General features: G+C 43.4%; 1 protein-coding gene and 1 long non-coding RNA gene across 3 annotated transcripts; one reads left to right on the forward strand and one right to left on the reverse strand.

Annotated features, from left to right (window-relative positions):
- Positions 1 to 35,047: 35,047 nt before the first annotated feature.
- On the reverse strand, positions 35,048 to 127,832 carry SKI (SKI proto-oncogene). Of its 2 annotated transcripts, none has more exons than XM_073585398.1 (7): positions 126,683 to 127,832; positions 50,303 to 50,422; positions 49,146 to 49,249; positions 48,740 to 49,011; positions 47,558 to 47,859; positions 45,809 to 46,039; positions 35,048 to 42,937 (listed from the first exon to the last, which is right to left on the reverse strand). In XM_073585398.1, the coding sequence occupies exons 1-7, from the start codon at positions 127,589 to 127,591 to the stop codon at positions 42,749 to 42,751; spliced, it is 2,127 nt and encodes a 708-aa protein (XP_073441499.1). In that variant the 5' UTR covers positions 127,592 to 127,832; the 3' UTR covers positions 35,048 to 42,748. The 2 variants fall into 2 exon arrangements, with proteins under 2 accessions (XP_073441499.1, XP_073441500.1); XM_073585399.1 differs by having other exon boundaries at positions 48,746 to 49,011; positions 126,683 to 127,831.
- Positions 127,833 to 127,856: 24 nt separating this feature from the next.
- On the forward strand, positions 127,857 to 223,327 carry LOC141097896 (uncharacterized). Its single transcript, XR_012234087.1, has 3 exons — positions 127,857 to 128,095; positions 131,594 to 131,667; positions 223,197 to 223,327. It is a non-coding gene; the product is annotated as an uncharacterized lncRNA (long non-coding RNA).
- Positions 223,328 to 288,358: the final 65,031 nt, after the last annotated feature.

The raw sequence follows: 288,358 nt of genomic DNA on the forward strand, positions 1-288,358 counted from the left end.
AGTACGAGGACAGAAGGTTTAGAAGAGCAGCCCTTATCCTGATTGCCGACTTTGCTACCCACTGAGGCCAAGGACTATGAAGAGAAAGGACCAGCAGTACCGCGACGGAAGCCCGCAGGTGAACCGGAGATGCTGGAGGCAGTCCTGCGAGGCATCATGTCGGCCGCAATTGTTGGACCCAGCGACCACACCAACTGGATAACGTTGGGTGCAGTGGTGAGTAAAAACTCCCCATTGGACTTTCCTGTCGTCTCGTCGGCGCCTTACCTGCTTCACGTTGTCCCACCGTCCTCACCGAAGCTGTTCCGTGGGTCCTTATCATCGGCTTCAGCAGCATAGGCCCCAGAGCTTCCTCAGGCCATGCCAACACCTGTGGTGAAGGTGTGGAGGAGCCTCGTGCAGCTGCAGAGGAGCCCTATGTGCCTACGGAAGCCGAGAGGAAACACAAAGTGATCCGGGAGAAAAGACGACGGGAACTACAGTGTCCGGGGGGAGGAACAGCAGCAGGCCAGATGACCCATGGCCTCTTCAGGTACCTTGAGCTGTGCAGGGGCTATGGCTTCCTGCAGGAGTTAAACACTGGGGCTATACTCTATTTGAATGTCATGTCCCTCATGTTCCGCGGTCCTCTCCGGCAGGGGGACTATGTGGATTTCATCCAAAAACAAGGGCCTCGAGGGCCTTAAACTGTGGCCATAAGAATGGCCTCTGACTTGGAAACCAGTCCACCACAGGGGACCCCACAGGTGGAACAGCCGGCTGCTGCGGCCACAGTTGTCCTGGCTTCACAGGAGCAAACGGTGCCTCGGAGCAGTGAGGTGGCTGTGGAGGTGTTTACAGAGCCAGAGGCTCAAGGAGCTGCAGGAACACCACTGGAGGGAGTGCGGAGCCGGAAGAATGGTGGGGACGACTCCTCCTCCAGTGGGTCCTTAACCAATGTGTACATGGTCGTGCAGGGCCCCCATGCGGCCCACTATGCAACACAGCGACTGTGTCCAGACTGATGCGGTTCCTTTAAGAAAAGGATGTTAATAGATGCAGGTTGCACCCAACTGTTCTGCGCCCCCAAGAGGGCAGTTAGCCCTGCATGGCGCATGAAGGTCAATGGCGCCTAATGTGGCCTCATGTTAATGGCCGCAGTTTGTTTTCTCCTCCCAGTTTCGTTTGCACCCATTGGTGCCTTCCTTACTGGATCACGGGACCAAGACCCCATGGGGGTTAATGATGGTGGACTGCTGGACTGCATGCCCCTGAACGTTATCCCCATACGTACCCTTGGACTGGCCCCATGTTTAAATGCAGCCAACCACTGTCAAAAAATGGCCTGTGGTCCGCTGAAGGGAAGGAGGGGGAGACTGTCCCCAGAAGGACCAGGGTCATGTGGACCCCTACAAGAAGAAGGACTGTCGGGTCTGACTGAGGCCCATTTTCAAACACTGCGGCTGCCCATGTTAAAGGGATAACTGGCCATTATAAAATTTATGTGCATTTTCTGAACTGCTGTCTTTCCGTGGTTGCCATATATAAATAAATGTAACCGATGGTGCAGGTTTGCCAGGACCAAATGATTATCAATTCCAAGAGCAAGATCATCATTTACTATTAAACTCTTTACTAAACAGCAACTTGTTAAGGGTTATATACAAGGGATAGCGGGTAGAAAGTCTTATGGACGTTTCCTTTACAGTACGAAGCATTTTCCACACAGTATCCTTTCTCAGTAGTACACGCCATAGACCTCTGTACCAGCTGTTTCTTCCTACTTTCCCACAATCCAGGTTTTACTTTACAGTCCTGATTAACAGGTCTCCTTCACTTGTTCAGCGGTTCCGCATCCGACTGCTTCCACTACTGGCGCCCTGGAATGCCCCCTTGGAACCCTTTACTAGTCCCAGTCCCGTTACCTTTCAGTGTTACAAGTTTGAGGCCTCATGGCTATGTGACCTGTCCTAGGACCCATCTCTGGAAGGCCACTTCTTAGCAGGAAGCCATCACTTTTCCCTACACTAGCCCCTCCCACTCTGGGCTAGTCCCAACTACTCTTTTCTTACCCTATAGTCAACTATACATATATTAACGCATTACACTATTCACATTACACCATAACACTATTGCCACTTACCATTCATTACATAGTGTTTACAAAAGACGCACAACATAATTCACATGACAGTATAAACATTACACTTTACAAATATAAAACTTGCTTCTTCAAGTGAGAAATGCATTAAGCCTGTTCATATCCTTACACAGACCTCATCACCCAAAGTTGACCAGCATGGGTTTGAACAAGCATGCATTTGTTTTTCGTAGGGAGAGGAGAGTAAATGCCTCCACACACATGAAATTAAAGTCTATCGAATCCGCCAATTTCAGTGAGACCACCTAACCATCTAATGTGTATAACGGACTCTAGATTTCAAGACAGAAAACGTAAGTGAAAGAAGGATCGTCCCAATGGAATTACTGCCAGAAGCTTTCTTCTCTCTCCCCATTGAGAACCCATGAATGATCATGTGTACCAGGGAGTCGGAACAGATAACGAACATTCAGCTGACAGTTATCTCCTGTATATGTATATGGCTGATAACAAATCAGAACAAAATGATTGGGCATGTCAAGATGCCTGATCTTTTTTTCCTCTGATTACAATTATCAAGGAAGAGGCTCTGATACATATAGAATAATTGACCAGTCCCACCAAAATCAACAGGTTCAGCTGACTTTGCCCAAATGTTTATGGGCACATTAAGCACAAAGTGGCCCTAGAAGTAGTCACGTATCCAAGCAACATTTTACATCCACTGCATAAGAGGCTGGCCAGGAAGACATCTTTTTCTGGTATAATCATGTCAAGTCACATAGAGTTAATACAGCCAATAATGGAAACCCATGAAGGGTGAAACGGCCTTTCAACCACTCTAATTACATGTTTTAGTATGTCTCGGACAAAAAAATGATGCTTTGTTGCTTTGCATGATGCATATTTCTAAAAGCTTTTCTACTGTTGTCAAAGAGCAATTACTCAAGGCTTTAGGAAAAGGAATTGATCTTCCAAAAAGATTTAAGCAGCTTAACCCCTTCACCCCCAAGGGTGGTTTGCACGTTCATGACCGGGCCAATTTTTACAATTCTGACCACTGTACCTTTATGAGGTCATAACTCTGGAACGCTTCCATGGATCCCGGTGATTCTGACATCGTTTTCTCGTGACATATTGTACTTCATGTTAGTGGTAAAATTTCATTCAAATAACTTGCGTTTATTTGTGAGAAAAATGGAAATTTGGCACAAATTTTGAAAATTTCGTGATTTTCCAACTTTGAATTTTTATGCCCTTAAATCACAGAGATACGGCACACAAAAAACTTGATAACTAACATTTCCCACATGTTTACTTTACATCAGCCCAATTTTGGAACCAAAATTTTTTTTCGTTAGGAAGTTATAAGGGTTAAAAGTTGACCAGCGATTTCTCATTTTTACAACACCATTTTATTTTTAGGACCACATCACATTTGAAGCCACTTTGAGGGGTCTATATGATAGAAAATACCCAAAAGTGACACCATTCTAAAAACTGCACCCCTTAAGGTGCTCAAAACCACATTCAAGAAGTTTATTAACCCTTTAGGTGCGTCACAGGAATTTTTTTGAATATTTAAAAAAAAATGAACATCTAACTTTTTTTCATAAAAAAAATACTTCAGGTTCAATTTTTTTTATTTTACCAAGGGTAACAGGAGAAATTGAACTGCAAAAGTTATTGTGCAATTTGTCCTGAGTACGCAGATACCTGATATGTGGGGGGGAACGACTGTTTCGGCGCATGGCAGAGCTCAGAATGGAAGGAGCGCCGTTTGACTTTTTCAATGCAAAATTGGCTGGAATTCAGATTGGACGCCATGTCACGTTTGGAGAGTCCCTGATGTACCTAAACAGTGGAAACCCCCTACAAGTGACCCCATTTTGGAAACTAGACCCCCCAAGGAACTTATCTAGATATGTGGTGAGAACTTTGAACCCACAAGGGCTTTACAGAAGTTTATAACGTACAGCGGTACAATTAAAAAATCATATTTTTTCCACAAAAATGATCTTTTCACCCCAATTTTTATTTTCCCAAGAGTAACAGGACCCTAAAAGTTATTGTGCAATTTGTCCTGAGTACGCTGATACCCCACATGTGGGGGTAAACCACTATTTGGGCGCATGGCAGAGCTCGGAAGGGAAGCAGCGCCATTTGACGTTTTGGGCTGGAATTGAGATCGGACACGATGTCGCGTTTGGAAAACCCCTGATGTACCAAAACAGTGGAAACCCCCCACAAATTACACCATTTTGGAAACTAGACCCCCTAAGGAACTTATCTAGATGTGTGGTGAGAACTTTGAACCCCCATGGGCTTCACAGAAGTTTATAACATAAAGCCATACAATTAAAAAATCATATTTTTTCCACAAAAATGATCTTTTCACCCTCAATTCTTATTTTTCCAAGGGTAACAGGACCCTAAAAGTTATTGTGCAATTTGTCCTGAGTACGCTGATACCCCAGATGTGGGGGTAAACCACTATTTGGGCGCATGGCAGAGCTCGGAAGGGAAGCAGCGCCATTTGACGTTTTGGGCTGGAATTGAGATCGGACACCATGTCGCGTTTGGAAAACTCCTGATGTACCAAAACAGTGGAACCTACCCACAAATTACACCATTTTGGAAACTAGACCCCCTAAGGAACTTATCTAGATGTGTGGTGAGCACTTTGACCCCCCCAGTGCTTCACAGAAGTTTATAACATGAAAATAAAAAATTTGTATTTTTTCCACAAACATGATCTTTTAATCACCATTTTTTTATTTTCCCAAGGGTAACAGGAGAAATTGGACCCCAAAAGTTGTTGTCCAATTTGTCCTGAGTATGCTGATACCCCATATGTGGGAGAAAACTACTGTATGGGCACACGTCGGGGCTCGGAAGGGAAGTAGTGACGTTTTGGAATGCAGACTTTGATGGAATGGTCTGCGGGTGTCATGTTGCCTTTGGAGAGCCCCTAATGTACCTAAACAGTGGAAACCCCCCACAAATGACCCCATTTTGAAAACTAGACCCACTAAGGAACGTATCTAGATGTGAGGTGAGCACTTTGAACCCCCAAGGGCTTCACAGAAGTTTATAATGCCAGGGCATGAAAATAAAAAAATCGTATTTTTTCCACAAACATGATCAATTAGTCCCCAATTTTTTCATTTTCCCAAGGGTAACAGGAGAAATTGGACCCCAAAAGTTGTTGTCCAATTTGTCCTGAGTACGCTGACACCCCATATGTGGGAGAAAACTACTGTATGGACACACGTCGGGGCTCGGAAGGGAAGCAGTGACGTTTTGGAATGCAGACTTTGATGGAATGGTGTGCGGGTGTCATGTGCGTTTGGAGAGCCCCTGATGTACCTATACTATTGAAACTCCCCATAAGTGACCCCATTTTGGACACTAGACCCCCCACGGAACTTATCTAGATGTGTGGTGAGCACTTTGAACCCCCAAGTGCTTCACAGAAGTTTATAACACTCGGACGTGAAAAAAAAAAATCATTTTTTTCCACAAAAATGATATTTTTGCCCCCAATTTTTTATTTTCCTAAGGGTAACAGGAGAAATTGGACCCCAAAAATTGTTTTGCAATTTGTCCTGAGTAGGCTGATACCCTACATGTGGGGGTAAAACACTGTTTGGGCGCATAGCAGAGCTTGGAAGGGAAGGAGCACCATTTGACTTTTTCAACTCAGAATTGGCTGGAATTGAGATCAGACGCCATGTTGCATTTGGAGAGCCCCTGATGTGCCCAAACAGTGGAAACCCCCAATTCTAACTCCAACCCGAACCCCAACACGCCCCTAACCCTAACCCTAGCCCTAACCCTAGCCCTAACCCTAACCCTAGCCCTAACCCTAACCCTAGCCCTAACCCTAACCCTACCCTAACCCTAACCCTAACCCTACCCCAACACACCCCTAGCCCTAACCCTAGCCCTAACCCTAATGGAAAAATGGAAATAAATACATTTTTTTAATTTTATTATTTTTCCCTAACTAAGGGGGTGATAACGGGGGGTTTGATTTACTATTTATGGTGGTTTTTATGTTTGGCGGCTGTCGCACGCTAAAAGACACTTTTTATTGTAAAAATAGTTTTTGCATCACCACATATTGAGAGCTATAATTTTTCCGTATTTTGACCCACCGAGTCATGTGAGGTCTTATTTTTTGCGGGACAAGTTGACGTTTTTATTGGTACCATTTTCGGGCACGTGAAATTTTTTGATCGCTTTTTATTCTGATTTTTGGGACGCAGAATGAACAAAAACCAGCGTTTCATGAATTTCTTTTGGGGGGGGTGCGTTTACACCGTTCCGCGTGCGGTAAAATTGATAAAGCGGTTTTATTCTTCGGGTCAGTACGGTTACAGCGATACCTCATTTAGGTCGTTTTTTATGTTTTTGTCGGTTTTATGCAATGAAAACTATTTTATATAAAAAATAATTATTTTTGCATCGCTTTATTCAGCGAGCTATAACTTTTTTATTTTTTTCGCTGATGATGCTGTGTGGCGGCTCGTTTTTTGCGGGACAAGATGACGTTTTCAGCGGTACCATGGCTATTTATATGCGTCTTTTTGATCACGCGTTATTACACTTTTTGTTTGGCGGTATGATAATAAATCATTATTTTTTGCTTCGTTTTTTATTATTATTTTTTAAGGGGTTCGCTAAAGGGGTTAACTAATGGGACAGTTTTATAGGGCGGGTCGTTACGGACGCGGCGATACCTAATATGTGTACTTTTATTGTTTTTTATTATTATTATTTCCAAAAAATGGATTTATTGGGGGAATATTTTTTTTTTTTTTCTAATTTATTTGGCGATTTTTTTTTAATTATTTTTACACTTTTTTTAATTTTTTTTTTTTACTTTATTAAATAGTCCCAGGTGGGACATCACTGTCCTGTGACAGATCACTGATCTGTCACATCACAGATCACTGTGACAGATCAGCGATCTGACACAGGCACTGCAGAAGGCTTCCTCATGCCTGCGCTTTGCAGGCACTGAGGAAGCCAGCTTCCGCAGGCCCCCGAAGGCCCCCGTCGCCATCTTGGATTCGGGGGCCTGGAGGAAGGGAGTCCCCCACAGCAGCGCTGCACATTGCGCTGCCGTGGGGAGCTCAGGGAAGCACGGAGGGAGCCCCCTCCCTGCCGTTGCTTCCCTTTAACCCCCGGTACACCGCGATCGTGTTTGATCGCGGTGTGCAAGGGGTTAACGTGTCGGGGGTGGTCCGTGACCGCCCCTGACACATTGTGCCGGGTGTCAGCTGTGATAATCAGCTGACACCCGGCCGCGATTAGCGGCGCTCACCACGTGGGCGCCGCTGATCGCGCCGACGTACTATCCCATCCCCGGTCATACGGGCCCGGGTACCGTGGACGGGATAGTACGTCGGATGGCAGGAAGGGGTTAAAGTTCTCCTAGATCTTTCAGCAGTAACATTAAAAATAACAGATTTGTTATGTCAGAGAGATGTATGTTATCAATGGGAATTTCCAACCAAGTTATGTATTTCCCAAGATGGAGAAGCACACATTTTTAAAGGGAATCTGTCAGTAAGATCAACCCTCCTAAGCCATCTATATGGACATGTAGGTTACAGCAAGCTGAATAAAATGATACCTTGATATCCGCAATCCGTTGTCTTATTCCAGAGATATCCAAAGGTTTTCTGATATGCAAATGAGCTGTTAAGATCTATGAGACGGACATAGATCTCCCTGGAAATCTGACTCCAGAGCTTATTATACATAGAAGGAGGCGTTAAAATTTGGAGACATGTAACTAACACAGGACAGTAGAACTGTGCTATCTTTACAAACACGTCAGCAGCTACAGCTCGCACAGCTCTGCTGTATTGCAACACTAGTTGCCTGTGGGATGGAAGCTGAATCACTGAGAGGACACCAGCAGATGTGTTAGGCTATGTACACACGTATGCAGAAAATTTCTGCATAAAAACTAGATTCCTTCCCAGAAACCGCGTGTTTTTTTCCACGCGTTTTCCGCACTTTTTTGCGCGTTTTTTCTGTGCAAAAAATGCGCGGTTTTTATGCGTTTTTTTCCGCGCAGTTCCAGACACATAGAAATAGCCAGAAATGCGGAAAAATCCGCGCAATTAATGAGAATTATGCGTTTTTTACCGCAAAGCTGTTTTTTCGCGGTACAAAAGCATCTATATGCACAAAAAGCAAAATGCAAAGAAATGAATGGGAAGCTTATTTTAAGCGTTTTTATAGCTGATTTATTGGCAAATCCGCAAAAAAAACGAGAAAAAAACGAGAAAAAAACGCTGCGTGTGAACACAGCCGAAGTGGTACAGTACTACAGGCCTTTTAAACAGATTTTGTAGGGTGTGCCAAAAGTCAGACTCCCGCCATACTGATATTGTTGGCCAATTCTAAGGAGACCAGAGAAATTTCATTTTGGGAGTTAATATCTGCCGCTATTAAGTCATTACAGTCAGGAAAAACCTCAGAACCTGATGGTTTTTAAAGAAATACTCCCATCAAGGTTTTTATCCTCTTAATATTGTAGTCATCATTTTAGCTTTCTACCCAGATAATTCTCCTTTTTTCTCTGCTCTATACAGAAACAGGAAGTCTCTTGTCCATGCAGAAATTATTCCTCTTTTTACCTCCTGACCCAGCTGCTTTGCCCCTTCCCCCCTGCCATTGACTTTCGCAGTGCTTATGACTCATACAAGGAAAATGTACCTCATATTTTTGCATAGAGCTTAGAAGAATTGAGCTAGTCAGTTTTTAATCACATGATTTTATAGACCTAATGGAAAAGAGAGGAATTAGCTGGGTAGAAGGGAAAAACAAGCAATTGTAAGTACACAGTGCTATATAATATGATGACTGCAATATATTAAGAGGATAACAATTTTGATGGGAGGAGGAATGCTTCTTCAATCATGTGGAAAAGAAAGAAAACACCCAGAATACAAGACTATAGACCTGTATCTGCATGAAAGGGAATCTGTCAGCAGGTTTTTGTTATGTAATTTGAAGACAGCAGGAGATGGAGGCTGAAACAAAGATTTCAGGGATGCGTCACTTGTCAAAGTGCATGCTGCAATTTACTAACTGGGAAGGATTTATCACTGAGAGATTAACATTATACTAATCTGGCAACGCCCCCTCCTGTGATAAGCACCTCACTGTATATGGACTTTATACGCATAGAGCCTTGTGTGGGCGGAGTTAACTTTCTCAGCTCTGCTTCATTCTAAATCTAAAAGCTCTGATTTTGTTAGAACTGCAGAACTCAGTAAACTAAGTGATACATTGTTGGATTCATCTTCTTTTTTCCTACATTATGCTGTTCTCAGATGAGATAGCAAAAACCTGCTGACAGATTCCCTTTAAATGGAGATAGTAAAACGTGTTACTCTTAATTGGTTTAAAAAAGGGAACATATAGATTCCATAAATTAAAGGTTTGTCTACTTTACATTTATTTTATGAAAAATTTTGATAACAGCTTTGAGCCACTTAATAATATATAACTATTGCGTGTTCTCCTCCTAAGTGAAGAGCCACCTGCTTTTTCTTCCTCACAGACCTCACAACTATTTTGTTCTCAAAATGACCACCGATGGAGGAGCATGAGGTCAGACTGGTCCATCAACCTGGTCCAATTGAAAAGCATTGCAAACGGAATAACTTCCTTTCATTTGGCTGCTGCTCATGGGCAGATCCAGTCACATGCTTCTCCATCAGCACTGATTCAGGGAACAGGAGAGCTGTGCAGTCTGTGAAGAAGGACGCGCCTTCAAGTGCAGCAGAAACATTTGTATCACTTATATAGTAAATATTTTATGCATACTGGACAACCAACTGATGCTACTAGAATAATGGCTATACTCCTGGAGATAGCTAGCATTTCAGGTTCCCCCAATGTATTAATATCATTGGATGCAGAGAAAGTATTTGGTTTTTTGAGTTCTAGACTTGATGCAGTCTTCGTACCATGTCCAAAAGGCAAACTATGGAACATTGCATAGTACCCATAGTACTTCCTGTACCCACTGTATGTGTATGTCAAAGGTCTTCTCTCTGCCTTTGATGCTGGCTCCGACACTGAGTCCACATCTTTCCCAGCTACGTTGGGGATAAGATCCACCCCGTAGCTGGTAGTTAAATCCCACTGTCAATCACTGACATCGGGATTTAACAAGCGCCAGCTGGAAGGGTGTCACAATTCCTGACAATCGGCACCCCTGTATCAAGATCGCAGGGTGCCTGTCACTGTAAACCTCCTGTGAACGGCCGACGTTCATTAGAGATTGTGATTTTTGTTATATATACAGTAGCAGTACTGAAGCCCTGCTATGTATTGCACAAGCAATCGGATGATTGCAACTTCAAGTCTCCTATGTGAAAAAAAAGTTTTAAAAAGATGAAAAAAAACACAATTGACACATATAATCCTCACCAGAAAAGCGCTAGAAAAAACGCTGCTAAAAAAACTGTTTTTTGTAAGCAGCTTTTTTATTGCAAGAAAAAGGAGCTTGTGAACATAACTTTAGTCTACATTTCCACAGTGAGTTTTTGTTGATTTTTTTAGGATGCATATTTTTGAAAAAAATGCAAGTAACCTGTTTTACTTAATGGCTGCAGAAATGGTGCAGAAATTCTGCAACATCAAAAACTCACCAAAAGCTCATGGTGGGAACGTAACCCATGTGTTATACAAAAGTCGTTTAGAGGCTGTTCTCCTGGCATCCAGTGTCAGTTGTAGAGGCCTGAAGTGTGGACTGACAGTATGGTTGCGAGTCCAGTGAAACACTGGTATTTTTGGAAAAGTTCTACTGTTGTGCAATGTTTAGGCTACGTTCCCACCATGAGCTTTTGGAGAGTTTTTGATGTTGCAGATTTTCTGCACCCATTAAGTAAAATAGGTTACTTGTATTTTTTTTTTTTTTTTTAATCTTCAAGATCTTTTGAAATCTCTTCAAATATTTTGGTAACTTAGCCCTAAAGTACACGAGCATGCATATTGGATGACTACAAGGACTTGCTCACAAAGGCGTATAAATCGGACGAGTGCAATCCAATAAAAAATCGGATCACTGTAATTCAATGACGCAGTGCAAATCTTCATGTTTTTTGTCAGCTGTATTCTTGCATGAGAAAAAAAATGGCAGCATGCTACAATTATAGTCTGGAATTGGTACAGTGAGAAAAAAAAATCCAATGTCCTACGGACCTTTAGATTTTTATGGATTCTATAACATAGAAAATTGTAAATTGTCTTGTAAAAGATTAATAGCTGCTGAGTAAAAAGTGGATTGCACACAGATGACAAGTGAGAAAAAAATCGTCCCACTCTTCTGGATGAGAATGGGACCGTTTTTTTATACTCTATTGTGAGTGAACCCTAAACATAATTCCATATGAACTGTTTCTATGGTTCGGTTTCTTGTCGGGGAGCCAGGGTATGCTCAGTACACACTACAGATGACACAGTGACTTCCAGTTGGTCCCCTAATACTCCTGCCATATGCAAAGATACATTAGGAGGGGTACCGGCCACTATATTACTGACGATGCACGCATATGCTCCAGCAATCCAAACTCTAGTGTTACCAGGGTTTAGGGGCAGGTGATTCATGTGGGAAGCATGAGAGATGAAACAGATGTGAAGGCCTCGTATTCCTGCTCTTGTTTTTAGCAACTGTCTTTACAGGCAATGTACCACCTAGATGAGCGTTGGGGACACAGAGCCCATTGCTCACTCAGCCAAAGTACAGGAGACTTGGCAGCTAATGAGCCAGGGCCCTGCTTGCTATTGTTACAGCAGTCAGAGGGGATTAACTGAGTTTATGTTTGGGAGAACAGGAGTGAACCGGTCTAACGGAGAGCAATCTTTGGAGAGTTGCCCTACCATGTGCAAGGCCTGCAGTCGATGACTCATTTTCCCCAAAACTCTCAAACATTCAAAGCAGGTAGACTGGTAACATTTGGCAAGCACCAGGGTTAATCTGCCCAGTGCTGACATTGTTCTGTCCTCTCAGCAGTTCAGGTGCTGCTGCGCTGAACCTGAATGTGGGAGGTCATGTGGAGGAAAGCTAGAATGAGACCTTGTAAACCATGCGTGATGGCTCCCTGACGAGAGCTGGATGCAGAGGAATAATACCAAAGACGCTAAATAAAGGAGAAGGGAGGATCTATCAATCAACCTCATTGAATGGATGGTTAGCAATGTAACCAGGAGGCCCACACTATTATACTAAAGCATTAACCACTTCTCTGCCTTTATAAATTGTATGACTTATGTGACGAGAGGCCCAACGTTCAGTAGGGGATATAGGTCATTGTGAACGTTTGAGTCTACTTGTAAATTTAGTACTTTTTAATACATTGAACATGTAATTATTACTTTACAGTGTATCCCTTCTCTATAGATTTTTATTTTTTTTTATTTAAGTATTTTCCAAGATGTCCTATTCGAGCAAAACTAAACACAGTGCTGACCGGTAGGTCGCCTAGACCTTAGAGGACTTAAAGAGGTTGTCAACTACTTTTGCATTGATGACCTATCCTCAGAATAGCACAGTAATGTCTGATCGGCCAGGGTCTGGCACTCAGCACCCTCATCGATCAGCTGTAATAGGTGCCGGTGGCTGCAAGTGCCGCCAGCCAGAAGTACTTACTTGTGGAGCTTGGCCGTCTACTTGTAGTGACCGGGGCTTGTTACTGCATATCCATCTCATATTGAATTGAATAGAAGGTGGCTGTGTAGTACCCTGTGGCAACCACTACAAGTAGACAGCCAAGATCCACAAGTAAGTAGTTCCAGCCGCTGTCGTCGACACCGTTAACAGCTGATTGGTGGGGGCGCTGAGTGCCAGACTCTGGCTGATTAGACATTGATGCCCTATCCTAAGGATAGGACATCAATAAAAAAAGTAGTGGACAACCTCTTTAATGGGTAATCCCATCTCCAAGATCCTATCTTAGAATCCCATCTCCGAAAAATTGGACCAATGTTATTATATAGGGCCGTGCATACGTTCACTTTTCCTAGGACGAAGTCTGTCCCAGGAATAAAATCGCAGTATGCTTGATTTGTATCCGATATTTAGATTGCACTGAGTCTGTGGAAAAGATCATAATGCATTCAGATGATAAAGCATTGATGCCATTGATTGGTGCTTACATTCCTCAGATCTGAATCCAATTAAAATCCTCTGGGTCATTGTATATCACTCCATCCAATGTTGCCATGAAGCACCATAAACTGTCCATGAGCTCATTGATCCAGATCTAGGAGGAGACCCAAAAGGTCACCATATACCATCTTATCAGGAGGAAGAGTGCCTACAGGAAATGTAATGAAATTCGTGCATATTGGATCCACCAGTAATTTAAATTTTTCATTTAGATTTTTGGAGTGATTTGGAGTCCAGCCCTCATATAGTTGATGATTTTGTTTTCCATTGACTGTTGATACATCATTTTGTTCTCAATGTATTACAAAATTTACATTGTTAAAGATTTCTAACTTGAACCTCTCGCTCACCAAGATCCGATGTATGTATGATCTAAGTGTTCCCTTCATTTTTTTGACCAGAGTAAAATAGGTTTCTCTAATTTAGCAAAAGTCATAACAAAAATACCGTAATCAGCTCTATCTATATACTGCCTGACAAAACTTGAAAGCAGTGAAACAGAGCAATCACATGTCCATATGCCGATATAAAGGATTCTCTGATTGGGAACCTTTTTATCAGCCACAACAAAGAATCACTCTGGAGGACCCAGCATGGCCACGTATTACGTATGCCTAATGTGAATATGCATGTGTATGTCAGTTGTGAATATATATATACCATGTCAGAGGGGACCAAGATACAAGTCTTGGATGGGGGCCCTAGGCTGTCAATATCCGCCCCTCTGTATACATTCTACTTGTATTCTAGACTCATACAGTTATTCGAGCCAGAAGCATTTACCACCTACCCACTGGGACACCAATGGATTGACAAAATGGCAGACCCCAGAATCCGTTTCCCCATCCACAAATATTTATGGAGCAGCAATCGAGAATGTGACCTGCTCCTCCATTGTAAATCTATGGCACTGATGGAAACAACCAAGCGATGTTGATGGGTGATAAATACTTCTGGTCGGAATCCCCTTTAATTCATTTATATGGTGGTCTTGCTGACATAAAGTGATTATCCAGTGATAACTTGTAGGTAGGTGAGTGTCCAGTAACAGAGTTAGGGTCCCCAGTGGTCAGATCCACAACCATCACCAAATTATCTATTATCCAGAGGATAGGTGATAACTTTTTTTGTAATTTGCAACGTAACTTTTCACAAAAAAAAATAAAAACAAGTGATAAATGTTGCCCGGGTCAAGGTTTAAATGTATTTTTTAGGTATATAGTATGTCTTCACGGGATATATATACTGCAGATTTCACTCTTTGCATTGAAACCTGCGGTGAAAATAAATCTGCATCATAAATTGAAAATTGACAGGCTGCCGCTGCCAAAACCACAGCAACGCTCAATTTACACTATGGATTGTTTATGCAGCACGTGGGTGACAGTTTATTACATCACATCCAGAATTCTGCTACGGTAATATGCAGCAGATTTTTCATCCAAAAATGTAAAAGAATATTTGTCATTTTGAAGAAATAGAAGAAATGTTAATTTATCCTGAAAACAATAATAATAATAATTAATTTCATTTATTTTATAGAAAATATTAATAATATTAATAGTAACCAAAATTAGTCAGCAAAGGGGTTAATGACTCCAAGATATTTAACCAGGTTGGTATAAAAATGGGCATCTGTAAAAGCTTCGGGAACTGAACAAAACTGTCACTTTGTCTCAAAAGCATGGACAGATGGTGGCTTGTCTAGCAGCTTTTGTTAAGATAAATTGGAAATGTAGACATCTGAAATAACATGTAGAAGAAAGAAAGTTTTGTGCAGTTATTCTAGACTGTGTTAAGTTAGATATGCAAATAACAAGCAAGTGAGGGGGACGTACGGTAGCTTTCCACATGGGCATTTCAAATAAAAAGGATCAGTCGTTTCTCCTGATTTGTCTGGTTTAGAATATGCTTCTATTCTCCGTTAGGTTCCAATTCCAAAGCACATTTCCTTACAACGCTGCAATGTGCTGTTCTGCTGTTCCTCTGTTCTTCCTCCTGGAAACACATAAACCAGTTATAAACTTGGCAGGTCACTTCCCTCCTTACTAGGTTATTCCCCTACTAAATCTGTCAAATCAATATGCACTATTTGAAAAAAGTGTGGGGACACCTAAACAGTGCACCTGCAGGAACTTTTATGACATCTATTCTAAATCCATAAGCAGTAATATGGATTTGTTTCCGCCTTTGCAACTATAATAGCTTCCTCTCTTCTGGGAAGACTTTCTACAAGATTTTGGAGGTTTTTTTGCAAAAAAATGTATGCCAAGCTGCTCCACCTCGTCAAGGTAACCCGTATTGAAGCAGTCCCTATCTAATGTATTTAAAACCTGAACATATGAACAGTGTCTAAATGAGCAGGATTGAGACAGGCGCTTTCTAGTATGGGCACGTGGTGCAAGACAGCTCCTTATGTGCATGTCACACAAGAGAGGGGTGGGGTCTCTCAAATCATGCATAAGCACGAAAAAAATTGGATTAAAAACACACATGTGACATGCAAAAATGTGAACAAGTCTGTTGGACAATGTTCACACCACCCTGACTGAAACACAAACAAAAAGCACAGAATGACAAATGAGCAAAAATACCTTGCAGTAAGACATATGACAGTAGTCAGCAAGTGCTGATAAAAGGTAATAACAAATACAGGGTATTTAGTCGATACTTTTTTTGCAAAAAAATATATGCCAAGCTGCTCCACCTTGTCAAGGTAACCCGTATTGAAGCAGTCTCTATCTATTGTATTTAAAACCTGAACATATGAACAGTGTCTAAATGAGCAGGATTAAGACAGGCGCTTTCTAGTATGGGCACGTGGTGCAAGACAGCTCCTTATGTGCATGTCACACAAGAGATGGGTGGGGTCTCTCAAATCATGCATAAGCATTAAAAAATTGGATTAAAAACACACATGTGACATGCAAAAATGTGAACAAGTCTGTTGGACAATGTTCACACCACCCTGACTGAAACACAAACAAAAAGCACAGAATTACAAATGTGCAAAAATACCTTGCAGTAAGACATATGACAGTAGTCAGCAAGTGCTGATAAAAGGTAATAACAAATACAGGGTATTTAGTCGATACGTTTTTTTGCAAAAAATGTATGCCAAGCTGCTCTACCTCGTCAAGGTAACCCGTATTGAAGCAGTCCCTATCTAATGTATTTAAAACCTGAACATATGAACAGTGTCTAAATGAGCAGGATTAAGACAGGCGCTTTCTAGTATGGGCACGTGGTGCAAGACAGCTCCTTATGTGCATGTCACACAAGAGATTGGTGGGGTCTCTCAAATCATGCATAAGCACGAAAAAAATTGGATTAAAAGATTTTGGAGGTGTCTATGGAAATTTTTGCCCATTAATCCAGAAGAGCATTTATGATGTTGAAGGAGAGGGCCAGGATTGGAATCTTTGTTCTAATTCATTCCAAAGATGTTGCAAGGGATTGAAGTCTGGGCTGTGTGCGCCTGGTCACCAAACTTGCCAACCATTTGTTTATGGATTTTTTGCACTAGGCACAGTCATGGGGAACAGAAAAGGGCCTTCTCCAAACTGTTCCCACAAAGTTGGAAGCTACAATTATCCACAATGTCTTGACTAGAATGAGGGGGTCGAGGCCCATCTGTGAAAAACTAGCCCATAGCATTATTCCTCCTCCACCAAGTTTTACAGCTGGTACAATGCAGTCAGGAGGGTAACGTTCTCCTGACATGCAGCAAACCCAGACTTGTCCATCAGACAACAGACAGAGAATTGTGATCCATCACTGCACAGAACACGTTTTCTCCAGAGCCCAGTGTTGGTGGCTTTACACCACTCCATCCGACGCTCAGCATTGTGATTGGTGACGTTAGGCTGCTCGGCCATGAAGCTGTCGATGGGGGCGCAGTGTTTGTGCTGATGTTAACACCAGAGGAGGTCTGGAATCTGCAGTTATGGAGTCAGCAGTGCATTGTGATTTTTCTCCTCAGCACTCTGTGACCCCGCTTCATAACTTTACATGGTCTCCAATTTGTGGATGAGTTGCTGTAATTCATAAACGCTTCCACTTTTCAATAATATCACTCACAGATGAATGCTAAAACACTATAGCAAAATAGCGAAATGCATCATTTATTTATACTTTCTTACGACCATATGCCAAGTACTTTGGAACATGTCAACGCTGATTTGCGAATTACAAAGTTTCAGTAAAGACTCAGATTTCCCATATGGCTGTCAAATAAAACAGGTCACTTTTGCTATAATATTATGCATTTATCATAAGTATCTTATTTTGAGGTCCGGGTAAATTTGACATTAGAAGAGCAAGTAGCAGATTTTTATGCAGATGGTAGTAGAAGACTGTGTAAGGATTTTACAACATTATCTATAGGTGCATTGCTTGACTGTTTCTCCATGATATACTGTATACTTAGAAAATTCTTTACAGGTAATGTGTAGTGATTAGAGATGGGCAAACCCGAACAGTAAAGTCTGGCTGGTTATCAAAAATACAGGGGAACTCACGTCAGGTTTTATGTTTAATTATTTATTTAAAGTGTAGGTGTGGCGCCACAGAGGTACTGCACCTCCTCCTGAGGTGTGGTACCCCACCATCCAGGTAAGGTGGAGACTCCTGACCACACTCCAACACCCGCATCCCACACCACAAAGCAGTGTAGCAAAGCACCTTCGGCGGCTCCCTGCTTGGAGTGTAGCATAGTACCCCTTGGTGGCTCCCTGCTTGGAACACGAAACGTGCTGGGAGGTGGGTGGAGTTTAGTTTGCACTAAAAGAGAGGGAAAAGTTGAGCAGAAAAGTCAGTTGTGGAGGAAGTGAGTTGTGGGAGAAGATCCCCGGAGAGAGGGATAGATGGATGGAAGTGCCAGCAAACCCAGTGACCTGGGGTCTGCTGGCACGGGAAAGGAAGAGAGAGAGAGGGCAACATAGACTGAAAGCCTGATTTTCCATAGAAAGAAAGATTAGTATGGAACGTGAGGAGTAAAAGGGAACAGAGGACGTGGGTTAGAAAAGAACCCTTCCTAGAAGTTCCAAGCGCAAGGCCGGGGCCCGGTCCCCGAGGTTGTATGGATACTAATGGTTCTGCAGCAGACACCGGAGGAATAGAAGTAGTGATCGCTTCATTCCCACACAAGACTTGGGGGCACAACAGCAACTGGATAGTGAGCCGGGACTTAGTAGCAAGGAGTCCCCAAAGCAGGCTACAGCTGTCTGCCGTACAAGTAGATTTCATAAGAACATTGGACAGGAGGAACTCCAGTGTAACTCAGTACTAGGAGTACTTCATTTAAAGGCGCTATAAGAGGAGACGTTCAGAAAGGCACATGTTGGCAGAGAGTTGGGAAGGAGTATTCCATCTGGCCTGGAGGTTGCCTGAGTCCCTGACCCGGAGGACACGGCACGGAGGCAAGCACCTGTTTGTACAACAGACTGTGAGTAAAGCTTTGGGCGCCAGGCGCCAGCTGATGAATACTCCCATCTGCCACTCCTGCTTTAACTGTTATTAGCGGCAGTAGGTGTCGGATGATGGGAGCTGTAGTCCCATCAGCTGACATCAGTGACCAGAGGTAAGCTTTATACCTCTGATCACAGCTTCGGGCTCATGCTGTCATTTGTGGCTGTCTGACCGGCGGTAATGATTTTACCATCGATCAGAAGCAGTGTTTGCTGTACTATCATACACATCACAGTGTGGCAAACGCTGGATATTCGGGCCCCAATTCAAGTGAATGGGGTCCAGGTTCGGGTCCGCGTACTGTTCTGATTCTCGAACCCGAACTTTTTTTCAACTGTGGCCAAACTCGCTGGACCCGAACATCCAGGGGTCCCCCCATCTCTAGTAGTGATGAGCGCAAGTGCTTGTGACTTAAGTTTGCCGAGGGTGCTGGGATATGCAGTGAGTATCGCAGGTGCTCGGGTGAGATGTTCGAGTCCTCTAATGTCGCTTATCTCATGTGTAGGGTATTACAGTAGCTTAGATATCCATGGTTAAGACGACTCATATACTGATAGTTGTCAGTGGTGATACTAATGGATACCTAACCTACTGTAATCCCCTGCACATGGGGTAAGCAACATAGTGAATCAGAAGAACTATACTACATTTCTAATTGGAGGTATTTGCTAATACTATTATTATTACATGTATTATATATTGGGATAAGATTTTGGAGATGGGAATACTCCTTAAACATATGGAGTGTGTTTTAAAACCTTTTTTTTATGATAGTTTTTTCTGATCTAAGCACAGATCATGATGTAGTGATATTATACTGACATGGATTCTGTGAGCTAAAATAATTAATTTTCATGTGTACTAAATGGAGATTTATGAACTGTCTTTGTTGCCCATAGCAGCCAATCAAGGAGCGGCTTTCATGTTTTGTCTTGTTCTTGAAATATGAAAGCTGTTATGGGATTGGTTACTATAGGCAACAAAGATAGTCCTTTTTTTAAAAAACAGTTTGGGCAAATCTGCCCATTTACCGAGATCTTCGACTACAAGTTATTTCTACTAGGGAAATTATTGAAACTGTCTAAAAGAAAACAAGCTTTTGTTGCCCAAAGCAACCAATCACAGTGCAGCTTTCAGATTTCAAGAGCAGAATAAAACATGAAAGCCGCCCTGTGATTGGTTGCTATGGGTAACAGACAAGTTCATAAATTTCCTCCATTCAGCGCACAGGAAAATTAAATATTTTAGTATTATCTTTGACTACAAGTTATTACTACTTTCAAAATTATTGAAACTGTCTAAAAGAAAACAAGCCTTTGCTGCCCATAGCAACCAATCACAGCGCAGCTTTCATGTTTCATTCTGCTCTTGAAAAATTAAAGCTGCACTGTAATTGGTTGATATGGATTATGGGTAATAAAGGCAAGATTTATTTTGACAGTTTTATCATTTTTCGTGGTAGAAATAGTACTAGTAGTAGTATTACTTAGTAGTCCAAGATAAATGAGCAGATTAGTCAAAACTAGAGTTAAGCGACTTTGGTCGGATCGGGTTTCGTGAACCCCGAATGAAACAAAATTTGAGTCGGATGAAACTGGTCCGACTAGGGCAAAAAAAAGTCGTAGTTTCGTTCGAAACCCGACCCCAAAGCAAGTCAGTGGGGAATAAAAGTCGGCATTGAGTGGATGAATGTCATCCGCTCAATGCCGACTTTTATTTCCCATTGACTTGCATTGGGGTCGGGTTTCAGACGAAACTCTGACTTTTTTTGCCCTAGTCGGACCGGTTTCATCCGACTCAAATTTTGTTTCATTCGGGGTTCACGAAACCCGATCCGACAAAAGTCGCTCAACTCTAGTCAAAACTGTGTAAAAGAAAGAAATGACTCTTTTTCCCAGAGCAACCAATCACAGCGCAGCTTTCATTTTAAGAGCTATGTGGAAAAAATGAAAGCTGATCTTTGATTGGTTGCTATGGACAATAAAGACAAAGAATGATAAATGAGACCCACAGTGTCATGTCACTGGCTGCAACCATGTGAGGGACTTGTTACCCAGACACTTATGATATAGGTGTGTCAGGAACTTGTATATTCGGGGGGAGATGGATGTCAGGCAAACAATTGTTCGGCCAACAGCTATCTAATGTGAATGTGTGTTGAATGGTTGAATTCAACAGTGCCACTCCTGTCTACAGGCTATCTGTGGTATTGTATCATTCACTTCAGTGAAACTGAGCTGCAATATCAGACACGTCCCATTGACAGGTGTAGGGCTATTAAAAGAAGAAAGAAGCCATGTTTTTCTAGCCAGGACAATCACTGTTAGCTCCTTATCTGGGGTCTTACAGAAACATTAAATTAGAAGAAAAGTTATTTTTTTATCATTATTATGGCATATACAGTCCAAATTATAGAAATCCCCTCATAGTGCCTGGTGCCTCTGAGATAACCATCTCAGAGGTTTTGCACTGTGATTTTACTGTGAATTTCATGAAATGCACTTAAGCACTGAAAATCTGCGACGTCTAAACGTGTCCCAAAAAGTGCAAAAATCTGAGTTCTTAGACAACTCTGTACGACGGCCATATCACCCACTTCTAACCCCTTAGTGACAGAGCCAAATTTTAAAAATCTGACCAGTGTCACTTTATGTGGTAATAACTCTGGAACGCTTTGACAAAATCCAGTGATTTTGAGATTGTTTTTTCGTGACACATTATACTTTATGATCATGGTAAATTTAGGTTCACATGTTTTGTGTTTATTTATAAAAATAACAGAAATTTGACAAAAATGTAAACAAATTAGCAATTTTCAAACTTTGAATGATTATCCCTTTAATTCAGATAGTCGTACCATAGCAAAACTTTAATAAATAATATTTCCCACATGTCTGCTCTACATCAGCACCATTTGAAAAATGTTATTTTATTTTGTTAGCATTTTAGGAGGTTGAAACATGTAGCAGTAATTTTTTATTTTTTTCATGGAAATTTACAAAATATTTTTTTTTAGGGACCTCTCCAGGTTTGAAGTGACTTTGGGGGTCGTATATATTGGAAAAATCCCAAAAGTGATAGCATTTTAAAAACAGCACCCCTTGACTTATTGAAAACTGCTGTCAGGTAGTTTATTAACCCTTCAAGTGCTTTTCAGGAATTAATACAAAATGACATGATAGGAATTAAAAAGTTGATTTTTACCACCTAAATGTTGCTGACTTTTGAACAGGTCAGTGTAGCCGGCAGACTCTAAGGCGGCTATTTACTCATGAATTGCCATGGCAAACATCAGGACCACACAATCATGATCTCAGGGTGCCAAATGGGATAAAGAGGTAGAAGCCACACTCTTTAAAACATTTATATGATATAGTCACTATTGACAGCAGCATTTAAGGGGTTAAACAGATATGGACGGTGACAACACTGATCGTGGCTGATGCAGCAAGTTGTCAGCTATAGTGCACAGCTGACAGATGCTGGATGGTCACCTGTAGGACGATGATATTCTCTTATATCTCAGGTCAGTTAAAAGACGGATTGACGGTCATTAAGGGCTAAAAGTTATATATCTGGCAAATACCGGGCTAGATCGATGGAACCAATGAACCATGCAGCCATGTGACTCTGTATAGGGCCACAGCAGTGTCTTAAATTATAAAAAGTTAAAAAAAAGGTAATAGAAAGCAATTATAAACGTATAATTACATGGCCACTAAAGGCCCCCCAAACACATTAGATAGCTATCACCTGTGCGCTCACTCAGGTAACCGCAATCTCTCCAGTGATGTAACTAGAGTCTGATGGGCCCCCGTGCAAAATTTGGACCTGGACTCTCATCTGCATGTTGATCAGATGTATGGGCCCTTGTAGTGTTCTAGATCCTATAAGGACATGTGTGTTTACCACCCATGTAATAATGTCTCCATTCCTGGCTCCTTTCTGTAATAATCTTCCCAATCCTCGGCCCCTTCCAGGAAAAAGGTCCCCCGTCCTGGACCCCTTCCAGTAATAATGCCCACTATCCTGGGCTTCATGCTATAACAATATCTTTCATCCTGGGCCCCTTCCTGGTATAATGTCCCCCATCAGGACCCCATTCCCTTTCTGGTATAGTGTTCCCTATCATGCAATAATAATAATAATAATAATGTCCCCGTCCTGGCCTCTTCCAGTAATAGTGTCTTCCACCCTGGGCTCTTCTAGTAATAATGCCTCATATCCTGGGCCTCATCCTATATCAATATCCATCATCCTGGGCCTTTTATTGGAATAATGACTCCCATTCTGGCCTCCTCCATTCTTCTCCAACACATTTTTAAAAGAAGCAAATGATTATTCTTTCCTTTCCCCACTCCCATGACATGCGGCGTCTTCCTCTGACGCCATGCGGTGTGCCAGCACAGGCAGCACCTGACGTCACTCCCATGCGTCGCCTGTCACGGGCAACCCTACATCTGCAGCTGGCATCTGATTGGTCGGCAGCTTATATTGCAGTGCAGAGAGCCACAATATATTTCAGCTGAATGTGCATCCGAAGACCCACATCCATGTGAAATTGGTGCTGGCATCAGCGGGTTCTCATCCCGCATGGGACTAGTCACAGAAGCACCCTTTGCAACTGCGATTATTACGCCGATGATCACTCCCATACACAGGAACTTCTTGCTCGACTGGGCATTGCTGTATTCTATATGCCACTATTGGACTGTTCTGGCAAAAGGTTATCTTGTTGGAAATCCAGCAGGCCTGATTCTTCTCTCCTCTGTTATCACAAGTCCGGAAAGTTGGGATGACCCATACACATTGAAATTTCAGACGATCCTTCTGATATTGGTGGGTTCGGCCAACTTTAGTCTAATATGCGTGGTGGCCTTTATGAGTAGCGACAAAAGAAAACACTAAAAGGGGTTGCTTGGCACCACTTACTTCCAAATCAGAAGGTCACTGATGTTGATTATGTCATGTCTACACATTGGGAAGAGTGTACAATCATCAGGTATTATACACCTGTCCTATTCTTTACAACAAGACATGTGCACGATATCTGATGATAATCGGCATTGCTCAACTCCAGATGCAAAAGTAAGTGATGCTGGAGAACCACACAAAGAAGGCCATAGACATTATGTATCTAATGTCCGATGATCTATATGGATTTAGTCTTCTCCTGACTACATGTCCTGGAGTAAAGGAGAATTGGAAATTTTAGATGTTAACATGTGAGGCTGGTTTCACACTTGTGTTTTGTAGCCCTGCGGATGGCAGCCTACTTCCTCCTTTCTTCCTCCGTTAAGCCCCGCCCACTTCCGCACTTCTTCCTTCAGCTCCGCCTATGTCTGCATGCTCCCTGTGTACCTATTTTTAACATTGGGTATGCAGGCCATGCGGATGTATGCTGACACATCTGCATGCATCGTTTTCACACTGCACCAAACGCAACATGTTGCATTTTGTTGCAGTCGGCAGGCGCATCAAAGCGATGCATGTGGATGCGTCAGCATACATCCGCATGGCCTGCATACCCATTGTTAAAAATAGGTACGCAGGACGCATGCAGACATAGCCGGAGCTGAAGGAAGAGGTGCGGCAGTGGGTGGGGCTTAACGGAGGAAGAAAGGAGGAAGTAGGCTGCCATCCGCAGCGCTACACAATGCAAGTGTGAAACTAGCCTTAGCGTTTCTTTTTATGGTAGATAAGCAGCTGCCACACATGCATACTTTTTACCACCAGATAGTGAAGCTATTAGGATTTTGCATCCCTCTATAATGTGCTAATATGATGGATTTTCCAGATGGTAACATTACGCTTTTCAGGAGTTCAGAATGTCTTGAGTTGAATTAATAAAGTATTATTTTTCCATTACGAGACACCCACTATAAATCAGATTTTTCTCTTTAACCTGTTCATTGTAAAGCTGAGGCCCAACTTACATGTAATAAATTACAGATTCCACTAGCAGCTAAGGATTTAGTAAAAAAAAATGTATCTGGTAACAAGCAGTGTAACATCTCAGGTATTCGAAACTGACCCTTCCGTGACTTTATTAAGGATGTGTTGCTATGGGAATGCTCAGAAAAACATTCATATTTTTTTTTCGCATGTCCTTTATGCGATCCTTAGATTCATCCACACGATATGACATATTAAAAGGCTGGCCTGATTAACCTGTGATTTCAGGAGGTCTCTACGGTGTCACTTGAAACATGAGCATCAACAATGAAAGAAAATAAGCAGTGTCGGAGAAAAGATGCTCCAATTGATGCATGAATCAATGTACATTTCTTTATGGTATACACATTTGTGCAACATGGGGTTACCTGTGGTTTACTGCCCAAAACATTTATCCAGAAGATAGAAGACAAGTGCATGATCAGGAGAACCAGGATCCTGTGCTCCCTACTTACGGTAAATGGAGCAAGTTTTGTGCATAGAGTTGCTGCAAATTGATTTGCAATGACTGGTTCATCAGCTGAGTCAGCAATCTGTGGACGCTAGACGGGAGCCCAGAGAACTGCCTCCTACATCCAAGTATCTGTGGCTCTTCTTTTGATTAGCCAGTCATCATTTGGAGTGACACACTTGACGTCACCTCTGGAAGAGCTGCGGATGCCAGCAGATAAGAGGCGGTTCTCACAGCTCGAACCCTGCTACCACACATTAAAGGGACTCTGTCACCGTAAGTTGCAGGCCTATATAAATTACCTGGATCCGGTCCAATGGGCGGTGTTTCTTCTTTTTTCTCCACCCCATTCGTGGCACCCATCCACGCTCTTCTCCGGTATTCTTCTCCATCATTCATGCGTGCGCAAAGCAATCTTGTTTCGAGCACATGCAGTATGCTTTGCCCAACTGCGGGCAAAGCCGAAAATCATTACTGCGCATGTGCCGGTACACTATGTCCCGGAACACAGTGAATTTCTTCCGGGACGTAGTGTACCAACGCATGTGCAGTAATGATTTTCGACTTTGCCCACAGTTGGGCAAAGCATACTGCGCGTGTGCGAAGCAAGATTTCTTTGCGCACGCGCGAATGATGGAGAAGAATCCGGAGAAGAGCGCGGACGGGGGCCACGGATGGGGTGGAGAAAAAAGAAGAAACTCCACCCATCGGGCCGGACCCAGGCCATTTACATAGGCCTGCAACTTCCGGTGACAGATTCCTTTTAACCTGGTCCTGAGAATCGAATTGCACTATCTAGCCATCTATGCACATTACCTTTGGATAGGCAATTATTGTTTTTTTTTGTGGGTCAACTCTTTTCACTTCATTGCCATATGAAGGAAAGCAGGGAAATTGGAGGTGTTAAACGATGATTGGGAGCCCCATCAATCACAAGAACATGTTCCAGAGTTCACTTTGAAAAGGGAGCGGTATGTAGCATGTGTGACAACTGTTCCATTCATAGGGGCGGTGTTTGCACATGCTCACTAACGCTCCAGTTTCATTTACACAGGATCTTTGAGCTCCATGTTCTCAGGATCTTGGGAGTCACATCAGAGAGACTATCTAGGATTATACAATTATCATTTATCCTGAGAATAGGTGAGAATTGTTGTTTATTAGTGATGAGCGAGCACGCTTGTGTGTTAATAGAGTGTCTTCAGCGTGTTTGAATACTATGTTCAAGTCGCCGTGGTTGCATGTCTCACAGCTGTTCGACAGTCACAACACATGCAGGGATTGCTTAACAGCCGCGAGACATGCAACAGCAGGGACTGGAACATAGTATTCCAGTATGCCGAAGATACTCTATTAGCACAGGAACATGCTCACACCTTATCCGAGCATGCTCGCTCATCACTATTGTTTATCATAAAGTTTGGATATCAGATAGACACATTTTAACAAACCATGAACTTCATTAAAGCTAAATCACTGTGAATATTAGATGTTAGCTTTTAATATATTAAACTTTAGGTATTAACCCCTGAACAATTTACGATGTAGCAGTAATACTATCATGAACTCCTATAAAAGCAAATATGCAAATACACATAGTCCATGTAGAAAGTTAAAGTCTCACAATAATCACCCACGCCAATGCACTTATAAACTCCCATTTAAAAATGTTGTATTTCCCCTGTACTTGCTTCTATTAGCCTTTACACACAGGTGAGATTTGGATAAATTAGCTACATGCCCTTCAAGGTCAGCTGGGTGAGCAGAGTAGTCATGGCGCTACTTGTCACTATATTGTAACGTTATTTCCCCTCTCTCCAACCAGGCAAGTGGTATACGCAATGTCTGATGCTATTGAGATCTCTGTATATTCTAAAAGTGAACTCTACTTTAGTACATAAACACTTTATTGCACTCAGTTTCTTATGCTGGCCATGAGATAAAATAGGTAAAATCAGCCAAGATTAAGAGGATCCACCAACTGTCCCCCGATAGCAGATTTGGGTGTAAAGGAGGGAAAAGCCAGATTACTTACCGGTAATGCTCTTTTAATGAGTCCACGACAGCACCCACTTGGAGAGAGGGATCCGCCCATAGGAACAGGAAACCTACAGAGATAAAAGAGGGCGGTCCACCTCTCCCCCTCAGTTGGATTTCAGAGTACCAGGAGGACCGCCAATTATTAGGCCATTATATTATCCAATATTCTAATTTTATTAACTTTACAACTAAGAAGGTGTATATACATTATTTTAACATCTAGGGAGGGTTAGTGAACGGGTGCTGTCGTGGACTCATTAAAAGAGCATTACCGGTAAGTAATCCGGCTTTTTACTCTTCGCCACGACAGCACCCACTTGGAGAGACTTTCAGAGACTTTCACCTGGGAGGGCCACCGTGCTGAGGACCGCTCTACCAAAGGCTAGGTCGGATGAGCATGATAAATCAAGCCTATAGTGATTATAAAAGGTAGAGGGTGTAGACCAGGTTGCCGCCTTACATATAGACTCGATTGCGACGTCTCCCCTTTCTGCCCAGGAGGAAGCCATGGCCCTGGCGGAATGTGCTCTGATACCCTCTGGAGGATCTTCATTGCTCTCGGAGTATGCCAGCCCAATTGCGTCTCTGATCCACCGAGACAAAGTACCCCTTGTGACTTCATGTCCCTTCTTTTGGCCCTGGAAGGAAATAAACAGAGCCATACTCTTCCTCCAGCTACTAGACCTTTCGATGTATTGTAATACCGCTCTTTTAACGTCTAGTGTATGGAACTTTTGTTCCTCTGGAGTAGAAGGGTTACTAAAAAATGAAGGGAGGTGGATCTCTTGTGATCTATGAAACTTCCCTGCTACCTTTGGTAAGTAAGAGGGGTCTGGTTTTAATATTAACTGATCCTGAAATGTCAACAGAAAGGGGGGTTCTATTGAAAGGGCTTGTATGTCGCTAACTCTTCTGGCTGAGGTTAGTGCAACTAGTAGTATTGTTTTGAAGGATAGGTGTTTAAGGGATATTGAATCTAAAGGTTCAAAGGGAGGACATGTTAGAGCCTCCAGAACTAAATTTAAGTCCCAAGGAGGAACTCTAGGTATGTGCACCGGCTCACTCCGTTCACAGGCCGAGATGAATCTGCTTACCCACCTATTGCCTGCTACGTTATAACTATAGAGGGCCCCTAGCGCCGACACCTGTACTTTTAGTGTGTTAACAGCTAAACTTAATTCCTTCCCTTTCTGTAGGAATTCTAGGATTGCTGTAATCGGAATTTTTCCGAAATCCGGCTCTGCGTGGAACTCTAGGAATTTTCTCCATACTCTGGTGTAAATTTTTGTCGTTGTCACTTTCCGACTTTGTAGGAGTGTATTGACTAATCCTTCCGAGAAACCTCTTGATCTCAACATTTCCCTTTCAAGTTCCAAGCCGTCAAGTGGAGATTGTCCACTTGAGGATGGAAGAATGGCCCCTGTGAGAGGAGCCTGGGGGTTGAGGGAAGCACCCACGGGTCTGTCACTGACATTGCTTGCAGGCAAGAAAACCAAGGCCTCCTGGGCCAGAATGGTGCTACTAAGATTATTCGTGCTTCCTCTGCTCTGATTTTTCTGATCACCTGCGGTAGAAGTATGATTGGGGGAAACGCATATGCCAGTTTGAATTGCCACGGGGCCTGAAGGGCATCCAGGATTTCCGGATTGTCTGTCATATTTAGAGAGGCGAATCTTCGCACCTGTCTGTTCTCTCTGGTGGCGAAGAGATCTATCTGGGGACGACCCCATAGTGTCACGATGCGTGTGAATATCTCCCGGCTTAGACACCACTCTCCTTGTCGCAGTGTATGGCGACTTAGAAAATCTGCCTCCCAATTGTCTCTTCCCCTTATGTGGAGGGCTGAGAGAGACAAAAATTGTTCTTGCGGAAGACATTAAGGTGACTGACCGAGTTCCGCCTTGTCTGTTCAGATATGCGACTACTGTGGTGTTGTCCGAAAGGATTCTCACGTTTTCCCCTTGTAACTGCGGAAGAAAATGACAAAAAGCATGATAGACTGCTTTTAGTTCCTTTAAATTTGACGAATCCTGATCTTCGCCTATATTCCATAGGCCTTGGGCAAAACTATTTCCCATATGGGCTCCCCATCCTGTGGGGCTAGCGTCCGTGATAATTATGCGGGAGGGTGTTATAACCCAAGGTACTCCTCCCGCCAAGTTATCATCCCTTAGCCACCATGTAAGGGAGGTTAGGACCTCCTGGGATAGCGTAATTTTCTTTGTCAGATTACCCCGATCCCGGGATTCCTCTAAGAGAATTTGGTGTTGTAGTTCCCTCGTGTGGAACTGGGCCCAGCGAACTGCGGGGATGCAGGCAGTAAGGGATCCCAGGAGGGACATTGCTTCCCTTAAAGATATGTGTGGCCGATCTATTGGTATCCTCACTTTCTTTTTAATTGCTGAAATTTTTACCTGAGACAGTAGACATTTTTGGTGTATGGAGTCTAGCTCGAGACCTAGGAAGGACTGAACAGACTGCGGCTCGATTCTGGACTTCTTGAAGTTTATTATCCACCCTAGGGCCTGTAGGGACAAGATTGTATCAGTAACCCGTTCATTACACTGCCGAGTTGAATTCCCTACTATCAAAAAATCATCCAGATAGGGTATTATCAGTGTGTCCTTCTGGCGTAAAAAGGCCATCACTTCCACCATCACCTTTGTAAATACTTGTGGTGCGATGGAAATGCCGAATGGCATGGCTGTGAACTGGAAATGCTGTATGGTGCCATCGAGGAGGACCGCCACTCTGAGGTATCTCTGATATCTGCAATGGATGGGAATGTGATAATAAGCATCCTTCAGATCCAAGCCTGCCATCATACAATTAGGGAAGAGGAGCTTAATCGTGGATCTTATGGATTCCATCTTAAATTTATGATTTATTATAAAGGAATTTAATTTCTTCAAGTTGATTATCGTTCGGAATGACCCGTCTGGTTTAGGTATCAGAAAGAGAGGGGAGTAAAATCCTCTCCCTTCCTGCCTTTTAGGTACATGGACCAAAACTTTTTTGTCCAGAAGGCTCCAAATCTCGGCCTCCAGGGCCTGCTGTTGAACTGGCGAGCAGAAGGATGTTATGATTAACGAATTATGGGGTACTTGACGAAATTCTATCTTTAACCCTTCTTTAATAATGCCCAGGACCCAAGGGCTAAGCGTAATTTTCTCCCATTCTCGAAAAAAAAATTTTAGCCTTCCCCCTACTGGAGGCACTGGCTCCTCAGTTCCTGTCTCTGCGGAAGGAGGATCCCCTAAACATGGCACCTTTGCCCTTTCCTTCCTTTGTGGGCCAGCGGTTTTGATTTTCTGCTGGTCTTCCTCGGCCAAACGGTCTTCTCCTAAACGCCCTCCTATAATATGGGAGAGGAGGGTTAGGGAATCCTTTTTTCCTTTCTTTTGCCTTCATAAGGATTTCATCTAAGGCTTTCCCAAATAAGAACTCACCCTCGCAAGGAATGGAACAAAGCTTTGCTTTGGACTGGGTATCCCCTCTCCAGCTTTTTAGCCATAGGCTACGTCTAGCGTTATTAGCCAACCCTGCTGTTCTGGCTGCCAAACGTAAGGAATCAGCCGAAGCATCAGCTATATATGCCGCTGCACCGCGGATTAGAGGTATGGCGGCCCGTAGCTTGTCTCTGGAGATCTTCTGGTCTATTTGCTGGTCTAGTTGGTCGATCCAGACCAGCATAGAACGAGCTGTGCAAGTACTAGCTATTGCCGGTTTGAACGTGCCGGTAGCTGCCTCCCATGTCCTCTTTAATGAGGCGTCCGATTTACGGTCCAGGGGGTCTTTTAGCACGCCCGAGTCCTCCACTGGTAAGATTGTTTGCTTTGAGGCGGAGGCCACTGCCGCGTCTACCCTCGGGACTTTAACCCATGTCGACAAGTCTTCGTCGTTAAAGGGGTACCTTCTCTTTGAGGTTGAGGGGAGATACCCTCTCTGGTCCTGTCTCTCCCACTCCTTCTTAACCAGAGTTTTTATTGCTGGAATAACCGGAAAAACTTTCCTCTTTCTGTCTGTTAGACCTGCAAACATAATTTCCTGAGCCGTTTGCGGCTCTTTTGTATCTGTGCAACCCATTGTATTCCTCACGGATTTAACTAAATTATCCATATGATCTAATGGGAAACAGCAACGGCCCTCCGCCTCTGAGGAGGATGCCGATGTAGATGCATTAGAATTATCCGAGGCTATTTCGCCTTCATCGGTGTCTACGGCGTCTGCTGGCCTAGATGTTTCGATATGCTAGACTGCTAGACTGATTTAGGGCCTGTAGTTCTTCTCTAATTATAGCCCTTATGTCTACAGCTGATGTTGACGCCTGCTTTGCCGTTTTGTTTATGCATCCTTTGCACAGTCTTTTTGTGTACGAGTCCGGTAGCGGACGTGTACACAGGGCACATTCTTTATTTTTTGATTTTTCCTTCCTCTTAGTCTGAGATAGAGACATCATGATGGAGGAGAGGGGGAGAGAGAGAGAGAGAGACATTTTTTCAGCTTGATAGGCAGAGCGTCGTCCACTCACCCAGAGAAGCTGTAGGTACCGGCTCAGGAGGCTGAGAAGGAGGCTTGTTGGCATGGCTTCTGTGGCTACGATCCGAGGACCCTCGCCTTGCGTGGTCCTTGGCTGCTGCTGCGTCGCCTGGGGATGCGTGTCCTGCCTTGGTGAAGACATGATTGCACGCCATATTTCCATGCCCCAGGCCTTTTATAAGCCCCTTCATCCTGGTACCTCCCCCTCCAGGTGCGCCCATCTGCGGCTCCTCGCTACAGCGCCGAGACTAGCCATCCGCGCTGTAGATTGAATTACTCCCTTTTTTTTTTTTTTTTTTTTTCTTTCTCTGGAGGGGGCGGGGAGCGCCTCTGCTTGCAGCGCCGCCCAGCCTCGCGTGCGCTCTGAGCCGAGGAACCTCCGGTAACCTGGAAGTTCCTCCTTACCACTTCCTGCCGCGCTGCCTGTGCGTCCTCCTGGATGCTGAAGCCGTTTAGGAATGCCGGAGGCCCGTTTTCTCTGGTTCCTGCTCCCCCACATGGACCGGAATGGATCCTCCCGCCCGGTGTCATGTTGTCCACAGAAGACCCGCGGTCGGCGCCACCCGGTACCGGGGTTTCTGCCCATCATCCATACCAGCCGAGGAGGGAGCCGGATTCCAGCACTCCCCCGTCGCTGCTTCTGGACAGGAACCCCTGCCGTTCTCACAGACACTGCACAGGCGGTTCCTTGGCCCAGGTAAGACTGTAGCGTATCCTGCGGTTCCCCATCGGAACAGGAAACCAACTGAGGGGGAGAGGTGGACCGCCCTCTTTTATCTCTGTAGGTTTCCTGTTCCTATGGGCGGATCCCTCTCTCCAAGTGGGTGCTGTCGTGGCGAAGAGTAAAATAAAGTATATTGAAATCCATTCTTTGGGTTCATGTGGGGGTCCTTATGCTGTATTTTTTATTTTTTCTAAAGGAGGAAGCATAAGCAAAAAGAAAAAAGATGCCACTTAAGGCTCTCATACAAGCCCATACGTTACGTCTACGTAACAAAGAATATTCCTTTAAAAAATAAGTTTCTCTCTTTTGGCTATGTTTCTAGCTAAAAGCTGCTTCAGACATCCATACAAATCGGTCCAAGCATGGACAGCAATGTATGCTCTCCTGACCCGAACGTAACAGCTTCATATATGTCTATGATCGTTCGGGTCAGGTGAGCCATGGCCAGTCTGTACTCGGAATGATTTGCTTGGACGTCTGAAGCATCCTTAAGGCTAACTTCCCTCCTCTGAGATTCAGGGTCCCTGTGGGTACTTGCCCTGAATTCAGCAATCTCATAGGCATATATGCAGCATTTGAGTGCTGCTCAGGAGACCAGCAGCCAGTCTTTAAATCTCAGAAACAAGACAAAAGATGTCCATACATTAGCTGCTGTCCGAAAGCTATGTTTCTCAACTCTCCTTTACACATGAATGCTCAGCTAAGATAAACTTTCAAGTATTTTTAATGGGGAAAGTGTGCATGCAGATAAAGCTTTAAAGTCAACATGTCATGAGGTTTATGCTTCCCAATCTGAGGACAGAGACACTGTTTCGGGTCATGTGTCAGTTACTGGGAACCTTGCTATAGTTTTTTATGCTAAAGCTCTGCTAGTCTTCTCAGTGACGAGTTTTTTCTAGCCCTGCCACTGACCACAATTGAGATCTTTCAACGTGGCAGAAAGCTGTCAATCAATAGCCTGGTTAACCATAGCTCAGTCATGAGTAATGAAGATCACATAGGAGTCATGATTGAGAAGACTAGCAAAGCTGCAGTAAATAAGTGTTTTATTAAAATAAAATAGGCTCCAATTGGTGCATGAATCACTGTACATTTCTTTAAGGTATACACATTTGTGCAACATGGGGTTACCTGTGGTTTACTGCCCAAAACATTTATCCAGAAGATAGAAGATAAGTGCATGATCAGGAGAATCAGGATCCTGTGTTCCCTACTTAACTGGAGCAAGTTTTGTGCATAGAGTTGCTGCAAATTGTTTCGCAATGACTGGTTCATCAGCCGCGTCAGTAATCTGTGGGCGCTAGATGGGAGACAGAGAACTGCCTCCTACATCCGAGGCTCTTCTTTTGACTAGCCAGTCATCATTTTGGAGTGACACACTTGATGTCACCTCTGGAAGGGCTGTGAATGCCAGCAGATAAGAGGCGGTTCTCACAGCTCGAGTCCTGCGACCACAGATTAACCTGGTCCTGAGAATCGAATTGCACCATCTAGCCGTCTATGCACATTACCTTTGGATAGGCGATTGTTTTGTTTTTTTTGTGGGCCTACTCTTTTCACTCCATTGCCATGTGAAGGAAAGCAGGGAAATTGGAGGTGATAAAAACTCCTGTAAATCAGCTTTTAAAATCAGGATCTACTTTAAGCTACTTTTAGATGGGGCAGCATAAAGCTTTGGACAGATTCGAGTTAATGGTCACTTTTGACCTCCTAAAACTGGACTGCAACATACAATTGTTTTCTTTGCTTCATTTAATAAACTGATCTATACCCAAACACACAATGCATGTTGCAAGTGCTGCATCAATAAAAGTCAAGACTTCTCAAACCTTAGGTGAAAATTGATAGTAACATACAGATGTGCAGTACAGCCGGTAAACCATTAAGACGGGGCCTCACACATTGGCGTTACGCTACGTATCAATCACTTGAAGACTATAACTTCATTTTTAAGCAGCGCAATGAATGCAAACTAATATATGTAATGTTCGAGAAATGTCACCGGTCGGTTTGAAAAGAAATTCTACTGCTTAAAGGAATTCTTTATTCTTGTGTTTTGTCTACCCCCCCACCTTGCATTCATCATGAAATGTTGAACATAAGGCAATGTGCCACGTGGGGTTGCTCAACTGCCAGTGTCTACGAGTCCGTAGAAGTTGTGAGGCCTCAAGAGTATCTTATGTGTACACACCAGGCTTATCCCGCTTTGTGTTCAATGCATCGATAAAGACGACGAATGCGGGGGGCACACTGAATGATGAGGTAAGATCCATGGAGATTAACCTCTATCATTTAATAGGTCAAGAAGGAATTCACGTTTCCCAGCTGTGTAACAGAGTGAGTGATTTTTTTTTTTTTGCCACACTTCTTTATTTCCATAAACGCCTGGTCTTCGTTACCCGTTCTTCAGCTGTTGTATAACCGCAACTGATCAAGGACAACAGGGTGACTAAAGAGTATGGGTTTCAGCAAGCCAAAGTCCGACAAGACTTAGAAAACAAAAGCCTAACAAGAAAAGCTTAACAAAGAATGACCTTGCCTTTTCAACCACTCTTCCCCCTTAAATTAATACAAAACACGGGCAACTTTTTTTCTGGACAAACATTTTATTTTAGGTAATGCGTCTATACACTGTACATTCAGTCACTGTGGTATATAAGCATAGCTATTTTCATACATAATCTCATAAAGTCCTTTATTTTACAATATTAACTGTGTGAGGGCAAAAGAATCTGGGAAGGGAAAAAAAACAAACAAATGACGGTACACAGCGAAATAGATAAATATGCTAAGCTTTTTTCTTACTTTTTTTTTAATCAGGCATTTATAAACAAGAAAGCATACATTACATAAAAATAGTTCTAGAATAGTACGTTTAATATTGTCATTAGCAGCAGCATAGGATAAAAAAAAAGAAAAAATGAATAAAATACGTTGAAATGATATTGGCTATAACAACATATGCAGATGTTTGGTGATTTTTTTCATCATCAAATGAAAAAATGTAATTCATGTGATATTTTTATTTTTTGGATACAAAAAAAACTCCCTCTAAAATCAGAGAAGATGAGAAAAAAAACTATACTGTTTGTTTTATAATAAAAAAAATACTTTACAATGAAAATATGGACAAGGTGTGATGGGGAGGGAAAAAAAAGTTAAAATTACATTTAAAAATTGCAAAAAAAAAAAAAAAAAAAAAAAAGCAATTCTAACAGATTCTTCATAGTTAAAAACACAACCAATTCAACCAGACAAATTAGCAGGAAATAAAGAGCAATTGAAGAAAAAGGGGGGGGGGGGAAAGTAACATGGGGGGGGGGGGGGACCAAAAAACAAAACACCATATACATGTATAATACAAGTGTAAATATAAAATGACAAAACAAAAATATTTACAAATTGAGTTTCTTTGTACAATTGGCTAGTTTGACGTTTAAAAGTAGAATATTATGCTTAAGAGTAATCTGCAGAATAGATATTAATGTTATTGCTGTTGGTTTAGGTTTCCCTTTATATATAGATTTTTTTTTTTTAATATTTTTTGCGGAACAGAAACATTGTTATTAAATTGAATGCACATTTATCAAAGTAATGCTTTAGAAGCAGAAGGGAGAGTCACAGCTTTTGCATGAACGGGCAAAGCAGTCACATCCAGAAAAAAAAACAAAAAAAAAAACACTAACGCAGCAAACTGTACATACAAATTACATATAAAGATCCCCTGTGCTGATAAAAACATCATCCCTCGAGTCTGGGATTCATAGCTAAACTGAAATGGTAGCACGCTTAGGAGTGAAGTTTTGTTTAAAAAAAAAAAAAAAGAAAAAAAAAAAAAATACAAGTCGCTGATTTTTTTTTTTTTTTTACAGTATGAACCTACAGGGTCAGATTAGGAGTTTCTATTTCAGGTCAAAATGATCCTCTAAACTCTTTTAAACAGTTGAAAAGCTATAAGAAAGTGTAACATTGTAAACAACATATGCTCCGAGGACCTAATAACTTACAATGTTGGTAGCAGCAAACGTTAGTAAGGCAAACAAGAGGATATGGTACTTTTCTTTTTATTATTACTACAAATTTACTCTTTAAAAATGGCTTTACCTATTATATGTAGATCAGATCATGTAAAAGTCATTTGCAAAGTCCTTTCAAAAATTGCAGATGTAGAACAGTGTCCCTCCCCCCCCCCCCAAAAAAAAAAAAAAAAAAAAAAAAAAAAACAACACTAAATATAGAGACTGCACTATACTGATGGAAAAAAAAAAGTAACCTTGGTTCACGGTGACCTGGGGGACCAAACACTCAAGCACTGATTTCACAGGCTATACCGTATACAAGAGCTAGACTATAGAAGGGAGGCAAAAATTGAAGACAACAATACACAGCATTGATCTATTGAGGAAAAAAAAAATGGCAGACGACTAGGATGCCCGGCAGTACGACTAATCGCTAAGAACATGCAGGTTATTTCCAAATGTATAGACTTGAGTTATTCAAGTGGTTTACATGCCACATTTGATGCAGCAGGTTATGGCTTTTAATTGATTTTTTTCTAAAAATGAGTTCCACACTCATAGCTAACAAACAAATTGAAATATTCCAAGAATACCTCATCCGACAGACAAGGCATGGTCTATATATCTCTTTTGGGGAGGGAAAGAGCCCTGATAATCATGGGGAAACCTTCTAGATTTTAAAGGCACAAGCATCCATTAGGAAGGAAGGCACAATAAAGAGTGACCTGTGTATATGGACAAATGGGGTCTAAAATTCAGAAACATAGCAAAAAAAGAAAAAAAAAAAATTTGATATCCCAAATTGCCACCTATGAATATAGTTTTGGTAGAAAGCCATATTTACTTCTATAAATTTTTGACTGCTACGGCAACACCAATTCTACTACTCTAAACTTGGCTTTTATCTAGGCTACGCATTTATTAAAACAAAATGCGGATGTGTATTTTTTTCCTGCTTTAAGTTTTCTGTGGGTAAAAGCATTCCACCACCAATGTATCTAACATTAAGTTTGCCCTAAATGTACCGATAATTTTTGTCACTCGTATTTCCTGAACATGTTTTGATCCTTTTTAAAAACAGAGATGGATTACAAAACTTCCCCCTTCTATCAAACCAAAAATCAGTGCTATAGACTAGTTCAGATGACAAAGCAAAAATGTTATAACCATCTTTAAAAAAAAAAAAAGTAGTTAATTGGATTTATAATGTTTTGCAGCATTGTTCTTGGCGTTTTAAATGACTATAGAAAATTATTGAAAGGTCTGCCTGCAAAACTTTTTTTGAGTTTTTGCCCCTTTTTTTTTATTTTTTTTTTTTTATACATAGCATACTTTAAGTATGGCTTTTTTCCTGCAATTGTTTTACCATAGTTTTTTTTTTAATAGGCCTTGAAAAACACCATTAAAAACGCACGTTCCAAATGTTACAAAACAAAAAGCCGCCAACAAAGTATTCGAACTTCTGCTTATTTTTTATGTTAACTTAAAAATGCTAAAAGTGAAGGAGCCCTAATGATCATTTTGCGTTATCCAAGTGTCAGAGGTGTTGTGGGTTTTGGTTAAAAAAAAAAAAAAAAAAAAATAATATATATATATATATATATATATATATATATATAGAAAAAAGTTGAGAAAATATACATGACACCAGCTCCGATTTTTTTTGCATTGTACTATGTAACAACTTTTAAAAACAAAGAAAAAAAAAAAAAAAACATGAAACAGCTGCAGAACTTAATATATGCAAATGTGATGCAGGACCCTCCAGTACCAGCAGCATTAGGAAAGCTGCTCAGAGGACTGTACAATGAGCCTTATTGTAAGGAGGTTACTTACTGGGGAAACATGACCTGTAGCGCAGTCTTTAAGTAAATACATTCTATATGAGTTGAGGAACCCACTAGCAGCAAAAGAGTGGCTCCTCAAGAGACATATTGAAAATAGATTGGGAAATTATTAAAAAAATGACACTTGAGATACCGCTTCATTGCATTGTGTGTGCAGAAAAAAAAAAGGTCACCAGTTCAATAATGTTATAAAGCAGTGACATCAGAGGAGTACAACGTGCATAACCATATTAGTGTACTTTAAGTTTACAAAGGTCCAATTGCTCCGAACATGTACACCTCAAAATAGGATTAGAACACTGAGTATCAGGAGACATTGTGCTGCTTTCACCAAGGCAAGTAGAGTAGCCATGTTTGGTACCCCTTCAGAAATACTTGCATTAAAATGATTGCCTCAAATCGAAACAAGACCCTGTGTTTGTCTCATCACCTATGCTATTTCCCATTTTAAAGGGAATCTGTCAGCAGGTTTTTGCTACCTCATTTGAGAGCAGTGTATTGTAGGTAAAGTGAAATTGAATCCAACGATGTATCACTTAGTTTGCTGCGTTCTGCAGTTCTGACACAATCAGGGCTTTTAGATTTAGAATGAAGCAGAGCTGAGCAAGCTAACCCCGCCCACACCAGGCTTTGTGTACAAAGACAGTAAGGTGCCCATCACAGGAGGGGGTGTTGCCACACTAGTGTAGTTGGGCAATGTTATTCTCTCAGCAATAAATCCTTCACAGTTCGAAAACTACAGCTCACACTTTGACAAGTGACACATCTCTGAATTCACTGCTATCTCCTGCTGTCTTCAGATTACATAACTAAAACTTCCTGTTTGGGTCCCTTTAAGTGTTAATCGATTCCAAGTTTTTCCTGAATAAACCTTCCGACAAGACTGCAACGCTAAAAGTGGCATCATAAGGGAGATGTTCTGACTTTGGAGTTGCACTGCACCCTTGAGGTGGGTCACTTGTGTATAAACAAGGAGCAAAAATGCACTCCTTGATTTACAAACAAACAAAAGAAAACTATAGATATATAATAAAAGTATTTTGTTGGATTAAGACCAGACCTTTGCAGTCCCATAAGCAATGCATCAATTACCAGTTATTTTTATTATTAGTTCTATGTATTTATTTTATTATTTTTTTTTAATATTCTGACATCTTTTCATTATAGAATATTTTTACACATCTTTTAAAAGAGCAGTTAGTAAACTTTACAATAGAGTATAAATATTTCCTGTACATACGTAGCATGAAAGCCCATTTAAAACGGTATTTAGACATAACTGATAAGAATGAAGACCGAGCACATAAAATGAAGATACAAATGGGAAAAAAAAAAAAAAAAAAAAAGAACACTCAAGTAACAAAAAGGAAAAGAAATTAAGAACTGTTTCTGCATCCGGACTTAGAATGATCCAGGAGGGAACCCTTTTGATGGCTCCATTGGAGCTGAAGAATCATCAGTTGCTCTAAACGACCCATCCCTTCGTGAGAAGGCGATGAGTTCTAAGTAAACAGGACTTTGCAGTTCCGACACAGCGGAAGGAGTCATGGGATGCCACCACCGATTGGAAGTAAAATGGCCAAGCATGTCAATCATCATTGGCCTACAAACCCTTCCATGATCGAATGAAGCTGTAGTCCAGAGTCTACTATGACACAGCCTGGCCATCTTCTCTAGGTTATAAGTTTGCATACATGGATGTAACATTGGGTCCATCTGACTGCATTTCTTTCCAACACACCTATGAGTAAGACCAGTTCACTCCTAATACCATCACTTGCCAGTCACCACCAAAATTAAAATACAAGGATGTCTACCCCCTTCCACAATACAACCTTTTAACACCCCCACAAATACATCACGCAACCAGCAAAAATATTTGGTCAAAGTCAGTACCTAAACTGTTCAACGGACTTCAGCATTTAGATCATCCAATACTTCCTAGCACAATAGCTGTAATTTGAGGATAGGTTTATTTGAAACTAAACATTTTTGGAGGGAGGATTCCAACATTGGATCTAACGTAGTCCCCCATTTCGTGGCCCCATAAGATTTCTACATTCTTTTTTGGTTGATTTGTCTGTGCCCTAGATGTTAAAATTTGTACTGCATTCATGGTGCTTTATATGCATAACAGTGTTTCTCAACTCCAGTCCTAAAGAGCCACCAACAGGTCAAGTTTTCAAGATATCCTGAGTATTGCACAGGTGATAATTTCATCACATGCTGAAACATTAATTCCAGCACCTATGGAATGCTAAGGAAATCCTGAAAACATGACCTGTTCGTGGGAGTTGAGGAACACTGCATCAATGCCTTAAATAACGCAGCCCAAAAACATGCATCCTTAAAAGGGAATCTGTCACCAAGTTTTTGCTACCCCATCTGATGTAGGAACAGTGACACTGATCCCAGCGATTATCACTTGCTTTACTGGGTGCTGCAGTTTTGATTATAAAACATTTTTTATCTCCTGTAGATCTAGCAATTCTCAAATGCTGAGCTTCGCATAACCCCGCCCACAGCACTGATTGGCAGCTTTCAGTGTACACAGCTGCCAATCAGTGTTGGGGGTGTGGCTTGACTACCTGGCAGCAGGCCAAGTAGTCTTCTAATGATACTGGTCTGCTTAGTGTAATTTTTATAAAAGTACTGTTTTATCAGAAGATAAAGTATTATATCGCTGGGAATAGGGTATCTGCCGCTGCATTATGCTGCTCAGATTAGGTCGTAAAAACAAGGTGACAAATTCAATTTAAAGGGGTTGTCATTTTCCCCTCCAGTAATAGTGCTGCTTCTGTACATGACCCTGTTCACTTTACAATATGAGTCACAGCCCATGAACGGATGTGGCACTATTTCTGGTAAAAAAAAGGTAGACCAGCGTATCTAATCTTAAGACAACATGACACCGCCTACTGCCTACAGATCATTGTGCTTTGTTGGTCACATGTATTACTCCATAGAATGAATGAATTACTATCTGCAAGCAAAAATTGGAAAAAAAAAAACAAAACTATCCCCAAATTGGAGCTATCCGTTTAGGATATTTATCATTTCAAGCAGCAAGATAAGTGTTTGCATTTCTCTGTTAAAGCATTCAGCATTGCACCGTGTGAACACAGTCGTAAAAGATGAAATACTGAACTAATGCAAAGAATAAAAATGTAACAAAAGCAAAACTTTTTAGATTCTTCTTTTAACAGGTTTGACTATATATAGACTTCCAAATACTTGCTGTTTTTTTCACAAATATTTTACAGTCTGTTTATATGCTTTGTTCAAATCTGATCCCTCCCTTTACCAAACTATTTGTAAAGAAAACCTTAGGGACATCCTATACCCAAAGACCTCTTTCCAATATGGCGGGATTTAAAAAACACTGGTCAGTACTGCTAAACAGTTCCATTTCCTTTTTATTGGCGGTTTGGATTTTTTTTTTCCTGTCTTTCACCCTCTCCCTCAGGTAAAAAGTTGTCTCTGCGAAACAAAAATAAAATGTAAAAAATAAAAGTAAAAACAAAATATATATTGAGATTGTAAGATACAAAAACAAACAAAAAAAAGGTGGAGCATTTTGATAATTCCCAGGCAACAAAATCTGATGGAGAAGCCACTAATGTAGTAGAGTCTCTAATTAACAGGGTTCAAAATTGATGGCTTGCTACCAATACATTGCACAGTCGACATGAAGATGGTGTTGAAAGAAAGGGTGGATTCTGGAGTAGCAAGGAAGGGTTGATGTTTTTATAATAAACCCCCCAACCCCCAAGAAAAAAAAAGCCTGTAACAAGTCAGTTATAATTGTGCATCAAAGTTTCAGTTCTGTTATACAAAAAAAAAAAAAAAATTCCCCGTTTTAATATGGAGTCTTTACAATGTCCTCATCATTTTTAATATATTTTTATATTAAATAGCTTATAAGAAAATGTAAATCTCAAAGTGATCCAGGCAAGCGTAAGAATCAAATTTTTTTTTTACATTTTTTCTTTTTTTTATTTTAAAGGACCGATCATGCTTGCTTTCTTTAAATCTTTGTCTTGAATGCTGCGTTATCTTGTAGTTGACACGTAGAAAAAAAAAAAAATGCAATTTTTATTGAGCCGAAACAGCTCCTTTTTATAAACACTCTGTCTGAGGCACAGTAAGATGTTGTGCTGTGTGGGTTCAAACGAGGCATAGTTCAGTGCTTCTGTTGTAAGGGATCTCTCATTTTCCACTCTTGTAAAATGTTCAGATTTATTAGTGCATGCTCAATGCACACACTCCATACACTCACACGTGCACCTATTCATGCATACATCGGACAACTGCCTCCTTCCTGTGCATATACGTAGAATTTTGTTTATGAATAGTTTTTTTTTTTCTTTCTTTCTTTTTTGCTTCAAAAAAAGGAATTTTGGGTGTGTTTTGTTTTTGCATTAGTTCTCAATGTCTTTTCGTGTGTGTTCACTGCTGGAAAGATTGGTGGGCTTGGCCCAAAGCTGTTCCTGTAGATCTTTGACAACTTTTTCCAAGTGTTCTCTGGCTTCTTGTTCCTGTACAAGATCTGTCCGAAGTTTCTCTCTGTCGCTGTCTGCGTGCTGGAGTTTTGCTTGCAGTTCCTCTATCTGTAAAAAGTGATGTATAAATAAAAATTAGAACCAAGTCAAGAATTCTTTAAAATATATCTCTTCTGTAAATATAAATATATTAAATTTAATAATTATATTACATAATATATACATTATATTATACACATGTTAATATTTTCCTAAATTCTAAGAAAAAATTATTAAATTGTCTTATTTTTAAATATGCACATGTATATCTCTGCACGTGTATATTATACATAGTATGTATATACACATATACACATCTATATAGTTAAAAAATAAGAATTTAATATTTTCCTAAATTAACTATGAAAAAATATATAATTAACAATGTAAATATATTTTTCAATAAAAACAGCTCTGTACTTAATGGCAACTAATTCACAGATGACCTTTATTGCAAAGGAAGTGAAGTCAAGGATGTCATGGTGTAACAAATACAGCGTGTTTATCTTTGACCTCTTTCTGTATCTGCTATAGAAGGATGCTGGTTAAGTGACCCTGTTCTGACCTTGACAGAGGAAGCTGCATGCCCGACTGCTGGCTGTGAAGAAACACGCCGCCGCTAATTATTTCACAAAGCAAGACAGCACTAGAATAGATCTTTTTTTTCTGTTCTGCGCCCTTTTTTTACCGCCTCCTATATTGTAGGTTGCAGAACTTGCCTCTTAACTACGGGAGCCTTAAAAGCAACGGGGTGAATATAGTATTGCAGGTTCTGTGGTTGATCTGATAAAGGGTTTATTCAGGACATTCTTTTTTTTAACTACGCACTTATCAGCAAGTAGTTTTTAACTACCTGTTTGTTGTGCCCTGCAATGATCTCTAACAGCTCATAGCAGTCATGGACCACTACTGCCAGAGTTTCTTTTGCTTCCCGTGACAATCTCTCCCAGCTCATAATGGTCATGGACCGATCCTACCGTTGATTCTTTTGCTTCCCGTGACAATCTCTCCCAGCTCATAGCGGTCATTGACCACTCCTGCCGTTGATTCTTTTGCTTCGTGTGACAATCTCTCCCAGCTCATAGCGGTCATTGACTGCTCCTGCCGTTGATTCTTTTGCTTCCTGTGACAATCTCTCCCAGCTCATAGCGGTCATTGACTGCTCCTGCCGTTGATTCTTTTGCTTCGTGTGACAATCTCTCCCAGCTCATAGCGGTCATTGACTGCTCCTGCCGTTGATTCTTTTGCTTCCTGTGACAATCTCTCCCAGCTCATAGCGGTCATTGACCACTCCTGCCGTTGATTCTTTTGCTTCGTGTGACAATCTCTCCCAGCTCATAGCGGTCATTGACTGCTCCTGCCGTTGATTCTTTTGCTTCGTGTGACAATCTCTCCCAGCTCATAGCGGTCATTGACTGCTCCTGCCGTTGATTCTTTTGCTTCCTGTGACAATCTCTCCCAGCTCATAGCGGTCATTGACCACTCCTGCCGTTGATTCTTTTGCATCGTGTGACAATCTCTCCCAGCTCATAGCGGTCATTGACTGCTCCTGCCGTTGATTCTTTTGCTTCGTGTGACAATCTCTCCCAGCTCATAGCGGTCATTGACTGCTCCTGCCGTTGATTCTTTTGCTTCCTGTGACAATCTCTCCCAGCTCATAGTGGTCATTGACTGCTCCTGCCGTTGATTCTTTTGCTTCCTGTGACAATCTCTCCCAGCTCATAGTGGTCATTGACTGCTCCTGCCGTTGATTCTTTTGCTTCCTGTGACAATCTCTCCCAGCTCATAGTGGTCATTGACTGCTCCTGCCGTTGATTCTTTTGCTTCCTGTGACAATCTCTCCCAGCTCATAGTGGTCATTGACTGCTCCTGCCGTTGATTCTTTTGCTTCCTGTGACAATCTCTCCCAGCTCATAGTGGTCATTGACTGCTCCTGCCGTTGATTCTTTTGCTTCCTGTGACAATCTCTCCCAGCTCATAGCAGTCACGGAAAGTTCTTGCCTTTGGTTCTTTGTCTTCCTGTGACAATCTTTCCCAGCTTGTAGCAATTCTTTTGCTTACTGCAATTATCTCTACTGGCTTAGGGGGGTTACGGACCAATCCTGACGCACTTTTCCTGCTTACTGTGACATAACGTCAATGATGCCGTTCCTTCTCCTGCTTTGCCGATATCATTTTCATTGACAGCCGACACCCAGCTTCATTAAGCCTAGTCATTTGTCAATCAACATGACATCGGCAGTGACGCCCCCTTCAACAGACTAGAGGGAAGAGAAAGAGCTGCTCAGTCGACATGACATCATAAGGAGCAGGAGAATCGTCGTGACTGTTCTTACTCGAGAGATCGTGGCAGGGCGGAACAGGCAAGTTGCAACTACATACCGATAAGTGCTTACCCCATAAGGAAAAAAGGAAAAGTCACGGACATCCCCTTTAAACTGGAATAATCTATGCAGTCTTCATCCACACAGAATAAAAGGGTAATGCATTCAACTAATTCACTTTTTTACATTCAGGGGAAAAGCGGAGTTCCCCAGAATACCTTTGCAGCAAGTTTTCCTATAGGCACACCCGCTGCAGCTTGGCACTATGCACGGTGGAAGTAAGCTGTAGGTAACACCCATTGCAGAGTTCTCACTTTGGTAATGTTTAGTCTGGAGGCCTCTTATCAGAGTAAAGCTGGGGAGGAAGTTCACATCATTTCCTGGTTTGGCATGTCTCACATCAGTAGAATCAGTCTACTCCCCTTCCCGTTATTGACAGAGTAGTTTCAAGGAAGCATAAAATTATTTTCTCTTTCTGTCGGCATGCTCACATACAAGCTTATATTCACTATTGGAATGAAACAGCAAAGCCGCCACTGAAAAAGAACCACCGTTTAACCCTTAAGCTTTTCATGCCATACTTCAAAAATGTAAAAAAAATAAAATAAAAACTTACCTGAGCAGAGTACTTTGCCCGTATCCGGCCGGCCTCACAGCCCTTGTCGCAAACTCTAACTTGCCTAGCTTGTTCTAATTCTCGCTTCAGACGTAACCGCGATTCGTTAGCCTCCTTCATTTTCTTCTCATTTTCTGCTCGGAGACGTTCAATTTCTTTTCTTAAGTTGCGCTTTGCCTCTGTTGCTTCTCTTAACTTCTCTTTCTTGGCCACACGGAGAAATTCTAGCTCCTAATGAGAACCACAAAAAATATATATAAAAATACGTTAACTTTTAGCAACTTTTCAACATGATTTAAGTAAACTATAAAAAAGGTAAAGCAGAGCAAAATCGGCCTGCTCTTCGTGCCATTCCTTTCCAACCTGCAACATTTTATAGTCGCATTTCATTAATCTGATAAAAATATCTGTATAAGAAAAGTTAAGGTAAAAAAATAAAAGAGAACCCATCACTAGGTTATGCCACCATAAATAGAGACAGAGACCCTGATAGCAGCGATGTGTCACTTACTGGGCTGCTTAGTGTAGTTTTGATAAAATTCCTGTTTTATCAGCTGGAGATGATCACTAGGACTAGTAATCCTGCTGCCATGTAGTCCTCCATATTCATGAGTTTTGCATAAGTCTGCCCCACCACGGATTGGAAGCTTTCCATGTATACTGTGCATAGGCAGAAAGCTGCCAGTGAAGTGGGCGGAGTTATGCAGAGCTCAGCATTCAGAGCACTGCTAGATCTGCAGCAGAGGAAACAGGGATTTTACTAGCACTGCAGCAAGCATCCCAGTAAGTGAGTGATACACCGCTGCAATAAGGATCTTCTCTCAAATGTGGTAGCAAAAACCTGACGACAGATTCCCAATTAAAAAAAAAAAAAAAGGCAACCTTAAAAATGGTTCAAAACTTCTAAAGAAAAAAAAAAGGTGCACCAAAACCACCAAAAGAAGCAAAATTATTCTAAAAGACTGGAAAACACCAATGGTGAATCAGAGCCAAAGACTTCAATGATGTGGAGTGGAAAAGGTGGGGACAGGGTAGATATTACAATTATAGTAAACGAGTATTGGTGTAAGCACTGTATCAAATCAAAGCATTAAATCATTATGCTTGTGAAGGGCTAAATCATGGAGTTGGGACGGCGAGAGAAAAACAGGACCAGAAAAGAGACTTCCTCTTGTTCTCCGATACGGACATGTACAAAAACATTTTTCTGTTAAGTAACACCCTGCAGCTAGGTCATGGGAAATCCTTTTCCCTTTACAATAATATGACATCGCAGCCAAGCCATTGTTAACTGCACTACAATCCTGACTTTCTCTCCACCAAAATTAGGAACTCCATAGAGCGGGAGGGAAGGAAGTTGACATGATTCATCTTGCAGACTGCAAGGAGCACTGCCGCTGTCTCCTGTCTGGGGCGCAATCAACTCACAGGTGGAGAATCTAGGTTTTCCACTGATTCACCTTTAAAAAGCTACGATTTCCGAAAAAGATGCCTCTGTCTCCAACTTATCCTTCTTTGGAAACGTGGTGCTTTCCTTCTTTTGTACTGGAATTTACTAACCTAACTGACTTTCAGATGTTTGTCAGGGATGAAATGTAATCACAAAGTAGCAGGCCAACCAGAAAATTGGTTGTAACCCACACTTACCATACCACGTTCCCCATACCAGTTATTGATAACCCAATGCTACAAAAACAGGGGCTCACTCTATTCATTGACCTTTGATTAGACAAGAGATGAAAATATTACCTGTTGGAGACTCCGTTTGGCCTGTAAAGCGGCGTTCAGTTTCTCTTCTTGTTTCACTCTCATTTTAACAACTTCATGGAGAAACTTTTCTTTGGCTTCCTTGGAATCTAGACCACTGTCAAGGGCTTGCCTTAGGTGCTCCAATTCTGCCTCAAGTCCGCTGCTGTGAGAGTCACCGTGATGTGCCCCTTCAAAGGAAGGGTTGATTATTGTTGGAGCCAACATGCCCGGAGAACTTAACTCCTTGGCTGAGCCTGAGGATGTGAAGGAAGGAGAGGAGAGCGAAGACAGCGAAGACGTAACTAAAAAAGAAAGGAAAAACCAAAGATAAGAAGAACGGATATAACCAATTGATTCTTGCTTACTCAAAATCTAAACAAGTGAATAGGTCAAGTACACCTTTTAAACCATGAGGTCTTCAAATCATAAACAGTGGAAGGAAATCAAGCAGACAAAATAATACTTCATCCTGCATGTAAGAGGCTTGTTAGATTCAAGAACACAACTGAATCAGTAGATCGCCATTGTCATTGGCACAAGAAAGGTTTCCAAGAATAGGGTTTCTTAGAAATGGAAAAAAAAAATGCTGTAGGAACTTCAACAATGACATTGAAAGACCAGTTATGTTGAAGGCCATATGAACATGTTTCACAGGATACCATAAGATTAATGAACATCTGAATTCAATTAGAAGTGTGACAATTTGGAATCTTGTGTAATGTACAAACAAGCTCCTAAAATGTCAGCAATAAAAATTCCTGCCAGGAGTTCCTGTGTACGAAACAGGAAGGTATCACAGAAGTACAACAAGGAGCGTGATGACCTGAGTGTGACCCAACTGAGTCATCCACCAGGCAAGGTGATACCCAGCTTCAGAAGAACAGCACAGCTTAACTACTGGAACTTGACTCGTAAACATAATCCATTTAATCTTTGATCTGTAATTTCAATCACCGCCCTTCGAGCTGTATAAAGCAAACATTATTTATAAGCAACAACATTATTTTTATGAAGGTCCCACAGAAAATGCTTATGCAGCAAATGCCTTTATTTAGCACACAGGTTGAGAGGTCACCCCAAGTCAGTAGAGTCTCATTCCCAGAGGAGTTTGCTACATCAGTGGTCATTTTATAAATATGGAAAAGTAAAAAAAAAAAAAAAGTTTAAAAAATATCAACTCACACTTACATTCTTCTCTACTTTCCACTTCAATTTCTGTTTCGGATTCCTTTTCTTCTTCCCTGGCTGGGATGGGAGGAGCTGGCGCCTCGGGTACTGTAGGCATTTCAGCCGTTGGCCTTCGTTTTCGGGACTGTGCAGGGCTATTTGATGATTGAATGCTTCTTGGCACAGTCGGGGCGCACAAAGGGCTCGTCATCACTTTCTGTGGGGCAGGGGGTGCCAATGCGACATTGGGGGCAACCAGGTGTTCAAAGCTCTTATAATTATAAAAACTGTCATTGGAAAAATTAAGAAAAAAAAATAAAGTTACAAATATAAAACATAAAAATAGAAATAAATAACTTCTGTTTAAAGTATTAATATAGTTAAAACATCTTTTGGTTTCATGAAAATATTAATGACTTACCTATCTCTGATCAGGGCAGGTAACTCCTTCTCACTTGCTGAAATGGCGGGGGACCAGGGCCGGAAAGCTGACAGGCGCTGGCGAGGGTGACTATATGCTGGATTCTGTGTCAAGAAAAAAAACAACAAAGGGTTAAAAGCCATAAACAAAGTCAAAATATTAATGCATGCAAGAAATCTTTCATTACATCCAAGAGCATGTGTATCCTTTATGTCCCACCCAAGGATAATTAGCAAAAACTAGCTGCCCCCTACTGGACAACACTTGGAATGGCAATAGAACTTGGATTTGTTTTTATTATCAGTCTTCTTTTTTACATGGTTGGCCAGATTGTGTTTTTGAAGAGAATTGTCTAGTTTTATTTAATTAAAAAAATCCTAGTGTGTGTGTACGTGTGAATATATATATATATATATATATATATATATATATATATATATATATATATATATATATATATATACACACACATACATACACACACACACATATATATACACACACACAGTATATATACATACATACATACATACGTGTGTATATATATATATATATATATATATATATATATATATATATATATATATATATATATATATATACACATATACACACACACACACAGTATATATACATAACATACAAACACAGTATATATACATACTATATACATAAACACTAACAAAATGGCGTGATCACAAATTTTAACTCAAACGGCACAAAAAAGGAAATAAAAATTTAAGGGATTATCTATAATTTGGCCATGTGTCTTGATCACCTGTGCTGTACACCTGACACAAGGCATTTTTGGCCTTTACGAGTGTTCACTGCTGTCCCTCAATCCCTTCCTTAGTTTGTGATGTTGACCCTAATTGCTTAACTCAGAATTAACTGGATTAGATTTGGCTGCCAATAAATATGACGATTTTGCTGATTTTATGGGTTAAGGAGAGGGGGACCTTGCAGCTCGTAGAGTCTCTAAGGCATCAAGTTACTTATCTCATCTTCTACATTAGCCACAACACTGATCAAAAAAGAAATACTCTACAGAGAGTTGCGTAGGCAAAGGCAATGCAAAAAAAAAGTAGTCACGCTAATACTTCAAGACCGCTAACGCCAAAGTCCTCAGTCCATCCCTAATATAATATTAAATTTACCTTGCTAGAGTTTGACAAATTCCGTAACCAACTTGAGGACTTGTCTTTTTCTGCTGAGTTTGGGGAGTGGATGATGCAGTCGTCATTTTTTGACTTTTTAGGTGGAGGTTCAGAAGAAATCTGCAAAGAAAAAAAATACATATATAGAAATTACTTTGGTTTTGATCAGGAACTTCAATCCATATACATGTGTTAAATTTCATTCTGCTACATCCTTTGGTATGTGCTATCAAAGACTCCGCATAGTGAAATGGCCAGCACAAGTGACGTCACATATATTGATATCCAGAACAGATGCGTGATATCGGCTGCTCATGTACACACGGTGATGGATATCTGTATTTTACTTCATCTGTCAACTCAAGATGTGAAGTGTGTGAAGCCAGTTTAACACTTAGGCTAGATCATGTGTGTACTTTGGTAACCCAGTTGACCTTTTGAAAAACAGAATTTAGAACTTCGCGATATTGTGCCAAGTTGTGTGAAACTTCTCTTCTACACCTTTATGTACGAATATAACTAGTGCTATGTGAATAAAGATGATGTCCTCACAACATAATGTAAGATCATTTTCGGCTTCTCAACTGGCCAAGTAAAGGTACGTACCACAGGAGATTGGACGAGGATCTACAAAATTAGGGGAAGTCTTTCGGCTAGTCCGAAGTTCCTCAAGAAGTATTCTTGCTGTGCAACTGAAATTAACTTTTGCCATGTCTCCCGAGTCATGTGGTTTTCCATTTGTAACTATTAAGGGCCAAAAATGACCTCACGGAGCTACTGATTTTAGCAATGACAGAAGTTGAACTGGTCAGAATGAATGCCCCCCCCCCCTCCAAACCCACCCTGAAATATGACAAATGTCTGCTTTTTATGCCTGAACATAAAATATTCCTTCTATGTGGTGTGAATCAAGAACAGCGTGAACAGCACAGACTGTTTATTTGTCATGGTTGTTATGAGGATGACTTCACTCTGCCACAGCTGCACTGGATTCTGGAGAAGATGCCAAGCCTTGCTTTGACTTTTCCACAAGTGGTTTGAAGCTTGGACTGTAAATCACCCTAAAGCATAGAAGAGACCTCTTGGCAAGAGGTAAAACGACAGAATGACTTATGAACAGGTGCGGTAAAAGTCTACTAAAATAAACTACTATGCTGAAGACCTAAAAGGAAGGGACGTTTAAAGGAGGTATTCTCCCGATTGTACTATGCAGCTTTTAGTGCCAGAAGGGGCCTAATGGTCCTTTTGTTACATAAAGATAAATTGCTATTTTAGTACTTTGTAATCTATTCACGGGATAGGTGATAACTTCCCAATCATTTGGGAACTCATCACTGGGATATCCACCAATTAAGACAACAGGCCTTCAAAACGTACTGTTGAATACTACACTACATATCATAGATGGTGCAAGACATCTGTGGTACGCGTGTGCGACCATTACTCCATTCTGATGGAGTACTTTTGGGTCCCAATGTCGGGAACAACAAGTTATCAACTATCTTGTGGTTGACGCTTATAAATGGCACATGGTAGGTGGAAGGCCCTTTCACAGATTTGGCATCAGGGTCCAGAAGTTTTTAGGTCAGGTACCTGCTCTAAAACTAAAGTGACAAATTCTTGAACTATACATAGCCCTAGATTTTTAAAAAACAGGAAGCTCATAATTAGTAATTCTTGAGACACAAATATAATGAAAGAAAAGAATGTACGAAAAGGTGGGACATTTTATTAGGCATACGCATGACAAGGCAAGCATAATGAAGATCATGCAGCCCGCTTTGTGGAAATACCAACGAAGTGCCTGAGCTTTAAAAGAACAAGCTACAACAAGCCAACGCTCCGAGTGTATTTACAAGCCTAAACAGGCTGCAAGAAAAAAGTTTTACACCAAAAAGAAACTGGAAAAAAAGGTCAACAATACAAATTCTACAGAGCACTGGCCCTTACTTGTATAGTCCAGATTCGAACTACCAGAGGTGGAAATTCCTACATTGCCATGTATAGACCAGACCCCTCAAGGAATTCTGTCTGTTAGCATTTCCACAATTTCTTTAATGATACTGGGAAAATAGTATCAAATTAACAGACTAAAGAATATTGGTTATTCATACACTGGGCCAATCCCAATCTCCTAAAATAAAAAGCTATCCTTCTGATACACTGATATTTATCACAAGTTACTTGAGTACTGTATTTACTAACTGCAGAAAGTAGAGCTAGTGTTCTGAGCAGAGTTAGGGTGAGGTCTTCCTGTTTCGCTACAATCTCTTATGAGCAGCGAAAAACTAAAGAGGTTCTCACCAACAGCAAAACCACAACACCCGGCGCCGGTCTGATCGTTCTTATTTATTTGTTTGATGCAAACCTCAAAAAGTTGGAGGTCTCTTTGTCATTCTCTTCGAAGTGCTAGACAGAAGATCACAGTTATTTATGTGAGCTTTTCAACCAAGAAGCCCAATCAGTATAATTTATGGGCTGATAATATTGCCACACCCATGTTGCCCATACATGCCGTCTGTGGTAACAGCGATGTAAGAGAAATGCAAGGCAAGATTGCCAGACCACTTACTATCCAATTAAATTAATATAGAGCAAAGCCAGAGATATATATATATATATATATATATATATATATATATATATATATATACACTGTCGGACAATTGCTTGGCCAGCAGACTCTCCCATACACAGGCCGTGCATTACTGGTGTTCTTTAGGAGTATGAGAAAGTCCCTGACTAACATGGCGGCCTACCTCCAGGAGAATGGGATCGGCAGTCCGACAATGGACGTGCCCAATCGACATCTGCTCAGACAGTGAGCCCAACACATCGATATTGGCGGGTTCACCCAACTTTAGTCCATGTGTATGGGCCTTAACACATTAGAATGTACTTTATGCCCTCGAAGCATTGAAAGGCGAGCACCATGGTGAGTAAGGACAAGTTATCAAATGTTACATTGTTGGATTTAAAAGAGAAAAAAAGCAAATCCAGGAATTTGCCTTTCAGAAGAAGACACAACATACTATGCAGCTGCTTCCAGGCAAGCAGTGTCTGGATACCATTGTCCTAGACAAAACAGACTTTGCCACTACACTTGGAGAGGCAGTATGTGTAATCAGAGACACCCAGTGTCTGAAGTGAGGATGAGACGGTGAATAAGAACAATTGTCTCATTTAATGCGCTTTCCTGGCCTGAAGATCCTCCCTCCCTTTGTGCTTTAATATGAGCTCTTCAGTACAGACATATGATACATGTACCATAGCTATAGATTAAGCCTTACAATACACTTGTGGGAAATTTCCATTTAGGGCAGGATAAAGGCGATGTCAGAATTGGAATTTTATTTATTTTAAATACAATCTTCACATTTTTTTTCCATTATCTAAGAGGTCGAAATATCAGCGGCAAATAGTTACCTTTTACAAACTATAAGAAGTTAGTAACTGCCCAGATACCGATCGAAACGTCTTCTTTGCTCAATATGACCGCCCTGCCTAAAATATAATATATTCGGAAGGTCGAATACAGTTCAAAATAAGAAACGCTGCCAATAAATTAACTATGAAGAACAGTAAACTATTTGAAAACTTCTCGGACCATAAGGCATTTTTTTTTAAGAAAGCAACACATTTTTTAAAGATGCCAGCCCAAAAACTGAATAGTTTGCATAGGAAGAGAATGCTGCATACCTAAACTTATTGCAAACTGTTCTGCGAAGACTCAATCTTCTGAAGCAAATAAAATGACAGGAATAGTTTACGTCTTCTAGGAAAAAGCCAGGCGCTATAAAAGCTCGTAAACTACAATATTCCCTCGTTTATGCCGGTTTTACTACGGCAAGAGGCTACATTGTGATTCTAGACACGTCTAAGGTTATAAGAAAACAAAATGGTATTTTTAAAGACGAGAAGAAAGGTTTATGCACATAAGATGAATCCAGCTAGGACACCCTGGTTATGTAACCTACAAAATCATACTTAAGAGTGTAGCGCATCATGGTGGCCTAGTGGTTTGCACTGTTTCTTTGCAATACAAGGAGGCTGCGCGTTTTCTCCGAGATTGCACGAGTTTTTTCCGCATTTTCAGGCTTCCTTCAACACTCCCAAAACAGTGATGGGGAATTTTGATTGTGATCAGAATAAGAATACAGATAAATGTCTGTAAAGCACTGCGGACTATGATGGCGCCATATAAGCAAGAAAAAAATAAATAAATAAATAAGCGTGACCGCAGCACCATGATTTACCCAAGTTCTTTGGGAATTCTTAAGCCAACATTAATTTTTGAAAGTAGGGTTTGTTTAGGAGTTTATAAATGAGCCATATAGTACATAATGGGAGCACTTTTCACAAGGAAGACCCTGAGAATAGCACTGTTCTCGTATCAATTATGGAGAAATGCACAGGCTGAGCTTAACCAACACGATCCACACCATTCCTGGCTTGAAAGGGGTTTGTTTTTCTCATGAAGTCTTCCATTCCCATCAAAAGGGAGATCTGGAGACTTCGAAAAGAAGAAGTGAGAATAGAGAATAGACAGGGAAGTGCTCCCAAGAGATGGCCAGACTTGTTATTGTCACTTGGTGTTTTCGGTAAATGGTTATCTACTGGGAAATCTGTATAAACTTTTTTTTTTTTTTTTTTTTTTTTTTATGCGTTTCCTTTTTAAGAGCACGATTGAAAATTTTCTATGATTCGGAGCGAAAATTTTGTGTTTACATTGTTCTTCGGATAAGGATCATGTTTGCAAGACTAAAGGTACTGTCACACTTAGCGATGTACCAGCGATCCCGACCAGCGATATGACGCGGTCAGGATCGCTGGTATATCGCTAAGTGGTCGCTAGTGAGCTGTCACACAGGCAGATCTCACCAGCGACATCGCAGGGGTCGGGTGTCACTACTTACCGGTCAGACGAGGCGATCCCGACGTCCTCCCGTCCGCGTCCACGCGTCGCTCGTCGTCACAGCAGGAAGCTGACGACGAGAAACGGTCCAGGACGTTCTAGCGCAATCAGCGATAACCAGCAGGGGAGCGGTCGGAGGTAAGTATCAGACATAGCGATATCGCTAGCAATATCACTATAACGTCACAAAAACCAGTGACGCTATAGTGATATTGCTAGCGATATCGCTTAGTGTGACAGGCCCTTAATATGGTAACGATTAAACTGCACCCTTATACAGGAGCAAAAACTGACTCATCAACACAAATATGTGCCGCACTCTGCATCATGCACGCTCCCTGGTCAACGATCGAGTGAATCTCTACAATAGTTTTGCTTCTTTTATAATGGAAAGGAAATGGCAGTCTCTGAATAAGCGAGGGAATGTGTGTTCGGCATGTTAGAGTTGAGTCATCAATGCTAAATCATAGCTCCGTCAGTCGAGCCGACCACCAACAATTCGATCCATGGTAGAATTTGTTGGCATCTGCGCTGGTATCAGCCCACGTAACAAGGCTGGAATTTCAGATAAGCAATGTCACACCATCCTGTACATACTTTCCCTTTTTGTCTAACAGTGATTTGTAAAACACACCTACTGGCAATAAAATTATTAGTTCTACAAGAAGGAATTTTTAAGTTTTGTTTATTTAAGGAACGCCAATTGTGAAAAGGGTGGACCAAAAACCGGTGGCACGCTGCCAACGTATAAAGCAGGTCAAGAGACGGCAGTAAAAGGGATAGTGTAAGGGAAGTGTACTTGCCTTCGGTGCTTTGTTTGGCAAGAATTGTGTGGGAACTGTGTGTTCTAGGTGGACTACGGCGGAGTCGTTTGCAAACCGATGTGTACCAGAGGTACTGAAGTGCGGGAATGTTAGAGAATGTCGAAGCCAGTGAGCTTTCCTGATTAAATGTTACATTTAATAGGGTCTATGAATGATCGTGTAGGATACAAAATTGAGTAATGCATGTTATCTAGCAGTTGGTAACGTTGGTGTAGTCCACCGATGCATCATTACCTTTTTGGCATCCAATAAAAATTGGTTGCATCAACGTAAGCACAGACCTCCATAAAAGAGGGCAAAACTGTATATAGAACAAATTTACTACAGTCAATGTCTTACTAGTAGACCTGGCACCATCTTCATTGGGGTACTATAATTCGATACAATCATGCTGTCCTACAGTCTGGGGGGAAAAAATAAACATATCTATCTCTTCAAACATGCTCTGCTGAAAAGCTCAGAATATTCTTTTTTTTTTTACCTGGATGCACAGCTAATGGACATTAAAATGTATTGATTTGGGATCAGCAGAAGCCGGTTCACCCTGCATTACAATCCCGTGCTTTCCCGAAAGCATTAACAAATTACACACTAAACGACACGCTTTATATATTAACTCTTTGTATTCTCTGCCAGGGCCAATCAATACATTTCCACAATGCAAAGCAAGTCAGCAGGTTCTCTTACTGGTGTAAAATGCCCCTTACGGTATATGCGCAAGCCTTAAAAAGAAACTCAAAAACTAGTTCAATATTGGACTGGATAGTACAGTCATATAGTATATTAAAAAGTAGATACTGAAAGTAGTTTAGCAGATGCGTCAAGACGTCTTAGCGCATGAAAATCTCCGCTAGCTTAATTACTTTAAATAATTGTCATGACTTTGGAAACATCCACGTAGCTTTGAGGACAAAGCTAGTCAACCAATTACGGACTTACAGACTTTGAAAGCTCCTTTGGCTGCCTTTCGGTACATCACGTGTTCACTGTGCAAGATGTGGCACCCAGGGGGAGACAAAAAGCCTACCTGCTAGTCTCTATGCAATTATCCCGTGCAGCATGGAAGCATCCGATTTTGCTCTTATGCTTAGTGGGATGGAACTTGTTTTAACAGAGCAGAGGAGAAGCATTTAGATGCTCGGTGCATGTACTCAGACGTAGAGAGAACAGCTTCTCAAAAATATACAGCATGTCAAGACTCGTGGGAGATTTAAATGGCAGCCTTGCAGGCGCCTAGATAGACTAAGGACTTAACGAGTCTATTTCAGCTTGGGTAATTTAACCAAATACCTGCCAGTAAGAATTCTCATGCAAGCCGGATACAAATTCACAAAGTCGACAATGACAAAATCCCATTTACTCAAAATACAAAATCCCATTTATAGAACTACGGTATATCACCAGAAAAGGCCAAGCCCCAAAATAATTGCATGCACCCTAGGTAGCTTGAACGATCTGTGTTACTTTTATGGTGGCAATTAACATGCAGGAATGTCATTCCTAGGTTCAAGGGGAGACACGATAGTTAAGAAGATTTCAGAGTGATGAAGGGATTTACCCAGGTCAATGTAGTGATCAAATCCCAGACAGATCACATAGTCCTTGCAGTTCAGCCTGCCGTATTAAGCCTCTCTTTTCAAGACCAATTAAATTTAATGTCTGCTTCCAGGGCTAGAAGAAGGGGGGTGGATAATGCCAAGGAGGGGATTTTTAAGCCCCTTCTACATATGTTTACAGAAAAAGAGATCCACAAAATACAGTGACAACTGGAGGATTTTCCTGACATCCCAGACCGGCAACGATAGGATCTGCACTCTAATCTTGGAGTTACAAACAGTGCTCTTGTGCTGTCATAGGAACTGCAGTTAATATTCCCTCTGGGGTGTAGACTTCAACTCCGTGAAGATTCCTTTTGTCTACCATAATTACAGAGGGTGATGTCTTAATAAATTTACGGTATTTTTTTTTTCTTTTTTTTTTTTTTTACATGCAACTCAAGTACCAAATTTCCATTGGCATTTCGGACCAAAAATAATAAAATAAAGAGAATCATAAAAAAAAAAAAAATGAATATCCAACTATTTCGTGACCAATAGTTAATGTGGATAGATCACAAATAATGGTCAGTCAATGGGATACAACCACCATTATCTGGAATCTGCAGAAATAAAGAATGGCAGGCATGCAATAATGCACTTGGAACGCAGTCAAGTCTGGATACTTGTACAAATATTACTACATCTCGGTTATAGGTGTTTAGACTGGAATGTGCTCACAGAGTAGTTTATAGTAGAGCAGATAACTTCTGCAAGTGCAAACTCCAAGAGAACCATGTAAGTGTGTGTTTACATAGCAGAACCTTGAACTTGGATCATATTCCACTCAACGGTAGACCCAGCCTACTCTCCTGCAGTACAGGGTATTGAAAGGCCCGTGTAAGCTTCAGCAAATTTGGCACGTACTGAAGACGCAATTCATCAGATGTGGCGTGATCCAAAATAAAGTGAAAAAAAAAGAAGCAAAATACATAAAAAGGGGTATTCCAAACTCAAACATTTTTGGCATCATAATATATACTAGGTGTGGATCTCATCAATACAATGAACATGCACATGTATCTTGAGAACGGGGCCGCTTTCAGTGGCATGGTGGTTGGCACTCAAAAAAAAAAAAAAAGTCAATGGGTATTCCAACCACCTCTCTACTAACCATTGAGCTCCCTTCCCGAGAGAGAGGATATCACAGGTTGTTAGAGTTGGAACGGAAGGGAGCTCCAGGGTCATCGTGTCCAACCCCCTGCTCGATGCAGGATTCACTAAACCATCTCAGACAGATGTCTGTCCAGCCTGTCTGAAGGCTTCCATTGAAGGAGAACTCACCATCTCGCATGGCAGCCTGTTCCACTCACTGATCACCCTCACTGAAGACGTGGCCCCACCATTTATATCATACCCTGTGACTATAAACGTACAAGATGGAAACACCGATTCAAATTCCTCCCACAGAAAAACTGGGAACAGTAAGATATAGAACATAAGAAAAATCTGGAGAACAAACCCCAGACAGCTACGAGTCTCCAGCAATAAAATCTTGCCCAACGTCAGCAAGCCTGGAGGTTTTCTTGTGCAGCGCCGTTAATAAGGGCCGATTGTAATAGACCAGCATTAAAACATGTTGTCCAATGTGTGATCTCAACACAATCTGTTCTAGTTTGTAATGGGGGGACTTCTCAATAAACCCACAGTGTCTCCTAGACTACAGAGGCACCATTCATCCAAATATTACTGGAGGTTCCTTTGACCCCCTTTTTGGTAAGAGCTGTGTAAAACGGGCTTCCTGAGTAGAACCGGGGCGGCCATAAATTCTTTCACATCAATGCCGCCCTGCTAATGCAGTGCTGAGGTTGTAGCTTTTCCCTGTCCTCTCTTTCCACTTTGCCTTATGTCAAATCAAATTACATGAACAATCAATTTTTCTGTCTAGCCATTTTTTCCGTACGCTCGCGCCTTGCAGGGGGTGGAGGAGGAGGGAGCTGGGTGCCTGGCTTCTTGCCAGAGATTCATCAATAGGCAGTCTCCACGTGTGGTGGAACTGCATGGCGACAATCTGTCCTCTCTCTCTACTTACACTCTGGCTGCCATCCAAGCCTCACACCTGCTCGGTAACAGTGGAGCCCACTCAAAATTTTAGCAAGGGGTGTGAAATAAAATTAGGCAGAGGTGCACAGAACAAGCGAAGGACTCCAGCGGTCAAGAGGCACGTTAGCAGAGAAATCGCAGGCGCTGTGGCCTTTACAAACATCAAGCTTCTTGTGCTTCAATTAAGCCACAGGGAAAGTACAATCTGGAAAATCTATAATTATGTGGGTGTTTTCCAGGCAGTCAAATAACTATGGTAGATCAGAAAAAAAGCAAAACAATGTTAGCTGCTGCTCCAAAAGAAAGAAAGGAAAATGTATTTCAATATCCTCTATGTAACAGACTAAAAATGCAAACATACAAAATGAAAATTGGGTTAGCACAAAAGCAAATAAAAAGGCATGCATTTAACTAATGGCGGTACACCGGACATGAATGGGGAAGGGATGATAAAAAAAAAAAAAAAAATTTTAAGAGCATGTCCCTAGGGAGACAGCAACCATATAGAAAAATTCTGACTTGTAGAGAATCACAAGCTCCATGGAGACCAAGAGGGGTGAGAAGGGGTCACTGCCTTTCCGGAGCATTCCAGTGGGTGAGCAAGGGCCTACAGAGAACGTACAAGCCCCCTTAAGGGTCACCACAAGCCTGTTTTCTGGGCTGGAGTTCAACCTGAGGTAAATGGCTAGACAAGGGCCAATAAAAACAGTGGCTCTTTTACGAAAGGAGGGCAGAGATTCTTTAACTCTTTGTTCAAGTTGATGAGATGACACAATAAATGTTTGGTGGCTAAATCAAGCTTCACAAAAAGAGGGACAATTGTAGGATTGGAGCCAATTGCACATTCATGGGTACCTATCTACCGGTTAGAGAAGATGTTGCACGAGATTAATCAATGCCCCCCCACCTATGGCGATAGGATTTCATGTCCAACCCAAAATATACTTTTAAAATTTGGAATCAGAGTTAATCAATCTCTGTTGCTAAGATTGTTCAACTTTAGGTATAATTTTCACTGACGAATGCATTTTGGGCTAAAAGTCAATTTTGCAGCAGGATATCATTAAAAATGTTTCCTTCTGTAGCGTCTGTGTCGAATGCTGGATGCAGAATCGAGTTAACCATGAATCCATCAGTCTTCTAATTCTTATTGGTCTTTTTTCTTTTTTAGCTCCTCTCAGCTGATTTATCACCAGAGACCACATCAAAGTTGAATGTGTAGGAAAACAAAGCTTGCAAAAGCCGAACTGTGCAAAACTTTCAATAAAGCCCAATTGTAAAAATGGTATTTAGCCTCAAATAAAATTAAGAAAAATAAAATAGGTGGACACACCTTTAATATTTTTTTTCCAGTCTAGCGGAGAACAAAAATTCTGTTGCCAATTGTTACAGCAATGTTGTGCATAAAGCGATGTTAAAAAAAAAAAAAAAAAAAATAAGCCACAACAAAATGCATCGCTTTATTCTCAGCACTCCCAGTGGAGCTGATGGCTGTTCTTTCAAACGTCGAAGGCTGTTTCACATCAGACATTCCAGCGACATTACTTGCCAAAGTTGTGGGGTGTACAAGTTAATGGCGTTCTGGCACTGTGCCCTTCCTCACAAAAAAAGGATCAATATGCAACAAGCAAACTTTTCCATTCAGGATTAAAGGAAATGTTGCCCAAGATGAGAAAGGCAGAATGAAATACAGGATGTTGTGGTCACAGCACTTGGAAGGTTTATACACTAGGAATCCAAGTTAATTAAAAGAGAATGTTTTAATATGAACATCAAGGAAGCAAGACTTTTTTGTTTATGGCTGTGTTGCTTAAAATCTATATTTTCTTTGACAAGTAAAAAAGAAAACCCGCCGCAAGGGTTTCAGACTGGTTGATCTGTACAACTCACAAATGTCCACCAAACCCGTAAGGTCAGAACTCAACTTGATTGATATTGACCAATTCGTTCAATTTTATTTTTCCCCCCTCATTTAAGGGTAGCACGGTGGCTCAGTGGTTAGCACTGTAACCTCACAGCTCTTGGGTCCTGGGTTCAAATCCCACCAAAGGACAACATTGGCAAGGAGTTTGTAGGTCCTCCCCATGGTTGCGTTGGTTTCCTCAATTCTCCGGTTTCCATCCACACTTCAAAGACATACTGATGGGGGAATGTAGATTGTGAGCCCAAATCGGGAAGATGATTGTAAAACATTTCTTACAACAAAAGACTGGATATTTTATAAAAACTCAAGCAATGGTTACTGAAATTTTTTTTTCTTTTTTTGCTCCACCCAGTCTTGTCATTACGCGAACAGGCAAAACATCAAAATTCTTAACCCACTATGAAAACATAAGATTTATTTCTTTAAAAAAAGATTTAAAATTCTACTCTACTTTCTGGTCCTGACTTATTGAGTCAAACAGAAGACTGTGTGTGACTTCAGACTGCAGGGTGTATACATACCAGCACATATAACCCTACACATAAAAAAAGCCAGGTGTTTGAGACACTATGAATTCTAGACAAAACACGCAGCTGTGCGCTAGACACCGGTTGTAGAACATGTCGAGGTAAAAATATTACCACATATTTCTTCATGTGGGAGCAGAAAACTGTAAATTCTTACGAAAAGCCTAGCAGCTCCTCACTCACACTTAAAATATGTTACAGACAAAAGTAAGAAAAAAAAAAAAAAATTACCCAGACATGTCCACTAACACTGTCATCTCTGGACTTACATTCCACACAGATTTATCACCTATTTTTTTTTTTTTTCGCAAGAACTTTCAACTTCCTAATCGGATAGATTTTTTTTTATTTCCTCCTAAAACATTCCTTTAACAGATGTTTTTTTTTTCCTCCCTGTACTTGAAGGAATATCTGTCCGTACTTTACAGCATGAATATTTTTTCCACAATATTATCCAATGAGGGCGCACTTTCTGCGATAATCGGGTAAAACAAAAACTGCCATCGTCTTAAATTTGTTTGCACTTTTTAGGTTTCAGGGTCTAGTACAATACTGTGATGACACTTAAAGGAGGATTGTACAGATTAAAAAAGCAATGGCGCCACACGTGCCCACCAGGGCTGTGGAGTCGGAGTCGGAGCTCATTTTGGTGGAGTCGGTATAAAATGGTCCGACTCCGAAAATATATAATAAATTGGGTACAGTAGTTCAATGTAGAATGTGCTGAATATTTTTTCATAGGAATTTGGGAAAGTTATGAAATGTCCTATAAATGGCTGTTCTATTCCTGATCTAACTAAGGCTACATTCACAAACAGCGTTTTTGCTGCGTTTTTTTAGGATACGTTTTTGAGCTGCAAAAACAGATCAGCTTTTTAAAAAACCGCATCACCTGAAAGGTTTTTGAGCTCATAGATAATGTTTTCAATAGCAAAAGCAGATTAGAAATCTGCTCTATCCATTTATCCATATCTGTCTATCAATATCTTATCTGTACCAAAAAGAATGAAAGCCGGGTAGCACACAGACTAACACTCCTTTTTTTTTAGCATCAGTCAGGTACACCTCATAGCTGCCCAAAAGGACGCCCAGGACAGGCATTGCTCGTCTTCAGTAACACATCAACATCAATTGATAGTTGGAATAAACAGACTGCATTCACCACATCTTAAGGTGCAGGCTTTATTTTCAAACGTAGGGGTGTGCAGTATAAGGTTCTGCAGCAGCTGAGGTGTGCAGTATGAGATTCTGCGGAACAGTATGAGGTTCTGCCCCCTCCCCTAGTTTTGATCCTGGCTAAAACAGTTTCTTATAGATATGGTGAACCCAAACGTAACCCTAAATGAAGGTCAATGGACGCAGGTTGCTGAATTGAAGGAATTGCTTAATCACCCATTTACCTTGACTAAAAAATTACAAGCTGAGAATTTAACTCCTGGCATTTTCATAAGGGAGTGGAAGAACTTGCTATTTTGCCTGTCCCAAAGAGGAGATTTAATCGCAGATGGCATTTCTGCTTCAATGAAATGGAGAGACACACAGCTATTGGAAAAAAAAAAATTTCTGGCAGCTGTTTATGTGGACCCAAGTCATCGTATATTGCTTGATGATCAACAGCTTACTAAAGGAAAAGAAGCTCTGACTGAGCTAGCAGTTAGGATGAGTGGCCTACAGGAGGACTGCCAGGCGCAAGAGGACTTGGGTCCTGACAGTGCTACTGCTGCCATATCTTCATCCTCATCAGAAGAGGAGTTTGACTTTGACAAGTATTTGGATGATATGGAGCAGGCAAAGCGTTGCTGCAAGGAAAAAGATTTCACTCCATCTCCTATAGCAAGCAGATTGACCATATTTCAGCAAAATGTTTCACTTGCTTTCAAAGAAAAATTCAACCGTTCATCAAAACTGACTGTGCATAAGGCAATTCCTTATACTTGGAAATTGAGATGGTGCCCATGTGGTTATGGCTTTACCTCCAACCCAAGTTAGTGTAGAGAGGTTGTTCTCTGGCCTTAAAATTATTAGGTCATATTTTAGGTCATCTATGAAGGAGGATCTGATGGAGGCAATTCTATTTCTTAGAACAAATTCATAGACTGCACAAATGTTATTTAGTATGTTTTTGTTGAAAACTGTTTTTTGCCACTTACATAGTTTATTACATAGTGATATATATATATATATACATACACACACACATATATATACACACACACACACAGTATATATATAAAATCGATATTACATAGTGTATTACATATTTACAATTTATTACAGTTTTTTGTGTTCTAAAGTTGTATTCCAATAAATAGATATTATGTTCTATCTAAATGTCTTGATTATTGTATCATAAAAATGATTAAATGTCTGATGTTCACATTGTACTACAATAAATTTTTCACTTAAATATAAGCAATATATGTTGGAGTCGGAGGAAGGGAAATTGAGGAGTCGGAGTCGCAGGTTTGGCTTACCGACTCCACAGCCCTGGTGCCCACAGGTTGTATGTGGTATTGCAACTTAGATCAGTTTACAATTTAAGCCGAGCCACCATGATTTTCTAATCATGTACAACTCCTTTAATGAAGGTTCCTCATGACCAACAAGTATCTTCCACATTGTTAAATACCTAGAAAAAAAAAAAAAAGGGACATGTGGATGAATGGAAGGGCAAAGTAAAAAAGAGGTCATTCAAAAAAAAATTTCAGGGAAGAAAAAAAAAAAAAAAAAAAAAAAAAAAAGTTACAAGGGCTGGTCTTATGCTCCCCAGCCTCCCAGCTTCTCGCTATCCAGGGAACAGTGTGCTTCTGCTTGATTGATAGTCCAGACCAGCAACAATATTTTGCCACTGTCCTAAATTATGCGTTCTACCAATGCTGCAGGCAGGGGCGCTTTACCGCTTTAGCATCGGAGCAGCACAGTTGGATTGATACTAGCCAAGACAGAAGTCAACAGCAGCTTAAAAACTATTAGACATAGCTTGTAAGCACTTTGCATGGTCGGCCACCAAGCCTTCTAGACCACAGTGGTGGCCAGTATCCCAGGAACAAGCAGTAAACAAAATGAAAAATCTCTCAGTTCTTAAGAAAGTGCTCATTTTTACAAGCACTGTGCAATTTTACCACTTAAAAAAAAAAAAACAGAGACAGCCGCTAAACAAATCCATGGTCCATCTATTTATACAATTGCCTTGTAATGTTCTCATTTCCTCTTCTGTCCAGATGTCACCGTATCTCAGAATTCCAAGCGAAGGAAGTTCACCAACCACAATATTGGGACACCCAAGTGATGGGTGTCTCAATATAGAAACTGCTGCTGGTACCAACCTATTGCGCGGTACCACCAGCAGAACACCATCGCACCACACTCACACAGCCTTTTGCGAGGTACCACCAGCGGAACGCAGGCGGAGTGAATCATTCGGCTGATCCCGGTGGCAGATGCGCGACGTGTCTACAGGCAGAGGAAGCCGGTCACATTAAAGGGATTTTCCCAGGAACGAATGTTCATTTTAAAAATTGTCTGTGTCTGACCATGTACAGAGCATACCACATCTCCTGGGCAGGGGAGGAAGCAAAAGACAATACTGACATTACAGCAGGGGATCACAGAGGATTCATTTTGTAAGGTAAAATATTTCACTGACTGTTTTTAAACAATATTTTACCTCACAAAATGTATCCTCTGCACTCCCCTGCTGTAATGTCAGTATTGTCTTTTGCTTCCTCCCCTGCCCAGGAGCTGTGGTATGTTCTGTACACTGTCAGACACAGGGGTGAGAGAGAAAGCGCACAGGGGTGAGACAGCTCAAACGGGACAGCACATGAGGGGAGAACACAGCACAGGAAGGAGAGAGACAGCAGACAAGGGGGATAGCACATTCAGCACATGGGGAGAGAGAGAGAGTGGATAGGTGGGTGAGCACATGGGGGGGGGGGGGGGGGGGGAAGAGGAGAGATTCTCAACTCTGCAAAGCCTGCCACCATCATGACATTACCGCCCTCCCGATGCGATATCATAAGGCCGCCATCTAGTGAATACAATAAGTATACAGATTTTTTTAAAAAAAATTACAAAATTCTAAAAATCTATTGGGGAAAACAAACAAATTAAGCAGCAAATAGTTACGTTATGGCATAATGCTATCAGGCAACTTCAATAAACAGTAAAAAAAAATGTTTCAAAGTCTGCAAAATATTTGAAAGCGTATAAATTAATGTGAAGAAACATATCAGTTATGCAACAAATATAAAATTAAATGCTAAAAGATGATAAAGAAAAAGACCTTCACTGTGTAAGGGATTTCTGAGGTTTTTTTCCCCTCTGCAAGATTTTCAAGTTTTCCACACAAAAATAAAACCTTCACTATTCGCTCAACACTTTTGCTTGGAGAAAAAAAAAATGTTCATGGCTCAGTGAGGATTGATGAATTATACATTTTGGAGACAAATACCGGTATAAGGAAGAATAAGAGATTACACCAGGGGGAACAAACGGCAGCAAGGTCACCACATTGGAGCACATGCTTTAAACTTTTGTGAGGTGTAGTGATACATAAGGAATTCAGGTTACATAAAAAGAGAATGTAAACTTTTTTTTTTTTTTAAAGGAGTCCGTAAAGTAATGCTATCTACATATCTCCGATCAGTTCTAGCAGTCTTGATTTGTAAGGGATTTTAGAACGGAAACTAGAATGGAATGCAAAAAACACAGGAAACACATTTGTTGAGAAGCAATTGGAGCAGATTTCCATTCATGAAAATAGATTAGGATTACCACATTAAAATGTCTAAATTAGAAGGGTGTTCGGTCAATAATCTATGCAAACAATCATGTCTTACAATATACACATTAAACATACTGTATAAACAGACATTTGCATACCTGGCCGGCACGGTGGCTCAGTGGTTAGCACTGCAGTGGATAGCACTCTTGCTTTTCAGCGCTGGGGTCCTGAGTTCAAATCCCACCAAGGACAACACCTGCAAGGAGTTTGTATGTTCTCCTTGTTTGCGTGGGTTTTCTCCCACATTACAAAGACATACTGATAGGGAATTTAATTTAGATTGTGAGCCCCATCGGGGGCAGCGCCAATAATGTCTGTAAAGCACTGTGGAATTAATGGCGCTATATAAATGAGTAAAATAAAATACCTAGAAAGATACATTTAATGAAGATGCCAAAGAAAAAATATTGACATGGTGGCTAGTGGCCAAGAAAATGTTAAGTGGATATAAAAACCAATTTGATGCATTGGCCTATGAGAACACAACAAATGGTTAATTTTCTTGGTCAATTTGTGGTAAACAAACAAGAACATTGTCAGGTTGTCAAGAACCAAAATAAATGAGTGACCCAATGGCAGGACTTTGATGAAAACTCTTTTCTATCACAAGTACCATGCAAAGAACAAAAATTAATCTTCTAGGGCAAAGACCAAGATGCCAACTGAATGCATCAAAACATCCTACAGGATGATGTTTTCAGAAAGTTAAAAATAAAAGCTTTCAACCAGACGTACAGAAAAGGGAGAACATTTTCACTTCATTACCTTGCTTAATGTAGGACCTACAAGGAAATTTAATGTTCACCATCAGGTTTTGTCAGGAGGTGGTTAGCATGGACTATGCTTTCATGTGACACTTCCCTAATGGGCACTCAAGGAAATCTCAGCAGCATTCATCAGACTTCCATGACCAGCTTTTACACTTGAGAAGGCTTTCTGTCTGCTATACGACACAAGAGACCATCCCCCAGCTTCATTCTCATCAACTATAACTCATGTGGATTGAGAACTACGGTACTTAAGAGCCATATGTAGGTAATACATATTGAGCCTAGTAGGACATTGTATTTAAGTTTGCACCAATTTTGTAAATGGGGATAAAGATACAAAATGGGCATTTCTAAATGCAAATTTATAATACCACGATTTAACAGTCCAATATGTTGTATGAGAAATACTCACAGCAAAATTATCCAATCATCCAACACAACTAGATCCCTCATTTACAAAAACGAGGAACACAACCTACATGGCAGCAAATTTAAAGGCTTCATAGCTGTTTCAATAAAACGAACCACCCGTAAATATCCATTGGTTCATATTTTACGTCTACACGCCTCTAATGTTATACAGAGGTATACCAAAGTTAATCCTCATGCATTCATATTTCCTATCGCATGTTATGTTCTTGAAATATTTTGCCCTCGAAGACTTGCTTGAGTAGACTGGACAAGAGTTGACCAAAATATCTGCAGGACCCTGGGCCAGTTGCCACAACGGTATTTCATGGCTGCTGAACCAGAGCCCTGCGAACATTCTTTTAAACTTCCGGCTTTCCAGATGCTTTTTCTGTTTGGAAGGCTCAGCGAGATGTCATCGTCATGGAGTCACGTACGCATGATGTCATGTTGGGCCAAGCAGAAGAAGCACCAGGGATTAAAGCAGGTAGGAGGTTCATAAGGCTCTTGTCCAGTGACCATGGACTACTGAAGTGGCAGCAGAACCAAGGTCCTGCAAATCATTTTAGTCAACTCTACATGGTACCTAATGTACTGATGTAGAGGTTCAACACAGGAGTTTGCCATAGCCAAGGATCCCTATGCAAATAAATTCCCGAAAAGACAATTACAGTATATAAACAATAAAACAGCTATAAAACATTCTGCCATGTAGCTACTATTAGGTTTCCTGGATATTATTAACAGTCTAGCAGTACTTTGTGGCTGCCCTTGACTTTGAAATGCGTCATAAGCGATGATAAAATATGGGTATTTGACTCAATGGTTCCTACTTGATAGAGATTCCCTATGAGATTTTCCTAATAGCCCACAATGTACAAAGTGGAGACTCCATCAGCTTGAAGTTTCTGAATAAAGCCAAATTGAAAGGAACAATTGAATAGTTGTTCAACCTGTCTGTCTGATTTTACGCTCCGTGTCAGATTTGTTAAAAAGAGGCGCTGGTCAGCTTTGCCTGGGGAGAAGTGAAGAAAAGACGGAGGCAGAGGTGAGGAGACAACAGGGGGATAAAACAGACCAAAAGGGCTAGAAGTGAAGAGTGTATTTTTTAAAAGAAAGAAAAGAATATAAGTTTATAAATCAATCAGAATTTTCAGTTCTTCATAATCCCTTCTCTCGCTTCCCCACCTCCCCCGTCAGTCTCTGCCTCCACCGCAGCAGAATGCTGATCTGTGCGTCTTTTGAAACATTAACATTTAACAGAGATTTTGTGTCTGCTGAATTCCAAGAAATCAAAATAAACTGCAGTCGCGCAAAGCCTGCCAGGCAGAGGCCTCTGTTTACCGAGGGGAATATTTGCTCTCGCTCTCCAGCGACAGCCCACTCCTGGATCCTCAGTACACCTTGGTACATGACGCAGCTGCCTCAGATCACAGGGCGAGATGCATCATTTTCAAAGCGCTAAAAAACTTAGCAATACTACCGTTCTGCAGAGAGGTCATCGAGCTTTTGTTTTTTTTGGGGGGAGAAGCTATTTAAGTCAACTCCCAACCCCCAAAAAGGGGCTATGGTCAATTGTGTAATACATTAATCTCACGACAATACAGGTTATATATATATATATAAAAGGTGCAAGCACATTCTTCATGTATCTACATTGCCACAACGCCCTGACGTTTCTACCAAACAAACATTCGATCACTACCAGGTTCACGTTAGTCCAACTTAGGTCAAAGGTTGAGTCATAAGACACAGATTATTTACAAAGTACCTTTTATATAGCAGCAAGTTTATGTTCTTCACGTGTCCACATCAGTGCCACATCACCCCGACGAGTCTACCAAACCCACCTTCGATCACTACTTACTTCTACGCTGGTCCAACTTGTGGTCGAAGGTTGTAATATTACCTCAATCTATATTATGGTCATGCAATACGCGCCTTCTACTTGGGAGGTAGAGGTAACCCCTACAAAAAAATACAATACACACTCAAATAAATTCAAAAGCTCAACCACACAAGTCAACGTTGGACAATATTTCCAGAATTTTAAAAGGAAAAAAAAAAAAGAAAAAAAACTTATTTGGCGTTGCGTGAGAACCACTGTTTGATGGAAATCCACTCAATTTATCTACATTCACAGGCATAATACAAAAAAAAAAATTATTAAGATTTTGCAAGCTCTCAAGATTTGTTTTACGGTTTTCCACTAGAAACTAGAAATTCTGAAGATAATTACCCTTGAAACATTTTATAAAGAAGGGTATAGGGAACCATGTAAGAATCAGAGCTAAACAAACTAGTGATGTATATGAGATCTGCTAGAGCATCTGGATCCAGGAGCAGAAGAATAAGATGAAGAATATTGAACACTACATTTGCTGCTAAATAATCCATCAACTTTTTTATGGTCAAAACAAAGCCTCTTATCTCACTGAAATGCTCAATGACACACAAAAGGAAAGCATTCGAGAGAATGAAAAATAATTTTAGAGAGACAAAACGAGTCTAACCGAAATCAAAGTCTAGGACAACAGGGTGGGAGGGAATTTTGGAAGTGGATCTAGGCAAATGATTTCCTATATGCTATTTGACGATCCTGGCATTGACAAAGTAAAACATCCTGTATAAAAAAAAGCAGTAGAGATTGATTTGACGAACAGGATATTACTTGCAACAATCCAATCTTTAACCAGAAAACAGCACCACTTTGGTCTACAGGCTCTTTTTGGTATTGCAGTTCGGTCTCATTTATTTCAAGACTGACACTAAGCAATAGCTCTAAATGTCCAATTCTGATGGAGGGTGGGTTTGAGGCACTTTTATCTGCAACTCTGGCTAACTCCTTTAACAGCACTCATCCCTGGACTATATTCCACACGCCAATCATTGGCCTGAGGACAAGGGAAGCAGCAGCTAAACAACATGCAATACAGAAAAGGGACTATAGCTTTTAATTAAGTAGTAAGGAGGACAGCATAATTATGTATTTCAGCGCACAATACAACTTCAGTAGTTTGACTTCGAGCACTGGGTGGCTCATCGCATGGACATTCGTGCCTTCCGAGTGCTGCCGGCTTCTGCAACATGATGCAAGTTTTGCAGAAAAATCTACAATTAGACTAAAAAAAATAAAAAAAAAAGTGCTGTATGTGAACCTGGATGAAGCAGCAAAGCAAGCCTGGAACAAATAAAACTTTTTTTGCGATAACTAAACCAACATCATTATGCAGCTTAGCTTTAGATTTTTTCCTTCCCCCTTGCAATCCTCCCTAGTCTGGCAGTCAGGAGTGTTTTTTTCTCTCCATAGAAACAGACATAACAGAGCTTGAGACATCTCAAAAAAAAAAAATTCCTTTTTTTTTTTTTTTTTTTTTTTTTTTACAGCAGGTCCAGCAAAACCGCCCAGGATTATGACAGCTTGCCAGCACACATGACTTGCAGAGGTATTCTCCAATTGTTTCCTTTTATTTTCCAGTAAAGTAACACTCTGTACCCTAGCCGTTCTCCCATTTCATTATAACCTCATGCACATTTTTATTTTATTTTTTTTGCATAAAATAAACTGTACTTCACTTGTGAATTTTGCAACCACTATTTTCTGTTAAGAAGGGAAAAAAAAAGGTAACTAAATTAAAGATATCCATTCTCAAGAGCCACATGATCCAATATATATCAATGTCTTCCTCTACTACAATCCTATGGAATATATATTTCTACACTTTCCATTTTTTGGTATCTCCTCTACTCCAGAAAGGCAAAAAAACAAAATACAACAACCCAACGAAGACTGTTGTTATTGTATAGTCTCACCAATTGATTGTGAAAACGACTTCTAGGAAAAAACTTTAGAAAAAACTTTTTGACAGCGAGGGTGATCATTGAGTGGAACAGGCTGCCACGAGAGGTGGCGAGTTCTCCTTCAATGGAAGTCTTCAAACAGAGGCTGGACAAATATCTATGGATGGTTTACTGAATCCTGCATTGAACAGGGGGTTGGACACTGCATTGAGCAGGGGATTAGACACGTTGACCCTGGAGGTCCCTTCCAACTCTAAAGGGCCTGTCACACTAAGCGATTTCGCTAGCAATATCGCTGTAACGTCACTGGTTTTTGTGACGCAGCAGCGATATTGCTAGCGATATCGCTATGTCTGATACTTACCTCCGACCGGCTCCCTGCTGGTTATCACTGATTGCGCGAGAACGTCCTGGACCGTTTCTCGTCATCATCTTCCTGCTGGGCTTCCTGTGGCGCCGACGAGCGACCCGTGGACGCGGGCCAGAGGACGTCAGGATCGCCTCGTCTGACAGGTAAGTAGCGACCCCCGACCCCTTCTATGTCGCTGGTGAGATCTGCCTGTGTGGCAGCTCACTAGCGACCACCTAGTGATGCACCAGCGATCCTGACCGCGTCATATCGCTGGTCGGGATCGCTGGTGTATCGCTAAGTGTGACAGCACCTTAACATTCTATGATTCCAAGATTAAAGCTAGCATGAATAAGTAGAGCAACGTTCTTCAGGTATTACATCCCAAACAAAGCTGTGGATAATTATAAATTGCAGGTGTGAGAGAAAAAAAAAAAATCATGGTCCAAAAATTCCCAAGACTAACTAGCGAGATTAAAATAAAAAAATTCTATGGCCTCTCCATCTGCACACCTACAGATTCTCCGACATGGTTTTCCGCACCACTTGCGTGCGCTTCTAGTTCTACCACACAGCTAGAAGACTCCTTAACCAGATATTGTGTAACCTACTAGATAAATTACAGTCAACTACAAACCTATTACACACAGTCAACTACACCCCTAATGTTTGCAAGATGTCTTTGCGCCTCGGGGGTAAAAGTACAAATCCCATTAACTGATTATTCTCCCTAAGACATAAGAGAAGGCCCTCCATCATGCCACAAAGAGGTTAGTGTTATATAAGAACACCTTAGAATAGCAGCATGCAGGGTCAACTGGCTCAGATGTTAATTTATTCCAATTGACCCAGGAGAGGATTAAATGCTTCACTGCACATTCCAGCAGTGAAAGGGTTTACTGAAACATCCACTGAGTATGGATAACAATGTGCGCTCAGAGTTAAATTAAAAAGTTATGCCCACCAATCAAAAGGTATTCTGTGTCGAGCAAACGTAGCCACATTTTTGCACAGTCGAAACAGGACCAATCCCACCAAGAAGCTTCTAGAGCATATTAGGTTGCTCTATCTGCCCCAGTAGTGGAGATTTTAGCAAGATACATGTGCAAATGTTCCAACTTGCTATAAAGTTGGCCCCAAAAGGAATGACGAGTATAAAACCGCAGGCACCCATGGACAGAACAGCCCGTAAAATGATCCTGGAGATTTGATGTTTTATTACGTGAGGCACCTGGTTGTGCAAAATCGTCGTTTGCCTCTTCCATGAAAGCCTGTAATTCCATTGCGTGGAGGATTTTCCGCAGCCGCTTCTAGGGTTCATTGTTAATGTGGCACTGAAAGAAAATTTGTTATTTCCTTTTCTAGAAGGCTTTGATCCAAGACACCAGAGTTTACAACGTTCACCAGAAGTCAAGCAATTGTCAGCTGTTGAAATCGTAAAGAAAAGCCATTCTTTGAGTGGCTAGGCCTTATTTTACATTTTTATGAATGGATGGGCCGTGTAATGCAACTAGTCCCTTTAGGCCCAGCCACTTCTCATTGGAGATCAACAATCGACTTTCCTATGATGGTTGATCACCATAGTCCATTCTAATAGGGCACTTTTTGTTTCCTTGATGGTATATGAAGCTTCTCTGCTGCATCAAGCCATTTAAGGTCTTCTCCCTTGTGCTTCTGGTGGGACATTCTTGACTGAAGTCCATTAACCTGCAGAAAGCCATAAACAAGTCTGTTTTTACTTTTTCTGCCTGCTTTGTCTAGAACACAGAATCAAAAACTCCGGACTGGATTACTGTGTCTTGAAATTTTTGTTTGTCTTACGGAGACAAAAATAAAGGTTTCTCACTGCTTAGGTATTTATAAAGAGGATGAAGATTATGAGAGAGAAGATAGATGGTGTTAAAGACCAACCAAAAGTGTAAAACAACTGTCTAATACCAAGGTAGGAGTACTGGAGCTATCATTTTGGCAAAACTGGGACGTTTTGACGAGACCAACATGCAAATGAAAAAAAAAGTATCATTCTCGAAACTTTGGATGGACCAGTATAAATTGCAAAAGCCAGCAAATTTTCACCAATTGGACTCCTCCTACACAGCTATTCTCTCATCCTCTAGCAGCTGGGGATGTCATTAGAGAAAGAGGCATTTCCTGCATTTTTTTTTTTTTTTATTTTATTTTCCCACATTCTTGGCAATCATTAAGGGAGAAAGAGCAAGAGGATAGATAAAGAAAGAAATTTGGCTGTGCACCAGTAACACTGTAAGGGGGCCCTGATACCGCTGTTGAGGGACAAATTACAACACAATGCATATTTATATTAATGGGGCTTGGCATGTGGCATAAATTGAGAAATCAGAAGCTGGGATTTTCACATAGGACAGTAGAAAAATCTACAGTCCCAGATTAAGAATCGGGAGTCGAATCGCACCATGTAATTTTTACTTGGCCATATACTACACATGTAGTCTAAACTCAACTATATTAATACAATAATCAAAAAAAAAAAAAAAGTTACGACAAAGCAAAAAAGATATATATTTAATTTCTCTACAAAAAAAATCTACATGGAGATCACATTTGTAAAATAAAGGAAGACAACCACCGCACTCTGGGAAGATATATAATCTAACATTCTCAATGACACTGGAGACTAAACAAATTCCTGCGGTAAAGAGGCTTTCTCTCTCACCAGCAACATTCCTCTTTCCCTCCTAGACTATATTTATATTACGGCTACTTTTTTCTTTCCCCTTGCTCTCAAGAAGACTACCTTTAATCATGTTTAACATGACGGCAGATATGGACCTCTTTTAACATCTTGTCTTAATACTGCTCGCGTAAACAGTAGATACGACATAAGAAGCTGGATGTGAAGACGCTTTGTTGCCATAAGAAACCACAGCTAGGATAAAGAAGTGCACACATACACTTACCCAGTGAAATTAATATGGAAACATAGCACTTCCATAAGAATATCTTCAACATTTCGAGTCGAGTTAGTAGTCTTAAGGTACTGTCACACTTAGCGATGCACCAGCGATCCCATCCAGCGATATGACGCGGTCAGGATCGCTGGTGCATCGCTAAGTGGTCGCTAGTGAGCTGCCACACAGGAAGATCTCACCAGCGACATAGCAGAGGCCGGGGGTCGTTACGAGGCGATCAGACGAGGCGATCTTGACGTCCTCCCGCCCGCGTCCACGCGTCGCTCGTCGGCGCCACAGGAAGCCCAGCAGGAAGCTGACGACGAGGAATGGCCCAGGACGTTCTCACGCGATCAGCTATAATCGGGGGGGAGCCGGTCGGAGATAAGTATCAGACATAGCGATATCGCTAGCAATATCGCTGCTACGTCACAAAAAACAGTGACGTTACAGCGATATCGCTTAGTGTGACAGGGCCTTTAGGCCAAAGCACTTCCAGAAGAATGTCTTCATCGTTGGGAGACTTGGGAAGGGTAGGCCAATGAGTTACTGACAAACTGATAACGCTCAACCAATGCTTTTTGTATTCGTGTAAAAGGAAACAAAAACCCTCCATCTTTAACATTTTAACAAATAAGGAGAACATTTTTTTGGTAGGGCTCCAGCTGCAGGAACGTGGGTGGGGGGGGGGGGGGGGTGACTAAGCACAGGAAGGGACATGCCACGTCCTAGCAAAGATTATATATGAATAGGAAGGAGAGGTTATCCAGATCTCATATTGATTTCTCTTCTTTGCTAAATTGCTATTGACACCTCCAATCAAACCGGGTTGTTCCTTTGAGGAAACTAATCTATCATGATCTTTAAATGGCCTTTGTTCTTTAAGGAAGAGGGGGGGAAATAATTACATTGATTTGGCAGAATATGATGGCTTAATACAATACGATTTGACAAATTAAGCCACTGTCACTGCAAATACTGATTCTAACACCATATCAAAACAACATGTTAGGGCAGCAGGGTGGCTCAGTGGTTAGCACTGCAGCCATGCAGCATTAGGACCCTGGGTTCAAATCCCACCAAAAACAAACATCTACAAGAAGTTCGTAGGTTCTCCTTGTGTTTGCGTGGGTTTCAACGGTTTTATCTCACACTCCAATGGGGACAGTGATGAGATCTGTAAAGCTTTGTGGAAATTAAGGATGATATATATATATATATATATATATATACACACACACACACACACTCTCTTGTATAAAGTAGACATGATATTAAATGGTCTACCACTAGTAATACAAATATATGAAATGTGGGTCCCAAAACTGACACTTTGCATGCTCTCGTAAAACGGCCAAAATGCAAGAATGCCCCATCGACAATTTAGGAAACTGTCATTCATTTTTATGCATCAATGATAGTGAATGTGTAAACTACCTGGGGGGCGAACTATCATTGCGGGCAACGATAAGGAAAGTGTAAGGAATGAAAGTGTCATCTGCTGATGATCCGCCCGTGTGTTTTGACAAAATCCTGGCTCTTCATTTGAGAAAGGAGTAAACCTTAATAAAAAATGTAAAATAAAAAAAAAAATTAATCCTAAATCTATGAGCACTGCACGCGTAGAGACATGTTCTTACTCTTATAAGTTCCAGCCTGCAGAAATGCATTATTCATTTGACTTTTCTTTGTGAAGGAATTCTGCCCTTGCCGTGTGCCTTGCCAAGGAAATTCAGTAGACAAGCCAATTTTAGTGGCGGAGCAGGTGGCAGTCAGGTGGAATCGGAGGGGGGAATGGATCTCAGACTTCCTCTTTTGCCTGTCTTGAGCCACTGATGTACTGCTCCCGCACAGAGCTTTTAAAACAGGTGCTGGGTTACCATATGTTGTAGGGTAAGCAACACTGGTCGACTTCGCTTCAGCAGAATGCTATGCTATACGGTGGAGAAAATAAAAGGACAAAAAAGCAACCTGACATATCTGGCTTCCTACAGTGTAATGACATTTTGCATTTATTGAAACCTTATCCACAAAGTTGACTATCGCAAAGAGACCAGAATTTGCAGTGAGACAGCAGGGTTTTGATCCAGGCCCATAATAGTTCCCAAACAATGCACCCATTCTTAGACATCTGCCATATTGACTTACACTTTTGTTAGTACTTGCTCCATAACAACTGCATTCCTTCTCTTTCGACAGTGCACGTCTTAGGCCTGTTTCACACATCAGTTTTTTTCCTCAGTTAAAATCCGCTAAAATGGCGGACAACGGATCCGTTCCTGTACTGACCACAACGTTTGGCACCGGACCGTTGTTTTAACGTCGAAGGAAGAATTTTAAAGGAACCACTGTGAGAAAGAGAGAATTTTTTTTAGCCGCCAGAACAGGGTTTAGGGTTAAATTTGCAGCCAAGGCAAATCCTCCGGGCATGCCCAATGTAAAATGCGGATCTGGCCGCCTGAAAAAATGTTGCATTGTCCGTCCAGACATGTCGGCGGACGCCAAAATTTTGGCGGATCCGCAAAAAACCCGATCCAACGGATGGCCATCCATCAAGATCCGCCGGTAATGCAACTCAATGGGGAAAAAAAACGGATCCGCCAAGCAAAATGACGGATCCGGTTTTTTTTTTGCAAAACGGCGGATCTTAACTGATTTGAAAAAACTGATGTGTGAAACAGGCCTTACGCAAAAATTATTATTTACCTTCTCTTGCCACACAGAAGGCATGTGTAATAAATTAGAGGGACAGCAGCGCGCTGGAGACTAGGTTTCCACACTCAGGACATGTGGGCAGACCAGAAATTCTAGCTCTCCACAAAAAAGAAAAAAAACCTCTCCAAGTGAGTCACCCATGTCTACCTGAAGTACAGTATGTCTGTGTTCAAAACCACAATGGATGTGGCCAAGACATATCCTGGATACTCACTGCTCTGTCTGCAGACACCTAAAATGTCTAATGAAAAAGGCAATTCTTTAAAAAAAAAAAAAAAATGCAAAAATTAGAAGAAAAAAAAAAAAGTTTGTGCAAGGTTAGAGAACATTGGGCGACTATAATAAATAAAAATATCAAATAAAAAAATGTTTTATAATACGTGCACTTAAAAAGAACGAGGCACAGGTATACCCTCCTGCCATCTCTTGAAACACTTCTTTTCACCCAAGTGCACAGTGACTGTAAAAATTCCTGCCTGCTATTTGCAGGCAAGGTCACTGTGAAAGGGCATGGCTGGGAGCCAGAGTGTTTTTCAGCTGAGCTGCAGGGAGGGGAGGAACAGCTCAGGAACTCAATTATAAGTTTCTGCAGTCTAGCCAGGAGGCTGGGAGCCCAGACTGTGGCTGTTCTGTCCTCCGCGCCCCCTCCTTCCTCTTCCTCCTCCCCACCACCAACCCTCTATACGCCTCCTCCCTCTCCTCTCTCCACAGTCTGCCAGAGTTGTCTGCCGCCTTGAGCTGACGCATGCTGCACAAATACTTAAAGCTGTACTACAGCCTTGCTGACGAAAACCGCTGAAAGTGCCCCCCAACAGCGGCATTTTGAAAAGCGGCAAGTGCCCACAAATAGGAGGCTGGAAGTCATATAGTGTTAAAATATACGAAATCCCACACGACGACTTAGAGCGTCCTTTTAACCCTTGCCTCCGAGCAGTGATGGAGACATTTATACACATCTGGATGTGAAAAGCGAAAAACGCATACACGAAAGCGGCAGACTTCCACTAAGGACGGATTCATACATCCTTTTTATACGCATCGTCAATGCAACGTTACCCGCTACAAGGTCACGTTTCATGTATTAAATCACAATGAGTCTGTAGAGATTCCGCTCAAGCAGACCAAATGCCACAGGAAATTTTTCTGGGTCAGCCTCATTGTCCTGCTATTGTGAAATCCTGCAGATCACTGTAAGCACCCAAGGGTGTTATGAGGTCAGGGACAGAATGTATTCAGTTAGGTAAAAAAAAAAAGTCTGGCAGCGTACAACCAGGGCGCCACTCTTAAACACACAGCAATTGTTCTTCCTGAGCCTTTTAAATCCTCCAGTTGCGTAAGGTGCGGGCTACTTTTAGAATTCAAAGCAAGCACATCAGTACCCGGTGCCGGCCAACAACATACGGCAGGAAGCATAAATATACTGCAGTGAAATCTGGCTCGAGTAGTAAGGCGTGTTGCCCTGCTTTAGAACGCAAACCTCAAGACTACCGCAGCTGTGTCTAAGGGCCCCGTCACACATAGCGATCACGCTAGCGAGATCGCTGCTGAGTCACAAGTTTTGTGACACAACAGCGATCAGCGACCGGCCCCCCTTCCGGTATCGCTGATCGCTGCAAGAATCAAATGGACATTTTTTTTCGACGCTGATCTCCCGCTGGCCAGCACGCATCGCTGCGTGTGACAGGCGGGAGACCAGTGATCAGCTGGTAACTAACGTACACATCGGGTATCCAAGGGACGCGCGTTCCTTGGATACCCGATGTGTACGTTAGTTACCAGCGAGTTACAGGTGCCGCCGCCGCCTCACGCTGGGGACCAGGAGCCCGCGGAGTGGGTACCTGCCGCCACACGCTGGGGACCAGGAAGCAACAGGACGCCGCCAGGAGAGGTCGGGGATGCAGGCGTGCCCTCTGCTGGTGGAGGACTGGAACAGCAGGCACACTTGTCCGCTGCTCCCGGGCTCGCTCCTCACCTCGGCGTGCTGATCGCTGGTGAAGCTGTCTGTGTGACAGCTCACCAGCGATCACATAGTGACTTACCAGCGATCCTGACACGTTGATATCGTTGTCGGGATCGCTGGTAAGTCGCTATGTGTGACTCCAGCTTTAGAATCACACACACAATTCCCTTAGTAACATTTCCAAGACAGCCAGATCTTCTGGGAACAAAGGGCTACTGAAGCTGCAAAGGAGACAGCGAAAAATATACCTTTGTGGTAAGGCAGATCTCACGCAAGTCTTGTGATGGAGAGCAGGGGACAGGCAATGGGAGAAACTCCAATTTAAAACTACAAATACTTTGTTCAAATCAGTCAAAATAAGTTCACAATTTTCTAATATATTTTTCTTAAAAAAGGGACTATCCTCTTAACATGGTCAGAAAATTGCACAAGTGGGGTCCAATTGATCAGTTACAAGCCTCCAGAAGATCATGTTGGCCATAGGACCACCAACGATCAATGACACGTCTTGAAAGAATTACTTTTTTTCCCCCCCATTTTATAAAGTAGAATATATCTCATCATGTATCGTGTATTAAGGAACATTTTCAGCCATCAAATTGAGAAAAGCAGCAATATTATAATTTACCTGCAAGTACCCTAGACCACTTTGTCCTAGTAAATGATTGCACATGTGCAATGTTACCCCTGTCCTGCCAATGTAAGCTTTTAAAATCAAGCTGACATTTTTGAAACATACACAAACTATATTTTAATAGACCCAACAAGTCCCCACCCCCTTCTAAGCCCCTAGTAAGCATTTAGCAGCCCAAAATAAGCAGAACTGTTCTGGTAAATGTTATATAATTGACATAGCCAGGTGACCAGATGGCTGTGGATTACAAGGAATATTTCCAGCCGGTCCCGTCTTGCACTCTTCCGCTACCTAATACAGCTGCACAGCTGTAAGCTGCTCTACACAAGCATGCAACTAGATATGAAACTGATATATATGAATATTCTCTTGCAGTCATATGGGTAGAATTATTAGGCACCACCATGGGTGAAATGCTCACTCCCTAACTGAGGGTAAACTTGACCCAGCAAGATTGTCAAAGCACCACTTTCTTTTTTTTTTTCCTTCTCCCCTTTCTTAAGAGACACCAACTTTATGAGAAGTGGTTAGGGCATGAACTCAAAAATGAATAGTAACACAGGAAGCCTTTTTTTTCCTCTAGATGGGTGGTAAAGACTAGCAGAAACTGTGTGTGGACTACACTGCAACAGTAGTGGATGTAGCCAACTTCTGCTTTCCATTTAAGTAAGGGATACAAGAGACTGATTAAGAATCACCAAATTTGCATAGTGTAAACCAGTTCTCACGGTAATCACATTTAAAATAACCTAATGGTTTTTTTTATTATCACAAGACAGAGCAACCAATCCAAAAACAATATTGTAAGGTTGTATATTTAGTATTAAAAGAACAACCACTCCTCCTCTATTGTAATCAATTTTTCATTAGGAGAGCTGCATAGCATTTTCCTCGTTTAATCATTACCTGTGATGGAGTCAGTTGAAAAATGCATATTGATTAAAATAAATAAAAAAAAAAAAAAACCAAAATCAATGCTCCATAATATGTGATTTTAGCCATCAGGTCTACTGTTCACTTACAGAGCTCGGGATATAAGTCTATCTCCAGACATAAGCCGATTGTCTGACTTGCTTCTGGACAATCAGAGCAGAGTTGACCTTCGGCCTTTGCCCTCTACATGCTCCCTGACTTTCCAGGGACCCTGGAACATTAGTTTTATAGCTGTAATTACTGCTTTTACTGATTAATCAAAGAGTTGAAAAGTACAAGACCTGGTCAGATGATTCCACTGACCCCCAGACACAAAACAAGACTGGGAAGCCTTATCGGGAGAAGAGCTAAACCCCTTTCTTCAAAGACGTCAACATTTATTGACAATTTTCTAAAATGGTTTCATGCAATTCACCAGCAAACAATGCTGGGACCGTAATGCAGTCAATTGTGAAGAGTTATTTCCAGTGAGAATACTCATAGCAAGAAACGGCTGCTACGTCACTAGGACTTTCATTGTGAAAAATCACAGAACACTCAAGAATAGGTCTGTGTATCATTGGCCAGAGCAAAGGGACTAGTGTTGCCTCCAGCAGGATATAAAATGGTTTCATATGTGAGCCTGTCTCCAGCGTTCCTTTACCATTGTGTCATTTTGGAGCCATCTGGTTGAAAAGTCTCTAGTTGTCATGGCAGCCCAGAGAGGTTATCCAATGTGTCTCCTACATTTCACAACCTAAAAAGGGGAATATTTTTTTTTTTTTTTAAATATGAATCACTCAGTGAATGAATGTTCTAGAGAACAGCAGGGTGGGGGTAGCACAAAAGTAGGAAGTTCCAGCTGAACAGAGATGTATCAGAGGAAATACTTGCGACTGAGAAAAAAAAAATTATAGACAGGACGCGGCTCATTGCTACAGTATGTACGCAATTCAGTTAGTCTCTCCACAACCCCGTTAGTAAAAGGGGGCGTGTGATTCAATCTTGACCAAAAACATTTTGGTTAACGATCAACAAATAATTACATTTCATGACTCTTAAAGCCAACACTATGAGAATAGTCGGCAACACAATAATAAAAAACATCTTCCATCCTTTACAACCACTTTATGTTAACACATTAAGGAATCCAAGATATTTTTCCTGAACAATGGATTCCATGAAAGCTCTACGATAAATTTTTCCCCCCAATTTTTTTTTTTTTTATATCTGATGAAAAGACAACCTTTGTTACGGACTGTGAGGAAGGAGACCCCTAATTGTTTGAAAACAAAGAAATTTGCCGTCTACGCTTAAAGCATTGTCTTTCAGTCTACAGACTATTGTCACGGTTCAGGAACTGTATTACAGCTGATGTCTACATTATATTCCTTGAACTGGTGATGCATTTGTCACCAGAAAAGGTTACCATTTTTTGTTTGAAAATCCATGAAATAAAAGGGAGATCTTCAGTATTCACAAAGTTCTAGTTAACAAAAATTATTTTACTACGTTGGATCAGCACGAGAAGTACAGCCAACAAGAAAGAGCTGCAGACACTGTGGCTCTAAAGGAACACTTAGAAAACCCCAGAAAATATACCAGTATAATTATTGTGGGATAAAGTTTACACTGGTGGTAAAATAAATAAGAAAAAGACTAAACACTGTAGACATTTAGTATGCCATAGACCTTCATGGAAAATACACATCTGGTTCATTCAACCTCTTTTGAAGTCTAACAAGATCCACAACAGCAAAGTTTTTAATATAATCTTAGAGCTATTCATCCTACATGGAGAAGATACTTCTACTGACCAGTATTTCCTAGCCAGGGGGTCATTCTAACTTAACCAGGGGTTACCCAGGTGGACTAATTTCACCTTGCTTGAAGATGGTGCAACTCGGTTTGCAAGACCCCAAGTCCATCGGTCACATCTGTGGCCACTGGATAGGAGACACTAGGGCTACCTCCTACCTTACTCCTTCTCCATGTATGGCTCTTCTTTTAGTTAGAAAGTCTGATACAACATCATAGTTGGGACTTGACGCACAAATGATGTCACACCAGACCGACTAATTAAAAGAGCTGAAGACGCTGTAAGGTGAGAGGTGGTTTTCACAGTTCCCTTCCATAGATAACCGATGGACATGGTCACGTGAACCGATCTGTACCAACTCTACTACTAAACCTTCTGTAAAAAGTGGAACTAGATGGTTCATAAACCTGAATGGTTTCTATACAAAATCAGTAATGCCTCAAGTTTCCTTCTTAAAGCTTTTAGAAGTGTGATTATTGCCTTGCTTCATCTTTCCACACCAAGCCTAAAAACTATGTAAATGGTTAGTTCAATATTTGGTCAGCTCTGTACTTTCAACATTCCAATAATTTACAGACTTCTCACACCTTTCAGAGAAATAAGGCAAGTCAAGATTGTTGACATACCCTGATAGTATTCATAACAAGTTACACATCTCGATGTCAGACTTTGTATTGGTATCTCAATAGAAATTTCTCACTCCAGGCATACTTTCAAAACATATTTTAGAACCTTGACTACAATGCAAGGCAGAAAAATAGAACAAAAATTAGAGATGCCTCCACGTTTTTCAAAGTGAGCAAGAGCCCATTGGTTTCTAGGAATCTGAACTTGAAAGTACTGATTTGTGACCTAGATATTAGGTTTAGTTCCTGTAGGGTCCATGGAGTCTCTAAAAGCTAAACCATGCCATCCAAAATTGGACTAAACCTATATAGGATGTTAGATAGTAAACCAAGGACTACAAAGTTTTTGAGCAAAGTGAAAAGTTTATTAATTACTATATCTTCTTCAAAAGGATTAAAATAAATTATAACCCAATTATGTGTCATTTACTAAACTATAGTTGACAGTTGGGAAAAGAAAAACAACAAATATTGCTGCAATCTAAAAGCTCCTCTAGATTTTTTTCTCCCAGAGAACTACACTGCTGAAAATTGGGTGTTGAACACGCAATTCTTTTTCCCACTTTTGCCACATTTTCTATCGTAGCCCAGCAGAGGCTGGGAGTCTCGGTCAACTCCCCGGAGGGATAAGGCAAGGCAGACATGCCTGAATACATATTGAAGGCACTGGGCTCAGGGTGAAATGCCACATAGCCTGATCGTAATGTTTTTTTTTTTTCCAAGAAAAGATCTACAAATACTGGTAGAGAAGCCAGAAGCGTAATTCTCTAGTGTTTGGGAGGGGTTGACTATGTACCAGAGTTCATGTGCAGGTGTGAGTGTACGTATGAGTGACAGACAACATAAATCAAGTCTTACCTGTTTGCCCACATCCAGCCCAAGATGAAAAGGAGAACATGAAAGAGAAGAGAAAGAAGCTTTGTTAGAACATGTAACATCAAAATTCTACTATCAAATTAATGGCAGTCATACGATAGCGCCCTGCATACACAAAAAGCTCGACACGGTTTATACTAAGGACATGCCATGAAACCATGGTTACAATAGGAACCTGTCCAATAGGTCCTTAATTGTTATGCCTACTTTTATTGCGCAAGTATAGTCCACAGCACTTTCCAGACACTTGTTGAGGCTCAAAACCATAGGAAACCCAAGCAAATACGGGATTTCAACTCAGAACCCCCATTGCTGCAAAGCTGCAGTGCTAAGAGCCATTGTGTCGACCATACAAGCCGTTTAGATCATTTCTTTTTTTGTATAGTTGGACATCCACGGATATGAGCTACCCAACTTCTACATACTATGCCTACTGCTTGGGCATCACGAAGATTACTTTTTTCCCCACATAGATGGAGCCAGGAATACACATCAATGTATTGAAAATTTCTATAGTACCACTTTATTTCATTAATATGGACAACTAAACTTTTTTAGTATAAAAAGGACATAAAAGTACACAAATACCCTAAAAAGGGATATACTTAAATGCATTCACATAAGACACCGACAGCTCCACACAGCCTGCCCTCCTTTTAGCCTTTGTAGTCCTGTCTAGGTTATTTGTGGATTGGACAGAAGTATTTTATGGGCTTCTTGAAAGGATAGGTAGTAAAAAAAAAATAAGTAGATGGCTGCTCTTTGGGCAGACGTTGCTGTAAAACAGATAACGCCCGCTGACCTGTCTGATGACCTCCGGCCAGGTCACCTCAAGAACACAAAATGACAGATAATAAAATCAAAACAAGAGAAGAAGGCTGTGAACTTTTCAACTTTATCCTTTAGGGGATAATTAAAAAAAAAAAAAAAAAAGGAAAGAAACGGGAACTGGGTAAATGTAGGGTTTACTATCAGCTGTGGTCACAAATGGACATTAGTGGCTTTCACGCGTTCCACCCATCTAGAGGATCTTGGCTTGTAAACTCGTTGAGTAATCAGGGTACGATGCCCTATTCCATTTGCTCCCAGACTGGAAGTGAACATTAAGCAATTCCAAATTGGGGTAAATATTACAATTGCAATGTTGGAAAAAAACGTGGTCAATATGGGGTTTCGTAAACAAAAAGCACTAAAGAGATAGGAGATAGAGAAAACCATGGGGCAATACAATGGCTCAGGGGTTAGCATGCTAGACTTGCAACGCTGGGGTCCTGGGTTCAAATCTCACCCGATACAACAGCCACAATGAGTTTGTATGTTCGAGTGGGTTTCCTCCAGTTTTCCCCCACGCTCCCTAGACATCCTTATAGGGAATTTGTGAGCCTCAACAAATATCTGTAAAGCACTGTGAAATATGCTGTGGAATAAGCAAGCTGACATAAAACCAGAGTAGATTGCTGCTCACACCAAACCAACTAAAGATGAAGATTTGTTTTTTTATTAAAAATAAACCCATCATAAACATCTTTCAAAACCTAGAATCGAAACCTTGAAGTCATACACTTTCTCAGCATTTTGGCTCATCAAGCAGCGCACACCCAGGAAATGACTAGATACTTCAAGTACCTAAACCACGGAACTTCCCCGGCATGTACATTCTCCCTCACACTTTCCATTTCCAAGCGTCACAAGGTCCCTCTGTTAAATCCAAAAAAAAAAAAAAAAAAAAAAATTATGTACAGGTCATGCTTTAAAACAAAAAAAAAAATTAAAAAAAAAAAAAAAAACAGTTAAGGAGGAAGAATGCACCTAAAAAGCAGTCTTTAAAAAAAATAAATAAGGCATCAATAAGGTATAATAAGCAACACATGTGATGATTAAATAGAGGGGCCTGATAGTCACTTTCAAAAAGTTTGCAATTTAAAACCCTTAATTACATCTATAACCCCTACAAGCACCCAGCAGGGATTTCACCACCCTGCTTAGCGAGAACTTAAGCTTATGGCCTGTGCAGTCATGAAGTGTTAATTTACTCATCAAAAAAAGAGGTAATTCTCCAGGACCTGCTGGTGGGGAGTTTGAGTGGCAATTGATAACCACTAACACTTTCCAAGATAACAAATCCTGGCACAAGTAAAGAAAAGAAATCATGGAGAAGTATGTGAAATCTCAAGCATTTGGAATTCATGCATTCTAATTAGCAAAATTTGTCAAAAGTTCGAAACATCACAACAAGGGATGATTAAGACTTTGTTTTCTTTGTCGGACGTCTTTGTAATAAGCATGGGGATGGGAAAATTATTAAAGTTAGGTGCCCATCTGGATGTGCTTGCCCTAAACAAGATGGGCTCCCGTTTTAACCATCAATGCCGCGGTGGACTTTTATGTGACGAAAAACTGAAAAGCTACAGATACATTGATAATTTGATGGCAACTAGCCAAATTACAATCACACTCAAGTCTACAGAACTAAAGAGCACAAAACTAGGTGGTTAGCACTGTATGGTGGCTCAATGGTCAGCACTGTTGCTTTGCGGCACTGGGGGGTCCTGGGATCAAATCCCACCAAGTACGACATCTGAAAGAAGTTTGTATGTTTTAACCATGTTTTTTTGTTTCCTATGGGTTCTCTAGTTTCCTCCCACATTCAGAAGATATACAGGATTTAGAGATTGTGAGACCCAATCGGGACAGAGATAATTATGTCTAAAGCACTGAGAAATAATGGCGCTAAGCAAAATTAAAGGCCAAAGAGAAGGAAGTTTTTATGAAGTCTTTGTAAGTAGCTTTGCCTCTTGGCACAGATACTGTGCAAATTGTCCGAAATGAGCCAAGGAAGACTTGGGGACAGGCCTGCCATAATGACAGGTTGCCGTGATTACAATGTCATTAAGCTTATGAAGCAGCGCACTTGCCATGCCAGTAATGGTATATATAAGGGTAAGTGCCAAAACAGGAGGCTCAAAAGCACGGCAGGATGCTATGGTTGCCGCTAGTTCTATAGAAAGATCGACCGTAGGTCACATATGTGCCAGTACAAACGCAAGGAGTGGACATGACCTGAGCAGTAGAGACTTACAGAGGGTAACTTTAAAAATAAACTTACAAGGAACCAAAATCAAGAAGTGGTTGTAGGTGGCAACGGCAAAAAGTTATGACAATTTTTTTTTTTTTTATTATAGAAAAAAAAAGTTACAGGAAAGAAAAAAAGTATATAATATGGATCGGAGTCACACTATTGATTGAATCATTGCCAACTTAAAAGGTTTAAAAAGGTCATAAATTCCTAAATACATGTAATTAGCAAATCACAATTGCCTAAAAAGAGGCAATAAGTCTATAAAAAAAAAAAAAAAAAAAAAAAGAAGTATAGGGAGGTAATCGCTATAAAGGTCACAGTGACAGAAAACTGACCAAGAATGTTGGAAGGTTATTCTTTGCCATTCTTGGAGAGTCCCTTTAAAAATTAAAACATTGGTGCTTGCAAAGATTTGGGTCAGAAGGGGAAAAAAAAAAAAAAAAGACAGTACATAAACAACTATCACTTCCAAGAATGTCTACAGCACATACCGTAACTGGAAGAAAAATCAGAAGAATATTTAAGTGGTGACTGCACCAATACTAGTCACATCACATCTTTACGAAAGTGTGTCAAGCAGGCATGTAAGGACACATTACATAACCGTACAATCCAAAACGCGCTGGGCCCTATAGGGATCAGGGAAATATTTGCTTCTAGAGACCACTAGAGAATGCAAGCTCATTTACAAACTCTTACAGGTAACCAACGCCTAGAGCTTTTTCTAACATTTTATTAGAAAGGACAAACCTAAAATGACGTAAAGAAACAAAAAAAATAAAATACATCTCCCGTGGCCCAGAGCAAAAAAGTGTTATAAAATTGAAATTCTCAAAAGTTTTTTTTTTTGCAGTTCAGAAAGAAAAAAAAAAAAAAAGTAGTCAAAAACAAAAAAAAAAAAGTGCAAAGTGATACTGGCAGGCGTTTCTGTTGCACAATATCAGAACAGATGTAGCTTTCGAATTCCAAAATTTTTGCTCATTTAATAGTTTTGTAATCAGAATGCACACAAAAAACAATAAGTCGCCGACAACCCTACTGATTTATGAAACACAAATCTAGCAGAAAACAGAATCGGCTTTCAAACACGGTATCGGATTGACACCTGCTTATTTGGTCAAAAAATCATAACAAACTAGTCTATTCAAGAGGTTTTAACAATCAATCTGTATTGCCCGGTCTGAACCCAGAGCTCCTCTGGATGAAGGAAAGCTGGGAGGGATGGCAGAACCCAGCCATTTGCAGTCTTTGCATTCCAGCCCCCTACTTGGCCTTCTATCTCAAGAGGGCAGGGGAATGGACAGTCTGAACTTTTGACCCACCCAGTTCAGCACCCAAGAGTTAAATAAGGTCCATAAAATGGTGTCTGCTAGTGACAACAGTCAGCTGTATGCATCAATTCCATCACCTCTCCCAGCATCCATACATAGGCTTGGAAAAAAAAAAAAAAAAAGTGTATTGGCTTGTTATTTTACGATTGCCAGATGGCAGGGCCTGCCCCCCTATCACCCGGTGACTGTCTGACCTCACATAAAACTGAAAACCTACAACAGTGGTCCAGATCTATAACAGGCACCACCATGTGCACTGGATGACCAGACAAAAAAAAAAAAGGATAAAGTCACTATATATATATATATATATATATATATATATATATATATATACACACGTTATAAAGCCACGTTCACACGCTCAGTATTTGGTCAGAATTTTACATCAGTATTTGTAAACCAAAACAAGGAGTGGAACAATCGGAAGAAAAAGATAATAGAAGAAAAACGTTATTATATCTCTCAGAGAAATTTGTTTCTGTCTCCTTCTAGACTGACTCGTCTTCAGTGACTACCGACCTTCCTATTGCTGAAATAAGAGATGACAGCTGGTGCTTATAAAGTTCTATGAAGAAGTGCCGCACATCCAAAAGAATTTTAAAAGCACCAACTGTCTAGCTAAAGAAAGTCTGACTTCAACAATTTTATCAATGAAATGAGACTAAGGGTCCCGTTACATTTAGTGATGCACCAGTGATCCCGACAACGATACGACCCGGTCAGGATCGCTGGTGTATCGCTAAATGGTCGCTAGTGAGCCACCAAATAGGCAGATCCCACCAATGACGCAGCAGCGATAAGCGATCCATCGGCGGTCGCTCTTACCTGTCACACGGCAGCGATGATGACGACTTCTGCCTGCGTCCATGCGTCGCTAGTCAACGCCAGCGGGACGCCAACGAGGAAGACATGGCCCAGGCCATTCGAGCGCGATCAGCGATATCCAGTGGGGGCGGTCGAAGGTATGTGTCACATGTAGCGAGATTGCTGTTGCGTCACAAATTCGGTGACGCTTTAGCGATACCGCTAGTGATCTCGCTATGTGAGACGGGGACTTTAAAGATCAATTCAGGAGCAGAAGGAATCGAATAGACAAGTCATTTTACAAATGTTTTTTATATTCATGTACTATTGATTTAATAAAAATTAAAAAACTTTTTGTAATGAAAATATTCTAGAAGTCTATCATAACTAAAAAGTTACATTTAATGGGAATTTTTTTTTTTTATTCAGAACATTTTTGAATTTACAGTCAACTTTAGTTAATCGCCACTGTTTAAGGTGTTCAGAATTTTTTTTTTTTTAATGAAGGCAGTCCTGAGAAATTGCAGCAAGCATGAGAGAGATTTTTTTTTTTTTACAATAAAAGGTCATAAAACAGTTCCACCTCTTTGGTAGTTGTGACGAGTGAAGGTCGGCACGAGACAGCGGTTGTGCGCTCCACAATTTATCGTGCTGTCAAATTCTGTGTAATATAATAAAAAAGGGGAAATAAATTCCCCATTGCAGGACACTGGGGTGTGGAATTAATCAGGCCATCATAACCCTAGAAACTACACAGCTTGGTCGTTTTTCCCTGCTTTTTTCCCAGAGGTGAAATCTTTGCACAACCTAACTTTGACCAGCCCTGCTGAGAAAGTGCTGGCATGGTAAAGCTCAAGGATACAAATGTCATCCAGAAGAAATCCTGACTCTAGAGAGAAGACATTAAAATAAAAAATTCAACCTCCACTAATTTAACTGGAGCAATGGCCAAGAGAATACATGACATGAATTCAATCTGCCTCCAATAAACCATTCCACATGCCGTTAAGTGATGTTGGACACCGGGGTGGTAATAACCTCAGACCTAGTAAGCGACGGACCACAGTCCTTCCAAGAAGAGTGATGCATAGTTAATGAATAGGAGATTTTTGAAACATCTACTTGTATTAATTACCAAGCACTTCCCCAACCACAGAAGTGTGTCCAACTCCAATTGGACAACTTAACAAATAGGATCAATGGACGGCGGCCATCTAAAAATCATATTACCCGTTGGCCATTGGAAAAAAAAAACCCAAAAAATAAAGTAATGTGCAAAAAATTTACAAAATTCAGGAAACTTTCATAATGTATCTATGAAGTTAATGAAACCTTCGGCCATTAGCTTTAATCTGGTCTTTGTAGCCCTCGCCATTACGTTTGCATTTTGATCACATCCTTGCATTACTGATTTGTATGCAAGGGTTTACATTAGGAGCAATATAAAACAGGAACAACCAAAGATAATGCATGACTCCTTCAGAGACCTCTGCTCAGGAACTCGCTTTATAAATCATCTCCAGACTATCTAATCTAACCTGAGGTTTCCCTGGGATGTGGAGAATGATTAATGGCAGGCTAGGCCTGCTGTTCTCATTTGACTTTTCTAGGTAAACACACTCAGTCTGCCCTCTAACAAATCAGGCTTCCAGGAGAAGACTTTTTTTTTCCGCATCTCAACCTTCAATCGCATTGCTACAGACCTAAATGTGCATGAAAAAATAATGCAACGCTCTCCACCCCACACCCTCTTCTCCCTTGGGCAGCCCCTCCGTCTTTCCTAATCTTGCTCACTTATGTTCTCTCCTATCTAGTCCTATGTGAGGCCCCACCTAGGAAGAGAGGCCCAAATGAGGTTGCACCTGTTCCATTCTAGCTCTAAGAGGCTATTTCTGTCTGGCTAAATAAGGTATAAAAGTAAAAACAACTGTGTTAAAAAACAAACAAAAACAAACTCTGAAAGTAGTATTATTGTGTTACTACAGTTAAGTAAACCAAACTAGGTTTTTATTTTTTAAAGTTCTTTAAAGTTCCTTTTCCGCTTATGTGAACACACATTCTAAAGCCTCATTCTGTCATTTTTAATTTGTTGTGTGCAAGAGGAAAAACAAAAATCAGTATTCTTTTTTTGTTTTGTTTTTTTTATATTACCGGTAGTTCAAATAAAACATACATGCCCCTTTGTTTTGCAGACACATCGGCCTAAAAAGACTAAAAACCACAAGCGAAATATCTAAATAGGCCAAAGACCCCACTTTAATTTATAACCTGCTTAAAAAGGAAACCTGTCAGCAGGAAGAACCCTCATAAACAGTCTATATTTTACTTGTGAATGATCTGTTAAGATCTATGGGTGGGACATGGATCTCCATGAAAATCTGCCTCCAGAGATTATTATAAATGAAAGGAAGTGTTGCCAGTGTGAGACATGTAGATTAGGAGAGTGAATTGTCAGTTATTACATGTCCATCATTGGTAACGCCCCCTTTCATTTATAGGAAGTTCTAAATGCAGATTCTCAGGGAGATCTACGTCCTGCCCATAGATCTTAACACATTTACATGTTAAGAAAAAGTGGATTTCTCTGGAATAAGACATCGGATCGCAGATATCAAGGTATCATTTTATTTAGCTTTCTATTACCTACATGCCCATATAGATGACGTACGAGGAGGGTTGATCCTATTGACAGATTCAGCTTAAAAGTGGTGATGAAGAATTAGAAAAGAGAATTTACTAAACTCCAGAAATAGCGCCACTCATTGCCCGTCTTGTGTTGCCATTTTTGGGCTACAGAATTGCAATCAGCTGCTATACCAGACACAACCTTAGGCCGGGATCACGAGATGCCAGAAACATGGCCGAATCTCGCATGTTAATACCCGGCACTCGGATTGGAGGGTGCGGGCGCATAGCAATACATGCAGTCGCACGCTCCGCTCAGAGTGCCGGCGGCAGTGCTGGGTAGAGATGAGCGACTGCCTTTTTTAGGGTCGAGTCGGGTTTCATGAAACCAGACTTTCTCAAAAGTAGAGTCGAACAAAATCGTCCGACTATCGAGAAAAGTCAAAGGTCCGACTGAAACACGAAACCCAATGCAAGTCAATGGGGAAGCAAAGTCGGCAGGGAGTGGAGGACAGGAAACACACCTACATGCCGGATTGCTTTTTAGGCTATGTGCACATGCTGCGGATCGGCTGTGGATCTGCAGCAGTTCTACAGACCGTGTACAGTAGATTTACATGGTATGTGATTTACAATTTTCTGTGCACATGCCGCGGATTTTTAACTGCGGAAAAGCTGCGGTTTTGAATTCGCAGAAAGAAATGACATGTCGGTTCTTTTCTGCGGACACTGCTGCGGTTTACCATCTCCTCCATTGTAGAGGTGATAAACCGCAGGGGAAAACCGCAGGCCAATCCGCAGGTCATTTTACCTGGGGTTCCGCAGATACAAATCCGCAGACCAATCCATAGTGTGTGCACATAGCCTTAAAGAGCGCAAAATCTCTCTCTGGACACTGCACATTTCATCTCGTTGCCCACAGTGTACGTCCTTGCTCAGTGGCTGAAAAGAGTCAAGTGCAAGCATTCTGGGAAATCCGACTTTGGCGCTCGTTTGGTCGACCGCATGGTCGACTTCACGCTGTGGTTGGGTTTCGGTCGGCGAAACCCGACTTTGCCATAAATCGGCGACTTATGATTCTGGCCGACCTGCTTCACTCAACTCTAGTGCTGGGTATTAACATGCGAGACTTGGCAGTGTTTCTCGAATGTGTGATCCCGGCGTTAGAACAAGAGTGCTTGGGAGATTAATCATTTTGCAGGACGTCAGTCCATTGGTCACATAAATGTTCCATGACCCCTACAAAATGCCTCTTACCAGACAGCATCTGCGGCTCCTTTTTTGGTCAGCCTGCCTGGCGCAACGTTGTATGTGTATGTCACGCCCCAATGATATTTCACCAGCACAGCTAATAAAAGAGAAGCCACAGGTACGAGGCGACTCATAGGGCTCCTGTCCAGTAGTCACAGAATACTGATGTGGCCAATGGACTGGGGTCCAGCAAATCGATTCATCTCTTAAAGATCATTATTTCCTAATTTTGGCCAGCCTTTCTGGAGACTAATGGATTAGAATATGACCCCATCCACTTTTGGGGTGGCCTAAAATCACCCTGCATGTGGACCTATTGAGGGAGGAAAGTTAACGACTTAGTTCTATAATTTGCACCACTTCTCAGTTGAAAAATTTTCTTCCATCTACCAAGTTATTTTCCAAGCCTTTGCTGCACTTTTTCATGATTGCATTAATTTCATTATTTTATTTTTTTAGTATTTCCTGACTAAAATCCCAGAGAAAACACGTGTCTTCCTGGTAGTAGTATTTTTTTTTTTTTTTTTAAACTATTCAGCAGGCCTGGGCCTTGTCACCATAATAAACGCTTCTACCCGTCAGCTCGAAGTGTGCTGCAGGCGCTGCTGTAAATCCTCTGCACAAATGGCTCTTTTTCTCCAACAATTTTCTTTTTTACCCCCCTTGCCTGATCTATGCCTCCAACATCTGGCCAGCAGAAGGGACGATATATCCGCTTATATATTACGCTGATGTAATTTACATCCTAATACTAAACAAAAACCATATGAATGAACTGACTGGAGCGAAGGAGGCTGCGGGATTAACCTCTTCATTCCATCCAGGAACTGGTAACAGGGGGGGGAAAAAAAATAAAAAATTAGGCCCAACAACAGGAGACTTTACGCCTCGTTCATAAGGCCACAGGAAATAAAAGCATCATTGAAAACAGGCCATTGATGAAAAAACCCAGAGCCTCAGGAAAGATCGCCTTATATGAAGGAGTTAAGTCCCCCCCATATTGCAAAAAGTAGGAGGTCATTTACTGAACACATACATCCCCTATAAATAACTCAGCACCAGTAAAATAAGGTAAAAACCCTCGTAATTGTCCAAGGAAAGGAAAGTCATCCAAGAATTTATATTACAACCAGTGAAGAAGAGAAAATGTAAATAGTCGAAAATCTGTAAAAGGGGTTTACAAGGAAACACCCCGGGGCATTTTTTTTTCTTAATTTCACAGGCAGACATTGGAGAAGTTGGAAACATAAAAGGCAATCATGTAGGATTCTAGGTCGTGTTGGTAAGTAAGACCATATGGCCTTTGTTTGTAGGTTTTCATTTTAAAAGAATTTTTGGCGATCAGAAAGGTAGGATTTTTTTTTTCCTCTAGAAACTGACCCACCATTGTCCATGGTATTGAAACTTTATGGACAAGAGTGTCGCCGATCCTGAAAATTAAAAAAAAAAAAAAAAAAAAAAACATTTCTAAGGTTTTTTTCTACTTGACGTTTTATCCTTTTTGTTAAAATTGCTTTTATTTCAAGTTTTTGTATTTTTTTAAAAGTGGCTTCTTTTTCATAATATTAAAATAAATAAAATATAGTAATCTTGTAATTTTTTTACACTGGCCAGTTGGGATAATTTATAGTCATACTTACAGTCCTTTACGAAAGTTTTCAGGAATTTCCTTATTAGAGGTACAAATGGTAGATAATACCAATCAATGTCACGTCAAAGCTGACCCTACTCCTCCTGGCTTCCAAATAACCTTTAAACACGCTCATTAGATGCTTCAATACAAAGGGTTGTAGGCTGATCGTTGTGACTGATGTGCATGTGTTTCCTGAAACAGGAAGGAGGAGTGTAAAAAAGGCCCAGTGGCCAGTGTGAGTATTGCAAGCTTTCTATTTCTTTTTATGAATATAGATGATATGTAAAAAAAACACAAAGACTACACATTCGCAATTAAAAAAAAAAAAAAAAAAAGTCACCAAGCAGAGGGAATGTATATACCTAGAAGGGATTGTAAAGTTACACATGATGTATTCAAACCCCCCCCCCCCCAAAAAAAAAACCCCATAAAACTCCAGAAAAATTATGGGGTAGACTCATTAAGAAGCTAATGTACAACTTTCCGCCACCGACAAGTCAATCGCACCACTGGGCTGTCAAGTGACAGGCTGTTCTGCAAATCACCATAATCATAGGTTGCAATTCCTAGAGGGCCGACGATGCTCTTAGCACAGCAACAAAGAAATTAGATCAAACGCTGACGGTCCCACGGGGCTAAAGGTCTATTATTACTCTATTTACAGATGACAAAGTGCAAGACGGACGGATTTTAGTTTATCTTTTACCCCCCCCCCATGCATTTTCGGGGGGGGGGGGGGGGGGTTGTACTGTATAGATGTTAAGATTCTCCGGCCTTTCCTCCTGCTCCAGCTCTGCCAAAATACGAGCGAGTTCCCTGTGGCAGAGGAAGTGATGGTTACCTGGGTGGACCGGTTAATCCCTAAAGCAGCTTTAGATTTAATTATATGCCACAAAACCTTCCTGTCTACTGTGTGAGGCCTCTCTGCTTCGAGTTTTAATAAAGTGCTGAATGATGGAGCGGCTGGGTTGGGGTGCAGCCAGAGTGGAAGTTGATAGTATATGTGGGTGGGGATGTTAGGAGGCGCATCGTAAATTGCACTGATGTAGTAGCCATAACAAGGAGCGTTTCAAGAAGACAACGCATGCCAAGTATAAACGTCTTACCCCATATAAATAATATAAGGAAATTCAGTGCAAAAGACAAATGAAAATCTTTAAAGATTGGAAGGAAGGAGGGAAGAAGATAAAACAAACAAAAAAACCCAATGCAGAGCATTTCAGTTTGCTATTGAAATGAGAATGTCTTACAGCAAAAGCCAAGGCCAAGAGAGGAAGGAAAAAAAAAAAAAAAAATGAAAAACGATGAAAAGAACTTTTGTTTTAACTCTAATCCTCATAACTGCCTCAATGTGCCCCTTGAAAAAAGGAAGAAAAAAAAACAAAAAAAAACACAGAACAAATCCTCCCAGACAGCCTCGGAGAGGAGATGAGAAAGCTGCCAGATTGAGACAGCTGCCTCAAATGACCCCTTCCTGCTTCGAAGACAGTTGCATAAGCCGATGCTGAAGACTTATAAAACTACTGGGCGTCAGAGGCATAGGAGAACCCGGGCATTTTTTTTTTTTTTTTTTAATTGTGCCAAAAGGTCATGTTGCAAAGAAGGAGCGCCATCCAACAACCGCCCCCAAGTAGTCTAGCTAGATCTACAAGATGCAAGCGGAGAAAGGCTTGAAAGAAACATATTGCCTTAATAAAACTGTACGCAACTCAAAATCTTCCTTTTTATTTTGTAAAAGAAGAAAATAAAAATGTTCATTAAGAGATTCGTCCATAGTACTCTTCCAAAGAAAAAGTCCACTCAACCCATTGACCATCAGTTTAGTTCATACTTCCATTTTCGGAGATGTACCAAGAAGATATTTACATACCTACGTATGAATGATACTCTCAGCTACTTTAAATGCAATCCTAGAATCGAGAACTTAATGAACCGAGACAGGAAGAAACTTCTTCTGAGAAGTACGGTATGTAAAGTTATTGTTAAGACACTTGATGTCATGCTATTAAAAGACTTCACCTCCAGATGCTAGGCTGCTGACAGAATAGCTCAATACTTTCCTGGACCTTGAGCAACGTGCTGTTGGTAATTTAATTAACAGTTCACCATCTGACACATGTCTGTTAGGAAGGGGGTAGAAGAAAACTCATGTTTTGGAGGAGCCGAATCCCAAAGGGGAAAAAAAAGGGCCAAAGTTCGGATAGGTTTACTCAAACAGAGGTGCCCCCCTCAGCCAGCATATTGGAGTACAAATTCAACTTTGCTTTACTTTTAAGAAGCATCCAAAAAAACGAGGCGGTCATTAATCATCTCCTGCTTACCACAAGCACACATGTTCTGTCTGATGTTCCAGTCTCGACACATTTTCTCAGCTGGAAATTTCCATTTGAGGAGACCAAGTAAGTGCAGGAACGTCATCCAGAATATACATATGCAACGATTACACAAGGACTTCTATACAATTATTAATCTTCTGACTCATCAAATGTTCAATTAAGTTAAGGTGCAATGATACGGACAACTCGCCGAACCCAGAAAGAAGGATTACATGGTGACCAACTTTTAGAAAACCACACATTTCTATAAGCAAAGGCTATTCCATTGGCCGAAACAACGACAGAAGCTTTACATAACATTTCAAATTGTTTCCCATTTTTTTGCTGTATTTCCATCTTGCTGATGCTGCATTACTATCACAACCTCCTAGAGCTGGATCCTAAAGCATTGTCTTGTACGATTTGTTCCAGTATAAATGAGCCCTTGGAAAGGCCAAGCCATAAGCACAAGTCACTTCCAGGCAGTTACAGGCCGGATCCTGTGCTCTGTGACCATCAACGGAGCTTCGGGGAGATGGAGAAGACATGACAGTTGTTGCGTGGGTTTTGTTAGAAAAGAAAACCAAAAAGCCATCTATAACCATTGTGCTCCAAGGGGGATGTGATCAAGTCACAGCTAAAAAAGTAGAAGATCTGCAGCAAAACATTCTCAAACCAACGTGCGTGACAAACTCTTTAGCGTCATTTTATACAAGATCAGTTTATGGACAAATTTTTACTCCAATTTTTTAGTATGGAGCTGTAACGACGAGGAGCCTAAGGGTACGTGCACACGCTGCGGATTCCGCTGCGTTTCCGCAGCGGTTTTGGCCGCTGCGGACCCGCAGCAGTTTTAGCTGCGGTGTACAGTACCATTCAAATGAATGGGAAAAAAACCGCTGTGCCGACGCTGCGGAAAAATCAGCGCGGATTTGCTGCGGTTTTGAATCCGCAGAAAGAATTGCATGTCAATTCTTTCTGCGGAAACCGCTGCGGGTTCCTATCTCCACCATTGTGGAGATAGTGAATCCGCAGGACCAAACCGCAGGCAAAACCGCAGATAATCCGCAGGTCTTCTGACCTGCGGATTATCTGCGGTTTTTGCAAAATTCGTGCGGATTAATCCGCAGCGGATTCCGCAGCGTGTGCACGTACCCTAAGAGGCCATTCCATGAAATCCAGGGTAAGAAAATATCTATATAAAGCCACTATTTGGCTCCAACAGGGACGATATGTTAACACAGACCCTCACAAGGCAGAGGTTACTTGACTAATCAATGTGCCAACTTCAGATTTTACGCGACGTGGTACATCTGAAGCATTGCAATAAACAGATGCCAAATGCACAAATTAAGTTGTCTCCTGGTCTTAAGACCCCATCGCAAGACTTTCCAATAGTGTTTTTAAAACGTTTATTTTTAATTTTTTACAAAGCTAAATGGCTCTCACATTTTACAAGGACGGGCAGGAAGAGTGTGTCACAGACAGTGAGCCCTCATTATTATGTTATGAAACATAAGCTTGCTATTTTATACACAAGGATGTGTTTTATGACACCTTTAAAAAAACCACACAAGAATAAGCTAGGATTAGATCAGAGACGGCGAGACGTTCAGGAAGGACTGTGTGTGGCAATGAAAAGTTTCAGACAAGTTACAACGTCAAAGGCAAAAAAAAAAAAAAAAAAGAAAACATTGAAAAAGAAGAAAGAAACTCAATAACTTCAAGGTAGACGGGAACGACGAGCAAAAAGTAATTTCCTCCACATCAACTAGACTGCAACCCAGACGTTTCATTTCCACCATTGCTCGCTTGGGAAGAAATCAGAGTAATGTGGGCTCTGTCACAGTGAACTGCCCACAGTTGGCAGGTCAAGCCCTGCGCCTCATGTGATGTGCAGACAGCTACAGTCTGTCACAATTCCAACACAACACGAGAGACTCAACAAACAATAGTTCCCCTGAACTCGGCAGGCCGCAGCCAACTCCGTCAACAGCTGTAACCTGGCCTGATCGTGCCCCAGCTATTTCTTTTGTGTGACCACTTCACACAGTCAGCGCGCTGCCTAAAGTCTACCTATCGAGCCCCCACCCCTCCGATAGAGGAGTAGTAATCCATGCCTTTGCTTTGGAAGCATCTAGATCCCTAACAATGTGAAAAAGTCCTGTGTCACCACAACAGTCACAACACGAATCTGGGTGTGTCCATAGTTTACAAGCGCTTCATGGAAGAAGGGAAAAAAAAAAGCATAAAGTAGACAAAAACAAATTCACCTCTAAGCTCTTCAGCCGAGTTTTCCTACCAAACATAGACAACATCTTTTAGTTCGTTGCCTTAACCACCGGCCTAGGCTGCACAAAAAACATGAGTGCAAGTTATCTGTCGTTTGTGGAAGATAAGACTGGGAAAGTCATCCAAAATGGCATGCATTGAATGGTAATATTGTAAGAGGACAATGGTAAGGAGCTACTAGGCTTGTTATCATTGGGGCAAGTGCAGATGGCCCTAGATTCTCTCATTCAAAAAAATCAGTGCGATCACACTGTCAGCAAAGTGTTGTCCTCATACAAGATGATGGAAAAATAACATTTCTCCATCTTTTCCATTCTGTCAGTGTGCGGAAATCAGACTGCGCTCAGAGGTCATCCAAGTGCAGGTCGATGTTTCCCACGGTCTCTTTGACTTGCATGGCCAAGTGCAATCCGAATATCGGATCAAAGTGGGGCATGCAGCGACTTTTTTTCTTGGCAGCCTCTGTCCCGATGAAAAAAAGAATTGGACATGCTCACGGGCCCATAGTCTAACATTTGTATAAGTGCGATCAAATATTTTGATGAATCGCACTCGGACCAAAAATATGGCTCATGCAGACGTCCGTGGGCTTCCATCCAAACTTGAACCATAATGTACGAATTGGCCGCAGGTCTCCCGACCGGAGAGGTGCAGCATGTATTTCTACTAGGAGGCTGTCACCACTGGGTCAGGAAAGCCATAACCAGCCCATGACTGAGATCGGAACGAAACCCAAAGACGTCTGCATGAACCCGTATTCAGAGGTCAGTGATTTTTTACGTACGCTAAAAGGATAAGGAAAAATAAATTCCGAAGCTACTCCTATCCTTTGCAATGGTAATCACAGAGAACACACTGATACCATCCTTGTGCTATCCAGGCTTTTCACAGACCCATAGACTTATATGGGCAATTATCCATGACTCTGCCAAAAAAAAAATATATTATTATATACAGCTCTGGCAAAAATTAAGAAACCACTGCAAAATATTCAGTTTGTCCGATTTTTCTCTTTATAGGTATATTTTTATGTGAAATGTAAATTGCTCTCTTATTCTGTAAACAACTGACATGTCTTCGATCTGCCAACTACTAAATTTTGTATTTATTTTCAGAAAATGAGAAATGGTCAAAATAACAAAAAAAAAATGCAGTGCTTGCAGACCTCAAATAATGCTAAGAAAACAAGATCATAATCATTTAGAAACAACAATACTAATGTTTTAACTCAGGAAGAGTTCAGAAATCAGTATTTTGTGGAATAAACATGAGAAAATTTTTTATATTATATATATATATATATTTAATATTTATTTATTAGTCTGTCATCCACTTCCGTCTGGATGTCCCTGAATCCCACAATCCACCGCGCACTGGAAGTACGGCAACCGCCATTTTGGAACACCCAAGTGATGCAGCTCGGATCCAGGCCACCGTTGCGATCCCGACCGCCGCTCAGATCCAGTCCGCCGCTGCGAACCCAGCCGCCGCTCGGATCCAGGCCGCCGCTACGATCCCAGCCGCCGCTGCGATCCCAGCCGCCGCTACGATCCCAGCCGCCGCTGCGATCCCAGCCGACGCTCGGATCCAGGCCGCCGCTGCGATCCCAGCCGCCGCTGCGATCCCAGCCGCCGCTGCGATCCCAGCCGCCGCTCGGATCCAGGCCGCCGCTGCGATCCCAGCCGAGGCTCGGATCCAGGCCGCCGCTGCGATCCAGGCCGCCGCTGCGATCCCAGCCGAGGCTCGGATCCAGGCCGCCGCTGCGATCCCAGCCGCCGCTCGGATCCAGGCCGCCGCTGCGATCCCAGCCGCCGCTCGGATCCAGGCCGCCGCTGCGATCCCGGCCGCCGCTGCGATCCCAGCCGCCGCTCGGATCCAGGCCGCCGCTGCGATCCCAGCCGCCGCTCGGATCCAGGCCGCCGCTGCGATCCCAGCCGCCGCTCGGATCCAGGCCGCCGCTGCGATCCCAGCCGCCGCTCGGATCCAGGCCGCCGCTGCGATCCCAGCCGCCGCTCGGATCCAGGCCGCCGCTGCGATCCCAGCCGCCGCTCGGATCCAGGCCGCCGCTGCGATCCCAGCCGCCGCTCGGATCCAGGCCGCCGCTGCGAACCCAGCCGCCGCTCGGATCCAGGCGCCGCTCGGATCCAGGCCGCCGCTGCGAAACTAACCGCCGCTCGAATCCCAGCAGCTGCTCGGATCCAGGCCACCGCTGCGAACCCAACCGCCGCTCGGATCCAGGCCGCCGCTGCGATCACGAGGTTGTGATTGAGAAAGGGGTGTAAAGAGGGGGTATAATGAGAGTGGGTAATGAGGGGGTGTAATGAGAGGAATGCAGCTGCTGGACCCCCACCAGGACCCACCGCCTGACTACACGCGCCGGATCCCGCTGCTGTCTGCCCAACCACCTCCGTGTAGTCACAGCCGGCAGGAAAGACCGCGGCTTGAGGCCTGTGCTGGAGATTGGGTGCGGCCACCCTCTGGTGGTGCGCATACCATCTCCAGCACAGGCCGCAAAACAGTCTTTCCTGTCGGATGTGACTGCACGGTGTGGGCGGCCTTCCCCAGCGCCACAAAGCTGTCCCCATCGTGATGTTACTGCCCTCCCCATGCAGTAGCATCTGGCACACATCTACCGTAGTTTTTAAAGTCAAGACGCTTTCATGCGTCTTGGCATGCTTTACACCAGTCTTTCACACTGCTTTTGGGTGACCTTATGCTACTCATCGTACAAAAATTTAAGCAGTTCTTTGTTTGAGGGCTTGTGACTATCCATCTTCCTTTTGATTACATTACAGAGGTTTTCAATAGGGTTCAGGTCTGGAGATTGGGCTGGCCATGACAGGGATTTGATGTGGTGGTTCTTCATCCACGCATTGATTGACCTAGCTGTGTGGCATGGCGCATTGTCCTGCTGGAAAAAACCAGTCCTCAGAGTTGGGGAACATTGCCTGAGCAAAAGGAATCAACTGATTTTCCAGGATAAGCTTGAATGTGGCATGATTCATAAGTCCTTTTCAAAGATTAACCTGCCCAATTCCAGCCTTGCTGAAGCATTCCCAGATCATCACCAATCCTTCACCAAATTTCACAGTGGGTGCAAGACACTGTGGCTTGTACGCCTCTCCAGGTCTCCGACTAACCAGGTGTTAGGCAAAGCTGAAAATTAGACTCAGAGAAGATTACCTTAACTCCAGTCCTCTAGTCCAATCCTTATGGTCTTTGGCAAACTTCAGCCTGGCTCTCCCCTTTGCTTCTCATTGATGATAGGCTTTTTCCTACCTTTACATGACTTGAGCCCAGCCTGTAGGAGCCTCTTATGAGCTGTTCTTACCGTGTACTTCACCCCAGCTGCCATTTGCCATTCCTTTTATATGTCACTTGATGTCATCCTGCGGCTGCTGAGTGACATTCGAATAAGATGACGGTCATCCTGGTCAGTGGAGAGTCGTTTTCGCCCTCTGCCAGTCTGTAACTTTGTTGTCCCGAATGTCTGCTGCTTGACCTTGTTGTAATGGACTGCCATCTTAGAAATTTTAATGATGGAGGCAACATGACACTCACTTTATCCCTCTGCTAGTAAAGCCAGAATTGAGCCCTTCTTTTCCTCACCTAATCAGAAGAACATTAAGTAGAATAAGGTTGTCTTAGAATAAGGACTGGTTTTTTGTCCGAAACGCGTCCTACTACACGTCCTGATGCGTCTCTTATCATGATGGAGAATCTTATGATTTTTTTAATTTTGGAATAAAGGAATAAAAATTTTTTTTAAAAATTTAATTACTGATCTGGATGCTGGAATTTTTTCCATATCACGCTTTGCTGCAGAGGGATCCTGTTTCCACATTCCGTGCACCGATTGGACTTATAGCTGTCTTCTTTGGGGTGAGCTGAAAAAATTCTCTTTTTTACCTTAAGTAGAATAAGGTGTACTCTGGTTGGAATTCAACGGCTGTCAGACATGCAGAGAAGCTGATTTTTAGAATACTGGAGAGTGGTCTCTTAATTTTTGCCAGAGCTGTATATAATCTCCCCATGATTTTTAAATGGACACAGTCTGAAAAAAAAAAAAAAAGGGAGTAGCCCGATAGTCTAGAATGGGTATGCGTTTTCTCTGCGCCATGAAAACCACCAATGGAACACGTATGTAAAAAAAAAAATGGACATCTGAATGAGCCTTTATATATTCTGTATCTTCTAGAGATACGTAAATATGCAGATGATAGACACAATATTCATAAATGCATCAGCTAGGACCAAAGATCCATTGAGGTCACAGATAAGAGAGGGTTGTAGTTAAAGTTTAATCTGAACACTAAGCACCCGAACAGCGTAGGAAGCTCACAATTGTACAGAATGTCCAATCTCCCTTTACAACACAGCAATATTTGCTTGATAGGACTAGGTTAAGTGGAGACACACACAACAGATGTCTCTAAAAATAACTCAACGTAACTCGATGCATTTGGCTTTACTAGCACACGGAAGGCAAATACGCTGGAGATTAAAGAGAAAAATGACTGGTTCGGAAAAGCTAAACAATAAACAAATTGTATTTCATGACACTGTCAGCTTACAAAAGGATATCATTTTGGTAAAGCAGACAAAGCTAGCAACATGAACATCGCAACGTTGCACTGTGACATTACGCCAAACGGTGAAATGGGTTTGGGCCGTTTCGCACCGTAAATAATCTGCCACCGATTTGTGCCATGCTGGGTATATGGATTCTACAGCCTACACGGCGCATTTAATTCCTCACAATACGAGTAAAATCTGCACATATTTTTCAGCGGATTTTCAGAACCCCTTGCTAGTCTGCCAAGTGGGTTGCAACATATTGCAGGTTGTGAAACTATTATGCATGTCCGAAAAGAAAAAAAAAAATAAAGAAATCATGGTTGCATTAAATCAAAGACGGTTTATGCCATTGTACAAGCTTCTCTTACGCAACCTGACATTATATAAATAGTTGTTGAGTTGATGCTTGTAGAAAAGCTATCAAAATTTAACATTCGCCAAGTATTCTCCGCCCACCAAAAAATAAAAAATTAAATAACTTTGGCGTCCAAGACTAAAAATGCTCGATTTATAAAAGCTGTTTATTCCTCCACCCCGACTAATTTTTTTTACTCACAAGCAATCCAGTATAGCAAAAACTTGAGTACTGTGTTGGCACCGCTGAGACAAGCAACATTAATAAAAAGAGGAAGTTAGAGGAGACGCTGTATGGAGACAGCTTGCTGCCTTGTTATCAAAGAACATCCGTCAGATGTCGGATTTGCAGGCCAGATGAGCATTACTCTCTGCAGCTCAGCTGAAGCAACTTTGGAATATCAAGTGGTTTTACAGAAAGCTAAATATGAGATTGTCTTGTCTCCCTACATATTGTGTCAAGTTCACAATACAAGGCCCAGGAGGACTTGGAACTCTAAATGACAAATGTAGTCACTGCTTAAGAAATGACACTTTTACAGACACATGAATCCTTATGAAACTAATGGATAGATTTATACTTTGCTGGCAAACCACATGGTGCGAATCAGTTGTGATACATTGGTAGGATAAAAGTTTTTCAACCAAGGCAGGTGCACCAAAAACTGTTGAAAAAAAACAATAAGGTCTGAAAAGTTAGGCGATACCCATGAATCCATGTGAATAAAGGACATACTGCCGCTTTCATGAAAAGTTCTTTAAAAACTTTCTTGACAAACGATGACCAGCTAGATCACCACAGCGTACCGATTGGGAGGAGGGATGGATTACCAAGGGAACAGCTACGTTTTGATTACTATTCTCAAGGTTTTTTAAGACAGCCAGGAAAGTTTGAAGGATGCAGATTTCTTAGAGGAGAGAATTTTTTCCCTCCAGTTTGATTTATTCTGTTCCAAAGTCATTGAGATCTTCCTTCAGATAGATGTGTACTAAAAACACAAAAATACAAGCAGGAATTCCTGTAGCAAGAATCAAAAAGAAGAACAAAAGGTTAGACTCTTGATCGCCTATTTTGGTTGTGGGTTGGACACAAACCTGTTTATCGGAATTTGAGATATATATTTTAATAGCAGCCAGAAACCAGGTAATTAAAAAAGTGAAACAAACTAGTCTCAAGTGGCAACACGTTTCAAGGCATAAAGACTAAAAGACTATACATTGAATGCAATGAGAACGTTTCTCCATGACCTAATGAAAAAGCTCTAGGCCTTCAAACAAACAAGTTTACACCTCAGATAACCTGGATTTCATTTCAACTTTAACCATTTAGCGCTCTAAATTATTTGACTTTCAACATCGAAGAATTTTGAGATCTTCAGTAGACAAAAATTATAGGTAGTTAATAGATCCACTCAGTCGAAAACTCCAATTCTTCTATTGTTTGAGGACATAAGGCATCGATGTATGTTGCTAAGTGGTGTTGTCACAGTCAAGAAGAAAATCACATAGAACTAGAAGCTTTTATGTATAGAATAGTAATATAGATGCGTTTTAAGTCTTAACCAAACCGCTAAAAGGTAAACCACTCAGCATGATGGAACTTTAGCGAAGGTAACATGGTCTTTGTGAAGGTGTTTTTTCTCTCAAGTCTTCCCTCAGCAAGAAGAAAAGTCCCCAGGAGCTTCTTGAGCTTAAGTGGAGAGTAGGAGGAAAGGGAGGACTTCCTTAACAAAAGAACAGTGCTTTCTATTCATACATAGCAGGCAGATTCAAGTTACAAATGAAGCTTAAAGCTGTAGCTTTGCAAGATAAAAAGTTTGACAAAGGGAAGGAACTCCACACAGAATAAACCAAAGTTCCCAAAACTGCACACAGGCAGGTCATATTATTCCCCCTACCACATCAATAAGTCTCTTCTACATCAATAAAATACAATAAGCAAAGAAGACGACACATTCAGTGCAAGAAGGCAAAATCCAAATTAACCAACTTCTATTATTAACCAAGATGCATTAAGGGCACCTATAGCAGTATATTGGGTTTATATGGGAAGAGAGAAAAAAAAAACGCCAACACAGCTGCTCTGGTCATCGCATGTATGGAGAAGAATGAAATCTGACAGCCACATAGGTTTTCATCAATGCCAATATTTGCAAAACAAAAAAAAAAGGACTAGAGAGAAGAGTGGCCCCTTCCCCCTTCACCTTTTGAAGCACCAGCGACTTGTAACCAGGCCTTGCACCCCCTTTTCATTAATATTCAACAGTGTAAAACAAAAGCAGACAAAAGGGATGGTCACCCTTGCACCCGGGGAATTCATTAATCCATTCTATTTTTCAATTCACCAAGCACTCGGATTCAATCGCGTGAAGCTGGAAAGAAAAGCAGTGACCAGCGTTTGGCATCACTCCGGGTCATGGAAGGGTAGCGAAAATCCCACCATAAATCCAACACACTATGACAACTAGGGTCCTCTAATACCTGGGGGACATTCTGATGGCAGAGGCGATAAAGGGGCCTCAGACCACAGGGGGAAAATGAGGGAAAAAAAAACTGACCAGAATGTAACTCTGACCCAGATCGGAAAACACGCCAAAAGCAAAATAAGTCTCAAAATTCCCCGGAAAAAGAAATACATAGACTCATTTCGGCAAATTAATAAGCTCAAGTTGTGGGTCATATGCAGCATTAAAAATTATATATATATATCAATTATTTTTATTGTTATGTTAAATTATTTTTTTTGTCAAAAAAAACTGAGTTATAGAAACCGAACCTGGTCTTTAATAGGATCTGCTTTAATGCAACCTAATACACAGACACCCAAAAACATGCAATTTTAGCATAAAATACACAATGACACATTGCGCAATTGAAAGATGACCAGTGCGTTTGATACAGGATTTTTTTGGAGTGTGGTAGATTCATTTAATAAACTCAATATCCCTCCTTCCCTCCCCAACTTCCAAATAGACAGCCTAATTTGATCATTTAGAGAAAGAGTCAGGAGCAGAAGAATAGGAACTGGAAAAGAGATGGACAGACAGTGAGGGACTTAAATTAGGCATAAGAAAAGGGACAATGCTGTCCCTTCTATCTCCTGCTGTTATTTACCATCTGGGATGTTAAAGAGAAGGGTGATGGTTGTGTGCGGCTGACAAGTCTGAAACAGGGCAAGTATGTTCGGGATCTATTCAAGACTGAGAGTAGGCCATGTGTCAGTGGCCTCTTAGCACATTTGGAGGTTTTTTTTTCTTCTTTAAGAGCTGTGGATAGCAGAAGTCATTACTGGACGCAGCCCATGCAGGACAGCTTTTTTTTATATACAGCTACTGAAATGGTTAGACTTTCTATGAAAGAAGTTGAGCAAAATTTAAGGAACTCAATTTCAAGTCTCATACAATGAAGTTCAATGGGAAAACCTAGTGGTATAGTTTGGTTGAACTGATGGTTATGGGTCTACAACGGCCACTGAACAAGCTTAGAGACAACTTGCAATGTCTGGCGAGTGCTTGGACCAGTCGACGAGCGCTTGACCAGAGTGTGCTTGGACCAGTCGACGAGCGCTTGACCAGAGTGTGCTTGGACCAGTCGACGAGCGCTTGACCCGAGTGTGCTTGGACCAGTCGACAAGCGCTTGACCCGACCGAGTGTGCTTGGACTAGTCAACGAGCTCATGAACCGAGTGCTTGGACCAGTCGACAAGTGCTTGAACCAGTCGACGAACGCTTGAACCCAGTGCTTGCATCAGTCGATGGGCGCTTGAACCAGATGCTTGGACCAGTCGACGAACGCTTAGACCAAGTGCTTGGACCAGTCGACGAACGCTTAGACCAAGTGCTTGGACCAGTCGACGAACGCTTAGACCAAGTGCTTGGACCAGTCGACGAACGCTTAGACCAAGTGCTTGGACCAGTCGAGGAGCGTATGGGCTATATTTCTCATCAATGGAATGACACCAATGCTGGACTTTATCATAGCTAAACCCACTGACCCATGAAAAGACCATCCCTTTTCAGTTCTACAATTACACGCTAAATGTTTCGCCAGAGATGAAGGGATCCACAGCTGTGCGTCAGGCTTCCATTCTTCCGCCCACAGTCTCGCGCTGCAACAGTTAACAGCAAGAAGATGATGGAATATTGACTAAGTGTCCTCACTGCCTGCCCAGACTAGCTGTCTGCTGACTAGAGAATTTCTAACAGTGTGGCTACGCTAGACAACCCTGCCTGCACTTGTTAAATTATTCACCATCTCCGTCCTATGAGAGATACTCAGACGTGAGAATAAGACCTCAGAATCCTTACACACATAAAAAGAACATTCAGATCTACAAACACCTTCTTATCCTCAGTCTATGTAAATGATGCCTTAATGCTAGAGGCATTTACGAAGGGGGGGGGGGGGGGAAATCACGTCTGTTCCCAAGAAAAAAAAAAAAGCCACAAAAGCTTGGATTAAAAACCCGAGCGGTGTAATTTGATGTCTGTCCAGGAAGTGTTCCCCAGACACAGCAAAGACAACAGATCCTGTTTTTGAAAGGTAAATGTCCTTGTCTGCAAAGTGAACCAAACTAGTGGGGGCTCCTGCTACTCGTGCACACAAAAAAGGGAAAAGATATAAAAGCAAAAAAAAAGGTCATAAACAGGATATTTCCAGAAACAAAAAAAAAAAAAAACACGTTTTTGCCCCAGGACATCCCGGGCTACGATGCATATTTAAGAAACAAAATAAAAAAACAAAGATGGCATCAATATCTAAAATATATTCACCTCTGCCATAAAAATGTTTCCCTGTCGCTGCATGATAGTAACTACCGCAACGGAGTGCTACGAGGAAACGTCCAGAGGCACACTGAGCGCAGCACGGTTATTATGAATGCCTCGGCTGTAGACGCTAATGGGTAATTCACAGCCACTCTAAGAGCCCTTAAATATATATTTAGCTTGGATGGCTCAGCCCTTAGGTTCTTGTACTTTATGTTTACATTGGGAACGGTTACATGTATGCAAGTGTCATAATGTGAAGGAGCAGTAGTGAGGTTGGAACAGCAATCTTGTAAACAGGAAGTGGGAGAGACGAGGAGTCAAAACCCATCATAATGTGTTATTATACATCCACGGCTGATAAGAGCGCGCGGATGTGCTTACGTCTTCGTTATGGAGGTTCGTCTCCAGTCAGCCTACGGGTCATAATTTTTCAAGCAGAATTCCAAACCCATAGACTTCGAGAGAGAAATTGACAATCTAAAGTATATGGAGGTCTCCAGACAGGGAAAGATCATGCATGTTAAAATTTTAATGCCCAATCGATTGTTTTTTTGCTTTTTTTTTTTTTTTTACTGGGAAGTGTTTCATTTTTCTTTCCCCGCTAAAAATACATGCACACTTCTCAAAACAGTGTACATTAGTATGGCAGAGATTTTAGGAATGGCCTACAGACAAAAGGTGGTCAAAGATGTCATTAGTTCTCAATGCCTCCATTAGAGATGAGCAAAAAAAAAAAAAAACCAACAAGATTCTGAATATCCTGATCCGGCTCTCCGTTAGGTCCTTCAGTGTTGACTTCCACTCCAAAAATTCCCATTCCGTTGTTTTGGGAGTCTCTGCTGCTTACTAGGCGCCCCACTAGGTCATAACGTTCCATGAGACCTCATGTAACCAGGGTTGTGGAGTCGGTAAACCAAACCCCCCACTCCTCAATTTACCAAGACTCCACACCACTGGTCACTGCTGAACATGTACATGAAGTGTAGCACAGATTCGTCTCAACTAAAAGCCGAGATCCTTAGCACAGGAAAGGAACAGACATTTATAGGACATTTCATAAAAAAACAAAACATTTACAGCACATATTGCATTGAACTTTATTAAATATTTTAGGAATTGAAAGCGGTCAATTTTATAGACTCCATGACTCCAACTCAAGAGCCCCGCATGTAACATTATGATGTATATCAAGGGCAGGGGGGATGCACACACAAAGTGCACACTGCCCTATTCAGGCTGTAACAAAGCACTTAACTGAACGCCGGATTAGGGTAGTTTGAAGATTACCTCCATGTGTGTCAATATCAAGAAATTTGGCATCGAAGGTATTTTTTTAAAAATGAAAAATTTCCCACATCTTACTACTGGGACCCTTTTAGGCCAGGATCAGATGATGGGGCCAGTCGCAGCCACAAATTAGGGATCCAACTATGTCAGTATGCAGCTGTGTACTCTACGGCATCACGGACGGGTGCAGGAGCAGCCTGCCATTACGCGCACTGTTTTCAACCGTAAAACAGACAAAAATAGCACATGGTGCACTTGCACATTGACTACCATTGGTTAGTATTTGATCAGTTGTGCAGTGTCCAAAAAAATATGCATTTTATACCACCACCAACCCAAGGACTAATTTTTATTTTATTGGTTTTGAAGAACTTTTGCAGCGCCATAGACCTAAAAAGTCTCAATGGTGCATTGATATTGGTTATCCCCTAGTCTGTCGTCCTCGACATCTTTCCATTCTTCAGGGTCATTGTTGGTAGATCTTTTAGGCAATGCTCTATAAAGGCTTATGTATACGACAAAATATGTTGGCACTATATAAAGAAGGTATTCTCATAGGAATAAGATCTAACTACAAGGCCCCACTCCACTAAGCCTTTCAAGGGACACTCAAGGGCGGCACAAAATAGCATTCCAGAAAGTAAGCCCAAGACTGTTTTGTCTTGTGGTTCTGCTCTCCGTGGCCAGACAAAGAATACTTGAACTTCAAAACGTACTAAGCACCAGCCTGTTTCTGCGGCTCTTAATAACCGGCAAGAGATACCAGGCTCGTCTGCTTCAATGGTGCTAATCCAGACAGAGGAACCTGCTTCACAGTGTATTATGCAAGGAGTCTTTCATCCGACAGGAACAAAAACTAATTAAATTGCAGGTACCGATTCAGGAATTTGCACTAACCCATAGCAAAAATGCTACAACCCAAGGATGGACGGAGAACACATCCACTCATTGCCTCTGTTAACACATTGAATTCTATGGAAACATTGTAACCCCCGACACAATGATTCATTCTCAAAAGTTCGCTGGCGCCCCTCTCACAGGAGAGGCATTTATGCATCTGTACCAATCCATCATCAGATAGTATTAACCATTACCGGTCATCTGGGCTGTACTTTCACTCGCTAAGCATTCCAACCAAGTGCTGGGAGGGAAAGAAAAAAAAAATTTGCAGGCATACAAAACAGGAAATTCACAGCTTTCCTAGACATTGAGAAACACCAAAAACTTCACAAATTAACGACATAACTGTGAAAAGTGATTAAGTCGAGGCACTTCACACATGAACTTACATCTGCTAATTAAAAAACCTCCCACATAATTGACTATATTTGCATACCACTCAGCCGAAAACTGATAATTAAAATGGGGTAGACTGCCATCTACAAAAAAATTTTTTTTTTTTTTTTTTTTAAAAGTAGGAATTTTTTTCTTTTCCTACTTTTGAAACTAGAGTGTCAAACCCAAAATTAACTAAGTTTCTTGCCAATCACATGCGAAAAAGAAAAATGATTAGGAATAAAAGGGGATAAAAAAAAAAGGGGGGGGGGTCTTCACAACTTCAAAAGTTCCACGTCAAACGCCCGTCGTGGATTGTACGGGACTGAAGGGAGTTTAAAACCTGCACATTTCCAAATGTTTTTAGAGATTCTTTTGAAAGGAGCCTCCGTTTTCTTTTTTTTTGTTACCAAATGCCTTTCATCTGGCTGCACTGAAAACCTCTTAACTCCTGGCTTCTTTGAGGACCCCTGTAGATCCACTATTAATACGAGCAAGCAGAGAGTGTATCCTATTAAACCTAAGTTAAATGCCCCTTTATTTGTTAAATTCTGCTCGGTAACAATGCACCATTAGCCGATGGGAAGCGAAGTACCAGCGGAGCCTTTGTAGAGCGGAGGTCTTGAACGAAATGCATTTTTCGACTACTCTTGAGGTGCAAGATACCCCCTTAGATCTGTGCTGGGAGATCCTCTCTTGCCATCTTGTTTTTTTCCCTAAAATGCTTTCCTTTGCATATAAAACAGGACATCCCCCCTCTGCCGCTATCCTACAGGGAAACTTACTTCCTCCCCCTTAGACAAGCAGCCCATTCAGCAGAAATGGAAATCCCACGATGCACTGCAGCAGAACAGCAAGGAGAGATAAAAAAAAAAAAAAAAAGTTACAATACTGCAGTGAGGCTGGTACATTTACAGGAGGGCATCCTACGGTACGCTGCGGCTGGTGCATCATAACGATCCGCCCTATTAGGAAACGCTCACCCACTTATTAAGATAGGAAAACGACAGCCTATAGCAAACTGAAAAATATACATTCACAAATGGCATATTTTATACTGTAAGGAGAGCTGGATACAACCCCCTTCCCCGCCCCCTGAAAGAAGAGTTCAGACACGCCAGCTTGTACACTAGAGGATGCATGCTGGCCATTGACCATAATGATCAAACACTCGATCAGATGAGTGTTCCTATAAGGATTAGAAAAACTTGTCCAGGAACTAGAGCTGGATCAGAAATTCATACTATACTACGGTAGGAGTTGAAATGTCTGTTGTCCAATCGTTCAAATCTTAAACACTAAAGTGGTCATCCTTCAAATTGGTCAGATCTTATTCATTTTTTATTTTGCTTTGCTTATACAGCACCATTACAGACATCACAATCTGGTTTCCTTCCACACTCCAAAAACAAGCACTTTAGAAAATCTGGAAGAAACTCCCGAGAACACGGGGAGATGTTGTCCTTGGTGGGATTTGAACCCAGGACTCGTGCTGCAAAGCAACACTGAAAAACCACTGAGCCACCGTTACGCACCATATTTTATTATGCTTGCTTATATAGCGCCATTATTCCACAGCACTTTACAAACATCATCGCTGTCTCCATTGGGGCTCGCAATCTAAATTCCCTATCAGTATGTCTTTGGAATGTGGGAGGAAACCAGAGTACCCAGAGGAAACCCACGCAAACAAGAGTAGAACATACAAACTCCCTGTAGATGTTGTCCTTGGTGGGATTTGAACCCAGGACTCCAGAGCTGCAAGGCTGCAGTGCTGCCCCATATTATTAAGCAATCATATCCAGACATCAACTCTGTCCCCACTGGGGCTCACAATCCAAATGCTCTATTACGCCCATGGACTGTGGGAAGAAATTGGAGTACCCGGAGGAAGCCGACGCAAACACAGGGAGAACCATACAAACTCTTTGCAGTTCGGATCCCTGGTTGAAATTCCACCAAGGACAATGGGGTTAACCACTGAGCCATGGTGCTGCCCATAAACAGGCAATTAGATTCCAAGTGTGGGGGACAGAATAAAGTCGCCCGTACTATAGGTAAACGCAATCCATTTGCTTTAGCGCCTTCTTGACTCCCTTATTCAATTACTAGTGAACTACAGGTGTCCTCCTCTTTGACCCTCCTGCCCCAGATTACTTCCACTGTTAACTATAGATAGGGTGCGACTTGTACCCCCCAAGTCTTTGATAACAGCTATGAGGTCCCATTGACACGTGAGGCGTCACAAATGGCTCGGCCAGAGATAAGGCACTACAGCGTTTGCTTAGCATTCAACTTTGCCCTCCTGGCAAAAGCAAATGGCCTTTTCTAGGAATGCGAGAACACTCATGACCAAACCTTTTTTTTTTTTTGTACAGTCACTGCCAGATCCTCCTCCTCTCCGCCCCAGAGACTGGACCGGGAGCCCACTTGGCAGGGAAGTGGGTTTGGGTTACATTGGTACAACGCTGTTTAGTCTGTCAAGTTGGTCATGACCAGACACGAGCGCACATTCCACACACCTGTTTAATATTAAATCAATCATCCGCCGTGGCCGCAGCCTGAAATTCAAGTTGCTTCCGTCACTCTTCGAGTCTTTTGTTTGGCTGCTTTAAAAAAAAATTTTCTTTTGGGGGGGGGGGGGGGGGTGATTGATGTAAACAGCCTACAGCAGAGGTATGGAGGGATGAATGGCTTGGGACGGGCAAAAGGAGGGGAGAATGGGTGCAGTTCTATTTACCCAATCTTTGTTTGGTTTTCATAGGGAGATTTAGAATTTTATTTTTTCGTAATGCTTGTATTGATCTGCCGGATAAACCCCAAGATTAGGCAGAAATAATACACCTTGTCCGCATGTGACGAAGTGAATGGAGAACTGGATAGGTTGGCGGATTTGTTTTTGCTGGCATTCTTTGCAGGCGACATAAGCTAAATCCAAAAGGAGGAGAAAAAAAAACCCACACTAAAACTATTGTGCTCTCCTCATTAACCATTTATAGGGTTGAAGGTTGCCTGCCGGAATAGAAGATGTCGGACATGACAAAGAGCAGAGAAGAGGAGGCGACTTTACAGTCGCAGGAAAAAGTTTACAGATATGAATCTTGATAACTAGTTTTATTAATATCGCAAATAATTTTGTAAATGGATCTGAAAGTTCTCGGAATTGGAGGGATGAGAGATCAAGTAGTAATCCCGATTTTAATCGGCTTCTGCCAATTTACAAGGGATGGTAAATTCCGACTTCCCAGTAAGGGCTGGGGGGGCACATATTTAGTATAAGGGGAAGAATTTCCTTTCATAGAAAGCTGGTAACAGAACTGCGGATATTTCCCTCTCAAGGCCCCGCATGCAAATTCTTCATTGACGTCTGCATGGACTTTAGAAGCACGTCCGCTCAATGTTCCAGGGAAGAGACGAAATATGTGTATCGGTACACCAGAGACTTCTAGGAAGGGATATGAGCACCTCAACAGCAGATCCAGACACGAACGCAAGAGCCGACGCCAATCAGAGCGGGACGTGAAGCCACTCATGTAGGCAAAGACCCCCAAGCTCTAAGAAGCCCTCCATTGGCACATCAACGAGTGCCTATAATCAAATCGCCCGCACCACTATTGAACAGGAACGTTCCCCTCCGTCTGTCACATTAAGAGTAATTGGTGGTTTCAGCCGCCTGTTAAAAATTATCCCTACTGTCGTAATCAGCGTGATTTCAATATAACTCATATTTTATTTAATATTCCAGCCTGTATAATTAAAGAAAATGGCATGCAAGCTACTTTTATATCATGTTACGGGTAGAAATCCGATTAATGTGAAATATCTGGCCAAAAAAAAAAAAAAAAAAAGGAAAGAAAAAAGGAAAAAAAAAAAAAAAAAAAAAAAAAAAAAAAAAAGAAGACCAGACAGGCTCCCGGATCTTAAATATTCAATGATTTCCCGCTGATGCCAATCGATATTTGGACAGCGCTACATCTTTGCTCGGATCGCCTTTCTGCTTCAAGGTGCGCGACAGGATACTGAAAGGGTTAAAAAGCTCTCTATTGTATGAGAGCAATTACAGAAAAAAAATAAAAAAAATCTCAGCGCCTGACCCTATAAGTGATAACGTAGTTCTCAGGGTATATACAGAATGTGCAGACTCCGCACCAGGCAGCTATTAGGACATTGCTAATACACATTTCTGATTAAATGGCCCTTAACCACTCGCCCCCTCCTCCTGTCCATTTCACCCACCGATCATCGCTGAAGCAGTTTCGAGACACCACTGCATTGAGACATTTCTATGGTTGACTAATGCACGATAACATTTGAAGTTGTTTTTTTTTTTTGTTTGTTTTTTTTTTGGGGGGGGGGGGGAGATAGGAAGTAAAACTATTACGCAAGGAGAACACACCCATAAAATAAAAATACCCTGCAAAAAAAAAAAAAAATTCCCTATAGTCCTTTGAGGTGGTCTTATAGGAAGGCAAGGTATGTGTGGTGGTCACACAGCTTTCCCAACATCCTGAACGTATCCCAGGCAAATCTACAGCTGGACAACACTGAGGCTATGTTCACACGCTGCGGTTTTTTTTTGTGCAAATTACAAGGTGTGTTTTACAGTACCAGCAAAATCTCATCCCTGAAATCTCTTGCTTTTTCCCCCTGGCAACTGGAAAACTGCTGTTTTTTTTAGCTTTTTCTTTTTAAATCTGCAGCATGTCACTTCTTTCAGCGTTTTTAGCAGAGTTTTCTCACCATAGAAAGTCATGAGAAAGTGAACAAACGCAACCCCGCATTTTTTTGGGTGAACAAAGCCAACTTTATTAAGCATGTCATGCACACACAAAAAATAAATTACAAGGAAAAATGCAGTCAAACCTGCAAGTATCTTCTTTACTGCAGGATTTGCTTGCGGGAAAAAAAAAAAAACCCCGCAAAAACGCAATGTGTGAACATAGCCCAAGTCTTAAGGGGGCTTTACACATAGCGATATCGCTAGCAATATCGCTAAAGCGTCACCGATTTTGTGACGCAGCAGCGATATTGCTAGCGATATCGCTATGTCTGATACTTACCTCCAACCGGCTCCCCCGCTGTCTATCGCTGATCGCGCGAGAACGTCCTGGACCGTTTCTCGTCGGCCGCTTCCTGCTGCGCTTCCTGTGGCGCCGACGAGCGACGCGTGGACGCGGGTGGAGGACGTCATCATCGCCGCGTCTGAAAGGTAAGCAATGACCGCTGCTACGTGGCTGCATCGCTGTGAGATCTGCCTGTATGGCAGCTCACTAGCGACCATTTAGCGATGCACCAGCGATCCTGGTCGCGTCATATCGTGGTCAGGATCGCTGGTGCATCGCTAAATGTAAAGAGGGCTTTAACTTGAATCAAGTTGCAACTATAAGACAAGCCTGTAAACATTGGACGATACAGCCATCCTGCAATGTAACTGGGGCCATATTGATGCTTTCCCAGGAACTAGTTTATTTATTTAGTCTATTTCCATGTGAACTGCCAAAAATGCTAAATGGCTGAGCCCGACACAGTGCCCATGATTCAAGGAGGCTGCCTGTCTTGCCCAGCTCAGTAGTCTATGCACTACTTAACCCAGACTTCCTAACACTTGATATCCTGTCTGCTGTATCAGGGCCCTTTCTCAGCACTCCGGCAGACACCACACAAAAGGATGTCACTTTTTTCTTAAGCTCTGCAGGGAGGTGACCTTATACTGGATGAACTAAAAGACCAGCCTAGCACCGACACTCAACCTACCCTATTAATAAGTCACCCTTTAAACAATTTCCACTTTCTGCAAAAATCGATCGGACCATACACAAAATATCTGTCGTCAGATTCCACCCAAACCCATCATTTCGCTCGCTCAGGAAGCAGTGCTTGCACCCTCATTTATTCCGTGTCATTGCCGTTTGCTGGGCCAACTGCTGCCAACCTGCTTTGTTTCTGATTTTAGCTCTGAAGAGCTATTGAACGCGTGGTGCGAGCAGTAGTAGAGCTGGGTAAAGTGCTTCCATCTTATTTAATCTCAAGAGTGCCTCACTAGCAGGCAACTGGTGCCATTTACAGGCAGAGACTCCCTGATCCGGAGAGAAGCCAGAGGAAGAGATGGATAATGGGGAGGGGGATGCCCAAGGGGGGAGAAAAGCCAAATGAGATTTAGATCTATTGAGATAAAACAATGGAAAAAAGTGACACCAGGGGGGGAAAGGAATAAAGACTTTACCCCTTAGATCCTTGGTGGGCTTACAATTGGTGGGAAACAACAACTCTATTTCTGTTGTTGGTGCATGAGACTCAAAGTTTGACGCAAAACTTATTCTCGCTAAAAAGTCCAGCCTGGATTTCAGCACGAGTTTATGCACTCACCTGTGAGATTAGACAGGTAGCCCTCAGGGGTCTAATTAAACCTGTACCCTTCCCCCACACACATTCTTCCCCTATTGGAACGCAGTCTAAAGGATACCATAATGAGGAAATTACTAGCTCTAATTTACAGTCTAGCTTCACTCTGTACAATGCACATAGGATACCCAAGTGGGCAAAGTACAAAGTGGTGCACGTGCGCAATTTATCACAAAAGCCTGGTGCACAGAGCACGTTAAATGGCGCACGTGTACGAGTTCTCTATCACAATGCCTGGTGCACACCGACCACACGATAGAGAACCTGTACACGTTTGCCATTTATGACAATGCCAGGTGCACAGTGGGCATATTAGAGAAGCCATACACGTGCACCATTTATCACAATGCCTGGTGCACAGTGGGCATAATAGAGGAGCCGTACACGTGCACCATTTATCACAATGCCAGGTGCACAGTGGGCATATTAGAGAAGCCATACACGTGCACCATTTATCACAATGCCAGGTGCACAGTGGGCATATTACAGAAGCCATACACGCACACCATTTATCACAATGCCTGGTGCACAGTGGGCATAATAGAGGAGCCATACACGTGCACCATTTATCACAATGCCTGGTGCACAGTGGGCATAATAGAGGAGCCGTACACGTGCACCATTTATACCATTTATCACAATGCCTGGTGCACAGTGGGCATAATAGAGGAGCCGTACACGTGCACCATTTATCACAATGCCTGGTGCACAGTGCGCATAATAGAGGAGCCGTACACGTGCACCATTTATCACAATGCCTGGTGCACAGTGGGCATATTAGAGAAGCCGTACACGTGCACCATTTATCACAATGCCTGGTGCACAGTGGGCATATTAGAGAAGCCATACACGTGCACCATTTATCACAATGCCTGGTGCACAGTGGGCATAATAGAGGAGCCGTACACGTGCACCATTTATCACAATGCCTGGTGCACAGTGGGCATAATAGAGGAGCCGTACACGTGCACCATTTATCACAATGCCTGGTGCACACTGAGTAGGATCCGTACGCCCCACTATGTGTGGAAGGTGTGAGAGTAGAAGGTGGGGAACACACACACACACGTATCTCTTGGACCTTCCAAACAGAAAGCATCAGTCTATTGAGCGAGCAGAGTCTGCATTCACGAGATAGCAGCATGCAAAAGTGCAGGCAAAGCAGGTTTGACAAGCATGGAATAGACAAGTTACATTAAAAAGGAGGCTCATTCACAGGGCCAGGAGTTGAGTTGTGCAATTTCGTTACCATCATATTGTCTACACTGACTAGAACATCTAAGCAATGCAAAAACACACACACACATAAATATATATATATATATATATATATATATATATGTACATACACACACACACAGTGCCTACAAGTAGTATTCAACCCCCTGCAGATTTAGCAGGTTTACACATTCGGAATTAACTTGGCATTGTGACATTTGGACTGTAGATCAGCCTGGAAGTGTGAAATGCACTGCAGCAAAAAGAATGTTATTTCTTTGTTTAATTTTTTTTTAAATTGTGAAAAGTTTATTCAGAGGGTCATTTATTATTCAACCCCTCAAACCACCAGAATTCTGTTTGGTTCCCCTAAAGTATTAAGAAGTATTTCAGGCACAAAGAACAATGAGCTTCACATGTTTGGATTAATTATCTCTTTTTCCAGCCTTTTCTGACTATTTAAGACCCTCCCCAAACTTGTGAACAACACTCATACATGGTCAACATGGGAAAGACAAAGGAGCATTCCAAGGCCATCAGAGACAAGATTGTGGAGGGTCACAAGGCTGGCAAGGGGTACAAAACCCTTTCCAAGGAGTTGGGCCTACCTGTCTCCACTGTTGGGAGCATCATCAGGAAGTGGAAGGCTTATGAAACTACTGTTAGCCTTCCACGGCCTGGACAGCCTTTGAAAGTTTCCTCCCGTGCCGAGGCCAGGCTTGTCCGAAGAGTCAAGGCTAACCCAAGGACAACAAGGAAGGAGCTCCGGGAAGATCTCATGGCAGTGGGAACATTGGTTTCAGTCAATACCATAAGTAACGTACTCCACCGCAATGGTCTCCGTTCCAGACGAGCCCGTAAGGTACCTTTACTTTCAAAGCGTCATGTCAAGGCTCGTCTACAGTTTGCTCATGATCACTTGGAGGACTCTGAGACAGACTGGTTCAAGGTTCTCTGGTCTGATGAGACCAAGATCGAGATCTTTGGTGCCAACCACACACGTGACGTTTGGAGACTGGATGGCACTGCATACGACCCCAAGAATACCATCCCTACAGTCAAGCATGGTGGTGGCAGCATCATGCTGTGGGGCTGTTTCTCAGCCAAGGGGCCTGGCCATCTGGTCCGCATCCATGGGAAGATGGATAGCACGGCCTACCTGGAGATTTTGGCCAAGAACCTCCGCTCCTCCATCAAGGATCTTAAGATGGGTCGTCATTTCATCTTCCAACAAGACAACGACCCAAAGCACACAGCCAAGAAAACCAAGGCCTGGTTCAAAAGGCAAAAAATCAAGGTGTTGGAGTGGCCTAGTCAGTCTCCTGACCTTAACCCAATTGAAAACTTGTGGAAGGAGCTCAAGATTAAAGTCCACATGAGACACCCAAAGAACCTAGATAACTTGGAGAAGATCTGCATGGAGGAGTGGGCCAAGATAACTCCAGAGACCTGTGCCGGCCTGATCAGGTCTTATAAAAGACGATTATTAGCTGTAATTGCAAACAAGGGTTATTCCACAAAATATTAAACCTAGGGGTTGAATAATAATTGACCCACATTTGTATGTTTAAAATTTATTAAAATTTAACTGAGCAACATAACTTTTTGGTTTGTAAGATTTATGCATCTGTTAATAAATCCTGCTCTTGTGTGAAGTTTGAAGGCTCTAACTTATTTGCATCTTATCAAACCTGCTAAATCTGCAGGGGGTTGAATACTACTTGTAGGCACTGTATATATCTAATATATAAAGCTCAAAGCTCAAGTGTGTGTGTGTGTGTGTGTGGTATGTATGTCCGGGATAGGCATCCGCACCGTCGCAGCTACAGCCACAAAATTTTGCACAGTCACACGTCTGGACCCCGAGAGCGTCCTAGGCTATATTGTGAGGTGAAATTTTAACCCCGCGCGTTCCAATTCACCAAACAATTTTGCCCCTGTCTAAATACTGGGGAAAAAGTGTGTGCGCGGCAAGCCCCACCCCTCATTATGTCATAATGCCCCTATCTACCTACTGGGGAAACAGTGTGCGCGCGTCAAGCCCCGCCCCTCGTTATGGTGTCACAATGGTTGACTAAGGAATGGAGGATGTGTGATGGGTATATGGGCACAGGACTATGGGATGGCGGATATGTATGACGGGTATATGGGCACGAGACTATGGGATGGAGGATATGTATGATGGGTATATGGGCATTGGACTATGAGATGAAGGATGTGTGATGGGTATAGGCACTCGACTATGGGATGGTGAATATGTATGATGGGTATATGGGCATGGGACTATGGGATGGAGAATATGTATGATGAGTATATGGGCATGGGACTATGGGATGGCGGATATGTATGACGGGTATATGGGCACGGGACTATGGGATGGAGGATATGTATGATGGGTATATGGGCATTGGACTATGAGATGAAGGATGTGTGATGGGTATGGGCACTCGACTATGGGATGGTGAATATGTATGATGGGTATATGGGCATGGGACTATGGGATGGAGAATATGTATGATGAGTATATGGCCACTCGACTATGGGATGGAAGATATGTATGATGGGTATATAGGCACGGGACTATGGGATGGAGGATAATTATAGTTTGTTATAACTAACCAGAGTTAGTTACTATGCCCGGGCAGCGCCGGGCTCTTCAGCTAAATAAATATATATATATATATATATATATATATATATATATATATATATATATATATTGTTTATAAATTGTTCACTTTGGAGATTTCAGATTAAAATAATTACAAATAAACATAAAAACAAATATTAAAAGTATTTGCAGACGTATACTGTACAACTGCAGGATAGGTAGACCGATATCAATAGGGGTAGCGGGGTTCTGGCATCATATGGGTTAACACTCCCCCAGAGCCAGTCAGAGAGGGAAAAAAAAAAAAAAAAGAAAAGGCCCATCCTTTCAGACAAGACCATTCAAAGCTTCCAACCTCAATCCATGATTAGCCGGGGATAGACAAGCCATTAAAAACGCATCCACCTCCAACTATCACAGATAATGTGCCTCATTAATGTTAACATCGCCACAATGGCTCTGACACACAGTTGTAAGAGACTCCTAGGGAAATTGGGAAGGAGTCTATTCACCGATAATAAGTGAGGAATAAGGAGGGGGGAATAATGACGACCAAAAAAAAGAGGGGTTTAAGCCATAATGTGATTTAATTGGCCTCCCAAGTAGAGAGATTGGTAAATGCAACTTTTATTATCCGCTAGGAATAATCAGCCGGGTAGAAATTGAGAACGTCACACTCGTTTTATTCCGACCAGCTGTGAATAGCTGGCGCAGATTGGGATGGAAAACTGTACAGTTGCTCAATGGCACACAATGGCAAAGAGACCCCCTCTACCCCGAGGCCCAGGCCCTCTTTCCTGGTTTGAAAAATTGGAAGGTCATAATTGTAATTGTGTTTCCATCAATTTTCACATTGAGAACAGAAGGGGTTAACGAAGCAGGGTCACAATGAAAAAAAAAAAAAAAGAAAGAAAATTTCACCGCCATTAGCCGGGCAGACGAACAATAAATTATATATAAGAGGCACAGAAAGGATTAAGAAAAAAAAATATATGGGATGAGCTCAGAGGACTTTGGAAGGAGCACGGTATGTCATCTTTCAAGGCCATTAAGTGCTGCCCACTAGATCGGACCCATGCCAGCTACCAACTTGCTGTCCGCACACTGGCATCCACATATGGCCGAGTCCAGACGCCTAAAATAAACCGCCAGTGTCTGGACAGTCAGTCTGGGTGGCATACAACCACCTACACGCAAGACAGCAGCCCGTGTCATAGGCTGGTGCCAGGTGTCTTCAGGGGTGGACGGGCAATAAAATAAAAACCGGCTGTCGTTCCTAGAAAGAATTGATTATAGCCATTAAAAGGCTATGGGGTACATAGAGAAGGAGATAGCCAGTTTATTGCATTACCGGAATAGGAGACTGACATGTAGATGACAGAGGAAGGATGGCGAGCCGTCTGTCTGCACCACCACCATGTCAGCACTACAGTCACTAGGCTGGGGGATGGGAGGGAGAAGGCCGTCTGCACCTGTCCTGACCATAGAAATGGCCACATCTGCAGCCACAGACTTTCCATCCGCTGCTCTGTAATCAAATCGCTGGAACCGCAGAGAATCCTGCCCAATTATTTATATCATCGAATGACATCAACCACACGGACCGGGAAGCGGGGTTGCCATCAGGTCACACTAAGCGGCCACTTAAGAAACCAACCACTGTTTGTTGACTTGCAGCCCCAGCGACAACCTGGTCACCTTTCTAGCCCCAATAGGCGACAGATCATCTCCCTTCCAAAGTTGTAAGACACAAACAGCAAAGACTTAGGTTACCAGGAGGTCAGCTCTCCTTCCAACAACACAGAACACGGAGGAAGTCACCCTGATCGCCCACAATCTGGACGAGGGCAAATGACACCTTTATGACCAGCAATAACTTCTGCTTCGCTGCCCCCAAACAAACTTGAACTGTAATTAACCCATTAGTCTGTAAATAGGAAATAAAGGGGGGCCAAAGGCATAGGAGCTCCCCATACATCAACCACTATGGTCATTAACCCCTCGCTACCCAAGTAAGGCTGACCCATATGTCTATACATTATATGGGGGGGGGGGCGGACTGGACAACTATAGAATATTGATTTTTCACCTTCTGGCTGCCAAACCCATACAGCTATTAAACCCGCTACCATACCAACTTTTTCTGCATTAGTCGGTCATCAGAATCTTGACACGGAAAAGTAATAAATTACCTATTGTTACATTTATTACAGACAAAACACTTAAAGATTCTAGGATCAAACCAGTGTTCTACTTTTTTTTTTTTCAGTTCGATTGTAGACACTATATACTGAAAAATATATACATTTTTCTCTCATACATTAACCCTGCAGCTGCCACGAGTGTGAATGGGCATCTATATAGGGACAGCAAAAAAAAATTATATATATTTTATTAAAAATCATAGGTTCTGTACAGCACAGAACAAACTTCTAGATCAGCATTGTGCCCATTCTATAGAACACAGAGCATCCATTCTGATGTGATCAGCTAGCTACTGTACCATTAACCCCTTCTTTCCGATCGCCTACATGACTTCTGCATTGTTACATAGTATCCCTTCTATAGAACACCCAGCAACAATTATGATGTTCTTTCACATTTATATATATAAAAAAAAAAAAAAAATCAATCAGGGATGACCTGATCTTATAGGTTCCTGTACAGCACAGAATAGGCATCTGTACCTGCATTGTTACATTGTGGCCATTGAATAAGACACGTCGGATACATAATGATGTGATCAGCTAGTTACTGTATCATCTATATGGTTCTGTATTGTTACACAGCATCCATGCTACAGAACAACAGTATCCATAATGATGGGCTAGCTAGTGTATCATTAACCCCTTCTTTCACATCACTTATATAGTGTCTGTATCTGCATTGTTACATAATATCTCTTCTACAGACTACATAATATCCATAATGATGTGACCAGCTAGTGACCGTGTCACCAATACGGTTTTTGTACAGCACAGAACAAACTTCCACATCTGCGTGGTTACATAGGATCCCTCCTAGGTCACACTGTAGCCCCCCTGCAGAACACCAGCCACAAGTATGTTTTTGAACACTATATAAACACAGTCTGATGTCATATGTCACATTGTAGCCCACCATGACACACTGTGCCCCCCTATGACACTCTCCACAATGATGTGCTTCCACACTATTTATATAAGCACAGTCTGATGTCATGTCACATTGTAGCCCACCATGACACCCTGTGGCCCCCCTATGACACCCTGCAGCCCCCCTATGACACCCTCCACAATGATGTGCTTCCACACTGTTTATATAAGCACAGTCTGATGTCATGTCACATTGTAGCCCACCATGACACCCTGTGGCCCCCCTATGACACCCTCCACAATGATGTGCTTCCACACTGTTTATATAAGCACAGTCTGATGTCATGTCCCATTGTAGCCCACCATGACACCCTGTGGCCCCCCTATGACACCGTGCAGCCCCCCTATGACACTCTCCACAATGATGTGCTTCCACACTATTTATATAAGCACAGTCTGATGTCATGTCACATTGTAGCCCACCATGACACCCTGTGGCCCCCCTATGACACCCTGCAGCCCCCCTATGACACCCTCCACAATGATGTGCTTCCACACTGTTTATATAAGCACAGTCTGATGTCATGTCCCATTGTAGCCCACCATGACACCCTCTGGCCCCCCTATGACACCCTGCAGCCCCCCTATGACACTCTCCACAATGATGTGCTTCCACACTGTTTATATAAGCACAGTCTGATGTCATGTCACATTGTAGCCCACCATGACACCCTGTGGCCCCCCTATGACACCCTCCACAATGATGTGCTTCCACACTGTTTATATAAGCACAGTCTGATGTCATGTCCCATTGTAGCCCACCATGACACACTGTGGCCCCCCTATGACACACTGTGCCCCCCTGCAGAACACTCCACAATGATGTGCTTCCACACTGTTTATATAAGCACAGTCTGATGTCATGTCACATTGTAGCCCACCATGACACACTGTGGCCCCCCTATGACACACTGTGCCCCCCTGCAGAACACTCCACAATGTGCTTCCACACTATTTATATAAGCACAGTCTGATACATTGTATCACCACGACCTCTTCGCCACTCACCCTGGCCGCTTTCCGCTTGTACTTGTTGCTGTAGTCGAACTTGTCTTTCATCTCGTCCAGCAGTCGGCCGATCCGTGCCTGCTCGTCGTCGCTGCCGTAGTCCTGTGCCAGGAGGATGTACGCCCTCCAGTTGGCAGAGTCGAAGCCCCAGTGGCAAGTCCGGTTCTCCAGCGCCTTGTGCGAGTGCACCACGAACTTGTGCGGCGCGTAGAGCAGCCGGCAGTCCAGGCACTGGATGCAGGGGGCGCTGGGGGTCCCGTACAGCTCGGGCACGAAGAGCCCCTTGCACTTGCCGAAGCACTCGTGGTAGACCCTGAAGCTCTTCTCGGTCACCTCCAGCTCCAGGCCGCCGTCCTTCTTGCCGCAGCGCGGCGGGTAGCTGCCCCCGTACAGCAGCGCGTTGCACAGCCGCTCGGCGTCGGTCTTGGTGATGAGGCCGCAGGAGGGCGCCGAGAACGGCAGGATGCCCATGACTTTCAGGATCTCCAGCTGGTCGGCCGTGCACCGGGAGCAGTAGACGTGCAGCTCGTCGCACACCGAGTTGATCTGCTGCAGGCTGAAGTCCCTCAGCACGGAGTTGAGGATCTGCGGGAGACACAGCCTCTTCTCCCCGCCGACCACGAAGCAGGAGATGGTCTCCCCCTCCAGGATGGTCTCGCACCTCTCCGTGGAGCGATCGGATGGGATGAAGAGGGGTCCGCCGGGGATCACCGGCGGCGGCTGGACCGGCAGCTGCATCACCGGCTCCGGCTCCTTCCCACTGTCCTTCTTGTGGTACATATCCTGCGCCCACCGCGCCGAGAAGGCGGCCGGGCCCCCCAAGGAGCTCATGGAGCTCAGGTGGAACTGCTCCAGGGTCTTCTGCAGCCCTGGGTGAGGCTGGAAGCTCCGGCTCACCGCCTCCATCATCGGGGACACTCGGGACACTAGCAGCTTCTCGGGAACTTCAGGCAGAGGACTCACAGGCGCGCCATGCCCGGAGCAGAGGACCTCTCCGTCTACTGCAGCCCCCAAATCCAATGGCTCTCTCCAAGCCCCCCACAAAAGTGACGTCAAACCAGCCAAAAACCCTGGAGTTCTCAGGAGTTTGTCTTCATGTTCTGGAGCAGAGCTGCGCTCCCGAGCGTGCACCCAGCCCGACTGCCGAGCTCCTGCCCCGCGCGCTCAGCTCCCTCCTCCCCCGGCGTGGCTGTCCGTCCCCGCCCGCCCTCTTTTCCTTCCCCTCTCTCTGTTTGTTGGTGTCTGCCTCAGTCATTGAATCCCAGCCAAGAATGTGACCAACTCCCCAGGCTGGCTCTTCCAGGAACAGCCTCTCCTCCCCTCCCTCACTCTCTCTCTCCCTTCTGCTGCTGATTTTTTTTTTTTTTTTTCTTGCCGCAAAACAGAAAAAAAAAATTGTCTGTGGAAAAGAAGGTAAATATTCTGGTTATGGGAGCAGTAAAAGAAAGAAAAAGTGACGCGGGAGGGTAGGAAGAAAAAAAAAAGGAGAGGGGGTTGGGACGGTTCAGGCAGGTAATCGGTCTCATCTGTGGCTTTTTGACCTCGGAAGGGTTTTGTTCTTGTGAGTTATTTTCAGTTTTTCCCCCCTTTTTTTTCTCGTAAAGATGCCCAGATTGTTGTGTTCATTCGATTTAGGCCTCTGTTCAGACTTCTGATTTTTTTGATTTTTTTTTTTTTGCCTAGGAGAATTCTGATCAGATTGTGCTCCGAGGGTCGTCCGATTTTCTCATGCGTAAAAAAAAAAAATATCTCCACCTTCTTCATACTGACAGTCCGTGAGGTCATCCGAGCGAGGTCCAATTCTTTTCACGGACCCCTAGACTTGCATTGCTGGTTTTATTCCCAACCTTGGCTCAAAATCGGTCATGTCAAACATGTGAATGGCCATAGCCTGTCACAGGCGAGAGTGCTATCCAAGAAAACCAGGGGCAGCACGAGTACTTAAAATCAGAGGTGTGAACGAGGCCTTAGTGTCATGTGTATTTCATGACATCATTTTATCACACAGTGTGCCTTTCTGATTATTTCTGTGAACCAATTATTTTTTTCGGTCGGGGAGGAAAGTATATTGTTGACTGATATTTGTAAATTTTCATTTTCTTTCCCCGCTGCAAAGAATAAGTTTGCCCCCATCTCCCCACTTAGGCGCCATTCGGACATTTTTTTTAAATTAATTTTCTGTACGTGAAAAAACTGCCTTATCTCCATCAGTGTTTTGGATCAGCTTTTCATTGGTGTTTGATCAATCATTACTTTTACCAAAAGAAAAATAAAACCTGACTGATGTTTCTTAAACTTCTCCTACCTGTCAGGCCTGGTGCCCACGATCCAGAATTGGCACACAGTGCATGACCGCTGTGTCCAAAGAGCTGGCGTCTATTGAGCGCAGGTGATTCCATATGTGATCACTGAACCGTGCGGAATCACCGCCTCCAATACATTGTATGGGTGGCATCTATCTTTCTTCACAGAGCCACAAATCTTCAAAGATTCAAAAATAAAAGTCTGTAAAAAAACTGTTATGGACCCGTAAAAGCCCGATTCATCAAAACCGGTGTGGTTCACGTGAGTCTTGATGAGGGGCTCTCCTGGAGTCAGACGCTCCTGATTAGGTGCATGCCTCTTCATGAGTCTGGAGCGTCCGACGAGTGGCGTGCGTCTTTGTTGGCTATGCCAGAAATCCTACTCCAGTCATGAATTAGGGCCGCCCCCCCCCCCCCCCCCCCCGTCCAGCCCATTTTAGCTTAACTGGGAGAAACTTGTGAAAATGGCAAAAGTAGCAACGTTTTTACGTAACTTGAAGTTGCGCCAAAGCTTATCGATTTTTCAACGCTACTGCAGACTTCTGAATCCTCACAGCTTGTGCCCCGCACGCTGTCAAGATTCTCCGATGCTGGCGACAAGAGTGAGCGATTTGCATATATGCACTTGCATGTCGACTAGAAGTGCAACGGAGAATACTGACAGCATGCGGGGCAAAAGATGTGAGGATTCAGAAGTCTGCAGTCACGTAGAGTGAGTAGAGACTTTCATTCCACACCTGGACAGCCCCTTTAAAGGGAATCTGTCAGCTGGTTTTTGCCATGTGATCTGAAGACTGCATGACGTAGGGACTGAGACACTGATTTCAGAGATGTGTCCCATGTTAGGCTGTGTGCTGTTGTTTCCATAAAATTATTTATTATTGTAGCGCCATTTATTCCATGGCACTTTACATGTGAAAAGGGGCATACATACCAAAAAACAAGTATAATAATCTTGAATGAACCGAGTCATCGATTGGTATAGGAGGAGAAAGGACCCTGCCCGCGAGGGCTACAATGTCGTACAATGAAGGTTTTATCAGCAGGAGATTATCACTGCCTGGACTACATAGGCATGTGAGCTCTAGTCCGACCACGTTCCCTCCTGTGATAAGAAGCTCACTATCAGTAGACAATGTGCATACAGAGCCTGGTGTGGGCGAGGCTAGGTTTCTCAGCTCGGCTGCATTCTAAATCTAAAAGCTCTGAATGTGTGACAATGGCTGCACCCAGTAAACTAAGTGATACATTGCTTGAATCAGGGACTCTGACCTAACATCATTCTGGTCTGAGATGATGTAGCAAAAACCTACTGACAGATTCTCTTTAAGTGTTAAGAAATACAGCACAGCCACAGAGCTGAACCCAATTATTTCCATTAGCAAAGGCCAACTAATGATCTAGCAGTCATGTGATATCAGGCGAATAGTCTAAAGGCTGTGATGTATGATCATGGGGAGCTTCCCCTCTCCCCCATAAGTGTCAATGATCCCAGCATCCTCCTCTTTGTGTCCTTCCACCCTTGTAGTATACCACCTACCGCTGATGCCCAGAGTCTTTTTCATCTGCATGACCAGTGAGTGTCCAAATTCTGCACCTCCGTCCAACCCCTTTAATCGCCACACGTGTATACACAATGGACCAGCCATTCCTGACCTTAGGAGCTGACAATCTACGGGAGCTCAGACGACCCTGAGACATGGGATGGGATTTTTGTGGCTGCCGTAGCTGCAAATGAGAAGGGCGCTATTCTCGCACACCTCTCTGGATTGTGCCGCGGCGTGCATAGCACCGGCCAGGCCGTGCGGATAGCGGTGTACAGTCGTCTATATTAAGTCCGTTTTGGGCTCTATAATCACGGTCAAGTGCATTTCCCATTCTGTCTGCAGATTTTGGTTTCCCGTCGTTCTCCCTGGGAGAATGATCCACTTAAGAACAATCACTTATCATACGCTACATATTGTTTGGTCATAATGCCGTGAGATCCGCCATCTGCTTTCTGATCAACAGTATTCAAATGAGACTTCCAACAACAGAGGGTCGTGTTTGAAGCTCCCAAAAACCCATTAACATACAGCTTATAAACATCCTACTTCTGACGTGCCTGGTGTGTCAGATGCTACATTGGACACATATGGCTAGTCACAATTTACCCGAGATGTAATATTAATGCACAACGTGGAAGACGCTACATTGGCAGCGATCATGTTTCTTGCTCCCACCTTTACGGAGTCTAAAAATTCTTAAAAAAATAAATAAATAATCCCATTTTGACACGCATTGATTTATCTCCCTGTTCTGTTTTTGGCACAGATTTGCCCCAACTGTTTTTCGTAGGCACCCTGGCGCAGACCTATTTGTATTTCCCTATGCGTCCGAACTGATTAGCCTAGACATCCATGTACCCAAGCTGCGTGCATCACAGCACATAGTGCCGCCTGCTGGTGCTGAGCAAAAAGTGCACATGCCTTCAAGAACTCCAGATTCCATAATATTTCATTCATTCCAAGTTGTAACAGCACTATATGGAAGGAGTACAATGTTTCTTGGAGAGTTATATCTTTTGCATTCAACATTTCACCTGGTATTAAAATCGTTTTTCTTGCAGCTCATTGGACGGGGATCATCAATTTCCCCCCTAACACGAAGATCAAAAAAAGATCCTCGCCTAAAGCATTTAAGGTCAGTGCAGACACATTTCTATTTACGCTTCCGAATTGTTACTCGAAATGTATCAAAGTAATTTATGTCTCAAAAATGATTCCCTCTCTAATGCTAGGATCACAAGTCGGGTATTTGGGGCGGATTTTATGCACCAGATCTCGAATGCGTTTTCTGTTTTCGTTTTTTTGGGTTTGTTTTGTAAATACACAAAAAAACAACAATTAAAAAAACATAAAACGACGACTGTCGGCTTAACCTTCAGAACTGTAGTCTCTGCTTAAGTGAATGGATCAAATCTGCATTAAATGGTTTGTTTTCCCACAACAGAAATTGACATACAATTATTGAATACACAAAAAAAAAGCCAATTGACCCACTAAAAAAAAGCAAAACACAGTATGTTGATTAGATTGAGTGAAAACTCATCCACTTTGCTGCTAGTGTGAAAAATGCTGCAGATTTTTCACACCAAGATGTGAGCCTATCTTAAAGGTAATCTGTCACCAAGTTTTTGCCATCTAATCTGACCGCAGCAGAATGTAGAGACAGAGATCTTGATGCCAGCGATGTGTCACTTACTGGGCTGTTTGCTCTAGTTTTGATAAAATCACTGTTTTTATCAGCAGGAGGTTATCACTAGAGGACTAGTAAACCTGTTGCCAGGTAGTTCTCCACATTCATAAGCTCTGTATAAGCCCGCCCCAACACTGATTGATAGCTTTCTGGCTATGCACAGTGCACACAGAAGAAACTGCCAATCAGTGGTGTGGGCAGCGTTATACAGGGCTCAGCATTCAGAGAACTGCTAGATATGAAGTAGAGAAAACAATGATTGTATCAAAATCACAGCAAGCAGACCAGTAAGTGACACATCACTGAAATCAGTGCCTCTGCCCCTACATAATGCTGCTGTCAGATGTGAGATCAAAATTTTGGTGACGGATTCCTTTTAAGAGGCTTTAAACAATACATTCAGCAACTCTGTCAGGAATTCTTTATAAGGACACCAACGGGGTTCAATGTTTGCAACTTTGGACTCCATTTGTGCTCCCTTCTGACAGTGTCCATCAGATGGGCACATGAACTCGCCCCATTTTAAAATGAGCAAAATTAAACTGTATGTTTATCAATCCCCTGCAGATCCTTTCCTGCAACCACTTGGTCCCCGCTGGTATATTCTTCCATTACACTCCCCAAAATTTCTATGTAAAAAAAACATTAAAAGTTTTTACTTTGGCTCAATGGTTAGCACTGTACAGTGGCTCAGTGGTTAGTACTGTATGGTGGCCCAGTGGTGAGCACGTTATGGTGGCTCAGTGGTTAGCACTGTATGGTGGTTCAGTAGTTAGCACTGTATGGAGGCTCAGTGGTTTGAACTGTATGGAGGCTCATTGGTTAACACTGTATGGTGGCTCAGTGGTTAGCACTGTACAGTGGCTCAGTGGTACCAACTGTATGGTGGCTCCTTGGTTAGCACTGTATGGTGGCTCAGTGGTACCAACTGTATGGTGGCTCAGTGGTTAGCACTGTATGGTGGCTTGGTGGTTAGCAATGTATGGTGGCTAAGTGGTCAGCACTGTATGGTGGATCAGTGTTTAGCACTGTATGGTGGCTCCTTGGTTAGCACTGTATGGTGGCTCAGTGGTACCAACTGTATGGTGGCTCAGTGGTTAGCACTGTATGGTGGCTTGGTGGTTAGCACTGTATGGTGGCTAAGTGGTCAGCACTGTATGGTGGATCAGTGGTTAACACTGTATGGTGGCTCCTTGGTTAGCACTGTATGGTGGCTCAGTGGTTAGCACTGTATGGTGGCTCAGTGATTAGCACTGTATGGTGGCTTGGTGGTTAGCACTGTATGGTGGCTCAGTGATTAGCACTGTATGGTGGCTTGGTGGTTAGCACTGTATGGTGGCTCAGTGGTTAGCACTCTTGCTTTTCAGCGCTGGGGTCCTGGGCTCATATCCCACCAATGACAACATCTGCAAGGAGTTTGTATGTTCTCCCTGTGTTTGCGTGGGTTTCCTTCGCATTCTCCGGTTTCCTCTCACATACCAGAGCCATACAGATAGGGAGTCTAGATTGTGAGCCCCAATGGGGACAGTGATGATAATGTATATACAGCTCTGCGGACTATGATGGCACTATATAAGCAAAGCATAATAAATAAATACTTTAAGAATCGTTTACCAGTAAGTTAGTGAATCGCTGAGCGTTGAATCACTTATTGTCTCCATTCAGACCCTTGTTCACCGCATAGCAGACAGCAGGGATGTAATATGTGCTCACATTTGTATCAGCCCTGTGGCTACGAGGGTCCTGCTCTGCGAGCCCCATAAGAACGGTGTGGCTTCGTTCTTTGCCAGTTACACCACAGTTTGCCATTTTGCCATTATCCTTGGGTACATGGATGGTAAAGGCAAACCACACAAGGTCATAATTGCACCATAACTGTAAGTATGGCTGCGCCTGCGTCAGCTATAGCTAGAGTTGGCGGTGCACCCTAAATTATCTACAGCAGCCCCCCAATCCAGTGACCATTTACCCAACTTCTCTTCTTCTTATGATGATGACTTTATAAAAAAATGCAAAAGAGAAAAACAAACCTAATGTGCCACTCAGCTGTCCTGTTCTTTCCACGAAGCTCGCACCCGCCGTGAACCCTGCGCCTAGTTCATATATAGTACGCCGAGCTGCGTGACCCTGACTGCTTCGTACCAGCGGCAGCTCTGCAGGGCCTGTTCAGACAAAGCTATTTTTTGCAGACATGCTTTTATATAATAGTACGCAGAATTTTCAAGCAGAGACTCTCTCCCTCGCACGGCACTCCTGGTTTCCACCCACAGCCCCAAAACATAGTAGTCGTCTGCTATGTCGTTCAGTGTGCTTTAGGGAGCTTGTGTCCGTCCGTGCAAAGCTCAGATGGTGCGAAGATCAAATTCACTGTATAGAGCAGAATATGAGCAACCTAGAAATGAATGTTTATGGTGCAAATGGAAACTATGGAATCGATACAAGGGGCAATACTGGACCTCTGTGTGTCTGGTGCATGGTCCTAGGGTTCCTAAATCAGGCGGCTTTAAAAGGCGTTTTTACAAGAAGATATAGACTGAACCTAAAAGCTCCCTGTACTTTCAGAAAAATTGATCTCATTTTCTCATCTCAATTTGCAAATTACTTTAATTAAAGGGGTTGTCTGGGACTTTAAACTTGAGGGTCTTTCCTCAGGATAGGTCATCAATGTCTGATCAGAGCAGGTGCAACACTTGGCACCTGAGCGGTGGCCAGAACTGATCAACTGAACAGCTCCATCGACTGTATAGTGGCCAAGGCCGGTTACTGCACATCCATCCCCTATTGATTTGAATAGGGGGGCGGGTGTGCAGTAATCTAGCTGCACCCACTATACGTTTGTACGTTTGATGGAACTGGGCTTTTCCCGACACTGAAAACAGCTGATTGGCAGGGTGTTGGGTGTCGGGTATCGCACCCCAACGATCAGACATTGATGACCTATCCTAAGGATAAGTTATCAATGGTAAAGTCCCAAACACCCCCTCCCCCTTTAAGAATTGTTTTCTTACCCCTAAAATATCACTTCAAAGTGCCGGCCACTAGGTGTCTCACTTCTGCATAACTTTCAGTTCACTGTCTGTTGTCAAGTTTAATCTGTGCCTATCAGCAGAGACACCAAAACGGATTACAGGCAGATAGGAGCAGGTCTTTGTCTCTCTGCTTCTGCTCTCCTATCTGTCAATCTACATGAAGTCATAAGGGAGAGGCATGGGGGGCTTTCAGTTCAGGAGAGGCCAGTCATTGAACAAAGCATGCTTGGAAAGAAAGTTCCAGCTCTTATAGTGCTGATAGAATGCTGAAGAGAAACCATGCATGAAGCGAGAATTAGGACAGTTCCTAGACATATTAGAATGATATCCAAAGCAAAAGCTGAATTAGGTATTCACTCAAAGAGGCCAGTCATTGAACAAACCATGCTCGGAAAGGAAGTTCCAGCTCTCATAGTGCTGGTAGAATGCTGATGAAGAGCATCCATTCATGGAATAAGAATCAGGACAGTTCCTAGACATATTAAAATGATCTGTAAAGCAAAAGCAGTTTTAACTATTCCCTTGACTAGGGCAAGTCATTGAAGAATGCATTGCTGGGAAGTGAGGGAAAGGAAGTTCCAACTCCTACAGTGCTGGTAGAATGCTGATATATAGCAAAAGTGCTTTTTGAAAAACAGTGAAAGGAATGAGAATCAGGACACTTCCTAGACATATTAGACTAATAGTTATTACTATTCACTCGAGTAGGGCTGAGCTGCAATACCAGACACAGCCTGTAGACTAGAGTGGTGCTGCATCTGGTACTGTTGAAAAAGCAAAAAATATATATATATTATTTTTTTTTACTAATTTCCTAAGATTCCTTAGGTTCACTAATTCTCAGCAGCGGGGTGTTTATCTCAATCCTTCTGGGGTACGTACCCTATGCCCGTCAGAACAAGAAGGCGGCAGATTTTACAAAATTGCCTGTCTGTATGATGGTTTACAATTGTCTGCTTTTTTTTTCTTTAGAATGAAATAAATCTGTAATTCAACATATTACCCGGAGGCTGCATCTAGTATGAGATGCAAAGCTTCCCGTGAAATCCTGACATCCCAGGAATGGCCGTGGAGGACGGACGTCGGGGGTCTGCAGTGCCGATAACACACGCAGCATTAATTAAAATCCCATATTTAATAACGCACTAATGCTCCGACCATGGATCGCTGCACCATTACTATTGGAGTCGTGTTCTCAACCGATACATTTTAATAGCTTATAATACGGTAATGATGCTGTAGCGCTGTACCCTGAATCCTCTCGGTGCCTGTGAGGACGTACAATTGCATAAACTCATTATTGGGCCATTTTTCTTGGTTGGTTCCTCTGTGTCAGCGCAGCAGCCTGTTGTCCCACATCCAGACTCCAGGTTCACTTATGACACTCTTCTTCATTCACTTTGCTGAAGACCTGATTCTATCAGATATAAATTTTCTGGTTGCTGTGTCTGGGAGCCCTCCCTCGTTCGATTTGACAGGCGCTGTACGGCTAGCGCAGTAATTTCATTGGCCGATGCTCCCTTGTGCCTTCTAATAAGTGAAGGGAAAGTCTTTCTAAGCTTTATTAAAACAAACGGATTCTTCTCCTGGACGGTCGTAACTATAGGGCTTGATGGATACATACAATTACACGACGCGCACCCTTAGCGCTATTTTCTGCACGGATCTATGGCGGTAGAGAATTTCAATAATGAAGCACAATGTATGAGATAAGTCATGGGCTGCTAGGATAAAGAAATACTGTTCTCATTGGGAACCTTTAAGAAATATTTATCATAATGGACATTTTCTTTGTTATACATGTTTTTCTATTTCATACTCAGTAACTGTTCACTGCGAATTAGTTTCCATAAGGTTGGATACATTTACACTCACACATTTTTTTGTTTATTGCTTATTTGTTTATTTTTAAATTGATAATTTTTTTGCCCAGGTATTTTAATAAAATGATGCCCAATCATTCCTTTACCATATATTCTTGGATTCTGCTATATATAGGTTAAGTGTTATTTCCATGTTTTAAAAGCGATCACCCATTTGTAGGAGCTTGAGGAAGGAAGGGGCTGTGCAGATCCCCATCCGAGAAGAGAGGTGGCCAGACGGACATGCCATGCTACCGCTCCATTCATTCTCTATAACACTGGAGATAGCTGAGTTCACCGCTCAGCTTTTTTTTTCCAGCAGTCCCGTAGAGAGTGAATGGAGCAAGTGGTACACATGTCCAGACACCACTTCAGTTGGATGGGGCTCTGTAGGATGGGTTGGCGTCCAAGCAGTCAGACTCCCTCTGATCAGCCAAAAAAATCAGCTACCTAAAGAACAGGTGATAACTTTTAAAGATGGGAATAACCCTTTAACCCAATATTATGTCATCCGGCAATTTTTGAATTTTGACCTGGCACGAGTTCCTGTTGTATTAAATTTCCTTTCTGCATCACTGGTGCCCACACCTATCGGCAGCCTAACCCCGGTGTTTACAACTGTTGCATAGTAATCTACCCATAGACATATAACAGAGCTTCACTGTTTACCCTCGTTGGCCTCCTCGTTTTATGCCAGGAGCCTTGTCCTGATATGACTCTTGGCTTCAGCAACTGGATTTAAGATGGTCCAGGAAAAGAAATGGACTTGAGATAAATCAAATCTAAATGGCAAGAAAAAAAGAGATGAAGTCGTTATTAAATAAATTGCCCTCATTGCCAAACGCTGGCGTCATTGGTAGCTCATAGTGATGATGAGCGCAAGCACTCGATAGTCGAGTTTGGCTAGGAAGCTCGGGTCTGTAATTAGTATGGTGGGTGCTCCAGTGACATGTTCGAGTCCCCGCGGCCGCATGTTTAGCAGCTGATAGACAGCCACAAAACATGCCGGGATTGTCAAAACCTGACAATCGCTGCATGTTTTGTGGCTGTCTGATAGCCGCGAAACATGCAGCCGCGGGGACTCGAACGTGTCACTGGAGCACCCACCATACTAATTACAGACCCGAGCTTCCTAGCCAAACTCGACTAACGAGTGCTTGCGCTCATCATCACTACTACAAGTAGCTAGTGATTGGCAAAGTGGACATTTCTGGCCATTTGAAGTGTATTGAGGATGGCACCCAGAGTTAGAACTGGGTGAACAGAAGCAGGACCTGCAGGAACCCAGAGAATGGTCATGATTATTTCTTTCAGTATTTTTAACCAGTCTGAGGATTTTTAGCAATCATTTTTCCACTTTAGATCACCACTTTATTTTATACCTCTGCCCAGAGATCAACTGATTGATGTATATCCAGCTCCTGTTTTGAAAGAAGGTTGTCCAATACTAACGTTGCACTGTAGATTTTCTTTTTTTTTAAAGCTATACATGTAAATCATGTACTTTCATAGCGAACGCTTTTCCTGTATGACTGTCTGTGCCATTTTCAAGTAATTGGTGTAGCCTGGTAATACTGGTGAAGAAGAAAATATAAGGTTGCTTGCGCTGTTTTAGATAAACAAATGATATGTCTATACGTATTCCGATCATAACTATAAACCTCGTGCATTCAGGCTCGAACTGGCCCAGGGGAGAACAGGAAAATCCTCTGGTGGGCCACTATGAAGGAATGGGCTATCACCCACTTGTATGAGCAGTGCACAGCACAAGACACTTGATACACAGGAAAAGGCAACATCTTATTAATTTAACAATCAATCCAGATTATTGCTATGGAATTTTTTGAATGAGGATTAAGTCATATTTGCATGTAGCTTAAAAGTGAGGCCCTGTTGTTGATGTTACTGTTGGACCCTTGGCACCCCACTTCGATACTGCCTGCACTGCATTGGGTAATTGGCCCTCTTGCCCCTGAAACAGCTTTGATTCACCAAGGTAACACCTCTGAAGGTTTCCTCGAGTTCCTGTCACCCAGTTGTTAACAGCTGATCCTACAAATCCTAAAATTGCAATGTGGAGCCTCCATGGATGGGACTTTATTTTCCACCGTATTGCACAGATGATTGATCGTATTGAGATGTGGGGAATTTAGAAGGCAAATCAAAACCTTGATCACTTTGTCATGTTTCTCAAAACATTTCAGAACATGTTTTTGGACTTCAGCACATAATCCTGTCATGCCGATTCCATGCATAACTTGCTTAGATAGGTGAACATCTACGTGAATGCCAGAACCTAAGGTTTCCCAGCAGATCATCACTCAGACCTACCACACTTGACTTTGCCAACTTGTCTTCTTGCTATAGTGCATCCAGGTGCCATCTCCTCTCCAAGTAAGTGATGCACATACACTGGATTTGGCGTCCTCTAGCCATCACAAGTCGGCTCTTGTCATAGTCATTTCTCAAAGTTCCTTACATTACCCTTTTTTATCTTTTTCCAATACATCAGTTTCTATCACTGACTGTTCATGTGCAGCCTTAGCCCGGAGTTACACACACAACTCGGCCCGTATTTAGCAAATGTCCGAGGTGCATCTGCTTAGATGTCGCTGCAGCTGCACCATTAAAAATTAATTGCAAATGGCTTGTCTACTGTTAATGGCCTATAAGTGACCCATGTGTGACCCCATCCTCGTACAACCCATCCCTTGATCAGTGTCATCGTAATGAGAAAATCAATATTATTCACTTCATCTGTCAGTAGCGTTAATGTATTGGGGCTGCCTCATGTGTGTATTTATATGATCGTATTGTCACGATGAGTGTGTATGATTGAGGGGGAGTTGTGTATGTGTGTGTATATACAGTATATATATATATACAGCTCTGGAAAAAAAGCTAGGAGACCACTTTCAAATGTTCAGTTTGTCTGATTCTTCTCTTTATGGGTATATTTTTGAGTAAAATGTAAATTGTCCTTTTATTCTATAAACTTCTGAAATGTCTCCAAATTTCCAAGCAATAAATTTTGTATTTTTTTTCTGACAAAGAAAAATGGTCAAAATAAAAAAAAACCCAGTGCTTTCAGACCTCAAATAATGCTAAACAAACAAGTTCATAATCATTTAGAAACAACAATACTAATGTTTTAACTCAGGAAGAGTTCTGAAATCAATATTTTGTGGAATAACTATGATTTTTAAAACCAGCTTTCATGTGTCTTGGCATGCTTTCCATCAGTCTTTCACACTGCTTCTGGCTCAAAAATGTAAGCAGTTAATCTTTGTTTGAGAGAGGCCTGTAATTGACATCATTGGTAGACCACAACTATGAGAGTCAAAATGAGAAAACAAATCCAGAAAATCACCTTGTCTGATTTGGCAATATTTATTTAGCAAATTATGGTGGAAAAAAAGTATTTGGTCACCTAAAAACATGCAAGATTTCTTGCTCTCACAGACATGTAACTTCTTCTTTAAGAGGCTCCTCTGTCCTCCACTCATTACCTGTAGTAATGGCACCTGTTTGAATTTATTAATATAAAAGACACCTGTCCACAAGCTCAAACAGTCACACTCCAAACTCCACTATGGTGAAGACCAAAGAGCTGTCGAAGGACACCAGAAACAAAATTGTAACCCTGCACCAGGTTGGGAAGACTGAATCTGCAATAGGTAAGTAGCTTGGTGTGATGAAATCAACTGTGGGAGCAATAATAAAAAAATGGAAGACAACAAGTTCATACTCATTTAGAAGCAACAATACTAATGTTTTAACTCAGGAAGAGCTCAGAAATCAATATTTTGTGGAATAACCATGATTTTTAATCACAGCTTTCATGTGTCTTGGCATGCTTTCCACCAGTCTTTCACAGTGATTTTGGGTAACCTTATGCCACTCCTGGTGCAAAAATTTAAGCAGTTCTTCTTTGTTTGATGGCTTGTGACTATCCATCTTCCTCTTGATTACATTCCAGAGGTTTTCAATGGGATTCGGGTCTGGAGATTGGGTTGGCCATGACAGGGATTTTATGTGGTAGTCCTTCATCCACACATTGATTGACCTAGCTGTGTGGCATGGCGCATTGTCCTGCTGGAAAAAACAGTCCTCAGAGTTGGGGAACATTGCCTGAACAAAAGGAATCAACTGTTTTTCCAGGATAACCTTGTATGCAACTTGATTCATACGTCCTTCGCAAAGATTAACCTGCCCAATTCCAGCCTTGCTGAAGCATCCCCAGATAATCACCAATCCTCCACCAAATTTCACAGTGGGTGCAAGACACTGTGGCTTGTATGCCTCTCCAGGTCTCCGTCTAACCATTAGATGACCAGGTGTTGGGAAAAGCTGAAAATTAGACTCATCAGAGAAGATTACCTTATTCGAGTCCTCTATGGTCCAATCCTTATGGTCTTCGGCAAACTTCAGCCTGGCTCTCCTTTGCTTCTATTGATGAAAGGCTTTTTTCTAGCTTTACATGACTTGAGCCCTGCCTCTAGGAGCCTGTTACGAACTGTTCTTGCCATGCACTTCACCCCAGCTGCCATTTGCCATTCCTTTTGTAGGTCACTTGATGTTATCCTGCGGTTGCTGAGTGACATTCGAATAAGATGATTGTCATCCCGGTCAGAGGAGAATCGTTTTAGCCCTCTGCTGGTCTGTAGCTTTGTTGTCCCCAATGTCTGCTACTTGACCTTGTTGTAATGGACTGCTGTCTTAGAAATTTTAAGGATGGAGGCAACATGATGCTCACTGTATCCCTCTGTTAGTAAAGACAGAATTGAGCCCTTCTTTTCCTCACTCAAGTCTTTTCAACTCACTTGGCATGGTTAAAAGTTATTTTTTCTTTCCTATTACTTTTAGGATATTACTAGCACTTGTTTTGCCATCCATCTTGTCCTATTGCAAGAGGATTGTGAACACCACAGCAGGGTTTTTTTTACACTTTCCTTCATTAAATAAGATTTGATTCAGGTGATCACCTAATCAGAAGCACATTAAGTAGAATGAGGTGTACTCTGGTTGGAATTCAACTGACACTGGAATAGAATGGCTGTCAGACATGTAGAGAAGCTGATTTTTATAAAACTGTGCAGTGGTCTCTTAATTTTTGCCAGAGCTGTGTATATATATATATTTATACAATAATGGCTGAAAGTGTTGGCACCCTTGAAATTGTTGAAAATGAAGCATTTCACCCAGAAAATTATTGCAATTACACGTGTTTTGTTATACACAGGTTTATTTGCTTTGTGTGTATTGGAACAACACTAAATAGGCAAATTGGCCATAATATCACACAAAACCTAAAAAATGGGCCGGACAAAATTGTTGGCACTCTCAACTTAATATTTGGTTGCACACCCTTTAGAATAAATAACTGCAATCAATCGCCTCTTGTAACCATCAACGACCTTCTTACACCTCTTAACTGGAATTTTGGGCCACTCTTCTTTTGCAGACTGCCACAGGTCTCTCATATTTCACCTTCTTCCAACAGCGATTTTAAGATCTTCCACAGGTGCTCTATGGGATTTAGATCCGGACTCATTGCTGACCACTTCAGAACTCTCGAGCACCTTGTTTCCATCCATTTCTGGATGCTTGATGAATTATTTTTATGGTCATTATCCTGCTGGAAGACGCATGACCTAGAGCGCAGACCCTGCTTTCTGACATTGGCACTACATTGTGACCCAAAATTTATTTGTAGGCCACATTTCATTTTCTGTGAACAGTAGAATGATGTGCTTTACCAAATAGCTCTATCTTGGTCTCATCTGTCCAGAAAATGCTTTCCCAGAAGAATTTTGGCTTACTCACTTATATTTTAGCAAGCTACAGTTTAGACTTTTTATGTCTCTGTGTCAGCAGTGGGTCATCCTGGGTCTCCTGCCATAGCGTTTAATTTCATTGAAATGTCGATGAACAGCTTGAATTTCTTTGGAACATGATTGCGGCTGCTTATCCACCATCCGGACTAACCTATGTTGTAACCTTTCATCAATTATTCTCTGCCATCCAAGTCCAGGGAGATTAGCTACAGTGACATGGGTTGTAAGCTTTTTTATTATGATGCACACCTTGCACAAAAGAGCATGAAGATCTCTGGAGATGGACTTGTAACCTTAAAATTGTTATTTTTCAACAATTTTTGTTCTCAAGCCATCAGACAGTTCTCTTCTCCTCTTTCTGTTCTCCATGCTTAGTGTGGTACACACATACACAATGCAAAGATTGAGTCACCATCTCCCCTTTTTACCTAGTTTCAGGTGTGATTTTCATTTTGCCCACACCTGTTACTTGCCACAGGTGAGTTCGAACAAGCATTATATGCTTGAAACAAAGTTGTTTAACCACAATTTTGGAAAGGTGACAACAAATCTTGTCTGGCCCATTTTTATGTTTTTGTGTGTGAAATTATGTTCAATTTGCCTCTTTGTTCTCTGCTTTTTTTGTGCTATTCCAATATACACAAATGAAATAAACGTGTGTGTGTGTGTGTGTGTGTGTGTGTGTGTGTGTGTGTGTGTGTGTGTGTATTTTTCATCTAATATATAAAGCTCAATGTGTGTATGTATGTATGTGTGTATGTGTGTGTGTATGTCCGGGATTGGCATCCGCACCGTCACAGCTACAGCCACAAAATTTGGCACAGTCACACATCTGGACCCCGAGAGTGTCCTAACCTATGTTGTGAGGCGAAATTTTAACCCTGCTCGTTCCAATTCACCAAACAATTTTGCCCCTATCTACATAATGGGGAAAAAGTGTGTGTGTATCAAGCCCCGCCCCTCATTGTGATGTCATAATGGTTGCCTTGGTGACGCTGATGTCATCATAGGTTACAAGCCCCGCCGCTCATTATGATGTCATAATGGTTGACTATGGGATGGAGGATGTGTGATGGGTATATGGGCACTGGACTATGGGATGGAGGATATGTATGACGGGTATATGGGCACGGGACTATGGGATGGCGGATATGTATGATGGGTATATGGGCACGGGACTATGGGATGGAGCATATGTATGATGGGTATATGGGCATGGGACTATGAGATGAAGGATGTGTGATGGGTATATGGGTACTCAACTATGGGATGGTGAATGTGTATGATGGGTATATGGGCATGGTACTATGGGATGGAGAATAAGTATGATGGGTATATGGGCATGGGACTATGGGATGGAGGATGTGTGATGGGTATATGGGCACGGGACTATGGGATGGAGGATGTGTGATGGGTATATGGGCACGGGACTATGGGATGGAGGATATGTATGATGGGTATATGGGCACAGGCCTATGGGATGGTGGATATGTATGATGGGTATATGGGCACGGGACTATGGGATGGAGGATAATTATAATTTGTTATAACTAACCACAGTTAGTTACTATGCCTGGGCAGCGCCGGGCTCTTCAGCTAGTTATATATATAGTGAGGCAGTGACCCATGTCACAAGTAGGGATGACTGTGTATTATCCCCAGAATACGCATGGCAGCGTATGAAGGCCATAGGAGTGCTTGGCAGTTACGGGTGTAGCTGTGATTGCAATGATGAAGCAGTGACCGATGTCACAGGTAGGAATCACTGTGGGTTCTCCCCAGGTTGTGCCTAGAGGTGTATGACGGCCATAAGAGTGCATGGCAGTCATGGACGTAGCTGTGACTGCAGTGCAGACTAAAAATAAAATAAGTGTTAGCTTTGGACATGCCAGTGTCCGAGTCAGATGTAGGGAAAACCTGCTCTGGGGTGTTGTGTTGTGAGACAGACTGCAGGATGGTAGTCGTGCAGGCCATTTCACTCCAGGCCCAGGTTTTCCATGTGGCATAAGGCCACAGATCCTTTGTTAAAATCCCTGCAGGAAAGGTTTGAGTGCCTCAGGAGTCTCAGGTGTATCAGGGCCAGAGTGAGTTGGTGCTTGCTACTGTGCAGAGCAGCTGGTGGTGCAGAGCACACCTGTGTGAGGCAACACAGGACAGAGCGGAGCCAATTGGCCTGGCATCCGCAGCTTACACAGTGGTGCTGCCGTCCATGGTGACTGGTCTAAGATCTGGACAGGTCTTGTGCCCGGAGGTGAACCGGAGGAAGACTGTCCTGTGCCTGAAGGAGGACTGGCATGTGTAATGGCTGCAAACAGGTAGATATGGTGCCCGGCTGCGATCCTGTGGATACCAAGTACTGTGTACGGCTGTGTGTTAGTACAAAGATATTAATATAGAGGTGCGGTCACCCATGGCAACTGGTCAGAGGTGGACTAGTGTGTGTAGTGCCTGAAAACTAAAGGGGCTGTATCTTGTAAGGTCCTAAAAGAGGACAGGTCTCTGTGTGTTGGAAGGTCCTGCGAGTGGACTGGATTCCTGAAGAGTACAGGGTGAGACCATGTACCGACAGAGCCTGTGATAACTAACTGTGTTGGGGAAGCTACCATCCTTCTGATGGTCTGGACTGTGGGGTTTGGCCTGTGGAACAAGTCATTGTCCGGGACAGTGATCCCAGTTAGGCAGCTTTCCTAGAAGCCAGTACTGACAAGGAGTCAGCGTGTGGATTGGAGCTCCAGGAAGGTAACCTCAGACAAGGGGGTTATAGTAAGGGCAGACAAGTATTTGTTATTGGAACAGACTGGTGGTGCCTTATTATGTTACGTTGGTGTTAAGTAATGGACTACTCTTGGTGCAGTTTATGATGTCTAAATAAACCAAATAGATTGTTTCAGTGAGAAACCGTACCTGTGTGCCTTAATCCCGTTGCCAAGCAAGTGTCCCCCAACACATACATACATATATATATATATATATATATATATATATATATATAATATAGTAAGGTAGTGCTTGTTATTTGGGTTGGGGATACTCGCTAGGCAGCCGATAAATCAGGTCTGGCACATGTTTCTCAACATAACTCAGTCCATTCGGTTTTGCAGCATAAACCATCAACAGCAACAGAAAGTTCATATCAACACAGCATAACGTCCACGACAGAGCTCCGCTCTGTTAATCCTGTGGTCACACAGGCTTTGCTATGTCCGGTACGCAGGCTCTCTAGCCTCATAGTTATTTCCCCTGTCCGGGTTACCTCATAGCTGCTTCTCATTGCAGACGTCCGTTCCCTCCAGGGAGCTCTCAGACACATGCAGCCATGATACACAGCGTCCCCACGTGCACTCAGGAAGGCAGACACATCTTCCTGCACGTCAGCTAGACGAGACCTTCCATACGAACCAACCGGGTCCAAGCATTCACTCATGTGACCTACCCTGGTCACCTTATATGGTCAGTAGCCACACCCACCTGATCACATGGCTATGACCTCATCGCAGGTCCTACAACCAATCACACATATACTGTTCATTATGGGCGTTTTAGACACACGCCCCTGGGTGGATTTGTAGGTAGTCCCATGTTGTGAGTTCATTTTCCCCTTCACTACTGAGGCCCGAGGAACTCCCTCTTCTGGTGAAGAAAGGTAGTGAGCCTGATTGTCAAACACCTGGGGCTGATGATGATGACTGGCTGAGTGGAGTTAATGACTGGATATAAGGCTGCCGACGCCCTTCTGGCCTGCGGGTGATTTCTCTGTGGACTTCTAGGAAACCAGTCTGATTCCTGCTCATCTAAAGCTAAGATTTCTGCTTTGCCTTTTTGCATTAGTGTTTTGTTTTCCTTGCTTTTCTGGATTCTGCCATTCCCTTCTGGGGTGAGCTGAATCTCCTTTTGCCTGTTGCTCTGTCTTCAGAATATTCCTGAGTACTGACATAGCCTTTTTTGAAGCCTAGCGTCTTCAGGGCCTTTTTTACTGTCAGTTGTTGGCTCTTATTTTCATAGGGTTTTTCACGGATTGCAGACAGCAGCCTTCCTGTCCTTTCCTATCTAAGCTAGCTGGGGCCCCATCTTTGCTCAGTCTATCTTTCTGTCTGTGTTTTGTTCTTTCTTCTTGCTTCACCGTCATTATATGTTGGGGGCTGCCTTTTGCTTTGGGGTCTGCTCTGGGGCAGTTTAGATTTCCCTTTCTGTCTTTAGGCTATGTAGTCCTCCGGCTGTGATCGAGGGGCCTAGGGCATCGTAGGAGCCCCCCACGGCTACTGCTAGTTGTGTTGATAGGTTCAGGGGTCTGCAATCTGATAGCTGCCAACTTCTCTGGTTTTCTGGACTTGGCTAGCATTTCTATTTTTGCCTCCTGCGGTGACTCGATCATAACAGAATCACCCGCCATACCGCAGATCCTAGGGTACTCAATTGCAGGAAAGAATTGTGTAAAAAGAGAGGAAAAAAAAAAAAAAAAGTGTGTATATTTTTTCCTCTATATCTCTGAGGCCGTAGGGGGAATTTTTTTTTCTCTCAATGGAGATAAAGCAATTGTCTGATCGTGTGGAGCAGCTCGCTGCGGAAGTGCGGGGAATTTCCGCCTACCTTGCTCATTCACATGCTGCTGAACCAAAGATTCCTACACCTGATGTATTTTTTGGGGATCGGTCTAAATTTTTGAATTTCAAAAATAATTGTAAATTATTTTTTGCTTTGAAGCCTAACTCGTCAGGGAGCTCCGCGCAGCAGGTTAAAATTGTCATTTCTTTGCTGCGTGGCGATCCCCAGGATTGGGCGTTTTCTTTGAAACCAGATGATCCTATTCTGACTAATGTGAACGCATTTTTTCAGGCCTTGGGGTTGTTGTATGACGAACCTAATGCCATTGATCAGGCTGAAAAGACCCTGCTGGCATTGAACCAGGGTCGTGATTCTGCAGAATTGTACTGTCAAAAATTCCGAAAGTTGGCAGTACTTACTACCTGGAATGATAATGCCTTGGCTGCTCTCTTTCGGAAGGGGTTGTCAGAAGCCGTAAAAGATACTATGGTGGGATTTCCTGTTCCCTCTGGTCTTGACGATTCTATGTCTTTACTCTTTAGCCATTCAGGTTGATCGGCGTTTGCGCGAACGCAGAGCTGCACGAGAGGTGTTGCCACCTGTTGAACAGATGTCTGAACCTATGCAATGTGATAGAGTTTTTTCCAGAGAGCAGCGTCAGGAGTTCAGAAGGCGTAATAAGTTGTGTTTTTTCTGTGGAGATGCCTCGCATATTATTTCTGTCTGTCCTAAACGTGAGAAACGTCTTGCACACACGTTTTCTGTTGGTGGTGTTCAACCTAAGTTTCTTCTGGCTATGACTCTGATCTGCTCCCTGTCCACATTTTCCGCCAAGGCTTTTGTGGATTCGGGAGCAGCTCTAAACCTAATGGACTTGGATTTTGCTAAACGTTGTGGATTTCCGATGACACCTCTGCAGACGCCTATCCCTTTGAGGGGGATTGATGCTACTCCTTTGGCTAAAAATAAACCTCAGTTTTGGACCCAGGTGGTAATGCGGGTCGCCCCAGACCATCAAGAAAATTGCAGGTTTTTGGTGTTACATAATCTGCATGATACTATTGTTCTGGGGTTTCCCTGGTTACAAATTCATAATCCAGTTTTGGATTGGAAATCTGTGTCTGTGGTGAGTTGGGGTTGTCGGTGTGCCTTTAGTGAGGCTCCGGTGTTTTCCACCTCTCCTCAGTCGCATGATGTTCCTGATTATTTGGCGGACTTTTATGATGTATTTAGTGAGAATGAGTCTGCGTCTCTGCCTCCTCATAGGAGTTATGACTGTGCAATTGAACTGAGCCCGGGGTGTAAATTTCCCAAGGGTCGGCTCTTCAATTTATCTGTACCCGAGCACGAGGCTATGCGATCCTATATTAAGGAGGCTTTGGAGAAGGGTCATATTAGACCATCCTCGTCACCCTTAGGTGCCGAGTTTTTTTTGTAGCCAAAAAGGATGGATCATTAAGACCTTGTATTGATTATCGTGCTCTCAACAAAATTACTGTTAAATATCAGTATCCGTTACCCCTGATTTCTGATCTATTCTCCAGAGTTAAAGGTGCTTGCTGGTTTACCAAGCTTGACCTCAGGGGGGCGTATAATCTTATTCGCATTAAGCATGGGGATGAATGGAAGACGGCGTTTAATACTCCGGAGGGACATTTTGAGTACCTGGTGATGCCTTTTGGGCTCACTAATGCCCCTTCTGTCTTCCAGTGCTTCATGAATGATATTTTCCGAGATTTTGTCGATAAATTTTTGATTATCTATCTGGATGATATTTTGATCTTCTCTAAGGATTGGGATTCTCATGTGGAACATATTCGGACTGTGTTCCGGATCTTGAGGGAGAATTCCCTGTATGTCAAAGGATCTAAATGCCTTTTTGGAGTACAGAGGATTTCTTTTTTGGGATTTATTTTGTCCCCGTCAACTATTGAAATGGAACCGCCCAAGGTACAGGCCATTTACGATTGGGTTCAGCCCACTTATTTGAAGGCCCTCCAGAAGTTTTTGGGTTTTGCTAATTTTTATCGGAAATTTATAGCAAAATTTTCTAGTATTGCCAAGCCATTGACTGATTTGACTAAGAAGGGTGCTGATGTGTTAAATTGGTCTCCGGAGACTGTTTCTTCCTTTCAGGAGCTGAAGCGAAGATTCACCTCCTCCCCGGTTTTGCGGCAACCTGATGTCTCACTTCCGTTCCAGGTAGAGGTGGATGCTTCTGAGATTGGTGCAGGAGCTGTTTTGTCCCAAAAGGATCCTGTAACATCTAAAATGAATCCCTGTGCTTTCTTTTCCCGAAAGTTCTCTCCATCTGAACGTAACTATGATGTGGGGAATCGGGAACTGTTAGCCATGAAATGGGCATTTGAGGAGTGGAGACATTGGTTGGAGGGAGCTAAGCATCAAGTCGTGGTCCTCACTGACCACAAGAATTTGATTTACCTAGAGTCGGCTAAGCGCTTGAACCCTAGACAGGCTAGGTGGGCCTTGTTTTTTACACGTTTTGATTTTGTGGTTTCTTTTCTTCCTGGAACTAAGAATGTCAAGGCTGACGCCCTCTCTAGGAGCTTCTTTGCTGATTCTCCTGTGGTGACCAAGCCTGCTACCATCTTAGGCGAAGGGGTAGTTCTTTCTGCCATCTCGCCCGATTTGAGACGTGCTCTGGAAGAGTTCCAGGAGGACAAACCTGAGCGCTGTCCCAGTGGAAAGTTGTATGTTCCTGACCAGTGGAAGAAGAGAGTGATGTCTGAAGTTCATTGCTCTGCTTTGGCTGGTCATCCAGGTATTTTTGGTACTAGAGATCTGGTGAGTCGGTCTTTTTGGTGGCCCTCCTTGTCTCGTGATGTCAGGAATTTTGTGCAGTCCTGTGGGACGTGCTCCCGGTCTAAATCGTGTTCTCGCTCTAGTGGGTTGTTGATGCCTTTGCCTGTCCCCAAGAGGCCATGGACCCATATTTCAATGGATTTCATCTCTGATATGCCTGTCTCTCAAAGGATGACTGTTATTTGGGTGATTTGTGATAGGTTCTCTAAGATGGTTCATCTTGTACCACTCCCTAAGTTGCCGTCTTCCTCTTAATTGGTGCCCCTGTTTTTACAACAGGTGGTTCGCTTGCACGGGATTCCTGAGAACATTGTATCTGACAGAGGAGTCCAGTTTGTGTCTAGATTTTGGAGAACTTTCTGTTCCAAGCTGGGAATTCAGTTGTCCTTCTCCTCTGCTTTTCACCCTCAGACCAATGGGCAGACAGAGAGAACAAACCAGACCTTGGAGTCATATTTGAGATGTTTTATTTCTGCTGATCAGGATGATTGGGTTTCATTTTTGCCCTTGGCCGAATTTGCTTTAAATAATAGAGCTAGTTCTGCCACTTTGATGTCACCTTTTTTTTGTAACTTTGGGTTTCATCCTCGATTTTCTTCAGGGCAGGTGGAGCCCTCTGCCTGCCCAGGTGTTGACACTGTGGTGGAGAGAATGCACCAGATCTGGGACCAAGTGGTGGATAAGTTATCTCTCTCCCAGGAAAAGGCCCAGTGGTTTTCCAACCGACATAGGACCATTGGTCCCCAGTTTAAGGTTGGTGATATGGTGTGGTTATCATCAAAAAATATTGCTATGAAGGTGGCTTCTCCTAAGTTTAAGCCTAGATTTATTGGACCTTACAAGATTTTGGAGATTATTAATCCGGTCTCTTTTCGTTTGGCTCTTCCTGTCACATTTAAAATCCATAATGTGTTCCATAAATCCTTGTTGAAGACGTTTGTTGAACCTGTTGTTCCGGGGGTTGCACCTCCAGACCCTGTATTGGTTGAAGGTAACATGGAATATGAGGTAGAGAAAGTACTGGATTCCCGTCTGGCTAGACGGAGACTCCAGTATTTGGTTAAGTGGAAGGGTTATGGTCAGGAGGATAATTCCTGGGTCTCTGCCTCTGATATTCATGCCAAAAGATTGGTGCGTGCCTTTCATCGGGCTCACCCTGATCGCCCTGGTGGCGTGGTTGAGGGTTCGGTGACCCCTCCTCAAGGGGGAGGTACTGTTGTGAGTTCATTTTCCCCTTCACTACTGAGGCCCGAGGAACTCCCTCTTCTGGTGAAGAAAGGTAGTGAGCCTGATTGTCAAACACCTGGGGCTGATGATGATGACTGGCTGAGTGGAGTTAATGACTGGATATAAGGCTGCCGACGCCCTTCTGGCCTGCGGGTGATTTCTCTGTGGACTTCTAGGAAACCAGTCTGATTCCTGCTCATCTAAAGCTAAGATTTCTGCTTTGCCTTTTTGCATTAGTGTTTTGTTTTCCTTGCTTTTCTGGATTCTGCCATTCCCTTCTGGGGTGAGCTGAATCTCCTTTTGCCTGTTGCTCTGTCTTCAGAATATTCCTGAGTACTGACATAGCCTTTTTTGAAGCCTAGCGTCTTCAGGGCCTTTTTTACTGTCAGTTGTTGGCTCTTATTTTCATAGGGTTTTTCACGGATTGCAGACAGCAGCCTTCCTGTCCTTTCCTATCTAAGCTAGCTGGGGCCCCATCTTTGCTCAGTCTATCTTTCTGTCTGTGTTTTGTTCTTTCTTCTTGCTTCACCGTCATTATATGTTGGGGGCTGCCTTTTGCTTTGGGGTCTGCTCTGGGGCAGTTTAGATTTCCCTTTCTGTCTTTAGGCTATGTAGTCCTCCGGCTGTGATCGAGGGGCCTAGGGCATCGTAGGAGCCCCCCACGGCTACTGCTAGTTGTGTTGATAGGTTCAGGGGTCTGCAATCCGATAGCTGCCAACTTCTCTGGTTTTCTGGACTTGGCTAGCATTTCTATTTTTGCCTCCTGCGGTGACTCAATCATATCAGTCCCACCCGTCTCACCAACCACCTAAAGGCTTTCCTAACACATTGGAACTGAACATCAGCAGTAGCCCTGCTGATCAACACAGAATCAAGCCTTCATCCCAAGGCCACCCACCTTGGGATACATAACGGTCATTTAGCATCCTACTCCTGTTACCACACTGGATGTGCCTGTACACCCGTCCTGGGACACCCACACAGTGCCCCCTAGTGGACACAGCGGTCACTACACCACAATATATATATACAGTGTGTATATATATATATATATATATATATATATATATACTGCTCAAAAAAAAGAGAACACTATTCCATTTGCAACAGGCTGTTTGTGTTCCCTTTATTTCTTTGAGTATTGTGTATATATATATATATATATATATATATATATTATATACATAAATGTACTTATAAATATGTCAAGTATATAGAAGGTGAGACAATTATACATTTATGTATTTTTAGCTATTGCACATTACTGATGTGGAACAGAAAATCTCCTTGTCCAGGGAAATAAGCTGATACAGTTTGGTGGCTTTACGTCTATAAAAAGCTGAATCTTTAGTGTCTGCAGAGAAGGGACTCCTTATTCCCATCTACCCACACCGAGCTGTCATACCACAAGGTAGAAAATAAGCAAAGAGTTGCCTATGAAAAAAAAAGTCTGAAATGTTTTATTTTCACCTTTTAACATGAACAAGTATTTGAAACATTCTCTTTATTTTGTCTGAGACATCACTTTTAGATATACCGTACATTCCGGAAACAAGATCTTTAAACACTGGACACAAAATATTTACATGTATGAAAAACAAAACAAAAACATTATTGCCTCTTGATCACACCAGCTGCATAAAGCGAGGCTTGGCTACAACAGGGAAATGTTTAGAACAGTCCTATTGCGTTGCATCTGTTCAAATTCAAAACATAAAAAATATAAAATAAAAAAAAAAAAATTAGTCCTCATTCACATCTGCGTCTGTTAAAGAAATTGTCGGGGATTTAGACCTTGGTGATGTGGCAAGACTAAATATGGCACCTGGAGTAGCAGAGTGGTATTCACAGCAAGTGGTGCAGCAGAGTTGTAATCCACAAAGAAGCCGAGTTGGAGGAAAGTCAGTTGGGCAGAGTAGGCATCAGGCACAAAGCAGAGCTGATTCTGCGATGAGGAAACACGGCTGAGTTTCATGAAGTAGAACATGCACAATGTTGGTAGACCAGAGTAGCACAGCTGAACTCCACAGAAGGTTCAAGGTAGCTGTTATGATTGAGTCACCGAGGAGGAAAAAACAAAACACAAGCTCAGCCCAGAAAATCAGAGAGGTTGGAAACTAGCGGATTGCAGACCCCTATCACACAACTAGCAGTAGCCGTGGAGTGTTCCTACGGTGATCCTAGACACCTCGTCACAGCCGGAGATCTAAATAAGCCTAAAGAGAGAAAAGGGAAAAACTGACTGCCCCAGAGCAGACCCCAAAGCAATAGGCAGCCCCCAACATATAATGACGGTGAAGCAAGATGAAAACACTAACACAGATAGAAAGATAGGTTGAGCAAACGATGGGGCCCAAGCTAACTAAAAAGGACAGGACAGAAAAGCTGCTGTCTGCAATCCGAGAAAACCCTGCTAAAAATATTACCAACACAACTGATAAGCAAAAAGGACCCTGAAGTCACTAGACTTCAAACCCTATATCAGCACTCAGAATATTCTGAAGGAAGAGCAAAAGAGAACACTGATCAAGGAATAAGAATCCAGCACACCCCCAGCCGGGGATGGCTGAACTCCAAAAAACAAGGTAAACAAAACCAAAACTAATAATTTCAATAGCAGAGCAAAAACTTATCTTTGGGAAGCAGGAATCAGACTGGTCTCCAAGAATCCAGCAGAGAAATCACCAGCCACTCAGAAGGGCGTCGGCTGCCTTATATCCAGTCTGAAGTTCCTATTACCCAGTAACAATCCACCAGATCAGGTGTTTGGTTTCTTTCATCCAAATCAGCCTCACTACCTTCCTTTACCAGAAGAGGGAGATCCTCGGACACAAAAGGTGAATGAACAGATGAGCTCACAACAGTAGCAGAGCTGGCACAATGAAGCAGCAGAGTTTATAGTGAAGCTGAATATGTCAGAGCTGGCACAATGATATTGCAGTTGAGTTGATTCAATGATTTAGCAGAATTGAGTTCAGTAGATTGAGTCAATGATGAGGGATAGATGTAGCAGAGCTGAGTTTGTAAGAGAGCCCGAATAGCAGAGCTGGCACAGTGATATAGCAGAGTTACCGAGCAATGCAAGTCAGGAGATGTAGAGCTGCGTTTGTCACAGAGGTCAATTTAAGTACTGGTAAGAAGTCTACTGATCAGGCCTATATGGATAGAGAAAGTTACATCATGGGAGGGCATTGGGTTGCCCTAGTAAACGTACATGCTAAGGAGCAGAAGGAAGAGTATGTTATAAATAGGACAAGTAAGTAAAAGCCCGTAGAATTTAGAAATAAAAAATATTGTCAAAATGGTAGTACACATTAAAGGACATTTGTCACCATGTCACTGTGCATAACGGTTTCATATCTGACTGTGGCCTAGGGACGGCTTGAGTGATAGCTCAGCCACCCTATGGGTTCTGTAGTGTGCTGGACTGTCGGTTTTGAGAGTGATGGTTCAGTCATTCAATCTGATCCTGGGGCGTGCTAGGCTGTCAGTGTTTTGATTGACAACCCTGCTGCTGAATCTAGCTTAGCCTGCAGGCATTTCCCCAGGTGCCTCTCATCTTTAATTTTTTTTAGCTGGGTTGCTGTCTGCAGTCCAGTGTTAGTTGTAGCTTTGCTTAGGGGTGTGTGCTTGCTCTGTGTCTGACTTCTTGATCTTGTTGCTGACCTCGGATTTGTTGTGACTATTCGTGTGGATTATCCCTTCTGCTTTGATGCTTTCTGACTTAAGGTATCTGACCCCGGACTTGGCCTCTGACTATGCATTTTTTTGTACTCCCTAGTCTTGTCATATCCTTCTGACCATGCCTTTTTTCTTACCCCTCTGTACTATGAGCCCTCCTCGTATCTGACCTCGGACCTCCTGACTACCCTGTCTCACGGTTTGCCAGTGAGTAATGACTCAGCGTCACACTCTGCATAGGCTGAAAGCTGCCAATCATTGATGGGGCAGGGTTAAACCGAGTTCAAGAATACGTCCGTAGGTTTACTAGTCCGCTAGTGATATTTTCTGATGATAAAACAGTGATTTTATCAAAACTACAGCAAGCAGCCCAGAAAGTGATACATCGATGGAATCAGGGTCTCTGCCCAGAATATTAGGCAGCAAAAACCTATAAAAAAACACATTTTCTTAATTTGAATCCTCGATAATTATACATTATTATATAGTGGGCCATGATGTGGCTATGGGAAAGGTGGCAAAGAGACGTGTGGACACAGGTGTCATCTACTGTAGTTTCAAGTCGAAGTTCAGTTGTGTAATGATTCCTAGTGAAGCAGAATTTCACTGCACTTCTGACATTGAGCAGGGACTCCTATGGGGCCATTGTAGCGGGGGCACATTGCATTAGACCTGCATCGCATGTCCTACACTAACCATATGGGTGATGTACACTTACAAGTTATTCAATGACATCATCACGTGTGGGGTCACAAATCCCACTACGAATTTGTCATTACATCACGTGTGGATTCTCTGGGACTTGTTACTGTAATTTATTTCACCGCAAAGAACTTACAACTCTTTCAGCTATTTCCTGAGAAAGTTTTTAGCTTTATTCAACCTTATCAACGTCACATTTCGTTAAGGTTCTGAAAACCTTTGTTAGGGGCGATGTCAGTAATGTGTCAGTTTAACAAAATGGCACAAGGCAGGTTATAACAGTGATGTGATCCAAATGTAGGAAATGTTTCTGACGTTTTTTGTACACGGTTTAGATGATTAATTTTCATGGTGATCAGATGGGCCTGGATTCTGTGCCTGGATCCTCGTAATGTTTGGCAGCCGAGCTACAGCTGTAAGGGCTTGTTCACACAACAGGATTGTCAGCCTGAGCGCTGTCCATGAAAAAAACGGATAGCTCTTGAAACAATGTTATTGAGTGGGGCAGTGTAGATGAATGATTTTTTATTTACTGACCGAATCTGAATATCAATAAAATTGCAGCATGCACTAGTTTTGTCCACAAATCAGATGAGACTTGTCCAATCAAGACCATGGGTGCGTAAAAAAAAATCGGATGCCTTACAGAGCCACATTTTAGCATTCAATTTTTACGGCTACATTGCAGTTCTGTAACATAGGAAACTGTAAACGGTCTTGTAAATTATTAATAGCTGCTGCTGTAACAAAAAAGATTGCACACGGATGACAAGAGAAAAAAATTATCCCAATTTTCTGGATGAAACTCTAACCGATCAGAGTGTGGTCCAATTTTCTCAAGTGAGAATAAAAAAAAAATCTCTATCTTCTCCATTGTGTCAGTCCGTGAAAATCAGACCACACTTGGATGTCATTCGAGTGCAATCCGATTTTTTTTCTTTGACAAGAATAACCTAGTGTGATCCAATAGTCGGATGCAACTCGTGTTTACTGTGATTTTTTTTTTCCCTCTGACCGAGTCGGACATGTGCACAGCCCCATAGAAATATAAAAAGAGTGATAGCACTCACCCAATTTTTACGGTCATGTGCACAAGCCTTATTGGTGAGAATCAGAGAAACTGTTTAACCACTTAATTGGCATGGTCGAGCACGACTATAGCATTTAGGCCTCCTTCACATGTCAGTGTCTCCAGTGAGCATGGTGATGGCTTTCACAAATACTGGAGACACTTACACATGTAGACCGATTTAAATCTATGAGACTGCACACATGTCCATGTGTTGACATGGACCGTGTGTCTATGTGACCCACCCGTAGACATGTCCGTTTTTTTCCAGAAGCACGGACATCAATACATTCCGTCCCTGTGCCGTCTGTGTGACAAGTACTGGAATAGACTGCAGAATAGAAATGACAGATGTTTAGGTGTTAGATGTGCAAGGATAAAGGAAAGATATCTGTGACATATATAGTTAGTGCCATGCGAGTGTCGTTTGCTGTACATATATTTACCAAATAAATAAATGAAACAAATGGTGTGGAGTCCCCCTTAGTTTTAATAACCAGCTAAGAGAAAGCAGACAGTTGTGAGCTGGTCTTAGTATGCTGGGAAGGACCCAATAACCATGGAGATTCTCAGCCTACTAATATTAGATCACAGAAGTCTGCTTAGCGTTTACTGGTTATTAAAAAGGGGGGACCCTAAAAAAAAATTACATGGAGTCCACAATATTTTTAAGAACTGTCAAAGTTAAGCAGACAGCTGAGGGCTGATATTAATAGGCTGAGAAGGTCCATGGATATTGGCCCTTCCCAGCCTAATAAGGCTTTTGATTTTTGAGGTAATTATTCAGTAATCTTTCATCCACAAAGCTCCCATCCTTTCTAGAGCAGTCCCTGACCCTCAACAGTACTGTTACCATAGTTGTCCCTATCTGGCTCACAACACAGATGCATTTTGTCCCATGGAATCTAGGTGTCACGTCGCCATCAGACTCAGGGCGCCGGACTGACACATCGCCGTCGAGCTCAGCACCTGCTGTTCCCGCCTCGGCCATTGGGAGGCGCCGTGGTTCGCGCCCGAGGGATGGCAGCAACAGTGAAAGGGTTCCTGCGCAGGCGTCTAGTGGACGCAGACTCCGCTCCGCTGTCTGTCATGAAGGGGTTTGTGCATCATCATCGGGTCTGGTCCTGGGGGCGGTTCTGATGACATCAGCAGTCCGGGAGCCTGTGAGGGATGACCTGATCCCTCAAATACTTTGGGACTGGTCTTGCAATCCGCCGGATATACTGTATTCTTGGTTCCCCTACGTGTTACTTTGTGATTGCCTAGCGTTAACTCTGACCCCAGCCTGAATTTCTGACTACTCTATTGCCTGCCGATTTTGTACCTTGCATTTCTCCCAATTACTGACGCTGACCTTGGCCTGGATTCCTGACCCCCCTCTACTGCCTGATGATTTTGTACCTCCACTACTCTCCCGGTTTGTGACCTCTGCCTGGACTCTCAACTCTGCCTCTGCCTGCCGTTTCTGTACCTCCACTGCTCGCCTGGTTTCCGACTTCATTTTTGGCTCCCTCACTGCTTTTCTATTGCGACCGTTCTGCTCTGGCACTCTGCTCCTGTTCAGACAGCGCTTCTTGGACTCTGCAGTAAATCCAGATCCCTGTATAGGGGTAAAGGGTGTCGGTGCTACTCGGGGCGCTGTCTTTCTGCAGCCCAGACTTGCAGACGGACGTAACACTAGGACTCATCAACGGACAGACCCTATGGGCAAACAACTCGGTGACATCAGCTGACTTAGTTTGAGATGTTCTCAAGGTTTCCTGTCATAATTACATTCCATGAAATTCAACCAAACACAATTTTGGTGGGATTGGCCAACCATCTGATATGTATGAGGGCCTCGCAACTCTACAAATGAGAAGGAGCAAAGGATAGGGAAATTGAAACTTTAACAAACAGTCTTTTATTTTTCAGGAAAAATAAGCCGCTGTCAAAGGTGCTTGGTGTCATGATACAGCTGTTGGGTGACCCGGGACTATCTTTCTGTCCCTTACACTAGGGTGCTCCCTAGCTCGCCCTGCTTTCCGGGATACTTCATATGGCAAAGATGCCAGGGCCATATCTCTTAAGTTAGCCCTCTGTCTGTTCTCTTCCCCCATCCAGTGAAGATGGGGCTCTACTGTGCACCGCAGTACACCAACCCGACAAACACGGCAACACAGATAAGTTTTAACGGAAAACTCCAGACATACTAAATATTCACTCACATGTAACAGAAGAATCCACCGGGGTGTGCAGGAAGGGGAAAAAAATAAAATAGAGAAGGATAAGGAATTACCATGCATGCAAACCAAGCAACAGTCACAGATAACTCCTCCAATTCTCCTCATACCAACTCCTTTCCCTCCATTAGTAACATAGTAACATAGTTATTAAGGTTGAAGGAAGACTTTAAGGCCATCTAGTTCAACATATATGCTATCCTAACTTGCCCTAACATGTTGATCCAGAGGAAGGCAAAAAAAAACCCATGTGGCAAACAGTAAGCTTCACATTAGGGAAAAAAATTCCTTCCCGACTCCTCATACGGCAATCAGACAAGCTCCCTGGATCAATGCAATATTAAGGAAACTAGTGTATATACCCTGTAATATTATACTTTTCAAGAAAGGCATCCAGTCCCTTCTTAAATTTTAGTAGGGAATCACTCATTACAACATCATATCGCAGAGAGTTCCAAAGTCTCACTGCTCTTACAGTAAAGAATCCGCGTCTGTGAGTATGCTTAAACCTTCTTTCCTCCAGACGTAGAGGATGCCCCCTTGTCCCCGTCACAGGCCTAAGAATAAAAAGATCATTAGAAAGGTCTTTGTACTGTCCCCGTATATATTCATACATTGTAATAAGATCACCCCTAAGTCTTCATTTTTCCAAACTAAATAACCCCAAGTGTAATAACTTATCTTGGTATTGCCCCAGTTTCCTAATAACCTTGGTCGCTCTTCTCTGCACCCGCTCCAGTTCAGCTATGTCTTTCTTATACACCGGAGACCAGAACTGTACGCAGTATTCTGTGTGGTCGCACTAGTGACTTATATAGAGGTAAAATTATGTTCTCCTCATGAGCGTCTATGCCTCTTTTAATGCATCCCATTATATTATTTGCCTTTGCAGCAGCAGCCTGACACTGGCCACTAAATGTGAGTTTGTCGTCCACCCATACACCCAGATCTTTTTTAGTGACAGTTTTGCCCAGTGTTTTACAATTAAGCACATAATTATAATTATACATCGTTGTTCGTTCTACCCAAGTGCATGACCTTACATTTATCCCCATTAAAGCCATGCAGCAATAAAGCTATCTCTGATGATGATTAGTAACAGAGTCCAGATTATAAAGGGAAAAGGAGTACCTAACCGAGTACAGCTGAGCATAGGGATTTCCAACATGGCCGATTAATCCCTGCTCTTCCAGAAGAAATAAACGTATTTAATATGACAGAGAAATGCTTCTTCTCAGCGCTGGAGTAGGAGCAATCTGACGCTGTGGTCTTCTGGCTCCACACTGTCGCAGCAACCCTGTGACAGTACCCCCTCTTCTACGAGGGACCTCCGGAACCTCAGGACCAGGTTTAATAGGGTGTGCTACGTGAAAAGCCAGAACCAGTCTGGTTGCATGAACATGAGATGTAGTGATGAGAGAGTATACTTGTTGCTCGGGTTTTCCCGAGCATGCTCGGGTGTCCTCCCGAGTATTTTGGCGTGCTCGGAGATTTAGTCCTCATTGTCTTATCTGCATGATTTACGACTTGTGGACTGCCTGAATAGATGTGGGAATTCCCTGACAAACAGGCATTCCACACATGTATGCAAGTCGCAAATCATGCAGATAAGATGACGAAAACTAAATCTCCGAGCACGCCAAAATACTCGGAGACCACCCGAGCAACGAGTATACTCGCTCATCACTAATCAGATGCTTGTATTCACATCCTCTCCTCAGGACCGTAACCCTTCCAATGTACCAGATACTGAAGCGACTGATGAACAAGGCGAGAGTCCAAGATCTTTGCTATCTGAAAATCCAGATTAACATCGACAATGACAGGAGTTGGTGGTAGAGGCGATAGTACCTGCAACATATTTTTTGAGGAGAAAACGATTAAACACAATTATGGAATCTAAATATAGTTAGTAAAACAAGGCGGAATGCTACGGGATTGATGATGGCTTTGATCTTGTAAGGACCGATAAACCTGTGACCCAGTTTCAAAGACGGAACCTTCAGCTTAATGTTCCTAGAGGATAGTCACACCAAGTCACCAACACACAGGTCCAGGCCCACCAAACATCTCCAATCAGCCTTACTCTTATATTGGGATCTCATCTTCCTCAAATTCTTCGTAACCCCCTGCCATATGGTAAAAATGGAAGATGAAAACCGTTCTTCCTCCGGTAATCCATGATGGCTATTGCCATTAAAAGAACTAAACTGAGGATGGTGCCCACATGCCCTGAAAAACGGGGACTTACTGGTTGAATTCTGACAAATATTATAGCGTATACGGCCAACGGTAAATAAGTAACCCAGTCCTCCTGATTTTCAGAAACAAAACATCTGAGATACGTCTCTAGATTCTGGTTAACCCGTTCAGTCTGCCCATTAGACTGTGGGCGAAAAGCAGAAGAAAATGACAACTGGATCCCCAGACGGGTGCAAAATGTCTTCCAAAACTTGGAGACAAACTGCACCCCCCGATCAGAAACAATATTGGTCGGGGTCCCATGTAATCTAATAATTTCCCTGATGAAAACTTGCGCCAAGGATTTGGCATTTGGTGACGCTGGTAAAGCGATAAAATGAAACATTTTACTGAATCTATCCACCACTACAAGAATGACAGTATTCCCCACCGACATGAGTAGGTCCATGATAAAATCGACCGACAAGTGAGCCCAAGGTCTGCTGGGAATCTCCAATGGTTGGAGAGCCTCTGACGCATGAGTATGGGAGGTCTTGGAATGCACGGAGACACTGCAGGCAACTACATACTTCTGGACATCCTTATGAGCACCTGGCCACCAAAAACGCCGAGTAAGCAGATCCGCGGTGGCTTTATTACTAGGATGTCCGTCCAACACTGAATCATGATGTTCACTGAGGGCTCTAAGGTGATGATAAACCGGATTAAACAGTTTACCAAGGGGACAGGCAGCAGGGGCATCTCCCTGAGTGTCAACAACCTCTCTTTCCAGATCAGAACCTATAGACACCATAACCAACCCTTTTTTGAAGAATAGGTACCGGTTCACACTTATCTCCTCCCCCAGGAAAGCAACAGGATAAGGCATCTGCCTTAACGTTTTTGTTCCCAGCCTATAAGTGACAAAAAAGTTAAACCTGGTAAAGAACAATGCCCATCTTGCCTGTCGAGGTGTTAGACGTTTTGCAGATTCAAAGTATAGCAGATTTTTATGATCCGTGATTACCATCACTGGGTGACTCGCTCCCTCCAAAAAAATGATGCCATTCCTCAAAAGTCCATTTGATTGCGAAGAGCTCTCTGACACCAATGTCATAATTTCTCTCAGCCATGACAATGTAAGGCTGAGTTCACACGTGGCGTTTTTTTCACGTTTCCGCGGCGGTTTTATCCGCGCGATTTTGCCGCGAAAAATAAGCATCCCATGCATTCCTATGGGATTCCGCAATGCTGTGCTAATGCTGCGGTTTTTACCGCGGTGGAATCGCTTCGCGGTAAAAACCGCAGCATGCTCATTAATTTTGCGGAATCGCGGCGATCCCGCACCCGTAGGAATGCATTGTTCCGCTTACTTCCCGCATGTGGCTGTGCACACCATGCGGAAAGTAAGCAGAACATTTGCGGATGATACCCACGGTCCGGAGGAGAGACTGTCCTCCGGGCTTTGGGTACCATATCCCTGTAAAAAATAGAATTTAAAATAAAAAATATTGTTATTCTCACCTTCCGGCGTCCCGCGCAGCCTTCCCGCTTCTCTCCACGCTCTCGTTCCCAGTAATCCTTTGCGAAAATGCCCGCGATGGCGTCCGTTCTCGCGGGATCGCGAAGTCTCGCGGTCATTCACACGACGTCATCGCGAATTACCGCGAGACATCGCGATCCCGCAAAAACTGACGTCATGGCGGGCATTTTCGCAAAGGATTACTGGGAACGGCTGCGCGGGACGTCGGAAGGTAAGAATAACACCATTTTTTTTTTTTTTTTTTTGCATTTTATCTTTTACTACTGATGCTGCATAGGCGGCCTCAGTAGTAAAAAGTTGGTCACACTTGTCAAACACTATGTTTGACGAGTGTGACCAACCTGTCAATCAGTTCTCCAAGCGATGCTACAGATCGCTTGTAAAACGCTAGCATTTTGCAAGCTAAATACGCTTGCAAAATGCTAGTTTTTCCGCAGGAAAATCGCGGGAATTTAAAATGCGATTTTCCCACGGAATGGAATTCCGGAATTCTCGCGGTAATTTCCGCGAGAGTTCCGGTACGTGTGCACTTAGCCTTAGAAGGACGAGACCGGGGGTACCTGTCTTGTGCCGGGTCCGGAACTGTCCGGGTTGTCTCCTCTGTTGGGGGAAGGTAACCTCACACTTCCGCTAAGGAGTGAAGTGGCGCAAATTCTGGGCATGCCGGAAGAGCTAATACCATCACAGGCTGTTCAGCTAACAGTGAAACAGGGAGATCCTTGGACAGTGGCGGTAGACATGTCTACTGTATCAGAACCACAGCACCTACAGGAGGGGCACAGAATCTTGGAACAAATGCACGCTGAACTCACGGAACTTTCACCTCCACATGTGCAATGGGTGGAAGCTCTACTGGGGCGATATCAGGACGTATTTGCCCGTCACGATGATGATTTTGGCTGCACTTCAGCCAACACCCACAAAATTCTGACTGGAAATGCCGCACCCATTAGAGAACGATACCGACAGATCCCACCACAAATGTACCAATAGGTGAAGGGGATGCTGACACAAATGCTACAGAGTGGTGTTATTCGAGAAACCCAGAGTCCGTGGGCAGCTCCCATTGTGCTGGTGAGGAAGAAAGATGGAACTCTGCGGTTTCTGTGTGGACTATCGGAAATTGAATGCCTGCACTGTGTGGGATTCATATCCACTACCCAGGAATGGAGAGTCATTGTCTGCCCTGGGAAGTGTGAAACACTTCTCGTCGTTGGATTTAGCCAGTGGCTATTGGCAAGTACCCATGTCCGGGCACGACCGAGCGAAGACAGCCTTCATACTACCTATGGAGTTGTTTGAATTCAATCGGATGCCATTTGGCGTTGCTAACACCCCCGAACATTTCAGCGACTCATGGCGAGGTGTCTAGGAAATTTAAATTTTGACGCCACTCTCATGTATCTGGACGATACCATTGTGTACACTGCCACGTTTAAGGCACATCTGCAAAGCCTGGAACAGGTGTTGAGTCATCTTCAGAAACACTGCCTGAAAGTGAAGCCTCAGAAGTGTCATCTGTTTTGCACTCAGATTGAGTGCGTCTCAGCTGAAGGGGTGAGACTGTCCTGTGAAAAGGACGCAGCGGTACAGGAATGGCTCACTCCGAAAACTGTGAAAGATGTTCGGGCGTTTCTTGGACTTACCGGGTACTATCGGCGATTTGTAAAGAATTTCACTCGCATTGTGAACCCACTGCTGGAGCTGTTGAAAGAGATACCGTCTGGTGCAAAGAACAGGACTATTCAATGGGGAGATCGTCAGGAGGAGGCATTTCGAGGTTTGAAAATGGCTCTGACTGAAGCACCGGTGCTAGCCTACGCAGATTTCTCCTTGCCATTTATTCTTCACACCGATGGAAGTCTGCATTGGCTCGGAGCTGTGTTATCGCAGATTCAGGGTGGAAAAGAGTGAGTGATCACCTACGCGAGCCGGTCCCTCCACGACACTGAGCGAAATCCAGACAACTACAGTTCATTCAAGCTGGAGCTGCTGGCATTAGTGTGGGTCATGACTGAGAAGTTTGCAGAGTACTTGTCTGGGTCCGAAGTCCTGGTATGCACTAACAACAACCCTTTGGCTCACTTGGAAAACGCGAGGCTAGGGGCCCTAGAGCAGCGCTGGGTGGCTCAGATGGCGAATTATTAATATAGAATCGCCTACAGGAGGAGAGCAGAGAACACTCATGCAGACGCCTTATCCGGAGTGACACACGAGAGACCTGGACCCAACCGGGATGAAGAACTGGAGGCTGAAGAAATCCCTGATTATGCCAGGATGTTGGCAGCTACGCAGGAACAGATTAAGACAGCGTCCAGACAAGGCTTTCTGGGACGACCCCATGATGAGTGGGTTCAATTACAACAGGAAGATGGGGAACTCGTTCAAATGAGACAGTAGATAACCCTAAAACAACTACCCAGTCAGAGAGAGAGACGCCCTGTCCCCGTGGACTCTGCAGATCCTTTGACAGTGGGAAAGGCTCCACTTCAAAGATGGACTGTTATACCGGAAGACTCAGCTCCAAAGGGAACTGGTTGTTACCTGGTAAGTGGTGATTCCCAAGACGCTGCTCCATAAGGTGGCTTCCGAAGCACATGAAAGAGGAAAAAAAAAATTGATCCAGCTTGAGACGGAGGCGGCTGCAATTTTACAAAGCTTTATTGGACAACTTAGTCAGATCACGACTAATACTTTTTTTTAGTTGAAACGCGTTGATCCTCCTCACTGGTGTGCTTGGTGTTTGCTATAAGAAATTTTTAAAGAACCAACATATTTTTAAGTTGTCCAATAAAGCTTTGTAAAATTGCAGCCGCCTCCGTCTCAAGCTGGATCAATTTTTTTTTCCTCTTGCTCCTAATTGATGTGGATGCTCACCACAGTCCGTGCTGGGCGTTGGCAGGCTTGGGGATTGCATTACAGACGGGTAAGCTGACTACACTTTCTATACATGAAAGAGGAGCTCATTTTGGTCAAGAGAAGACCTTTCAGTGACTACAGAAGCTAGTCTACCATCCTCAACTAAAAGCTGTGGTAGAAGAGGCATGTCGGCAATGCAGAAGCTGTGAGTTAGCTAAACTTCCTTAAGATCGAGCTTCCACACAGACCATCGTGACTTCGGCCCCCCCTGGAAGTGCTAATGACAGATTATCTGACGATAGGTCCGGCCTCCCTTGGATATGAACATTGCCTGGTGATGACTGACCACCTCACCAAATTTGCTGTTGTGACCCTGACTTGGGATCAAACTGCTGAATCAACAGCACAAGCCATTTGCAGGAATTTCATTCAAGTGCTGCCCGAAGAAGATTCACTCTGATCAAGGCGCTTGTTTCCAGGGGCAAGTGATGGAGGAATTACAACGCATAAACCAGCTTGGAAAGTCTCAGACGACGCCCTACCATCCCCAAGGAAATGGAGCCTGTGAACAGTTCAACCGTACTCTGATTCAGATGTTGAGGATGCTAGAGGAAGACTGAAAGGTCCGTTGGCCTGAATTCATAGCTGAATTAGTTTGGGTGTACAATAACTGAGTACATCGCACCACCGGATACACACCACATACCCTGCTATTCGTCCGACCGTGAGGACAAATTACTGAGCTGGATTTGGATGCAGAAGAGGACTACCCGTGGACGGGGGTGTCCACCTGGGTTTGAGAACATCGTCACCGGCTGCAAACATTATACCACCTTGTGCAGACTAAGTTTCGGAAACTTGAGCATCCAGAGACAGCTCCCCTGTGAGGGACAGCTCTTCAAGCCGGAGACCGGGACAAGCTGGAGTACCGATGGGAAAAACTCTGAATCAAGTGAAACGATGAATCAGCACTGAAGGTCCCGTCTACGAAGTCCAATCTGAGGGGGAGAAAGACGGCCCTACTCGACTGGTCCATCGGAATATGCAGCGTCTTTATCAAGAGATACTGATCAAGTGGAGGAGGTGCAGAGGGTTCATAAAGTACCTCCTCCCGCAGTTGCTGATTGTGAAGATTTCCCTGATCTACCACATGTAGTCCCAGAAGAGGGGCAGGCACCTGAAGTTCCTGAAGAAGTTGCTCCATTGGGTTCTGGCACGTCCTTGTCCTCGCCTATTCAACCCAATTCGACTACTCAACTTGACTCGACTATTCAGCCTGATTCAACTACTCCTTCTGACTTACGGCGCATTGAACGAACAACAGCCGGAATACCTCCTAACAGGTACAATCAAGACCAATTTATTTGGCAACAGATCGTCCAAGAAATAGGGAAATGTCAACGCTTGGTGCAAGAAATCTCGCCGGGAATGGCGAGCGAAAGGAGAGGGAGAGTATAAGAAGAAGTACCGGACTGGGGCTACCTGTTTTGCGTCAGGTCCGGAACTGTCGGGGCTGTCTCCTCTGTTGTCCAGGTGAAAGCTTAGATACCCGGACCAACCTTTGCACTGCAGACCAGGGGGCATAGCTACAAGTAGGAAGATTCAGCATGCGCATAAGGAGACAGACTTGGCGGCAACAAGCAGCGCGCAGCAGGGACAAGTGAGTGCTTCCACTCCTGAGCACTGGAATAGCGCAGGCCTGCGCTCGTGCTTCCCTGCGATAACTCACAAAGACTGTGACCAGTTTTTTGCCATGTTCTTGCTGGCACCTGCGACGTGACGTGCCAGACACTCTGGGCCCGGAAGTAACGTGCGTGCACCGCTTAGGAAGAACCGGGTGACTCGCCGTGAACTGTGCTCTTACTCCCCGGTGTACATCTGTCGAGCCACGTTAGGCTCCGTTAGTGTTGTGGACTGTACTGCACCCCGTGCAGCAAACTCCGAACCAAGGAACCCATTAAAGACGCTGAGGACAAGCCGCCATGGGGATTCGGCTCCAGGACGCCCACAGGACGATGCCGGATCCACCACGCGCCGACTGTGTTGGTGCCACCGTACCCACTGTGGACTCTCCAGGCAAGAAGCCGTCGGACCGATAAGTTAACCCTTGAGAACTGTTGCCATCTCTATTACATTTTTTACCTCATCCCGTATACCAACTGTTATTCCCCTGGTTATCCTATCTCCTCCCTGCTTGTAGTATACCTGTTCAACTAAAACTACGTTAATTCTTGCTCTCCTGTCCATTACTGCATCCCACAACAGTCTTTTAGAAAAATAAGCATATGGTTGCCATTTACCAGGTGACGCACCTTGTGATAGTACAGCTCCCACTCCCACCTCAGACGCATCAACCTCAATGATAAAAGGCTAAGAGATGTCAGGCTGAATGAGAATCGACGCAGAAGCAAAAAACACCTGTTCAGCGTATCAAATGCCTCCCTGGCAGGACTGGACCACTTGAAGAAGTCTGTCCCTTTCTTGGTCATATCTGTAAGATGTTTGGCTACTACCGAAAAGTTTTTTATGAACTTATGGTAGCAGTTGGCGAAACCTAAATATCTTTGTAATGCCTTCAAATCCTCTGGACGATCCCAATGTAATACCATCCGGACTTTCTCTGGATCCATGCAAAAACTGATGGAAAACAACACATATCCAAGGAAAGGGATCTCCTCAACCGAGAACATACAGTTGTGGCCAAAAGTATTGACACCCCAGCAATTCTGTCAGATAATACTCAGTTTCTTCCTGAAAATGATTGCAAACACAAATTCTTTGGTATTATTATCTTCATTTAATTTGTCTTAAATGAAAAGACACAAAAAGAATTGTCCTAAAGTCAAATTGGATATAATTCCACACCAAAGATAAAAAAGAGGGTGGACAAAAAATATTGGCACTGTTCGAAAAATCATGTGATGCTTCTCTAATTTGTGTAATTAACAGCACCTCTAACTTACCTGTGGCACCTAACAGGTGTTGGCAATAGTTAAATCACACTTGCAGCCAGTTGACATGGATTAAAGTTGACTCAACCTCTGTCCTGTGTCCTTGTGTGTACCACATTGAGCAGGGAGAAAAGAAAGAAGACCAAAGAACTGTCTGAGGACTTGAGAAACCAAATTGTGAGGAAGCATGAGCAATCTCAAGGCTACAAGTCCATCTCCAAAGACCTGAATGTTCCTGAGTGTACCGTGCGCAGTGTCATCAAGAAGTTTATAGCCCATGGCACTGTGACTAACCTCCCTAGATGTAGACGGAAAAGAAAAATTGACAAGAGATTTCAACGCAAGATTGTGCGGATGTTGGATAAAGAACCTCGACTAACATCCAAACAAGTTCAAGCAGCCCTGCAGTCCGAGGGTACAACAGTGTCAACCCGTACTATCCATCGGCGTCTGAATGAAAAGGGACTGTATGGTATGGTAGGAGACCCAGGAAGACCCCACTTCTTACCCCGAGACATAAAAAAGCCAGGCTGGAGTTTGCCAAAACTTACCTGAAAAAGCCTAAAACGTTTTGGAAGAATGTTCTCTGGTCAGATGAGACAAAAGTAGAGCTTTTTGGGGAAAGGCATCAACATAGAGTTTACAGGAGAAAAAAAAGAGGCATTCAAAGAAAAGAACACGGTCCCTACAGTCAAACATGGCAGAGGTTTCCTGATGTTTTGGGGTTGCTTTGCTGCCTCTGGCACTGGACTGCTTGACCGTGTGCATGGCATTATCAAGTCAGAAGACTAGCAACAAATTTTGCAGCATAATGTAGGGCCCAGTGTGAGAAAGCTGGGTTTCCCTCAGAGGTCATGAGTCTTCCAGCAGGACAATGACAAAAAACACACTTTAAAAAGCACTAGAAAATGGTTTGAGAGAAAGCACTGGAGACTTCTAAGGTGGCCAGCAATAAGTCCAGACCTGAATCCCATAGAACACCAGTGGAGAGATCTAAAAATGGCAGTTTGGAGAAGGCACCCTTCAAATATTAGGGACCTGGAGCAGTTTGCCAAAGAAGAATGGTCTAAAATTCCAGCAGAGCATTGTAAGAAACTCATTGATGGTTACCGGAAGAGGTTGGTCGCAGTTATTTTGGCTAAAGGTTGTGCAACCAAGTATTAGGCTGAGGGTGCCAATACTTTTGTCTGGCCCATTTTTGGAGTTTTGTGTGAAATGATCAATGTTTTGCTTTTTGCTTCATTCTCTTTTGTATTTTTTCATTTAAGACAAATTAAATGAAGATAATAATACCAAAGAATTTGTGATTGCAATCATTTTCAGGAAGAAACTGAGTATTATCTGACAGAATTGCAGGGGTGTCAATACTTTTGGCCACAACTGTACACTTCTCGGGTTTGACATAAAATTTATTGTCTCAGAGTACTGTATTTTTCGGATTATAAGATGCTTCGGATTATAAGACGCACCCTAAATTTTGAGGAGAAAAATAGGAAAAAAACTTTTTTTTTTTAATAAAATGGTGGTGCTTCTTATAATCCATGCGTCATATTGCTTACCAGGGGTGGTGGCTGCGGTGAAGCGGGGTTCCCGGGTTGCTGCTTGAGGAGGCAAGAGTGGAGCGTTGCTGCAGGCCGCAGGATGGGATGAGGGGGTGTTCCAATGTGTAGCACGCCGCTGCGGGTGTCCTGTGCTGCCGCTGCGCCGTGTCCGGTGCTGCCGCTGACCTGTGTCCCGTGCCCCCACTGCCCTGTGTTCGTCCAGTGCTGCCGCTGCCTTGCCCTGTGTCCGGCGGTGCTGCGAGGGGCTCTGCCGACATTTTGTGAAGGCCATAGCCCCCTGCAGATCCATGTTTTCCTCCTGTGCAGTGGACTCTGGGAAAATGGCTGCCGGGGGGCAGCGCATGCGCAGATGGATTTCTCAGGACCAAGTTCTCAGGAGATGAGATTTCAGCGCTATCTCTTAGAAAACAACAAACTTGTCACGCCTTCCAGTGAACCTGTCCGACAATGTGACCTTGGGCTCCACTATGTTTTGCTTATGAGACGGGATCCCCACACCAGATGTATCAGGGTGCTGGAAAACCACAGTGCGTAAATCCGCCACCTCCAAACTGAGCTGCTGCAATTGCCCTGTCAGAGGAGAGATTGGATACATCATGGATCAGAAAAAATGGTAGTGGTCAGAGCTAATGTTACTACACAGCTGTCGGGTGACCTTGGACCAGGGGCACATTCACTGTCCCTAACACTAGGGGGTGCCCTAGCTCGCCCTGATCCCCAGGATACTTCAGATGGCGAAGATGTCGGGGCCTCTGCCCTTGCCTTATCTCCTAAGTTAGCCCTCCGTTTGTAACAGAGTGTGCAGGAAGGGGGAAAAAACAAAATAGAGAAGGATAAGGAATTACAGTTGTGCTCAAAAGTTTACATACCCCGGTAGAATTTTTGCTTTCTTGGCCTTTTTTCAGAGAATATGAATGATACCACCAAAACTTTTTCTCCTCTCATGGTTAGCAGTTGGGTAAAGCCATTTATTGTCAAACTACTGTGTTTTCTCTTTTTAAATCATAATGAAAACCCAAAACATCCAAATGACCCTGATCAAAAGTTTACATGCCCTGGTGATTTTGGCCTGATAACATGCACAGAAGTTGACAAAAAATGTGTTTGAGTGGCTACTAAAGGTAACATCCCCACCTGTGACAAATGCCAGGAAAATTGTTCCAGGATGCAAAGAAAAACCCACAAATAACATCAGCTGAAATACTGGACTCTCTGAAAACTAGCCGTGTGGCTGTTTCAAGATGCACAATATGGAGGCGCTTGAAGTAAAATGGGCTGGATGTTAACTTTAGTAGCCATTCAAGCCCTTTTCTGCCAACTTCTGTGCATGTTATCAGACCAAAATCACCAGGGTATGTAAACTTTTGATCAGGGTCATTTGGATGTTTTGGGTTGTCATTATGATTTAAAAAGAGAAAACACAGTAGTTTCATAATAAATGGCTTCATCCAACCACTAACCATGAGTGGAGAAAAAGTTTTGATGTTATCATTCATATTCTCTGAAAAAAGGCCAAGAAAGCAAAAATTCTGCCAGGGTATGTAAACTTTTGAGCACGAATGTACAAACCTAGCAACAGTCACTAATAACTCCTCCAACTCTTCTTCTCATACCAACTCCTTTCCCTCCATTAGGCAATAAAGCTAGCTCTGATGAGGATTAGTAACAGAGCCCAGATTACAAAGGGAAAATAAGTGGCATACCGAGCTCAGCTGTAAGCACAGAGATTTCCAACATGGCCGATTAACCCCTGTTCTGCCAGAAAAAATAAACACATTTAATATGACGGAGAAGTGCTTCTTCTCAGCGGCGTGGTAGGATCAATCTGACTCTGTGGTCTTCTGGCTCCGCACTGTCGCAGTAAACCCGTGACACCAGGCATCAACTTTCTCTACTTAAAGAGACATGAGCGCTCGGAGACAGAGAGCTATCCACTGAATGAGCAATTTGGCAGGTAGTACGAGTCTAAATCAGCCCCCGTGGCTACTGTGAAAACTGCAAAAGCACAATTTTTGTTTTTATAATAAAGATAAACATATAAAAAAAATTGTCATAACTTTTTTTAAAAGAAGTCATGCAAAAACCTAATTTAAACATTGGTTAATTTTGTGGTGATAACTTTTCTTTAATAAGTGTTATTGAGTTTACTTGTGTTTTTTATCCTGAAGTTGAGGGACATGGTACAGTCTTTATTTAAGCACGATACAGAGCAGGAAACACAATTACTGTTACACAACAAAGCCTTCTTTTGTGAAGAAATGAATTGATCATGTTTCATACACCTCCGTATCTTGACTTCCTGTCTCGCAATTACATTGTTTGTTCAGATATATATACCGATCTGTGGGTTTTATTGCACTGAGCTGACCCGATATGGAACATAACATGCCAGTAGAAATATTCTCACAAAAATACATATTCCTAATTTGGTCCTATAAGAGACAGTGCTGCAGACTGATTTGACAGTTGTGCTGTGTTGCGAGCTGTCAGATGGCTGTATAACACAGACGACGCTTGCATTGCATTGCCCGGACTGGCAGGGAGCTTCCCTGATCCGAACTTGACAGTTGCATGTATTTCTATGCAGCTGTCACGCTCGGGTCAAAAGAGCCAAAGGCCAGTCTGAGCACCACAATGCGATCGTTGTCGGTGTTATGCAGCCATCTGAATGCGCCCTAAAGATCGTCAGGCGTTAATCATTAATGACGTATTCTAAATCATGGCATGATCTAGATCGTTAAACAACTGCCGAACACCTATATAAATGCCTGTTTACACAAGCCAATTAAGGTTCTATGCGCAAAGAATGATCAACAGTATGATGCATTTACCGTAAGTTTACGGTGCTTGGTCCTTGACGTAACCCATGCTGTGAATTTAAAATGGTGTGGGGTTAAATCTACTACTGGTGTCCAAAGAAATACTGATAGCAAATTTAGATTGTGAGCCCCGTTGGGGACAGTGATGATAATGTGTACAAACTGTAAAGCGCTGCAGAATATGTTGGCACTATACAAATAAAAATATTATTAGTTGGGTACACTGAGAAGAAGACGGAAGTGGTTTATTATTGCTTCTGTCTTCTGTTTTGCTAGTTACATAGCGCTCAGTAAGCACTGTGCAGCCAACAGAAGCATCTTCACTGCTGATGCTTTTGTAGGACCTGGCAATCTGCTTGAATATAGCAGCACTGCCAGTGAAGCCTGGCACGGCAAAGGGCTATTTCCCCTGTAACTGGTGCAACTATAGATGTCCAAGTTATAGTGGTAAAAAAATGAAAAAGAAAAGAAAAAAAATGTTCCCCAGAGATCTTTTATGATCTCTCTGAGGACAAAGTAGAGACAAAAAGCCCCAACTACAAAAAATATATACCGTATATATTTTTTTAATATATACACATATACCAAAAAAGGGTTATATCAGAAGAACATTCAGGAGACGTTATGTGTACACGAATGTGGATATTCTAGTTTAAAGAAAGTAATGGTTCAGCATGTGCCCCAACACTCAATCCATTGTCTATGGTTTTGTTGAAGATAGCCAAACTCTATTCTCGGCTGTTGCTGTTAGTCCCATAGAGAGTGACTGACGAAATTGGTGCACATGAGGGACTATTGCTCCATTCATATGGAAACTTCAGAACCCTGTTCAATGGATCTGTGAGATTCTCATTGTTGGATCTTTAGTGATTGGTGATAAGTTGCTATGGTGGGTCAACCCCATTACAGCAAATCACTACCTATCATTATGCATTTTTATGTACGGAAGTTACTTGGGATACTGTAGTGAAACCCTGTAGGGTTCGATGTTTTACTTGCTTTTTTTCTAGCTTTATGTTCCATACCGTGGGTCATTCACTGAACTAAACTTATTTTAAACCCCAAAAGGAGAGACTTATGTAGCCATACAGATAATACAAGGAAGAGAAGGTTAAGAAGGAGAAGCCGGCAGTAGATATGCATTTCTGTGAAGGCAAGGGGACCCTGTGACTAAATGGTAGCCTGTGCTAAAAATGGCTATAGTAAGTTAGCTGTCCATTACAGGAAGAAAACATCTGGCATGTACCTGGCTGACAGATGAAGAGAAATGCATTGCAAAGTGATAGAAGACGCAGATTTCTTAGCACAGCTGTTTTAATTTTCGGGCAGAGATGTTCAATTCTTTAGTATTATATTATCACTGGCTTCATTCTCTTCTGGAAATACTCCCATGAAAACATGAACAGGAAGAAGGGAATTACAGAGTCTCATTGATTGCCCTGGAGATGTGGCGACAGACTGCAACCTGTAGTCTGTCATTGGATCTCAGACTAGAAGACTATAGTCTAAACACCAGCAGAAAGCAAAAAATAAAAAATAAATAAAACAAAAGAAGACCATTTATGAGAGCTTGTACTCGTCCATAATTATCAATGGACTTTGGGTTGCAAAGAAACTACATGCTTTACTCAAAATTCTTCTCAAGGTGCACTGGTGTCATGAAGGTGTAAAGTCCCCTTTGAAGACCTGTGGTTAACCGGTCACCTCGGGTAATGAATCGCAGGTCTTCTTTAGAGATGGTGTGATTCCTGTCCCATATTAAATGGATTTAGTTTTCTCCGGTGGTGAAGCGGTTAACGACCCTTTCTTTGCTGGTCAGAAACATGCAGCTCCATTTCAGCTGCTTCTGATCTGGTCATTACCTCTTCCTATAAAAACTGGTCAGACCTTCTTGTCCTTGTCAGTGAAAGATTTGTATTCCTGTTGTGTGTGGTAAAGCTAAGTGGTTAGAGTTGTGGTAGTGTTCTGTGGTTTGCTGTAGTACAGCCAAAACCATTGACAACCAAACAACCAAAAATATGACACAAAAGATGTTTAAAAAAAAACCCTGACATTTCCTTAAGCGTATTTTGATTTAAAAAAATTGTTGGACTTGCCTGAGTTTAAAAGATGTTGTGTGCACATAGCCACTAAGCCACTCATTTTCCACTGCAAAAACTCGGGACCTGGTCCTTTTATCTGCCCTTATTCACACACTAAGGTCGACTTCGACACATGGTAAGGTTTTAATATTAGACAGTGTAGGACGTTTCGATCAGGGTCACCTTTGCGACGGTGAGATGGCTTTCATGCTTTTTTTTTATCAAAAATCGTATTATTAAGAACCCTGTTATTTAAGCACACTTGCTTTTTACTTATTTAGTTATAGCAGGGTTTTTGCTTATTTTGCTTCTTGTAGGTTTTTTCAATCCTAAGAGAGCAAAGTTATGAAGGTGAAACCACACGGAGTGACTTTTCCGTGCTTGATACCCAGATCATCGAGGTGTGTAACGTTGAATGCACCTTGATTGGTAGGCGTTTCCACACACTTGTACAACAAGAAAGGTTGAAAATGTCATTGATGTCAGCGGGTCCCATAACTGAAGGTTCAGTTCAGTGTTTTCACTAACAAATCCACAGTAGTGTATTGTTACATGGAAATGCGAGCTGCACATCTGGTGTCCCATTATCTCCGGTGAAAGAACAGGTATGCCATGGCGCATTGCGCTCTATTGTACACTCCTAAGTGTCTTCCTTTAGTGAACCTACAGAAAAAGACAAGAAAAAACATAGTTACTTCTTGCAACCTGCTCTGTGTATTTTTGGCACAGAGAAGAGGTGATCTCTGCCCATCCTTGTATTTTAGATACCTTCCTCTAACGATCCCCTAAGTAGCAGAAATATCAGCAGTCGTCTGAACAAAATTAATGTAAAAAAAACTGCATTAAAATTTGTAAAAAAAAAAAAAAATGCAGATCTGTATAATACAAATGGTTATCATAAAGGCTGTATTAAAGAAGGTTATCCAGGGTTAGGATTTTGATGAGAAAACTGTGTTAGTAAATAGAGCACATGGGGTCCAATCCAATATCAGAAAAAGCATCAACTAGATAGAATAAACCCTTAAAAATGAACCTTTATTAGAATAATATATATATACACCAGCAGGTCACATGGCAGAGGTACAGACATGCTACAAGTACAGCATCCCACAGGGATATGTTAGCCATGATGAGGAGGCAAGGAATGCAGCAACATCCAAATACCATGAAAGGGTGAGACAGGTCCTGAACAGCCAGCTCAATGGGAAGAATAAAATCCGCGCCATCAATACATATGCCCTGCCAGTTATCTGATACCCTACTGGCATAGTGTCCTGGCCAAAAGAAGAGATGGAGCAGCAGATGTGAAGACATGAAAGCTCCTCACAATGCATGGATGTCTCCACCCCAAGCCTAGCACCCAAAGATTGTATACCAACAGAAAGGAGGGTGGTCGAGGCTTGATAAGCATCCAAGCCACCATCACGGATGAAGAAAGAGTATCCAGGAATGCATCAGAAAAATGGCACCAAAAGATGAGATGCTGAGAGAAAGCCTAAGGTGGCAGCAACAACAACAGATCTGGAAGGAAGAACAGGAACCTGAAGCGCCATGGCAAGACGAGCCATTGCATGGGATGTACCTTCGACAGATAATGGAGGTGGCTGACATGGAGAAATCCTACCAGTGGCTGAAGAAAGCTGGACTCCAAGACAGCACAGAGGCACTAATCATAGCAGCACAAGAGCAAGCATTAAGTACCAGATCCATAGAAGCAGGAATATACCACACAAGACAGGACCCAAGGTGCAGACTGTGCAAAGAAACCTCAGAAACAGTCCAACACATAGTGGCAGGATGCAAAATGCAAGCAGGAACAACGTATACCAAAAGCCACAATCAAGTATTGGGAATTGGATACAGGAGCATCTGCACAGCATATGGGCTTAACCCCCCTAATTCCAGGTGGGAGACCCCTGAGAAAGTGGTGGAGAATGAAAGGGCTAAAATCCTGGGGGACTTCATCATATCTCCCAATTTTGAAGAAGGGAAAGAGGGACAAAGGCTGCGGCGTGCCGTGACAAATTTTAGGCCATGCCCATGACCACACCCATTTCACAACTAGTCACACCCATGTCCATGCCCCAACTGCACCCATTTAGCACTGCTGATCACACTGACTGGTACTGAGGGCATAGTGGCTGGCATTATGTGCACAGTGGCTGGTACTGTTGGCACAGTGACTGGTACTGACTAAACGAAAGAAAGAACAGAGAGAGAAAAAAGAAAACAGAGAGAGAAAGAGGGGAAAGAAAGAACAGAGAAAGAAAGAAGAAAGAAAGAAACAGGGAGAGAAAGAAAGAACAGATAGAAAGAAAGAGGGGACAAAAAAAGAACAGAGAGAGATAGAAAAAAGAAAGAGGGGAAAGAAAGAAAGAACAGAGAGGGAGAGAGAAAGATAGAGGGGGAAGAAAGAACAGAGGGAGAAAGAAAGAGGGGAAAGAAAGAAAGAGGAAAGAAAGAACAGAGAGGGAGAAAGAAAGAGGGGAAAGAAAGAAAGAGGAAAGAAAGAACAGAGAGGGAGAAAGAAAGAGGGGAAAGAAAGAATAGAGGGAAAGAAAGAAAGGGGAAAGAAAGAACAGAGAGAAAGAAAGAAAGGGGAAAGAAAGAAGGAACAAAGAGAAAGAAAGAACAGAGAGAGAGAATGAAAGAGGGGAAAGAAAGAACAGAGAAGAAAGAAAGAAACAGGGAGAGAAAGAACAGATAGAAAGAAAGAGGGGACAGAAAAAAATAACAGGGAAAGATAGAAAAAGGAAAGAGGAGAAAGAAAGAACAGAGAGGGAGAGAGAAAGAAAGAGGGGGAAGAAAGAATAGAGGGAGAAAGAAAGAAAGAGAGGGGAAAGAAAGAGGAAAGAAATAAAGAACAGAGAGGGAGAAAGAAAGAGGGGAAAGAAAACAGAGAGAAAGAAAGAAAGAGAACAGAGAGAGAGAAAGAAAGAATAGAGAGAAAGAACAGAGAAAGAAAGAAAGAACAGAGAGAGAAAGAAAAAAAGAACAGAGAGAGAAAGAAAGGGGGAAAGAAAGAGAACAGAGAAAGAAAGAACAGAGAGAGAAAAAGAAAGAACAGAGAGAAAGAAAGGAAGAACAGAGAGAGAGAAATAACAGAGAGAGAAAGAAAGAAAGATTAGAGAAAGAGGGGAAAGAAAGAACAGATAGAGAGAAAAAAAGAGGGGAAAGGAAGAAAGAACAGAGAGAAAGAAGAAAGAAAAAGAACAGAGAGAGAAAGAAAGAGTGGACAGAAAAAAAGAACAGAGAGAGGAAAAAAGAAAGAGGGGAAAGAAAGAACAGAGAGGGAGAGAGAAAGAAAGAGGAGAAAGAAAGAACAGAGAGAAAGAGATGGGTAAGAAAGATGAGAGAGAAAGAAAGGACAGCGAGAAAGAAAGAAAAAACAGAAAGAAAGAGGGGACAGAAAGAGAACATAGAGAGAGAAAGGAAGAACATAGAGAGAGAAAGAAAGAACAGAGAGAGAAAGAAAGAACAGAGAGAGAAAGAAAGAACAGAGAGCGAAAGAAAGATTAGAGAGCGAAACAAAGAGGGGAAAGAAAGAGGGGAAAGAAAGAACAGAGAGGGAAAGAAAGGGGAAAGAAAGAAAGAACAGAGAGAGAAAGAAATAAGAGAGGAAAGAAAGAACAGAGAGAGAAAAAAAGAAAGATTAGAGAGAGAAAGAAAGAAGCAGAGAGTGAAAAAAAGATTCTATAAAGATACTATAGCAGCTCAGCTCCCATTGTAATGCCCACCTGAGCCTCCGGGTGCAGGACATATCATGATCAGCTCACATGGCTGACAACCCCGAGTCCAAGGCAATACCACTGTCCGCACTATCGGAGGAGGACACGGAGATGGATCTGAAGAATTCTCTGAAGTGCCTCCAAGGTTCCGTCACAATCTCCTCCCGAAATTACCCCATTTCCGGTCAGCTTCTAGCACGTCACTTCCAGTGGAACGTCATGTGCGAATTTTAAAGTGCTCGTCGGGGCTCCGCCGTGTACTCCTGTGTCTGCGGGAAAAGTAAGGTCCCGGCCGGGGCAGTGGGGCAGACTCTCAAAATTGTGACTGTCCCACTGGATCCGGGACATCTCAAACACACACACAGTTCCGCTTTGTATGCCTCGTACACATACGGCTCCGCTCCGTACACCTCGCACACACACGACTCCACTCAGTACACACATGGCTCCACTCCGTAAACCTCGTACACATGCGGCTCTGCTCCATACACCTTGTACACATGCATCCACGCTCTGTACACCTTGTACACACATGGCTCCACTCCGTAAACCTTGTACACATGGGGCTTTGCTCCATACACCTCGTACACACGCGGTTCCGCTCCGTACACCCCGTTCACACGCGGCTCCACTCCTTCCTCTCCATACACCCCATTCACACGCGGCTCCACTCCATACACCTCGTACACACATGGCTCTTCTCCACTCTGTAAACACACGGCTCAGCTCCATACACTTTGTACACACAGGGCTCCATTCCGTACACCACATACAAACACGGCTCCGCTTCGTACACCTCATACACATGCGGCTCCGCTCCATACACCTCGTACACACGCGGCTCCGCTCCGTACACCTCGTACACATGCGGCTCCACTCCGTACACCTCGTACACACACGGCTCCGCTCCGTACACCTCGTACACACACGGCTCCGCTCCGTACACTTTGTACATACGCGGCTTCGCTCCGTACACCTCGTACACATGCGGCTCCGCTCCATACACCTCGTACAAATCTTCGCTCCGTACACCTTGTACACACACGGCTCCGCTCCGTACACCTCGTACACATGCAGCTCCGCTCCGTACACCTCGTACACACGCGGCTCCGCACTGCACACCTCGTACATACGTGGCTCCGCACCACACAACTCGTACACATGCAACTCCATTCCGTACACCTCGTACACACGCGGCTCCGCACCGCACACTTCATACACACACGGCTCCACTCCGTACACCTCGTACACACGTGGTTCCGCTCCGTACACCCCGTTCACACGTGGCTCCACTCCGTACACCTCGTACACACATGGCTCTGCTCCGCTCCGTAAACACACAGCTCAGCTCCAGACACTTTGTACACACAGGGCTCCGTTCCGCACACCACATACAAACACGGCTCCGCTTCGTACACCTCATACACATGCAGTTCCGCTCCATACACCTTGTACACACACGGCTCCGCTCCGTACACCTCGTACACATCTCCGCTGTGTGCACCTCGTACACACACGACTCCGCTCCGTACACCTCGTACACATGCGGCTTTGTTCCATACACCTCGTACACATGCGGCTCAGCTCCATACTCCTCGTACAAATCTCCGCTCCGTACACCATGTACACACGCAGCTCCACACCGCACACCTCGTACACACGTGGCTCCACACTGCGCAACTCGTACACATGCGACTCCATTCTTTACACCTCGTACACACGCGGCTCCGCAACGCACACTTCATACACACACGGCTCCGCTCCGTACACCTCATACACACAGCTCTGCTACATCCACCCTGTAAACCCCTCCTGACCCCACAAAAAATTACCGTCATCCAGCACCATGACAAACAGCACAGCAGAGTCCTGTGGACACCGAGGCTCCTGATCATGTGACCCCTGACTCCTCCCCTCCTGTGACCTCATCACAGGTCCTGTGCACACAGAGCAGCCCAGCAATGTCATTGCTGGGATTCATCAGTGTGGGGCTGCGGTGGCCAGTTGGTCTCTCTGGGAGGATAAGGATGGGGTCGATGTATGGGGGGCGTGGCAGATCAGTGCAATGCGGGAAAAATAAGCTCCTGCCCAGGACAGTGGGACAGGCAATCAAAAACGGACTGTCCCGCCAGATCCGGGACGGTTGGGAGCTATGCTTCAAGATATCAGACAGATAAGCAGGTGTTGGCTAACCAACCAGACATTGTGATAGTAGAAAAGGATCAGAAGACAGTAATGATAATAGATGTGGCAGTGCCAAGTGACAGCAACATCAGAAAGAAGGAATATGAGAAGCTGGAGAAATACCAGGGCCCCAAAGGAGAACTGGACATTAGATGGGGAAGGTGAAGGCAACAGTGATTCCAGTGGTGATAGGAGCACTCGGAGCAGTGACCCCTAAGTTGGAAGAATGGCTCCAACAGATCTCAGGAGCAACATCTGAGCTCTCTCTCCAGAAAAGCGCAATGCTGGGAACAACTAAGATCCTGCGCAGAACCCTCAAACTCCCAGGCCTCTGGTAGAGTACCCGGAAATGAGGAAGGACAACAAAGACCACCCCCAGTGGGGGGGGGGGGTGAGAAGGAAGTTTTTTATATTTAATATGCACAGACTAAAACCTTCTGAATGTAGGTAATAATAAATTGCAAAATTTAGATAGCAGGAGGTGTCCTGATGCAACAATTTCTGCTACTTATTTTTTCCCAAACAATCCTCCACATTATAGTAAAGTGCAGCTATTCTTATATATTAAGGTGCACTCTGTCTAGTTGGTGCTTTTTAGGATATTGATGACTGATCCTTAGATCATCAATATTCAGTCGGTATGGTTCCGACACCTGGCAAATCTCACTGCTGTCACCAGGTCCCATAGATGTCAGGATGCCACAGAGTGGTGACCATTCTTAGGTACTGCAGCTCAGCTCCCATGTCCTTCAATAGGGGTTCAGCTGCACTTCCAGAGAAAAGCGACTATGTGATGCATAGAGTTGTTCTGTTCTAGCTCCATACACTGTGCACTTCAATTAGCCTCGGGAAATAGTAACAGATAATCGAAGGGTGTGACCGATGTCTGACTACCACCAATCTAATATTAATGATCTATCATAAGGGCACAGTCAGACGGCCGTATAAATCGGGCTAAGATCAGAACGCAGTGCACTAACTGATCGGCGGCTGTCTCGATCAGGGCGTGAGAGCTTCATGTATTTCTATGCATCCGTCACGCTCAGGTTGGCAGACCCACTAGCCATTCTGAGCACTGCGCTCCCATCTCACTCTGATTTATACGGTTGTCCGGATGCACCCTAAGGATAGGTCATCAAGAGCTTTGTCCTGGAAACCCCTTTAACTTTGCAACAATGCATTTTCAGCTTGCCGCTGTTTTATGTGTGTGGCTGACGGGAGGCATTTTTAAAGCTGGAAATCCCATGAATGTAGGGGAGGGCCGGTGTTAGGCAAAGTGGGGTCCTAGGCAAAGTTTAAAATGGGGCCCCAAATGCTAACATACTGCACATCACAGAAGCATTTTGATTGTATTTACGTGCGCTGAGTTCAGGCTGCTAAAAGAAAGTGATCGACAATATTTATGTCGTTCAACACTTGTTTCCTGGCCTCTTTCCACCGTCTGAGAAAGAATGATGGAGACAGAACAATCACTAATGGATCAATCTGCCCCCATACAGTATCATGTTATCAGCAGCACATCTACAGTTTACACCCCATAGACCTTCATATAATATAATGTGCCCCATAGTCCTCCATATAGTATAATACACTCCTCAGTCATCCATATAGTATAATACACTCCCCATAGTCCTCCATATAGTATAATACACTCCTCGTAGCCCTCCATATATTAAAATACAGTCAGTCCTCCATATAATATAATACACTCCTCATAGTCCTCCATATATTAAAATACACTGCTCAGTCCTCCATATAGTATAATACACTCCTCATAGTGCTCCATATAGTATAATACACCGCCAGTCATCCATGTAGTACAATTCACTTCCCATAGTATAATGCACCCCATAGTTCTTCACATAGTATAATGTATTCCCAATAGTCCTCGATACAGTATAATGCAGCCACTTCATAGAGAATAATGCAGCCACTTCATAGAGAATAATGCAGCCACCCCACAGTGTATAATACAATGTAACCCCCATAGAATATAATGCAGCCCCCCTCTTATAGTATAATGCAACCACCCCTTAGAACATAATGCAGGCACCCCACATAATATAATGTAACCCCCCCATAGAATATAATGCAGCCCCTGCATAGAATATATGGCAGCCGCCTCATAGAGTATAATGCAGCCCGCCATAGAATATAATGCAGACCCCTCATATAGTATAATGCAGCCCTAATAGAATATAATGTAGCCCCCTCATAAAGTATAATGAAGCCCCCATACAATATAATATAGCCAGCATAAAATATAATGCAGCCCCCCATAGAATACAATGTTGCCTCCTCATATAGTATAAAGTAGCCCCCTCACAGAATATGATGCAATCACCCCCCATAGAATATAATAAATATAATACAGTCCAAATAGAATATAATACAGCCCACCTCCCCATAGAATATAATGTAGCCACCCATATTATATAAAACAGCCTCCCCCCATAGAATATAATATATAATGTACCCCCATGGTATATAACACAGCCACATAGTATATAGCACAGCCCACATAGTATATAGCACAACTACATAGTATATAACACAGCCCACATAGTATATAACCAGCACCACATGGTATACAGCACAGCACCACATGGTATACAGCACAGCACCATGGTATATCACACAGCCCACATGGTATATAGCACAGCCCCACATGGTATACAGCAGAGCACCACATGGCATACAGCACAGCACCATGGTATATAGCAAAGCCCACATGGTATACAACACAGCACCACCTGGTATACAGCACAGTCCCACATGGTATACAGCAAAGCCCACCTGGTATACAGCACAGTCCCACATGGTATACAACACAGCACCACATGGTATACAGCACAGCACCACATGATATGCAGCACAGCCCCACAAGGTATACAGCACAATCCCACATGGTATAAAGCACAGCCCCACATGGTATATAGCACAGCCCCACATGTTATACAGCACAGTCCCACATGGTATACAGCACAACACCACATGGCATACAGCACAGCACCATGGTATATAGTACAGCCAGCATGGTATACAGCACAGCACCATATGGTATATAGCACAGCCCCACATGGTATACAGCACAGCGCCACATGGTATACAGCACAGTACCATGGTATATAGCACAGCCCACATGGTAAACAGCACAGCACCACCTGGTATATAGCACAGCACCACATGATATATAGCACAGCCCCACATGGTATACAGCACAACCCCACATGGTATACAGCACTGCACCACATGGTATATAGCACAGTCCCACATGGTATACAGCACAACCCCACATGGTATATAGCACAGCACCACATGGTATACAGCACAGCACCACATGGTATACAGCACATCACCATGGTATACAGCACAACCCCACATGGTATATAGCACAGCACCACATGGTATATAGCACAGCACCACATGGTATACAGCACATTATCATGGTATACAGCACAACCCCACATGGTATACAGCACAGCACCATGGTATATAGCACAGCACCATGGTATATAGCACAGCTTAACATGGTACATAGCACAGCACCACATGGTACATAGCACAGCACCATGGTATACAGCACAGCCCCACATGGTATAAAGCACAGCTCCACATGGTATATAGCACAGCTCCACATGGTATATAGCACAGCACCACATGGTATACAGCATAGCACCATGGTATATAGTACACTCCACGCCCCCCGAGAATGGCCCCACAGTCCAGTACTCACTGTTGCATTAAAAAGAAACCACACACTCCTCACCTCTCCTCGTGCCCATGCTGCTTCCGACTCCTTTCTCAGCCTGCTCTGCCTGGCACACAGTGAGTGCACCCGCAGTGTCAGAGGCAGAGTGGGGAATGATGGGAGCATCAGCTGACGCTCTCACCTCCATCATTGCTTTGAACTGTAGCGGCATCTATGATGCCGGTATAGTTCAATGCGATGGCGGGGGGATTTGGTGCTGGGGGCAGGCGGGCCCCCCGCCTCATGGGCCCCAGAGTGGTTGCTTGATGTGCTGCTATCTGGGAGCCCCTGGGGGAGCGCCTAACGCCGGCCCTGCTGTAGGGCTATGTTCACATGTTGCTTTATTTCAGCATTTTTTTCTGCAGGCAAAACCTGCTCTATTGGCAGTAAAGAAGCTGCTACAAAAAGCAAGTTTGGCTTGTTTTTACCTTTTGGTGTAGATTGTGTGTCATTTGTCTACAATAGATACTTAATAAATTTAGTTTATGCCTACCTTCGTACGATGAGCTTTTGGTGGAGTTTTGATGTTGCAGATTCTCTGCACTATTTCTGCACCCATTAAAGGGAATCTGTCACCTGAATTTGGCGGGCTATTTAAATGACTTCTGTCCAGTCCGATGGGCGGTGTTTCCTATCCATTTCTCCTCCCCATCCTTGGCCGCCGTCCGCAATATTTTCTGGAATTTGAGTAGGTGTACTCCATAGTCCGCATGTGCGCAATGCAATCTTGCCTCGCGCACATGCTGCATGCTTTGCCCAACTGCGGGCAAAGCTTAAAAGCATTACTGCGCATGCGCCGGTTAACTACGTCCCGGAAGTATTTCGCTATGTTCCGGGACACAGTTAACCGCATTGCGCACGCGTTATTTGCATTTTTTTAAGAATATGTAAGGGAAAGGAAAATGTTATTGGTCTATCTTTTATCTCTTTCTTGTATTCTACTGGTACTGCTACACATTCATGTGTATTACCATTATGTGTGTGTCACATAGGTAATGCTACACTATTCTGTGTGTTACCTTAAGGGATAAAAGTGTAATATATATTTATGATAATGATATGTATAACTACTATTACAGTTGTAGGGAAAGCGTAGTAGCCAAGTTAAGCCACTAGATGGGGGTGGAGCGTTTAGTCAGCCTGTAAATAGTTAAAGTAGGAGGCGTTAACGGCCATTAAGCTGAGGAATGGCTGAGATTTGAATCAGTTGGGCAGGAGCGCCCTGACAGGGCAGTCAGCTCTGTAACGTTAAAGACACGGGCCCAGTCGTCCAGGGCCTGAGGGCCATAGATGACAACACTGCAGAACACAGCAGCGGAGATCACAGCCGCACAGTTCACAGCAGCGCAGAACATAGCAGTGCAGATGACTACACTATTGATGGTAGTGAGACGGTTGGCAGCGGTACGGCAGCACAGATCGCTCATTATGAGGCAGCTTGCTACATGGGAAGACGCCTTTTTGTCTGGGGCGAAACAGACAGGGGAACGCCCAAAAATGGTGAAGCTGGACAGAGAGGATGCTGTGATGCTGAACGGGGCGGGACATCCCGGAGATATGCTGAAGGAAGACAGTGTGAGGTTTTTTTTGCACTTTCTCATTGTTTTTTTTATGGGTGCAAAAATGCAAACAACTTGCTGCAGAGTCTAAAAATGTTGAAGTTTTCAAAGTCGGTCAGAGGAAACAATTAAGCTGAAATGTCACAGCTTTTGCTGCTACTTTAAAAAGCAGCTTTTAATTTGCATAAAAAATGCAGCAAAAAAACAACGTGTGAACATAGCCTAAGAAATTAGTGGTTTTTTTCCCGTAGATATGACATATTTGTATAGTGGAAATATACCCCCTTCAAATGACTATCAAACACTCGTTAACAAACTTTAATGCCCCCAGTGGCATACGTGGTGCGTAGCATTAGATTCTTTATTGAGGATGGTATACGCACAGTCTCTAGCAGGAACAAAGAATTCTATATATTTATTATGGCATTTATAGGCTCCTTTTATATTCCCCAGTTTTCAATTGAATCCAATGTAAGAAATCTCAAACCCATAATGTATTTAGGATCCCCATCCTACATCATCGCAGATGTGCGGCTGATAAATGGTTACAATTGTTTACCTAATTTTCAGCTAAAAATATTCTTTTCTATCTTGCGTCATAAGCTAATTGCATTTTTTCCCATCTCTCCTTTGTTTTGTCCCAAATCTGCCTTTCATTGCAGTCTCTGAGGTATCACCTGGATAGTTTGCATGTTCTGTACTGGTGACATTGTCTTGGATTTTTTTTTTTCTTTTTCTTTTTTTGTTATTTTTCAACTTTTCAATATGTTGCTGGGTGTGTGCCACAGGCAGAATTTCGAAGGAGTGTTGTAACAATAAAAAAAACACTGTTTTTCGTGTTTGTTTCCTACCCATAAATTGATGACATTTTTGACATGAACCATATCTGGCATTGCAACTTATGTTTGGTTTACTTGGGCTGAAAAAGAGATGGCAAACGTTTTATCTTGTTTAGACGGCCGCACTTTCATAGACACAGAATGAAAATTAATATGATTGTTCTGTGCACACAGAATGTCATTTTTCTCGGCAGCACATATCTTATGCTGCCGAGAAAAAATAGTTTTCAAGCGAATGCTTTTCCTAATTTGTTGTGTCGTTTCAAGCCTGTTTAGACAGGCCAATAATCATAAAATGATTGTTCTTGCTCATTCCTGATTAACTTGCTGCCTTAGGCCTCTTTCACACATCAGGTTTTCGCCGTCAGGCGCGATCCGGCACTTTTGACAAAAACCGGATCCGGCAAAATGCAATGCCGGATCCGGTTTCCCCCCCATTGACTTGCATTAGAGCCGGATCGAGCCGGATGGCCATGCGTTTCATCCGGTTTACGCCGGATCCAGCAATGTGTCGCGATCCGGCGTCTGGAAAAAACGGCTACTGTAACCTTTTTTGTCTCCGGCGAAAAAGCTTTTTCACACAAGGCTTTTTCACACAATGAAAGCCTATGAGCGCCGCAATGCGCCGGATCCGGCGACAACAGGATCCGGTGGCCGGATCCGTTTTTTTTGGTCTGAGCATGCTCAGTAGCTCTGCCCACAAGACACATATATAAAAGCATGACAGTGGGACCCTCAGCCACACCCAACATGCCACCCAAGACAGCAACCAGGCGAAGGAGAAGGCAGGAGACCAATGCAGAAGCACCATCAGCACCACCACCACCCCAAATGGAGCAGCAAATGGAACATGCTGAGGAGGGGAGTCCAGCAGCAGATGAGAGACGGTAATTATCAAATCCCCCATTCCTCCAAACTAGGGCCATGGAATATCAAGATATTCATTGGCCCTTTGTTTCTCTTTATTCAACAGCCGCCCAAGAGATGCAGCAGCAGCAGCACTGGCAGCACTGGCAGCAGCAGCACCACCCACAGGCATGGAGTCTGGCCAGCAGGAAGACAGCACATCTTCTTCTGGGAGCCCTCCCTCACATCGTCAGCGTTTGACGGTAAGTTTTTATTTCCAAAATCCATCATCTCTGTAATATATGTCTATTAATTGCCTTTTATTTCAAAACAGGAATCACAAGCTGAAGAGGAGCTCCCAGAAGAAGAAGGAAGGGGTGGACAGACACCTGGAGTGGGCTCACAATTGGTAAGTTTTTTGCATCAAACGCAGAAACACATCACACTACACACAACACATAGAAAACAATGTTCTGCAGACCACACACAGCAAACAAATGCCTACATCCAAACACATAAATTTTTTTCTTTTCTTCTCTAGTCTTCCCAATCTGGTGCTCGGCCAAGAGGTCCTCGCAGTGCCTCCCAGGGTCGTCGGCGACAGCAACGCGGCGGTCACCAGCGTGTAAGTATAATATTTTTGCTTTGTTTTGTTGCACTTTTTATTTCATTAAGTGTGGAGGCTAATTATGTTATTTTTGTCTTTTTCTTTAACAGCGTTCACAGCGTGCTCCCGACTCTGACGGTGAGGATGGAGGAATCGATGTGGACCACCTCATCGATCTCGTCAGAGAAAGGGAGCCGCTCTGGAATATGGCTGACCGCCGCCACGCTGACCTGATCGTTACCCGACGACTCTGGGAGGAAATCTGTTCGCTCCTTGTGGACCGCTGGGAGGACCTCGATGCTCGGGCCCAGATTAAAGAGCGTAAGTATATACAGTACCGGTTGCTTGATGTAAACCAGTGTTTCCCGAACAACAGTCCGCGTGGTCCCCACGGATCATGTGTTCAGGATTTCTATTTACTATGGAAATCCTGAAAACATGACCCCTGGGGACCATGAGGACTGGAGTTTGGGAAACACTGATGTTGTATACTAACCACTTTGTCCTTTCTCGTTTCAGGGGACAGAATTGTGAAGCGGTGGCGGTCTGTGAGGGATCGTTTCAAGAAGGAGTTCAATAAAGAGATGCGGGCCCCGAGTGGATCTGGAGGACGCAGGAGCAAGTACAAGTATGCACAAGCCCTGTCGTTCCTCCGGGATACAATGGTCACCAGAAGGTAAATATTACACACCACATGTGAAAAAAAAATGTTTAGATGTAACAATTTTTTTTCAGCCAGGGCCATGCCATGTCAATATTTTAATTGTTTTTTTTTCTCTTTATTCCACAGCACGGTGAGCAGCACTCGGGAGCCTGCACGGTTGGACCCTTCTGAGGCGATCCCTGAGGAGACCGGCACCGAGGGACACTTCGACCGTCCCGGTACATCTGCACCTTCACAGCCTTCCCACACATTCGACCCCTCTGTCCCATCCACCAGCACAGGAGCATCGTGGCCGCCTACATTACATGAAGCTGCTGGTGAGGAGATCGCTTTCCCTTTACCCCACCCTTCTGCCCCTGCCACCTCTAGTACACCTGCGGGTACTGGGCGGCGGCGGCAGAGGGGTCAGGAAAAGACTTATGCGCCAGAGTTCTTGCATCTGAATGCATCTTTCCAGAACTGTCTAAAAGTCTTGTCAGAGCAAATCTCCGCAGGCTTTCAGCAGATCAACTCCAGCATTCTGGAGGTGAAGACACTTCTGCAAACCATGCATTCAGAAGCAAGATCTTCGCCAAACCACACCTTTTTCAGGTCTGTTGTGGAGCGCATGGAAACGCTATCTCCTACCCAGCAGATGCATGTAATGCATTCATGCCACGGTGCTCTCCAGCAAGTTACCTCCCAACCTCCTCCTCCCACCACAGTAGTTCCTCCACCTGCACCCCCTCCAGCCACTTTCCATCCTCCCCCTCCTATTACATCTGCACCCCCTCCAGCCACTTTCCATCCTCCCCCTCCTATTACATACCAGCAACCTCCCCAGTACCAGACATCTCCCCACTTCCAGCAACCTGCCCCATACCAAACTCCTTCCCCGTACCAAACTCCTTCCTCATACAACTTTCCATCAACATCATCTGCTCCTACAGTCCCTGCCCAACCCTCCACTCCACCGCCCACCACCTCTTCTGCCTCCCACATGTCCACCCATTCTGTAGCTTTTTCCACACCATCACCTCTAACTGTTCCTTCCCCACCACGATCCCAGTTCTCTCTCCACACTCCCATTGTCGAAGTGTCCCGCAGCCCCTCCAGCAGTATTTCCACCCCACACTATACAGATTTATGATGTGTTTTGTAATAAAAATGCCCAGTTGGTTTCAAACCTTTATTAAAAAAGTTTTTTTAACTTTAAAAACAGTTTACAAAAAAAAAATATTTTAAATAAAAGTTAAATTATTGTTTACACTGGTTGTCTGTCATTTCTTTCTGCGGCGAAATATGTTTTAAAAAAAGGTTAAATACAGGGTATTTAAAAGGTAAAAAGGTATTCAAAACCAGGTATATAACTGTGGGTAAATTTTAGCTTTTTGCCACAGTTGTGTTCCTGGTTGTGTTTGAAGCAAAGTATTTCACCTAAAAAGTTGTGTTTATTGTTGGTGATTTCCTAACAATGTACACAACTTTTGTTAAAAGGTGAAATACTTTGCATAAAACACAACCAGGTACACACCTGTGGCCTAAAGCTAAAAATAGAGACCATGACAAGATAGCCAACTTTGGTTGGCAAAGGTATATACTGTTGGTACAGAAGGTACACAAGTTTGGTTAAGGGCACAAATCTTTCACTCTGTCATCCTGCCAGTGTACTCTGCCTTGAGGTGACATAAAGTATAGTGCAAAATTGTCCCTCATTACTGAAACCGTCACAGAACTTCTAGTGGTAATGTCATGGTAATCTTGCAAGGTGGTTTCTTCAGAGGTGTCCTCAATGGAAATGGGTTCCTTGCAGATAACAAAATTGTGGAGTACCACGCAAGCTTTGATCACCTCGTCCACAGTTTCTGTCTTGAGGTTGATCGCAGTCAATAGGACCCGCCATTTGGCTGTCAGAATACCAAAAGTACATTCAACCATTCTTCTTGCTCTTGTGAGGCGGTAATTAAAAATGCGTTTTGTTCTTGTCAATCCTCTGCTAGAGTACGGTTTCAAAAGGTGTTCTGACAGCTGGAAGGCTTCATCCCCTACACAGACAAATGGCATAGGTGGACCAGATGTTTGCGGCAGCGGTCTAGGTGGTGGGAACTGGAAGGTGTTTCCATACAGTTTACGCCCCATGGCAGACAGTTTGAAAACTTGAGAGTCATTGGAGCGGCCATAGGCCCCAATATCAACAGCAATAAATTTGTATTCCGCGTCAGCGATGGCCATGAGGACAATTGAAAAATATTTCTTGTAATTGAAATATTCCGATCCCGATCCGGCTGGCTTTACAATGCGGATATGTTTCCCGTCCACAGCGCCCAAGCAGTTGGGAAACTGACATATCTGTTGAAACTTTTCTGAAATTTCAATCCACCTCTCTGTTGTGGGCTCTGGTAAAAACTCTTCAGCTAAGGAGTCCCACAGTGCACGGCATGTGTACTTCACTATTCCAGATATGGTGGAAATCCCGAGTCTGTACTGGAAATGCAGTGACGAAAGGGATTCTCCAGTTGCAAGAAATCTGTGGGGAATTAAAAAACAATTAGTTTTAAATCACGGCATTACATACCAATACTCAGCTATAACTTGGAGATACAAACTACCACCAACAAGATTGCAGTGAAAGTGTGCTCTGATGCGAGCATATCCAATAAATGTGGCTTACCTTAAAGTCACCATCAGACGCTCTGCGGGTGAAACAGAGAAGCGGCAATAGGTGTCCGCTTTTCTTATGAGGTGTGCAATGCGCTCCACCAAGTAATCAAAATTCTCCATTTTCATCCGAACATATCCAAAAAATGTATCCGGGTTTCGTCGAAGGTCCATGCAGAGTGTAGAATAGACCCCACGCGTCATTCTCTTGGCTGTGATGGGGTGGATCCACAAACGTCGTCTACGATGCCTGATGCGCTGCTGTCTCGCTCTCTCCTTCTCCAGAACAATCACCCTCAAACGATTCGCCTCCGCTGTAAAATCCGCCAAATTCTTCAAAATATTTCCAATGACAACATCCATCTTCGCCAGTAACTTGCTCTTCTCTCCAACCTGCACTTTCTCCTCTACAACCTGTCAAAGAAGGGCTGTAGGAACACGCTATATATAGTTTTCCAGTAGCCAATCCCGTTCGGAAGGCCACAAGGGGTGTTTTTAAAAACCGGATCCGGCGTAATCCGTCGAAAAACGGATCGAAAAACGGATGAACCGGATGAGACGGATCCGGTTTTGTCTGTCAAGAACAAGACGGATCCGGCAGAAAAACGGATCCGTCACATCCGGTTTTATGAAATATTTGCCGGATCCGGCGCTCCGGCACGACGCCGGATCGCGCCTGACGCCGAAAACCTGATGTGTGAAAGTAGCCTTAATTGGCCCTAAGCCCCCAATTCACTTCAATAGGTCTTTGCTGCAATACCAGGTATAACTCATGATTATCAGTGGCACTGTATATGGCAGAAAAAACCTCTGATATTATACAATTGTTTTATTATATATCTCCCCAATAATAAGAAATAGTTTTTTATTAAATTTTCTATTCAACTGCAATTTATCTGTTTGTTATTTACTACCCAACATTTTTTGAGTTCTCAAGAGCCACGATGTCTAATTATGTAGGAGTTGGGGATGTGTCATTGAATGTGTAGGCTGATTTTCCATTTATAGTTTTAAAAGCTGGATGATTGCAAAGAGTTTGACTACAAGGCTGGGATCACACTACCGTGTGTGATGCGAGAAACTCGCAAGAGTCTCTCGCATCAACACCCGGCACTGCTGCAGGCACTCGGGACCGGAGCCACGGCTGCATAGTAATACATGCAGCCACAGCTTCGGTCCTGAGTGCCAGCAACAGTGCCGGGTGTTGATGCGAGAGATTCATGCAAGTTCTTCGAATCACATACGGTAGTGTGATCCCGGCCTAATGGTATGTGTATACAATGTCCTTTTTAGGCTGATTCCACCCAAAAAAGCACCTTAAAAACTTTTAAAAAGAATTAACATATGCACAGCAATGGCAAAAAAACTTGCCTTGCATACATTCAGTATTTTCGAGCTTCTTTTAACTGCTTCTGTCTTTGAAACACGTGAAACGACTAAAAGAAATTACATGTCCATTCTTCAGGTGACTACTGTTCCACTCATATATACAATGTAGAAAAGCCAGGTAAAACAAGGTTAAAACTTAGCCCTGGAGGTCCTGATTATGTGCACCTAACTATCTATGTCTAGAGCCAGGCCCTGCATTCATTTGGGGTTCGGTCAGCTAGGAAATCTGATCTGTCTGTGAGTTAGAGCTGGTGAGGGATCAGCAAATGTGAGCTGTCTGGGAGGTGAACACTCCTGTGTGGGATTGGAGCTGGAGAGAAGCCAGTGTTGATTTACAGATTGTTCCTGAAATAACCAATGCCCGTGCTGTGGTGTGAGTACAACCGTGTTAAAGTTCTACCCCTTCACTGACAAAAGGACTGTGTAGTTTATTATACGTTTTAGGCTGAAAAAAAGCTGTTGTGTTTTATTTTCTTATGCTGGAGAAAGCATTTTCATTTGGAGTGCAGAGAAACGCAATAAACCTTACCTTGTTTTGCACCTAGACCTCAGCCTGTGCTAAGTGAGTGCCTACTGCTGAGCATCCCTCAGTTTAACAAAAAAAGATACCGGCGGTAAAACCTCTGCAAAAATGTCCAAAAAGACAGCATTTCAAGAAAAACACCACCGGAAGTTTCTCTATGTGACTGCAGACTTGTGAATCCTCACAGCGTGCACAGTGCGCACTTGTCAGGATTCTCCGTTGTCATGTGGTCATGTGACTGCAAGTATGCGATTGGCATACTTCCTGCCATGTTCCAACTAGACTTGTTCAACCTCAATCAAGACACTTGTATTGACCGAAGCCACGCACATCTAGTCGGCACCTGACCGTATGTATGCAAATTACATACTTGTGGTCACTCGCTCATCAGCTCAAAGCATCGGAGAATCCTGACAGCGCACAGTGCTGATGTGAGTGGCTACAGACTACCCCAATCCCGGAAAGGCCTTTTAATATAATAGTTATGGGAAGGTGGGCATTTTAAAGATTTTGCTTTGGAGCTCGGGGTTTTTATAATTGTAATCCTGAAGACGCACACATGACGTCCGATAGCTCACTCTTTTGCCTCCTTTTATTATTCTGATCGTTTGCAATGACCTTTTTCCATTGCCTGACATAATGTCTTCTATATCTGTATTGTCATGATAATTTCAACTCTCTCCCGTTACCTGATGAAGGATATCTGGATTCTCATCAGACATTCACAGGGACAAGCGAGAAAGACTGTTGACGTCTTTACAAGGCATAGTACAAGGTCTTCGGAGTTGAACATCTATTCATCTTCCTTGCAGTCGTCAGGGGCTTGTAATTGTGGATTTACAAGGCCACCCTTCTTGAGACATACTTAAGAGTATACCTGCACACTGTGTGATTATCTGGGATTGACGATTGTCTCCGTGGACGTATCTGTATTTAACAATGGCTGTTTTCATCCCTCGGGTTCTGTAACGTAGTCAGGCACGGAAATGTATGTGACCCTGGCTTTATAGCGAGATGTCAAATAACTTGGAACCGGTAAAGAAATAGAGGAAATTAACAAACGCGGTGTAAACACATGCTGACAATCGTTTCAGGTAATAGAAGTATTATCTTTGTTATTTTTTTATTTTTATTTTTATGACTTTGTATATAGAGCAGTATACAGTGCAGATATGTGTGTTGTGCATATTGAGCTTTCCTGTCAGGCGGACGCTTCCAGGTATATTGTGACCAAGCGACCTCCTCCCTGCAGGTTTCTTCAGTGGCAGCTAAATCTGGTAAGGCAAGAGAGCAAATGCTATTAGTATATGCCTTCCGAAAGAAAAAAAATAACTGTAGGAACAAGGTTTCCATATTAGTGCCTCACAAGCATGGAAGGATTACGACTCCATACAAGTTCCAAGTTGTGACAAGTCTTTGGAAAAGTAGATCCTTAAGTAAAGTTGGATACCAGTTGAGCTCGTGTAAAAGACCTAAAGAAACTCCCCATTTTTCACCTTTGAACACCAACAAGGAAACATTGACAATCCCAGTTGGTTTCCCATGTTACGGTCCTCAGGGGAGGGTACAGTGAAAATATGTCTTACCTCTCCTGCTCTTCTTGACGTCACACTCTGGTGCCAATTAGTCATGTAGTGTCCTGCTATTACAAGGCACTGGGAACCATATCTTTGCTGTAGTTCTGTGGTTACATAGGATTGCATTGTTGTTACATTGAGTCTCCATTGCAAACTTAGCATTGCTACTCTGATTCCTCATCACTTTACTACAGTAATGTGCCAGCTATGCTACCTTGACTACGCGTTAGCAACTCAGCTCTGTTACAGTGATTCCTCAACGCTGAGTCTATTCTGCCACATCATTGTGCCACCTTTGCTACAATGAATCCATTGCAAACTCAGCACTGCTATACTGATTCTTCATCGCTGTTCCAGTTCAGCTGTCATTGTTGCAGCTCGGTAACATCTTCCTCCATTGTTGTAATTAAATTGCTTTTCTGCACCAGTGCCACCTGTCCCGCTACATTTGTAGAGTTCATCCGGACCAAGGGCTTTTGAAGATCCACCTTACCAGTTGAGATGTTACAATATGTCTGGGTCAGTGATGGATTAGTATGGAAACAAAGTAAGGGATCATTTACGTAAAAGCAGTCAGGATAAGTAAAACATGACTAAGGTTAAACCAAGATAGATGAAGAACAAATACCAGGCAAAGAAGCAACACGTAGGCAAGGTTCAGAGGCAAGGAGAATTTAACGGTCATAATCAGGATGGATTATACTTGAGGCTGAGTTCACACGGTTTTTTCGCCTTTTCGCGGCGGTTTTAAACGTGCGATTTTGCTTGAACAGCGCGAAACGGCCGTTGTCAGCCTTTTCTGCACTTGATATGTCACTCCCCCGGCCTGACATGTAATTTATATGTCAATAAACCTGTGAAAATCTTCTCATCTCGAAGAGTGCGGCCTTTCTTCTATGTGGATTCCTAGGATTATCTTTTTCCAGGTCCGGCACCCGGGATTACCAGTGGTTGGTTCTCTGAATACCGCTCTACATAAGAAACCATACGGTAACAGCGGTGCCGTCCACGTTTTTTTCTTGTTTATGATAGCCTTAATTTAGCTGTAAATCCGCGGGAAAAATGCAAAAAAAAACCGCAACGTGTGAACACAGCCTTAAAGCTACCACCTAGGACAAGACATTTAGAATTAGGCAAGTAACTGAGCTGAACTATACCTGTATATGCATTTATCCAGCCACTTATTTCTCAGCCCTTGTGCTTGAAGGGTATATTCTTGGTCATTTTGCAGAAAGAGACCCTTAACAATGTAATTTTTCTGCATGGAGAAAAGAAAAGCCTATACAGACTACCGCTACATAAGATGCCCATGCACCTTACATAACCGTCTTCCCGCACGGTCAAGCATTGATCTGTCCTTTATGAAGAGAGCCACACCTCTGGCACAACTTATGTACCTGGAGTACAAAAGTGAGTGAATGTTTGACTGATGACTTTGGAGGAGATAATTTCTGAAGTCAGAGAAGAATTATGTGAAGCGTAACCAATTCTGGCAAAATCATATTTTATATACATATAGTAGTCTCTATTAAAAATAAAAAATAGTAGAACACGTGTAGAGAGTCTAAGAATTTCTTTTGTAACCAAGAATCTAATGAACGTGTACAAAGGTCACTGTAAAGGAAGGGGAAATTGCAATATCACTTGTTGTGATTGGTGGATTGGTAGAGAAGTGTGACCAGTCATCTTTTCACCCCCAATTTTTATTTTCAGGACCCTAAAAGTTATTGTGCATTTTGTCCTGAGTACGCTGATGTGTGGTGAGCACTTTGAACCCCCAGTGCTTCACAGAAGTTTATAACGCCCGGGCGTGAAAATAAAAAAATATTTTTTCCACAAACATGATCTTTTAGTCCCCAATTTTTTTATTTTTCCAAGGGTAACAGGAGAAATTGGACCCCAAAAGTTGTTGTCCAATTTGTCCTGAGTATGTTGATACCCCATATGTGGGAGAAAACTACTGTATGAGGACACGTCGGGGCTCGGAAGGGAAGTAGTGACATTTTGGAATGCAGACTTTGATGGAATGGTCTGCGGGTGTCATGTCGCGTTTGGAGAGCCTCTGATGTGCCTAAACTGTTGAAACTCCCCACAAGTGACCCCATTTTGGAAACTAGACCTCCCATGGAACTTATCTAGATGTGTGGTGAGCACTTTGAACCCCCAAGTGCTTCACAGAAGTTTATAACGCTTGGGAGTGAAAATAAAAAAATCATATTTTTTCCACAAAAATGATATTTTTGCCCCCAATTTATTATTTTCCTAAGGGTAACAGGAGAAATTGGACCCCAAAAGTTGTTTTGCAATTTGTCCTGAGTAGGCTGATACCCCATATGTGGGGGTAAAACACTGTTTGGGTGCATGGCAGAGCTTGTAAGGGAAGGAGCACCATTTGACTTTTTCAACGCAGAATTGGCTGGAAGTGAGATCAGACGCCATGTTATGTTTGGAGAGCACCTGATGTGCTCAAACAGTGGAAACCCCCCTATTCTAACTCCAACCCTAACCCCAACACACCCCTAACTCTAATCTCAGCCCTAACCCTAGCCCTAATCCAAACCCTTGCCCTAGCCCTAATCCTAACCCTATCCCTAACCCTAACCCTAGCCTTAACCCTAACCCTAATGGGAAAATGGAAATAAATACATTTTTTTTATCTTATTATTTTTCCCTAACTAAGGGGATGATAACGGAGGTTTTGATTTACTATTTATGGCGGGTTTTTATGTTTGGCAGCTGTCACATGCTAAAAGACGCTTTTTATTGTAAAAATAGTTTTTCCATCACCACATTTTGAGAGCTATAATTTTTCCATATTTTGACCTACCGAGTCATGTTAGGTCTTATTTTTTGCGGGATGAGTTGATGTTTTTATTGGTACCATTTTCGGGCACGTGACTTTTTTTTATCTCTTTTTATTCCGATTTTTGGGACACAGAATGAACAAAAACCAGCATTTCAAGAATTTCTTTTGTGGGGTGCGTTTACACCGTTTCGCGTGCGGTAAAATTGATATGGCAGTTTTATTCTTCGTGTCAGTACGATTACAGCGATACCTCATTTTTGTAGTGTTTTTATGTTTTGGCGCTTTTATGCAATGAAAACTATTTTATATAAAAAATAATTATTTTTGCATCACTTTATTCTGCGAGCTATAACTTTTTTATTTTTTCGCTGATGACGCTGTGTGGTGGCTCGTTTTTTGCAGGACAGGATGATGTTTTCAGCGGTACCATGGTTATTTATATCCGTCTTTTTGATCGCGCGTTATTGCACTTTTTATTCGGCGGTATGATAATAAAGCATTATTTTTTGCTTTGTTTTTTATTTTTATTTTTTAAGGGGTTCGCTAAAGGGGTTAACTAATGGGACAGTTTTATAGGGCGGGTCGTTATGGACACGGCAATACCAAATATGTGTACTTTTATTGTTTCTTTTTTTATTTCCAAAAAATGAATTTATTAGGGAATATTTTTTCTTAATTTATTTAGCGATTTTTTATAAATTATTTTTACACTTTTTTTTTTTAACCTTATTACATTGTCCCAGGGGGGACATAACTGTCATTTGTCAGATCGCTTATCTGACACATCACAGATCACTGTGGCAGATCAGCGATCTCACACATGCACTGCACAAGGCTTCCTCATGCCTGCGCTGTGCAGGCAGTAAGGAAGCCGGCTCCCTGCAGACCCCCTATCCTATCGCGCTGCTGCGGGGGGTCTCAGGGAAGCACGGACGGAGCCCCCTCCCTACCGATGCTTCCCTAAACCCCCAGTACACTGCGATCGTGTTTGATCGCAGTGTGCCAGGGGTTACCGTGGCGGGGGCGGTCCGTGACCCCCCCAGACACCTAGTGCCGGGTGTCAGCTGTGATAATCAGCTGACACCCGGCCGCGATCAGCGGCACTCACCCCGTGAGCGCCGCTGATCGCTATGACGTACTATCCCGTCCTTGGGAATTAAGTCCCAGGGCACATGGACGGGATAGTAAATCATATGTCAGAAAGGGGTTAAGCATCTTGATATGAAGAAAAAAAATGAAAAGGTAATTTTTTTTAAATACATGTAACTCAATAGCTTGTTTTAAACAGATGTATTTTCTGACAATCTCTTCCCTTTAAAATGGAATTAACCAAATACAACAGCATTTTTATTTCCTTACATAATGACAGCAGTAATCAGAGAGTTAAATTAGTAATGTTCTGTACTGAATGTCTCTGCAGGTCTTGAGATAGCTAATCAAATACATTCTGCTGCCCTTGTCCTACTGCTGTTGGTTTTTAATTAGAAAATGCTAAGAATTAGCATTCGGAAATCTGGAAATAGCAAAGGCGACATGCAGAACGGCAACCGGTGTCTTATATAAAGTTATGGAGGGCAGCTCAAAGTACTCAACCAAGACTATATCACAAAGGTGTTATAAAGAGTTTTAAAATTAAAGGAGCATTCTCAAGTTTGGAAGTAATCCCTTATCCATTGACCCAAATATCTGGACCTTGGTTGAGGAGCAACTAAAAAAGGGTATTCTCAAGTTTGGAAGTTGTTATTTCCTATCCATGATGTAGAGGATAGCTTCCTGACTGATGGGACCCCCATCGATTTCTAGAACTGGGGCTCTTAAATGGAGCAGTGGATGATCATGCTCCCAGCTACTCCATTCATTCATGTAGGAATGCATAAGTCCGGCTGAGAGCAGCCGTTCGCTATCTCTGGTGGTCCTATTAAAAAATGAAGCGTGTGTATGATCAACCACCATTCCACTTAAGAGCGTCAGTACTTGGGATCAGTGAGGGTCTCATAGAATCATAGAATGTTAGATTTGGAAGGGCCCTCCAGGGTCATCGTGTTCAACCCCCCAGGAGTCACAAAGCCATTTCAGACAGATGTCTGTCCAGCCTCTGTTTGATGACTTCCATGGAAGAAGAACTCACCACCTCTCGTGGCAGCCTGTTACACTCAGTGATCACCCTCACTGCCAAAAAGTGTTTTCTAATATCTGTATCTTCTCCCCTCCAGTTTTATTCCATTGCTTCTCGTGTTTCCATGTGCAAGTGAGAATAAGGATGATCCCTCTACACTGTGACAGACCTTCAGATATTTGTAGACAGCTATTAAGTCTCCTCTTAGCCTTCTTTTTTGCAAGCTAAACATTCCCAGATAATTTAACCGTTCCTCGTAGGACATAGTTTACAGTCTGCTCACCATCCTGGTTGCTCTTCTCTGATCGGGATCGGCTGGACCCTCAGAGATCGGGAAGTTATCCTCCATACCATGGACAGAGAATAACATCAAAACTTGATAATACCCCAATTAGTTAGCTCCTAGTCCAAGGTCCAGATATTTATGGTCCGGGAACTTTTATTCAGGAAATGTAATGATTCATGTAAGATATTTGAGATTTATCATGATCGAGCCTAAGAGCTGCTCTACACATAGCAATGTCCCAGTGATCCCACCAACGATCCGACATGGATGGGATCGCAGGGACATCGTTAGGCTGATTGCTGGTGAGCTGTCACATAGACAGCCCCTCCAGCGATCAGGACCAGCGAGCAAGCTGGTTTCCAATGTAAACAGCGGGTATCTAAGAGCCGCGTGGCTCTTGGATACCCGCTGTTTACCCTAGATACCAGCGTGCACGCTGGTATGCATTGAAAACAGCGGGTATCCAAAAGCCGCACGGCTCTTAGTTACCCGATGTTTATGTTGGAAACCAGCGTCCAGCGTCGCTGATCGCTGGTCTCTCGCTGCCACACGCAGCGATGCGCGCTGGGCAGCTGGAGACCAACGATCAAAAAATGGCCCCAGGACGATCCTGCACGATCAGTGATACCCGGCAGGGGGGCCGGTCGCTGATCCCCGTCACACACAGTGATATCGCTGGAGAGATGGCTGATGCGTCACAAAATCAGCGATCTCGCTGTGTGTAACAGGGCCTTAAGTACAAGCCTAGGTATGATTGCAGAAATGTGACTTTATCTCTGAAGCCAGCTCCTGCCTGACCTTGCACACAAAGTGGAGTACAGATACAATAGCAATAATATTGTCACCATACTCCGCTCTTTGTGCAAGCTGAGGTTCGGGCTGCGAGCCTCCACCTTCCGAGCTCTTCACTGCTGTCATTTGAATTTTGAGTGAACGGTGGGGGTCTTGGGATCCCACCGATCTGAAGGCTTGCAAAAGGGCGTGCAAAATATTTTTAAAAAATGCATAAATGCTCTAAGACCAAAAAAAGTATGCAGTTTGGGTTATTCTGCAGTTGTATATAGGAAAGGCTTTTTTTTGTTTGTTTGTTTAGAAATACTTGAAATGTACAATCCGATTAAAACAAACATGAAGCAGGGGTGACACTATTGATAAATAACCTCCAGAAAATATACACTCCCTGTCCCCAAATGGATTTGCTCACGAGCGCACTGCATGGGGGAGCAGTCAACAAGCAGCTGTTTCTCATGAGGGCTGCAGAACAATCCACATACACATTGTGACACATTACTGGAAGCCTGAGGTTCACAGCCCTCAGCTATTGCCTTACTGGTTTTTTTTTTATAGATTTTTATTTCTTCAGAATTAAAATGGTTTAGACATTTCAAGTGTTTTCTACAAAGATGACCCTGAGCTGTAAAAGCGAAGTGCGTGGGATATGAAGAAAAAGTCTTGCGATTTGGGATTTCATTTCTGTACGACTGTGGCACATTATCTGTTATAAGGAAACAGTCACTGCAGTGTATCTCTGGATATAAACCTATATATATATATATATATATATATATATATATATACACTGTGTTCCAAATTATTATACAAAAAATATTTCCTCATATTTTCTCTAAATTACCTATATGAATTGCAGTCATTGTTATTTTCCAGTCATCTAATATTCTAGTATAATTGCAATGTTTTTGAACAAACTGCCTATGAAAACAGTATATTTTGAAAAATAAGAAACACTCAAAATGCATGTTCCAAATTATTATGCACAGCAGAGTTTTCAACCTTTTTATTTTTATTTTGAACAAAAAATGGTCAATTGTGAAATTATAAGCATTATCAGCTTATTACAAAATGAAATCAAACAGTTTTCAAGTCAAAACTTTATTCTAGGTGATGTTACATTTGCACATAGGACCCCTTCTTCGAAAGAAGCTTCTGAACTCTCTCGTCCATTGAATTTGTCAGTTTTTGGATGGTTTGTGCTTCAATTGTTTTGCATGTGGACAGAATACCCTCCCAGAGCTGTTGCTTAGATGTGAACTGCCTCCCGCCATCATAGACACTCCTTTTGATGATGCTCCAGAGGTTCTCAATGGGGTTGAGGTCAGGGGAAGATGGTGGCCACACCATAAGTTTGTCCTCTTTTATTCCCATAGCAGCCAGAGATGAAGATGTGTTATTTGCAGCATGAGACGGTGCATTATCATGCATGAAAATGATCTTGCTGCGGAAAGCACGGTTCTTCCTCTTGAACCATGGCAGGAAGTGCTGTTTTAGAAACTCCACATAGATTATGGAGTTCATCTTTACCCTTTCAGGGATCCTAAAGGTCCCGACAATCTCTCTCCCCATGATTCCAGCCCAAAACATTACTCCACCTCCTCCTTGTTGGCGCCTTAGCCGTGTTTTCATGGGGTGTCCATCAACCAGCCATCCTCCACTCCATACATCTGGACCATCGAGCGTTGCACGGCACTCATCGGTGAACAAAACAGTTTGGAAGTCAGTCTTCATGTATCGTTTGGCCCACTGGAGCCGTTTCTGCTTGTGTGCAGTGGATAGAGGTGGTCGACAGGATGGCTTACGCACAGCTGCAAACCTCTGAAGGACCCTGCATCTTGTTGTTCGGGGGACGTTGGAGGCACCAGCAGCTTCAAAAACTTGTCTGCTGCTATGACAAGGCATTTTTGCAGCTGCTCTTTTAACCTGACGCAATTGCCTGTTGGAAAGAGTCCTGAATTTTTCCTTATCAGCACGCACACGTGTGTGCTGGGAATCAGCTACATACTTCTTGATTGTGCGATGATCACGGTGAAGTGTCTTGGCAATGTTGATTGTAGTCATGCCTTGACCTAAATACTCCACAATTTGTTGCTTCTCAGCAGCTGACACATCCTTTTTCTTTCCCATTTTGGCAAAAAAATGTAGGCTGCTTAATAATGTGAAACAGCCTCCTTAAGTAGTCTTGCCTTTATTTGGACACCCCTGCCAAACTAATTTGCACAGGTATCTGCAATTGCTTTCAGTGATATAAAGAGCCCTGACACACATCACCATCAATGAGTTTAAATGACAAACAAAAAAATTCTAACCTTATCACTCCTAAACTCTTTTTGCATAATAATTTGGAACACAGTTTATATATATATATATATATATATATATATATATATATATATACATAGTGTACAATTAACAATGGCATTTATTCTGCACAAGAATAGATGACTGTGCACTGACAAGTGGTGCAATGTATGGCAATGAAATACCAAATATATCCAGCGCTCTTAGGCATAGATCACGATAGCTCTGATTTAGGCGTCCCTTTTTGCTCCTATACAGAACAGATTGACTATCTGGATTTTAATGTGTGAGTTGCACAATCAGTCGCCATTGAAATTAATATACAAAAATGCAAGCGAAAAATGTTGCATATTTGCCACAATATGTATGTTGGGCTTTTCTGATCTATTGTCTTCTAATTTATGTGGCAATTATCTTGGAGCTTTTTTCATACTGTCGTTGTAGGCAGGTGTGGACTTACGATTTGGGTAGCCCCTAGATTATAATAACCCAATTATGAAGACATAATTTGACGATTATGGGTCCCAGAACAAAATCTGTCAGGGCCGCCATGCATAAAATACAGGAGAAGTTTTATGTGCCAGAAGGGCACCAGGGTCGGGTTGTGACAACCTCTATACCACCCTTATCTTTCATTTTGCCTGACTCAGCTGTATTAAAGCTATGCTAATTTGCAAGGGAAGGCTCCATTGCCATATATTACATACTTGTCCAAGATCCGTGCTTTGCTTTCTTCACCCCAGTCCGCTAATCTCTGTGGTGCTCCACTTCAGGCTTTGCAGATGGCCTGCCATGCTCTCATGTGATCATCTGCCTGGGCCTATATAAGGCTCTCCCAGGCACACACCGGTGCCTTGGTGTTAAGCCTTCAGTGTTGCTATACTATAATTGCTCTATGCACTTTGATCTGCTCTGCTGTCTGTCAGTGGTTTCCGGCATACCGCCGACTTGCCTGTGGTCTCGTGGAAATCTTCCACCTGCTTGCAGTTTCCTACACTTCACCTACCTACCTGTAGGTTCCTGGCATCTTCAGCCTGCCTGCGGTTTCCTGCACTTTGCCTACCCTCCTGCAGTCTCCTGGATGTCTCCTGCTTACCTTCCCGTGATCTCCTGATGTCTTCTAGATGCCTGCGGTTTCCTGCATTCCACCTACCTGCGATTTCCTGACGGCTTTCGCCTGCCTGTAGTTTCCTGCACTCTGTTTACCTGCACTTTCCTGATGTCTTCCGCGTGTCTGCGGTTTCCTGCACTCTGCCTACCTGCAGTTTCCTGATGTCTTCCGCCTGCCTGCGGTTTCATGCACTTTGCCACCTGCCAGCAGTTTCCTTGACGTCTTCCGCCTGTCTGTGGTTTCCTATACTCTGCCTACCCTCCTTTATTTGTGGTTGTCCTGAAGAAGGAATCAGTGTGAACCTGAAACGCGTAGACAGTAAACCAACACTTTATATCCTATCGAGGATTGTCATTGCTCTTTGCAAAATATCTCATACATCCTTTTGGAAGCTGCTTCATCTGGAACCTAGGGTTTTTAGTGGTTGTGTCTTACACAACCCTATAAGGTGAGCATAGCTACCTTCTTTATCCGCTTTTTATACTTGGATAAGACTCTATTGCGCTTTTTGGATTTTATCTAAATTTAAATTTGGGATATTTGCTCAAAATCAGCTGGAAAATTTGTTTTCCAGCAAATAAATTTAGTGTAAATACTCTCCTCTCGCTTCCCCTTGACCCTCCCCATACATATTCCACCATTGTAGAAACAAGGAATTTTTCTGGCACAGGAGTCCTTTTCTTAAAAAGTTATTTTCATTATTCAGACATCTTCACAGGTAAAAAGAGTACATGAGGGGGGAACCCCCAACGCCTGACGCGTTTCGGACCCGTCAAAAATGGCCCTTCCTCAAAGGCATACAAACATAAAATCAGCAATTTCTTTTATGTTCTTATCCGCTACAACAGCACCTGTAATTAATTGGAAAGACCACCTCCTTTTAACTATTAAACAACCATTACAATGTTCATGGAGTGCGGTCCCATAAAAAGCGCATAATTTATTAAGATACAGTTGTGGCCAAAAGTATTGACACCCCTGCAATTCTGTCAGATAATACTCAGTTTCTTCCTGAAAATGATTGCAAACACAAATTCTTTGGTATTATTATCTTCATTTAATTTGTCTTAAATGAAAAAACACAAAAGAGAATGAAGCAAAAAGCAAAACATTGATCATTTCACACAAAACTCCAAAAATGGGCCAGACAAAAGTATTGGCACCCTCAGCCTAATACTTGGTTGCACAACCTTTAGCCAAAATAACTGCGACCAACTGCTTCCGGTAACCATCAATGAGTTTCTTACAGTGCTCTGCTGGAATTTTAGACCATTCTTCTTTGGCAAACTGCTCCAGGTCCCTGCTATTTGAAGGGTGCCTTCTCCAAACTGTCATTTTTAGATCTCTCCACAGGTGTTCTATGGGATTCAGGTCTGGACTCATTGCTGGCCACCTTAGAAGTCTCCAGTGCTTTCTCTCAAATCATTTTCTAGTGCTTTTTGAAGTGTGTTTTGGGTCATTGTCCTGCTGGAAGACCCATGACCTCTGAGGGAGACCCATCTTTCTCACACTGGGCCCTACATTATGCTGCAAAATTTGTTGGTAGTCTTCAGACTTCATAATGACATGCACACGGTCAAGCAGTCCAGTGCCAGAGGCAACAAAGCAACACCAAAACATCAGGGAACCTTCGCCATGTTTGACTGTAGGGACCGTGTTCTTTTCTTTGAATGCCTCTTTTTTTCTCCTGTAAACTCTATGTTGATGCCTTTGCCCAAAAAGCTCTACTTTTGTCTCATCTGACCAGAGAACATTCTTCCAAAATGTTTTAGGCTTATTCAGGTAAGTTTTGGCAAACTCTAGCCTGGCTTTTTTATGTCTCGGGGTAAGAAGTGGGGTCTTCCTGGGTCTCCTACCATATAGTCCCTTTTCATTCAGACGCCGACAGATAGTACGGGTTGACACTGTTGTACCCTCGGACTGCAGGGCAGCTTGAGCTTGTTTGGATGTTAGTCGAGGTTCTTTATCCAACATCCGCACAATCTTGGGTTGAAATCTCTTGTCAATTTTTCTTTTCCCTCCACAGCTAGGGAGGTTAGCCACAGTGCCATGGGCTTTAAACTTCTTGATGACACTGCGCACGATAGACACAGGAACATTCAGGTCTTTGGAGATGGACTTGTAGCCTTGAGATTGCTCATGCTTCCTCACAATTTGGTTTCTCAAGTCCTCAGACAGTTCTTTGGTCTTCTTTCTTTTCTCCATGCTCAATGTGGTACACACAAGGACACAGGACAGAGGTTGAGTCAACTTTAATCCATGTCAACTGGCTGCAAGTGTGATTTAGTTATTGCCAACACCTGTTAGGTGCCACAGGTAAGTTGCAGGTGCTGTTAATTACACAAATTAGAGAAGCATCACATGATTATTCGAACAGTGCCAATACTTTTGTCAACCCTCTTTTTTATGTTTGATGTGGAATTATATCCAATTTGGCTTTAGGACAATTCTTTTTGTGTTTTTTCATTTAAGACAAATTAAATGAAGATAATAATACCAAAGAATTTGTGTTTGCAATCATTTTCAGGAAGAAACTGAGTATTATCTGACAGAATTGCAAGGGTGTCAATACTTTTGGCCACAACTGTATCTTTATCCAACATGCACATGATATTGGTACGCATACACACACTAAGTGTGGTGTTGGGATATCATTATGTGTTTTTTATGGGACCGCACTCCATGAACATTGTAATGGTTGTTTAATAGTTAAAAGGAGGTGGTCTTTCCAATTAATCACAGGTGCTGTTGTAGCGGTTAAGAACATAAAAGGAATTGCTGATTTTATGTTTGTATGCCTTTGAGGAAGGGCCGTTTTTGTCTGAATAAAGAAAATATCTTTTTAATAAAAGGACTCCTATGCTGGAAAAATTCATTGTTTCTACATTTATTCATACGCGGTAGTCAGCCACTGAATTCCTGGCACGGTCGGTCTCCGGAATATTCTGGTGAACAACTATCCTCCTTCCTTTTTCCCTTATTTTGATATTCCACCAGTGCCTGTCCTCCAATCGGCTCCACTATCTTAGATCTTCTTACCATGCCACCACTGGTGCCGTTCTTTGCTATACCCCATCCTTTCAAGTGCAGCACTATAGACGTCAATTAACCTGAATGATGTACGTCGCACTTCTTGTGGTCACATGTTGCGCGACACATTGGTTAACATTAATTACATGCATCACGACCCATTGAATGGTGGTGGACCTAAAGAGGATCGAGAGCACCAGAGGCCCAGAAAGAGATGTAGATATAAGATAGGGGAGTTGATTAGCCGGTGGCGGAAGAGGTATGGGGACAGCTGAGGAAATGTGAGAATAAGATTTTTTTAACCCCTTCCCTGCCCTCTAAAATGCAAAAGTTATGAATTCGATTCGCTCCTTTCCACTGGGAGCTTGTACCACATCGCCATACTCCCCTGTGACCAGAGAATAGACCATGTGTAAACAAAATTAACAGAGGGAATAAGGCAAAAACTTCCTGAATTAATAAGAAAAGTAAGTTTTTCCTGTTTCCTTTTCCACAATTTGATCCTGTTTTTTGGGGAGGTTAGATGGACCACGTAAATATGACTTATAATAAAAAAGATGTTTTTCTGGCATTTGGATAGCGTAGAATAATAAATCTCAGGCTCAGGACTCTGTGGGGTGATTACATTTCCCTATCAGATCAGTCACAGAAATTTAACACGGCATCTAATAGAAAGCTGGTGCAGGTCTCTCGCTCGGGAAGCTGAGCCTCATTTACTAAGGCATATGGAGTGCATTTGAAGCATGGGAGGCTGCCAGTTTGCGGGTTGAACTAATATTCATGAGAATGCACAAAAGGAATCCACTTGTGACGAAAGCTGAATTAATATTTAATTGGGATTGCAGGCTTGTTTGTACTGCCAAAAAGACATGAGCTTCAGTTCCCGGCTAACGGGCTGCGTGTTCATGAAACTTAGATGCAGGCTGCACTGTGAGGAGTGGATACACTTAATCACTATTTCCCTTAGATGACGCTGCCGTAAGTATGCACTTTGTACTGTTCCAGAAGAGATATACAATTATACCACATACCAACTGCAAACAAGAATTCCTTTTACATACAGATGGCGCCTCCTAGCACACATCCTGCTAAGTGCACCCTCTTCAAACTAAAGATGGCGGCATGACTGGTCAATTTGTTGGATGTATGAAAACTGATATGCATTACTTGATCACCAGTTGAACTATTTTTACATTACATCTGGGGAGAGTTTGCAGCATAACATCATAACATGATCGTGAAGAACGTGTTCACACACTTACACAGGTAACAGTTGCAGGAAAGGACTTATAAAGAGAGATGCCGTACCTGCACCCTACTGGTCCCTTGCAGACTAGGATAGTCCCTACCCACACAACTAAAAACACCTCCTCAGACCTGGCTCTCTAGCAGGACATTGAGGGGTTTCTTGAACCTCCTGAGGAAACAGAGGGGAGGCCACAACACAAATCCTACAAATGGAGAGTGTGAAGGGAGACACCGGGACCCAAGGTAAGAAACTAAACATATTCACACAGGACAGACAGGGAAAAATACAGAGAACCAAGAAAAAAACGGACTAAGTGAAAAACCTCCCAGACCCTCAAACATAAAAGAAATGGAAGGGTGCTGGCAAGGAGGACTTACAGTCAGACCGAAGGAAAAGCAACTGGGGTTAATCAAGCAAGAAGATCTCTATTTGAGGAGCTGGAATGCATAACACCATCTAAATAGAAGTATAGCCATCAAGGAAAGTCAGTGAGAGGTGATTGCATAAAGCCCATCTCAAAATGTGGTAGGACAGAACCAAAAGAGAAAATGGTAAACACCTGAAGTGAAGCAAACCAAGAAAAAGAAAGCAAGGACAAAAGAACCATCAGCATTTGGACAGAAACAAATCAGGCTGTGGGTCAACAGAAAGGGAAGTGGACCACACAGCAAAACATCAATGGTTCGAATCCCAAAAATTATTATTATTATTATTATTTATTGTTATAGCGCCATTTATTCCATGGCGCTTTACATGTGAGGAGGGGTATACATAAAAACAAGTACAATAATCTTAAACAATACAAGTCATAACTGGTACAGGAGGAGAGAGGACCCTGCCCGCGAGGGCTCACAATCTTCAAGATGAGCCATAAGTGATTGCTACACTGTTGATTGATTCATGTTTGTTAAGTATTGATAGGATAGTCCAAGTTGGTACACAGTATGGTGGCTCAGTGGTTCGCACTGTTGCTTTGCAGCTCTGGATTCCTGAATTTAAATCCCACCAAGGACAACATCTGCAAAGGAGTTTGTATCTACTCCCCATGTTTGTGTGGGTATCTCTGGGTTCGCTGGTTTCCTCCCACACTCCAAAGACTGATAGGGAATGTCCCAATGGGGACAGCGATGATAATTTCTGTAGAGTGCTGCAGAATATGATAGTGCTATATAAGCAAAAGCATAATAAATAAGGTAGAGGATTCCAAGGTAGAGATGCTGCACAGTAGAAGTCTTTCATACAGGACTGATATGTGTATACTGGAAAAAAATCAGGATGGTGCACAGAGATGAGAGGTGGACTGGTATAATATTGTGTAGCTCTTTTTAGATAATAATCTCAAATGTATGCTCTAAGGGGTTGTTTACACACCGCATCTTTGCAGCATTATTTTACAAGTGTTTTTTGCCCTTTCAAATGAATGGGGGAAAATGCAAGTAAACACATATTAAAAATGCTGCATTTTTCTTGCCAACACTCCGGTTTATGCTGCAGAAAAAGCTACTGCAAATATTCAATGTATGCAGATAGCCTAAGGAGAATAGGCAATCAAGGCAAAAAGCAGAAATGGAAAACCGAAAAATCAAGGTAGAGCATTTGGATAACAGCATACCAATGATTTTTCTTTTTCAAGCAAAAGACAATCTGATTTGGCTGTATGAGAGGCCTCTTACTAGGGTCTAAGGGGTAGTGTTTCTCCTTGTGGAGTGTAACATGCCTGACATACTAGTTTAAGGAGACATATAGGCCATGCAATGCTCCTCTGGGAAATTATAGCCAAATCAGATCTCTTGCTTTGCACTGAGGAGGGGCAACACCTCAAAACACGTGTCTGCAAATAGAGATTCTTTTGGTGAGTTATCCTACGTTATTTGGTAAGGCTTGTTAAAGGGATGATATTGACTTTTAGAATTGCTACATCTAACAGGTGGCACTTAAGGTAAAAGTCCCCTTCCTCTCTGAAGATACAATTTGCATATTCAATTTCCCAGAGGAGCACTAAATGGCTTATAAGTCTCCTTACACTGGCATGCCACTTTCCACATGGAGAAATGTTATCTCATAGACTCCGGTAAAAGTTGATAATCACTCATTTACTAGCATATTTACACAGGACAAAGAAGAACTGTATGAGAAATATTGTTAATATGTCCCCATACAGCACCATACTATCAGCAGCTCTTTCGCCACTTACATTTGGCGATATGATGACATCAACAGCCATTTTTATGCCACTTTAAATTATCCCACATCCAACAAATAAGAGTTTTGCCCATTTGTTGGTGACTGGTAGTCTGCTTACACCTGCCGATTGGGATTGAGTTTTCTCATGATCGCTCGTTGGCTGAATATTGTAAAATCTGCCTTTGCATAGAGAGCTCAATAATTCCAAAAGTCTATTCTTATCTCACACATTCATGGAGTACCCACAGGATATACATAAAAGTTTGAAAGAGTTCCACCGGTGAGACCCGCACCAAACTCGAGATCGAGAGTTCCCTGTCCCCATCCTCAGTGGAGATGTGGCCGTTGCATGCATGACTCTATCCATTGACTCTATGGAAGCTTCCAAAAAAGCTGTACAGACATGCCTGGTTGCCATACAGTATAAACAGGATTTATGGGGGGGGGGGTAACAAAAGTGGGATAACCTAATTCCTTCGGCAAAAAAAGACAAAAATTGTCCAAACTTGAAAACCTAATTGTAACACCTCCTTCATGGCTCTGCTGTCCACAATGACCAAGTCTTAGCACAAGGTTTAGTTTTAGGACACAGAACACAACAGAACTACATATTTGTAGCTTTTTTTTTAACCCAATCTAAAATATGTGTTGGCAAATACTGAGTCTGCTCTTTCCACAATTCCTATAAATACATGCAATTAGTTGAGAAAAATATTTCTATATGACCATTGTCCGTGATCACTGGGATGTCGTAGAAAGTATGGATGTATGGCGCTTCCATTTATACAAGCATTTGTGCGACAAACATCACACTTGAGTTAAGTGCAGGTCCAGTCTTGTTATTTCTCGCTTTCATTGCCATTTTGCCATTGATTACTAATCATGAATGTGATTATAACAATATAAAATCCACAATAATAGACGACTGCACTCTGCCTCGCCGTCTCTTGTCATGCACCTTACTGGCGTACGCTTGCCATTCACATGCTGTTGTCCATCACGCCATATTATACACTTAGCAGGCTTTATCCTATATGATAAATGATCCCATTGAACACATGTTCAGTTATTTTTGCACATGTAATTCCAGACTGAATAAAAAGCATCGGAGGATAAAAATATCCATTTGTAAGGATTTAAGACGTCAGCCTTATGAAAATGATCGCTCAGGAAAGCACATTAGAAAATAGTTCCAGGCGCTTACGCAAGTCAATTTTGACTACATCCGTGTTTAGGAAATATTATAGAACATGTAAAATGTACTTCTACTTTCCTCTTCATTACACTCGCTGCTTACATAAAAAAAATCTGGGAAATGTCACCAGTGCTGTGTGTACTTGATTGTTCTAGTGTTTATGAAAACAAGAAAAAAATAGTCTGCCCCATTATTGTCATCAGTAGGAATGTCATTGAGATCATCAATATTTTTTAGGATCTTTTAAAAGTGGATCTTTTATGCCTATAATGGCTGGACATCATAACAGTGGTGGAAACAAGCCTTATCTAGAAAGATCTCCATCGTGTTACATCTACCTCTCATTTCTCTCTACCTGCACACTCTGATCTGCTGTCCCCATGCACTCTGATCTGCTAACCTCGCGTACTCTGATCTGCTGACCCTGCACACTCTCATCTGCTAACTCTGCGCACTCTTATCTACTGACCTTGCGCACTCTCATCTGCTGACCCCGCACACTCTGATCTGCTAACCCTGTGCTCTCTTAAACTGCTGACCTTGTGCATTCTTACCTGCTAACCCTATGGACTCTTATCTGCTTACCCTGCACACTCTCATCTGCTGACCCTGTGCACTCTTATCTGCTAACCCTGCGCACTCTCATCTGATGACCTTGCACACTCTCATCTGCTGACCCCACACACTCTGATCTACTGACGCCGTACACTCTGATCTGCTGACCCTGTACACACTGATCTGTTGACCCCACAAACTTTGTTCTGCTGACCCCGCACACTCTGATTTGCTGATCCAAGCACTCTCATCTGCTGATCCTGATTTGCTGACCTCCACATTCATTGACCTGCCGACCAACCCCTCGTTCTCTGATCTGCCAAACCCCCCCTGCACCATGCACGCTGATCTGATCTGCCCAACCACTCTTTGCAAACTCTGAACTGCTGACCACCCCTGCGCTCTTTTATCTGCAGACCTTTCTTCCCCTCCATGCACTTTGATCTTTACCATCCACCTATCTCATACTCTGATCTGTCGATCCTCCCACCCCCTATTGCATACTCTACCTACCTTCTTTCCCTGTGCACTCTGTTCTGTGAACACCCTTCTTCAGATCTGTCATCACCGCTTCCACACCCACTTCCCCCTGCACATTCTGATCAGCAAGTCCACATACTCTCACTGAGATTTTCAAGTCTTCCTTGCAGCTGCACTTATACTCTAGAATGCTTTACCTTGGACAGTCAAAGACAGAGACAGAATGGCCACTGTAGTCTGCTGTACTATATAGCAATGCTTCTAGGGGAAAATAGCTCTGCATAAGTGACTCGTAAATTTACTATTTCATGATAGCATGGAACTGCACCCTGCCTCCCCCTTGAACACCCATATGTCCCAACAGGGCATATGTACATGAATTGGTGCCTTTTGTCAAGTGAAATAAGATCAGCCAATAGTACATGGAAGGAATACGGAAAGTAGGACATTCAGTGCAGACGAGTCATTGGACAGTGGCAGGAACAAATCATGCTCTTAAGTGAGGCAACTGAAGTTCCAGCTCTTATAGTGCTGCCAGAATGATGATTAACCACCCATTCAAAAAGTCGTAGGTGGAAGTAGCATAAAATGTAATGGACATATTATACTGGTATGCGCACCAAAAAACAGTTTAAAATTGTAACTTGTGTGTATGGTGTGGGGGTGAGGACAACAGGACAAAATGCAAAAAGTATCAGAAGTGTATAATGTTTGCAAGTAATCCCTCATAGAGGTAAAAAAAAAAAAAAAAAAAAGAAACGACTGGAAATTAAATGTTATAAGCTGTCCTCATTTCTCAGTTCCCAATGAAGTAGAATATATTTTTCTGTATGTGTGTTGCATGACTAATCTGCAGCTGAGATGTTAGATCACAGAAAATCTAGACCTTGTGAGACAGCAAAACACAGGTGCTTCCTGTCTGTCTGTCCTTCATTCATTCATAGTTGCAGGAAAGATTTTGTAGATGAAGCATCTTCGTCAGAGTTCTTGGCCTCCTCCACAGCTTGGTGGTCTGGTTACACATATGTGCACATTTAGTGAATAAAAAATAAAATTTATTTGACCACCACCTTTGCAACTTTGGGGAGAGAAAAAGTATTGAACGCGTTTGCTGAAAATTATTTAATACTTCGTACAAAAGCCTTTGTTGGTGATGACCGCTTCAAGATGTCTCCTGTATTGAGAAACTAGTCGCATGCATTGCTCAGGTGTAATTTTGGCCTATTCTTCTACACAAACACTCTTCAAATCCTGAAGCTTCTTTGGGCTTCTTCTTTGAATTCTAAGCTTTAGTTTCTTCCATAAATTTTCTATTTGGTTAAGGTCCGGTGATTGGCTTGGCCATTTTAGCAATTTTATTTTCTTTCTCTGAAACCAATAGAGTTTTCTTGGCTGTGTGTTTGGGATCATTGTCTTGCTGACATGTCCGCCCTTGATTCATCTTCATGATCGTGGTCGATGGTAGCAGATTTTTATCAAGAATGTCTAGGTACATTTGACCATACATCTTTCCTTCAATCATATGCCATATGCTGAAAAACAGCCCCTCACCATGATGTTCCCACCTCCAACTTCACTGTTGGTATGGTTGTTTTGGGGTGATATGCAGTGCCTTTTGGCCTCCAAACATGATGTGCATTATAGCATCCAAAGAGTTTTTGCTCTCATTCTCTGACCTGAATGTATTCTTCCAGTATTTAACAGGCTTGTCTAAATGTTGTTGAGAAAACTTTAAACGCCTTGAATGTGCTTTTTGTTCAGCAATGAAGAGTGCTGAGCGTGCATACAGGTCATGGAGGTTGAGTGCATTACTTACAAAAAATTTTTAAACAATTGTAGCTCCTCATTCCAGGTCTTTCTGTAGCTCTCCACAGTTGGCCCTTGGTTCTTGGACAACTCTTCGGATAATTCTTTCCACTCATTTGTCTGAAACCTTGCGGGGAGCACCTGGTCATGGCCGGCTTATCGTGAAATTATGTTCTTTCCACTTCCGTATTATATCCCCAACAGTGTTCACTGGAATCTTCAGTAGTTTAGAAATTCTTCTGTAACCAATGCGACCAGTATGTTTTGCAACAATAAGGCTGCGGAGGTCTTGAGACAGCTCACTGGTTTACTAATCATGAGATGTTTCTTTTGTAGCACCTTGGCAATGAGACCCCTTTTTGTAAGCCATCTGATATTTTTCACTAAGTGGCATAATTGCTTTCTAATTACTGATAGATTTCAGTTGGTATCGTGAATTTTTATGGCTTCTTGCACCTCTCTTTTTTTCATGTGTTCAATACTTTTTCCTTGTCTCATTTCTCATTATTACACATAATTTATGGACCTCTGTGGTTTGGTTTTGTTGATTGGGTGGGTTGTTACTGACATCTAGTTAGATTTTCATGTCAATAACACCTTTAGAAATATATTTACTTAGAAAAATGCATGACGTGTTCAATACTTATTTAATCTGCTGTATAAATACATACTCACCTTTTGATCACTTGCAGCTCCATAGCATTGCTCTGATCCCCCGCTAGTCTCTATACTTCCTCTTCCAGTGGGGATGCAAGATAGTCACCGTGCCACTGCTTGGCTGTAGAGGTCACATGTATAGATGAGTGAATCTATTGAGATTCAAATTCTTTGGCTTTGCTGAATTTTCCCAGAGGATTTGTTTTGTGCTGAATAAGTTGACCCGAATCTCAATACTGTAAAGCTTGGAAAATACACAGAGAGGAGAGAGAGAACCCTGCTCGCCAAAAAAGCTTACACTTTACAGGAGAGAGGACCCCACAGACCATAAGAGCTTACACTCTACAGGAGAGAGAGAGGACCCCACTGACCATAAGAATTTACACTCTACAGGAGATATAGAGAGGGCCCCAATGACCATAAGAGCTTACAATCTACAGGAGAGATAGAGAGGGCCCCGCTGACCATGAGAGCTTACACTTTACAGGAGAGAAAAAGGACCCCGCTGACTATAGGAGCTTATACTCTAAAAGAGAAAATGGGAATCCCACTGACCATGAGAGCGTACACATTACAGTAGAAAGTGAGAGCTGCTGACTATGAGTGCTTTAACCTTTACAGGAGATAGAGGATACCGCTGACCATAAGAGCTTACACATTACAGCAGAGACAGAGGACCCTGCTGACCATAAATGCTTAGGCTAGTTTCACATTAGCGTTCTGAGGCACAGCATACGCTCGCCGTGAAGCTCCGCCCCTTGCCACGCCTCCTCTGTCAGCTCCGCCTATGGGCGCATGATGCTGCATGCGACCTGCATACCCTTTCTTTAGCATTGGGTATGTATGCCATGCACAGGTATGCTTTTGCCGGTGCATGCGTCCTTTTGACAGTGAGCCGACCTGTGCCAAATGCATCGTGTTGCATTTTGGTGCGGACGGCGCACCGTCAAAAGAAAGCATGCGCTGGCAAAAGCATACCTGCGCATGGCCTGCATACCCAATGCTAAAGATAGGGTACGCAGGTCGCATGCAGCATCATGCGCTCATAGGCCAGCACTGCAGAAGGGAGGGGCTGCTTTTCTGTGAGGAGAGAGCCAAGATTTCTGCCGGAACGACGCGTGTCTGAGCTGTGAAGGAAAGTCTTTGTAAACTCTGCTATGGAAAACAAGGTGGCTTTCCACAGCAGAGTTTACAAAGCGTCGCTACATGATCGCTGATGAGCTGTCAGACAGGAAGACTCACTAGCGATCAGGACGAGCGAGGATCCAGGTATCCAAGGTAAATAGCGGGTAACTAAGCGCCGCGTGCGCTTAGTTACCCGCTGTTAACCCTGCATAGCAGCTCCCAGCGCGAGCACGCTGGTATCCAGGGTAAACAGCGGGTAACTAGGCGACGCGCACGCTTAGTTACCCGATATTTACCTTGGATACCAGCGTCCTCGATGGTCCTGATCGCTGGTGAAATCTGCCTGTTTGACAGCTCACCAGCGATCATGTAGCGACGCACGAGCGATCTTGACCAGGTCGTACCGTTGTCGGGATCGCTGGTGCGTCGTTTAGTGTAACTGGACCCTTAGTGTAGCAGCATACATTACTTTACTGTGTTGTCTTGCCAGTTGGATAAATACACTGAGCTGTGATAGTTGGTGCTCCATGCTGTTTGACAGACCAGCTAGAAAATATTATCCTTGTAAATTGTCTAGCATACCCCTGTTTCTGCATTTTCCTAAACACTGCATTCCTTGTCTGTAAATAAATTAACCCTTTGTTGTTTGCACCTCATCTTGTGTACCGTAGTCTCCCTGCATTGTGGTGGTCCCCCGGCCATCGCTTCATAGCTGCAGAGCATAATGGGGAGGCCCATGCAGAAACACAAGCCATTAGTCCTCTCTCTGATGCTTCAGCAGCAAACTGCAAATCAAATTTTAAAGTGTTCGAATTCACCTGAAACTGGGAAATTCGACTCAAACTGGATCCTCGACAGATCGATTCGCTCTTCTCTAGTCACATTCTATTCCCACTGGAAAAAGTCAGGAGAGCATCAAGGAGCCTCAAGCTTGTTCAAACTATGGTGCCGGTTACACACTGACTATAAACTGCCCATCACGGTGCACATGTAATATCCCTTTAACAATGCATGCTATATTCAGTCTTGATATCCTAGCATCTCCGAGTAATCCCTGAGGTCAGCTTATCTGTTTTCCTAAAGTTCAGAGTTTTCTGGCGTTTAGCAGGTTTATCTGTTATGGATCAGTATTGTCTTAAACAGTCAACACATCTGCATGTCAGATGTCCCCATGTCTAAACACCTGTAGCCTAAACATTTAGAGGCTGCGGACACGTATGACATGGAAAAAAATATTTACGTATGTTAGTGGTTAGTTACCTTTTGGTTAGAAAAAAACTTGCACTGTTCATGGATGTGACAGTCTTTACTAGCTCTCAAGAATTAGTACAGTTCCATTCCTGGAGTGATTTCCTCATCAGCTGCTCATGAAGAAAGCAAAGTGCACGATCCCATCTACAGTCTGAGTGAGCTGCCCTCCCTGAAACTCAAATGCTTTCCTCCCTATTTCTTTTCTGATGTAATACTATATATATTTATATATATATATATATATATATATATATATATATAAAACGCCATTCTACTAAATTTAAAAATTTATTAGGATGCTAGTATTTTTGGTCAGTATTTCATTAGTGTTTGTAAGTCAGCACCAAAAAAAAACCCCAGAAGAGGTGTGAATCTTCAAATTGTAGTTTTCTCTGTAGGTTCTGCTTTCTAAGTTTAGTTTATAACTAGTGACACAAGATACAGAATAAATACTGACTAAGGCTAATTTCAGACTAGCGTTTTTTGCCAGCAGCGCACGCCGCCTCCTGCCCGCCCCCTCCGGTCATCTCCGCCTAGTATCGCACACGGCTGCATGCGATCTGCACACCCTATCTTTAGTAGAATTTTGTGTGCGCTGCGCCCTTTTGACGGTGCGTGCCGAACGCACCAAAATGCAACATGGTGCGTTCGGCATGCACCATCAAAAGGGAGCAGCACACGCAAAATTCTACTAGCGCTCAGTCAGCGTACGGTCTGCCTACCCTATGCTAAAGATAGGGTGTGCAGATCGCATGTAGCCGTGTGCGATACTAGGCGGAGATGACTGGAGGGGGCGGGCAGGGGGCGGGGCTTAGCGGCGGCAAGCTTTGCTGGCAATAACGCTAGTTTGAAACTAGCCATAGGAATAGAGCTGAATGCTGAAAAATATTTTTTTTGCCCATGTAACTTATACAGTATATAGGTAGCATGTTAGGCATTAGGTCACAGTAGCATATGTTTTATGTATTTTTACCCTTTTTTATTTGTGTATCACAAAGTTAATATAAATTGTAGTAGAGCGGTTCACTCAGCTGCACATGGAGGTAAACACGGGTGCACTGTGGCTTTAAGAACTTCCTTTGGTTTATTGTAGGCAGCATAAACCAAGGTGTAGTAAGGAAAATACAGCCCTCTGGGCAAAACAGAAAAACAAAACAAAATGGTGGCAGAGCAAACACAGTCCTTCTGTGAGCGGGGTTCCGCCCACTCATGGCTGATAGAACACACATGGTTCAGGTTCTCTAGTCCATGCAGCACTCTCCTGCAGTGCTCCTTCAGCAGGCCCACACACTGAACACTGAAGTTCTTTCCTTCAGCCATTTAAGCCCAGACCATGTGACTCCTCAACCACGTGACTGATCACATGACTATGACTACACCCAGGTCCTGTCAGACTCAGCACACAGTGGTGCTAGCTCTGTAGGGGGAGATATGGGGGGCACTCTCCCACCCGCTCTGTGAATGTCTCCCAGCCCATAACATAACTTAACCCTCGCAACACTTACTGTACTGGAGGAAATACAACTCTGGATTTTATATCACTGACACCATAAAGGGTAGTGAAACATATCTCCCCTCTATTACATTACCAGTGACTCTGTCACAAAATGTAATGGAGACGTGATGAAGGTGTCATACAAAGCGCTGCTGATGAAGGATCCAAAACGAAATATACTTGGAAGAATATATTGTGCAGGTTTTAAGGCTATGTGCACACGGTGCAGAATCACCTGCGGGTTTTTCCGCGCGGAACCGCAGGTAAAGTGACCTGCGGTTTTCCTGTTGTTTGGTCTGCGGTTTTGCCCTGCGGTTTCACACCTCTACTATGTTAGGCTATGTGCACACGTTGCGGATTCTGCTGCGCTTCCGCAGCGGTTTTGGCCCTGCGGAAGCGCAGCAGTTCCGCTGACCAAGTACAGTACAATGAAACCCTATGGGCTTTCAAAAACGCTGTGCTGACGGTGTGGTATTTTCCGCGCGGTTTGGCTGCGGTTTACAAACCGCAGCATGTCAATTGTTTGGGCGGTTTCCGCAGCGGTTTCACACCTTTAACATAGTAGAGGTGTGAAACCGCAGACCAAACCGCAGGAAAACTGCAGGTCACTTTACCTGCGGTTTTACCTGCGGTTCCGTGCGGAAAAACCCGCAGGTGATTCTGCACCGTGTGCACATAGCCTTAAAGGTGTGAAACCGCTGCGGAAACCGCCCAAACAATTGACATGCTGCGGTTTGTAAACCGCAGCAAAACCGCGCGGAAAAAACCGCACCGTGAGCACAGCGTTTTTGAAAACCCATAGGATTTCATTGTACTGTACTTGGTCTGCGGAACTGCTGCGTTTCCGCAGGGCCAAAACTGCTGCGGAAACGCAGCAGAATCCGCAACGTGTGCACATAGCCTAAGGGTCAACGCGTTTCAAGGTCACACACGACTTCTGCATCAGGACAAAAGCCTAGGTATTTTCATTTCTTTAATAAATCCTGATATATCAATTAAGACCCTATTGCGCTTTCTCGTTCCCCAGTTCTAACAAAATAAATGTAACATATTTCTATGACAAAAAAAATTAAAATGTTATAGCAATGTGTACGATAAAATAAAAACAACATGGCTATGAATGTGGGAAAGTGAAAACAAAACCAGTACATCACCAAAATTACCATCAGTAAAAAGGATTCAAGTAGAAATTGTAAGAAAATTGGTTAATTCTATTTTATTTTATATGTATTCAAATATTTTGTCTAATATGTAACTGTGTATATGTGTGTATTTCTGTACTATATATGTGTGTGTGTATATATACTGTGTGTGTGTGTGTGTGTGTATATATATATATATATACACTCACTGGCCACTTTATTAGGTACACCATGCTAGTAACGGGTTGGACCCCCTTTTGCCTTCAGAACTGCCTCAATTCTTCGTGGCAGAGATTCAACAAGGTGCTGGAAGCATTCCTCAGAGATTTTGGACCATATTGACATGATGGCATCACACAGTTGGCGCAGATTTGTCGGCTGCACATCCCTGATGCGAATCTCCCGTTCCACCACATCCCAAAGATGCTCTATTGGATTGAGATCTGGTGACTGAGGAGGCCATTTGAGTACAGTGAACTCATTGTCATGGTCAAGAAACCAATCTGAGATGATTCGAGCTTTATGACATGGCGCATTATCCTGCTGAAAGTAGCCATCAGATGTTGGGTACATTGTGGTCATAAAGGGATGGACATGGTCAGCAACAATACTCAGGTAGGCTGTGGCGTTGCAACGATGCTCAATTGGTACCAAGGGGCCCAAAGAGTGCCAAGAAAAAATTCCCCACACCATGACACCACCACCACCAGCCTGAACCGTTGATACAAGGCTGGATGGATCCATGCTTTCATGTTGTTTACGCCCAATTCTGACCCTACCATCCGAATGTCGCAGCAGAAATCGAGACTCATCAGACCAGGCAACGTTTTTCCAATCTTCTACTGTCCAATTTCGATGAGCTTGTGCAAATTGTAGCCTCAGTTTCCTGTTCTTAGCTGAGAGGAGTGGTACCCAGTGTGGTCTTCTGCTGCTGTAGCCCATCTGCCTCAAAGTTCGACGCACTGTGCGTTCAGAGATGCTCTTCTGCCTACCTTGGTTGTAACGGGTGGCAATTTGAGTCACTGTTGCCTTTCTATCAGCTCGAACCAGTATGCCCATTCTCCTCTGACCTCTGGCATCAACAAGGCATTTCCGCCCTCAGAACTGCCGCTCACTGGATTTTTTTTCTTTTTCGGACCATTCTCTGTAAACCCTAGAGATGATTGTGCGTGAAAATCCCAGTAGATCAGCAGTTTCTGAAATACTCAGACCAGCCCTTCTGGCACCAACAATCATGCCACGTTCAAAGGCACTCAAATCACCTTTCTTCCCCATACTGATGCTCGGTTTGAACTGCAGGAGATTGTCTTGACCATGTCTACATGCCTAAATGCACTGAGTTGCCGCCATGTGATTGGCTGATTAGAAATTAAGTCTTAACACACAGTTGGACAGGTGTACCTAATAAAGTGGCCAGTGAGTGTATATATATATATATATATATATATATATATATATATATAGTAGTGTATTCTATAATCGCGTGTGTACACAAGGCAGAGCCTCGACTGGGGAAAGCAGCCACGATTGGGGAGAGCAGACACGTCCTGCCCAGGGGCCCTTTTCTCTTTGCACCATATCCCTGGCACCATATTTGTAACCTCAATTAAAATTGTGCTCAAAATTGTAGTTTTGATTCCATGTGTCATTGTTAATTTTGTAATGGTTTGTAAGCGTTCATTGCAAGGACAAACAAAAAAAAATATTGCAAGCCGGCAATACAAGTATGGATGTGTAGCTCTGAACATCAAGTATTTTGCTTGATCAAAGGAGAGCACTAGCCTCCAAATAGCATCTTTAGAAATAAAATTAACATTATTTTCCTTGCTCTTATCAGCCCACTCATCTTTGGCTTTGTTTTAATGACCTGACTATAATAGAACTTATGCATCCTGTGATTTCTCCTCTGTATCATCCTAGTAATATGTCCTTTCTTTAAAGTCTCTTCCGGGAAAAATTCTTTTTTATGCGGTCTTTGTATTGCAAGTATCACCATCTGATGTATACCAGAAAAAACTATCGAATAGTGAACTATACCTTTAAATTTAAAGAGGTTTTTTAAACCCATTTTTAAAATCTTTTTTTTTTTTTTTTTAAAGGGAACTTGTCATGTGATGTGTGCTGCCCGAACCACAGCATGAATCAGACACCAAGACAGCAGCTGAGTTATTACAACCGGTTATTTTCTACTCTGGAAGGCTGCGGTGTTTCAGAAAAAACATGCATTAAAAGCCATCTGTGGAGTATGTATTTTGTTGACTAGTCTGTCACTCACTATTAGCTTCTCTCTGCCTCGATCCCTTTTACTCACAGGTATATAAGCACACATGTAGGAAGAGACCTGTCAGTCTAGCAGAGCAGGGTAGGAAGAAACCGTGGAGAATGGGCTTGGACTAGTGAGCCAAGACATATAGTCCCCACATATAGTCCCCGGCAGGCTTTGGCTTTTTCCACCAGCAACTGCTGCACGCAAATTGCGCAACCAACATATTTTAACCATAGCCTGGTCACCGGGTCAAAAGTGGGTAATTTTTGCTCTCATTTTATTCCCGCTGCTTACCTGAGAATTCAGGTTTATTTTTGTACTAATCCAGAGATATAGGTTGTGTACTTACTGTTAATTTTTATTGTCATTAGGAAGGGCTTATGGCACATAGAGTAAATATGCAGAGCAGTGTAAAGACACCCCGCAGAGAATCCTGTGAGCTCATTTACTAAAATCCATAAAAATTAGGGCTAAATAAAAAGACTCCTATCTTATATGGCAGATTAAAAACAAACTATCAAATGACATAGTTGGGGAAGCAACAGGAATAAAACAAGAGAAAAAACTGCCCACTTTTGACCAAGGCCTTTTTCACACTTCAGTTTTTTTCCATCAGTCAAGATCCGCCGTTTTCCTAAAAAAAACGGATCCGCCATTTTGCTTGGCGGATCCGTTTTTTTCCCATTGACTTGCATTACTGGCGGATCTTGACGGATGGCCATCCGGCGGATCCGTTTTTTTGCGGATCCGCCAATTTTTTTGCGGCCGCCGACATACCCGGACGGAGCTTGTAACGTTTTTTTGGCTGAAGGATCCGCATTTTTGTACTCCGCATGCCAGGAGGAATGATCTCAGCCGGAAATTTAACCCTGAAATCATTTCTGGCGAACGATGTAAAAAAAAATCTCTCTCTCTCGTTCCTTTAAAATTCTTCAGCCAACGTATCCGTCAAAAAACCGGTCCGCTGGCATCCGTTATCCTTCAGTTACCAACGGATCAGCCTTCCTCCATTATGGCGGATTTTAACTGACAAGAAAAAACTGAAGTGTGAAACAGGCCTAACGTATCTTCTTTAAACTATACCATTCCTAACTTATGTTGTGGTTTTCCATATCCATTCCCCGTTTCTTGTCCTGATGGTATCTCCTTACTTTAGGAGCCTCCTGGACGTTCCAAGAGAATTTGTAAGTATGGTGTTACAGCAGCAAGCTTCCATGGTAAGCTGTGTGTGTCTCATCTATACTGTTAATCACTAAAGGAGGACTTCATATTGGAACAAAATCTTGGTAAATCTCACATGAATATACTGATAATAAAGTTTGGCTATTGCAGGATGTATTGCTGAAGTGTGACAATACCATTTGTGTTTGTTCAGGGCTTCCAGTGTATCTGACTATAAGACTGTTTTCTGATATTTTTGACAGCATTCCTTTTCTTTTAAAAATTTAATGAGCCTGAAGGACCCAATTATAAGATAGATTGGAATCCATTTGTAAATGGATCTGACATGGCTGTTTTAGTTGTGATTTTTTTTCTGCAACTGGGCATTTCTTCAGAGAGCATGCGTTTTCTCTTCTCTGTCCCAGACACTGTCAGTAACAACAGTTGTGATTAACAGTGTATAGGAGAGAGGGATAAAAACACAAGCCCCCAATAAAGACTCTGAAGAACCTCCCAGTTGGACTGCAAGCAGAGATTTCACATACTGCATGCACTCCAGAAGAAATAAATGTGAATATTTCTGTAAAGGAGCGTTGCAGTGCAAAACGGAAAAGGGCAGCAGAATCAGGGGAGATTAGGGATTTAACTCCTTTTTTTGAGTAATTGACAGGTCCGTTTTAAAGCACTATTTCCAGAAATTCTTAAGTAAATTATTGGTTTTAAATGTTGGAAGTTCAATAAAGAAGTTTTATCCAATGGACAAAATAGATAATTTTGAAAAGATTTAAAAAAAATAAATAAATAAAAAAAATTTCTTGCAGTCCCTTTAAGTCACACTGTTCAGCAAAATGGCTCTCCATGCAAAACAGGCAATTTAATAAGTCTGAAATTTTCAAACTTATCCACCAACCTGACTGATATTAAGAGTACAATGAAGCTCTCTTTTGGGATGAGAAAAACATTGGAATAATCCAAATGTTAACTTTTAGCTGAAGATAGAAATGAAAAACAAAAAAGAAAACTGCTAAATAATTATCATAGCATCTGCCAAGTCGGCAGATATAGAACACAAAGAAGAGACACGCGCTGAGCAGCTGGCACATCTGGAATTGGGCATTAGCAGCTAATCGAACACCTGCATCGCTGTTATCCTCAATGACCCCAATGGGAGACATTTCCAGTGTGACTGCATATTGCCGAACTGCTTGTGCCTTTTTTCATTTGAAGGATATATTCAGTTTTGGCAATATTTTTTGCAAATTCAGTTCCTATTCAAGTGATTCCTGTGGGTCCTCCAGCATCTTGTCGTGCATTCTATGTTAAATCTATTCCCATCACACAGATAAAAAAAAAATATTGGGAGTGGGGGGGTGTTAAAACGTCTCAAGGGGTTTACAACACTTTTTCACAACTCCCATCTGTTAGGCGTCGGGTTCCTGTTGCTGCAAGGCAGGAATCCCGAGCCCTCCTCCCAGCGGTCTCCCATTCCTCCCCAGCCACAGAGGAGGTTGCTCAGCAAACCCATCGGTCCCGGCGCTCTGCCCAGACCACTTCCGTGGGTTTGCTTGCTGCTGCCACCTCTGGCACAGCTATGGCAATGCAGGCTGCTCAGCAGCAAGATTCTCCAGGGACTAAGTCCTCATGTCGGGCGACTGAGCATGCCCATGGAGTGATCTCCCATTGGAGATCGAAGGTCACATGCTCAGGTCCTGCTCCTGTTTGGATTGGCCCATCCGAGAAGCCAGGAAGGTCCCGGACGCTCACGGCTTTAAAAGGTTCGCATGGCCGCTGGGCCATGCGCTAGGATACACTGTATTTTCAGACTATGAGGAGTGAGTGATGTATGCACGTATGAATGTCTCTGGTGACTGACTCATTATGAAACCCCTACCCTTGGTACGGATGTGTTGTGCAGCCTAGCCTGCTAGCGCCCAGGCTTAGGTGTAGGTAGGGCAGAGTCGGAGTCAGGCATTAGCCCCATCAGTGACTCGGCACGCATCAGTGCACGTGATCCACACTCCGTGGCCAGCGTCTATAGCGGCGTTCGCGGCAGCGACGCCGTGCGCTCAGAGGGCCTAGAGGAACTCTAACCCCGTGTCCTTGGGGTAGAGTTCTGTGGCCGCTTTCTGGCCGGGCTCTGTGAGCTAAACAGGCTCTGGTATTTGCGTTCAGCGGCTTTGCGGCTCTGTGAATTAACAGAGTTCGCTTCTGTTCACACTGGGTGACGTAACCCACGTGTGACTGTTTTCACGCCGCTCTATTCTTCCGCCATTACCTAGCAGCAGTGTACCACCTCTCTACGGTGGACCCTGGGCTGTGAACGCACCTACTATTATTTATAATTTAGTGCATTCCGCCAGCCCTAACACCATCTTTGCAACAAAAAAAGTGCAACTTTTTACCCTTCCTTCTACTTTTCAAAAGTGCTAACAAAAAGGCTAGTTTTAGTGATAGGGACATTGCCTACCATGGTCTAGAAAGATGTACTACAATCACGGCCAGAAATTTGTGTAAATTCCGGTGCAAATCTAGTTTTCAAAATCTGGCACATGGACAGCTAAAGATGCACCAAATTTATGAAAGGCTAACTATCATTTTCAGAGATTGGTGAATGGAGCCATAGATTTAAGGACTGCTTACACAGACTGACCGGTAAACTTTTGCTGAGTGGCGGGCGTTCCAATGCCTCTTTACACAGGCAGACCAAAGCAAATGATGCATACTAAGCGATCTATAATAGATTGCGCAGTGTACATGTGCCGCTGTTCTGCCTTAAGGCACGCTGACACGTTGTGCACTCCAGCATACAGCATAAACTACAGCTCTGTCTTCCAAAATAAGCAGACTGTTCTCTATAGTCTAACTTGTTTATTGGTGAAGAGTATAGAACATGCGGTAAAACTGTGAGAATACAAATGACATGCATAAGTATTGGGCAGATGATCACAGCTAACACAAATACAGAAGCATTCAGTGTGATGCAACCTACATAGAAACCACACAGGTGTCTAATTACATCTCTGATAAACTCTCTGCACACACTACATTGTAAGAAAGATTAAGCTTAACAGATATGCTTTACCTGGATATCGAACTCGAGCTGGAGAGTTAACATGGAGGACAGGTAAACACATGCATCCTATGATATACACAGAAACAAAATGGCCCTTCTTTGTCTCAGAATACATTGCTTCCTTCCCACAAGCATTGCTTCAATCCCATAGTGCATCGCTTCTGTTAAAGTCAAATTCTATCAAAGACACTGCTATAAATTCATCCACCACTAGATGGTGCTATAAGTAACCCAGCATATAATACAAACATTCTTTGCCCTATTCAGAGGGCAGAACACTCCCTGCTTGGCATTAAGTAATGCCACTTAATTTTCCAGGTTTGGATCGGTAAAGGTGTGCTTGCAATGGTGCCTACCTTTACAAGACTTCTGACTGGTGGGAGATGTTGACTTGTAAGACTGAGCCACATGAATTAAACAAGCAATGGCACGATACCTGAGGGCGGATTTCTTCATCTGCATCTGGATCTACCAGTTCAAAGGTGTCTGATTAGTGCAGGGCCCGTAAACAGGTTGTGTCCTTAAGGTGTCCATATTCAACGGATCTAGTTGCGTTGTCCGCAGGATTGTGGTGTGTGGATGCATAGTGCCACTGTTTCGGGCAAGTGGATCTCCTGTTCCTTAGCACCCGATTGCTGACGTAAACATAAAAGCATCGAGTTTTGCTGCAAATGTACCCGAGCACTACCTTGCTGTGAGTAGAACTCAACGTCCTTGATTTCCAGGTCAATTTCTGTTGAGATAAGTTCAGCTAACTCTACTGCTAGCACAGCCGCACAGAGTTCCAGTCTGGGTATTGTGTACTCCTGGACTGGCGCTAGTTTTGTCCTGCTCATAACAAGCCTTACATAGCATTTATTCCTAATGTCAGTAGTTTTCAGATATGCTACTGCTGCAATTGCTTTGGTTGAGGCATCACATAAGATAGAGAGCCTTTGAGTCTTGAATTCTGTTGATGGCACTGAAGTGTATGGTCGTGCCACGTAAAGATCTGACAAGGCTTCTAAAGATTTCTTCCATCTTACCCACAGATCTCTCTTCTCCACGGGAAGCGTATCATCCCATTCAGACATCTCTTGGGTGAAGTCTCTCAACATCATTTTACCTTGGATAGTTACAGGGGTTACAAATCCTAGAGGATTGTTTAGGCTGTTTACCACGGATAGGATGCTTCTACGTGTGAAAGGTTTTTCTTCTTCTTTGGTCCGAAAGGTAAGTGCATCACTCTTCAAATCCCAGAGCAAACAAAGGCTCCGTTGCATGGGAAGGGAGTCCATGTCCAAATCCAAGTCTTTTAGATCAGTTGAGTAATCTTGAGAGGGAAAAGCTGCCATCATTCTTTGGCTGTTGGAAGCAATTTTGTGCAGCCTCAAGTTGGACAAAGCGAGCATTTCCTGTGTCCTCTTTAGGAGACTGACCGCCGATTCATCTGTAGGTGTGGATTTCAAGCAGTCGTCCACGTAGAAATCCTTCTCCACAAACGATCTAACATCCGACCCGTAATTTGCCTCGCCCTCTCTGGCTGAATGTCTAAGACCATAGTTGGCGACAGCAGCGAAAGGGCCATTCCCAAATATGTGTACTATCATCCGATATTCCACGATGTCCTTGTAGGGGTCATTATTGCGGTACCAGAAAAACCTCAAATAGTTTCTATGTTCTTTTTTGACAAGGAAGCAATGAAACATCTGTTGTATGTCAGCCATGAATGCCACTGCAACTTTGCGGAAGCGAAGAAGTACTCCTAGAAGTCTGTTGTTGAGGTCTGGGCAAGACATAAAGACATTGTTTAGCAAGATACCTTCATATCTGGCGCTTGAGTCAAATACTACTCTTATCTGACCAGGTTTCTTAGGATGATACACGCCAAAAATGGGTAGATACGAACATTCCTCAAAATCTTGAAGTACAGGTGCAATTTCTGCATGGCCATTCTGAAGTATTTTCTCCATGAAGGCAAAGAAATGCTTTCTCATTTCAGGTTCCTTCTGAAATTTGCTTTTGAGGGAAACAAATCGACCATAGACAGGTTCTCCGTTGTTGGTTAAACGGTGCCTCATGTGTGTTTTAGTGCAGTGGTGGGATTAGTTTCCACACCGACCAATTCCCTAGTGAGGGTTTAGGTCAGGACGAGCTAGGGTTTTTAGGTTCCTTTTGCGCACCCGGTGCGGAACCAGCATAGGGAACGTTAGGAGTGCAGGGTCACTGGCTCAGGGGAGCTCAGGAGGTCTCCACTTCCCTATTCCCTATCGCAGGGCCCACCATTGTTAATGTTTCCCAGGTTCCCCCTTATTATTTAAATTCGCCTTACTAGAGGCAGGGTTTCCAGACTACTTTATATATACGTGTAATATTTAAATTCGCCAGTTGGAGGCGGCGTATCCAGCTGCACGTGTTATTATTTAAATTTGCCCCACTGGAGGCGGTGTATCCAGGGTCACGTGTGTCATATGGGTTCGCCTTGCGGTACTCGGTGCGTCCAGACACACGTGACCGTGACATTATCACCAAACTTACTTTTTTTTTTCTGGTGAGCTTTGGCCATGTGGAGACCGCTGAGTAATTGCTGCCGGGCCTCACTGAGGTGAGTGGGGAGCGGCAAGGTGTGTTAGAGCCGCTGCAGCAGCAGTTATCAGGTTCTGGGGCCTCTGCTCAGGCAACCAGGAAATCAAAGTGGCGGCTTTGGCAAATTGCGGGTCTGGCAAAAGCCCCTTGAGTCGCTGCTGGGGAGCGGGACATGTTCATACAGGTGCACGTAACCAGACAGGTGGGTGGAGTTGGTGATCCCCATGGTGCTGTCTGGGGTTCCCCGAGGTGAAGGGGTACATCCCTGTAGTGTGCAGACTGGTGTTATAGTCCGCGGGGCTTACGTCAAATATTCAAATACCACCGCAGAAGCCGCCCCTCCTGGTCGTGTGGAGGCGACCAGCGAGTGTATACTTCCTCCATATCCCGGTCCCTTCACCTCCAGGTGTGAGCAGCAGGTGTGCTGCGGGGGAGTAGGGACAAATCTCACCCCTCGCCATTAACCAACCCTGGGAGGCGCAGACCTCATGGTGAAAGGGTTGGAGGATGGTGTCCCTTGGTGAATAGCGGGGGTGTGAGTGTGGTGACGCAGGGGGACGCCTCTGTTGTCGAGTCCAGAATGAGTTCACCAAATATATGACAAACGAATGTGTGCAATAAACGTTCAGGTCCAGACCTGTGTGTGAACGAGCATGTATGGGTGGCCACCAAAAAATATCTTGTGGAAGTGTGTTGTGGAGTCTGATCAGCTCATAGCAAACATACACATACATAAACTCGTTCCCCAGGTCAGCGCTGTGGAGATGAGTGGTGACTCCAGAACATACATTGCCAATACCAGCGGTGCGTTTGTCATTAACCTGAAGTGCAGGTAGTGGTGGGGTGAACTCAGGATCTGGGAGTCCCCGCTGTAGGTGTTTCCCTAATGAGGAGTGGCCTTGATGGTCCAGAGGCCCCTCATTAAGGAGGGGGTACTGTCATGATCCAGCATGGATCTGACAGTTTAAATGGATAAGTGAACTTTTTTTTCCTTTGGCTAGGTGCCAAAGTGATGTGATTGCCCCCGGTGCCCATTACAATTATTACACGTGGTGTCGTTCATTCTAAGTTGCCCCGGTGGTGGTGAGTGGTAGTGCACATTAGTTTCTTTGGTGTAATGTGCACTTAATTACAAATCAGGTGCTAGGCTCTATAAAAGGGAGCCAGGGGTGTTCAATCACTGTTGGTGATATTGTGAGTTTGTCATTTGGGAAGGAAGCCTGGGTGATGAAGGAGCTGAACATGAGTCCTGCGCAGCCCAGCCAGAGGGGACGAGTGGCAGCTAGGTGATCTGCAAGAAGGGCTGGCATGGCGTGGTGGAGTCACAGTTTATGGTGTTGGCAGGAAGTGCTTGCATGGCTTGGTGGAGTGACGACTATGGAGAGAGTTGCACTCAGCATGCGGGACTTGGTTGCTGAGAGCTGGACTCAAGCATGCTTGACTTTTTGGGCAGGAGCTGAACTCATCTTTGGACTCTGTTACTGGACAGCTGCAACTGGTGGTGGACTCTGCTCCAAGGCGGCACTATGGTGAAGGATCCAGTTATGGTGATGGATCCGGGTGGAGGAGAAGATGCACACAGGTGGTGGGCTCTGTTGCTAGGAGCGTACGCAACAGAGCAAAGCTAAGTGGTGTTTCCCCTGTATTGTCATTTTCCCTCATGTGTGTTTTAGTGCAGTGGTGGGATTAGTTTCCGCACCGACCAATTCCCTAGTGAGGGTTTAGGTCAGGACGAGCTAGTGTTTTTAGGTTCCTGTTGCACGCCCGGTGCGGAACCAGCATAGGGAACGTTAGGAGTGCAGGGACACTGGCTCAGGGGAGCTCAGGAGGTCTCCACTTCCCTATTCCCTATCGCAGGGCCCACCATTGTTAAGGTTTCCCAGGTTCCCCCTTATTATTTAAATTTGCCTTACTGGAGGCGGGGTTTCCAGACTACTTTATATATACGTGTAATATTTAAATTCACCAGTTGGAGGCGGCGTATCCAGCTGCACGTGTTATTATTTAAATTCGCCCCACTGGAGGCGGTGTATCCAGGGTCACGTGTGTCAGATGGGTTCGCCTTGCGGTACTCGCTGCGTCCAGACACACGTGACCGTGACAGCGGCACAACATTTGAAGCAGATGTTGTTCTCCTTGAGGAAACCTTTGCGATCCTCTAAAGACTTCTCCCTGAAGGCTCTGCACTTTAGTAGAGGATGTGGTTTATTGTGTAGAGGACAATATTTACCGACATCCTGAGGTTTGCTCTCGTCTGGAGGGGGTTTATTCACCTTGTGAGGCGGGCCTGTGGAATCAATGTTAGTTTTGTGGACTGCCACGGGTGTCTTACCAGACTTGACACCAGTGGCAGTGGAACACGGCAGAGTAAAATCAAAACTAGGATCATTTCTAATCCTAGATTGTTTGGTAACAAAATCAACAAATACAGTGAAAGGAGGAAATGATACATTATGATTGTGTTTATACTCTGAACCACATGTAATCCACTTTTCTTGTAGGTTGTAAGGAAGTTTCTGTACTATCAGATTGACACCCTTAGCGGTGTCCAAGAATGCCAATCAAGCTTTAGAAAACCTTTAAGTCCTATCTTAGGAAAATCCTCAATTCTTTTATATAAAGCATTCTCTATGACTTCTACTGATCCATAGCATTCATCGAGTCTTTCCCACACTTTATGTAGTGCTGTACGAGGATGCTTTACATTAATGTCTCTCAGTCTTTTGGCATGCTCGACTGACTCACTTCCGAGCCACTTTACCAGGAGATCTAACTCCTCACTGCAAGAAAGCTCCAGACCATGAATGGCGTTCCGGAACGAGGCTCGCCATGACCAATAGTTCTCGGGTTTGTCAGTGAACTTTACAAGTTCTTTTGTAACCAGTTCTTGGTGGGCAAGGAACTTTGCAAGGTTCTTGATGGCTCTGTCAGTGCTGGCATGAGCCGGTGTGTAATAGTCATGTCTAGTGTGTGGTGCATCACCATACCTGTAAGGCGCTTGTGACTCCGGATAGTCTGTGCGGTACCTTGTTGTGAAGAAGGTGTCTCTTTAAGGCGGGATGGGAGCGGAACTTTCTTTTCAGTGGAACGGTAGCTGTAGTCGACATCTGTGTGTTGGACGTCTCCTCGCCTATGGTAGTGAAGCTCGGGGATGGATCGCTGGTAATCGGCATGGGCTGATCGATATGATGCGCCAGGGCTGTCATCTACGCCGGAATGTTGACGGATGTACTCCGTGACGCATTGCGCTGGATCTTGCTGCTCTAGATCTGGTCCGAGAATGTTGCTGCGTCTTTCATAATCAAGATCTTTCATAGCTTCCAAATACTCTGCTTTAGCTATTCCAGCTGCTGTCTCTTTGTCGGCTGCAAGTCTTTCTAGCTTTGCTTGCAAACGTGCAGTATCCGCTTCTCTCTGCCTGCAAACGTACGGTTTCGGCTTGCAGGCGTGCAGCTTCCGCCTCTCTCTCTGCCTGCAGATGTGCTGCTTCCATCTCTCTCACTGCCTGCAAACGGGCGGTTTATGCATTTTGATCTGCTTGTCTCAACTTTAGATGTATCTCTCTTTCGGCGAAGGAGGATCTCGCTTTGGCTGCCTCGGCTTCGGCGCGAGCAACAGCAGCTAGCTCTGCTAATGATGACCTGCTGGAGCTTGCTCGTGACCTCGTTTTGAGTGAGGATGTGCTTTTCAGAGACATTGTGCCTTTAGCTGAGTACTGCTTGGTATATTGGAGGGAAACAGTCTATGCGCGGCAGCTTCTGTGTGGCGGGAAAAATGTAGCACTTCTTGGCGGGCTGCAGTAGCGTTCTGCGGCTGTATGGCGGCTGCTGTGATACCCATATGCGGAGCAGTCTGGGTGTTGGCGGTCCCGTACAGTCTATGCAATCACCGCGTGCGACCGGCGGTCCATTACTGAGCCCTGGGCTCTTATTCCCTGTGGCTGTGTGGCGGCTGCTGTAGTACCCGTATGCAGAGCAGTCTGGGTGATAGCGGTCCCGTATAGCCTGGGTACCCACCGCTTGCGACCAGCGGCTCCTAAAGTCTTATTCACTATCGCAAGTGTCTAGCATCTGTTTTACTGGGCCCTGGACTTGTCTCCTGCGGCTGTATGACGGCTGCTGTGGTACCCGTATGCGGAGCAGTCTGGGTGATAGCGGTCCCTTACAGCCTGAATTCACTATCACAGGCGTCTGGCATCTGTTTTACTGTTTTGCCTTCAGGCACGCTGACATGTTGTGCACTCCAGCATACAGCAGAAACCACAGCTCTGTCTTCCAAAATAAGCAGACTGTTCTCTGTAGTCTAACTTATTTATTGGTGAAGAGTATAGAACATGCGGTAAAACTGTAAGATTACAAATGACATGCATAAGTATTGGGCAGATGATCACAGCTAACACAAATACACAGGTGTCTAATTACAGCTCTGATAAACTCTCTGCACACACTGCATTGTAAGAAAGATTAAGCTTACCAGATATGCTTTACCCGGATATCGAACTCGAGTTGGAGAGTTAACATGGAGGACAGGTAAACACATGCATCCTATGATATACACATAAGTAGAGTTGAGCGAAACGGGTCGGTCATATTCAAAAGTCGGCGACTTTCGCTGAAGTCGGGTTTCATGAAACGAAGCCCGACCATAGCGTGAGGTCGGCCACGAGGTCGGCGACCAGAGCGCCAAAGTCACGTTTCAAAAGATGCTTCCAGCGCCCTTTGTCAGCCAATAATGGAGGACGCACACTGTGGGCAACGCGATGACATAGGCATCAGTCACCACCATCTTTGAGAAGGGCATGCAAGTGATTGGCTGGCTTTGTGTGGCGTCACAGGGGCTATAAAAGGGCGTGAACGCGGACCGCCATCTTACTTATGCCGATCTTAGCAGCATAGGGAGAGCTGCTGCTGATGATGATTCTGTAGGGAGAGCGTTAGGCAGGGAAGAAGAACAAAAAAACTGCTTCTGCTGTTAGCGATTTCCACTTACAACACAACACTTTGTGTGCAGTGACAGAGGAGGCTCTATTTTTGTGCATCACCTCTGTTGGTTATTATGCTGCCTTATAAGGCTCCCTGATAGCTGCATTGCTGTTTGCACACTGCTGTGCAAACTGCTTTTTTAAAAGCAAAAATACTTTTCTTCCTCTTTTCTGCACAGTTACCAAGCGTTCATTTTTCCACCATTTTGTGTGTGCAGCAGTCCTGCTTATTAGGCTGCCTGCGTCCATACTTGGATTGAGAGCATCATTGTCAGCGTCCTCAAATCTCTAGTGAGATCCAAATTCTCACCAATCCTATAGACACCCTCCATCTTGTCATACACCATCCAATTTCAGCCTGTTACATTGAGGTGTAATCTCTACTGGGCCTGAGACAATAGTTCAGCGTCCTCAAATCTGTAGTGAGATCCAAATTATCACCAATCCTATAGACACCCTCCACCTTGTCATACACCATCCAATTTCAGCCTGTTACTTTGAGGTGTAATCTCTCCTGGGCCTGAGACAATAGTTCAGCGTCCTCAAATCTATAGTGAGATTCAAATTCTCACCAATCCTTTAGACACCCTCCACCTTGTCATACACCATCCAATTTCAGCCTGTTACATTGAGGTGTAATCACTACTGGGCCTGAGACAATAGTTCAGCATCCTCAAATCTATAGTGAGATTCAAATTCTCACCAATCCTATAGACACCCTCCACCTTGTCATACACCATCCAATTTCAGCCTGTTACATTGAGGTGTAATCTCTCCTGGGCCTGAGACAATAGTTCAGCGTCCTCAAATCTATAGTGAGATTCAAATTCTCACCAATCCTATAGACACCCTCCACCTTGTCATACACCATCCAATTTCAGCCTGTTACATTGAGGTGTAATCTCTACTGGGCCTGAGATAATAGTTCAGCGTCCTCAAATCTCTAGTGAGATCCAAATTCTCACCAATCCTATAGACACCCTCCACCTTGTCATACACCATCCAATTTCAGCCTGTTACATTTAGGTGTAATCTCTACTGGGCCTGAGACAATAGTTCAGCGTCCTCAAATCTATAGTGAGATTCAAATTCTCACCAATCCTATAGACACCCTCCACCTTGTCATACACCATCCAATTTCAGCCTGTTACATTGAGGTGTAATCTCTCCTGGGCCTGAGACAATAGTTCAGCGTCCTCAAATCTATAGTGAGATTCAAATTCTCACCAATCCTATAGACACCCTCCACCTTGTCATACACCATCCAATTTCAGCCTGTTACATTGAGGTGTAATCTCTACTGGGCCTGAGACAATAGTTCAGCATCCTCAAATCTATAGTGAGATTCAAATTCTCACCAATCCTATAGACACCCTCCACCTTGTCATACACCATCCAATTTCAGCCTGTTACATTGAGGTGTAATCTCTCCTGGGCCTGAGACAATAGTTCAGCGTCCTCAAATCTCTAGTGAGATGCAAATTCTCACCAATCCTATAGACACCCTCCACCTTGTCATACACCATCCAATTTCAGCCTCTTACATTGAGGTGTAATCACTACTGGGCCTGAGACAATAGTTCAGCGTCCTCAAATCTATAGTGAGATTCAAATTCTCACCAATCCTATAGACACCCTCCACCTTGTCATACACCATACAATTTCAGCCTGTTACATTGAGGTGTAATCTCTCCTGGGCCTGAGACAATAGTTCAGCGTCCTCAAATCTCTAGTGAGATGCAAATTCTCACCAATCCTATAGACACCCTCCACCTTGTCATACACCATCCAATTTCAGCCTGTTACTTTGAGGTGTAATCTCTACTGGGCCTGAGATAATAGTTCGCTTTCTTCTGTGTGGCGGGGGGGTGCAGAGTAATTTGAAGGTCATGAGAGATGGGTACAAACGTATGGCTGGCAGGAAACGCTCACCAAGTCCTGACCTAAGTGTGACCGGCTTTGTGTGGTTGTCTACCAGGAATATCAAGTTGAAGAACCCTTCCTGGAAACTGGGACCTAGATTTATTTGCCCCTATTGTCACGGCCCCCATCGCGCCCCGCTGTACTTACCTGGCTGCTCCCGCACTGCAGCCTGTCTTCTCCCGTCAGCAGCGGCATCCTGTGACCGGCCTGCGGCCTGCGACGTCCTTGCATGCTTTGCGCATGTGCCGTAGGCCACGGCCGCATCCTGCCTTCTCTTCTTATGCTCCGGCGGTGGGTCTGCTCCTAACGGTCCCTGTATAGGTGTCGGCTCCACCTGGTTGCTCGCCCGGGGCTCCTCGGTGCCGCGGTCCAGAGGGTCCACTCCTGGAGTCCTGCCTCGCCTAGCGAAACGCTACAGTAGATCAGGCCATGGATTCTGCCGGTACTTCTGCCCCCGCTCAAAAGGAGTTGCTCTTTTTGCGGGAGAACCAAGGGCGCATAATGTCTGTAATGAAATCCATGGACTCCCATCTGTCAGCTCTTCAGGCCGCCGATCCGGGAAATGCTGCTCAGCTGGCCAGTCTCCAACAGGAGCTGGGCCAGCAGCGTGACACCCAGTCCCATATCTTAACTTATATGGCGTCAGTAGACAATCGCTTGGTGGCTCTCCAGTCCGCCGCCGCGGCATCTGCGTCTACTCCCGGTCCCGTTTCTTTTTCATCTCCTCGCCTTGCCACACCACCCCGGTTCAATGGCGACCCCAAACACTGCATGGAGTTCTTAAACCAATGTAGCCTTCACTTTGAGCTGCTACCTCACCAGTATCCCTCCGATAGGGCCAAAGTGGCCTTTATTATGTCCCATCTGGAGGGGGAGGCCCTGTCTTGGCTAAACCCTCTCTGGGAGAGGGACAATCCCTTGGTCTCGAACCTTCCGGTCTTTTTGGATACGTTCCGTTCTTTGACGAGCCTGGTCAGCTAGCCTCTCTTACTGAGTCCCTTTTCAACCTCCACCAGGGCGTCCTCACCGTCTGACAGTATGCAATCTGGTTCCGCACACTTTCCTCTGAATTAGGATGGAATAATGCGGCATTGGTGGGGGCATTCTGGTGTGGTCTCTCGGGCAGGATAAAAGATGAGTTGGCTGGTTGAGATACCCCCACCACCCTCGAGGACCTTATTTCCCTGGCTACCCGCATAGTTCTTCGGTTTCAGGAGCGCGCCCGGAAGTCAGCTAGAGACAGGAGATCCACTAGACCAGCTCTTTCCGCCAACCAGTCCTCTAGTCCACATCCAGCTGGGGTTGCCCAGACTCCTCCGTCTGAACCTATGCAGGTTGACCGTGTCAAGTTGGCCGAGGTCCGGCAGAGAGAGAGAGACGGGCACAAGGTCTATGTCTCTATTGTGGTGGAACTTCGCATTTCATTCGTTCCTGTCATGAGAGACCGGGAAACTCTTCCGCCTAGGCCAGGTAAGAGAGGCCTCCCTAGGTGTCCATGATTCCTCTCAACCTCTTACAATGTCTGTTCTTTTGATTTTGGGGCAGAGACGTGGCTCCGAGGTGGCTTACGTGAATTCGGGCTCAGCAGGTAACTTCATCCGGCGTGAAGAGGTGGAGAAGTACCAGATTCCTGTGGTTACTCTGAAGTATCCTCGGCTAATTACGTTGGTGGAGGGCCAACCGCCACAGGTACCCATCACCACGGTCACCGAGGAGGTAGACTTGCAAATCGGCGCCCTACACCGTGAAAGAATGGCCTTCTATGTGCTGCCTAGTCCTTCCCACATGATCCTCCTGGGGCTGCCGTGGCTACGGACACATCAGCCAGTTCTCGACTGGTCATCTGGGGAGGTTCTTCGCTGGGGACACTCGTGCCATTATCAGTGCCTGAACCCTATTCGTCCGGCTGCTTCTTCATGTCCACCTTCTGACCTCTAGGGCCTACCCTCAGCATATAGGTCCTACACAGACGTCTTTGATAAGAAGGAAGCGGAGATCCTTCCCCCGCACCGGCCTTTTGTCTGTCCTATCGAGCTAGTCCCCGGTTCCACCCCTCCTCGGGGTAGGATCTACCCACTGTGTCCTGCAGAGACCATGTCCGAATATGTCCGGGAGCACCTCGCCAAGGGTTTCATACGGAAATCCTCCTCTCCCGCAGGATCCGGTTTCTTCTTCGTCAAAAAGAAGGACGGTTCTCTGCGCCCGTGCATTGATTATAGGGGCTTGAACGACATCACCATCAAGAACAGGTACCCCCTTCCTCTCATTCCGGAGCTGTTTGATCACCTCAGAGGAGCATGGATTTTCTCCAAGTTAGACCTCAGAGGAGCCTACAATCTGATCCGCATCCGCGCAGGCGATGAATGGAAGACAGCTTTTAACACTTGAGACAGTCATTATGAGTACCTTGTCATGCCCTTTGGTCTGTGCAATGCTCCCGCTGTGTTTCAAGAATTCGTCAATGAGATCTTCCGGGACCTCTTGTACTCCTGTGTGGTAGTGTACTTGGTCGACATTCGTCTGCTCGCCAGACCTTTCGTCTCATAGGAGGAGTGTCCGCTTGGTTCTTCAGCGCCTTCAAGAGAATCGCCTGTACACTAAGATGGAGAAATGTCTCTTTGAGCAAACCTCATTACCGTTTCTGGGCTACATCATCTCCGATGCTGGATTGAAGATGGATCCGGAGAAACTGTCCGCCATTCTCAAGTGGCCCGCTTTCTCGGATTCGCCAATTATTACAGGCAATTTATTCCTCATTTCTCTTTAATCACTAAACCCATTTCTGCCCTCACCCGAAAGGAGACGAGTCCCAATTCTTAGACCACAGAGGCTGAAGAGGCCTTTCTGACACTAAAACGGGCATTCTCCACAGCTCCAGTCTTGTCCCGTCCCGAAAACAGCAAACCCTTTGTGCTAGAGGTGGATGCCTCCTCAACAGGAGCTGGGGCTGTTCTGTCTCAGAAAACCATCTCTGGTCGCCTACACCCCTGTGGATTCTTTTCCAAGGCCTTTTCTCCGTCCGAGTGCAATTACTCGATTGGCGACTGGGAACTCTTGGCCATAAAATTGGCCTTGGAGGAGTGGCGTCACCTTCTGGAGGGGGCTGTCCACCCTTTTGTGATTTACTCAGATCACAAAAACCTGGCCTGTCTCCAGTCCACCCAGAGACACAATCCTCGACAGGCTAGGTGGTCCTTGTTCTTCGCTTGCTTCAATTTTGAGCTCCATATTCGCCCGGATGACAAGAACACCAAAGCTGATGCCTTATCCAGAGTCTTCCAGCCGTCTGAGGATGGAGAGGAACCTGCTCACATTATTGAACCTTCAAGGATAATCACCGTGGCTCCTGTGAATCTGCTTTCTCCACCTACCATCCACAGACTAACGGGCAAGTGGAGCAAACTAACCAGACGTTGACTGGATATCTACATCATTTTTTCAACGTCCACCAAAATGACTGGGTTGACCTGCTTCCCTGGGTGGAGTTCGCCTACAACAACCATACCGGCGAATCCTCAACCAAATCTCAATTTTTTGTGGTATTTGGCAGACATCCCGGCATTCCTCTCCCTGTAGGCTCTGCTTCCGAAGTACCTGCGGCCAACTCTATGTCCCTGGAATTCTCCGAGATCTGGGCTGAGACCAACACAGCACTCAAGAAAGCCAGTGAGCAGATGAAGAATCACGCCGACAAGAGGAGATTGGATCCTCCACCGTTTCTTGTCGGGGATAAAGTCTGGCTCTCATCCAAATATATCCGGCTAAAATTACCCTCGTACAAGTTGGGCCCCCGGTACATTGGTCCCTTTGAGATTCTTGATCATGTCAATGAAGTTGCCTAGAAGTTGAGGTTGCCTGCTTCGCTTCGAGTCCCGAACACCTTCCATGTCTCTCTCCTGAAACCTGTGGTACGAAATCGGTTTCTCTCCTCACCCTGTTTGTACCAACAACACCTTTGAGGTAAGAGATATTCTCGCCATGAAAAGAGTCAAGGGTAGGCCCTTTTTCCTTATTGACTAGAAGGGTTATAGTCCCGAGGAGAGGTCCTGGGAGCCCCGGGAGAACATCAATGCTCCCCGCATTCTCAGATTTTTTGCCAATTGCTGTGGGGGCTGGCTTAAGGGGGGTACTGTCACGGCCCCTGTCGCGCCCCGCTGTACTTACCTGGCTGCTCCCGCACCGCAGCCTGTCTTCTCCCGTCAGCCGAGGCGTCCTGTGACCAGCCCGCAGCCTGCGACGTCCTTGCATGCTTGCGTATGCGCCGTAGGCAGCGGCCACGTCCTGCCTTCTCTTCTTATGCTCCGGCGGTGCCCTGACCCGGAAGCACAGCCGGACCAATGGGGGCCGCTTCCAGGGTATTTCAGGCCGCCCTCCTGTAATGGAGGTGCCTCATCTATGTGCTAGTTTCCGCACGCTAGGCCCCCGTGCCCTTGCTCTGTCCATTGTGCCCGGTCCTCACCTCTCCCTGTGCTTCCTATTTCAGCCGTCCTGCTCCAGTCCTTCCTGCCCATGCTTGATTCCTGCTGTCCTACTCCGGTCCTGCATGTGCCTGATTCCTGCCATCCTGCTCCAGTCCTTTCTGCCCGTGCCTGATTCATGCTGTCCTACTCCGGTCCTGCCTGCCCGTTCCTGATTCTTGCCATCCTACTCCGGTCCTGTGTCCTTGCTCCATCCTGCCTGTCTCTCTCTGTCTCCTGCTGTCCTACTCCAGTCTCTCCACCCGAGCCCTACGCCTTTTTCGTGCTCATGGTACCAGATACTCTGTCCTACTCCAGTCCATCCCGAGCCGCCCCTCTTGGTACCAGCTGCCATGGCATTCGAACCCCTGGGCCTGCTCCTAACGGTCCCTGTATAGGGGTCGGCTCCACCTGGTTGCTCGCCCGGGGCGCCTCGGTGCCGCGGTCCAGAGAGTCCACTCCTGGAGTCCTGCCTCGCCTAGTGAAACGCTACTACACCTATAAAATAACCGCCGTCATTAACCCTGCTTTTCGTCTTGAGTTATCCCAGGCTCCTAAATTCCACAATGTGTTCCACAGGTCTCTGCTCAAGAAGTATGTTGAACCTCTTGAGTCCTATCCCCTGCCACCACCCCCAATCATTCTTGATGGTAATTTGGAGTTCCAGATTTCAAGGTTTGTTGATTCTCATCTACAGCGTCATTCCCTGCAGTACTTGGTGCAATGGAGGGGTTATGGTCCAGAAGAGAGGATGTAGGTTTAAATGTCAGAGGTGAATGCCCCCAGGCTGATTCGCTCCTTCCATGCGGCCACTGGTGGAAGAGGTCACTGGTCTGCCAGGTGCGACAGTCATTTTGGATCCAGCTGTAGAATGTCATTGTGCTTGGCTTTCCAAGCACCTTCTTGATTTTCATCTCTGTATGGAGTTATTTCCCTCTCCCTTTAAGACCTAGAAGCGAACTCCACCTTATCATGCTTATTGACACACCCTTGCTGGATAGTTAAATAACCTGAGTCCCTTCAGCAAGGTGCTTGTATTAACTCTATTTACCTCTGTCTGTTGGAAGTTCTAGAAGTCGACTAGTTTCTTCTTGGAACCTCTTGGAGGATTGCTGGTGTGAGTTCTCTTGTGTCACCTTAAGCTAAGTGTATTCCCTCATTTGTCTTCCTGCTTTGTCTTTAGTGGTAGTGAGGACTGACTAGCACTTACCCCATCCCCTCCCTATCCATCCAGGGCTTATACGTACTGACAGTCAAGGAATAGGTTCCTGCTCGGCGAACCTATTTGGGTACTTTTAGGGAGACAGGTTGTTGTCATGTCAGATCTGCCTAGGGGTATTCACTGCCCCCTTTACTAGTGTTTGGGCTTACCCACCCTCTTCCCGTTGTTGTGCACCTAGCTTCTCCCTCACCCAGTGTGACCCTTTGTATTGGCTTCTATTCTTTTGATGCCTATTAGGTATTTCAGCCAGGGAGGATAAGGGAGTTTGATAAAAATCTACTTGCACATGAGACAGAAAAAATAAATAAAAATTAAGCAGCCTTATAAATTCAGCTGTTTGCCCTGATTCTTGGAAGTCAGATCTGTATAAATCAGCTGATCAGTTGGTTACCGACTGGCTGTAGAGCTCTTGTGCCAGCACTGCAGGAAGAGTAAGAAAGGAGACCAGTGAGAGACCCAGTCATCGCCAGCAAAGAGCTTAGTATATATATATCTATATATATATATATAGATATATATTTTTTTTTTTTTTTTATTGACCATGCTGGACCTGGTTTTAAAAGGAAACAAAGGAGGGTTGGACAATCACTGTAAATTAGGAAAAAAATTGTGGAAATGCAGGGCAACATGGTGGCTCAGTGGCTAGCACTGCAACATTGCAGTGCTGGCGTCCTGGGTTCAAATCAAAGGACAACACCTGCAAGGAGTTTGTATGTTCTCCCCGTGTTTGCGTAGGTTTCTTCCTGGACCTCCGGTTTCCTCCCACACTCCAAAGACATACTGATATGAAGTCTAGATTGTGAGCCCCAATCGGGACAGTGATAATGTCTGTAAAGTGCTGTGGAATTTATGGCGCTATATAAGTGAGTAAAATAAATAAATAAATAAAATAAAATAGATGTAGAAGAATTGCCGTCTGAGCTTCTGCACTCTTATATAATAATATGCACAGCTAATAACTGGCGGAAAAGAAGATGCAGCTTCATTGAGAAGAGTGAGGTCATCTTAATCTCTGTCCGGATGTCATTATAAAAGCCCAGATACGTAAGGAGATATTAGTCGGTGAAAAATTAATAGACGTAAAATAGACCCAGCAGACGGCATCGATTTAGACTAATGTAGTAGCAATCTTCAGAGTGTTTTTCTGGGAAAATGTTTTTTTTCTTCCAGATGACCTCTAACACTGAATGCTCAAATGAACCATAATATGTCTAGTGCAGCAGCCATAGACATAATAAATGGAACTGCTGAAATGTAGGTGGAAAGTGGAAGAACTGCTGCCAAGTTATTAGAAGGCTAAAAAATTATTCATTTCAGGAAGTAAGGAGGACAAGACATGAAAACTATGTAGCTGAAATTCCATGAAATATGAATGATGGTGGAAGGGGTTGGTATACTTTTACAATGGCACCCAGCTGATCACTTCCACATACAGTAGACAGAAACCAGATTATTTACTGGTTTATAGGGTTTCCTCATCACATGCTGTATAACTAAGTCAATAGATTAAGATGTATCCAAGGAAAGGTTGTGCGGTCCATGATTGCAAATCCATAATTTAGTTGCCTTGGACCAGATTTATTTATTATGGTGATTTGTGACAGCCCTAAAAGGTGAACGCTCAACACATCTTGTGTTACGTGTTCCTGAAAACCACATATGTCCCCAATATAAAAAACCCTACTGATTGGTGCAGACAGAATAGGGCCCCTGAAGAATGATATATGGGCCCTTCGCAGTCCAATATCTTATCATGATGCACTTTTCCCCCTGATTTAGAGGTAGGTGTCCCCTTAATTCTTGGGCCTCTGTGTAGCTGCATGTGATATGTCCGCCCCTGGATAACTCAAGGTGCAAATGCTTAATTATACCTGTTTTCTCATACGGCATAATGCAACATAACAAGTTTAGGAATGTAATGAAAAGTACATTTAGAACGGAGTTTTCACAAGATAGTTATATTATAATATCATTGTAGGCAATAGTTACTCAAATCAATCACCAAACACCTGAGCCCCGAAGTGCGTTTCACATATTTGCTTCCTCAGGGGTCCTTGTAGCTGCAAACAGAATTTGCTCAATATTTTGGAGCAATTTTGAACCATTCCTTACTGCAAGTTCATCAATGTTTCTAAGATGCCCTGCATGGATAGATCTCTTTAGGTCACATCAATTTATCTGAATTGAGATGTCCGGATTACTACTTGGCCGTTCCATAAACACTCTTAGTTTGTCAATCATTCTTTGGTTAACTTACTTGCATTCTTTTGCTCAATAGATTACTGCATCTGCAGCTTCTCTTAAGCTTGAAGTCACAGATTGTTGCCCTTACAGTCTCCGTTAAAATGTTTTTTATACACCCTCAAATTCATGGTTTCCTCAATGACCCCAAAAAAACAGTTGGTGAGACAGAGAAGCATCTCCAAACTACGATGGGTCAGCATGGTGGTTCAGTGGTCAGCACTGTTGATTTGCAGCACTTGGGTCCTGGGTTGTCCGCAATGGACAAGATCTGCAAGGAGTTTGTATGTTCTCCCTGGGTTTTGCATGGGTATCCTCCAGGTTCACCATTCCAAAGGCATACTGATAGGGAACTTAAATTCAATGAAGAAAACTGTGGGAGAAATAACGCAAATAGGGTCTTATCTGAAAGACTTAAATTTATCCTTATTAGATTATGCGAATCAAATGTATCCGTTGTTTGAGCTTTAAATGTAAGTGATAGATGCAGCAGATCCACAAGTCATCAAGTGACCGTTAGCATTAATATCAGAAGGATTTCTGTGGAACAGTTCTGCGCTGCTGAAGGTATGAAGACGTCAATCCAGATTGAAGTTGATGAAAGAATTGTGGTTTATTCATTGCGTTTTGAAGTTAATTACTTTTTCATCAGGCAGCAACCACATGCATTCCTGTTAGTTGCTACCCACATTTCCAGTTTGTTTTGATCTTTTTGAGTCCTTTCTCTTTCTTCTTTAGTATTAGCTAACCCTCCTAGCTTTGTGTCATCAACAAATTTACCGTATATACTTGCGTATAAGCCGAGATTTTCAGCCCATTTTTTTGGGCTGAAAGTCCCCCTCTCGGCTTATACACGAGGCATATACTGGGGGTGGGCAGGGGAGGGGGAGCGGGGGTGTCAGAGACCATACTCACCCCCTCCTAGCACATCTCTGCAGCCCCTGCTTCTCCCTCAGTAGTCTTCTTCCTGCGTTCAGCGGTCACGTGGTACCGCTCATTAAACTTATGAATATGCGCATATTCATGAATTTAATGAGCTGTACCACGTGACCGCTGAACGCAGAAAGAAGACGACTGAGGGAGAAGCAGGGGCTGCAGAGAAGACTTTGCGCCAGGAGGTGGTGAGTATGACGGGGGCAGAGCAATAGTCACCTGTCCCCATTCCATCGCCGTGCACCGCTGTGTCTCCGTGTCCTCCTGATGTGACATTCAGCAGAGGGCATGATGACATAGTCAGTGTCACCCTTTGCTGAATGTCACTGCAGAGACCAAGGAGACAGCAGTGGACGGCGATGGAACAGGGACCGGAGGCTCAGGACACCGGTACCTGGCCCCCAGCGACTGGGAGGTGAGTATGTCATTTTTCTTTTTTAATTGCAGCAGCGGCAGCAGCAAATAAGGGGTATTTATGGAGCATCTTATGGGGCAGCATTAACCCTTGTGCAGCAGCATATGGGGGTATTTATGGAGCATCTTACGGGGCAGCATTAACCCTTGTGCAGCAGCATATTATGGTGGGTATTTATGGAGCATCTTATGGGGCAGCATATGGGGGGTATTTATGGAGTATCTTACGGGGCAGCATTAACCCTTGTGCAGCAGCATATTATGGTGGGTATTTATGGAGCATCTTGCGGGGCAGCATTAACTCTTGTGCAGCAGCATATGGGGGGTATTTATGGAGCTTCTTATGGAGCAGCATTAACCCTTGTGCAGCAGCATATGGGGGGATTTATGGAGCATCTTCTTGGGCCAGCATTAACCCTTGTGCAGCAACATATAGGAGGCTTTTATCTATGGAGCATCTTCTTGGACCACCATTAACCCTTGGCTTATACATGAGTCAATAAGTTTTCCCAGTTTTTTGTGGCAAAATCAGGGGGGTCGGCTTATACACGAGTATATACAGTAATCAGTTTACCCTCAATTCCTTCATCTAAATCATTAATAAAGATGTTGAACAATACAGGGCCCAGGCAGAGCCCTGTGGTACCCCACTTGAGACATTCTTCCAACTGGATGTGCAGCCATTTACGACCACTCGTTGGGTCCGATCACTAAGCCAATTATGAATCCACCTAACAGTTGCCTTGTCCATTCCATACTTGGTCATTTTTTCAATAAGGATCGCATGAGATACAGAAATCTATCAACTGTTTGTGATGTGTATAGGAGACATTATAGCAGGTAGTATCCACCTACTAGCTCAGGGACAATGGAAAATCAGACGGAGTGGCAAATGGAGGATACAAGACATATAATGACGTACTGTCATTCTTAATGCATACAAGACATGACTAGCGAAGTAGTTGTTCTCAAAGGTTCATTTATATTTCCTCTCTGTACATGGAATGCTTAGACAATTTGCTCAGCAAGGGACATGAATGATACAACTGTCTGTGAGTTATTAGTTTACCTAGAGTCTGTTTTTCCATGATTGTGATTTAGATAACAATCAGACCACAATCTTTTGCAGGTATTTACAAAGGCTTCACTTTCTTTTGCCTTTTTGTTACTATGGGGCTGTAGTATGACTAGGATCTTACTATTTTCTCAATTCTGTCCCATGAGCACTGAGTTATGTAAAAACTTGCTACGATAGTAAAGAAAAAAACTCCTTCAGGGTCTGTATAATTAATAATTCAGTGCAGGCGATGGAAGAGCTGTTCTAATATTGCGTCTAGTACAACTGCTAGAAATTGCATTTACAATCTTCTTTTTATCAGGAGTCCTGAAAAATCTCAAAAAGACTGATGTGTTGACTTCAGGTCAGGCCGTGCGTAGCTCACATTTCTGATCTGTGTATAACAGATACAAAATATGGTTTCATTGTTGTGATAGCAAGAAAATCTGCTCTGAAACTTTTTTCTGCTTTGCTGTGTCATTGCCAGTATTGTGTGGAGGGGAAATGACATCAGAACGGGATTTAAATATGCAGAAAGTGATTTCCACATTCACTTCGAGCCATTGTAACAGGAATAAACATTTTTATCAGTAGCTGAGGGAATTTTTGGATAGAAGAAACTTTGTCAAATGTTAAGTGCTTTGAATAAGTGGAAGATTCTGGATGACACGATAATGCTGCCTGCTGCAAAATCTTTCCTTATATTTTACAAATCAGTCTTACATTTTGAGTGACCCAGTTGCCAATTTCTCTATTTAATAAAGTGCAGGCAGCTGTTGAGCTAGTAGGGGCATACAGTCTATGTGGTCTACAGTGCCATAATACGAGGTTGACGTTAAAATTATTTTTGTAATTGATTAAGGCCATTTTTCTGCATCAGGTTCTGCTCCTAGTATCCATTGAGACATGTATAGAATGGCGTTAAGTGGATGAAAGCAACTTAAGAAATAGACTTTAGATTAGCCCTTAGCCCTAATATTAAAAGGAATCTGTCAGCAGGTTTTTGCTGCGTAATCTGAGAGCTGCATGATGTAGGGGCAGAGAACCTGATTCCAGTCACTTGTCTCTTGCTGGGCTTGTTCATGTCATTTGAATTGAATCCGTTTTATCTGCTGCAGATCTACAAGTGATGAATACTGAGCCCTGTATAACCCCGCCCACACCACTAATTGGAAGCTTCCTGTGTCCACTGTGAGTCGCTAGCAAGCTGCCAATTAGAGGTGGAGGTGTGGTTACACAGATTAGCTGGACTGCCTGGTACATGAGAATTAGTCCTGCAGTGATAATCTTCTGCTGATAAAACACTGATTACATTGAAACTACAACACACAGCCTAGTAAGTGACACATCTATGGAATCAGGCTGTCTTGCTCTTTATTATGCTGTTCCCAGATTTAATATCAAAAACCTGCTTACAGATTCCCTTTAAATGTGACTATAGACTTTTGATGTTAAGTCATTATGCATATCATACTCCGTTATGATAATGCTACCTTATACCTCAGCAAAGGACTGTCCTCTTTAGGCTATGGCTTCATGGTGACATGTGTCCCACAACACTGAAATCGCAGCAACACATTGCAACACTAGATATAATGATTTTCTATGGTGTTGAGTTGCAACCCACATCATATGGTGACATTTAGTCGCATATGTTTACAAATGTGTTGGATTTTGCTGTCGCTGGTCACAAATCTCATTCGGCACACTTCCCATAAACTTGATTCACACGACATAATAATAATAAATTTTATTTCTATAGCGCTGACATATTCCGCAGCACTTTACATTTCAGTGGAGATTTGTACAGACAATAGACATTACAGCATAACAATAATCACATAGATTATAACAAATACCAAGAGGAATGAGGGCCCTGCTCGCAAACTTACAGTCTATGAGGAAAAAGGGGAGACACGAAAGGTGGGTGGTAACAGTTGCCCTGATTGTATGGACCAGCCATAATGTTAAGTGTGTAACAGTACAGACACAGAGGGCTAATGGATGCATAAAGCATGTGGGAACATGATGCGGGGAACCTGGTTATGGTAAAACTTTTGGCTGTGCCACACAGGGATAGATTAGGTTAATGTGTTGAGGCGATAGGCCAGTCTGAATAAATGCGTTTTCAGAGCACGCTTAAAATTGTGGGGATTGGGGACTAATCGTATTGACCTGGGAAGTGCATTCCAAAGAATTGGCGCAGCACGTGTAAAGTCTTGGAGACGGGAATGGGAGGTTCTGATTATTGAGGATGCTAACCTCAGGTCATCAGCAGAACCGAGGGCGCTGGTAGGATGGTATACTGAAACAAGGGAGGAGATGTAGGGTGGTGCTGAGCCATGGAGAGCTTTGTGGGTGAGGGTAATAAGATTATACTGAATTCTGAAGTGGACGGGTAGCCAGTGTAATGACTGGCACAAGGTAGAGGCATCGGTGTAGCGATTGGTGAGGAATATGATCCTGGCTGCAGCATTCAAGACAGATTGGAGAGGGGAGAGTTTGGTAAGAGGGAGACCGATTAGAAGAGAGTTACAATAGTCGAGACGAGAATGAATAAGAGAAACAGTAAGAGTTTTTGCAGAGTCAAAAGTAAGACATGCAACTTTGTCTAAAACATGGAACTTTACAATAGTCGCACGACAGCAATTCACAGACAAGCTGCAACAAATGTTTTTTGGTTGCACGACTTGTCAGAGAATTGCGCCGCGTGACACATGTCGCCGTGTAGCCCTAGCCTTAGGAGCCTAGCGTGTGCCAAAGAAACGTTCCTCACACCATTGCCATACAACCACCCTGAGCTGTTGACACTAGGCTAGATATCAGCGTGGTTACCTGTAGACCAAATTCTGATTTTACCCACAGCAAGGTGAAGCATTAGACTGGGTAACCCTTTTGTAACCTACATTTGTCCATTTTATTGCCTTGTGCCTTTTTCTAGTCTCCATTTTATGCTTTTAGCTAATGGGAATGGAACAGAATGATCTTCATCTACTAGTTTTATGTCCTTTTCTTGGCCACCAACATTGTTATTTGAGTTAAGGGGGTTTTACACATAGCGATATCGCTATAAGGTCACCGATTTTGTGACATTATAGAGATATCGCTAGCGATATCGCTATGTGTGATACTTACCTCCAACCGGCTCCCCCGCTGTCCATTGCTGATCGCGCGGGAATGTCCAGCTCCATTTCTCGTCGTCAGCTTCCTGCTGTGACGATGAGCGACGCGTGGAGGTGGGCGGGAGGACGCCAGGATCGCTGTGTGTGAAAGGTGAGTATCGGGCGCTGCGTCGCTGCTGCATCGCCGTGAGATCTGCCTGTGTGACAGCTCACTAGCGATCATTTAGCGATGCACCAGCGATCCTGACCGGGTCGGATCGCTGGTGCATCGCTAAATGTAAAAGGGCCTTTAGTGTCGGTCTCCTTTCAGCTTGAACAAGGCTTCTCTAACCTCCTTGACCTTGTCTGACCATTCTTCTCAGATTTCGCCTTTTAACCCATAGAAAAAAGCATTCTGTAGGTTTTTCATTTTGGGAACAGCTTGGTCTGGCACCAATAATGATATAATAGTCAAGTCGCAGAGGTCAGGTTCATCTAGGGCATAATCAGTTCACGCCAATCACTTCAGACATATATATAATTTTTCCAATTTTGCTCGAAGGAGACTTCCCCATCATATCGATGACATATTGCTAGATGATACCATCATTTTGAGATCATCGAAGTCTGGTCTCTGGGACTCCCACCGATCATGAAAATGTATTGGCCGCAGTCTTGGTGTAGAGACGCATCTTCTTTAAAGGACGGTAGCTCTGTGGTTACACTGTAGCCTTGCAGAGCTGGGGTCCTGGGTTCAAATCCCACCGAGGACAACATCTGCAAGAAGTTTGTATGTTCTCCCCGTGTTTTCGTGGGTTTCCTCCAGGTTTTCGGTTTCCTCCCACATTCCAAAGACATACTGATAGGGAATTTAGATTGTGAACCCCAATAGGGACAGTGATGATGTCTGTAAAGCGCTGTTGAACTAATGGTGCTATATAAGTGAGTAAGGCTGTGTGCCCACGATGCGATTTTTAAGCGTTTTTGCCGCGATTTTCGGCGCAAAAACGTTTAAAAATTGTGTACAAAACGCCCCCCATGCATTCCTATGGCATTCTGCACATGCTGTGCTAATACTGCGCTTTTTTCCGCGGCGGAATCGCATCGTGGAAAAAATCGCAGCATGGTCATTCTTTTGTGCGGAATCGCAAAGAATTGCCGCGATTCCGCACCCATAGGAATGCATGAGAATTGCTTACATCCCGCATGTGGCTATGCCCACCATGCGGGAAGTTAAGCGTCTCATGTGCGGTTGATACCCACGGTGTGGAGGAGAGGAGACTGTCCTCCAGGCCCTGGGTACCATACCCCTGTAAAAAAAAGAATAAAAAATAAAAAATCGGGGTATATTTACCTTCCGACGTCCCGCGCTGCATTCCCGGCCTAAGCGTTCCCAGTAATGCCTTGCAGCAAGGTCCTGTAATGACGTAGTCTCGCGTGACTCTAGCTGTCTCGCGAGATCGCTATAGTAACGCGAGACCAACGTCATCACAGGTCTCGCAAGGCATTACTGGGAACGCTGAGGCCCGGGATGGCAGCGCGGGACGCCGGAAGGTAAATATACCCCGATTTTTTTATTTTTTTATCATTTTTCACATTCTATCTTTTACTATTGATGCCGCATAGGCGGCCTCAATAGTAAAAACCTGGTCACACTTGTCAAACACTATGTTTGACGAGTGTGGCCAACCTGTCAGTCACTTTCCAAGCGATGCTTCAAATCGCTTGGAAAGTGCTTGAGAAAATCGCGGCAAAATCGCGAACAGAATCGCTGTAAAATCGCTGTGAAATCGCACGGAAAAACCGCGCGATTTCTGGGAAGGAGTCCGGTTTTTAGTGTGCGTTTTAACACGCAACGTGGGCACATAGCCTAAGGCTACTTTCACTCTTGCGGTTTTTTTGCGCTGCGTGCACAGTGCAAACGTGCATAAAAAATGCATCATGCGTTTTTAATGCGTTTTCTTGTTTTTTGAGCATGGTTTTTACCTAAAAACGCATGCATTTTTAAACGCTGACGTGCGCATGACCATGCGCACGTCAGCGCTCCCATAGACTTTAATGTGTTTTTGGGTGAATTTCGTGCGCATTGCATGCGCCTGCGTTTTTTTCAGACAGGTCGGATGCACAAAAAAGGCGCACACTACAAAATAACGCATGCACATACAAACGCATGACAATGCGCACCCATGTTGAATATAGGAAAAAAATGCATGCACGTTTGCGCAAAAACACAGCGCCAAAAAACGCAAGTGTGAAACCAGCCTAAAATAAATAAATAAAGGAAGTGTCAAGGTTCCATTGAAATAAGCAGCATGGACTGCAGTTCCCTGGACAGCTGGGTGGTTGGGAATGCTGCTGCCCAGGGAAAACTTTGAAGTTTATGCAGTGCTAAATCAACCCCTCATTTTTAGGATCTCTGGAGGTCCTAGAAGTCGGATCACTCCTCATCATAAAGTGATCATTTATCCTTGCAATATGCCATCAGTTTATAAGATATTAAAACCCCCTTAAAAAAAAATTATCATATAACCAGTAAGACTATCACTCCCATAAAATGTTTATAAGTCATATCGGGCACAAATTCTCTGAGTTTATAGTCAGCTTGACTACATGTAAGATAAGCAGTCTGGTGATAATTGCACTTCGGGGAATACTGCATTGCTGTCTGTTGAAAAAAAAAGCTACAGCGAGTGATTCTCCATTTATTATGTTTTCAGTTTTACGGAGAACATCTTACATTAGATCCCAATAGACCGAGGCTGCAGCAAGAGGAGAATCTATACATTCAGACTCATTGCCAATATTTATTGCTTCCAGCCTGGAGTCAGCCAAGAAATTAGTAATTTATCTAGAGCTGCTTTTCACTGTAGCAATGGAGAAGTCGGTCACCATCCGTGGTTGGGTCTTTTGGGATTTCTTTAAGAAAGTATCTCCCTGTGATGTGATTCTCCTTTAACCACATGAACGTTACTCGGAGATGCCCGACAAGGTATCTTTAGTTCTCTAGAGCAAATGTAAAGGATTTTTACCATCTCAAATTGTCATAGTTGAGAGTCGGATGACTCCATCCAGGCTCTTTCCGAAGGAGGTGAAGCTAACATGAAAGTCTGAGATGGGAATAACCATTTCATGGGAAGGCTGAGAAATAACTGCCATAATGGCTAATTGTCATGTCATCACACAAAGACATGTGCCCTAGCATAGTATATAGGCATCATATAGGACACCTCCTATGAAGAAGAGCATGGAGTCACATGTATGGGATGGCTCTTAATCTGACCTGTCCATATACCCCACACTATTGCACAACCCCCACTCTAAACCAATAACAGAATTGTGGAAGTTGTCGAATATATAATATTACATAAAACCATGCGTATATGTCTAATATTTGAACCTACCGGGTTTTGTCCAGGACTGTGCTAATGATGGCTCAGCCTTAGACTAGGTCCCCATTATGAGATGATCACATCAGCTGGTAGCAGATCCAACGCCGGCTGCAAGGTAATATTCAGAGCCAGATCATCACAGCCCCGTACTCTATATAGTGGCCGTTCTTGGATACTGCAGCTTTCATTGAAGGGAATGGGATTAGAGCTGCAGTATCAGAGAATTGCCACTACACCATGTATGGAGCTGTAGTTTTTCCGCTCTCTACACTGTTTATTTACAGCTGCCACTAGACCTATCGACAGCTGATCAGTGGTGGTGCCAGGTAAGACTCCCACTGGTCTACAATTTGCTACCATGTTTTCGCAATGTTATCTGAGAACAGCATAATGTAGGAACAAGGAACCTGATTCCAGCGATGTGTCACTTATTGGGCTGCATGCTGTAGTTTTGATAAACTAACAGTGTTCTCTGCTGTATATCTAGCAGTGCTGTGAATGCTGTGCCCTGTATAACCCCGCCCACACAACGGATTGGCAGCTTTCTGTGTACACTTAGGGAGAAATTTGCAAATATGTAGTGGGGGGCGATGTTATACAAGGCAGAGGGACTACATGACACGAGACAACTAGTCCTGTAGTAATAAACTCCTGGAGATAAAACATTGATTTTATTAAAACAACAAGCAGTCTAGTAAGTGACACATTGCTGGAATCAGAATCTCAGACCCTTTATAATGCTGCTCTCAGATTAAGTAGCAAAAACCTGCTGACAGATTCCCTTTAAGGATGGTTCATCAATATCAAAGTCCTAGATAAACTCCTTTGAAGAAAATTGGTGGCTGTTTTATGGCAGTCGTGGACAGACCACAGCCCTATCTGAGCTACAACATGCATAAACTTCTCTTTCTGAAATTAGCATTCTCAGTTACATACCATACAATGAAAAAGTCCTACCATGAAAATTAAACAACCTCTGCCGGCTTTCTTAAATAAGCAAGATCAAATTCTGGAGAAATACATGATTTGTACGATTCCAGTCTGAAACAAAAGAACAGCCTTACATAGTGGAACATATTTTTTTCTTGAGTTGGGCTGCTTTTTCCCAGTAAAGTACATGCAAAGCCAAAGGAAATAGCCTACACTTTTTTTTTCTTCTTTTTTTTTTTTTTAACAAGCCGGGCTAAGAAATTTCACATGGGAGAATTCCGGGCTGATGTTCAAAGTTAAGAGATGGAAATTTTTAGAAGACATTCATTTTTAACTTTCGATAACTTGTACTGTTTGCATTCATTTCTTTAACAATTTGAAGATGCTAAGATCTATGATAGTGGAGGAGGGAAACAGTAGCCTGAAGTGCACGGTAATAGCATGAATAATAAACAGAGGACAATCAGCTCAATTTAGGGGAAAAGTGTTTGAGACTCAGTGAAAATATGCCAAGCTCATAGTTGCAGCCCTTTTTGGGGATGTTTAAGCCCTGTACCCCAACCCCAACCTTTCCTAGAGCGCTCCACCCATCCTGGTAACATCCCGGTTTTTCCCGAAGAAACACCTGCTTATGGATGGGGTTTATATAAGCACTGCCCCTTTTAGGCCAAGGAGTCTGGACCGGTGACAACTATACATGCTAGGAGAATGATTGACTACAATAATAAGAGACCTTCCATCTGCAATAGTAGAAGTGACTTAATTGGATTAGTTGGGCTGGCTTGAATCAAGTGGTAAAATTTAGTAGTATCCAAATTATTGGTGGGTGATTGCGATATTTTCATATGCTAAAAAATAAATTCAAGTTAAATGCATTGTACAACAATCCCTGCGCTCCACCCGATTTTAATGCTGGTTTCCATTTTGCGCTATGTCGTTCCATTGCAGAGATACTCACATTGGTTTCTTCTGGAACACAGTATGTGATTCCACCACTAACTGTGTCCTAAGGATGCTGTGACAGCTCAGCCCTATAAGATCAAGAGTGTCCTAGGCTTTCAATATTGTAAAAAGCCCTGTCGTTCAATCTGAAGCAGGGGTGTGCTGGGCTGCCAGTATTGTGAATGACAGCCTAGCTGTCCAATCTGACCAGGCCTGTGGAGATTTGTCCAGGCACTACCCATTTGGGGTTATTACCTGGCTATTTAGCTGTATGGCAATGATCAGAACATTGCTAGTTGTAGCCTTGCTCTGTGGTCTGATTTTCTGATCTATGTTGCCGGACCTTTGATTTTCCTTTTGACTACTTTTTGTATTACCCCTTTTGCCTTTGATGCACTTTGACCTTAGTTACCTGTCCCTCAAAATTGTCTCTATTCATTTGCCTTAGATGTACCCTCCAGGCTTTCAACCTCCGACTCATTGGCTTCTCCATGAGAAGTGTCTCAGCATCACAGTGAAATCTCAGTTTGCAGACCAACTGGAGATTTCTTTAGAGTCTTATCTGGGGGCAGGCACTTTTACCCATTTCACCCAATCAGAGATTGACAGTGTCTGAGGCTGCTAGGTCAGCAACCAAGTTGTGATTGGCAGCATCTGTAAGGGAGGGGTGAAAGTGCAGTTCCCAGAGCAGACTCTGAAGAAACACATAGTTGAACTACAAGCAGAGATTTCACATACTGCCCTACAAAAGGAACAAATTTGAATATCTCAGCAATAGTGCGATAAATTGCAAAACGGAAAAGACCTACAGAATCAGTGGAGCTCTGTGATTTTTACAAGGTATTTAAATATATTAATGTTTTTTTTAAAGCAAGTGACAGGACCAGATTAAAAGTTAAAAAAATAGGGCAGTTGTCTCCAGCCTGTGACTATTCAGCTGTTGCAGACTACAACTCTCAGCATGCTGAGAGTTGTAGTTTTGCAACAGCTATAGGGTCACTGTTTGAAGATCATTGGTATAAGGAAACTCATAAGAACATCATAAATGCACCTTGACTGTTATAGTAATAGTTACTAGTCAAACCTATAATCGTTTGATCGCTAAGAGTCATAGTTCCAGTACTAGCTTCTGAGTCACTGAGTCGCATAAAACTCCTCCAGATTTATCAAGTACTGCAAAATAAACCTCAAACTATCCGAATCCATTCTCTGATGAATTGACAATAGTTAAGTCAAGATCCAGTCCGCTAATAATTAACACATCTTTCTGGCATTTTCAGCAGGATAGAGAGAAATTTTTCTTAAGCCTCACAAGCTCTAGCAATATGGTAAACCAATATACCAGACACAAGGGTCCTCTCGGCTATAATGTCTATGGCCATATGCTGTTATAGTTTTGCTTGAAATCATTTTAAGAAGTCATGGCATCCCCGTTCGATCCTACTACTACATCTACGGAGTGGATGGGAAGCTAAGGAATGCCCCTGTGAATACAACCTGCCTTCTATCATGATTAATAATGTCATCCTGCTAAAGGAACTGTCATTTCTGCATTTGGGATCACCATGAGGAACTCATGCGCATGTGGCCATGAATTAGTTATAAATACACAGTTGCTTCTATAAAGACAGAGAGGTTTACCACGTTGAGTCTCATCTTTCAGAAGGTCACCAAATCTGGATAGCAAGAACTTTTCCAGATATTTTTTTGGATGCATTTGTTATTTGTTGCGAGCTTTTTTGTTCTTGGAGTAAATGATCTTGAGGACTTGAGTGATTAATATCTATTTTTTTGGAAACTACCAAGTGAAAGTCTGAAGTTGTTCCTCTCCAAAACTGAACTTCTTCTGCTCCCGCCGTCTACTAACCTCCCTAAATCTGACATTTCCCTCTCCGTGGGTGGTACCACAATAACACCCCGGCAGCAGGTGCGCTGTCTGGGTGTTATGTTTGACACCAATCTCTCCTTCACATCCCATATACAATCTCTTGCCCGCTCTTACCGCTTACACCTAAAGAATATCTCTAGAATCCGCCCTTTTCTCACTATGGAAACAAAAACCCTCACTGTAGCATTGATCCACTCCCGCCTGGATTACTGCAACACTCTATTAATTGGCCTCCCCGTCACTCGACTATCCCCTCTCCAGTCCATACTTAATGCAGCAGCCAGGGTCGTCCATCTGTCTAATCGGCAATCGGACGTGTCCGCTCTTCGTCAGTCATTACACTGGCTGCCCATTCATTATAGGATCCAATTCAAAGTACTTGTTCTCACCCACAAAGCTCTCCACAGTGCGGCACCCCCTACATCTCCTCCCTCATTTCTGTCTATCCGCCTAGCCGATCGCTGAGCTCTGCAAACGACTTTCGACTAACCTCTGCACTAATCCGTACCTCCCACTCCCGACTCCAAGACTTCTCCCGTGCTGCTCCTATCCTCTGGAATGCTCTACCCAAAGAAATTAGGACTAACCATAATTTGCATAGTTTTAGGCGCTCCCTCAAAACACATTTGTTCAGAGCGGCCTATCACGTTCAATAATCAAAGTCATTCTATGTGTAAGTGTGCGTATGTAGCCCATTTACTATCTCCATCCATCCTTCACTCCCTTAAGATGGCTGGACATTCATTGTAAATACACAATTGTAAATACACACCTGTACTTTGTATCTCCCCCACCTCATTATAGATTGTAAGCTCTCACGAGCAGGGTCGTCTTATTTTGTCTTATTTTGCTTTAATTATTGTATTGTTAACGTTGTTACTTATGACTTGTGTTTTGAAACTGTAAAGCGCTGCGGAATATGTTGGCGCTATATAAATAGAGATTATTATTATTACTATGTCTACAGCTGTACGAATAATCGTAGATTGCAATTTGGAGATGCTGCATGGCACCAGAATGTAAGTGTTGGTGGTCAAGTTGTGACATGCAAAGTTGTTGTGATTGTGACTCGCATCTTGCAGGAAATCCAAACCTGACGAACTTGAGGGTCCCGATGCAAATACATTCAATTACACTATGCTGCAATGTAGCATCATCAAGTTGTAATCTTTGGTCAGAAAAGTGTTACTAAGTAGCTGCAGCCTAAGAATTAAAAATTTAGACCAAATATTTTTTCTTCATAGCACCCTGGTAAACTTTTTGGCCTTGGACGTATGAATTTACATTTGGGTTTTCCTCTGGAAACATTTGTCTGTCATGTGTATTATTTTTAAGTGCATTATATACTCATGTATAATCCGACCCGAGTATAAGCCGACCCTCCTAATTTTGCCACAAAAAACTGGGAAAACTTATTGACTCGTGTATAAGCCTAGGGTGGAAAATGCAGCAGCTACTGGTAGATTTCAAAAATAAAAATAGATACCAATAAAAGTAAAATTAATTGAGACATCAGTAGGATAAATGTTTTTGAATATCCATATTGAATCAGGAGCCCCATGTAATGCTCCATACAGTTCATGATGGCCCCATAATACGCCCCATATAAGGCTGCACAAAGGTTAATGATGGCCCCATAAGATGCTCCATAGAATAATATGCCCCATACAATGCTCCAAAACGGTTATGGCCCCATAAGATGCTCCACAGAATATGCCCCATAAGATGCTCCATAGATTATGCCCCCATAAGATGGTCCATAGATTATTCCCCCATAAGATGCTCCATAGATTATGCCCCATAAGATGCTCCATAGATTATGCCCCCTTATGCTGCTCCATAGAATATGCCCCATATGCTGCTCCATAGAGTATGCTCCCATATGCTGCCCCATAGAATATGCCCCATATGCTGCTCCATAGACTATGCCCCCATATGCTGCTCCATAGACTATGCCCCCATATGCTTCCCCATAGAATATGCCCCATATGCTTCCCTATAGAATATGCCCCCATATGCTGCCCCATAAAATATGTCCCCATATGCTGCTCCATAGAATATGCCCCCTTATGCTACCCCATAGAATATGCCCCCATATGCTGCTCCATAGACTATGCCCCCATTTGCTGCTCCATAGAATATGCCCCCATATTCTTCCTCATAGAATATGCCCCATATGCTTCCTCACAGAATATGCCCACACATGCTGCCCCATAGAATATGCCACCATATGCTGCTCCATAGAATATGCCCCCATATGCTGCCCCCATAAGATGCTCCATATATTATGCCCCCATATGCTGCTGCAAAAAAAAAATGCCATACTCACCTCTCCTCGCTGGGGGCCAGGTGACGGTGTCGCCCCTCGCTCAGGACCTGGCACCTGAGATATTCACCTGTCCTGGGTCCATCATTGCTCACCGCTGTCTGCTGCGTCCTGTATCAGTGACTGTTCAGCCAGCAGAGGGCACAGCGCGCACTAACTACGTCATCGCGCCCTCTGCTGGCTAAACGTCACTGACACAGGACACAGCAGACAGCGATGAGCAGCGTGGGAACGGGGACAGGTGAATATCGAATAAAAATGGATATTCAGGGGCGCTTGTGTATGAGTGTAATTCCAGCAGCAAACACTAAGACACCTGTCACAAGGGTGTCAAAGGAATAAGATAAAATAACTAATAATATTAGTGTGCGCTTGGAACACTCAAAGAAGAGGGAAATCTAAATTGGGTGGTTATAGAAAAAAAAAAAAACTCTTATAAGTGCTCTTTATGTAGCTGGATAATAGTGAGAAAATAGCAATTAGTAATAGTCAATTGTAAGACCTCAGAAGAAGTGCTTAAGGGAAAAAGAATATATATAGATGCTGGTGGCAATCTTAGTTCCAACCTGAACAATCACAAACTAAAGAGGCATGAGTGAGGGTAAAAACCTGAAATCACTGAACAGGTTATATACTGCAGGGTAATTCTCCCTGATAGTAGCTTAAAAAAAAAAAAAAGTCAAATTGCAGCCTGTGAACGGCTGTGCAGAGTAGCCACAATAGTAAATGCACATGTCAGAGAGCGGTACCTGTAAAGATAATGCGATGCGAAGTCCTCACTCCAGTAAGCGGTGCAGGTTAAAATAGCGCTTTTTGCTCCAGCGCTTGGAAAAAGAGGGGGGGGTTTGTACCCTGGGGTATAGACGAGTTACAGGGCCTGCCCCGGCCGGTGGCAGCCTCCTGTCAGTGTACCTCCAGCTGGAGCAGACGTGAGCGGGATCTGAGGAAGAAGACAGTTAGTCTTTGAAACATGTTGGAAAGTCCATTGGTCCCCGTCGCAACCACCAGCAAGTGAAACTGACGTGGTCATGTGTTGACTCACATCACGAAGGTCCTGTATACCTGGAGCAGCTCACAGACGCCGGGAGCACGAGAGGCCGCTCACGTCTGCTCCACAGCTGGAGGTACACTGACAGGAGGCTGCCACCGGCCGGGGCAGGCCCTGTAACTCGTCTATACCCCAGTGTACAAACCCCCCCCCCTCTTTTTCCAAGCGCTGGAGCAAAAAGCGCTATTTTAACCTGCACCGCTTACTGGAGTGAGGACTTCGCATCGCATTATCTTTACAGGTACCGCTCTCTGACTTGTGCATTTACTATTGCGGCTACTCTGCACAGCCGTTCACAGGCTGCAATTTGACTTTGACTTTTTTTTTTTTAACCCCTTCACCCCCAAGGGTGGTTTGCACGTTCATGACCGGGCCAATTTTTACAATTCTGACCACTGTACCTTTATGAGGTCATAACTCTGGAACGCTTCCATGGATCCCGGTGATTCTGACATTGTTTTCTCGTGACATATTGTACTTCATGTTAGTGGTAAAATTTCATTCAAATAACTTGCGTTTATTTGTGAGAAAAACGGAAATTTGGCGAAAATTTTGATAATTTTGCAATTTTCCAACTTTGAATTTTTATGCCCTTAAATCACAGAGATACGGCACACAAAAAACTTGATATCTAACATTTCCCACATGTTTACTTTACATCAGCACAATTTTGGAACCAAAATTTTTTTTTGTTAGGAAGTTATAAGGGTTAAAAGTTGACCAGCGATTTCTCATTTTTACAACACCATTTTATTTTTAGGACCACATCACATTTGAAGCCACTTTGAGGGGTCTATATGATAGAAAATACCCAAAAGTGACACCATTCTAAAAACTGCACCCCTTAAAGTGCTCAAAACCACATTCAAGAAGTTTATTAACCCTTTAGGTGCGTCACAGGAATTTTTTTGAATATTTAAAAAAAAATGAACATCTAACTTTTTTTCATAAAAAAAATACTTCAGGTTCAATTTTTTTTATTTTACCAAGGGTAACAGGAGAAATTGGACTGCAAAAGTTATTGTGCAATTTGTCCTGAGTACGCAGATACCTGACATGTGGGGGGGAACCACTGTTCCTGTGCATGACAGAGCTCAGAATGGAAGGAGCGCCGTTTGACTTTTTCAATGCAAAATTGGCTGGAATTCAGATTGGACGCCATGTCATGTTTGGAGAGTCCCTGATGTACCTAAACAGTGGAAACCCCCTACAAGTGACCCCATTTTGGAAACTAGACCCCCCAAGGAACTTATCTAGATATGTGGTGAGAACTTTGAACCCACAAGGGCTTTACAGAAGTTTATAACGTACAGCGGTACAATTAAAAAATCAGATTTTTTCCACAAAAATGATCTTTTCACCCCAATTTTTATTTTCCCAAGGGTAACAGGACCCTAAAAGTTATTGTGCAATTTGTCCTGAGTACGCTGATACCCCACATGTGGGGGTAAACCACTATTTGGGCGCATGGCAGAGCTCGGAAGGGAAGCAGCGCCATTTGACGTTTTTGGCTGGAATTGAGATCGGACACCATGTCGCGTTTGGAAAACCCCTGATGTACCAAAACAGTGGAAACCCCCCACAAATGACACCATTTTGGAAACTAGACCCCCTAAGGAACTTATCTAGATGTGTGGTGAGAACTTTGAACCCCCATGGGCTTCACAGAAGTTTATAACATAAAGCCATACAATTAAAAAATCATATTTTTTCCACAAAAATGATCTTTTCACCCTCAATTCTTATTTTTCCAAGGGTAACAGGACCATAAAAGTTATTGTGCAATTTGTCCTGAGTACGCTGATACCCCACATGTGGGGGTAAACCACTATTTGGGCGCATGGCAGAGCTCGGAAGGAAGCAGCGCCATTTGACGTTTTTGGCTGGAATTGAGATCGGACACCATGTCGCGTTTGGAAAACTCCTGATGTACCAAAACAGTGGAAACCCCCCACAAATGACACCATTTTGGAAACTAGACCCCCTAAGGAACTTATCTAGATGTGTGGTGAGCACTTTGACCCCCCAGTGCTTCACAGAAGTTTATAATGCCCGGGCGTGAAAATAAATAATTCGTATTTTTTCCACAAACATGATCTTTTAGTCACCATTTTTTTATTTTCCCAAGGGTACCAGGAAAAATTGGACCCCAAAAGTTGTTGTCCAATTTGTCCTGAGTATGCTGATACCCCATATGTGGGAGAAAACTACTGTATGGGCACACGTCGGGGCTCGGAAGGGAAGTAGTGACGTTTTGGAATGCAGACTTTGATGGAATGGTCTGCGGGTGTCATGTTGCCTTTGGAGAGCCCCTAATGTACCTAAACAGTGGAAACCCCCCACAAATGACACCATTTTGTAAACTAAACCCCCCAAGGAACTTATCTAGATGTGTGGTGAGCACTTTGAACCCCCCAGTGCTTCACAGAAGTTTATAACGCCCGGGCGTGAAAATAAAAAATTCGTATTTTTTCCACAAACATGATCTTTTAGTCACCATTTTTTTATTTTCCCAAGGGTACCAGGAGAAATTGGACCCCAAAAGTTGTTGTCCAATTTGTCCTGAGTATGCTGATACCCCATATGTGGGAGAAAACTACTGTATGGGCACACGTCGGGGCTCGGAAGGGAAGTAGTGACGTTTTGGAATGCAGACTTTGATGGAATGGTCTGCGGGTGTCATGTTGCCTTTGGAGAGCCCCTAATGTACCTAAACAGTGGAAACCCCCCACAAATGACCCCATTTTGAAAACTAGACCCACTAAGGAACTTATCTAGATGTGAGGTGAGCACTTTGAACCCCCAAGGGCTTCACTGAAGTTTATAATGCCAGGGCATGAAAATAAAAAAATCGTATTTTTTCCACAAAAATGATATTTTTGCCCCAAATTTTTTATTTTCCTAAGGGTAACAGGAGAAATTGGACCCCAAAAGTTGTTTTGTAATTTGTCCTGAGTAGGCTGATACCCTACATGTGGGGGTAAAACACTGTTTGGGCGCATGGCAGAGCTTGGAAGGGAAGGAGCACCATTTGACTTTTTCAACTCAGAATTGGCTGGAATTGTGATCAGACGCCATGTTGCATTTGGAGAGCCCCTGATGTGCCCAAACAGTGGAAACCCCCAATTATAACTCCAACCCTAACCCCAACACACCCCTAACCCTAATCTGAGCCCTAACCCTAGCCCTAACCCTAGCCCTAACCCTAGCCCTAACCCTAACCCTAGCCCTAACCCTAGCCCTAACCCTAACCCTAGCCCTAACCCTAAGGCTGTGTGCACACGCTGCGGATTTTGCTGCGGTTCTGCAGCGGTTTTGGTACAGTACCATGATTCCCTATTGGAATCAAAAACCGCAGTGCAGACGGTGCGGAATTTTCCGCGCGGATTATCTGCGGTTTTCAATCCGCAGAAAGAATTGACATGTCAATTCTTTCTGCGGATTCTCCTGCGGTTTGCCATCTCTGCTATTGAGGAGATGAAAAACCGCAGGACAAAACCGCAGAGCAATCCGCAGGTAAAACCGCAGGTCTTTTGACCTGCGGTTTCACCTGCGGATTTTACAAAATCCGCGCGGATGAATCCGCACCTAATCCGCAGCGTGTGCACACAGCCTTACCCTAACGGGAAAATGGAGATAAATACTTTTTTTTTAATTTTATTATTTTTCCCTAACTAAGGGGGTGATATCGGGGGGTTTGATTTACTATTTATGGCGGTTTTTATATTTGGCAGCTGTCGCACGCTAAAAGACGCTTTTTATTGTAAAAATAGTTTTTGCATCACCACATATTGAGAGCTATAATTTTTCCGTATTTTGACCCACCGAGTCATGTGAGGTCTTATTTTTTGTGGGACGAGTTGACGTTTTTATTGGTACCATTTTCGGGCACGTGACATTTTTTGATCGCTTTTAATTCCTATTTTTGGGACGCAGAATGAACAAAAACCAGCGTTTCATGAATTTCTTTTGGGGGGGTGCGTTTACACCGTTCCGCGTGCGGTAAAATTGATAAAGCGGTTTTATTCTTCGGGTCAGTACGGTTACAGCGATACCTCATTTAGGTCGTTTTTTTATGTTTTTGTCGGTTTTATGCAATGAAAACTATTTTATATAAAAAAATTATTATTTTTGCATCGCTTTATTCTGCGAGCTATAACTTTTTTATTTTTTCGCTGATGATGCTGTGTGGCGGCTCGTTTTTTGCGGGACAAGATGACATTTTCAGCGGTACCATGGATATTTATATGCGTCTTTTTGATCGCACGTTATTACACTTTTTGTTTGGCGGTATGATAATAAATCATTATTTTTTGCTTCGTTTTTTATTTTTATTTTTTAAGGGGTTCGCTAAAGGGGTTAACTAATGGGACAGTTTTATAGGGCGGGTCATTACGATACCTAATATGTGTACTTTTATTGTTTTTTTTTATTATTATTTCCAAAAAATGGATTTATTGGGGGAATATTTTTTTTTTTTTCTAATTTATTTGGCGATTTTTTTTTAATTATTTTAACACATTTTTTTATTTTTTTTTTACTTTATTAAATAGTCCCAGGTGGGACATCACTGTCCTGTGACAGATCGCTGATCTGTCACATCACAGATCACTGTGACAGATCAGCGATCTGACACAGGCACTGCAAAAGACTTCCTCATGCCTGCGCTTTGCAGGCACTGAGGAAGCCAGCTTCCTCAGGCCCCCGAAGGCCCCCGTCACCATCTTGGATTTGGGGGCCTGGAGGAAAGGAGCCCCCCGCAGCAGCGCTGCACATTGCGCTGCCGTGGGGGGCTCAGGGAAGCACGGAGGGAGCCCCCTCCCTGCCGATGCGTCCCTTTAACCCCCGGTACACCGCGATCATGTTTGATCGCGGTGTTCAAGGGGTTAACGTGTTGGGGGCGGTCCGTGACCGCCCCTGACACATTGTGCCGGGTGTCAGCTGTGATAATCAGCTGACACCCGGCCGCGATCAGCGGCGCTCACCACGTGGGCGCCGCTGATCGCGCCGACGTACTATCCCGTCCATGGGCATAGGGGCCCAGGTCCCATGGACGGGATAGTACGTCGGATGGCAGAAAGGGGTTAAGCTACTATCAGGGAGAATTACCCTGCAGTATATAACCTGTTCAGTGATTTCAGGTTTTTACCCTCACTCATGCCTTTTTAGTTTGTGATTGTTCAGGTTGGAACTAAGATTGCCACCAGCATCTATATATATTCTTTTTCCCTTAAGCACTTCTTCTGAGGTCTTACAATTGACTATTACTAATTGATATTTTCTCGCTATTATCCAGCTACATAAAGAGCACTTATAAGAGGGGTTTTTTTTTCTATAACCACCCAATTTAGATTTCCCTCTTCTTTGAGTGTTCCAAGCGCACACTAATATTATTAGTTAGAATATCGAATATACTTACCCCCTCCTGGCGCGGTCTCTGCAGCCCCCCCGCTTCTACAGTCTCCCTTCCTTCCTTCAGCGGTCACGTGGTACCGCTCATTTAACTCATAAATATGCGCATATTCATGAGTTTAATGAGCGGTACCACGTGACCGCTGAAGGAAGGAAGGGAAACCATATGAGAAGCGGGGGGGCTACAGAGACGTGTCGGGGGGTCAGTATGATCTCTGACACCCCCGTTCCCCCTCCCCCGCCAACTCCCAGGTGTATGACTTGTGTATAAGCCGAGGGGGGACTTTCATCCCAAAAAATGGGCTGAAAATCTCGGCTTATACACGAGAAAATACGGTACTTTTATTCTAAAAGGAATGGAAAGTAAAAGGCTGGAGTCACATCTTCAGCGTTTTAACATAGTTTTCCTTTTAAGATGGATTCACATATACAGTTTTTGGTTCATTTTTTGTGAAAACATACAAGTCTTTACCACAAATACGTGAACTATCATTTGTACCCTTTCTTCATCCATTGCTAAATACAAAAACCTGCACGTGAAAATCAAGCCTAATGGTATGCGCACATGACGATTTTATCAGAAGGCCAAAAACATCCATTTTTCAAGTGGAAGACGCTTCAGGAAACTATTCTTTTTCTCTGGCACTTTGTTTTTTGGATGTTTTTGCACTATGTACTTTTTCAATGTTTCTGACTGCTGTCTTTTTTTTTTTTTTTTAGCATTTTGCTATTGGTTTTGCAGAGGCTTTTGTAATGGTGTTTTCAAGACTGATTCTTTTCCACTCAATAATAAAGGAACCAAGCAATGACAACAAAATGCTCAAAAAGAAACCTGGACGTCTTCCCATTCACTTGTATTGTAAGTATATAACGTCTCCCAAACGGAAAAATGCCTGAAGAATGTAAATATCACTTCTTTTAATTGTTTGGTGTCTTTGGAAACCTGCAGCAATAAAAAGTCTGAAAATATGAAGAGCAAGTCATTTTTACATAGAAATGTATGTTCGTCCTTTTGAAGGTTTTGTTAGTGTTTTTTCAGGTGGGTTTCGGAGCAACTGAAAAAGCCCCCAGAAAAGTACATTGTGTACACATACCCTTAGAATTTAGATCCGGTACCTAATTTTGCATTACCACATGTGCTTGCTTTAAATATATAAAAAGTTTTTAAGCAAGTTTTTTTTAATCTATAGATCAAGAATGTGCGAAACATGTTGATATCTAGAACTAAAGATAATAAATATAGTATATTCATAATGCAAAAACCTAAAGAACCCTAAATAAATCTCCTGCACTTAACAACAGGAAAGACAGCAAAAAGCGCCTTAAAAAATAGATATGGAAAAAGACAAGACATTAAAAATAACAAGATGTTTTATATCAGAGAATCACTTTCATCTCGTCTGGGTCCAGTGTTTGCCTGAGATTACTCCAGACTTTCCTTGTGAAAGATGTATTTAGCAAACAAGAATAATATCCCTAGGGATGGTCCTAGTAGGACATTGCTTAACCCAGCGCGTTGTGCCTTTTTCCATGTTTGGGCTGAGGATGGAGAAATTGTATTCTGCAGCCTCCATTCTTTAGAAAAAAAGACATAATGGATTCATAAAAGCATATAACTTTTCCCTCCTGGTTTTAAATAAGAACATATGTCTCTCGCTTCACTCAGTGCAGAAATCCTGAAACTCCTGGCATATTAACTTTGCTATTTTTACCCACCCTGAACTTTCCTGTTGCTATGGATATTCATCATAACATTGGATCGCTGTCGGCGCTGACATAACTGTTCCTTCCTCTGCTCCAGTCTGCCGTTCACTTTTTTTTTAATATTACATCTGCTTAACCCCTGTAGAGGTCTTAAACTGCTCTGATTGCGTAGAAGAACTAAATTGTGCACATTAAACATAAGCACAGAGAAGGAGAAGTCGATGTCATGTTGTAGTTATTGGCACGAAATATTGCAGCTGCCAAATCCAGGCAAGTTCTCAAGACCTAAGCCCAACACAGATGAGCTAAGTGTTTTGATCGAAGGTTCCACCAAAAAAAAAAAAAAAAAAGCTGCAAAGTTGGAGTCCAAAGTTCTGTACATCATGTTGGTACATACATTTTCTGATCTACTAAAAAGAAATGTATCCTGTATATTCAAGACCAGAAAGTCATCCTATGCTATTAGGTGGCTGGCTATTAATCTCAATGGCTTCAGTGTAATACTCCATCTTACCTGTAGTGGCCGCCAACTGTAGTTTGCCTTCAATGCGTGACATGACGGGATGGCTTTCACATTTTTTTTTTGTCACTACGTTTTCGTGCTGTTCAGTAACTAAGGATTCTATGCTACATTTATGTGTTGACATAGAACGCAGTGAACTCCAGGAAAGACTTGTGTTTCCCTATCTGTTCTCTGAAAGAGGAGTCTCTCTGTGGGACAATATAAGGTGGAGCAGTGATTCAGCTCCAATAGACTTTGTCCACGACATCTTCTCTGATGTGTATACACACTGCTCAAAAAAATAAAGGGAACACTTAAACAACAGAATATAAATCCAAGTAAATCAAACTTCTGTGAAATCAAACTGTCCACTTAGGAAGCAACACTGTTTGACAATCAATTTCACATGCTGTTGTACAAATGGAATAGACAACAGATGGAAATTATTGGCAATGATCAAGACACACTTAATAAAGGAGTGGTTCTGCAGGTGGGGACCACAGACCACATCTCAGTACCAATGCTTTCTGGATGATGTTTTGGTCACTTTTGAATATTGGTTGTGCTTTCACACTTGTGGTAGCATGATACGGACTCTACAACCCACTCAAGTGGCTCAGGTAGTGCAGCTCATCCATGATGGCACATCAATGCGAGCTGTGGCAAGGTTTGCTGTGTCTGTCAGCATAGTGTCCAGAGGCTGGAGGCGCTACCAGGAGACAGGCCAGTACACCAGGAGATGTGGAAGGTGCCGTAAGAGGGCAACAACCCAGCAGCAGGATCGCTACCTCAGCATTTGTGCAAAGAGGAACAGGAGGAGCACTGCCAGAGCCCTGTAAAATGACCTCCAGCAGACCGCAAATGTGCATTTGTCTGCACAAACAGTGAAACAGACTCCATGAGGATGGTCGGAGTGCCCACAGATGGGGGTTGTGCTCACAGCCCCACACCATGCAGGACACTTGGCATTTGCCACAGAACACCAGGATTGGCAAATTCGCCACTTGCGCCCTGTGCTCTTCACAGATGAAGGCAGGTTCACACTGAGCACATGTGACTGTGATAGAGTCTGGAGATGCCGTGGAAAGTGATCTGCTGCCTGCAACATCCTTCAGCATGACCGGTTTGGCAGTGGGTCAGTAATGGTGTGGGGTGGCATTTCTTTGGAGGGCTGCACTACCCTCCATGTGCTCGCCAGAGGTAGCCTGACTGCCATTAGGTACCGAAGTGAGATCCTCAGACCCCTTGTGAGACCATATGCTGGTGCGGTTGGCCCTGGGTTCTTCCTAATGCAGGACAATGCCAGACCTCATGTGGCTGGAGTGTGTCAGCAGTTCCAGCAAGATGAAGGCATTGAAGCTATGGACTGGCCTGCCTGTTCCCCAGAACTGAATCCAATTGAACACATCTGGGACATCATGTCTCGTACCATCCACCAACAGATGCACCACAGACTGTCCAGGAGTTGACGTATGCTTTAGTCCAGGTCTGGGAGGAGATCCTCCGGAGACCATCCGCTGCCTCATTAGGAGCATACCCAGGCATAGTAGGGAGGTCATACAGGCACGTTGAGGCCACACACACTACTGAGCATCATTTCCTTGTCTTGAGGCATTTCCACTGAAGTTGGATCAGCCTGTAATTTGATTTTCCACTTTGATTTTGAGTTACATTCCACATACAAATCTCCATGGGATATTAATTTTGACTTACATTGATCATTTTTATGTTTTATTGTTCTCAACGAATTCCACTATGTAATGAATAAAGATTTGCAATTGGAATATTTAATTCAGTGATATCTAAGTTGTGGTATTTTAGTGTTCCCTTTATTTTTTTGAGCAGTGTATATATTTGGTTAATTTTGTAATATACTCCATTGTTGTGAATTCTCTTACTTCTGGGTCAGGGCTCCCTCTGGTGGTTACTGTGGGTAGTAGAGCTGGCCAGATTGACAGAGGTCTGCCACCTGATGATGATGATTGGAGATCTGGGGTTACTGATTGGAGTATTTAAGTCAGCAGGCTTCCTTCAATCCCTGCTGGTGATTAGTTTTCCTGTGCATTCTGAGGTCTGATGTCTCCTGCCCTGATCCTGCATTTTTCAGTTAAGTTGTTAATTTGATAATCCTTTGCTTCTGATCTGGTTTTGCCTTTCTGCTTGTTGTGATGGTTCAGCGTGCTCCCTGCTGAGGGCTGTGCTGGACCCCGCTCCATATGTTACAGCTTGTGTCAGTTTGTTCAGTCCCCTGTTATATTAGTCTCTTTTGCTTTGCTGCCAGTTCATACCAGAATGCTGATATAGTGGGGGCGAGGTCGTGAGACCTCAGTGTTTTTTGGTACATCAGTCGTGTTGGATTTTTTTAGGGTTTTTGCGTGATTGCAGACAGTGTCTTTCCTTTCCTATCCTATCTAGTCAGTGCGGGCCCCATCATTTGCTCAGTCTATTTTCTGCCTGCGTTTGTGTTTCATCTTGTCTCACCGACAATATGTTTGGGGCTATCTATTTCTTTGGGGTTCTACTCCAGGGCAGTTTACATTTCACCTTTCTTGCTTTAGGCCTAGTTAGTTCTCCGGCTGTGTCGAGGCGTCTAGGGCATCGTAGGTACGCTCCACGGCTACTGTTAGCTGTGTTGTTAGGATTAGGGGTCTGCAATCCGCTAAGTTACTAACCTTTCTGGTTTCCTGGTGGCCTAGCCTATTCCTGCCATCCTCCTCGGTGACCTGTTCATAACACTCCATATAGTCTACGACGGGCTTTTCCTCTAATTTCTTGAGTTTATAAGGGGACGGGAGGGGAACATTTGGTTGGGAATTAGAAATATATACATATACAGTATATCTGTAATATAACCGTGGGAGCGTCACTCTGTCTGAAACCTTTATAGACTGCGCAAGCGCAACGCGCCTGCGCAGTCTGGACCCCACAGAGTGACGCATCCCCCACAGAGTGACGCATCCCCCCAGGAGATCACGGTATGCGTAAGCACTGAACGCATACCGCGATCTCCGCAACACCTTACCGAACCCGGTGTTCCTGCTGCCGGCGGGGTCTTTCGTCTTCAGGTGATGTCTGGACAGGCCAGGTTGTAGCGCCGGAATCGGCGCCTGCGCAGTCCGCGCTTACCGCCGCTATTTTCTTGAAGACACACTGCAGTGTGTCTTCAAGAGCATGGCGGCGGAAAGCGAGGACTGCGTAGGCGCCAAGTCCGGCACCACAACACGCCCACTCCAGACATGAATCAGTGCCTGCGCAGTCTGCGCTTACCACCACCATTTTCTTGAAAACACACTGTAGTGTGTCTTCAGCAATATGGTGCCGGACAGCACGGTATGAGCATGCGCGTACTCCAGCGCCAGACTCCTCCCCCCGGCCTCTGGCAGAATGTGACAGCACTGTTTTCTTTTGTATGTGTGCAGTTTAATAGGGGTGAGGGGGACCATGTATACCAGTAGATGGGGGTGAGGGGACCATTCATATCAGGATTGGGTGGTGAAGGGACCATGCATACCACGAAAGGGGGGTGAGGGGACCATTCATACCATGAAAGATGGGGGTGAGGGGACCATGCATACCAGGATAGAGGAGTGAGGGGTAGCATGCATACCAGGAAAGGGGGGTGAGGGGACCATGCATACCACGAAAGGGTGGTGAGGGGACCATGTATACCAGGATAGGGGGGTGAGGGGACCATGTGTACCAGGATAGGGGGGTGAGGGGCCCACGTATACCACGACAGGGGGTGAGGGGACCATGTATACGAGGATAGGGGGTGAGGGGACCATGTATACCATGAAAGGGGGTGAGGGTAGCATGCATGCCACGAAAGGGGGGTGAGGGGACCATGCATACCACGAAAGGGGGGTGAGGGGACCATGTATACCAGGATAGGGGGTGAGGGGACCATGCATACCAGGATAGAGGGGTGAGAGGACCATGTATACCAGGATTGGGGGGTGAGAGGACCATGCATACCAGGATAAGGGGGTGAGGGGACCATGCATACCAGGATTGGGGGGTAAGGGGACCATGTATACCAGGATAAGGGGGTGAGGGGACCATGTATACCACGAAAGGGGGTGAGGGGACCATGTATACGAGGATAGGGGGGTGAGGGGACCATGTATACCATGAAAGGGGGTGAGGGGTAGCATGCATACCACGAAAGGGGGGTGAGGGGACCATGCATACCACGAAAGGGGGGTGAGGGGACCATGTATATCAGGATAGGGGGTGAGGGGACCATATACACCAGGATAGGGGGGGGTGAGGGGACCATGCATACCAGGATAGAGGGGTGAGAGGACCATGTATACCAGGATTGGGGGGTGAGAGGACCATGCATACCAGGATAAGGGGGTGAGGGGACCATGCATATCAGGATTGGGGGGTAAGGGGACCATGTATACCAGGATAGGGGGGTGAGGGGACCATGCATACCAGGATTGGGGGGTAAGGGGTAGCATGCATACCAGGAAAGGGGGGTGAGGGGACCATGCATACCAGGATAGAGGAGTGAGGGGTAGCATGCATACCAGGAAAGGGGGGTGAGGGGACCATGCATACCACGAAAGGGTGGTGAGGGGACCATGTATACCAGGATAGGGGGGTGAGGGGACCATGTGTACCAGGATAGGGGGGTGAGGGGCCCACGTATACCACGACAGGGGGTGAGGGGACCATGTATACGAGGATAGGGGGTGAGGGGACCATGTATACCATGAAAGGGGGTGAGGGTAGCATGCATGCCACGAAAGGGGGGTGAGGGGACCATGCATACCACGAAAGGGGGGTGAGGGGACCATGTATACCAGGATAGGGGGTGAGGGGACCATGCATACCAGGATAGAGGGGTGAGAGGACCATGTATACCAGGATTGGGGGGTGAGAGGACCATGCATACCAGGATAAGGGGGTGAGGGGACCATGCATACCAGGATTGGGGGGTAAGGGGACCATGTATACCAGGATAAGGGGGTGAGGGGACCATGTATACCACGAAAGGGGGTGAGGGGACCATGTATACGAGGATAGGGGGGTGAGGGGACCATGTATACCATGAAAGGGGGTGAGGGGTAGCATGCATACCACGAAAGGGGGGTGAGGGGACCATGCATACCACGAAAGTGGGGTGAGGGGACCATGTATATCAGGATAGGGGGTGAGGGGACCATATACACCAGGATAGGGGGGGGTGAGGGGACCATGCATACCAGGATAGAGGGGTGAGAGGACCATGTATACCAGGATTGGGGGGTGAGAGGACCATGCATACCAGGATAAGGGGGTGAGGGGACCATGCATACCAGGATTGGGGGGTAAGGGGACCATGTATACCAGGATAGGGGGGTGAGGGGACCATGCATACCAGGATTGGGGGGTAAGGGGACCATGTATACCAGGATAGGGGGGTGAGGGGACCATGTATACCACGAAAGGGGGTGAGGGGACCATGTATACGAGGATAGGGGGGTGAGGGGACCATGTATACCATGAAAGGGGGTGAGGGGTAGCATGCATACCACGAAAGGGGGGTGAGGGGACCATGCATACCACGAAAGGGGGGTGAGGGGACCATGTATATCAGGATAGGGGGTGAGGGGACCATATACACCAGGATAGGGGGGGGTGAGGGGACCATGCATACCAGGATAGAGGGGTGAGAGGACCATGTATACCAGGATTGGGGGGTGAGAGGACCATGCATACCAGGATAAGGGGGTGAGGGGACCATGCATACCAGGATTGGGGGGTAAGGGGACCATGTATACCAGGATAGGGGGGTGAGGGGACCATGCATACCAGGATTGGGGGGTAAGGGGACCATGTATACCAGGATAGGGGGGTGAGGGGACCATGTATACCACGAAAGGGGGTGAGGGGACCATGTATACGAGGATAGGGGGGTGAGGGGACCATGTATACCATGAAAGGGGGTGAGGGGTAGCATGCATACCACGAAAGGGGGGTGAGGGGACCATGCATACCAGGATTGGGGGGTGAGGGGACCATGTATACCAGGATAGGGGGGTGAGGGGACCATGTATACCACGAAAGGGGGTGAGGGGACCATGTATACGAGGATAGGGGGGTGAGGGGACCATGTATACCATGAAAGGGGGTGAGGGGTAGCATGCATACCACGAAAGGGGGGTGAGGGGACCATGCATACCACGAAAGGGGGGTGAGGGGACCATGTATACCAGGATAGGGGGTGAGGGGACCATATATACCAGGATAGGGGGGTGAGGGGACCATGCATACCAGGATAGAGGGGTGAGAGGACCATGTATACCAGGATTGGGGGGTGAGAGGACCATGCATACCAGGATAAGGGGGTGAGGGGACCATGCATACCAGGATTGGGGGGTAAGGGGACCATGTATACCAGGATAGGTGGGTGAGGGGACCATGCATACCAGGATAGGGATGAGGGGGTACCATGCATACCAGGATGAGGAATGGGGTGCCATGCATACCAGGATTGGGGGGGGTGAGGGAACCATGAATACCTGTATATGGATAAGGGTACCATGCATACCAGGATTGGGGGGTGAGGGTATCATACATACCAGGATAGGGATGACGGGTGCCATGCATACCAGGATGGGAGACCATATACCAATAAAAATGCTCGCCACCTGGGAGTAGAACGGGTTCATAGCTAATATATATATATATATATATATATATATATATATTCTTAAGATTGTGAACCACTGTGCTAGACCGCAGACGAGCCCGTGCTTTGCACTCACTTAATTAAACCAGTTTGCTCTCAGAGTGTAATAAAGTAACGGTAGCCGGTTCAGACGGGCAAGCCAACAGGTAAATTCACATAGAGAAAGTAGCAGAAACAGTTCTCTTGGGTGCCGAGCTGTCCAGCACAGTGGCTAAAGCCTTCTGGCAAAATGTTTGATGTGATTTCTTTGTGCGTTTATCAAAACTGAGTAGGACTAGCTTCATTCCTAAGTAAAATAGTTACTGATAGTGTACTGCGTGGAAATTAGTTCTTTCTTGTCTGTGACTCCTCTGTTTCTTGAGCAACACCCTCGGTTCATGATTTACACTGAAACAGGAAGAGGAGATGTCATGGTTCTATGAGCAGAAGGACCACTGTGGCCTGTGATTGGCTGCAGCAGTCAAGCTACTTGACACATCATCAGAAAAACTTCTAATGACATGCTGCTAAAGTCATCTGATCGCTGCAGCCAATCAATCACAGACTGCAGCGTTCATACTCCAGGTGGAGCTATGACATTTTAGTTTAGTTTTTACAGCTCCAAGCCCCTAGGTAACTTTTTTTTTGCCCAGCCATGTCTCAGAGTTGCCGCCTTTGTGAGATGACCTTTACAAGTTACATAAGGCAAATAGTCCCAGGCTATCAGCTGTGGAAGAAATTTTTGATTCATAAAGTTATTTGTTGACAAAAGAGCAAAGGTCTGATCACGCTTCATTTAAGTTCAGGTCATGAAGGGAGTTTTCAGGAAGTTTATCCATATGCTTTCGCAGCGCGCTCAGATTTGGCACACGCTTCCTGTGCATGTGTATATATCAAGATAAACAAACATTTGCATTTGTCTAAGATCAAAAAATTATGAGGGATAAACAGTGCGTTAAGGATCACTGCTGGAAATCCTTTGTGCTTGATGTGGTTTTCTTAAATGCTTTGTTATCACAATAAAAAAAATTGTATTAAAGTCTCCTTGATGTATATGATACAATTTACATAAATGCAAGATTCACACAATGCAACAATGTTTTGGCTTTTTTTAAATTCCAAAAAAGTAAATAATTCTATGTTAACTTTAGAGTGATCAGAACTCGGCCTTTTCCAGAGTTCTAAGGGTATATGCACCCGTTGCGGATTCTGCTGCGGATCCGCAACAGGTGCATATACCCTTAGAACTCTGGAAAAGGCCGAATTCTGATCACTCTGCTGCGGATCCACAGTGGATTTGGCCCTGCGGATCCGCAGCAGATCCGCAAGCAATGTACAGCACCATATTAGCCAATGGGATTTCAAAACTGCAATACACGCTGCAGATTTTTCCGCGTGGATTTACTGCGGTTTTAAATCCGCAGCCTGTCAATTCTTTCTGCGGATTCCACAGCGGTTTGACACCTGTTCCATTGTCCAGGTGTCAAACCTCAGGGGAAAACCACTGGCAAATCCGCAGGAAAACCGCAGGTCACTTTACCTGTGGTTTTACCTGCAAATCCGTGTATAAAAATCCGCAGGGCAATCCGCACTGTGCGCACTCACCCTAAATCTCCGCTAAAACAATTTTCCGAAAAACTTGGATCTCACTTCATACATAATGTGATTTGTGATTTTTTTTTTTTGTCTAATCCCTAAAAAATCTCTCCAAAGTGCTGTCCGCTAGATGACTCCCATCTCTCTTCCTAACAGTCCACTGTTTGTTGTCGAGGAAAATCAACTCTAGCAGCAGAAGGCCTGAGATGGGTTACAGAAACTGGGGCTGCTCTTTGGTCTCTCTGCCCTGCTCTCCTGTCTGCCACTCTGCAGAAAGATGATAGATCAGGGCAGGCAAGAAATTTGGTTGATAGCAGGTGCAGTAAATGCCGGTAAGTGATGAGAAAGGAATTCATGACTCTACAGGGTGGGCCATTTATATTTATACGCCTAAATAAAATGGTAATGGTTGGTGATATCAACTTCCTGTTTGTGGCATGGTAGATGGGAGGGGGGAATCTTTTCAAGATGGGTGGTGACCATGGTGGCCATTTTGAAGTCGGCCATTTTGGATCCAACTTTATTTTTTTCAAGGGGAAGAGGATCATGTGACACATCAAACTTATTGAGAATTTCACAAGAAAAACAATGGTTTGCTTGGTTTTAACATAACTTTATTCTTTCATGAGTTATTTACAAGTTTATGACCACTTATAAAATGTGTTCAAACTGCTGCCCATTGTGTTGGATTGTCAATGCAACCCTCTTCTCCCACTCTTGGCACACTGATAGCAACACCACAGAAGAAATGCTAGTCTAAGGCTACTTTTACATTTGCTGGGATTTTTGTGGCCGTATTGCTGTGATTTTTGCGGTCTCCCACAAAAAGGGCCGCAAAAAACCTTCTCGGATCGCCGAGAAGGTTGCTGTCACCAACCATTCCCATTTTGTTTAGATGTATCCATATAAATGGCCCACACTGTATAATGCTGGAACAATGCTGATGAAGAGGAACCAGTAACTAAAAAAAAAAAAGTTAAGGAGCATGATAATCGGGGCAGTCCTCATACGTATTAGCCTAGCCTGGCATGTGCACCCAAAGTTCTTATAACTTGTTGTGGAGGATCACAGCAGTATATTTTGTATTTCTATAGGTTTTGTGCGCAGGGGCTCACAACCACTACGGCCACTATCTTCACTTTTCACAGCCTAGTAAGTAAAACTTGCGGTGATATTATTATATGATTGTAGTGCGTTTGGGGTTCTTTTACCTCTGGTTACTGCTGAAGGTTACGATATGTTAGTTACAGTGAGGGGACCATTTACATAAGGGCACATGATCTATATAAAGAAATGCCTTGGGCAATAATATAAGTGAATGTTTGTTCAATTATTTCTGGTATACTGCTTTTCTGCTCCCCTATGAGTTTATACATATATAGTAAATCTAGTCAAGGTTTAAAGAGGTTAATTTAACCCTTTAGGTGGTTGTCTGTCCCCTTTGGGGTATGTCAATAATGATCATGTATGGGTAGCATTTTTAAGGATTTTTATCATGTTTGAAAATAAAATAACATATTTTTATGCTATATGGTTCTCTTCTCATTAGGAACAGCCTTAACAGCTGTACTTTAGATTGATTTATGCGTTTTGGAAGTGCCATTTCTTATATTTGGACAATTTTGGTTTAATTATTATACATGGCAGTCAGTAAAAACACAGTATACAGTAAGCTCCCAAGCTCCCTCTAGTGGTGGCTGTAGGCAGTCAGAGTTTCATCTTTGCTTTAATTCAATGCAAAAGATTTTAAGCTGTATATCAGAAAAAAATGTTTTAGCCTCTATAACAAAACTATGTAAAAGAATCTAGTGAGCATTGTTCATTTCAGTACTGAAGTATGGGAGAAGTCTAACGAATGGGACTGAGTGTATGTAATAGGCTAAATCAGGCCCATTGGTTATTGGCTAATTAAATGGACACTTAATGAATAGACCCTAATACCCGTGTGAACAAAGCCTAAATCTGACCAAGGCAAAACCTGTATGTAATTTTCATATTTTCTTTACTTGTTTTATTCTCAATCCAAAAACACCACTGTCTAAAAAACGGGCATGATAATAGTGCATGAACTTAGTTCTAGTGTTCTTGTCCTTGTGCTACAGCAGAAAACAATAATAGTGAAAGTTACTATATAAAGACAGAATTAGTTTATTAAAAGATTCTCCCTCAAAAAACATTTTATCCTGTTAATATATTGCAGTCATCACATTATACAGAACTGTATACTTACAATTGCTCATTTTGCTTTTTTACCCAGTTAATTCTTATCTTTTCCATTAGGTCTATGACATCCTTCTAAGCTCTATCTAGAAAGAGGAGATCAATTTTCCTTGCAAGAGTCATCCCCAGCTAGTCAGTTTTTGATCACGTGATGTAATTGATTTAATGAAAAAGAGAAGAATTAACAAGGTAGAAAGGCAAAATGAGCAATTGTAAGCACACAGTGCCATATAATATGACAACTGCAATATATTAAGAGGTTTAAAACTTTGATAGGAGTGTTTGCTTAATGGGATGCAAGTTAACTTGCTGATCACTGTTGGGACCTCTAGAAATCCTGAGAACAAGGCTCCAGTACAGCAATAATGGGGCTCTGCAGTCATTTTAATTCAAGACGGGGCTGCAAAGCCTCAATCTCAGGATTACTTGGAGCCCCAACGGTTGGACCTCCAGCGATCAGTAAGTTATCCCCAATTTTATGGATAGGAAATAACTTGTATTTTTGGGGAACAACCCTTTAATTATCTGTTAAATTATTCAAAGACAAAATATATATATATATTTATGAATTTCGACTTTTTTTTTTATAAACTTTTTTGTGTGACTTATGTATTACGCCCCACACTCCCTTTGTACACCAGTATGAATGTGATTTTGCTTTTGCATATACAAACAAGATTTCGATTCTTCCTTTCTTCTAAGAGCCCAATTTAGAAATCACAAAGTTACTAAAATAACATTGAGATCTAAAAGAATGTAAATGTATGGAAGCTAAGACAAAAAAAAAAAGCAATCACAGCCCATAAAGTAGAGTAATAAAACAAACAAATAAATAACAGCATACATCATCAAGGCAGAAAGTAAACATTTCCACAAGGAGGGACCTTCTCGTAACCCATTCTGTGATGGAAGCTATCATCTACTTGCTTGCATAGTTTGCCTCCGTCTTGTGCCAAAACATGTTGTAATTTCCAAGTGTAATTATTTAACTTGGAAGGAACAACTGTGAAGTGGATGTTAGCAACGAGCTATCAGTGCACTAAATATGAATAAAACCGTCTTGGTAAACGAGGTGGTGATGCAAGACAGCCTGGTGAGAGCAGGGGTAATAAAGTTTAGACACAAACAACATGTGAAGAGAAAACTTGTATGAGGTGGACTTAAACAAAAACATCTGCTCCAACAGTTGTGTCTTCCAGGTATCATAATTTCACATTCTGTGTCTCAGCCGATAAATGGACACATCTGCGCTGTTCTAAGCCTGTGGTTATAGGTTATGAGCGTTCATTCCTTCAAGTTAGATAATGATGTGTCTATGCAGATATTATGTCTGGCTCAGCAATTTGTGCATGACTGGATGGTCGCTTTCAAAGGCAAATCTCAAAAGAACCATCTCATTGCTCGTTTACATGCGATCTAGTTTGTGTCCTTCAAAAGAGTATTTCATGAAAACAGTGTAAAGTCTGATAAAGGGGCCAATACTTAGTTGAGATAAAATGTTCCAGAAGACTAGATAGTCTTTGATGACTTTGCTATTCTAATTAATGAAAAACGGCACCAGAAGGCTTTTCCATTTCTGGTTTTTGAAGGAGGACCTCAGTCTGCAGTAACTCTTGCTAATGATGGACACATGTTTTCTTGCAAAGAAAAAAAAGTTTTAGGGGTATAATCATTGATGGCCAATTGTTAGGATAATTTATGCAATTGTAAAGTCCGTGTTTGAACACGCTCCAGCCACATCGGCTACGTCTACTAGGCAGCACAGCATTAAAGCCACAGTTGTCACTGGGCAGCGTAAGTGCTGCTCAGATAAATCCTTGGCCTGCTGGACGTGTGCTCTTTCTGGTCTCTGTTCAGTTTGGTACTTTGGTTATCTTTGATTCATTTTCTTCTGGATCCATGTGAGGTGTTTCTGGCAATTAAAACCCTCAGTTATCAGTCCATATCTGCCAGTTATAGCTTTGCCTTCAGCCTTGCTACCTGGTTTTGTTGTTCTGTAGTTTATGAGTACTTTCTGTTATTGACCCAAGCTTGTTCTCCGATCACCCTCTTATCCTTGTCCCTGGATTTCTTGGTTTTTGATGTGGCTTTCCTGACCTTCGTTGTCTGCCCTGCTGATCTGCCATCCAGCAGTTCTGTCCATTACAGTTCTTTAACCCCTTCACCACCTTGCGATTTTCCCTTTTTGCACTTTCATTTTTTGCTCCCTTTCTTCCCAGACCTATAACTTTATTTATTTTTCCATCAAGATAGCCCTCATATGTCAAACTCTGGCCCACAGATTGAATATATTTGGTCCTCCAAGTATATTTCCCCACAACACCAGGTGGGCACTCCAAATATATTTGGCCTGTGACGCAGGGCCGCTTCACCCGCACTTTCACCCAGTATTGCACTTTCAACAATATCGGCATCCTAGGTGCTGAGCCAGTTTAAAGCGTATGAAGCCAGAGTGCAACAGGTGTGATATTATAATGCGCCCACTGTACCAAGATGTGCAAAGCATGTGAAGATACCATGAAGATACTAGAGCAGCGGGGGAACGGGTTGAGGTGAAGTTTTTTTTTTAATATGAGGCCTATTATACTGTATGAAGCGCAATGTGGGATCATTATACTGTATGGAACACTATGTGGGGTCATTATACTATATGACGCACTATTTGGACCATTATACTGTATGGGGCATTATGTGGGGCCATTATACTGTATGGAGCACTATGTGGGCCATTATACTGTATGGAGCACTATGTGGGGTCATTATACTGTAGGATGCACTATTTGTGCCATTATACTGTATGGGGCACTATGTGGGGTCATTATACTGTATGGAAGGGTTCGCTTGGCTGAGGACATGGTGATGAATGTGTGTCAGGGGAAGCACTCTGCCAAGTAGTTCTGTTCGGAGTTCCGATGTTGGGCTGCGGAGGTCTCCTGGGATGATGCTGCCCTACAGGGTTTATTCCGGGGAGGCTTGTCCGAACGCCATAAGAACACTCTGGCCCTTCACCCTCCACCTGACACTTTGGAGGATGCCATGACCCAAGCTGTGCGCATGGATTGCAGACTATGGGCTAGAGGGGTCATGCAATATGAAACCCCACTATTCTCCAGCAGCAAGGAAACCGGTCCCGCTTCTGTGCCTATGGAGATCGGCGCCACCACACTTAAAGAGAAAGAGAGATGCCGCCGCGAAAAGCAACTCTGTTTTTATTGCGGGGAACCTGGACATTGGAAGAGAGACTGTCCTTCTTGTCCGTCATCTTCCAAGGTGACGCGAAACGACTAGGTCTGGGTGCTGGCTGCCCAGACCTTCAGGTACCTTTCTCCTCATGTTCTAAGGTTTTGCTAAAAGTTGTTGGTGGACAAATGTTATTTTTCTTCTACAGCCTTGTTGGACAGTGGTTCATCTATCAACTTGGTCAGCTCCTGTTTCATTTCCCAATGCAAGATAGGAGCAGTCAGGCTCAAGACCCCACTTAAAATCGTGGCTATCTACTCATTTCCCCTAACCCGAGCTGGGATTCTTTACGTTTCTGAGGTGTTTTCGTTACAGATTGGTTCTTCCCACGAGGAGGAGTTAAAATGTTTTGTTCTGGGCAATCTGTCCGCAGGGCTGGTACTGGGCATACCATGGCTGCAACACCATAACCTGGTCATTAACTGGGAGACGGGGGAGATTATTGAGTGGGGCTCTAAGTGTAGCAATGCCTGCTGTAAAGCTGTTTTTTTGTGTGGAACCTGCAAAATCTGTTTCTGTGTCTTCTGTTAGTCTGGAGGGTATTCTGGTGTACCTTAAAGACTTTGAGGATGTGTTTTCTGAAAGCGAGGCCGAGACTTTAATACCGTATAGACCTTTTGACTGCGCTATTGAGATAGTTCCGGGGGCTAAACTGCCTAAAGCTCGCTTGTTTAATTTATCTGGTCCAGAGCATCTAGCCATAAAGGAGCATATTGCTATATTGAGCCTTCGGAAGAGGCATATATGACCTTCCGTTTCTCCTGTGGCAGCTGGGTTTTTTTGTTAAGAAAAAAGATGGCAGTTTACGCCCCTGCCTCGACTTTCGAGAACTAAGCAAAATCACTGTCAGGAACACATACCCCCTACCTCTGATTCCCGATCTGTGTAATCAGCTCTACAGGGCAAAGTGGTTCCCTAAACTTGACCTAAGGGGGGCTTACAATTTGATAAGAATACGAGAAGGGAACGAGTGGAAAACGGCCTTCCTTACTTCGGAGGGCCTCTTTGAAAATTTAGTGATGCCATTCGGTCTCTCTAATGCCCCAGCTGTTTTCCAAAATTTTATCAATGTGGTCTTTGCGGATCTCTTTTTTCACTTTGTAGTAATATATTTGGACGACATCTTGATATACTCTGCTGACAGACAAACTCATTTAATTTAAAAACTGTGCTCCAGAGACTCAGGGAGAATCAGTTGCTCGTCAAATTGGAAAAATGTTCGTTTTTTGTTCAGGAGCTATCATTTCTGGGACTTATAATTTCATCACAGGGGTTTCGTATGGATCCCAAGAAGGTACAAGCGATAAGTGAATGGGTCCAACGTCGGGACCTTAAGGGACTCCAGCGCTTCTTGGGATTCGCAAACTATTATCGCAAATTCATTAAGGGGTTTTCACAAATTGTTAAACCTCTCATGGATCTCACTTGTAAGGGGGCAGATGCTAGGAATTGGTCCCCTTTAGCCAAACAATCTTTTCAAACCCTGAAAGAATGTTTTATGTCTGCTCCAATCCTGGTACAACCCAATCCATCTAAGGCCTCTTTCACACTTCCGTTTTTTACAATCAGTCACAATCCACCAGGTTTTGAAAAAAAACGGATCCTCAAATTTTTTTTGAGGATCCGTTTTTTTCCCATTGACTTGCATTAATGGCGGATTGTGACGGATTGCTGTCCGTTGCATCCGTTTTTTGTGAGGATCCGCCAAAAGTTGCTGTCCGTCACCATCCTCAAAAATTTCAAAACGGAGCTTGTAACGTTTTTTTCTCTGGCGGATCCTGCAAACACTGATTTAACCCGAATTTCTTTCTGGGTGCCGGACAAAAAAAAAAAAAAAAAAATCTCTCTCTCTCTCTCTCTCTCTCTCTCTCTCTCTCTCTCTCTCTCTCTCTCTCTCTCTCTCTCCCAGGCCAGCGATTCCTTTAAATTTCTTCATTTTCAGGATCCGTCTGAAAACGGATCCTGTGCCATCCGTTCACATCAGTTGAGAACGGATCCGCTTGTCCGCCTTTTTGGCGGATTATAACTGATGCAAAAAACTGAAGTGTGAAAGAGGCCTTAGCCATTTGTTGTTGAGGTGGATGCTTCAGAGGTGGGGGTGGGGGCAGTGTTGTCGCAGGGACCCGCCACCTTGACTAATCTTATGCCTTGTGTTTTTTTTTCTGAGAAGTTCTCTCCAGCCGAGAGAAACTATGACGTAGGCAACAGAGAGCTTCTGGCTGTTAAATTGGCATTTGGAGAATGGAGGCATTTTTTGGAGGGGGAGGCGCATCCCATCACTGTCATCACAGACCATAAAAATGTAGAATATTTTGAGTCTGCTAAGAGGTTGACTCCCAGGCAAGCTCGTTGGTCACTTTTTTCCAGATTTCAGTTTTCTATTACTTTTCGCCCTGGATCAAAGAATGTGAAAGCAGATGCATTGTCACGGAGTTTTGAACCAGTGTCCGACCCCGAGCCACCGTCCACCATTCTTCCACCTGGGGTGGTGATAGTCAAGGTCTCGTCAGAGTTAGAGTGGTAGATTGTGGGGGCTCAATCTTTATCCCCAAGGTCTAGACCCGAAGGTAAACTTTTTGTCCCTGAACATTTGCGCATGAAACTCTTGCAGGAGTTCCATGAATCTAAATTAAGTGCTCATCCTGGTATTTTGGCTACGCGGAAAGCAATGGCAAGGGTCTTCTGGTGGCCTTTAATGGCTTCTGATATAAAAAAATATGATGCTGCATATTGGATCTGTGCACGTACAAAGAGCTCTCAATGCCAGCCGGCCGGGGAATTGATACCTTTATCAATTCCAAAGAGGCCATGGAGTCATCTGTCCATGGACTTCATTACCAACCTCACTCCTTCCCGGGGTAATACTGTGATATGGGTTATTGCGGACAGATTTTCCAAGTTTGCTCATTTTGTACCTATGTCAGGTTTACCCTCAGCTGAGACTCTCTCCAAACATTTTCTGGTACATGTAGTAAGTTTACATGGGGTACCTATGGATATAGTGTCTGATAGGGGGGAACAATTCGTGGACAAGTTTTGGCGTGCCTTTTGTAAAAAGTTGGGGATATCTTTGTCTTTCTCCTCAGCATACCATCCTGAAAGCAATAGTCAAACAGAGCGCACCAGCCAGTCGCTTGAACAGATTCTCCAATGTTTGACTTCCGCTTTGCAAAATGACTGGTGTGATGCCCTACCATTAGCGGAGTTCGCCTTCAACAATCGGGTGAATCAATCTACTGGTAGGTCTCCATTTTCATTAATTATGGGTTGAACCCCCACTTTGGGGAATTCTCGTGGCTACATTCTGATTGTCTGGGGGCAGAGGAGTGCATTAATCAACTCGGGAATCTGTGGTCAGAAGTCCGGCGAAATATTTCCAAGGCCCAGGGGAAGTATAAATATTTTGCAGACAGAAAGAAAAATTCAGTTCAGGTATTGCAACTCGGGAATAAGGTGTGGCTCTCTACGCGAAACATAAGTCTTAAGATACCCTCGGCCAAGCTGGGTCCCAAATTTATCGGTCCCTATGAAATCATCGAAGTGGTCAATCCGGTAGCTTATAGCTTGTGCCTTCTTCCCTCTTTGAAACTCTATGATGTATTCCATAGGTCTCTGCTTAAACCTTTGGGGTCGGTAGTGGAAGATCCTGGTTCGGTTCCTCCCCCAGTGTTAGTAGATGGACACAAGGAGTTTGAGGTGCATTACATTGTGGACTCCCAGCTGGTTCATAGGTCTTTGCAATACCTGGTGCATTGGAGTGGGTACGGGCCGGAAGATCGGTCATGGGTACCTGCCAGACTGGTGCATGCTGACCATTTGGTTCGAGCCTTCCATGCACGGCATCCTGAAAAACCTTGGTTGTCCGGAGGCCCCCTGTTAAGAAGGGGGTACTGTCATGGTTTGCTGGTGAACGGGTTGGGTGTGTTAAGGTTAACCTAGATGGCCTCCTTTTGGGTTTCTCTGAGGCTTTTTATAGCCTCATTGTGGGGCCATCCTTTGTCGGTTATACTTTGACACTTGGCTGAGTGTGTCGACCCTGGTGTGCATGTGCCCTGTGCCTGTGCTATTGCGTGATTTGTACTTGTCACCTGTATACTGTTATCTGATACTCCTTTTTTCCTGACTCTGGCTACGTACTTTGACTATCCGTTGGTTCACAACTGTGTACTTATTTTCATGATCCGTGTATGACCTTGGCTTGTGTGTGATTACGTTTTCCCTCCATCACCCCTTTAACGTCCCTGGGGTCCCCTCTTCCTCCTGCATTTTCCCAAGGAGCCGCAGCAGCCCCGCTCTGTCAGCTCCTACAGAGGCGCTAGGCTCTGCCCACTCCCCTCTGACTCACGGTCACGAGACCGCAGGTCCTGTCTGCCTTCTCTTGTGAGCGGCTAGCTCCTGCAGCATCGCTAGCACAGCTCCCGTTCACTGCTCCCCGCTGCCACTGGCTCTACCTGGCGCCAAACTTCCAGGCAAGCTTCCTCCTCTGCCGCTGTTGAGTGCCATCAGGCAGCTAGCCCTGATATTCCGGCGACTGATCCTGATAACTATTTGGGCCATTATACTGTATGGAGCACTATGTGGGGCCATTATACTGTATGGAGCACTATGTGGGATCATTATACTGTATGGAGCACTATGTGGGGTCATTATACTGTAGGACGCACTATTTGTGCCATTATACTGTATGGGGCACTATGTGGGGTCATTATACTGTATGGAAGGCAATGTAGGTCCCCATTATACTGTGTGGTGGGCTATGTGGAGCCCATTATACTGTATAGAGCACTTTTTTGTAACTAGTATGGAGGGATGTGTGAGAATTACAGTTGGGGAATTATACTGTGATAGAGTCACCATTCTTTGTCAGTGGGTTACAGTAGGGTCACCATACTATGCATGTGGAGGGTACGGTGGAGGAATTCCCTGTGGGGATATCATGCCTTGTTTGGGGGCACTTTTGTTTGTGTGAAGGAGGTACAGAGCGGTAGTTGCTATTAGTGTGTCAAGAGTGGGAGAAGAGGGTTGCATTGACAATCCAACACAATGGGCAGCACTTTCAACACATTTTATAAGTGGTCATAAACTTGTAAATAACTCATGAAAGAATAAAGTTACTTTAAAACCAAGCACACCATTGTTGTTCTTGTGAAATTCTCAATAAGTTTGATGTGTCACATGGTCCTCTTCCCATTGAAAAAAATAAAGTTGGATCAAAAATGACCGACTTCAAAATGGCCGCCATGGTCACCACCTATCTTGAAAACTCTCCCCCCTCCCATATACTAATGTGCCACAAACAGGAAGTTGATATCACCAACCATTCCCGTTTAATTTAGGTGTATCCATATAAATGGCCCACCCTATATAATATGCTAAGATCTATTCATTAAAATGTACTTTGTTTGTGGAACAACCACTTTAACTTTGTTTCCATATGAAAAACTTCATCGTTATATTTAATAAGGAAAAACTTCCTTAATTGTAGACTTTTTTTAAAAATAAATATTAAGGTTGGCCTATGACTTTGTCCGAACTTTTAATTTTGGCCCTCTGTGTATTTGAGTTTGATATCCCCAATATAGGCATATGAGGGATTGTTTTTTGTGGTACGAGTTGCACTTTCGAATTACACCATTGATTTTACCTTATAGCGTACTGGAAAATGGCAAAAATTGTGCAGTGAAATTGCAAAAAATCGTACGATTCCATAATTGTTTTTTGTTTTGTTTTTTATTTACAGTGTAAACTAAATGCTAAAACTGACCTGCCAATATGATTCACCGGTAAGTACAAGTACGCAGATACCAAACATGTATACGGTTAGGTTCTTTTATATTTACCGTATTTTCCGCTTTGTAAGACGCACTTTTTTCCCCCAAAATTGAGGGGAAAAAGGGAGTGCGTCTTACAAAGAGGATATACCTTTGCGCTGCCGCTGAGGGTACTTGCCGCGGCACTCTGTGCCCTGATGCTGCCACTGCGCTGTCTGCCGGTTCTTACCGCCACCGC

This window comes from Dendrobates tinctorius, unplaced genomic scaffold, assembly GCF_039654945.1.
Source record: "Dendrobates tinctorius isolate UK_male_01 unplaced genomic scaffold, ASM3965494v1 ptg000086l, whole genome shotgun sequence".
NCBI classification, from domain to species: domain Eukaryota; kingdom Metazoa; phylum Chordata; class Amphibia; order Anura; family Dendrobatidae; genus Dendrobates; species Dendrobates tinctorius.

What these genes read in the sequence shown, in the direction of transcription:
- SKI (XM_073585398.1), bottom strand. Translation starts at nt 127,591, where the DNA reads ATGATGGAGGCGGTGAGCCGGAGCTTCCAGCCTCACCCAGGGCTGCAG. An exon ending in ACAAGCGGAAAGCGGCCAGG is followed by an intron (nt 50,423 to 126,682) that starts GTGAGTGGCGAA and finishes TTTTCTTTGCAG; the next exon opens with ATTTCTTCTGAACCTCCACC. An exon ending in AAGTAGAGAAGAATGTAAGT is followed by an intron (nt 47,860 to 48,739) that starts GTGAGTTGATAT and finishes TTTCTTTTTTAG; the next exon opens with TTACGTCTTCGCTGTCTTCG.